This window comes from Orcinus orca, chromosome 1, assembly GCF_937001465.1.
Source record: "Orcinus orca chromosome 1, mOrcOrc1.1, whole genome shotgun sequence".
Taxonomy (NCBI): Eukaryota; Metazoa; Chordata; class Mammalia; order Artiodactyla; family Delphinidae; genus Orcinus; species Orcinus orca.
The window spans coordinates 102,505,291-102,777,179 of record NC_064559.1 but is presented as its reverse complement, the minus strand read 5'-3'; the positions used below and the strand labels follow the sequence as shown (position 1 = coordinate 102,777,179).

General features: G+C 46.6%; 1 protein-coding gene and 3 long non-coding RNA genes across 13 annotated transcripts; 2 read left to right on the top strand and 2 right to left on the bottom strand.

Moving 5' to 3' along the window:
- Positions 1-15,884: 15,884 nt before the first annotated feature.
- TCHH (trichohyalin) lies at positions 15,885-73,254 on the top strand. The gene is made up of 10 exons (XM_049711012.1): positions 15,885-16,132; positions 16,451-17,385; positions 26,993-27,112; positions 28,304-28,490; positions 28,539-28,631; positions 48,910-48,962; positions 60,461-60,649; positions 70,335-70,640; positions 72,387-72,883; positions 73,224-73,254. Exons 2-10 carry the CDS (start codon positions 16,474-16,476, stop codon positions 73,252-73,254), a joined length of 2,388 nt encoding a protein of 795 aa, XP_049566969.1. The 5' UTR covers positions 15,885-16,132; positions 16,451-16,473.
- A 36,644-nt stretch (positions 73,255-109,898) lies between these two features.
- LOC125964257 (uncharacterized) lies at positions 109,899-271,498 on the bottom strand. Of its 9 annotated transcripts, none has more exons than XR_007477104.1 (5): positions 271,356-271,498; positions 262,515-262,638; positions 253,260-253,458; positions 194,342-194,425; positions 109,899-110,017 (listed from the first exon to the last, which is right to left on the bottom strand). It is a non-coding gene; the product is annotated as an uncharacterized LOC125964257 (long non-coding RNA). The 9 variants fall into 9 exon arrangements; XR_007477106.1 differs by lacking the exon at positions 194,342-194,425 and adding an exon at positions 152,118-152,201; XR_007477107.1 differs by lacking the exon at positions 194,342-194,425 and adding an exon at positions 185,341-185,451 and having other exon boundaries at positions 253,287-253,458.
- LOC125964259 (uncharacterized) lies at positions 116,518-133,985 on the bottom strand. The gene is made up of 3 exons (XR_007477111.1): positions 133,962-133,985; positions 124,565-124,950; positions 116,518-116,640 (listed from the first exon to the last, which is right to left on the bottom strand). It is a non-coding gene; the product is annotated as an uncharacterized LOC125964259 (long non-coding RNA).
- LOC117198522 (uncharacterized) lies at positions 135,045-203,028 on the top strand. Of its 2 annotated transcripts, none has more exons than XR_007477110.1 (2): positions 135,045-135,431; positions 202,996-203,028. It is a non-coding gene; the product is annotated as an uncharacterized LOC117198522 (long non-coding RNA). The 2 variants fall into 2 exon arrangements; XR_007477109.1 differs by lacking the exon at positions 202,996-203,028 and adding an exon at positions 176,865-176,897.
- Positions 271,499-271,889: the final 391 nt, after the last annotated feature.

The window sequence follows — 271,889 nt, the reverse complement described above, 5'->3', positions numbered from 1 at the left end:
ATTCATGAGATGAAGTTTTTGAAGTGCCTGCCACTGGACTCAGACTCAGCTGCCAAGGGTCACACTCTTCCTCATTAGCTAAGAGACCTTAGGCAAAATTCTTACATATTCCAGTCTTTCCTTTTCTATCTGGAAAACGGCTCCCTAGTGAGGAACCAGCACACTGACCCATATGAAGGCACAGAACTGTGGGGCTGGGTTCCCTCTGAGCATCCAGCCTTGCTTTCCCAGCGCTGGTCTGTGGCATCACTCTGAAGATGGATGTATCTGGGGGTCAAAGAGGGGAGTGAATGCAGGCAGCCAGCTTTCCCTCTGAAAATGTTCTTTTTGTTCTAGGACCTCCAAAACTTGAGAAGAGGTGTGACCAACCAAAATGCAACCCAAGCTGCCCACCAAAATGAAGCCCATGCTGCCCGCCGAAGCCCCCGTGTTACATTCAGCCCACGTGCTGCTGTTTGGAGCCCAAGCCTGAGTGCACGTGCCTTAATAAGGAGACTGATCACACTGCACCAAAAATGCAGAACAATAACTCCCTAAGCCAACAGCAGTCCCAAAGTCCAAAACTGGTGCCCAAATCAGGTCCCCAGGGGCAGAAGCAGCCAAACAAGTAGACTGTCACAAACAAGTGGATGGTGCCATGCCCACCACCTGGTAGAGTCAGGCTAGACCTACTTTTAGAAAAGCTGATTCTCATTGACCACCAATTCCTCCCAACCAGAAGCCCCTATTTCCCTTCATAGCCTCCCAACCTAGGGAGGCCCCAGCTGGAAATGGAAGGTTGAAGAGGCTAGAAACATCTTGCCTAGCGATCCTGATATTAGATAGCACAAAAATAAAAGAGCAATACAAAATTGCCTCTGTTTCCTCCTTTACCTATGAAACCATCTCCCTTGTCCGGCCTAAGTCCAAGAAAATATTCTAGGCATGTCATCAAGGGCCCAGGACCCAGAAAACCAGAGTCCAGAAGTACAAGGCCTCTGCTGAGCCAGAATTAGTGTGACTGACTCATCTTTGTTTTAAAATGAAAGTCCCACGTTCCAGGAATCCCTCCAGTCCCAGGAAAAGGGGGCGGTCAGTCACCTAAGAGCAGGAATTCCAGTGCCTCTGGGCCCCTGCGCACCACCTTTGAGGTCAAACCAGCAAGAGCACATGCCGAGGATTGATTCCCCTCCCTTATCGCAGAGATTTTTGTAGAGATAGAGCTCCCAGGACTCAGCACAGCACTGCAGCTGGCCCAGGCAGCAGAGTCTTACAGCATCAATACCAGCTCTACGATGGTGGAGCAAGTTGTTGGACCCACTCAGGCTCCATTCCCTCATCTGTAAAATGAGGGTAATGGTACTTACTTCAAAGGGTTTTTATGAGAATTAAATGGGATCATTCATTTAAAGTGCTTGACATAGGATCTGACACATCATGGATACGCAATGCATGGTTCTCCTCAAACTTCCCTCTCTGTCAACAGGTCTCTATTTCTCTCCAAAGAAGCCACCATGCTCCAGCAATTTGTTCCCAAAACACACCTCCGTTAATCTAGGTGGACAGGTAGAAATAGAGAAATCAGTCTCATTCACTATACTTGTAAACTTCATTTTTTCCTGCTTTCTTGGTATACAGCTGACATATTCATCACCTTCAGAATTTTTCTAATGACCTTTTGTGTTTCTTCCCTCATGATTCTCCCTGCCCACCAATCTCCAGAAAACAACTGATCCACTTTTGGTCCCTATAAGTTAGTTTGAACTTTCAAGAATTTTACACAAGTGGTATCATCCAGTATGTATTCTCTTATGCCTGGCTTCTTCCACTTAGCAAAACTACTCTGAGATTCAAACAAGTTGTTGCATGTATCAATTGTTCATTCTTTTTTATTGCTGGGTAGTAAATGCCCTCATTGTATGGATAACACCACATTATGTCTATCCATTCATCTATTGATGGACATTTGGATTGTTTTCAGGTTTTGACTATTACAAATAAAGCTGCCCTGAACGTTCATGACAAGTTTTTGGATGGGTATATGATTTCATTTCTCTTGGATAGAGACCTAAGAGTAGAATAACTGGTAGAATAACTGGTATGGTAGGTATATGTTTTACTTTTTAAGAAATTGCCCAACTGTTTTCCAAACTGCTTGTGCCGTTCTACATTCCCACTGAAAGTACGTGAGAATTCTGGTTGCTGTACATCTTTGCCAACATTTTGTGTGCTCAGTTTTTTATTTTTAGACATTCTAATTGACATGTGTTAATTGAGTTTAATTTGCATTTCCTTAATGGCTACTGGTATGAGCATCTTTCCATGTGCTCATTTGTCTCCAGGTATCTTCCTTGGTGAATTATCTGTTCAAATATTTCCTCCATTACTTTGCTGAGATGTTTGGTTTCTTATTACTGAATTCTGAAAGTTTTTAAAAGATATATATATACATTTTGATATAAGTCCCTTATCAGATAAGCTATCTGCACATATTTACCCCAGTCTGTGGCTCATCTTTTCATGCTCTTAAAGAGTTTCTTTCAAAGAGGAGGAGTTCTTTATTTTGACAAAATCCAATTAATTTTTTTTCTTTTATGGATCTTGCTTTGGGTGTCATATCTAAGAAATCTTTGCCTAATCCTAGGACACAAAGGTTTTCTCCTATGTGTTCTTCTATAAGTTATTTTTTGTATATGGTGAAAGTTTTGGACAAAGGATTTATTTTGGGGGGGGCAGTGTGGAGGGGCATATATGGATATTCAATTGATCCTTTCTCTACTGAATTGCCTTTGCATCTTTGTCAAAAATCAACTGACCATATTTGTTTGTATTTACCTCCAAATTCTTATTTTGTTACATTGATCTATTTGTCCTTCCTGACACTCTCATCTTATTTACTATAGCTTTAATGTGTCTTGAAGTCAGATAATGTAAGTCCTCTAATTTTGTTCCTTTTCGAAGTTGCTTTAGCTATTCTAGGTCCTTTGCACTGCCATATGAATTTTGCAATAAACTTGTCCATTTCTACAAAAAAAAAAAAAAGAAAGCCTGCTGAGATTTTGACTGGGATTGAATTAAATCTGTAGATTAAATTGGAGAGGAATGGACATCTTAACAATATTGAGTCTTTCAATTCATAAACATGGAATATCTAACCATTTATATAGGTCATTTTAATTTCTTTTTAAGTTTTGTAGTTTTCAGTGAAAAGGTTTTGCACATATTTTGTCACATTTTCCCTAGGTATTTCATCTATTTTGATCATAATTTAAATGGGGTTTTTAATTTCAGTTTCTGATTATTCATTGTTAGTATATGAAAATGCAATTTTTGTATAATCTTGTATACTGCTTATTAGTTTCAATAGCTTCATGTAAATTCCATAATATTTTCAATATATGTGATCAGGTCATCTGAGCATAAAGAGAGTTTTACTTTTTCCTTTCCAATCTGGATGCTTTTTATCTCTTTTTTTTGCTGCCATTTGAGGATGGTCCTTCTCTTTCTACTTTGCTGGGAGTTTTTAACAAAAAATGGATGTTGAATTTTGAAAAATATTTTCTTCTGCATCTATCGAAATGATCATACAGTTTTTCTCTTTTGGTCTATTAATATGGTGAATTACATTGATTGATTTTTTTTAACATCTTTATTGGAGTATAATTGCTTTACAATGGTGTGTTAGTTTCTGCTTTATAATGATTGATTTTTGAATATTAAAACAGCCTTGCATTCCTGAGTCAAACCCTATTTGATTGTGCTGTTAGTCCTTTTTACATGTGTTTAAGTTTGATTTGCTAAATTCTTGTTACCTTTTTGCCTCTATGTTAAGGAGAGATATTGGTCTATAGTTTACTTTTCTTGTAATGCCTTTTTCTGGTTTTGGTGTCAAAATAATGTCCTTATGAAGTGAGAAGTAGTCCCTTCTCTTCAGTTTTCTGGAGTAGCTTGTGGAGAATTTGGTATATTTCTTCCTTAGGCGTTTGGTAGAATTCACCAGTGTTTCTTTGTGGGAAAGTTTTTAATTTAAAATATAATTTCTCTAACTGATTTAGAGTTTTTCAGATTATCTATTTCCTCTTGAATGAACTTTGCTAATTTTTTTCTTTTAAGAAATTTATCCATATTATTTGTTTTTGAATTTGTTGGCATAAAGTGTTTTATAATATGTCCTTAACATTTTTTAATACCTATAGAATTTGTAGCAAGGTGACCTCTTTCATTGCTTTTTTAAAAAAATTATTTATTTTTATTTATTTATCTTTGGCTGTGTTGGGTCTTTGTTGCTGCACGTGGGCTTTCTCTAGTTGTGGTGAGCGGGGGCTACTCTTCGTTGTGGTGCACAGGCTTCTCATTGCGGTGGCTCCTCTTGTTGCGGAGCACAGGCTCTAGGTGCATGGGCTTCAGTAGCTGTGGCATGTGGGCTCAGTAGTTGTGGCTTGCGGCTCTAGAGCGCAGGCTCAGTAGCTGTGGCACACGGGCTTAGTTGCTCCGCGGCATGTGGGATTTCCTGGACCAGGGCTCGAACCCGTGTCTCCTGCATTGGCAGACGGATTCTTAACCACTGCACCACCAGGGAAGTCCTTTCATTTCTGATATTGGTGATTTATGTCTTCTCCCTTTTTTTCCTGCTTAGTCTGGCTAGTGTTTTCAACAATTTTATCAATCTTAAAGAATCAGCTTTTTGTTTCATTGGTTTTCTATGTTGTTTTCACTTTTCTGTTTCACTGATGTCTGAGCTGATTTTTATTATTTCCTTTCTTCTGCTTACCCTGGGCTTACTTTGTTCTTCTCTTTTCTAGTTTCTTAACATGAAAGCCAAGGCCATTAACTTGAAGTCTTTCCTCTTCTAGTATGCACATTTAATGTTATTAATTTTCCTCTCAGTACTGTTTTAGCTAGTTTCAAAATTTTTTTATATGTTGTGTCTTAACTTTCTAGATCAAAAGACTTCCTAACTTTTTGAGTTGTCCTTTGATCTATGTGTTAGCTATGTTTTTTTTTTTTTTTGCCAAATGTTGGGAGATTTTTAAAAGATCTTTATGTTATTTCTAATTTTATTCCTCTGTAGTCAAATAACACACTTTGTATTACTTGAATCCTTTTAAACTTATTGAGACTTGTTTTATGGGCCAGAATATGCTCTATCTTGGTGAATGCTCCAGGTACACTCAAAAAGAAAGTGGAATCTGTTTTGCACGGAATGTTCTATAGTGTCAATTATGTTAATTTTTGTGACAGTGTGATTTCAGTCTTCTATATTTCTAATGATGCTATGGCCACTTATCAATTATTAAATGAGTAGTGTTGATATCTCTGAAGATAACCATAAACTCTTCTATTATTTCTTGTAACTCTAACAGTTTTGATTCATATATTTTGAAAATTTTTTATTAGATGCATAAACATTTAGGGTTTATTATATCCTCTCCATAAATTGCCTCATAATCATCACAGAATGACTTTCTTTGTCACTGGTGATATTCTTTGCTCTAAAATCTACTTTCAAGTCAATTTAGTCACTTCAGTATTCTTTTGATTGGTATAAGCAAGACATTACTTTTTCCATCACTTTATTTTCACCCTATTAGCATCTTTATATTTAAAATGGGTTCCTTCTAGATAATATATATTTGGGTTTTTTTAATTCAATCTGATAATCTCTGCTTTTTAATCAGAGTTTTGAGATCAATACTTTTAATGTGATTATTGATATGGTTGAGTTTAAATCTACCATCTTACTATTTGTTTTCTATGTCTCACCTATGTTCTGTTTTCTTTTGCCTTTGTTTTTCCTTTCCACTGAGTCTTTTATATAATCCCATCTCACTTCCTTTGTTGACTTACTCTCTATAACTCTTTGTGTGATTTTGGTGGTTAAATTGTGTTGTACAGATCCATCCTTCACTTAGGATAGTTTACCTTCATATTACACCACTTCACTTGCAGCCTAAGAACCTATAAACTATATTCTTCCGTTTCTTTCCTTCTGACCTTTGTGCTTTGGTGTGATACACTTTTCTTTTACATGTGTTAAAAACCTCATAATACATTGCTATCAATTTTGCTTTAAATAATTATTTATTCTCCAAGTAGGTTTAAATAGTAAGCAAAAGTCTTTTGTTTTTATCCAGTAGAGTGCTCTTTCTTCCTTTGTGTGGATCTATAATTCCATTTTATATCACTCCTATTCACCCTGAAGGATTACCTTTTTTTTTTTTTTTTTGCGGTACGCGGGCCTCTCACTGTTGTGGCCTCTCCCGTTGCGGAGCACAGGCTCCGGATGCGCAGGCTCAGCGGCCATGGCTCTCGGGCCCAGCCGCTCCGTGGCACGTGGGATCCTCCTGGACCGGGGCACGAACCCGCGTCCCCTGCATCGGCAGGCGGACTCAACCACTGCGCCACCAGGGAAGCCCATGAAGGATTACCTTTAGCATTTCTTAGAGTACAGAGTCTTCTGGTGTTAAATTATTTCAGCTTTGAAATGTTTGACAAAGTCTTCATTTTATAAAGATATTTTACTGAATATAGAATTCCAATGTATATATAGTGTCTCTTCCAGTACACTTGCTCTGCTATTTTCTGGCTTGCATTGTGAAGAGTGAGCAATTTGTTCTTACTCTTTTTCCCTCTGTAATATGACCTTCCTTGTGCAATGTGTCTTTTTATGTGCTGGTTTTTGTGATTATTTTCTTTATCACTTGCTAGAAGCAATTTTATTTTGATGTGATAATATAATTTGTTTCACATTTCTTGTGCTTGAGCTCACTAATATTTTTGTATCCGTGTAGAGCCCCCCACCCCGGTTTGTAAACATTTCAGTAATTGCCCTCCTACTCCATCTTTCAGGGACTTCAGCTATGCTTGTACTAGGCTGCTTGATATTTTCCCACAGCTCACTGAAGCATTGTTCCTTTTCTTTTAAAATTGTCTTTCTGTATTTCATTTTGAATCATTTCTAAGTGAGATAAGTCAGACAGAAAGACAAATACTATATTTTCTCACTTATGTGTGGAATCTTAAAAAAAAAAAGCCTCATTGAGACAGAGTGAAGTGGTGGTTGGCAGGGACTGGGTGGGGGCAGGTGGGGGAGGGAATAGGGGTAGAAACCACCATTTATAAGGTAAATAAGCTCTGGGAATTTAATGTACAAAATGGTGACTGTAAGCAACAATATTGTCTTATTTATTTGAAAGCTGCTAAGAGAGTAGATCTTAAATTTTCTTACCATACACACAAACAAATGGTAATTATGTGATAAATATGTTAACTAACCTTATCGTGGTAATTACTTTGTAATATATACGTGTATCAAAGCATCACATTGTATACCTTAAACTTACATGATTTTTATCAATTATATCTCAATAAAGCTGGAAAAAAGAGGAACCATTTCAATGGCAGAAAACTCAGGTTAGGAAGGTGCAAACTGGGGAGACTTAAATGTTTCCTCTCCCCTCCACTCAACACTAGATCAATTGCTGTTTGCTTGATTAAGCATTGGATGAAGTGGTTGGGTTACATTTAGGAGTCATGGACAAAAATTACAAACTGAATTTTTAAACTCTGATATCCTGCTGCACACATCAGAGATGCTTGTACTATGTGAGACCCAGGAAGCTGCAATGGCAAGTTAAGCATGGAAGATGGGGCTCCTTGAACCTCAGCCAGACTGAATGCTCCTCCTTCCCCAGTTAAAATAATACTATACGTACCCTGGCTCCAGCCCCCGTCATCTTTCTTGCCTCCTGGAGGTGGGCATAGCACAGACCCTCCAGAAGGGCTGGGGCTGGCTTGGCTCTATTAGCCCTCAGTGCCTGCAGGGATGCCAGGACTGTCTCTCCTAGGCTCATCCCTGAATGCAGATTTCACACTTCTGTTTGGCCTCATGGCCAGTTAGATCCACCTGCTGCTTGGAACGACTTAGAGACAGGGGCAGAGGATGGCTGGAATTCCTGTATTGCTAGGGCTGGAGGCAGGGAGAGGAGAAATGAAACTCTAAGCACAGAAATACCACCAAAAAGTGCCAGGGCAGACACAGGAGGAAAAATGGGGTCCTGGTTTTGCTCTCTAAAGGTTGAGACTATGAATGTGGAGGAAGGAATGTTTACAAAGTCACATGATCACTACTGCTACAAAGAAGGAGAGACTGTGTAGGGGGGTGAAATTTTGGAATATTTTAATCCCATCCTTTCTCTCACACAAGACTCCCTGAGGAGCCGTCTTCCATCTTGCGAGCAGCACAGACCCCAGAGGAGGGTCTACGGCTGGATCTTCAAAACAAAAATTAAGTTTCTAAGCAGGCTTTTGGGATTCATGGCACAGATCTAAAATCTTCTACTTTCCAGAAAGCAGTCTTAAAATAATCTGAGGGGTAAGAGGAGAAGGAATGGAAGAGGGGATCTTACCTTGCCTGAGGTTAAGCCAGAGTTGACTGAGTTTATCCGGACTTGAATGCATTAAGTTTTCTCTCATCAAGAACAGTGACTAGATATTAGACGTTAAATTTATTTATGGGAAAACACAGTTACATCTTTTTAACATGAGTAGACATTCCTTCCAGAAGTATTTACGTAGGTGACAGACATATTGGACATGTTGAGGAGACCATGTGCCAAGTACGGTCCCAAGTATTGGGAAAGTCGAGAAATTAATACAGTAAAGAGCTCTCCTCTCATGAACTTACATTCTAGCGAAGCAAGAACACAAGTAAAAACCGTAAGTTCAAATGATGATGAGCACTCTAATGAGATAAATAGCATGTTGGAGTGAGCGGTCTATTTTAGATAGGGTGGCTGGAGGAGCCATCTCAGGGAAGTGACATTTCGAGTAGAGGTCTGAATGAGGTGCAGAAGTAAGTCATGGAGATATTTGCAGAAGACGTCTCCAGGAACAGAGAAGAAGTGGGAAAGTCCCAGCCTGGATCCAAACCTCCACAGGCAGGAGAAGAGGAGTGGGAAGATGGGGTTGAAATGAGCATGGGCTGTAGAGCTGTCAGGGTCTCGTGGACTTTGGTCTGTCAGTGGCGACTTCCCAGCAGAGGAAGGGTAGAGTCATGAGCAGAGTTTAGAAGATGCTGGAGGAAGGGAATCAGCACTGGCTATTCTCCCATTTATCTGCTTCTCTTCCCTATAAGACTTTTTGAAAATGCTGTCTATTCTCACTGTCCCAAGCCCTCTCTTCTCATTCGCTCTTGAAGTCACTGCAATCTGGCTTTCATCCTCACCTCTGCCCTTGACTGCCTTTGTCAAGGTCTCCAATGGACTCCATGTTGCCCAGCCCAATGGGTGTTCTTGGTCCTCATCTTTACAGCATTTCCTCCAATTGTTCATCCCTTCTCCTCAACGTCTCCACTTGTCTTCCAGGATACCCCATTCTCTGGATGGGTTTCTTACCTGCTCCTTCTCAGTTTGTCCCAGTTTTCTTGACTTGTTCCTTCTCATCTGACCCCTTGACACTGGAGTAATTCAGGGGATGGTCCTTGAACCTCTTCTCTTTACTATCTGTATTCATTCCCTTGATGACCTCATCCTGGCTCATGACTTCACATGCTATTTATACACTGATGATTTCCAAATTTATGTCTACAGCATGAACCTTCTTCCGAACTCCACTAGTATATCTAACTGCCTACTTGACAATTCTACTTGGGTGTGTCTAATGGGTATCTCAAACTTAACACGTCACAAAGCTCACTGTTGATTTTTCCCACAAAGCCAGCCCCACCTGTGGTCTTCTCTATATCTGTTAAATGGCAGCTCCATCCTTAGTCATTCATTCAGGCCAAGAATTTTTGAGTCATTGTTTGCTCTCACCTATACCTCACATCTAATCTGTTAGTGAGTATTACTGATTCTATTGTCAAAGCATATCTATAATCTGACCACTTCTCCCTGCCTCTGCTACTGTTACCCGAGTTCTAAGCAGCTACTGTGTGGCTGTGGTTGCCTCTTACGGTTCTACCTGCTTCCACCCTTGCCAGAGAGATCCTTTTAAAGTAAGTCAGATGATGCCAATCCTCTGTGCAGTACTCTGCAGTGGCTTCTCATCTCATTCACTGTAAAAGCCCAAGTTGCTGCATGATTTCTCCCACTGCCCGGCATCACCCACTCCTCAACCCTCACCTCTGACAGCTCTTTCCCTCATTCACACATACCCAGCTATACTGGCCTCCTTGCTGGTTTCAGAACATGCCTTAGGGACATGGCCCCTGCTGTTCCCTCTCCCCCCACTTATCCTCACCTTGACCTCATTCCTTCAGGTTCTTGCTGTAGGCCTTTCTTGACTACTCCATTTAAAATACACAACATCCCCTCCCTGAGCGCTCCATAAACCTCTTCTTTGCCCTATTTTTCTACACAGTATTTCTAACACGCTTTATATTCCAGGCATGTGTTTATTTCACTTGCCACCTGCCTCCCACACTGGAATGAAAATTTTAGGAGGGTGGGGACTTTCACCTGTTTTGTTCAAGGCTGTACCCCTAAGTGTCTGGAACACAGGCACACGGGAAGCTCTCAATCTGCTCTCAATGGACAAAAGATCAATAAGGCAGAAGGTGATAAAGGGACTTCCAGCACAGAAGCACAGAGGTGAGTAAAGGTGAACTCAGGAGATGAGGGGATCTGGACCTGGCCGGGACCTGCCACTGACCCGCTGTGTGATTCCTGCCCTTCCTTCCCGTCTCTAGACTGTGTCATCCTTCGTGAAGCCAGGGTTGAACTTGATGACTGTAAAGGCTCCTCCAGCACCAGCTTTCTCACATGTGGATCTTAAGCTGGTAAAGGAGCTGGTTTGGTGGTGCCTGGGGTCTGAGGCTCCCAGAAGTACTGGAGGCTGGACCACAGGGGAGAGAAAAGGCGAGGCTATAGCCGAGCACGCAAGGACTTGCCTGTAAGAGGAAGACCTGGGCTTGCCTTTCTCCCCTAAAGGCTTCTGACTTCTCTCTCTCCTTCCTGCCCTCCCCCCTACACCCCACTCCAAGCAGGCTTTCTAGTAAAACCTGAGTGGCAGGAAAATAACTTTTCGGCCACTCCTGCAGTTTCCAGCTCAGGCGTCTTCTGGTTTGCAGCTCTTCAATTTTCCTCTGTGGCAACCCTGGACGCTGCTTCTCCGGTATCTCCGGTATCTATTGCACTTGGTGGACATCCCTGCCTTCCCTGGTGGAGAGGCTGGCCTGGGAGCAGACACACCCACGCTTGCTCCACTTGCTGGCTGGGGGACCCCTGCTCTGGGGGGACCCCTGCTTCTCGTCTGTGAAGTGCAGAGGGTTAAATGAGATAGTGGATGAGGCTTGTTTAGCACCATGTCTGGTAAACAGTAGGCTTTGAAGGTTTGCCTCCTTTGCCTCCTCCCCAGGGAGACTCACAGCCCTGGCCTGTTCACCCCTGCATCCATGCCTAGGCCAGTTAGTTGTGTGCTCATGTGGCATGGCATTGAATCGTACCCATCGCTCTGTTCCAGTACCTGTCTTCCCATCAGATGGGAGCTTCCTGGGAACGGGAGCCGTGTCCCCCTAAATCTGGGGCTTTCTGAGGTCAGGGGTTGTAACTCCCTGGGAGGTTGGGGTGGTAGCCAAGGCCCTCCCCAGTACACTGACCCAACTGGGGCCCCAGAGACCAAGACTCGCCTTGACTCTGCATTGTGGCCTGGTTTGATGCAGAGAGTAAGCAGGAGGCGTGTTTTAGGGAAGAAGGAAGAGGCACTATTTGATACTCTACACCAGACAGACCCATCTGGATGCCTGGAGCAGTTAGACAGCTTAATGACAGTCAAACAGTGCACAAATACAAAGAACAGATGAGGTTAGAAAAGGGCCACACTGGGGCTGAGCAGGACCCCAGCAAGGCAATTAACTCCTCTTGGTGAAAGCCTCTTCTCCGGGATCAGATGATGCCAATCCTCTGTATAGTGCTTTTATGTAGCCCAGAGTGTGATTTCCCAGGGAGCCCCAGGGGAGGGCGTCCTGCCAGCTGGAGGAGAGGACACTGAACAGCTCCTTTTCTCTGCTACTGATAAACGTTCCTGGCTTTGCCCCACTTTTTGCACCAGGGGCAGAACTGTGACTGTCCCTCCACAGGGATCAGATTCACAAACAAGAGCCAGCGATGGGGACTGAAATTGGGAACCAGCAACCCCATAGACCAAGGAGGGGAAGCCAGAGGAAGACATAAGGAAGGCAACCAGGGCACATCACACAGGCCAACCCAGGAGGCCAGAGAGGAAGAATCAGCCTCTTGGCCCTTTCTTGGTCTTCTCTCCCTTCTTGGAGCAGCAGACGGGCATAAAAGACAAATGAGGCACGGAGGTCAGGTTCAGGAGGCCATGGAGGAGGAGAGTGAGGATTCTGGGCCTGTGGGAAGGTGACCAGTGCGGGCCGCAGATTGTTAGATGATGTAGGCAACAGTGCGCTGAGCAGAGGAGGAGGCCTCAGGGGATGGAGAGGAAGTTAGTGGCCTCAGAGGATGGAGGTATTGCCTCTTCGGGAAACAGCTTAGTCATGGTGACCCAAGGTGGGAACATGAGACCTCCTGGTCCAAGTCTGCCTCTCAGGACCATCTGCCATCACCCCGTCCCTTACAAAGAGTTGTCCTCATCCATTCACATCCCCCAGGAAGTGAAATTCGTGACCCATTCCTCCTGCCCCCACAGCTAAGCCACAGTTCAAGAAGGTCGTTTCTTTTGGAGAGTTTCTAGCTCTGCAAGAGAAAGAGCTGGGGCCTCTTTGAGCTGGGGATGAGCTGGCGTCAGGGCCTCTGCATGTGTCATGGGATATGAGCTCATCCTCATTACACTGGGCGGGGGATGGACAGTTACCCGGCCTCTTCATGTGGGCCTGTGGGGTCACTCGCACAGACACCGAGAGGATCTCCCCTGTACACATGCCTGTCTGTGCCCCAGATGGGGCAACCTGAGGGCAGAGCATGGGGCCTCTGAGCCCCTAAAAGGCTGGGGCTCCTCCAACCCCTCCCCTGCACACACACACGTCAGCTCCATGCTTCACCCTCCTCACCACACCCTAGCTTTGCCCAGTGACCAAAGACTCACACACACTGTCTTCCCTGCAAAGCTCTCATTATGCTATGAATCAGAGGGCGGGAGGTAGATCTGGCAGGTACTAGCCCCTGGAAACCCATAATACCAGTGTGGCTACCTGGGACTGACTGTAATGAGCTGGGGAGGGGCAGATTCCTCCTGTGTGATGTCAGCAGCAGAGCACAGGGCATGGGTGCCCATGTGTGAGGATACAGGGTTGGTTTTGCATGGGGGAGGGGGATGGCAGGGGCAGGGTGGAGAGAGCTTTCCCAGCCCCAGAAGATGGCCATCCCTGTGCTAAGGCGGAGAACATGTGAGGTCCCAGGTGGGCTCAGGGACCAGAGAGGGCATGAGCAGAGGGTAGTATTCTGGAGGCAGGAGTCCCTCCATCTGTCTTTCCAGACTAAGCCCCAGGAGCATGGCAAAATTAGCACCATAAATAGATCTATTTGGGGCTGGGAGGGAGGTGCCTGTGAGGAAAACTATGGGGAAATCAGAATGAATCTCAAAGTTAGCCCCAGAAATGAGTATTTTCCTTGATATTGTTCTAATATTTCTTTTTTGATTAGGTTGTGAAGAAGAGAGTTCAAATGATGTTCATAAAATAAGCTATTAACCAATCATTAAAAAGAAAGGCAAGTCACAGTTCAGTTTTGTTTACACACACACACACACACACACACACACACACACACACCACTAAAATGCTCATTGGTAATTGTCTCCAGGTGGTGAGATGCACTGTTCTTTCATTCCTTCGACAAATGTTTATAGAGCACTGATTATATTCGACGGTTATGACAGGTTTTGGGGACATAGTGGAAAACACACCAGGCAAAACTCCTGCCTTTTAGGGCTTATTTTCCAGTGGGAGACATGGGAAATAAACAAGTGAAAAAAAGCATATAAAAGGGCCCTCAATTGTTCTTAGTGAAATGAAGTGAACCAGGGAATAACTCTCTAGATGGGGTCTCAGGGAGGCTCTCTGGCAGGTCCCCACATTTACAGTGAAGGTGAAAGACACAGAGAGCCCCCAGAGGTGGAGAGCACTGGGCTTGTCCTAGTAACTGAGGACCCTCAGCGAGGGTCTTTGAACCTGAGGCAGTGGTTTGGATTGTTTTCCAGGAGTGTTAGGTCATCATCAGCACCGGGGAGGGACAAACAAGCTCTAATCCCCACTCTGAAAGCTGGCTTAAGCTATTTTTAGAGAGTAGTTTAGAGAAAGTAATGGATGATCTAGTTTTGATTTTATACCTTCATGCATTTCCCCAAACATTGTATGAAATGTTTGTTTTATCACCATAAGAAGCAATCCTTATTATTTTTTATGTATTATATATTTATTTTAAATATATATATATATATATATATATATATATATATATTTATATATTAAAGACTTAGAATGGTCCATGCTTTGGAGTTTTGGTGAGCATGGCGTTCTTGGAAACTTCTGTAACTACAGCATTCAGCATAGGTCCTGGATAGCTTCTAGCACATGGTAGCACCTGCAAAGCCTTCTGCTTGACTTTTTGGGCCTAAAGTTGTCAGACTCAACCCTACCCCATCCCAGGAAAGAGTTTATTTCCACACAGAATGGAGTGATAGATGTGTCTCGAGAGCAGATGGGTTATGGACTAGTGGCCAAGAGACTCCCCCAACAGCCCCAACCCTTCATGAGAAGTGATTCCTCCGACCTTTACACAATATCTCCAGACTGGACATCCCAGAAAGAAATATAACTTTCTATTCTGTGCCCTTGGAAATGAATCCCACAGCCTAACAATGAGGAAAAACCCATTTTATAGGCGGAGAAAGTGATATTCAGAAGAAAAGCTTGGCTGAGGTCACAAAACAGGAGGAAAAGGGGATCAGGTTCCTGAGATGCCTCCCCTCACCTCCCTGTGCCCAGGTCGCGAGGATCACAGGAGTGAATGAGCCCCCAGAGCCCTCTGGCCAGGCAGGAGCTGTGTGTCCCTGTGAAAAGGGGCCCTGAGGGGTTTTTTGCTTAACGTTCCTATGATGAGTCAAGAAGGGGCTAGAGGAAATAGACCAACAGGAGCGGTGAAACCAGTCCATCTCCTTCACCTTGGGAGAGAGGTGAGGCTGAGGAACAGTATAAAGGGCACCCCGGCCCCTGCTCGGCTCAGTGTTCCACTAGAAGCTTCTGCAGCCATCCTCACTGTGAGTCAGGTAAGTGTTAGCTGGCAGAACCAAGGTTGGGACCAGGGGTCTCCCACGGGCCAGAACATGGCTGGGGGTGGCCAGCCAGGTGGGTGTAGGTATAATTTGTGTGCTGGATTCAACAGGACTACTGTCCTTCTTGGAGGGCTCAGGTCACTGTGCTGAGGGCTAGGTGCCATGGTATGGAAACACAGAACAGACAGCAATCTCCTCCTACCCCATACTTTCTTGGGACCGTATCTGAGAGAGAGAGAGAGAGAGAGAGAGAGAGAGAGAAAGAAAGGCAGAGAGACAGAGAGGCAGAGAGACAGAGAAATAGAAAGAGACAGAGAGAGGAGTAAGATGGGGATAAAGGGGAAATATGGCCAGTTTCTCTCCTAAAACTGATTGATTTGGGCTGACTGTGATTTTGCCTTCTTTATGGAGGCAGGGTGTCCGGGGACATGCTTGTAACTCTTGGCTGTGCTACCAAAGGGAGAAATGCAGCATGGGGAACACTTTCTATTTGGAGAACCCAGGCTGAGCAGGGACAGGGAAACCCAGCTTAGAAGTAGGAGACTTGAAAGAACCAACTCCAACTCTCAGCAACCTTCCAGCCCCCTCCCACCACCACCAGCTAAAGCTCAGATGGTCAGGAGAGAAAGCAGCTCTGGAGCTGAATAGGCCAATCTGTTCATTTTACAGAGGAGAAACCTGAGGTCCAGAGGGGCTAAATGACTTTCGCAGAACCACACAGCATTTCACTGGGAGATTTAAGCTGAGATCATGTCATGTGACTCCAGTCCAGGGCGTGCACCCTCACCTCTCAGATCCTCTCGGGATGGGCTACTGATTTTCCAGGACTCGGGAGTTCTCCAGGAGACCTTTCTTTTCGTGGCACCTTCCCTCTTCCTGTCATAATCCCAGAGCTCATCTCTCTTCTTTGTACATGAAGGTCAGAAACAAGGGAGAGACAAGGATAGGCAAGAGCAGGAGGTGAAGTGGTACCCAGCCCACCTTTGCAGAACACCTCTGGAGAGTCCTCTTTGTTGTCTCTTGGGAACAAGAGGCTCCCAGGAGGGCCTTTCCCTGCCCCTCTCCATTCCTACCCTTCACTCTGCTGCTTCTGGGGAATGATAGCCCAGCGTGGGTGGGAGAGTACCCCCACTCAAGGGAAGAGAGGATGCTGAAAAACCAGGCGCTGCTGCATATTTCCAGGGGTTCATCTACTTCCTCGCCTTCAATTAACCCTCTAACCCATCCTGATTTTCAGGTTGACCTAAAGCAGCTTCCAAGATGTCTCAGCAATGTACTCTGCCAGTGACCTTGCCCCCTGCCCCCAGTAAGGAGCCCCTCAAGCCTGTTTCTCCTCCCACCAACATCCAGCAGGAGCAAGTGAAGCAGCCAACTCCACTGCCTGCCCCATTCCAGAAGGTACCCTCGGAGATCCCAGGGAAGGATCCCATGGAGCTCGGGAAGAAACACACAACTCCTGTGAAGGAGGTGCCCAAGAAAGAGTGTGAGCCACGGCAACAGGAGCCACAGCAGCAGGAACAGCAGCAGCAGCAACAGCAGCAGCAGCAACAGCAAAAGTCAGAGGAGCAAGGAAAGCCTGTGGAACAGCAGCAGCAGCAGAAAGAGTCAAAGGAGCAAGGAAAGCCTGTAGAACAGCAGCAGCAGCAGAAAGTGTCACAGGAGCAAGGAAAGCCTGTAGAACAGCAACAGCAGCAGCAGCAGCAAGAGTCCCAGGAGCAAGGAAAGCCTGTGGAACAGCAGCAGCAGCAGAAAGAGTCAAAGGAGCAAGGAAAGCCTGTGGAACAGCAGCAGCAGCAGCAGAAAGAGTCACAGGAGAAAGGAAAGCCTGTGGAACAGCAGCAGCAGCAGCAGCAGAAAGAGTCACAGGAGAAAGGAAAGCCTGTGGAACAGCAGCAGCAGCAGCAGCAGAAAGAGTCCCAGGAGCAAGGAAAGCCTGTGGAACAGCAGCAGCAGCAGAAAGAGTCCCAGGAGCAAGGAAAGCCTGTGGAACAGCAGCAGCAGCAGAAAGAGTCCCAGGAGCAAGGAAAGCCTGTGGAACAGCAGCAGCAGCAGAAAGTGTCACAGGAGAAAGGAAAGCCTGTGGAACAGCAGCAGAAGCAGAAAGAGTCACAGGAGCAAGGAAAGCCTGTGGAACAGCAGCAGCAGAAAGAGTCACAGGAGCAAGGAAAGCCTGTGGAACAGCAGCAGCAGCAGAAAGAGTCAAAGGAGCAAGGAAAGCCTGTGGAACAGCAGCAGCAGCAGCAGAAAGAGTCACAGGAACAAGTAAAGCCTGTGATACAGCAGCAGCAGCAGAAAGAGTCAAAGGAGCAAGGAAAGCCTGTGGAACAGCAGCAGCAGCAGCAGAAAGAGTCACAGGAGAAAGGAAAGCCTGTGGAACAGCAACAGCAGAAAGAGTCACAGGAGCAAGGAAAGCCTGTGGAACAGCAGCAGCAGCAGAAGAAAGAGTCACAGGAGCAAGGAAAGCCTGTGGAACAGCAGCAGCAGCAGCAGAAAGAGTCACAGGAGCAAGGAAACCATTTGGAACAGCTGAAACAGGAGAAGAAGGTCTTGGGCCAGCGGCTGGATCAAGAGCTAGCAAAGAAAGATGAGCAACTGGAAAAGAAAGGGGAGCAGCAGCTGAAGCAGTAGGAGGGGTTGCTGAAGTAGCCTCTTCTTGTCCCAACTCCTGGCCAGGTCCAAGAGACCAACCCAGTCCAGCCACTGAAGGGAGAAGTCTTGACCCCTAAAGAAGCAGGAGGTGTAGTGTCCTCCAAATATAAGTAACCACCCCTAGGGGCCCAGAGGCCCCTGGAAATCCCACATAAGTGAAGAGAGAGCCAGTGGCCTGGCTTACCTCCAGTCCCCAGCCTGGGTGGCCCACCTTATCTGTGAACCTGCCTGACCCTGTCCTTCTGCATGTCCCTTGGATAGGGCTTGGCGGGGAGGGGAGCTATTGCCCAGCACCCACCCCTGATGAGCCCAATCCCAACCTCAGGTGTCCAGAGCCTCTGCTTGAAGAGACAGTGACTACAGCAACTCTGACTGCATCCCCACCACTATTGTTGAATCTGTGATTGTGTACAATAATACAGAATAAATGCTGGAAGACCTGGGATCCTGTATTCTCTTTGGCTTTTTACCCTGTGTTGCTCACCGTATAAAAACCTGTGTGGGGGTTAATGGTTGCAAATGACTCTTGGCCAATTTCCAAAGGAGGACAGACATTTTGACCCCTCTTTAATTCTGCTCCCCAAACCATTCAATACATTCAACAGCTTCTAAAAATGAGATCACAACAACACCAAAAGAAAACAAAACAACTTCATTCATGCACCTGAAAGGAGCACTTAGCAGTCATGAAACAACTTCATTCATGCACCTGAAAGTAGCACTTGGCAGTCATGAAGAGGAGATAGGTTATTCTGGTTGGGGGAAGAGGATCTATTCATCTCAGTTCAACACTGCTTTACATTATAGCCCCGGAGCCCAATCCTAGCCCATGGCCAAAGGCACGGGGAGGGAGTGGAGGCTCCACCTGGGTTCTGGTCCCTGCCCAGGTTTTCTCTCCATAGAATGTCCTCATGGTTTCCAAGAGTCTTACTAACTGCCTGCATGGTTAAGGAAGACTTTAGGAAAGCAAAGAAGCAGAACTGGGCAAGATGGGGAGAGGAGAGACTCCTGGGACTGGTCTCTGAAGGAGAAAGTGACAGTGTCACTAAAGGAAGTAAAGGTTGGGCCAGCTGGAATCATGGAAGCCAAAGTGCTGAATAGCCTGGAGAAATACAGATCCAAGGTCATTGCAGTGGTTACCCTCCCTGACATTTCTGTAGCCTTTCCTGCCATCAATCACATCAGGACGTGGGGGCTCTCTCCTTCCTGGGAATCACCTGGCTCTAACTATTTAACCACATCATCTCAGGCAGGTTGTCTCAAGTTACCCAAAGCTATTTCATCACAGCCATGAGCATATGTCAGGGACATCCCTTTTGAGACTGCCATAGGCACCCAAACTCAATAGGTTGAAGGGCACTTAGTATCTCTTACTGCCCACCCAACTCCAGGGACACCCACTGTCATTCCTCCTTAGGTATTCTCTCTCTCGGGTAATGATACCTTCTCTGCATTCACCGAAGCCAGAGACAACACATCATTCTCCACTCCTTTCCTTTGCTTCCCTACTCTCCAGCAGAGACCAAGTCCTTGCTATCCTTACCCACACCTCCCAAGCTTTGACTGAGGTCATTTCTCACCTGAACTATTGCAATGGCCCTCAAGCTGTTCTCCTTTGCTCCCTGTCTCCACACACCCTGCAATCCACCCATCACACAGAGGACAGGGTGTTCTACTTAAAATTCTGATCTAACTACCTCACTCCTTGAGTTAATGCTTGTCAGCGGCTCTCATTATTCAGAGGATGAGAATGAAGGCTCAAGTCCTCCTAACAGGACAAGAGTTAGAAGGAAGTCTGAGTAGAACTGGTTGGGAAGATTGGGGGCACAGTGAGAAGTAATCAGAAACACCCAGAATATGTGCAAATGTTTTTGAAGTCTTAGGTTTTGATTTTTTCATAGACCTTATTTCTCTGTTATTTTCTTTTTTTAATTTGTTTATTTAACTATAGTTGATTTACAATATTGTGTTAGTTTCAGCTGTACAACTTCAGATTCTTTTCCATTATAGGTTATTACAAGATATTGAATATAGTTCCACATGCTATGCAGCAAATCCTTGTTGTATATCTATTTTACATATAGTAGTAGGTGTAATAGACCTTTCTTTAGAACAGTTTCCAATTTATGAAAAAGTCAAGAAGACAGTAAAAAGAGTTACCATACACATCACACCCAGTTTCCCTTATTATTAACATCTTACATTAGTATAACACATTTATTATTATAATTAACAAAACTGTATTGGTACATTATTATTAACTGAAGTTCAAGGTTTATTCCTATTATTTTAGTTTTTACCTACTGTCTTTTCCTGTTTCAGGATCCCATCTAGAATATCACATTACATTTAGTTGTCTTGTCTCCTTAGGCTCCTCTTGACTGTGACAGTTTCTCACTTTCCTTGAGTTTTGATGATCTTGACAGTTTTGAGGGGTCCTGGTCAGGTATTTTATAGAATATCCCTCAAATTGGGTTTGTCTGATGTTTTCTTCATGATTAGACTGGAGTTATGGGTTTTTAAGAGGAAGACCACAGAGGTAAAGTGCCTTTTTCATCACATTATTTAAAGGGGACATACTATTCACATGATTTACCACTTTGATCACCTGGCTGAGGTAACATCTATCAGGCTTTGCCACTCTCCTCATCCTCTCTCCAACATCCCATATTACTGTACTGTATTCTTTGGAAGGAAGTCACTGTGCAAAGCCCACAACTAAGAAGTGGGGAGTTGGGGCTTCCCTGGTGTTACAGTGGTTGAGAATCTGCCTGCTAATGCAGGGGACACGGGTTCGAGCCCTGGCCTGGGAGGATCCCACATGCCGTGGAGCAACTAGGCCCGTGAGCCACAACTACTGAGCCTGCGCGTCTGGAGCTTGTGATCCGCAACAAGAGAGGCCGCGATCGTGAGAGGCCTGCGCAAGGCGACGAAGAGTGGCCCCCGCTCGCCACAACTAGAGAAAGCCCTCGTACAGAAACGAAGACCCAACACAGCAAAAATAAATAAATAAATTAATAAACTCCTACCCCCAACATCTAAAAAAAAAAAAATGTGGGATGTTAAGCTCCCCATCACTGAGGGTGGAGTGTCATCATAAATTATTTTGAATGTCCTGTATAGGAAATGTATCTCTTCCCTCTCCTTATGTATGTATATATGTATGGACATATGCACTTAATCATTTATTTATGTCAGCATGTACTCATGAATATTTATTTTATACTTTGGGCTATAACCCAGTAGTACTTTATTTTCTCCTTCATTGTGGTGAAATAAATATTACATAAAATTTACTATATTAATCATTGTACAGTTCAGAGGTATTAAGTACATTCATGTTGTCGTGCAACCCTCACCACCATCCATCTTGCAAAATTGTAACTCTGTACCTATTAAACAACAATTCCCCATGACCTTCTCCCCACAAGCCCTGGCAACCACCGTTCTACTTTTTTTCTTTTTTTCTAATCTCCCTTTTTCCCCTACACCACTGTTTCTTGTAACCACTATTCTCCCCTCTGCTACTATAAGTTCAGCTTTTTTGGTCACAAATATCAGGGTTTCCTCCCTTTCTAAGACAAAATAATATATCATGTATTATATCTATATTACATCAAATATAATATAATGTTATATACCACATTTTCTTTATCCATTCATCCACTGACATTTAAGTTATTTCCATATCTTGGCTATCATGAATAATGCTACAATGAACATGGGGTATCTCTTCAAGATACTGATTTCTAAATGAAAAAGAAATGAAGGAAACAATAGCAAAGATCAATAAAACTAAAAGCTGGTTGTTTGAGAAGATAAACAAAATAGATAAACCACTAGCCAGACTCATCAAGAAAAAAAGAGAGAAGACTCAAATCAATAGAATTAGAAATGAAAAAGGAGAGGTAACAACTGACCCTGCAGAAATAAAAAAGATCATGAGAGCTTACTACAAGCAACTCTATGCCAATAAAATGGACAACCTGGAAGAAATGAACAAATTCTTAGAAATGCACAAGCTGCCAAGACTGAATCAGGAAGAAATAGAAAATATGAACAGAACAATCACAAGCACTGAAATTGAAACTGTGATTAAAAATCTTCCAACAAACAAAAGCCCAGGACCAGATGGTTTCACAGGCGAATTCTATCAAACATTTAGAGAAGAGCTAACACCTATCCTTCTCAAACTCTTCCAAAATATAGCAGAGGGAGGAACACTCCCAAACTCCTTCTACGAGGCCACCATCACCTTGATACCAAAACCAGACAAGGATGTCACACAGAAAGAAAACTACAGGCCAATATCACTGATGAACATAGATGCAAAAATCCTCAACAAAATACTAGCAAACAGAATCCAACAGCACATTAAAAGGATCATACACCATGATCAAGTGGGGTTTATTCCAGGAATGCAAGGATTCTTCAATATATGCAAATCTATCAATGTGATAAATCATATTAACAAATTGAAGGAGAAAAACCATATGATCATCTCAATAGATGCAGAGAAAGCTTTTGACAAAATTCAACACCCATTTATGATAAAAACCCTGCAGAAAGTAGGCATAGAGGGAACTTTCCTCAACATAATAAAGGCCATATATGACAAGCCCACAGCAAACATCATCCTCAATGGTGAAAAACTGAAAGCATTTCCACTAAGATCAGGAACAAGACAAGGTTGCCCACTCTCACCACTCTTATTCAACATAGTTTTGGAAGTTTTAGCCACAGCAATCAGAGAAGAAAAGGAAATAAAAGGAATCCAAATCGGAAAAGAAGAAGTAAAGCTGTCACTGTTTGCAGATGACATGATCCTATACATAGAGGATCCTAAAGATGCTACCAGAAAACTACTAGAGCTAATCAATGAATTTGGTAAAGTGGCAGGATACAAAATTAATGCACAGAAATCTCTGGCATTCCTATATACTAATGATGAAAAATCTGAAAGTGAAATCAAGAAAACACTCCCATTTACCATTGCAACAAAAAGAATAAAATATCTAGGAATAAACCTACCTAAGGAGACAAAAGACCTGTATGCAGAAAATTATAAGACACTGATGAAAGAAATTAAAGATGATACAAATAGATGGAGAGATATACCATGTTCTTGGATTGGAAGAATCAACATTGTGAAAATGACTCTACTACCCAAAGCAATCTATAGATTCAATGCAATCCCTATCAAACTACCACGGGCATTTTTCACAGAACTAGAACAAAAAATTTTGCAATTTGTATGGAAACACAAAAGACCCCGAATAGCCAAAGCAATCTTGAGAACGAAAAAAGGAACTGGAGGAATCAGGCTCCCTGACTTCAGACTATACTACAAAGCTACAGTTATCAAGACGGTATGGTACTGGCACAAAAACAGAAAGATAGATCAATGGAACAGGATAGAAAGCCCAGAGATAAACCCACGCACATACGGACACCTTATCTTTGATAAAGGTGGCAGGAATGTACAGTGGAGAAAGGACAGCCTCTTCAATAAGTGGTGCTGGGAAAACTGGACAGGTACTTTTAAAAGTATGAGATTAGATCACTCCCTAACACCATACACAAAAATAAGCTCAAAATGGATTAAAGACCTAAATGTAAGGCCAGAAACTATCAAACTCTTAGACGAAAACATAGGCAGAACACTCTATGACATAAATCACAGCAAGATCCTTTCTGACCCACCTCCTAGAGTAATGGAAATAACAACAAAAATAAACAAATGGGACCTAATGAAACTTCAAAGCTTTTGCACAGCAAAGGAAACCATAAACAAGACCAAAAGACAACCCTCAGAATGGGAGAAAATATTTGCAAATGAAGCAACCGACAAAGGATTAATCTCCAAAATTTACAAGCAGCTCATGCAGCTCAATAAGAAAAAAACAAACAACCCAATCCAAAAATGGGCAGAAGACCTAAATAGACATTTCTCCAAAGAAGATATACAGACTGCCAACAAACACATGAAAGAATGCTCAACATCATTAATCATTAGAGAAATGCAAATCAAAACTACAATGAGATATCATCTCACACCAGTCAGAATGGCCATCATCAAAACATCTAGAAACAATAAATGCTGGAGAGGGTGTGGAGGAACGGGAACACTCTTGCACTGCTGGTGGGAATGTGAATTGGTTCAGCCACTATGGAGAACAGTATGGAGGTTCCTTAAAAAACTACAAATAGAACTACCATATGACCCAGCAATCCCACTACTGGGCATATACCCTGAGAAAACCGAAATTCAAAAAGAGTCATGTACCAAAATGTTCATTGCAGCTCTATTTACAATAGCCCGGAGATGGAAACAACCTAAGTGCCCATCATCGGATGAATGGATAAAGAAGATGTGGCACATATATACAATGGAATATTACTCAGCCATAAAAAGAAACGAAACTGAGCTATTTGTAATGAGGTGGATAGACCTAGAGTCTGTCATACAGAGTGAAGTAAGTCAGAAAGAGAGAGACAAATACCGTATGCTAACCCATATATATGAAATTTAAGGAAAAAAAATGTCATGAAGAACCTAGGGGTAAGGCAGGAATAAAGACGCAGACCTCCTAGAGAACGGACTTGAGGTTATGGGGAGGGGGGAGGGTGAGCTGTGACAGGGCGAGAGAGAGTCATGGACATATACACACTAACAAACGTAGTAAGGTAGATAGCTAGTGGGAAGCAGCCGCATGGCACAGGGATATTGGCTCGGTGCTTTGTGACAGCCTGGAGGGGTGGGATAGGGAAGGTGGGAGGGAGGGAGATGCAAGAGGGAAGACATATGGGAACATATGTTTATGTATGACTGATTCACTTTGTTATAAAGCAGAAACTAACACACCATTGTAAAGCAATTATACCCCAATAAAGATGTTAAAAAAAAAAAAAAAGATACTGATTTCATTTTCTTTAGATATATACCCAGAAGTGGTATTGCTGAATCATATGGTAGTTCTATTTTTAATTTTTTGAGGAACCTTCATATTGTTTTATATAATAACTGTAGCAATTTACAGTCCTACCAACAGTGTACAAGGGTTCTCTTTTCTCTACATCCTTGCCAACACTTGTTAGCTTTTGACTTTTTTATAGTAGCCATTCTAACCGGTGTGAGAGGATATCTCATTGTGGTTTGATTCATATTTCCCTGCTGATAAGTGATGCTGGGAATCTTTTCATATTCCTGTTGGAAACAGTATGGTGGAGAAACTGAGATTCAGAAGAAAAGCTTGGCTGAGGTCACAAAACAAGAGGAAAAGGGGACCAGGTTCCTGAGATGCCTCCCTCACCTCCCTGTGCCCAGGTCGCGAGGATCACAGGAGTGAATGAGCCCCCAGAGCCCTCTGGCCAGGCAGGAGCTGTGTGTCCCTGTGAAAAGGGGCCCTGACGGGTTTTTTGCTTAAGGTTCCTATGATGAGTCAGGAAGGGGCTAGAGGAAGTAGACCAACAGGAGTGGTGAAACCAGTCCATCTCCTTCACCTTGGGAAAGAGGCGAGGCTGAGGAACAGTATAAAGGGCACCCCGGCCCCTGCTCGGCTCAGTGTTCCACTAGAAGCTTCTGCAGCCATCCTCACTGTGAGTCAGGTAAGTGTTAGCTGGCAGAACCAAGGTTGGGACCAGGGGTCTCCCACGGGCCAGAACATGGCTGGGGGTGGCCAGCCAGGTGAGTGTAGGTATAATTTGTGTGCTGGATTCAACAGGACTACTGTCCTTCTTGGAGGGCTCAGGTCACTGTGCTGAGGGCTAGGTGCCATGGTATGTAAACACAGAACAGACAGCAATCTCCTCCTACCCCATACTTTCTTGGGACCGTATCTGAGAGAGAGAGAGAGAGAGAGAGAGAGAGAGAGAGAGAAAGAAAGGCAGAGAGACAGAGAGGCAGAGAGACAGAGAAATAGAAAGAGACAGAGAGAGGAGTAAGATGGGGATAAAGGGGAAATATGGCCAGTTTCTCTCCTAAAACTGATTGATTTGGGCTGACTGTGATTTTGCCTTCTTTATGGAGGCAGGGTGTCCGGGGACATGCTTGTAACTCTTGGCTGTGCTACCAAAGGGAGAAATGCAGCATGGGGAACACTTTCTATTTGGAGAACCCAGGCTGAGCAGGGACAGGGAAACCCAGCTTAGAAGTAGGAGACTTGAAAGAACCAACTCCAACTCTCAGCAACCTTCCAGCCCCCTCCCACCACCACCAGCTAAAGCTCAGATGGTCAGGAGAGAAAGCAGCTCTGGAGCTGAATAGGCCAATCTGTTCATTTTACAGAGGAGAAACCTGAGGTCCAGAGGGGCTAAATGACTTTCGCAGAACCACACAGCATTTCACTGGGAGATTTAAGCTGAGATCATGTCATGTGACTCCAGTCCAGGGCGTGCACCCTCACCTCTCAGATCCTCTCGGGATGGGCTACTGATTTTCCAGGACTCGGGAGTTCTCCAGGAGACCTTTCTTTTCGTGGCACCTTCCCTCTTCCTGTCATAATCCCAGAGCTCATCTCTCTTCTTTGTACATGAAGGTCAGAAACAAGGGAGAGACAAGGATAGGCAAGAGCAGGAGGTGAAGTGGTACCCAGCCCACCTTTGCAGAACACCTCTGGAGAGTCCTCTTTGTTGTCTCTTGGGAACAAGAGGCTCCCAGGAGGGCCTTTCCCTGCCCCTCTCCATTCCTACCCTTCACTCTGCTGCTTCTGGGGAATGATAGCCCAGCGTGGGTGGGAGAGTACCCCCACCCAAGGGAAGAGAGGATGCTGAGAAACCAGGCGCTGCTGCATATTTCCAGGGGTTCATCTACTTCCTCGCCTTCAATTAACCCTCTGACCCATCCTGATTTTCAGGTTGACCTAAAGCAGCTTCCAAGATGTCTCAGCAATGTACTCTGCCAGTGACCTTGCCCCCTGCCCCCAGTAAGGAGCCCCTCAAGCCTGTTTCTCCTCCCACCAACATCCAGCAGGAGCAAGTGAAGCAGCCAACTCCACTGCCTGCCCCATTCCAGAAGGTACCCTCGGAGATCCCAGGGAAGGATCCCATGGAGCTCGGGAAGAAACACACAACTCCTGTGAAGGAGGTGCCCAAGAAAGAGTGTGAGCCACGGCAACAGGAGCCACAGCAGCAGGAACAGCAGCAGCAGCAGCAGCAGCAGCAGCAGCAGCAAAAGTCAGAGGAGCAAGGAAAGCATGTGGAACAGCAGCAGCAACAGCAAGAATCACAGGAGCAAGGAAAGCCTGTGGAAGTGCAGCAGCAGCAGAAACAGTCCCAGGTGCAAGGAAAGCCTGGGGAACAGCAGCAGCAGCAGCAGAAAGAGTCACAGGAGCAAAGAAAGCCTGTGGAACAGCAGCAGCAGCAGCAGAAAGAGTCACAGGAGAAAGGAAAGCCTGTGATACAGCAACAGCAGGAGCAGAAAGAGTCCCAGGAGCAAGGAAAGCCTGTGGAACATCAGCAGCAGCAGAAAGAGTCACAGGAGAAAGGAAAGCCTGTGGAACAGCAGCAGCAGCAGAAAGAGTCACAGGAGAAAGGAAAGCTTGTGATACAGCAGCAGCAGCAGCAGAAAGAGTCACAGGAGAAAGGAAAGCCTGTGATACAGCAGCAGCAGCAGCAGAAAGAGTCCCAGGAGCAAGGAAAGCCTGTGGAACATCAGCAGCAGCAGAAAGAGTCACAGGAGAAAGGAAAGCCTGTGGAACAGCAGCAGCAGCAGAAAGAGTCACAGGAGAAAGGAAAGCCTGTGATACAGCAGCAGCAGCAGCAGAAACAGTCCCAGGAGCAAGGAAAGCCTGGGGAACAGCAGCAGCAGCAGCAGAAAGAGTCACAGGAGCAAAGAAAGCCTGTGGAACAGCAGCAGCAGCAGCAGAAAGAGTCACAGGAGAAAGGAAAGCCTGTGATACAGCAACAGCAGGAGCAGAAAGAGTCCCAGGAGCAAGGAAAGCCTGTGGAACATCAGCAGCAGCAGAAAGAGTCACAGGAGAAAGGAAAGCCTGTGGAACAGCAGCAGCAGCAGAAAGAGTCACAGGAGAAAGGAAAGCCTGTGGAACAGCAGCAGCAGAAGAAAGAGTCCCAGGAGCAAGGAAAGCCTGTGGAACAGCAGCAGCAGCAGAAAGAGTCACAGGAGAAAGGAAAGCCTGTGATACAGCAGCAGCAGCAGCAGAAAGAGTCACAGGAGAAAGGAAAGCCTGTGATACAGCAGCAGCAGCAGCAGAAAGAGTCACAGGAGAAAGGAAAGCCTGTGGAACAGCAACAGCAGCAGAAAGAGTCACAGGAGCAAGGAAAGCCTGTGATACAGCAGCAGCAGCAGAAAGAGTCCCAGCAGCAAGGAAAGCCTGTGGAACAGCAGCAGCAGCAGAAAGAGTCACAGGAGAAAGGAAAGCCTGTGATACAGCAGCAGCAGCAGCAGAAAGAGTCACAGGAGAAAGGAAAGCCTGTGGAACAGCAGCAGCAGCAGCAGCAGAAAGAGTCCCAGGAGCAAGGAAAGCCTGTGGAACAGCAGCAGCAGCAGAAAGAGTCCCAGGAGCAAGGAAAGCCTGTGGAACAGCAGCAGCAGCAGAAAGAGTCCCAGGAGCAAGGAAAGCCTGTGGAACAGCAGCAGCAGCAGAAAGTGTCACAGGAGAAAGGAAAGCCTGTGGAACAGCAGCAGAAGCAGAAAGAGTCACAGGAGCAAGGAAAGCCTGTGGAACAGCAGCAGCAGAAAGAGTCACAGGAGCAAGGAAAGCCTGTGGAACAGCAGCAGCAGCAGAAAGAGTCAAAGGAGCAAGGAAAGCCTGTGGAACAGCAGCAGCAGCAGCAGAAAGAGTCACAGGAACAAGTAAAGCCTGTGATACAGCAGCAGCAGCAGAAAGAGTCAAAGGAGCAAGAAAAGCCTGTGGAACAGCAGCAGCAGCAGCAGAAAGAGTCACAGGAGAAAGGAAAGCCTGTGGAACAGCAACAGCAGAAAGAGTCACAGGAGCAAGGAAAGCCTGTGGAACAGCAGCAGCAGCAGAAGAAAGAGTCACAGGAGAAAGGAAAGCCTGTGGAAAAGCAGCAGCAGCAGCAGAAAGAGTCACAGGAGCAAGGAAACCATGTGGAACAGCTGAAACAGGAGAAGAAGGTCTTGGGCCAGCGGCTGGATCAAGAGCTAGCAAAGAAAGATGAGCAACTGGAAAAGAAAGGGGAGCAGCAGCTGAAGCAGTAGGAGGGGTTGCTGAAGTAGCCTCTTCTTGTCCCAACTCCTGGCCAGGTCCAAGAGACCAACCCAGTCCAGCCACTGAAGGGAGAAGTCTTGACCCCTAAAGAAGCAGGAGGTGTAGTGTCCCCCAAATACAAGTAACCACCCCTAGGGGCCCAGAGGCCCCTGGAAATCCCACACAAGTGAAGAGAGAGCCAGTGGCCTGGCTTACCTCCAGTCCCCAGCCTGGGTGGCCCACCTTATCTGTGAACCTGCCTGACCCTGTCCTTCTGCATGTCCCTTGGATAGGGCTTGGCGGGGAGGGGAGCTATTGCCCAGCACCCACCCCTGATGAGCCCAATCCCAACCTCAGGTGTCCAGAGCCTCTGCTTGAAGAGACAGTGACTACAGCAACTCTGACTGCATCCCCACTACTATTGTTGAATCTGTGAGTGTGTACAATAATACAGAATAAATGCTGGAAGACCTGGGATCCTGTATTCTCTTTGGCTTTTTACCCTCTGTCGCTCACCATATAGAAACCTGTGTGGGGGTTAATGGTTGCAAATGACTCTTGGCCAATTTCCAAAGGAGGACAGACATTTTGACCCCTCTTTAATTCTGCTCCCCAAACCATTCAATACATTCAACAGCTTCTAAAAATGAGATCACAACAACACCAAAAGAAAACAAAACAACTTCATTCATGCACCTGAAAGGAGCACTTAGCAGTCATGAAACAACTTCATTCATGCACCTGAAAGTAGCACTTGGCAGTCATGAAGAGGAGACAGGTTATTCTGGTTGGGGGAAGAGGATCTATTCATCTCAGTTCAACACTGCTTTACATTATAGCCCCGGAGCCCAATCCTAGCCCATGGCCAAAGGCACGGGGAGGGAGTGGAGGCTCCACCTGGGTTCTGGTCCCTGCCCAGGTTTTCTCTCCATAGAATGTCCTCATGGTTTCCAAGAGTCTTACTAAATGCTTCCATGGTTAAGGGAGACTTTAGGAAAGCAAAGAAGCAGAACTGGGCAAGATGGGGAGAGGAGAGACTCCTGGGACTGGTCTCTGAAGGAGAAAGTGACAGTGTCACTAAAGGAAGTAAAGGTTGGGCCAGCTGGAATCATGGAAGCCAAAGTGCTGAATAGCCTGGAGAAATACAGATCCAAGGTCATTGCAGTGGTTACCCTCCCTGACATTTCTGTAGCCTTTCCTGCCATCAATCACATCAGGACGTGGGGGCTCTCTCCTTCCTGGGAATCACCTGGCTCTAACTATTTAACCACATCATCTCAGGCAGGTTGTCTCAAGTTACCCAAAGCTATTTCATCACAGCCATGAGCATATGTCAGGGACATCCCTTTTGAGACTGCCATAGGCACCCAAACTCAATAGGTTGAAGGGCACTTAGTATCTCTTACTGCCCACCCAACTCCAGGGACACCCACTGTCATTCCTCCTTAGGTATTCTCTCTCTCGGGTAATGATACCTTCTCTGCATTCACCGAAGCCAGAGACAACACATCATTCTCCACTCCTTTCCTTTGCTTCCCTACTCTCCAGCAGAGACCAAGTCCTTGCTATCCTTACCCACACCTCCCAAGCTTTGACTGAGGTCATTTCTCACCTGAACTATTGCAATGGCCCCCAAGCTGTTCTCCTTTGCTCCCTGTCTCCACACACCCTGCAATCCACCCATCACACAGAGGACAGGGTGTTCTACTTAAAATTCTGATCTAACTACCTCACTCCTTGAGTTAATGCTTGTCAGCGGCTCTCATTATTCAGAGGATGAGAATGAAGGCTCAAGTCCTCCTAACAGGACAAGAGTTAGAAGGAAGTCTGAGTAGAACTGGTTGGGAAGATTGGGGGCACAGTGAGAAGTAATCAGAAACACCCAGAATATGTGCAAATGTTTTTGAAGTCTTAGGTTTTGATTTTTTCGTAGACCTTATTTCTCTGTTATTTTCTTTTTTTAATTTGTTTATTTAACTATAGTTGATTTACAATATTGTGTTAGTTTCAGCTGTACAACTTCAGATTCTTTTCCATTATAGGTTATTACAAGATATTGAATATAGTTCCACATGCTATGCAGCAAATCCTTGTTGTATATCTATTTTACATATAGTAGTAGGTGTAATAGACCTTTCTTTAGAACAGTTTCCAATTTATGAAAAAGTCAAGAAGACAGTAAAAAGAGTTACCATACACATCACACCCAGTTTCCCTTATTATTAACATCTTACATTAGTATAGCACATTTATTATTATAATTAACAAAACTGTATTGGTACATTATTATTAACTGAAGTTCAAGGTTTATTCCTATTATTTTAGTTTTTACCTACTGTCTTTTCCTGTTTCAGGATCCCATCTAGAATATCACATTACATTTAGTTGTCTTGTCTCCTTAGGCTCCTCTTGACTGTGACAGTTTCTCACTTTCCTTGAGTTTTGATGATCTTGACAGTTTTGAGGGGTCCTGGTCAGGTATTTTATAGAATATCCCTCAAATTGGGTTTGTCTGATGTTTTCTTCATGATTAGACTGGAGTTATGGGTTTTTAAGAGGAAGACCACAGAGGTAAAGTGCCTTTTTCATCACATTATTTAAAGGGGACATACTATTCACATGATTTACCACTTTGATCACCTGGCTGAGGTAACATCTATCAGGCTTTGCCACTCTCCTCATCCTCTCTCCAACATCCCATATTACTGTACTGTATTCTTTGGAAGGAAGTCACTGTGCAAAGCCCACAACTAAGAAGTGGGGAGTTGGGGCTTCCCTGGTGTTACAGTGGTTGAGAATCTGCCTGCTAATGCAGGGGACACGGGTTCGAGCCCTGGCCTGGGAGGATCCCACATGCCGTGGAGCAACTAGGCCCGTGAGCCACAACTACTGAGCCTGCGCGTCTGGAGCTTGTGATCCGCAACAAGAGAGGCCGCGATCGTGAGAGGCCTGCGCAAGGCGACGAAGAGTGGCCCCCGCTCGCCACAACTAGAGAAAGCCCTCGTACAGAAACGAAGACCCAACACAGCAAAAATAAATAAATAAATTAATAAACTCCTACCCCCAACATCTAAAAAAAAAAAAATGTGGGATGTTAAGCTCCCCATCACTGAGGGTGGAGTGTCATCATAAATTATTTTGAATGTCCTGTATAGGAAATGTATCTCTTCCCTCTCCTTATGTATGTATATATGTATGGACATATGCACTTAATCATTTATTTATGTCAGCATGTACTCATGAATATTTATTTTATACTTTGGGCTATAACCCAGTAGTACTTTATTTTCTCCTTCATTGTGGTGAAATAAATATTACATAAAATTTACTATATTAATCATTGTACAGTTCAGAGGTATTAAGTACATTCATGTTGTCGTGCAACCCTCACCACCATCCATCTTGCAAAATTGTAACTCTGTACCTATTAAACAACAATTCCCCATGACCTTCTCCCCACAAGCCCTGGCAACCACCGTTCTACTTTTTTTCTTTTTTTCTAATCTCCCTTTTTCCCCTACACCACTGTTTCTTGTAACCACTATTCTCCCCTCTGCTACTATAAGTTCAGCTTTTTTGGTCACAAATATCAGGGTTTCCTCCCTTTCTAAGACAAAATAATATATCATGTATTATATCTATATTACATCAAATATAATATAATGTTATATACCACATTTTCTTTATCCATTCATCCACTGACATTTAAGTTATTTCCATATCTTGGCTATCATGAATAATGCTACAATGAACATGGGGTATCTCTTCAAGATACTGATTTCTAAATGAAAAAGAAATGAAGGAAACAATAGCAAAGATCAATAAAACTAAAAGCTGGTTGTTTGAGAAGATAAACAAAATAGATAAACCACTAGCCAGACTCATCAAGAAAAAAAGAGAGAAGACTCAAATCAATAGAATTAGAAATGAAAAAGGAGAGGTAACAACTGACCCTGCAGAAATAAAAAAGATCATGAGAGCTTACTACAAGCAACTCTATGCCAATAAAATGGACAACCTGGAAGAAATGAACAAATTCTTAGAAATGCACAAGCTGCCAAGACTGAATCAGGAAGAAATAGAAAATATGAACAGAACAATCACAAGCACTGAAATTGAAACTGTGATTAAAAATCTTCCAACAAACAAAAGCCCAGGACCAGATGGTTTCACAGGCGAATTCTATCAAACATTTAGAGAAGAGCTAACACCTATCCTTCTCAAACTCTTCCAAAATATAGCAGAGGGAGGAACACTCCCAAACTCCTTCTACGAGGCCACCATCACCTTGATACCAAAACCAGACAAGGATGTCACACAGAAAGAAAACTACAGGCCAATATCACTGATGAACATAGATGCAAAAATCCTCAACAAAATACTAGCAAACAGAATCCAACAGCACATTAAAAGGATCATACACCATGATCAAGTGGGGTTTATTCCAGGAATGCAAGGATTCTTCAATATATGCAAATCTATCAATGTGATAAATCATATTAACAAATTGAAGGAGAAAAACCATATGATCATCTCAATAGATGCAGAGAAAGCTTTTGACAAAATTCAACACCCATTTATGATAAAAACCCTGCAGAAAGTAGGCATAGAGGGAACTTTCCTCAACATAATAAAGGCCATATATGACAAGCCCACAGCAAACATCATCCTCAATGGTGAAAAACTGAAAGCATTTCCACTAAGATCAGGAACAAGACAAGGTTGCCCACTCTCACCACTCTTATTCAACATAGTTTTGGAAGTTTTAGCCACAGCAATCAGAGAAGAAAAGGAAATAAAAGGAATCCAAATCGGAAAAGAAGAAGTAAAGCTGTCACTGTTTGCAGATGACATGATCCTATACATAGAGGATCCTAAAGATGCTACCAGAAAACTACTAGAGCTAATCAATGAATTTGGTAAAGTGGCAGGATACAAAATTAATGCACAGAAATCTCTGGCATTCCTATATACTAATGATGAAAAATCTGAAAGTGAAATCAAGAAAACACTCCCATTTACCATTGCAACAAAAAGAATAAAATATCTAGGAATAAACCTACCTAAGGAGACAAAAGACCTGTATGCAGAAAATTATAAGACACTGATGAAAGAAATTAAAGATGATACAAATAGATGGAGAGATATACCATGTTCTTGGATTGGAAGAATCAACATTGTGAAAATGACTCTACTACCCAAAGCAATCTATAGATTCAATGCAATCCCTATCAAACTACCACGGGCATTTTTCACAGAACTAGAACAAAAAATTTTGCAATTTGTATGGAAACACAAAAGACCCCGAATAGCCAAAGCAATCTTGAGAACGAAAAAAGGAACTGGAGGAATCAGGCTCCCTGACTTCAGACTATACTACAAAGCTACAGTTATCAAGACGGTATGGTACTGGCACAAAAACAGAAAGATAGATCAATGGAACAGGATAGAAAGCCCAGAGATAAACCCACGCACATACGGACACCTTATCTTTGATAAAGGTGGCAGGAATGTACAGTGGAGAAAGGACAGCCTCTTCAATAAGTGGTGCTGGGAAAACTGGACAGGTACTTTTAAAAGTATGAGATTAGATCACTCCCTAACACCATACACAAAAATAAGCTCAAAATGGATTAAAGACCTAAATGTAAGGCCAGAAACTACCAAACTCTTAGACGAAAACCTAGGCAGAACACTCTATGACATAAATCACAGCAAGATCCTTTCTGACCCACCTCCTAGAGTAATGGAAATAACAACAAAAATAAACAAATGGGACCTAATGAAACTTCAAAGCTTTTGCACAGCAAAGGAAACCATAAACAAGACCAAAAGACAACCCTCAGAATGGGAGAAAATATTTGCAAATGAAGCAACCGACAAAGGATTAATCTCCAAAATTTACAAGCAGCTCATGCAGCTCAATAACAAACAACCCAATCCAAAAATGGGCAGAAGACCTAAATAGACATTTCTCCAAAGAAGATATACAGACTGCCAACAAACACATGAAAGAATGCTCAACATCATTAATCATTAGAGAAATGCAAATCAAAACTACAATGAGATATCATCTCACACCAGTCAGAATGGCCATCATCAAAACATCTAGAAACAATAAATGCTGGAGAGGGTGTGGAGGAACGGGAACACTCTTGCACTGCTGGTGGGAATGTGAATTGGTTCAGCCACTATGGAGAACAGTATGGAGGTTCCTTAAAAAACTACAAATAGAACTACCATATGACCCAGCAATCCCACTACTGGGCATATACCCTGAGAAAACCGAAATTCAAAAAGAGTCATGTACCAAAATGTTCATTGCAGCTCTATTTACAATAGCCCGGAGATGGAAACAACCTAAGTGCCCATCATCGGATGAATGGATAAAGAAGATGTGGCACATATATACAATGGAATATTACTCAGCCATAAAAAGAAACGAAACTGAGCTATTTGTAATGAGGTGGATAGACCTAGAGTCTGTCATACAGAGTGAAGTAAGTCAGAAAGAGAGAGACAAATACCGTATGCTAACCCATATATATGAAATTTAAGGAAAAAAAATGTCATGAAGAACCTAGGGGTAAGGCAGGAATAAAGACGCAGACCTCCTAGAGAACGGACTTGAGGTTATGGGGAGGGGGGAGGGTGAGCTGTGACAGGGCGAGAGAGAGTCATGGACATATACACACTAACAAACGTAGTAAGGTAGATAGCTAGTGGGAAGCAGCCGCATGGCACAGGGATATTGGCTCGGTGCTTTGTGACAGCCTGGAGGGGTGGGATAGGGAAGGTGGGAGGGAGGGAGATGCAAGAGGGAAGACATATGGGAACATATGTTTATGTATGACTGATTCACTTTGTTATAAAGCAGAAACTAACACACCATTGTAAAGCAATTATACCCCAATAAAGATGTTAAAAAAAAAAAAAAAAGATACTGATTTCATTTTCTTTAGATATATACCCAGAAGTGGTATTGCTGAATCATATGGTAGTTCTATTTTTAATTTTTTGAGGAACCTTCATATTGTTTTATATAATAACTGTAGCAATTTACAGTCCTACCAACAGTGTACAAGGGTTCTCTTTTCTCTACATCCTTGCCAACACTTGTTAGCTTTTGACTTTTTTATAGTAGCCATTCTAACCGGTGTGAGAGGATATCTCATTGTGGTTTGATTCATATTTCCCTGCTGATAAGTGATGCTGGGAATCTTTTCATATTCCTGTTGGAAACAGTATGGTGGAGAAACTGAGATTCAGAAGAAAAGCTTGGCTGAGGTCACAAAACAAGAGGAAAAGGGGACCAGGTTCCTGAGATGCCTCCCTCACCTCCCTGTGCCCAGGTCGCGAGGATCACAGGAGTGAATGAGCCCCCAGAGCCCTCTGGCCAGGCAGGAGCTGTGTGTCCCTGTGAAAAGGGGCCCTGACGGGTTTTTTGCTTAAGGTTCCTATGATGAGTCAGGAAGGGGCTAGAGGAAGTAGACCAACAGGAGTGGTGAAACCAGTCCATCTCCTTCACCTTGGGAAAGAGGCGAGGCTGAGGAACAGTATAAAGGGCACCCCGGCCCCTGCTCGGCTCAGTGTTCCACTAGAAGCTTCTGCAGCCATCCTCACTGTGAGTCAGGTAAGTGTTAGCTGGCAGAACCAAGGTTGGGACCAGGGGTCTCCCACGGGCCAGAACATGGCTGGGGGTGGCCAGCCAGGTGAGTGTAGGTATAATTTGTGTGCTGGATTCAACAGGACTACTGTCCTTCTTGGAGGGCTCAGGTCACTGTGCTGAGGGCTAGGTGCCATGGTATGGAAACACAGAACAGACAGCAATCTCCTCCTACCCCATACTTTCTTGGGACCGTATCTGAGAGAGAGAGAGAGAGAGAGAGAGAGAGAGAGAGAGAAAGAAAGGCAGAGAGACAGAGAGGCAGAGAGACAGAGAAATAGAAAGAGACAGAGAGAGGAGTAAGATGGGGATAAAGGGGAAATATGGCCAGTTTCTCTCCTAAAACTGATTGATTTGGGCTGACTGTGATTTTGCCTTCTTTATGGAGGCAGGGTGTCCGGGGACATGCTTGTAACTCTTGGCTGTGCTACCAAAGGGAGAAATGCAGCATGGGGAACACTTTCTATTTGGAGAACCCAGGCTGAGCAGGGACAGGGAAACCCAGCTTAGAAGTAGGAGACTTGAAAGAACCAACTCCAACTCTCAGCAACCTTCCAGCCCCCTCCCACCACCACCAGCTAAAGCTCAGATGGTCAGGAGAGAAAGCAGCTCTGGAGCTGAATAGGCCAATCTGTTCATTTTACAGAGGAGAAACCTGAGGTCCAGAGGGGCTAAATGACTTTCGCAGAACCACACAGCATTTCACTGGGAGATTTAAGCTGAGATCATGTCATGTGACTCCAGTCCAGGGCGTGCACCCTCACCTCTCAGATCCTCTCGGGATGGGCTACTGATTTTCCAGGACTCGGGAGTTCTCCAGGAGACCTTTCTTTTCGTGGCACCTTCCCTCTTCCTGTCATAATCCCAGAGCTCATCTCTCTTCTTTGTACATGAAGGTCAGAAACAAGGGAGAGACAAGGATAGGCAAGAGCAGGAGGTGAAGTGGTACCCAGCCCACCTTTGCAGAACACCTCTGGAGAGTCCTCTTTGTTGTCTCTTGGGAACAAGAGGCTCCCAGGAGGGCCTTTCCCTGCCCCTCTCCATTCCTACCCTTCACTCTGCTGCTTCTGGGGAATGATAGCCCAGCGTGGGTGGGAGAGTACCCCCACCCAAGGGAAGAGAGGATGCTGAGAAACCAGGCGCTGCTGCATATTTCCAGGGGTTCATCTACTTCCTCGCCTTCAATTAACCCTCTGACCCATCCTGATTTTCAGGTTGACCTAAAGCAGCTTCCAAGATGTCTCAGCAATGTACTCTGCCAGTGACCTTGCCCCCTGCCCCCAGTAAGGAGCCCCTCAAGCCTGTTTCTCCTCCCACCAACATCCAGCAGGAGCAAGTGAAGCAGCCAACTCCACTGCCTGCCCCATTCCAGAAGGTACCCTCGGAGATCCCAGGGAAGGATCCCATGGAGCTCGGGAAGAAACACACAACTCCTGTGAAGGAGGTGCCCAAGAAAGAGTGTGAGCCACGGCAACAGGAGCCACAGCAGCAGGAACAGCAGCAGCAGCAGCAAAAGTCAGAGGAGCAAGGAAAGCATGTGGAACAGCAGCAGCAACAGCAAGAACCACAGGAGCAAGGAAAGCCTGTGGAACAGCAGCAGCAGAAGAAAGTGTCACAGGAGCAAGGAAAGAATGTGGAACAGCAGCAGCAGCAGAAAGAGTCCCAGGAGGAAGGAAAGCCTGTGGAACAGCAGCAGCAGCAGCAAGAGTCCCAGGAGCAAGGAAAGCCTGTGGAACAGCAGCAGCAGCAGCAGAAAGAGTCCCAGGAGAAAGGAAAGCCTGTGATACAGCAGCAGCAGCAGCAGAAAGAGTCACAGGAGCAAAAAAAGCCTGTGGAACAGCAGCAGCAGCAGCAGAAAGAGTCACAGGAGAAAGGAAAGCCTGTGATACAGCAGCAGCAGCAGAAAGAGTCCCAGGAGCAAGGAAAACCTGTGGAACGGCAGCAGCAGCAGCAAGAGTCCCAGGAGGAAGGAAAGCCTGTGGAACAGCAGCAGCAGCAGCAAGAGTCCCAGGAGCAAGGAAAGCCTGTGGAACAGCAGCAGCAGCAGCAGAAAGAGTCCCAGGAGAAAGGAAAGCCTGTGATACAGCAGCAGCAGCAGCAGAAAGAGTCACAGGAGAAAGGAAAACCTGTGATACAGCAGCAGCAGCAGCAGAAAGAGTCACAGGAGAAAGGAAAGCCTGTGATACAGCAGCAGCAGCAGAAAGAGTCCCAGGAGCAAGGAAAGCCTGTGGAACAGCAGCAGCAGCAGAAAGAGTCACAGGAGAAAGGAAAGCCTGTGATACAGCAGCAGCAGCAGCAGAAAGAGTCCCAGGAGCAAGGAAAGCCTGTGGAACAGCAGCAGCAGCAGCAGCAGAAAGAGTCACAGGAGAAAGGAAAGCCTGTGATACAGCAGCAGTAGCAGAAAGAGTCACAGGAGAAAGGAAAGCCTGTGGAACAGAAGCAGCAGCAGAAAGAGTCACAGGAGAAAGGAAAGCCTGTGATACAGCAGCAGCAGCAGCAGAAAGAGTCACATGAGAAAGGAAAGCCTGTGAGACAGCAGCAGCAGCAGCAGAAAGAGTCACAGGAGAAAGGAAAGCCTGTGATACAGCAGCAGCAGCAGCAGAAAGAGTCACAGGAGCAAAGAAAGCCTGTGGAACAGCAGCAGCAGAAGAAAGAGTCACAGGAGAAAGGAAAGCCTGTGGAACAGCAGCAGCAGCAGAAAGTGTCACAGGAGCAAGGAAAGCATGTGGAACAGATGAAACAGGTGAAGAAGGTCTTGGGCCAGCGGCTGGATCAAGAGCTAGCAAAGAAAGATGAGCAACTGGAAAAGAAAGGGGAGCAGCAGCTGAAGCAGTAGGAGGGGTTGCTGAAGTAGCCTCTTCTTGTCCCAACTCCTGGCCAGGTCCAAGAGACCAACCCAGTCCAGCCACTGAAGGGAGAAGTCTTGCCCCCTAAAGAAGCAGGAGGTGTAGTGCCCCCCAAATATAAGTAACCACCCCTAGGGGCCCAGAGGCCCCTGGAAATCCCACACAAGTGAAGAGAGAGCCAGTGGCCTGGCTTACCTCCAGTCCCCAGCCTGGGTGGCCCACCTTATCTGTGAACCTGCCTGACCCTGTCCTTCTGCATGTCCCTTGGATAGGGCTTGGCGGGGAGGGGAGCTATTGGCCAGCACCCACCCCTGATGAGCCCAATCCCAACCTCAGGTGTCCAGAGCCTCTGCTTGAAGAGACAGTGACTACAGCAACTCTGACTGCATCCCCACTACTATTGTTGAATCTGTGAGTGTGTACAATAATACAGAATAAATGCTGGAAGACCTGGGATCCTGTATTCTCTTTGGCTTTTTACCCTCTGTCGCTCACCATATAGAAACCTGTGTGGGGGTTAATGGTTGCAAATGACTCTTGGCCAATTTCCAAAGGAGGACAGACATTTTGACCCCTCTTTAATTCTGCTCCCCAAACCATTCAATACATTCAACAGCTTCTAAAAATGAGATCACAACAACACCAAAAGAAAACAAAACAACTTCATTCATGCACCTGAAAGGAGCACTTAGCAGTCATGAAACAACTTCATTCATGCACCTGAAAGTAGCACTTGGCAGACATGAAGAGGAGACAGGTTATTCTGGTTGGGGGAAGAGGATCTATTCATCTCAGTTCAACACTGCTTTACATTATAGCCCCGGAGCCCAATCCTAGCCCATGGCCAAAGGCACGGGGAGGGAGTGGAGGCTCCACCTGGGTTCTGGTCCCTGCCCAGGTTTTCTCTCCATAGAATGTCCTCATGGTTTCCAAGAGTCTTACTAACTGCCTGCATGGTTAAGGAAGACTTTAGGAAAGCAAAGAAGCAGAACTGGGCAAGATGGGGAGAGGAGAGACTCCTGGGACTGGTCTCTGAAGGAGAAAGTGACAGTGTCACTAAAGGAAGTAAAGGTTGGGCCAGCTGGAATCATGGAAGCCAAAGTGCTGAATAGCCTGGAGAAATACAGATCCAAGGTCATTGCAGTGGTTACCCTCCCTGACATTTCTGTAGCCTTTCCTGCCATCAATCACATCAGGACGTGGGGGCTCTCTCCTTCCTGGGAATCACCTGGCTCTAACTATTTAACCACATCATCTCAGGCAGGTTGTCTCAAGTTACCCAAAGCTATTTCATCACAGCCATGAGCATATGTCAGGGACATCCCTTTTGAGACTGCCATAGGCACCCAAACTCAATAGGTTGAAGGGCACTTAGTATCTCTTACTGCCCACCCAACTCCAGGGACACCCACTGTCATTCCTCCTTAGGTATTCTCTCTCTCGGGTAATGATACCTTCTCTGCATTCACCGAAGCCAGAGACAACACATCATTCTCCACTCCTTTCCTTTGCTTCCCTACTCTCCAGCAGAGACCAAGTCCTTGCTATCCTTACCCACACCTCCCAAGCTTTGACTGAGGTCATTTCTCACCTGAACTATTGCAATGGCCCTCAAGCTGTTCTCCTTTGCTCCCTGTCTCCACACACCCTGCAATCCACCCATCACACAGAGGACAGGGTGTTCTACTTAAAATTCTGATCTAACTACCTCACTCCTTGAGTTGATGCTTGTCAGCGGCTCTCATTATTCAGAGGATGAGAATGAAGGCTCAAGTCCTCCTAACAGGACAAGAGTTAGAAGGAAGTCTGAGTAGAACTGGTTGGGAAGATTGGGGGCACAGTGAGAAGTAATCAGAAACACCCAGAATATGTGCAAATGTTTTTGAAGTCTTAGGTTTTGATTTTTTCGTAGACCTTATTTCTCTGTTATTTTCTTTTTTTAATTTGTTTATTTAACTATAGTTGATTTACAATATTGTGTTAGTTTCAGCTGTACAACTTCAGATTCTTTTCCATTATAGGTTATTACAAGATATTGAATATAGTTCCACATGCTATGCAGCAAATCCTTGTTGTATATCTATTTTACATATAGTAGTAGGTGTAATAGACCTTTCTTTAGAACAGTTTCCAATTTATGAAAAAGTCAAGAAGACAGTAAAAAGAGTTACCATACACATCACACCCAGTTTCCCTTATTATTAACATCTTACATTAGTATAGCACATTTATTATTATAATTAACAAAACTGTATTGGTACATTATTATTAACTGAAGATCAAGGTTTATCCCTATTATTTTAGTTTTTACCTACTGTCTTTTCCTGTTTCAGGATCCCATCTAGAATATCACATTACATTTAGTTGTCTTGTCTCCTTAGGCTCCTCTTGACTGTGACAGTTTCTCACTTTCCTTCAGTTTTGATGACCTTGACAGTTTTGAGGGGTCCTGGTCAGGTATTTTATAGAATATCCCTCAAATTGGGTTTGTCTGATGTTTTCTTCATGATTAGACTGGAGTTATGGGTTTTTAAGAGGAAGACCACAGAGGTAAAGTGCCTTTTTCATCACATTATTTAAAGGGGACATACTATTCACATGATTTATCACTTTGATCACCTGGCTGAGGTAACATCTATCAGGCTTTGCCACTCTCCTCATCCTCTCTCCAACATCCCATATTACTGTACTGTATTCTTTGGAAGGAAGTCACTGTGCAAAGCCCACAACTAAGAAGTGGGGAGTTGGGGCTTCCCTGGTGTTACAGTGGTTGAGAATCTGCCTGCTAATGCAGGGGACACGGGTTCGAGCCCTGGCCTGGGAGGATCCCACATGCCGTGGAGCAACTAGGCCCGTGAGCCACAACTACTGACCCTGCGCGTCTGGAGCTTGTGATCCGCAACAAGAGAGGCCGCGATCGTGAGAGGCCTGCGCAAGGCGACGAAGAGTGGCCCCCGCTCGCCACAACTAGAGAAAGCCCTCGTACAGAAACGAAGACCCAACACAGCAAAACTAAATAAATAAATTAATAAACTCCTACCCCCAACATCTAAAAAAAAAAAATGTGGGATGTTAAGCTCCCCATCACTGAGGGTGGAGTGTCATCATAAATTATTTTGAATGTCCTGTATAGGAAATGTATCTCTTCCCTCTCCTTATGTATGTATATATGTATGGACATATGCACTTAATCATTTATTTATGTCAGCATGTACTCATGAATATTTATTTTATACTTTGGGCTATAACCCAGTAGTACTTTATTTTCTCCTTCATTGTGGTGAAATAAATATTACATAAAATTTACTATATTAATCATTGTACAGTTCAGAGGTATTAAGTACATTCATGTTGTCGTGCAACCCTCACCACCATCCATCTTGCAAAATTGTAACTCTGTACCTATTAAACAACAATTCCCCATGACCTTCTCCCCACAAGCCCTGGCAACCACCGTTCTACTTTTTTTCTTTTTTTCTAATCTCCCTTTTTCCCCTACACCACTGTTTCTTGTAACCACTATTCTCCCCTCTGCTACTATAAGTTCAGCTTTTTTGGTCACAAATATCAGGGTTTCCTCCCTTTCTAAGACAAAATAATATATCATGTATTATATCTATATTACATCAAATATAATATAATGTTATATACCACATTTTCTTTATCCATTCATCCACTGACATTTAAGTTATTTCCATATCTTGGCTATCATGAATAATGCTACAATGAACATGGGGTATCTCTTCAAGATACTGATTTCTAAATGAAAAAGAAATGAAGGAAACAATAGCAAAGATCAATAAAACTAAAAGCTGGTTGTTTGAGAAGATAAACAAAATAGATAAACCACTAGCCAGACTCATCAAGAAAAAAAGAGAGAAGACTCAAATCAATAGAATTAGAAATGAAAAAGGAGAGGTAACAACTGACCCTGCAGAAATAAAAAAGATCATGAGAGCTTACTACAAGCAACTCTATGCCAATAAAATGGACAACCTGGAAGAAATGAACAAATTCTTAGAAATGCACAAGCTGCCAAGACTGAATCAGGAAGAAATAGAAAATATGAACAGACCAATCACAAGCACTGAAATTGAAACTGTGATTAAAAATCTTCCAACAAACAAAAGCCCAGGACCAGATGGTTTCACAGGCGAATTCTATCAAACATTTAGAGAAGAGCTAACACCTATCCTTCTCAAACTCTTCCAAAATATAGCAGAGGGAGGAACACTCCCAAACTCCTTCTACGAGGCCACCATCACCTTGATACCAAAACCAGACAAGGATGTCACACAGAAAGAAAACTACAGGCCAATATCACTGATGAACATAGATGCAAAAATCCTCAACAAAATACTAGCAAACAGAATCCAACAGCACATTAAAAGGATCATACACCATGATCAAGTGGGGTTTATTCCAGGAATGCAAGGATTCTTCAATATATGCAAATCTATCAATGTGATAAATCATATTAACAAATTGAAGGAGAAAAACCATATGATCATCTCAATAGATGCAGAGAAAGCTTTTGACAAAATTCAACACCCATTTATGATAAAAACCCTGCAGAAAGTAGGCATAGAGGGAACTTTCCTCAACATAATAAAGGCCATATATGACAAGCCCACAGCAAACATCATCCTCAATGGTGAAAAACTGAAAGCATTTCCACTAAGATCAGGAACAAGACAAGGTTGCCCACTCTCACCACTCTTATTCAACATAGTTTTGGAAGTTTTAGCCACAGCAATCAGAGAAGAAAAGGAAATAAAAGGAATCCAAATCGGAAAAGAAGAAGTAAAGCTGTCACTGTTTGCAGATGACATGATCCTATACATAGAGGATCCTAAAGATGCTACCAGAAAACTACTAGAGCTAATCAATGAATTTGGTAAAGTGGCAGGATACAAAATTAATGCACAGAAATCTCTGGCATTCCTATATACTAATGATGAAAAATCTGAAAGTGAAATCAAGAAAACACTCCCATTTACCATTGCAACAAAAAGAATAAAATATCTAGGAATAAACCTACCTAAGGAGACAAAAGACCTGTATGCAGAAAATTATAAGACACTGATGAAAGAAATTAAAGATGATACAAATAGATGGAGAGATATACCATGTTCTTGGATTGGAAGAATCAACATTGTGAAAATGACTCTACTACCCAAAGCAATCTATAGATTCAATGCAATCCCTATCAAACTACCACGGGCATTTTTCACAGAACTAGAACAAAAAATTTTGCAATTTGTATGGAAACACAAAAGACCCCGAATAGCCAAAGCAATCTTGAGAACGAAAAAAGGAACTGGAGGAATCAGGCTCCCTGACTTCAGACTATACTACAAAGCTACAGTTATCAAGACGGTATGGTACTGGCACAAAAACAGAAAGATAGATCAATGGAACAGGATAGAAAGCCCAGAGATAAACCCACGCACATACGGACACCTTATCTTTGATAAAGGTGGCAGGAATGTACAGTGGAGAAAGGACAGCCTCTTCAATAAGTGGTGCTGGGAAAACTGGACAGGTACTTTTAAAAGTATGAGATTAGATCACTCCCTAACACCATACACAAAAATAAGCTCAAAATGGATTAAAGACCTAAATGTAAGGCCAGAAACTATCAAACTCTTAGACGAAAACCTAGGCAGAACACTCTATGACATAAATCACAGCAAGATCCTTTCTGACCCACCTCCTAGAGTAATGGAAATAACAACAAAAATAAACAAATGGGACCTAATGAAACTTCAAAGCTTTTGCACAGCAAAGGAAACCATAAACAAGACCAAAAGACAACCCTCAGAATGGGAGAAAATATTTGCAAATGAAGCAACCGACAAAGGATTAATCTCCAAAATTTACAAGCAGCTCATGCAGCTCAATAACAAACAACCCAATCCAAAAATGGGCAGAAGACCTAAATAGACATTTCTCCAAAGAAGATATACAGACTGCCAACAAACACATGAAAGAATGCTCAACATCATTAATCATTAGAGAAATGCAAATCAAAACTACAATGAGATATCATCTCACACCAGTCAGAATGGCCATCATCAAAACATCTAGAAACAATAAATGCTGGAGAGGGTGTGGAGGAAAGGGAACACTCTTGCACTGCTGGTGGGAATGTGAATTGGTTCAGCCACTATGGAGAACAGTATGGAGGTTCCTTAAAAAACTACAAATAGAACTACCATATGACCCAGCAATCCCACTACTGGGCATATACCCTGAGAAAACCGAAATTCAAAAAGAGTCATGTACCAAAATGTTCATTGCAGCTCTATTTACAATAGCCCGGAGATGGAAACAACCTAAGTGCCCATCATCGGATGAATGGATAAAGAAGATGTGGCACATATATACAATGGAATATTACTCAGCCATAAAAAGAAACGAAACTGAGCTATTTGTAATGAGGTGGATAGACCTAGAGTCTGTCATACAGAGTGAAGTAAGTCAGAAAGAGAGAGACAAATACCGTATGCTAACCCATATATATGAAATTTAAGGAAAAAAAATGTCATGAAGAACCTAGGGGTAAGGCAGGAATAAAGACGCAGACCTCCTAGAGAACGGACTTGAGGTTATGGGGAGGGGGAAGGGTGAGCTGTGACAGGGCGAGAGAGAGTCATGGACATATACACACTAACAAACGTAGTAAGGTAGATAGCTAGTGGGAAGCAGCCGCATGGCACAGGGATATTGGCTCGGTGCTTTGTGACAGCCTGGAGGGGTGGGATAGGGAAGGTGGGAGGGAGGGAGATGCAAGAGGGAAGACATATGGGAACATATGTTTATGTATGACTGATTCACTTTGTTATAAAGCAGAAACTAACACACCATTGTAAAGCAATTATACCCCAATAAAGATGTTAAAAAAAAAAAAAAAAGATACTGATTTCATTTTCTTTAGATATATACCCAGAAGTGGTATTGCTGAATCATATGGTAGTTCTATTTTTAATTTTTTGAGGAACCTTCATATTGTTTTATATAATAACTGTAGCAATTTACAGTCCTACCAACAGTGTACAAGGGTTCTCTTTTCTCTACATCCTTGCCAACACTTGTTAGCTTTTGACTTTTTTATAGTAGCCATTCTAACCGGTGTGAGAGGATATCTCATTGTGGTTTGATTCATATTTCCCTGCTGATAAGTGATGCTGGGAATCTTTTCATATTCCTGTTGGAAACAGTATGGTGGAGAAACTGAGATTCAGAAGAAAAGCTTGGCTGAGGTCACAAAACAAGAGGAAAAGGGGACCAGGTTCCTGAGATGCCTCCCTCACCTCCCTGTGCCCAGGTCGCGAGGATCACAGGAGTGAATGAGCCCCCAGAGCCCTCTGGCCAGGTAGGAGCTGTGTGTCCCTGTGAAAAGGGGCCCTGACGGGTTTTTTGCTTAAGGTTCCTATGATGAGTCAGGAAGGGGCTAGAGGAAGTAGACCAACAGGAGTGGTGAAACCAGTCCATCTCCTTCACCTTGGGAAAGAGGCGAGGCTGAGGAACAGTATAAAGGGCACCCCGGCCCCTGCTCGGCTCAGTGTTCCACTAGAAGCTTCTGCAGCCATCCTCACTGTGAGTCAGGTAAGTGTTAGCTGGCAGAACCAAGGTTGGGACCAGGGGTCTCCCACGGGCCAGAACATGGCTGGGGGTGGCCAGCCAGGTGGGTGTAGGTATAATTTGTGTGCTGGATTCAACAGGACTACTGTCCTTCTTGGAGGGCTCAGGTCACTGTGCTGAGGGCTAGGTGCCATGGTATGGAAACACAGAACAGACAGCAATCTCCTCCTACCCCATACTTTCTTGGGACCGTATCTGAGAGAGAGAGAGAGAGAGAGAGAGAGAGAGAGAAAGAAAGGCAGAGAGACAGAGAGGCAGAGAGACAGAGAAATAGAAAGAGACAGAGAGAGGAGTAAGATGGGGATAAAGGGGAAATATGGCCAGTTTCTCTCCTAAAACTGATTGATTTGGGCTGACTGTGATTTTGCCTTCTTTATGGAGGCAGGGTGTCCGGGGACATGCTTGTAACTCTTGGCTGTGCTACCAAAGGGAGAAATGCAGCATGGGGAACACTTTCTATTTGGAGAACCCAGGCTGAGCAGGGACAGGGAAACCCAGCTTAGAAGTAGGAGACTTGAAAGAACCAACTCCAACTCTCAGCAACCTTCCAGCCCCCTCCCACCACCACCAGCTAAAGCTCAGATGGTCAGGAGAGAAAGCAGCTCTGGAGCTGAATAGGCCAATCTGTTCATTTTACAGAGGAGAAACCTGAGGTCCAGAGGGGCTAAATGACTTTCGCAGAACCACACAGCATTTCACTGGGAGATTTAAGCTGAGATCATGTCATGTGACTCCAGTCCAGGGCGTGCACCCTCACCTCTCAGATCCTCTCGGGATGGGCTACTGATTTTCCAGGACTCGGGAGTTCTCCAGGAGACCTTTCTTTTCGTGGCACCTTCCCTCTTCCTGTCATAATCCCAGAGCTCATCTCTCTTCTTTGTACATGAAGGTCAGAAACAAGGGAGAGACAAGGATAGGCAAGAGCAGGAGGTGAAGTGGTACCCAGCCCACCTTTGCAGAACACCTCTGGAGAGTCCTCTTTGTTGTCTCTTGGGAACAAGAGGCTCCCAGGAGGGCCTTTCCCTGCCCCTCTCCATTCCTACCCTTCACTCTGCTGCTTCTGGGGAATGATAGCCCAGCGTGGGTGGGAGAGTACCCCCACCCAAGGGAAGAGAGGATGCTGAGAAACCAGGCGCTGCTGCATATTTCCAGGGGTTCATCTACTTCCTCGCCTTCAATTAACCCTCTGACCCATCCTGATTTTCAGGTTGACCTAAAGCAGCTTCCAAGATGTCTCAGCAATGTACTCTGCCAGTGACCTTGCCCCCTGCCCCCAGTAAGGAGCCCCTCAAGCCTGTTTCTCCTCCCACCAACATCCAGCAGGAGCAAGTGAAGCAGCCAACTCCACTGCCTGCCCCATTCCAGAAGGTACCCTCGGAGATCCCAGGGAAGGATCCCATGGAGCTCGGGAAGAAACACACAACTCCTGTGAAGGAGGTGCCCAAGAAAGAGTGTGAGCCACGGCAACAGGAGCCACAGCAGCAGGAACAGCAGCAGCAGCAGCAAAAGTCAGAGGAGCAAGGAAAGCATGTGGAACAGCAGCAGCAACAGCAAGAACCACAGGAGCAAGGAAAGCCTGTGGAACAGCAGCAGCAGAAGAAAGTGTCACAGGAGCAAGGAAAGAATGTGGAACAGCAGCAGCAGCAGAAAGAGTCCCAGGAGGAAGGAAAGCCTGTGGAACAGCAGCAGCAGCAGCAAGAGTCCCAGGAGCAAGGAAAGCCTGTGGAACAGCAGCAGCAGCAGCAGAAAGAGTCCCAGGAGAAAGGAAAGCCTGTGATACAGCAGCAGCAGCAGCAGAAAGAGTCACAGGAGCAAAAAAAGCCTGTGGAACAGCAGCAGCAGCAGCAGAAAGAGTCACAGGAGAAAGGAAAGCCTGTGATACAGCAGCAGCAGCAGAAAGAGTCCCAGGAGCAAGGAAAGCCTGTGGAACGGCAGCAGCAGCAGCAAGAGTCCCAGGAGGAAGGAAAGCCTGTGGAACAGCAGCAGCAGCAGCAAGAGTCCCAGGAGCAAGGAAAGCCTGTGGAACAGCAGCAGCAGCAGCAGAAAGAGTCCCAGGAGAAAGGAAAGCCTGTGATACAGCAGCAGCAGCAGCAGAAAGAGTCACAGGAGAAAGGAAAACCTGTGATACAGCAGCAGCAGCAGCAGAAAGAGTCACAGGAGAAAGGAAAGCCTGTGATACAGCAGCAGCAGCAGAAAGAGTCCCAGGAGCAAGGAAAGCCTGTGGAACAGCAGCAGCAGCAGAAAGAGTCACAGGAGAAAGGAAAGCCTGTGATACAGCAGCAGCAGCAGCAGAAAGAGTCCCAGGAGCAAGGAAAGCCTGTGGAACAGCAGCAGCAGCAGCAGCAGAAAGAGTCACAGGAGAAAGGAAAGCCTGTGATACAGCAGCAGCAGCAGAAAGAGTCACAGGAGAAAGGAAAGCCTGTGGAACAGAAGCAGCAGCAGAAAGAGTCACAGGAGAAAGGAAAGCCTGTGATACAGCAGCAGCAGCAGCAGAAAGAGTCACATGAGAAAGGAAAGCCTGTGAGACAGCAGCAGCAGCAGCAGAAAGAGTCACAGGAGAAAGGAAAGCCTGTGATACAGCAGCAGCAGCAGCAGAAAGAGTCACAGGAGCAAAGAAAGCCTGTGGAACAGCAGCAGCAGAAGAAAGAGTCACAGGAGAAAGGAAAGCCTGTGGAACAGCAGCAGCAGCAGAAAGTGTCACAGGAGCAAGGAAAGCATGTGGAACAGATGAAACAGGTGAAGAAGGTCTTGGGCCAGCGGCTGGATCAAGAGCTAGCAAAGAAAGATGAGCAACTGGAAAAGAAAGGGGAGCAGCAGCTGAAGCAGTAGGAGGGGTTGCTGAAGTAGCCTCTTCTTGTCCCAACTCCTGGCCAGGTCCAAGAGACCAACCCAGTCCAGCCACTGAAGGGAGAAGTCTTGCCCCCTAAAGAAGCAGGAGGTGTAGTGCCCCCCAAATATAAGTAACCACCCCTAGGGGCCCAGAGGCCCCTGGAAATCCCACACAAGTGAAGAGAGAGCCAGTGGCCTGGCTTACCTCCAGTCCCCAGCCTGGGTGGCCCACCTTATCTGTGAACCTGCCTGACCCTGTCCTTCTGCATGTCCCTTGGATAGGGCTTGGCGGGGAGGGGAGCTATTGCCCAGCACCCACCCCTGATGAGCCCAATCCCAACCTCAGGTGTCCAGAGCCTCTGCTTGAAGAGACAGTGACTACAGCAACTCTGACTGCATCCCCACTACTATTGTTGAATCTGTGAGTGTGTACAATAATACAGAATAAATGCTGGAAGACCTGGGATCCTGTATTCTCTTTGGCTTTTTACCCTCTGTCGCTCACCATATAGAAACCTGTGTGGGGGTTAATGGTTGCAAATGACTCTTGGCCAATTTCCAAAGGAGGACAGACATTTTGACCCCTCTTTAATTCTGCTCCCCAAACCATTCAATACATTCAACAGCTTCTAAAAATGAGATCACAACAACACCAAAAGAAAACAAAACAACTTCATTCATGCACCTGAAAGGAGCACTTAGCAGTCATGAAACAACTTCATTCATGCACCTGAAAGTAGCACTTGGCAGACATGAAGAGGAGACAGGTTATTCTGGTTGGGGGAAGAGGATCTATTCATCTCAGTTCAACACTGCTTTACATTATAGCCCCGGAGCCCAATCCTAGCCCATGGCCAAAGGCACGGGGAGGGAGTGGAGGCTCCACCTGGGTTCTGGTCCCTGCCCAGGTTTTCTCTCCATAGAATGTCCTCATGGTTTCCAAGAGTCTTACTAACTGCCTGCATGGTTAAGGAAGACTTTAGGAAAGCAAAGAAGCAGAACTGGGCAAGATGGGGAGAGGAGAGACTCCTGGGACTGGTCTCTGAAGGAGAAAGTGACAGTGTCACTAAAGGAAGTAAAGGTTGGGCCAGCTGGAATCATGGAAGCCAAAGTGCTGAATAGCCTGGAGAAATACAGATCCAAGGTCATTGCAGTGGTTACCCTCCCTGACATTTCTGTAGCCTTTCCTGCCATCAATCACATCAGGACGTGGGGGCTCTCTCCTTCCTGGGAATCACCTGGCTCTAACTATTTAACCACATCATCTCAGGCAGGTTGTCTCAAGTTACCCAAAGCTATTTCATCACAGCCATGAGCATATGTCAGGGACATCCCTTTTGAGACTGCCATAGGCACCCAAACTCAATAGGTTGAAGGGCACTTAGTATCTCTTACTGCCCACCCAACTCCAGGGACACCCACTGTCATTCCTCCTTAGGTATTCTCTCTCTCGGGTAATGATACCTTCTCTGCATTCACCGAAGCCAGAGACAACACATCATTCTCCACTCCTTTCCTTTGCTTCCCTACTCTCCAGCAGAGACCAAGTCCTTGCTATCCTTACCCACACCTCCCAAGCTTTGACTGAGGTCATTTCTCACCTGAACTATTGCAATGGCCCTCAAGCTGTTCTCCTTTGCTCCCTGTCTCCACACACCCTGCAATCCACCCATCACACAGAGGACAGGGTGTTCTACTTAAAATTCTGATCTAACTACCTCACTCCTTGAGTTGATGCTTGTCAGCGGCTCTCATTATTCAGAGGATGAGAATGAAGGCTCAAGTCCTCCTAACAGGACAAGAGTTAGAAGGAAGTCTGAGTAGAACTGGTTGGGAAGATTGGGGGCACAGTGAGAAGTAATCAGAAACACCCAGAATATGTGCAAATGTTTTTGAAGTCTTAGGTTTTGATTTTTTCGTAGACCTTATTTCTCTGTTATTTTCTTTTTTTAATTTGTTTATTTAACTATAGTTGATTTACAATATTGTGTTAGTTTCAGCTGTACAACTTCAGATTCTTTTCCATTATAGGTTATTACAAGATATTGAATATAGTTCCACATGCTATGCAGCAAATCCTTGTTGTATATCTATTTTACATATAGTAGTAGGTGTAATAGACCTTTCTTTAGAACAGTTTCCAATTTATGAAAAAGTCAAGAAGACAGTAAAAAGAGTTACCATACACATCACACCCAGTTTCCCTTATTATTAACATCTTACATTAGTATAGCACATTTATTATTATAATTAACAAAACTGTATTGGTACATTATTATTAACTGAAGATCAAGGTTTATCCCTATTATTTTAGTTTTTACCTACTGTCTTTTCCTGTTTCAGGATCCCATCTAGAATATCACATTACATTTAGTTGTCTTGTCTCCTTAGGCTCCTCTTGACTGTGACAGTTTCTCACTTTCCTTCAGTTTTGATGACCTTGACAGTTTTGAGGGGTCCTGGTCAGGTATTTTATAGAATATCCCTCAAATTGGGTTTGTCTGATGTTTTCTTCATGATTAGACTGGAGTTATGGGTTTTTAAGAGGAAGACCACAGAGGTAAAGTGCCTTTTTCATCACATTATTTAAAGGGGACATACTATTCACATGATTTATCACTTTGATCACCTGGCTGAGGTAACATCTATCAGGCTTTGCCACTCTCCTCATCCTCTCTCCAACATCCCATATTACTGTACTGTATTCTTTGGAAGGAAGTCACTGTGCAAAGCCCACAACTAAGAAGTGGGGAGTTGGGGCTTCCCTGGTGTTACAGTGGTTGAGAATCTGCCTGCTAATGCAGGGGACACGGGTTCGAGCCCTGGCCTGGGAGGATCCCACATGCCGTGGAGCAACTAGGCCCGTGAGCCACAACTACTGACCCTGCGCGTCTGGAGCTTGTGATCCGCAACAAGAGAGGCCGCGATCGTGAGAGGCCTGCGCAAGGCGACGAAGAGTGGCCCCCGCTCGCCACAACTAGAGAAAGCCCTCGTACAGAAACGAAGACCCAACACAGCAAAACTAAATAAATAAATTAATAAACTCCTACCCCCAACATCTAAAAAAAAAAAATGTGGGATGTTAAGCTCCCCATCACTGAGGGTAGAGTGTCATCATAAATTATTTTGAATGTCCTGTATAGGAAATGTATCTCTTCCCTCTCCTTATGTATGTATATATGTATGGACATATGCACTTAATCATTTATTTATGTCAGCATGTACTCATGAATATTTATTTTATACTTTGGGCTATAACCCAGTAGTACTTTATTTTCTCCTTCATTGTGGTGAAATAAATATTACATAAAATTTACTATATTAATCATTGTACAGTTCAGAGGTATTAAGTACATTCATGTTGTCGTGCAACCCTCACCACCATCCATCTTGCAAAATTGTAACTCTGTACCTATTAAACAACAATTCCCCATGACCTTCTCCCCACAAGCCCTGGCAACCACCGTTCTACTTTTTTTCTTTTTTTCTAATCTCCCTTTTTCCCCTACACCACTGTTTCTTGTAACCACTATTCTCCCCTCTGCTACTATAAGTTCAGCTTTTTTGGTCACAAATATCAGGGTTTCCTCCCTTTCTAAGACAAAATAATATATCATGTATTATATCTATATTACATCAAATATAATATAATGTTATATACCACATTTTCTTTATCCATTCATCCACTGACATTTAAGTTATTTCCATATCTTGGCTATCATGAATAATGCTACAATGAACATGGGGTATCTCTTCAAGATACTGATTTCTAAATGAAAAAGAAATGAAGGAAACAATAGCAAAGATCAATAAAACTAAAAGCTGGTTGTTTGAGAAGATAAACAAAATAGATAAACCACTAGCCAGACTCATCAAGAAAAAAAGAGAGAAGACTCAAATCAATAGAATTAGAAATGAAAAAGGAGAGGTAACAACTGACCCTGCAGAAATAAAAAAGATCATGAGAGCTTACTACAAGCAACTCTATGCCAATAAAATGGACAACCTGGAAGAAATGAACAAATTCTTAGAAATGCACAAGCTGCCAAGACTGAATCAGGAAGAAATAGAAAATATGAACAGACCAATCACAAGCACTGAAATTGAAACTGTGATTAAAAATCTTCCAACAAACAAAAGCCCAGGACCAGATGGTTTCACAGGCGAATTCTATCAAACATTTAGAGAAGAGCTAACACCTATCCTTCTCAAACTCTTCCAAAATATAGCAGAGGGAGGAACACTCCCAAACTCCTTCTACGAGGCCACCATCACCTTGATACCAAAACCAGACAAGGATGTCACACAGAAAGAAAACTACAGGCCAATATCACTGATGAACATAGATGCAAAAATCCTCAACAAAATACTAGCAAACAGAATCCAACAGCACATTAAAAGGATCATACACCATGATCAAGTGGGGTTTATTCCAGGAATGCAAGGATTCTTCAATATATGCAAATCTATCAATGTGATAAATCATATTAACAAATTGAAGGAGAAAAACCATATGATCATCTCAATAGATGCAGAGAAAGCTTTTGACAAAATTCAACACCCATTTATGATAAAAACCCTGCAGAAAGTAGGCATAGAGGGAACTTTCCTCAACATAATAAAGGCCATATATGACAAGCCCACAGCAAACATCATCCTCAATGGTGAAAAACTGAAAGCATTTCCACTAAGATCAGGAACAAGACAAGGTTGCCCACTCTCACCACTCTTATTCAACATAGTTTTGGAAGTTTTAGCCACAGCAATCAGAGAAGAAAAGGAAATAAAAGGAATCCAAATCGGAAAAGAAGAAGTAAAGCTGTCACTGTTTGCAGATGACATGATCCTATACATAGAGGATCCTAAAGATGCTACCAGAAAACTACTAGAGCTAATCAATGAATTTGGTAAAGTGGCAGGATACAAAATTAATGCACAGAAATCTCTGGCATTCCTATATACTAATGATGAAAAATCTGAAAGTGAAATCAAGAAAACACTCCCATTTACCATTGCAACAAAAAGAATAAAATATCTAGGAATAAACCTACCTAAGGAGACAAAAGACCTGTATGCAGAAAATTATAAGACACTGATGAAAGAAATTAAAGATGATACAAATAGATGGAGAGATATACCATGTTCTTGGATTGGAAGAATCAACATTGTGAAAATGACTCTACTACCCAAAGCAATCTATAGATTCAATGCAATCCCTATCAAACTACCACGGGCATTTTTCACAGAACTAGAACAAAAAATTTTGCAATTTGTATGGAAACACAAAAGACCCCGAATAGCCAAAGCAATCTTGAGAACGAAAAAAGGAACTGGAGGAATCAGGCTCCCTGACTTCAGACTATACTACAAAGCTACAGTTATCAAGACGGTATGGTACTGGCACAAAAACAGAAAGATAGATCAATGGAACAGGATAGAAAGCCCAGAGATAAACCCACGCACATACGGACACCTTATCTTTGATAAAGGTGGCAGGAATGTACAGTGGAGAAAGGACAGCCTCTTCAATAAGTGGTGCTGGGAAAACTGGACAGGTACTTTTAAAAGTATGAGATTAGATCACTCCCTAACACCATACACAAAAATAAGCTCAAAATGGATTAAAGACCTAAATGTAAGGCCAGAAACTATCAAACTCTTAGACGAAAACCTAGGCAGAACACTCTATGACATAAATCACAGCAAGATCCTTTCTGACCCACCTCCTAGAGTAATGGAAATAACAACAAAAATAAACAAATGGGACCTAATGAAACTTCAAAGCTTTTGCACAGCAAAGGAAACCATAAACAAGACCAAAAGACAACCCTCAGAATGGGAGAAAATATTTGCAAATGAAGCAACCGACAAAGGATTAATCTCCAAAATTTACAAGCAGCTCATGCAGCTCAATAACAAACAACCCAATCCAAAAATGGGCAGAAGACCTAAATAGACATTTCTCCAAAGAAGATATACAGACTGCCAACAAACACATGAAAGAATGCTCAACATCATTAATCATTAGAGAAATGCAAATCAAAACTACAATGAGATATCATCTCACACCAGTCAGAATGGCCATCATCAAAACATCTAGAAACAATAAATGCTGGAGAGGGTGTGGAGGAAAGGGAACACTCTTGCACTGCTGGTGGGAATGTGAATTGGTTCAGCCACTATGGAGAACAGTATGGAGGTTCCTTAAAAAACTACAAATAGAACTACCATATGACCCAGCAATCCCACTACTGGGCATATACCCTGAGAAAACCGAAATTCAAAAAGAGTCATGTACCAAAATGTTCATTGCAGCTCTATTTACAATAGCCCGGAGATGGAAACAACCTAAGTGCCCATCATCGGATGAATGGATAAAGAAGATGTGGCACATATATACAATGGAATATTACTCAGCCATAAAAAGAAACGAAACTGAGCTATTTGTAATGAGGTGGATAGACCTAGAGTCTGTCATACAGAGTGAAGTAAGTCAGAAAGAGAGAGACAAATACCGTATGCTAACCCATATATATGAAATTTAAGGAAAAAAAATGTCATGAAGAACCTAGGGGTAAGGCAGGAATAAAGACGCAGACCTCCTAGAGAACGGACTTGAGGTTATGGGGAGGGGGGAGGGTGAGCTGTGACAGGGCGAGAGAGAGTCATGGACATATACACACTAACAAACGTAGTAAGGTAGATAGCTAGTGGGAAGCAGCCGCATGGCACAGGGATATTGGCTCGGTGCTTTGTGACAGCCTGGAGGGGTGGGATAGGGAAGGTGGGAGGGAGGGAGATGCAAGAGGGAAGACATATGGGAACATATGTTTATGTATGACTGATTCACTTTGTTATAAAGCAGAAACTAACACACCATTGTAAAGCAATTATACCCCAATAAAGATGTTAAAAAAAAAAAAAAAGATACTGATTTCATTTTCTTTAGATATATACCCAGAAGTGGTATTGCTGAATCATATGGTAGTTCTATTTTTAATTTTTTGAGGAACCTTCATATTGTTTTATATAATAACTGTAGCAATTTACAGTCCTACCAACAGTGTACAAGGGTTCTCTTTTCTCTACATCCTTGCCAACACTTGTTAGCTTTTGACTTTTTTATAGTAGCCATTCTAACCGGTGTGAGAGGATATCTCATTGTGGTTTGATTCATATTTCCCTGCTGATAAGTGATGCTGGGAATCTTTTCATATTCCTGTTGGAAACAGTATGGTGGAGAAACTGAGATTCAGAAGAAAAGCTTGGCTGAGGTCACAAAACAAGAGGAAAAGGGGACCAGGTTCCTGAGATGCCTCCCTCACCTCCCTGTGCCCAGGTCGCGAGGATCACAGGAGTGAATGAGCCCCCAGAGCCCTCTGGCCAGGCAGGAGCTGTGTGTCCCTGTGAAAAGGGGCCCTGACGGGTTTTTTGCTTAAGGTTCCTATGATGAGTCAGGAAGGGGCTAGAGGAAGTAGACCAACAGGAGTGGTGAAACCAGTCCATCTCCTTCACCTTGGGAAAGAGGCGAGGCTGAGGAACAGTATAAAGGGCACCCCGGCCCCTGCTCGGCTCAGTGTTCCACTAGAAGCTTCTGCAGCCATCCTCACTGTGAGTCAGGTAAGTGTTAGCTGGCAGAACCAAGGTTGGGACCAGGGGTCTCCCACGGGCCAGAACATGGCTGGGGGTGGCCAGCCAGGTGGGTGTAGGTATAATTTGTGTGCTGGATTCAACAGGACTACTGTCCTTCTTGGAGGGCTCAGGTCACTGTGCTGAGGGCTAGGTGCCATGGTATGGAAACACAGAACAGACAGCAATCTCCTCCTACCCCATACTTTCTTGGGACCGTATCTGAGAGAGAGAGAGAGAGAGAGAGAGAGAGAAAGAAAGGCAGAGAGACAGAGAGGCAGAGAGACAGAGAAATAGAAAGAGACAGAGAGAGGAGTAAGATGGGGATAAAGGGGAAATATGGCCAGTTTCTCTCCTAAAACTGATTGATTTGGGCTGACTGTGATTTTGCCTTCTTTATGGAGGCAGGGTGTCCGGGGACATGCTTGTAACTCTTGGCTGTGCTACCAAAGGGAGAAATGCAGCATGGGGAACACTTTCTATTTGGAGAACCCAGGCTGAGCAGGGACAGGGAAACCCAGCTTAGAAGTAGGAGACTTGAAAGAACCAACTCCAACTCTCAGCAACCTTCCAGCCCCCTCCCACCACCACCAGCTAAAGCTCAGATGGTCAGGAGAGAAAGCAGCTCTGGAGCTGAATAGGCCAATCTGTTCATTTTACAGAGGAGAAACCTGAGGTCCAGAGGGGCTAAATGACTTTCGCAGAACCACACAGCATTTCACTGGGAGATTTAAGCTGAGATCATGTCATGTGACTCCAGTCCAGGGCGTGCACCCTCACCTCTCAGATCCTCTCGGGATGGGCTACTGATTTTCCAGGACTCGGGAGTTCTCCAGGAGACCTTTCTTTTCGTGGCACCTTCCCTCTTCCTGTCATAATCCCAGAGCTCATCTCTCTTCTTTGTACATGAAGGTCAGAAACAAGGGAGAGACAAGGATAGGCAAGAGCAGGAGGTGAAGTGGTACCCAGCCCACCTTTGCAGAACACCTCTGGAGAGTCCTCTTTGTTGTCTCTTGGGAACAAGAGGCTCCCAGGAGGGCCTTTCCCTGCCCCTCTCCATTCCTACCCTTCACTCTGCTGCTTCTGGGGAATGATAGCCCAGCGTGGGTGGGAGAGTACCCCCACCCAAGGGAAGAGAGGATGCTGAGAAACCAGGCGCTGCTGCATATTTCCAGGGGTTCATCTACTTCCTCGCCTTCAATTAACCCTCTGACCCATCCTGATTTTCAGGTTGACCTAAAGCAGCTTCCAAGATGTCTCAGCAATGTACTCTGCCAGTGACCTTGCCCCCTGCCCCCAGTAAGGAGCCCCTCAAGCCTGTTTCTCCTCCCACCAACATCCAGCAGGAGCAAGTGAAGCAGCCAACTCCACTGCCTGCCCCATTCCAGAAGGTACCCTCGGAGATCCCAGGGAAGGATCCCATGGAGCTCGGGAAGAAACACACAACTCCTGTGAAGGAGGTGCCCAAGAAAGAGTGTGAGCCACGGCAACAGGAGCCACAGCAGCAGGAACAGCAGCAGCAGCAGCAGCAGCAGCAGCAGCAAAAGTCAGAGGAGCAAGGAAAGCATGTGGAACAGCAGCAGCAACAGCAAGAATCACAGGAGCAAGGAAAGCCTGTGGAAGTGCAGCAGCAGCAGAAACAGTCCCAGGTGCAAGGAAAGCCTGGGGAACAGCAGCAGCAGCAGCAGAAAGAGTCACAGGAGCAAAGAAAGCCTGTGGAACAGCAGCAGCAGCAGCAGAAAGAGTCACAGGAGAAAGGAAAGCCTGTGATACAGCAACAGCAGGAGCAGAAAGAGTCCCAGGAGCAAGGAAAGCCTGTGGAACATCAGCAGCAGCAGAAAGAGTCACAGGAGAAAGGAAAGCCTGTGGAACAGCAGCAGCAGCAGAAAGAGTCACAGGAGAAAGGAAAGCTTGTGATACAGCAGCAGCAGCAGCAGAAAGAGTCACAGGAGAAAGGAAAGCCTGTGATACAGCAGCAGCAGCAGCAGAAAGAGTCCCAGGAGCAAGGAAAGCCTGTGGAACATCAGCAGCAGCAGAAAGAGTCACAGGAGAAAGGAAAGCCTGTGGAACAGCAGCAGCAGCAGAAAGAGTCACAGGAGAAAGGAAAGCCTGTGATACAGCAGCAGCAGCAGCAGAAACAGTCCCAGGAGCAAGGAAAGCCTGGGGAACAGCAGCAGCAGCAGCAGAAAGAGTCACAGGAGCAAAGAAAGCCTGTGGAACAGCAGCAGCAGCAGCAGAAAGAGTCACAGGAGAAAGGAAAGCCTGTGATACAGCAACAGCAGGAGCAGAAAGAGTCCCAGGAGCAAGGAAAGCCTGTGGAACATCAGCAGCAGCAGAAAGAGTCACAGGAGAAAGGAAAGCCTGTGGAACAGCAGCAGCAGCAGAAAGAGTCACAGGAGAAAGGAAAGCCTGTGGAACAGCAGCAGCAGAAGAAAGAGTCCCAGGAGCAAGGAAAGCCTGTGGAACAGCAGCAGCAGCAGAAAGAGTCACAGGAGAAAGGAAAGCCTGTGATACAGCAGCAGCAGCAGCAGAAAGAGTCACAGGAGAAAGGAAAGCCTGTGATACAGCAGCAGCAGCAGCAGAAAGAGTCACAGGAGAAAGGAAAGCCTGTGGAACAGCAACAGCAGCAGAAAGAGTCACAGGAGCAAGGAAAGCCTGTGATACAGCAGCAGCAGCAGAAAGAGTCCCAGCAGCAAGGAAAGCCTGTGGAACAGCAGCAGCAGCAGAAAGAGTCACAGGAGAAAGGAAAGCCTGTGATACAGCAGCAGCAGCAGCAGAAAGAGTCACAGGAGAAAGGAAAGCCTGTGGAACAGCAGCAGCAGCAGCAGCAGAAAGAGTCCCAGGAGCAAGGAAAGCCTGTGGAACAGCAGCAGCAGCAGAAAGAGTCCCAGGAGCAAGGAAAGCCTGTGGAACAGCAGCAGCAGCAGAAAGAGTCCCAGGAGCAAGGAAAGCCTGTGGAACAGCAGCAGCAGCAGAAAGTGTCACAGGAGAAAGGAAAGCCTGTGGAACAGCAGCAGAAGCAGAAAGAGTCACAGGAGCAAGGAAAGCCTGTGGAACAGCAGCAGCAGAAAGAGTCACAGGAGCAAGGAAAGCCTGTGGAACAGCAGCAGCAGCAGAAAGAGTCAAAGGAGCAAGGAAAGCCTGTGGAACAGCAGCAGCAGCAGCAGAAAGAGTCACAGGAACAAGTAAAGCCTGTGATACAGCAGCAGCAGCAGAAAGAGTCAAAGGAGCAAGAAAAGCCTGTGGAACAGCAGCAGCAGCAGCAGAAAGAGTCACAGGAGAAAGGAAAGCCTGTGGAACAGCAACAGCAGAAAGAGTCACAGGAGCAAGGAAAGCCTGTGGAACAGCAGCAGCAGCAGAAGAAAGAGTCACAGGAGAAAGGAAAGCCTGTGGAAAAGCAGCAGCAGCAGCAGAAAGAGTCACAGGAGCAAGGAAACCATGTGGAACAGCTGAAACAGGAGAAGAAGGTCTTGGGCCAGCGGCTGGATCAAGAGCTAGCAAAGAAAGATGAGCAACTGGAAAAGAAAGGGGAGCAGCAGCTGAAGCAGTAGGAGGGGTTGCTGAAGTAGCCTCTTCTTGTCCCAACTCCTGGCCAGGTCCAAGAGACCAACCCAGTCCAGCCACTGAAGGGAGAAGTCTTGACCCCTAAAGAAGCAGGAGGTGTAGTGTCCCCCAAATACAAGTAACCACCCCTAGGGGCCCAGAGGCCCCTGGAAATCCCACACAAGTGAAGAGAGAGCCAGTGGCCTGGCTTACCTCCAGTCCCCAGCCTGGGTGGCCCACCTTATCTGTGAACCTGCCTGACCCTGTCCTTCTGCATGTCCCTTGGATAGGGCTTGGCGGGGAGGGGAGCTATTGCCCAGCACCCACCCCTGATGAGCCCAATCCCAACCTCAGGTGTCCAGAGCCTCTGCTTGAAGAGACAGTGACTACAGCAACTCTGACTGCATCCCCACTACTATTGTTGAATCTGTGAGTGTGTACAATAATACAGAATAAATGCTGGAAGACCTGGGATCCTGTATTCTCTTTGGCTTTTTACCCTCTGTCGCTCACCATATAGAAACCTGTGTGGGGGTTAATGGTTGCAAATGACTCTTGGCCAATTTCCAAAGGAGGACAGACATTTTGACCCCTCTTTAATTCTGCTCCCCAAACCATTCAATACATTCAACAGCTTCTAAAAATGAGATCACAACAACACCAAAAGAAAACAAAACAACTTCATTCATGCACCTGAAAGGAGCACTTAGCAGTCATGAAACAACTTCATTCATGCACCTGAAAGTAGCACTTGGCAGTCATGAAGAGGAGACAGGTTATTCTGGTTGGGGGAAGAGGATCTATTCATCTCAGTTCAACACTGCTTTACATTATAGCCCCGGAGCCCAATCCTAGCCCATGGCCAAAGGCACGGGGAGGGAGTGGAGGCTCCACCTGGGTTCTGGTCCCTGCCCAGGTTTTCTCTCCATAGAATGTCCTCATGGTTTCCAAGAGTCTTACTAAATGCTTCCATGGTTAAGGGAGACTTTAGGAAAGCAAAGAAGCAGAACTGGGCAAGATGGGGAGAGGAGAGACTCCTGGGACTGGTCTCTGAAGGAGAAAGTGACAGTGTCACTAAAGGAAGTAAAGGTTGGGCCAGCTGGAATCATGGAAGCCAAAGTGCTGAATAGCCTGGAGAAATACAGATCCAAGGTCATTGCAGTGGTTACCCTCCCTGACATTTCTGTAGCCTTTCCTGCCATCAATCACATCAGGACGTGGGGGCTCTCTCCTTCCTGGGAATCACCTGGCTCTAACTATTTAACCACATCATCTCAGGCAGGTTGTCTCAAGTTACCCAAAGCTATTTCATCACAGCCATGAGCATATGTCAGGGACATCCCTTTTGAGACTGCCATAGGCACCCAAACTCAATAGGTTGAAGGGCACTTAGTATCTCTTACTGCCCACCCAACTCCAGGGACACCCACTGTCATTCCTCCTTAGGTATTCTCTCTCTCGGGTAATGATACCTTCTCTGCATTCACCGAAGCCAGAGACAACACATCATTCTCCACTCCTTTCCTTTGCTTCCCTACTCTCCAGCAGAGACCAAGTCCTTGCTATCCTTACCCACACCTCCCAAGCTTTGACTGAGGTCATTTCTCACCTGAACTATTGCAATGGCCCCCAAGCTGTTCTCCTTTGCTCCCTGTCTCCACACACCCTGCAATCCACCCATCACACAGAGGACAGGGTGTTCTACTTAAAATTCTGATCTAACTACCTCACTCCTTGAGTTAATGCTTGTCAGCGGCTCTCATTATTCAGAGGATGAGAATGAAGGCTCAAGTCCTCCTAACAGGACAAGAGTTAGAAGGAAGTCTGAGTAGAACTGGTTGGGAAGATTGGGGGCACAGTGAGAAGTAATCAGAAACACCCAGAATATGTGCAAATGTTTTTGAAGTCTTAGGTTTTGATTTTTTCGTAGACCTTATTTCTCTGTTATTTTCTTTTTTTAATTTGTTTATTTAACTATAGTTGATTTACAATATTGTGTTAGTTTCAGCTGTACAACTTCAGATTCTTTTCCATTATAGGTTATTACAAGATATTGAATATAGTTCCACATGCTATGCAGCAAATCCTTGTTGTATATCTATTTTACATATAGTAGTAGGTGTAATAGACCTTTCTTTAGAACAGTTTCCAATTTATGAAAAAGTCAAGAAGACAGTAAAAAGAGTTACCATACACATCACACCCAGTTTCCCTTATTATTAACATCTTACATTAGTATAGCACATTTATTATTATAATTAACAAAACTGTATTGGTACATTATTATTAACTGAAGTTCAAGGTTTATCCCTATTATTTTAGTTTTTACCTACTGTCTTTTCCTGTTTCAGGATCCCATCTAGAATATCACATTACATTTAGTTGTCTTGTCTCCTTAGGCTCCTCTTGACTGTGACAGTTTCTCACTTTCCTTGAGTTTTGATGATCTTGACAGTTTTGAGGGGTCCTGGTCAGGTATTTTATAGAATATCCCTCAAATTGGGTTTGTCTGATGTTTTCTTCATGATTAGACTGGAGTTATGGGTTTTTAAGAGGAAGACCACAGAGGTAAAGTGCCTTTTTCATCACATTATTTAAAGGGGACATACTATTCACATGATTTACCACTTTGATCACCTGGCTGAGGTAACATCTATCAGGCTTTGCCACTCTCCTCATCCTCTCTCCAACATCCCATATTACTGTACTGTATTCTTTGGAAGGAAGTCACTGTGCAAAGCCCACAACTAAGAAGTGGGGAGTTGGGGCTTCCCTGGTGTTACAGTGGTTGAGAATCTGCCTGCTAATGCAGGGGACACGGGTTCGAGCCCTGGCCTGGGAGGATCCCACATGCCGTGGAGCAACTAGGCCCGTGAGCCACAACTACTGAGCCTGCGCGTCTGGAGCTTGTGATCCGCAACAAGAGAGGCCGCGATCGTGAGAGGCCTGCGCAAGGCGACGAAGAGTGGCCCCCGCTCGCCACAACTAGAGAAAGCCCTCGTACAGAAACGAAGACCCAACACAGCAAAAATAAATAAATAAATTAATAAACTCCTACCCCCAACATCTAAAAAAAAAAAAATGTGGGATGTTAAGCTCCCCATCACTGAGGGTGGAGTGTCATCATAAATTATTTTGAATGTCCTGTATAGGAAATGTATCTCTTCCCTCTCCTTATGTATGTATATATGTATGGACATATGCACTTAATCATTTATTTATGTCAGCATGTACTCATGAATATTTATTTTATACTTTGGGCTATAACCCAGTAGTACTTTATTTTCTCCTTCATTGTGGTGAAATAAATATTACATAAAATTTACTATATTAATCATTGTACAGTTCAGAGGTATTAAGTACATTCATGTTGTCGTGCAACCCTCACCACCATCCATCTTGCAAAATTGTAACTCTGTACCTATTAAACAACAATTCCCCATGACCTTCTCCCCACAAGCCCTGGCAACCACCGTTCTACTTTTTTTCTTTTTTTCTAATCTCCCTTTTTCCCCTACACCACTGTTTCTTGTAACCACTATTCTCCCCTCTGCTACTATAAGTTCAGCTTTTTTGGTCACAAATATCAGGGTTTCCTCCCTTTCTAAGACAAAATAATATATCATGTATTATATCTATATTACATCAAATATAATATAATGTTATATACCACATTTTCTTTATCCATTCATCCACTGACATTTAAGTTATTTCCATATCTTGGCTATCATGAATAATGCTACAATGAACATGGGGTATCTCTTCAAGATACTGATTTCTAAATGAAAAAGAAATGAAGGAAACAATAGCAAAGATCAATAAAACTAAAAGCTGGTTGTTTGAGAAGATAAACAAAATAGATAAACCACTAGCCAGACTCATCAAGAAAAAAAGAGAGAAGACTCAAATCAATAGAATTAGAAATGAAAAAGGAGAGGTAACAACTGACCCTGCAGAAATAAAAAAGATCATGAGAGCTTACTACAAGCAACTCTATGCCAATAAAATGGACAACCTGGAAGAAATGAACAAATTCTTAGAAATGCACAAGCTGCCAAGACTGAATCAGGAAGAAATAGAAAATATGAACAGACCAATCACAAGCACTGAAATTGAAACTGTGATTAAAAATCTTCCAACAAACAAAAGCCCAGGACCAGATGGTTTCACAGGCGAATTCTATCAAACATTTAGAGAAGAGCTAACACCTATCCTTCTCAAACTCTTCCAAAATATAGCAGAGGGAGGAACACTCCCAAACTCCTTCTACGAGGCCACCATCACCTTGATACCAAAACCAGACAAGGATGTCACACAGAAAGAAAACTACAGGCCAATATCACTGATGAACATAGATGCAAAAATCCTCAACAAAATACTAGCAAACAGAATCCAACAGCACATTAAAAGGATCATACACCATGATCAAGTGGGGTTTATTCCAGGAATGCAAGGATTCTTCAATATATGCAAATCTATCAATGTGATAAATCATATTAACAAATTGAAGGAGAAAAACCATATGATCATCTCAATAGATGCAGAGAAAGCTTTTGACAAAATTCAACACCCATTTATGATAAAAACCCTGCAGAAAGTAGGCATAGAGGGAACTTTCCTCAACATAATAAAGGCCATATATGACAAGCCCACAGCAAACATCATCCTCAATGGTGAAAAACTGAAAGCATTTCCACTAAGATCAGGAACAAGACAAGGTTGCCCACTCTCACCACTCTTATTCAACATAGTTTTGGAAGTTTTAGCCACAGCAATCAGAGAAGAAAAGGAAATAAAAGGAATCCAAATCGGAAAAGAAGAAGTAAAGCTGTCACTGTTTGCAGATGACATGATCCTATACATAGAGGATCCTAAAGATGCTACCAGAAAACTACTAGAGCTAATCAATGAATTTGGTAAAGTGGCAGGATACAAAATTAATGCACAGAAATCTCTGGCATTCCTATATACTAATGATGAAAAATCTGAAAGTGAAATCAAGAAAACACTCCCATTTACCATTGCAACAAAAAGAATAAAATATCTAGGAATAAACCTACCTAAGGAGACAAAAGACCTGTATGCAGAAAATTATAAGACACTGATGAAAGAAATTAAAGATGATACAAATAGATGGAGAGATATACCATGTTCTTGGATTGGAAGAATCAACATTGTGAAAATGACTCTACTACCCAAAGCAATCTATAGATTCAATGCAATCCCTATCAAACTACCACGGGCATTTTTCACAGAACTAGAACAAAAAATTTTGCAATTTGTATGGAAACACAAAAGACCCCGAATAGCCAAAGCAATCTTGAGAACGAAAAAAGGAACTGGAGGAATCAGGCTCCCTGACTTCAGACTATACTACAAAGCTACAGTTATCAAGACGGTATGGTACTGGCACAAAAACAGAAAGATAGATCAATGGAACAGGATAGAAAGCCCAGAGATAAACCCACGCACATACGGACACCTTATCTTTGATAAAGGTGGCAGGAATGTACAGTGGAGAAAGGACAGCCTCTTCAATAAGTGGTGCTGGGAAAACTGGACAGGTACTTTTAAAAGTATGAGATTAGATCACTCCCTAACACCATACACAAAAATAAGCTCAAAATGGATTAAAGACCTAAATGTAAGGCCAGAAACTATCAAACTCTTAGACGAAAACCTAGGCAGAACACTCTATGACATAAATCACAGCAAGATCCTTTCTGACCCACCTCCTAGAGTAATGGAAATAACAACAAAAATAAACAAATGGGACCTAATGAAACTTCAAAGCTTTTGCACAGCAAAGGAAACCATAAACAAGACCAAAAGACAACCCTCAGAATGGGAGAAAATATTTGCAAATGAAGCAACCGACAAAGGATTAATCTCCAAAATTTACAAGCAGCTCATGCAGCTCAATAACAAACAACCCAATCCAAAAATGGGCAGAAGACCTAAATAGACATTTCTCCAAAGAAGATATACAGACTGCCAACAAACACATGAAAGAATGCTCAACATCATTAATCATTAGAGAAATGCAAATCAAAACTACAATGAGATATCATCTCACACCAGTCAGAATGGCCATCATCAAAACATCTAGAAACAATAAATGCTGGAGAGGGTGTGGAGGAAAGGGAACACTCTTGCACTGCTGGTGGGAATGTGAATTGGTTCAGCCACTATGGAGAACAGTATGGAGGTTCCTTAAAAAACTACAAATAGAACTACCATATGACCCAGCAATCCCACTACTGGGCATATACCCTGAGAAAACCGAAATTCAAAAAGAGTCATGTACCAAAATGTTCATTGCAGCTCTATTTACAATAGCCCGGAGATGGAAACAACCTAAGTGCCCATCATCGGATGAATGGATAAAGAAGATGTGGCACATATATACAATGGAATATTACTCAGCCATAAAAAGAAACGAAACTGAGCTATTTGTAATGAGGTGGATAGACCTAGAGTCTGTCATACAGAGTGAAGTAAGTCAGAAAGAGAGAGACAAATACCGTATGCTAACCCATATATATGAAATTTAAGGAAAAAAAATGTCATGAAGAACCTAGGGGTAAGGCAGGAATAAAGACGCAGACCTCCTAGAGAACGGACTTGAGGTTATGGGGAGGGGGAAGGGTGAGCTGTGACAGGGCGAGAGAGAGTCATGGACATATACACACTAACAAACGTAGTAAGGTAGATAGCTAGTGGGAAGCAGCCGCATGGCACAGGGATATTGGCTCGGTGCTTTGTGACAGCCTGGAGGGGTGGGATAGGGAAGGTGGGAGGGAGGGAGATGCAAGAGGGAAGACATATGGGAACATATGTTTATGTATGACTGATTCACTTTGTTATAAAGCAGAAACTAACACACCATTGTAAAGCAATTATACCCCAATAAAGATGTTAAAAAAAAAAAAAAAAGATACTGATTTCATTTTCTTTAGATATATACCCAGAAATGGTATTGCTGAATCATATGGTAGTTCTATTTTTAATTTTTTGAGGAACCTTCATATTGTTTTATATAATAACTGTAGCAATTTACAGTCCTACCAACAGTGTACAAGGGTTCTCTTTTCTCTACATCCTTGCCAACACTTGTTAGCTTTTGACTTTTTTATAGTAGCCATTCTAACCGGTGTGAGAGGATATCTCATTGTGGTTTGATTCATATTTCCCTGCTGATAAGTGATGCTGGGAATCTTTTCATATTCCTGTTGGAAACAGTATGGTGGAGAAACTGAGATTCAGAAGAAAAGCTTGGCTGAGGTCACAAAACAAGAGGAAAAGGGGACCAGGTTCCTGAGATGCCTCCCTCACCTCCCTGTGCCCAGGTCGCGAGGATCACAGGAGTGAATGAGCCCCCAGAGCCCTCTGGCCAGGCAGGAGCTGTGTGTCCCTGTGAAAAGGGGCCCTGACGGGTTTTTTGCTTAAGGTTCCTATGATGAGTCAGGAAGGGGCTAGAGGAAGTAGACCAACAGGAGTGGTGAAACCAGTCCATCTCCTTCACCTTGGGAAAGAGGCGAGGCTGAGGAACAGTATAAAGGGCACCCCGGCCCCTGCTCGGCTCAGTGTTCCACTAGAAGCTTCTGCAGCCATCCTCACTGTGAGTCAGGTAAGTGTTAGCTGGCAGAACCAAGGTTGGGACCAGGGGTCTCCCACGGGCCAGAACATGGCTGGGGGTGGCCAGCCAGGTGGGTGTAGGTATAATTTGTGTGCTGGATTCAACAGGACTACTGTCCTTCTTGGAGGGCTCAGGTCACTGTGCTGAGGGCTAGGTGCCATGGTATGGAAACACAGAACAGACAGCAATCTCCTCCTACCCCATACTTTCTTGGGACCGTATCTGAGAGAGAGAGAGAGAGAGAGAGAGAGAGAAAGAAAGGCAGAGAGACAGAGAGGCAGAGAGACAGAGAAATAGAAAGAGACAGAGAGAGGAGTAAGATGGGGATAAAGGGGAAATATGGCCAGTTTCTCTCCTAAAACTGATTGATTTGGGCTGACTGTGATTTTGCCTTCTTTATGGAGGCAGGGTGTCCGGGGACATGCTTGTAACTCTTGGCTGTGCTACCAAAGGGAGAAATGCAGCATGGGGAACACTTTCTATTTGGAGAACCCAGGCTGAGCAGGGACAGGGAAACCCAGCTTAGAAGTAGGAGACTTGAAAGAACCAACTCCAACTCTCAGCAACCTTCCAGCCCCCTCCCACCACCACCAGCTAAAGCTCAGATGGTCAGGAGAGAAAGCAGCTCTGGAGCTGAATAGGCCAATCTGTTCATTTTACAGAGGAGAAACCTGAGGTCCAGAGGGGCTAAATGACTTTCGCAGAACCACACAGCATTTCACTGGGAGATTTAAGCTGAGATCATGTCATGTGACTCCAGTCCAGGGCGTGCACCCTCACCTCTCAGATCCTCTCGGGATGGGCTACTGATTTTCCAGGACTCGGGAGTTCTCCAGGAGACCTTTCTTTTCGTGGCACCTTCCCTCTTCCTGTCATAATCCCAGAGCTCATCTCTCTTCTTTGTACATGAAGGTCAGAAACAAGGGAGAGACAAGGATAGGCAAGAGCAGGAGGTGAAGTGGTACCCAGCCCACCTTTGCAGAACACCTCTGGAGAGTCCTCTTCGTTGTCTCTTGGGAACAAGAGGCTCCCAGGAGGGCCTTTCCCTGCCCCTCTCCATTCCTACCCTTCACTCTGCTGCTTCTGGGGAATGATAGCCCAGCGTGGGTGGGAGAGTACCCCCACCCAAGGGAAGAGAGGATGCTGAGAAACCAGGCGCTGCTGCATATTTCCAGGGGTTCATCTACTTCCTCGCCTTCAATTAACCCTCTGACCCATCCTGATTTTCAGGTTGACCTAAAGCAGCTTCCAAGATGTCTCAGCAATGTACTCTGCCAGTGACCTTGCCCCCTGCCCCCAGTAAGGAGCCCCTCAAGCCTGTTTCTCCTCCCACCAACATCCAGCAGGAGCAAGTGAAGCAGCCAACTCCACTGCCTGCCCCATTCCAGAAGGTACCCTCGGAGATCCCAGGGAAGGATCCCATGGAGCTCGGGAAGAAACACACAACTCCTGTGAAAGAGGTGCCCAAGAAAGAGTGTGAGCCACGGCAACAGGAGCCACAGCAGCAGGAACAGCAGCAGCAGCAGCAGCAGCAGCAAAAGTCAGAGGAGCAAGGAAAGCATGTGGAACAGCAGCAGCAACAGCAAGAATCACAGGAGCAAGGAAAGCCTGTGGAAGAGCAGCAGCAGCAGCAGAAAGAGTCACAGGAGAAAGGAAAGCATGTGGAACAGCAGCAGCAGCAGCAGAAAGAGTCACAGGAGCAAAAAAAGCCTGTGGAACAGCAGCAGCAGCAGCAGAAAGAGTCACAGGAGAAAGGAAAGCCTGTGATACAGCAGCAGCAGCAGAAAGAGTCCCAGGAGCAAGGAAAGCCTGTGGAACAGCAGCAGCAGCAGAAAGAGTCCCAGGAGAAAGGAAAGCCTGTGATACAGCAGCAGCAGCAGCAGAAAGAGTCACAGGAGCAAAAAAAGCCTGTGGAACAGCAGCAGCAGCAGCATAAAGAGTCACAGGAGAAAGGAAAGCCTGTGATACAGCAGCAGCAGCAGAAAGAGTCCCAGGAGCAAGGAAAGCCTGTGGAACAGCAGCAGCAGCAGAAAGAGTCACAGGAGAAAGGAAAGCCTGTGATACAGCAGCAGCAGCAGCAGAAAGAGTCACAGGAGAAAGGAAAGCCTGTGGAACAGCAGCAGCAGCAGAAAGTGTCACAGGAGCAAGGAAAGCCTGTGATACAGCAGCAGCAGCAGAAAGAGTCCCAGGAGCAAGGAAAGCCTGTGGAACAGCAGCAGCAGCAGCAGAAAGAGTCACAGGAGAAAGGAAAGCCTGTGATACAGCAGCAGCAGCAGAAAGAGTCACAGGAGAAAGGAAAGCCTGTGGAACAGCAGCAGCAGCAGAAAGAGTCACAGGAGAAGGGAAAGCCTGTGATACAGCAGCAGCAGCAGCAGAAAGAGTCACAGGAGAAAGGAAAGCCTGTGATACAGCAGCAGCAGCAGCAGAAAGAGTCACAGGAGAAAGGAAAGCCTGTGGAACAGCAGCAGCAGCAGAAAGAGTCCCAGGAGCAAGGAAAGCCTGTGGAACAGCAGCAGCAGCAGCAAGAGTCCCAGGAGCAAGGAAAACCTGTGGAACAGCAGCAGCAGCAGAAAGAGTCACAGGAGAAAGGAAAGCCTGTGATACAGCAGCAGCGGCAGCAGAAAGAGTCACAGGAGAAAGGAAAACCTGTGATACAGCAGCAGCAGCAGCAGAAAGAGTCACAGGAGCAAAGAAAGCCTGTGGAACAGCAGCAGCAGCAGCAGAAAGAGTCACAGGAGCAAGGAAAGCCTGTGATACAGCAGCAGCAGCAGAAAGAGTCCCAGGAGCAAGGAAAGCCTGTGGAACAGCAGCAGCAGCAGAAAGAGTCACAGGAGAAAGGAAAGCCTGTGATACAGCAGCAGCAGCAGCAGAAAGAGTCACAGGAGAAAGGAAAGCCTGTGGAACAGCAGCAGCAGCAGAAAGTGTCACAGGAGCAAGGAGAGCCTGTGATACAGCAGCAGCAGCAGAAAGAGTCCCAGGAGCAAGGAAAGCCCGTGGAACAGCAGCAGCAGCAGCAGAAAGAGTCACAGGAGAAAGGAAAGCCTGTGGAACAGCAGCAGCAGCAGAAAGAGTCACAGGAGAAAGGAAAGCCTGTGATACAGCAGCAGCAGCAGCAGAAAGAGTCACAGGAGAAAGGAAAGCCTGTGGAACAGCAGCAGCAGCAGAAAGAGTCCCAGGAGCAAGGAAAGCCTGTGGAACAGCAGCAGCAGCAGAAAGATTCACAGGAGAAAGGAAAGCCTGTGATACAGCAGCAGCAGCAGCAGAAAGAGTCACAGGAGAAAGGAAAGCCTGTGATACAGCAGCAGCAGCAGCAGAAAGAGTCACAGGAGCAAAGAAAGCCTGTGGAACAGCAGCAGCAGCAGCAGAAAGAGTCACAGGAGAAAGGAAAGCCTGTGGAACAGCAGCAGCAGCAGCAGCAGAAAGAGTCACAGGAGAAAGGAAAGCCTGTAGAACAGCAACAGCAGCAGCAGCAGCAAGAGTCCCAGGAGCAAGGAAAGCCTGTTGAACAGCAGCAGCAGCAGAAAGAGTCAAAGGAGAAAGGAAAGCCTGTGATACAGCAGCAGCAGCAGCAGCAGAAAGAGTCACAGGAGAAAGGAAAGCCTGTGGAACAGCAGCAGCAGCAGCAGCAGAAAGAGTCCCAGGAGCAAGGAAAGCCTGTGGAACAGCAGCAGCAGCAGAAAGAGTCCCAGGAGCAAGGAAAGCCTGTGGAACAGCAGCAGCAGCAGAAAGAGTCCCAGGAGCAAGGAAAGCCTGTGGAACAGCAGCAGCAGCAGAAAGTGTCACAGGAGAAAGGAAAGCCTGTGGAACAGCAGCAGCAGCAGAAAGAGTCACAGGAGCAAGGAAAGCCTGTGGAACAGCAGCAGCAGAAAGAGTCACAGGAGCAAGGAAAGCCTGTGGAACAGCAGCAGCAGCAGAAAGAGTCAAAGGAGCAAGGAAAGCCTGTGGAACAGCAGCAGCAGCAGCAGAAAGAGTCACAGGAACAAGTAAAGCCTGTGATACAGCAGCAGCAGCAGAAAGAGTCAAAGGAGCAAGAAAAGCCTGTGGAACAGCAGCAGCAGCAGCAGAAAGAGTCACAGGAGAAAGGAAAGCCTGTGGAACAGCAACAGCAGAAAGAGTCACAGGAGCAAGGAAAGCCTGTGGAACAGCAGCAGCAGCAGAAGAAAGAGTCACAGGAGAAAGGAAAGCCTGTGGAAAAGCAGCAGCAGCAGCAGAAAGAGTCACAGGAGCAAGGAAACCATGTGGAACAGCTGAAACAGGAGAAGAAGGTCTTGGGCCAGCGGCTGGATCAAGAGCTAGCAAAGAAAGATGAGCAACTGGAAAAGAAAGGGGAGCAGCAGCTGAAGCAGTAGGAGGGGTTGCTGAAGTAGCCTCTTCTTGTCCCAACTCCTGGCCAGGTCCAAGAGACCAACCCAGTCCAGCCACTGAAGGGAGAAGTCTTGACCCCTAAAGAAGCAGGAGGTGTAGTGTCCCCCAAATACAAGTAACCACCCCTAGGGGCCCAGAGGCCCCTGGAAATCCCACACAAGTGAAGAGAGAGCCAGTGGCCTGGCTTACCTCCAGTCCCCAGCCTGGGTGGCCCACCTTATCTGTGAACCTGCCTGACCCTGTCCTTCTGCATGTCCCTTGGATAGGGCTTGGCGGGGAGGGGAGCTATTGCCCAGCACCCACCCCTGATGAGCCCAATCCCAACCTCAGGTGTCCAGAGCCTCTGCTTGAAGAGACAGTGACTACAGCAACTCTGACTGCATCCCCACTACTATTGTTGAATCTGTGAGTGTGTACAATAATACAGAATAAATGCTGGAAGACCTGGGATCCTGTATTCTCTTTGGCTTTTTACCCTCTGTCGCTCACCATATAGAAACCTGTGTGGGGGTTAATGGTTGCAAATGACTCTTGGCCAATTTCCAAAGGAGGACAGACATTTTGACCCCTCTTTAATTCTGCTCCCCAAACCATTCAATACATTCAACAGCTTCTAAAAATGAGATCACAACAACACCAAAAGAAAACAAAACAACTTCATTCATGCACCTGAAAGGAGCACTTAGCAGTCATGAAACAACTTCATTCATGCACCTGAAAGTAGCACTTGGCAGACATGAAGAGGAGACAGGTTATTCTGGTTGGGGGAAGAGGATCTATTCATCTCAGTTCAACACTGCTTTACATTATAGCCCCGGAGCCCAATCCTAGCCCATGGCCAAAGGCACGGGGAGGGAGTGGAGGCTCCACCTGGGTTCTGGTCCCTGCCCAGGTTTTCTCTCCATAGAATGTCCTCATGGTTTCCAAGAGTCTTACTAACTGCCTGCATGGTTAAGGAAGACTTTAGGAAAGCAAAGAAGCAGAACTGGGCAAGATGGGGAGAGGAGAGACTCCTGGGACTGGTCTCTGAAGGAGAAAGTGACAGTGTCACTAAAGGAAGTAAAGGTTGGGCCAGCTGGAATCATGGAAGCCAAAGTGCTGAATAGCCTGGAGAAATACAGATCCAAGGTCATTGCAGTGGTTACCCTCCCTGACATTTCTGTAGCCTTTCCTGCCATCAATCACATCAGGACGTGGGGGCTCTCTCCTTCCTGGGAATCACCTGGCTCTAACTATTTAACCACATCATCTCAGGCAGGTTGTCTCAAGTTACCCAAAGCTATTTCATCACAGCCATGAGCATATGTCAGGGACATCCCTTTTGAGACTGCCATAGGCACCCAAACTCAATAGGTTGAAGGGCACTTAGTATCTCTTACTGCCCACCCAACTCCAGGGACACCCACTGTCATTCCTCCTTAGGTATTCTCTCTCTCGGGTAATGATACCTTCTCTGCATTCACCGAAGCCAGAGACAACACATCATTCTCCACTCCTTTCCTTTGCTTCCCTACTCTCCAGCAGAGACCAAGTCCTTGCTATCCTTACCCACACCTCCCAAGCTTTGACTGAGGTCATTTCTCACCTGAACTATTGCAATGGCCCTCAAGCTGTTCTCCTTTGCTCCCTGTCTCCACACACCCTGCAATCCACCCATCACACAGAGGACAGGGTGTTCTACTTAAAATTCTGATCTAACTACCTCACTCCTTGAGTTAATGCTTGTCAGCGGCTCTCATTATTCAGAGGATGAGAATGAAGGCTCAAGTCCTCCTAACAGGACAAGAGTTAGAAGGAAGTCTGAGTAGAACTGGTTGGGAAGATTGGGGGCACAGTGAGAAGTAATCAGAAACACCCAGAATATGTGCAAATGTTTTTGAAGTCTTAGGTTTTGATTTTTTCGTAGACCTTATTTCTCTGTTATTTTCTTTTTTTAATTTGTTTATTTAACTATAGTTGATTTACAATATTGTGTTAGTTTCAGCTGTACAACTTCAGATTCTTTTCCATTATAGGTTATTACAAGATATTGAATATAGTTCCACATGCTATGCAGCAAATCCTTGTTGTATATCTATTTTACATATAGTAGTAGGTGTAATAGACCTTTCTTTAGAACAGTTTCCAATTTATGAAAAAGTCAAGAAGACAGTAAAAAGAGTTACCATACACATCACACCCAGTTTCCCTTATTATTAACATCTTACATTAGTATAGCACATTTATTATTATAATTAACAAAACTGTATTGGTACATTATTATTAACTGAAGATCAAGGTTTATCCCTATTATTTTAGTTTTTACCTACTGTCTTTTCCTGTTTCAGGATCCCATCTAGAATATCACATTACATTTAGTTGTCTTGTCTCCTTAGGCTCCTCTTGACTGTGACAGTTTCTCACTTTCCTTGAGTTTTGATGATCTTGACAGTTTTGAGGGGTCCTGGTCAGGTATTTTATAGAATATCCCTCAAATTGGGTTTGTCTGATGTTTTCTTCATGATTAGACTGGAGTTATGGGTTTTTAAGAGGAAGACCACAGAGGTAAAGTGCCTTTTTCATCACATTATTTAAAGGGGACATACTATTCACATGATTTACCACTTTGATCACCTGGCTGAGGTAACATCTATCAGGCTTTGCCACTCTCCTCATCCTCTCTCCAACATCCCATATTACTGTACTGTATTCTTTGGAAGGAAGTCACTGTGCAAAGCCCACAACTAAGAAGTGGGGAGTTGGGGCTTCCCTGGTGTTACAGTGGTTGAGAATCTGCCTGCTAATGCAGGGGACACGGGTTCGAGTCCTGGCCTGGGAGGATCCCACATGCCGTGGAGCAACTAGGCCCGTGAGCCACAACTACTGAGCCTGGGCGTCTGGAGCTTGTGCTCCGCAACAAGAGAGGCCCCAATCGTGAGAGGCCTGCGCAAGGCGACGAAGAGTGGCCCCCGCTCGCCACAACTAGAGAAAGCCCTCGCACAGAAACGAAGACCCAACACAGCAAAAATAAATAAATAAACTCCTCCCCCCAACATCTAAAAAAAAAAAAATGTGGGATGTTAAGCTCCCCATCACTGAGGGTGGAGTGTCATCATAAATTATTTTGAATGTCCTGTATAGGAAATGTATCTCTTCCCTCTCCTTATGTATGTATATATGTATGGACATATGCACTTAATCATTTATTTATGTCAGCATGTACTCATGAATATTTATTTTATACTTTGGGCTATAACCCAGTAGTACTTTATTTTCTCCTTCATTGTGGTGAAATAAATATTACATAAAATTTACTATATTAATCATTGTACAGTTCAGAGGTATTAAGTACATTCATGTTGTCGTGCAACCCTCACCACCATCCATCTTGCAAAATTGTAACTCTGTACCTATTAAACAACAATTCCCCATGACCTTCTCCCCACAAGCCCTGGCAACCACCGTTCTACTTTTTTTCTTTTTTTCTAATCTCCCTTTTTCCCCTACACCACTGTTTCTTGTAACCACTATTCTCCCCTCTGCTACTATAAGTTCAGCTTTTTTGGTCACAAATATCAGGGTTTCCTCCCTTTCTAAGACAAAATAATATATCATGTATTATATCTATATTACATCAAATATAATATAATGTTATATACCACATTTTCTTTATCCATTCATCCACTGACATTTAAGTTATTTCCATATCTTGGCTATCATGAATAATGCTATAATGAACATGGGGTATCTCTTCAAGATACTGATTTCATTTTCTTTAGGTATATACCCAGAAGTGGTATTGCTGAATCATATGGTAGTTCTATTTTTAATTTTTTGAGGAACCTTCATATTGTTTTATATAATAACTGTAGCAATTTACAGTCCTACCAACAGTGTACAAGGGTTCTCTTTTCTCCACATCCTTGCCAACACTTGTTAGCTTTTGACTTTTTTATAGTAGCCATTCTAACCGGTGTGAGAGGATATCTCATTGTGGTTTGATTCATATTTCCCTGCTGATAAGTGATGCTGGGAATCTTTTCATATTCCTGTTGGAAACAGTATGGTGCTGACATAAATATAGACACTTAGATCAATGGAACAGAATATAGAACCTAGAAATAAATCCATGCTTATGTGGTCAACTAATTTTTGACAAAGGCGCCAAGAATAAATGATGGAGAAAGGATAGTCTCTTCAATAAATGGTGTTAGGAAAATGGATATCCACATGGAAAAGAATGAAATTAGACTCTCAGAATGATACACAAAAAACAACTCAAAATGGATTAAAGACTTAAGGGCAAGACCTGAAACCATCAAACTTCTAGAAGAATATATAGGGAAAAAGTTCCTTGGCATTGGTCTTGGCAATAATTGTCGGGAGCCACATAGGAAGTGCCTTTGAGTCTCAGCACGGACGAGACCCTTAGTGTCAGCAAAGCTGATGCTGTCAGACATAAATATGGAAAAGCAAAGCTCTCGTTTGCAAAGCTTCCTGAACACAGGGTTTTCTACATTCCCCCTACCCTGTTGTTCCATGAAGAGCAGCTCCCTTTTTTACCGTGGCTAGGGGGCATATTTTTATATCATGCCCCATACATGGAGTTGCTTTAAGCCAAGAGCCTGGTATCCCTAGGCAGAGAAAGCCCTCCCTGCCTGGGATTTCCTGCTGATGAAAGTTCTTCCTTCCTCTGTCCTGCAACGGCCCCTCTTGCCCTTTTGCCAAGAGGCGCTCTCTTCTCACAATCTCCTTGCCCAGGGCTGGTGCCTGGGCTTTCCTGCCCACACTGAGGTTGAGGCCTCCTGGTGGCTGGTGCCGTGCAATTGGTCTCTCTTGCCCAGTGCTGTGAGCTGGGCCCTCTCTGGAGGAGAAACCTGGGTTCCCGAAGACATGTGATCAGAGCCGGGGCCCCGCCAGTTGGCGAGGGAATCCCAAGGCAGGTGCTGGGCGTGGAGGCCACGGGGGCATAGGCTACCAAGGTGACAGAGAATTGATCTTCTCTGGGGGCGCTGCACCTCGCTCACTCGCACACCTCACATCTCCCTGCTTGGCCCCGGAGGATGGCTGGTTAGCCAGAGACGGGTAAGATTCCTCAGGGAAGGAACAACCTAAGACAGGCACAGTCGCAGAGGGGCCATCAGGAGAGAACTTGGAGGCCAACAGAGGTGGGGCATAGACCCTCACCCCCCAACTTTGCAGGAGCCTGAACCCTCACCCCTTTTAATGGAGGTCTCTTGTCCCCATGGCTGCTTCGCTTCCCACGCCCAGCTCAGATGGGAACCCAGGTAGCAGACAAGAGACCTAGCCAATGGCAACTGCTCTCCCGCCGCAGCAGGGCTTTGTTTCCCATTTTCTCCGTGGACCACAGCTTTCCTCTGTGTGGAGGCAAAGCTTTGCTCTGTGTGATTCCCCATGTTTTCCCCTGCCTTTACCTAAGGTGATTTTTGTTATTGGTGTTGGGAAATATGTATAGTTTTAATGCAAGGGTTTAAGAAAGACCCCAATTTAGGGAAGGAATTGGGAGAAGGATTGTAGCTACTCCGGCTTTTTTAATGATTATATTTGAAATTTTTATTCCCAGGCCAGGGCATTGGACTTGGGGAGATACAATGGTGGGAATATTTCTGCAGCAGCTTTTTACTCTGAAAGAAAAATTGAAAGAGTTATGGCCTCCCAGTGGAGTTATAAACATGTTGGGAAATACCTGGGTATGGTGGCATGCAACAATGAGTTTAATCAATGAGTTTATGGTACAATGCCCGCTCCCATGGTTTTTTAGAAGTATAAAAAAATAATGTGTATTGTTTTGATTATTATGGTGGGGTTAGGAAATTTGTAGATGAAATGTTGTATGATTATTTTTAATCACTAACAGAATAATATGTTTAAGTTTATGGCTTAATCAAGCAGAATGTGCAGGTACAAGAACACCTTAATCTTCTGAGAAGAATGAGGAAACCGCAGACAGAGTTCCTGACGTAGATGTGACCAAGATGTGCCTAACCACAGGGGACGAAGGAGACTGGAAACAATAAGAAGATTACTTAACTTGTTTAACCTGCTGATGTAAATTATTTTTGATTTTATGATGTATGTAAGGGATTTTTTAGCATGGGAATGAAGTTTTTAAGATTGAAAATGAGATTGCCTCACAGTATAAAAGCTTTGGATTTACAACAATAAATTTGTCAGATCCTTGCATCCTCTGAGGTGTCTTGTGTTCTGTCCACGCCGACTCCGTCTCCCCTTTCGGTGAAACCTGTTCAGCTGGGGCTGGTCCTCGGCAAATAATAGTATGGATCTGACACCAAAGCACAGAAAACAAGAGCGAAAATAAACAAGTGGAATGCATTAAACTAAGAAGCTTCTGAACAGCAAAGGAAACCATCAACAAAATGCAAAGCAAATTAAGAATGAGAGAAAATATTTACAAACCATATATCTGATAAGGGGCTCATATCCAAAGTATATAAGGAACTCTTACAACTCAATAGCAAAAAACAAAAATAAAACAAAACAAACAACAAATAATCTGATTTTAAAATGGGCAAAGGACCTGAATAGTATTTTCTTTGTTTTGTTGCTCAGATTGTTCCAGCTTTGGCCATCAGGAGCTCTTTCAGTTGGCTGCTATGTCCTTCATTAAACATCAATGTGGAGTTTTAAAATTTTTTTTATTTTCTGTTTTTTCCTTTGTTCCTTTGTTTTATCTTTTGAACATTTCCATCCTTTCTGGTGCTACAAGGTGCTCCAGGCACATCTTGTATATTCCTCCCCCAGTTCTAGAGTCAATAATTTCTTCAAGGAGCCCTTGTTGATTTTACTGGATAATGGTATTAGAAACTAAGATATAGGTATTTGGTGTGCTCATTGCTAGTAGTTTATTATTTCTTTTGGGCCCTCTCGGCTGACAAAGGAAATATATGTGTGTATACTAACCCATGTGTACGTACATGTGTGTGTGCATTTTTATAAGTAACCATCTATATTTATAGAATATTAAGCTAAACATAGTTCATATTAAGGCCTCCAGCTGTAATCCATTATCACACTAGCCTCTTCACCTTTCTCATCTGTAAATTCTGACTCCAGCAGTGAGAAACATCACACCCACCATCCATTTCTTAGTTGCTCATTTCCAGTTTACATTTATAGCAGAATCAGAATTGTTAACCTGAAACCCCATACTTCCAGTGTAAGTATCCTTATCAACTATATCGCAGTGCTTAAGAGCAGTTCCTTTGCCTTTAAAAGTCCTACAGATTTCTCTCATCTCCAGAGTTATTTAAGTTAGCATCTTTTTCTCTCACCCCCTCGATGAGGTAGTTTCATACATTTGTAACACAGATTCTATTGTCACAGTGTGTATTCCTTCCTAGGATCCCCCAATTTCCTAATTTTTTAAAATTTTGCATACATTGTTTCACTTTTTGTACTATAAAATTCTACTGGTTTTGACAAATACATAATGATATATATCCATTATTACATTATCATACAGAGTATTTTCACCACCCTAAAAAAGAATCTCCTATGCTTCACCTATTCAACCCTTTCCTTTCTATTGCTGAACCCCTGAGAACCACTGATCTCTATAGTTTTGCCTTCCTAGAATGTCATATAATTGAAATCATGCAGCATATAGCCTTTCAGACTGGCTTCTTTGACTTAGATATAGGCAATTAAGGTTCACCCATGTCTTTTTGTGGTTTGATGGCTTATTTCTCTTTGTCACTAATATTCTATTTTATGGAAGTACCACAGTTTGTTTATCCATTCACCTATCAAAAGACATCTTGGTTGCTTCCATTTTTGGGCAATTATGAAAAAAGCTTCTATAAATCTTTGTGCACAGGTTTTTTTTTGTGGACTTAGGTTTTTAAATCAGTTAGGTAAAACCCCTATGAGCACAGTTGCTGGAGTGTATGGTAAGACTATGTTTAGCTTTGCCAGAATCAGGTATTCTCTCTTCCAAAATGTCTGCAGTATTTTGTATTGCCACCAGCAATGAATGAGAGTTTCTGTTGCCTGGCATCCTCATCAGCATTTGATATTGACAACTTTATGGATTTTAACCATTCTAATAGGTTTGTAGAGGTATCTTATTGTTTTAAGTTGCAATTCCCTAATGAAGAATGACGTTGAGCATATTTTCATTATACTTATTTGTTATCTATCTTCTTTTGTGAGGTGTCCTGATCTTTTGCTCATTTTTAAATTAAGTTGCTCATTTTCTTATTGTTGAGTTTTTAAAATTCTTTGTATATACTGGGTTGATCAGACATGTGTTTTAAAATATTTTCTCCCAGTCTGTGGCTTAATAGTGTCTTTCACAGAGCACAAGATTTAAATTTTAATAAAGTCCAACTTATTAATGTTTTCTTTGGGCAATCATGGTTTGATGTTGTATCTGAAAACTCACCAACATGATATGGGATAAAATCAGAGAGGTAAGAAAAGATCATATGTGACTTTGCATGCCAAGGCAATACATTTGGATTTTATTTTGGAGGATCACAGAAGTCATTAGAGGATTTGAGCAGGGGGGCAACCTGATTTACATTTTTTAAGAGACCACAGCTCTGAAGAGAATTAATTACAGAGGCAGGCACCAGTGAAAATAGGGTCTAAAGTGGTGGTAGATGAGAGCTGCTTTGATTAATGAAATGTGGTAGTGGATACCTGTTGTGATTAGAAAATGTTAATTTCCTTAAAATGCATAAATTTTTTAATTAAAAAAATAAATATTAAAAAATAAAAACTGATCAACAATCCTAAGGTCACTTGGATTTTCTTCTAGGTTACCCTATAGAAATTTTATAATTTTACATTTAGGTCCATGATCAATTTTAAGTTAATTTCTATGAAAGGTGTAAGATCTGGGTCTCAATTCATTTTTTTTTGTTTATGAATGTCCAATTGTTCCAACATGACTTGTTGAAAAGATTATCCTTCTCCACTGAAATGCCTTTGCTCCTTTGTCAAAGATCAGTTGACTATGCTTGTGTAGGTCTAGTTTTGCTTCTCTATTCAGTCACATTAAACTGTAGGTCTACTCTTTCACCAATATCATGCTGTTTTGATTACTGTGCTTTATAATAAGCCTTAAAATTAGGTAATGTCAGTCCTCTAACTTTGTTCTTCTTCTTTAGTCTTGTGTTGGCTATTTTGAGTCTTTCACCTTTTCATATAAACTTTAGAATCAGTCCGTTGATATTCACAAAACAGCTTGCTAGGATTTTGTTTTGGATTACATTGAGTCTATAGATCAGTTTGGGAGGAATTCATATCTTGACAATATTGAGTCTTTGCATCCATGAACATGGAATATCCTTCCATTTGTTTAGATCTTTGATCTCTTTCTTCAGATTATTGTAGTTTTCACATATAAATCCTGTACATATTTTATTAGATTTTTACCTAAGTTTCTTTTCTTTTTTTTTTTTTTGGTAAGTGGCATTATGCTTTTAATATCAAATTCCATGTGCTCACTGCTGGGATATAGGAAATCAATTGACTTCTGTATATTAACCTTGTATCCTGTGATCTTGCTATAATTGCTGTTAGTTCCAGAAGGTTTACTGTTGTTGATTCTTTGGGATTTTCTTTATAGACAGTCATGACATCTGGTAAGTGCTCCCATGTGCTGGTACATATTTCCTGCAGATCGATCAGTGAATAATTATTCCCTCCCTTAGCAGGGCCAGCATTAACTCAGTTGGCTTTGCTAAGACTTGAACCAATGGCCAGGAGAGGAGGTGGGGGAGATCTTAAGTTAGATGATAATGCCTTACAAAGCATCTGCTTCAGGTGAATCCTCTTCATATCTTCAGCCAGTGGGGATGTGGAGACTGATATCTTCTATCCAAGGAGAGTGGCCTGCTTTTGCAAGCTGAGAAAATTCAGAGGACTCTGGAGTTCAGTGTTACCAAGCACAGATGTGAATATGTTCCCATCCCAAGTTTTGAGGTTCCATTCTTTCCCTGTTAGAGACCTGCCCTTTGTATAGGAAACATGTGGATGCTATAAATTCAGCTTTCTATAAAGGTTACTATTAGGTCCTAGGCCTGGCATCTGCCCTTTGCAGTTGATGAGGGTGTCTTTAAACACTACTATGGATGCCTTCTGACTTTCACATCACGTCTTAAGATAATGAGTGGATGACCTGAGTTTGTCATTTTTTTCTCTTTAAAGCACCAATAGCATCCAGCAACAACTGCCCAAGCCCACTATCCTTATGGTTACCACTTCTTCCATATACCTCAAATGTCAAAGATATTGTACAAGCCAGTACATCACCTTCCATTGGATCTTGCCTCAATGCACCATAAAAGATAGTGTGCAACATGCCAAGAGCCCCCAAAACCAGTGAAGGGAGTTTTGTTTCCTTCCAGCCAGCAAGCAAACCAACTCCAAAATTCCACCACCAGAATCAGCTTCCTGGAACCACAGCTGATATCATCTCCCACCCTGAGATGAGGATTTATTTGCAAGTAATTTATTAGGGTTGTGTTCCTAGCGGAAACGAGTCAGGGAGTAGGAGAAGCAGGACTGTGAAGAAGGAGTCATGTGGGTGTGGTTTCAGGCAAAGATGGATGGGGGAGGGGAGCATCCATCTGCCCCTACAGGAGAACTCTAGAATGTAGAACAAGTCTGAGAGCTGTGTTGGCAGGAGGCAAGAGAGCTGGGCTGCTGTGCTCTTGCACGTATAAATCACTGGTTGAGGGCCACTCCGGGGAGACATACGATGCCAGGTACCTCAGGCTGTCTGCCTGTGAGGACGGAGCAGATTAGGTTGCTCAAGGGCAGTCAACTGAAGAAGCACCGCCATGTGACCAAATGGAGACAGAACCATACCAAAACCCACGTGGTGCTGAATAACTCCATGAGGATGAGGTCAGCAAAATCCAGATGTGAAACACTCTGTATGACAGATAATAATATACTTTCTTCAGTTAAAAACTTCAAAGGAGGCAAAAAAAAATGGACAGGGAATCTATACATGAAAATAAGAGATAGATTAACCAATAACAATGTACCTACCTTGTTTTGATCTCAATTCAAATAAATTGTTAGAAAAATAATGACTTTTATGAGATCATTGGAAATGTGAACACTGAGTGGACATTGTATAATAAAAAATATTTTTCGTATTTTTAAGGTGTGATAATATTTACTATAACTTCGGAGGGGAAAAAAAGAGTCTTAATTTGGAGATATCTATAGATAAAGTGACATGAGTCTGGAATTTGCTTTAAAAAAATACTGAAGTGGGACAGTGAATGGGCATATAAATGAAATGAAATTGCCCATAATTTGATAATTATTAAAGCTGGGTGATATACATGACATTCTTTTTACTATTCTGTCCACTTTTGTATATGTTTAAAATTTCCCATAAAATAGTAAAAAATACATTTAAAAATGCTAACATATACAATATAGAAATTGTATCCTTTGTAACTAAACATAGAGTAAAAAAATTAGATTTTTAACTTGAAATGTAAAGAGCAGAGCAGAACTTTTGAAATATTTTATAGAGATGTCTTCGCTTGGTTTCCCCCAAAGAAACACAGTATGAGATAAGTAGTTTTTCTGATAAGTGACCCCAAGAAGCAGAAGTCAGGGGCACTAGAAAGAGTAAAACAAGACAGGAAAGAAAGTCAGTCCAAGGGTGTGTCATTGAGCTGGGTGTTACTGTAGGTACCCACTCGGGAGCTTCTAAGGACTGTGTAGAACGTGGGTCAGAATGGTCCATCTAAGATAGGAAAGGATGTTATCTCTCCTTGGACTCCTGTCTCCTAGTGAGCGGTTGCCGTAGGGGGTGCTAACTCCCTCAGGCTTCCACACTGTTCTTGCACCCACATGATGGGTCAGGCTCCTGTCACTATGCCCTGGGAGAGAAGGAAGAGATCCCTGGTGTGGCTGAAGTGAAGTGCTGTCATACTACCCCTGAGCATATGCAGTTGGCACAGTTACACGCCCCTAGGCAAAAAAGGGGGTCAGGAAAATGGGAAATGGCACATAGAAGGTGTCAGACAGTAAGAATCTAAAAAGTCTGATGGGAGACACTTGGAGACCTTATGGTCAGAGCAGTCTCCCTACTGCAGCTGCATCTTTCCCCAACCCCACTAAAATTATTGCTTCATATAAAGTCTCCCCTTACTAAAAAAAAATACATATAATAAAGTTTGACAGCAACTGAATTATTTTCCTAGTAATTTCCCTTTTTCATTTGAAGTTAAATTTGTTATAAATTTGTTTTTCTTTGCAGTTTCTGCTCTAACTATAGTCATGATCCCCTTTTTTTAATTCCCAGTATTATTTTTTGACTTTTTTACCCTGGTAAATATTGTCAGTCTTAACTAATTTTTTTCATCTGTTCAAATAAGCCATTTGCCTCTGTTGATTCCCCTCTGTTGTATCTTCTTTTTTAAATTTATATATATTTTTTATAAAGCAGGTTCTTCTTTTTTTGGAATTTTTCAATTTTATTTTATTTGTTCTTTTATACAGCAGGTTCTTATTAGTTATCCATTTTATACATATTAGTGTATATACATCAGTCACAATCTCCCAATTCATCCCACCACCACCACCCGCACGCCCCCTACACTTTCACCCTTTGGTGTCCATATGTTTTTTCTCTACATCTGTGCCTCTATTTCTCCCTTGCAAACCAGTTCATCTGTACCATTTTTCTAGATTCCACATATATGTGTTAATATATGATATTTGTTTTTCTCTTTCTGACTTACTTCACTGTGTATGACAGTCTCTAGATTCATCCACATCTCTACAAATGACACAATTTCGTTCTTTTATGGCTGAGTAATATTCCATTGTATATATGTACCACATCTTCTTTATCCATTTGTCTGTTGATGGGCAGTTAGGTTGCTTCCATGACCTGGATATTGTAAATAGTGCTGCAATGAACATTGGGGTGCATGTATCTTTTCGACTTATGATTTTCTCCAGATAGGAGTGGGACTGCAGAATCATATGGTAATTCTATTTTTAGTTTTTTAAGGAACCTCCATACTGTTCTCCATAACGGCTGTATTAATTTACGTTCCCACCAACAGTGCAAGAGTGTTCCCTTTTGCCCACACCCTCTCCAGCATTTGTTGTTTGTAGATTTTTTGATGATGCCCATTCTAACCAGTTTGAAGTGATACCTCATTATAGTTTTGATTTTCATTTCTCTAATAATTAGTGATGTTGAGCAGCTTTTCATGTGTCTCTTGGCCATCTGTATATCTTCTTTGGAGAAATGTCTATTTGGGTCTTCTGCCCATTTTTGGGTTGGGTTGTTTTTTTTTAATATTGAGCTGCATGAGCTGTTTATATATTTTGGAGATTAATCCTTTGTCCGTTGATTCATTTGCAAATATTTTCTCCCATTCTGAGGGTTGTTTTTTTGTCTTGTTTGTACTTTCCTTTGCGGTGCAAAAACTTTTAAGTTTCATTAGGTCCCATTTGTTTATTTTTGGTTTTATTTCCACTACTCTAGGAGGTGGATCACAAAAGATCTTTCTGTGATTTATGTCAAAGAGTGTTCTTCCTATCCTCTAAGAGTTTTATAGTATCCAGTCTTACACATTTAGGTCTATAATCTATTTGGAGTTTATATTTATGTATGGTGTTAGGGAGTGTACTAATTTCATTCTTTTACATGTAGCTGTCCAGGTTTCCCAGCACCACTTATTGAAGAGACTGTCTTTTCTCCATTGTATATCCTTGCCTCCTTTGTCACAGATTAGTTGACCATAGGTGTGTGGGTTTACCTCTGGGCTTTCTATCCTGTTCCATTGATCTATTTTTCTGTTTTTGTGCTGGTACCATATTGTCTTGATTACTGTAGCTTTATAGTATAGTCTGAAGTCAGGGAGTCTGATTCCTCCTGCTTGTTTTTTATCCCTCAAGATTGCTTTGGCTATTCGGGGTCTTTTATGCCTCCATACAAATTTTAAGATTTTTTTGTTCAAGTTCTGTAAAAAAGGCCATTGGTGATTTAATAGGGATTGCATTGAATCTATAGAGTGCTATGGGTAGTGTAGCCATTTTCACAATATTGATTCTTCCAATCCAAGAACATGATATATCTCTCCATCTGTTTGTGTCATCTTTGATTTCTTTCATCAGTGTCTTATAATTTTCTGAGTCCAGGTCTTTTACCTCCTTAGGTGGGTTTATTCCTAGGTATTTTATTCTTTTTGTTGCAGTGGTGAATGCGATTGTTTTCTTAATTTCACTTTCTGATCATTCATTGTTAGCGTATAGAAATGCAAGAGATTTCTGTGCATTAATTTTGAATCCTGCAACTTTATCAGATTCATTGGTTAGCTCTAGTAGTTTTCTGGTGACATCTGTAGGATTATCTATGTATAGTATCATATCATCTGCAAACAGTGACAGCTTTACTTCTTCTTTTCCAATTTGTATTCCTTTTATTTCTTTTTCTTCTCTGATTGCCATGGCTAAGACTTCAAAAACTATGTTGAATAATAGTGGTGAGAGTGGACAACCTTGTCTTCTTCCTGGTCTTAGAGGAAATGCTTTCAGTTTTTCACCATTGAGAACAATGTTTGCTGTGGGTTTGTCATATATGGCCTTTATTATGTTGAGGTAAGTTCCCTCCGTGCCACTTTCTGGAGAGTTTTTATCATAAATGGGTGTTGAATTTTGTCAAAAACTTTTTCTGCATCTATTGAGACGATCATATGGTTTTCATTCTTCAGTTTTTCAATATGGTGTATCACAGGGATTGATTTGCATACATTGAAGAATTCTTGCATCCCTGGGATAAACCCCACTTGATCATGGTGGATGATCATTTTAATGTGCTGTTGTATTCTGTTTGCTCGTATTTTGTGAGGATTTTTGTGTCTATGTTCATCAGTGATAATGGTCTGTAATTTTCTTTTTTGTTTGTAGTATCTCTGTCTGGTTTTGGTATCAGGGTGATTGTGGCCTTCTAGAATGAGTTTGGGAGTGTTCCTTCCTCTACAATTTTTTGGAAGAGTTTGAGAAGGATGAGAGTTAGCTCTTCTCTAAATGTTTGATAGAATTCACCTGTGAAGCCATCTGGTCCTGGACTTTTGTTTGTTGGAAGATTTTTAATCACAGTTTCAATTTCATTGCTTGTGACTTGTCTGTTCATATTTTCTATTTCTTCCTGGTTCAGTCTTGGAAGGTTATACCTTTCTAAGAATTTGTCCATTTCTTCCAGGTTGTCCATTTTATTGGCATAGAGTTGCTTGTAGTAGTCTCTTAGGATGCTCTGTGTTTCTGCGGTGTCCATTGTAACTTCTGCTTTTTCATTTCTAATTTTATTGATTTGAGTCCTCTCCCTCTTTTTCTTGATTAGTCTGGCTAAAAGTTTATCCACTTTGTTTATCTTCTCAAAGAACCAGCTTTTAGTTTTATTGACCTTTGCTATTGTTTCCTGTTTCTATTTCATTTATTTCTGCTCTGATCTTTATTATTTTTTTCCTTCAGCGAATTTTAGGTTTTGTTTGTTCTTCTTTCCCTCGTTCCTTTAGGTATAAAGTTAGATTGTTTATTTGAGATTTTTTTTTTATTTCTTGAATTAGGATAGTATTGCTATAAACTTCCCTCTTAGAACTGATTTTGCTGTGTTCCATAGGTTTTGGATCATGGTGTTTTCATTGTCATTTGTCTCTAGGTGTTTTTTGATTTCCACTTTGATTTATTCAGGGATCTCTTGGTTATTTAGTAATGTATTGTTTAGTCTCCATGTTTTTGTGTTTTTTATGTTTTTTTCCCTGTAATTTATTTTTAAACTCATAGTGTTGTGGTCAGAAAAGATGCTTGATATGATTTCAATTTTCTTAAATTTACTGAGGATTGATTTGTGAACCAAGATGAGATCTATCCTGGAGAATGTTCTGTGTGCACTTGTGAAGAAAGTGTAATTTGCTGTTTTTGGATGGAATGTCCTATAAATATCAATTAAATCTATCTGGTCTACTGTGTCATTTAAAGCTTGTGTTTCCTTATTAATTTTCTGTTTGAATGATCTGTCCATTGATGTGAGGTGTTAAAGTGCCCCACTATTATTGTGTCACTGTTGATTTCCTCTTTTATAGCTGTTTGCCGTTGCCTTATGTATTGAGACGCTCCTATGTTGGGTGCATATACATTTATAATTGTTATATCTTCTTCTTGGATTGATCCCTTGATCATTATGTAGTTTCCTTCCTTGTCTCTTGTAACATTCTTTATTTTAAAGTCTATTTTATCTGATATGAGTATAGCTACTCCAGATTTCTTTTGATTTCCATTTGCATGAAATATCTTTTTCCATCCCCTCACTTTCAGTCTTTATGTGTCCCTAGGTCTGAAGTGGGTCTCTTGTAGACAGCATATATATGGGTCTTGTTTTTGTTTTTGTTTTTTTCGGTATGCGGGCCTCTCACTGCTGTGGCCTCTCCCATTGCAGAGCACAGGTTCCAGACGCACAGGCTCAGCGGCCATGGCCCACGGGCCCAGATGCTCCGCGGCATGTGGGATCTTCCCGGATCAGGGCATGAACCCGTGTCCCCTGCATCGGCAGGCGGACTCCCAACCACTGCGCCACCAGGGAAGCCCTGAGTCTTGTTTTTGTACCCGTTCATTGAGCCTGTGTCTTTTGGTTGGAGCCTTTAATCCATTAATATTTAAGGTAATTATTGATATGTGTATTCCTATGACCATTTTCTTAATTGTTTTGGATTTGCTTTCGTAAGTCCTTTTATTCTCTTGTGTTTCCCAGTTAGAGAAGTTCCTTTAAGATTTGTTGTAGAGCTGGTTTGGTGGTGCTGAATTCTCTTAGCTTTTGCTTGTCTGTAAAGCTTTTGATTTCTCCATCGAATCTGAATGAGATCCTTGCCGGGTAGAGTGATCTTGGTTGTAGGTTCTTCCCTTTCATCACTTTAAATATATCCTGCCACTCCTTTCTGGCTTGCAGAGTTTCTGCTGAGAAATTAGCTGTTAACATTATGGGAGGTCCCTTGTATATTATTTGTTGTTTTTCCCTTGCTGCTTTCAATAATTTTTCTTCACTTTAATTTTCATCAGTTTGATTACTATGTGTCTCAGCGTGTTTCTCCTTGGCTTTATCCTGCATGGGACTCTCTCTGCACGTCCTGGACTTGAGAGACTATTTCCTTTCCCATGTTAGGGAAGTTTTTGACTATAATCTCTTCAAATATTTTCTCAGGTCCTTTTTCTCTCTCTTCTCCCTCTGGGATCCCATAATGCAATTGTTTGTGCATTTAATGATGTTTCAGAGATCTCTTAGGCTGTCTTCATTTCTTTTCATTCTTTTTTCTTTATACTATTCTGCAGCAGTGAATTCCACCATTCTATCTTCCAGGTCACTTATCCGTTCTTCTGCCTCAGTTATTTGGCCATTGATTCCTTCTAGTGTATTTTTCATTTCAGTTATTGTATTGTTCATCTCTGTTTCTTTGTTCTTTAATTCTTCTAGGTCTTTGTTAAACATTTCTTGCATCTTCTCGATATTTTCCTCCAGTCTTTTTCCGAGGTCCTGGATCATCTTCACTATCATTATTCTGAATTCTTTTTCTGGGAGGTTGCCTATCTCCACTTCATTTAGTTGTTTTTCTGGGGTTTTATCTTGTTCCTTCATCTGGTACATAGCCCTTTGCCCTTTCATCTTGTCTGTCTTTCTGTGAATGTGGTTTTTGTTTCACAGGCTGCAGGATTGTTGTTCTTCTTGCTTCTGCTGTCTGCCCTCTGGTGGATGAGGCTATCTAAGAGCCTTGTGCAAGTTTCCTGATGGGAGGGACTGGTGGTGGGTAGAGCTGGCTGTTGCTCTGGTGGGCAGAGCTCAGTAAAACTACTCCACTTGTCTGCTGATGGGTGGGGCTTGGTCCCCTCCCTGTTGGTTGTTTGGCCTGAGGCGACCCAACACTGCAGCCTACCCGGGCTCTTTGTCGGACTCTGGGAGGGCTCATGCCCAGGAGTACTTCCCAGAACTTCTGCTGCCAGTGTCCCTGTCCGCACTGTGAGACACAGCCACTTGCCACCTCTGCAGGAGGCCCTCCAACACAAGCAGTTACATCTGGTTCAGTCTCCTATGGGGTCACTGCTCCTTCCCCTGCCTTCCGATGCGCACACTACTTTGTGTGTGCCCTCCAAGAGTTGAGTCTCTGTTTCCCCTATTCCCGTCAAACACCTGCAATCAAAGCCCGCTAGCCTTCAAAGTCTGATTCTCTAGGAATTCCTCCTCCTGTTGCTGGACCCCCAGGTTGGAAGCCTGACGTGAGGCTCAGAACCTTCATTCCAGTGGGTGGACTTCTGTGGTATAAGTGTTCTCCAGTTTGTGAGTCACCTACCCAGCAGTTATGGGATTTGATTTTATTGTGATTGTGCCCCTCCTACCATCTCATTGTGGCTTCTGCTTTGTCTTTGGATGTGGGGTATCTTTTTTGGTGAGTTTCAGTGTGTTCTTGTCGATGATTGTTCAGCAGTTAGTTGTGATTCCAGTGCTCTCGCAAGAGGGGGTTAGAGCACGTCCTTCTACTCTGCCATCTTGAACCAATTTCCTCCCATGAGTTTTTGTATGCATTGTTTGTGTTACTGTTTAGTTTTAAGCATTTTCTAATTTCCTCCTGAATGTCATGTCCAGTAGTAGATGTTATTGTAATGCCACAATATCTCATACAGGAAAGCCGATCTTGGCTCTTACCCCTCAGAGATAAACATTTGGACCAATCTACTAGGTAATGATAATAATAACTATTATTATTAAGGTAACAAATAAACAGATGAAGCACCATTATGGAGGTTCAAAAGATACATGCTAGAGTCAGACCCCCCCCCGCCCCCCTCCTAATTCCATCACATTAGGGGCCAGGACCTGAGTTTGGGGCGGAAACAAACATTCAGTCTATGCCAATGGTTAAAATGCACTGACTTTTCAGCATTGGTTTAGTTATGAAAGAATATTTGGAAAGTACCTGGCACTAGCCATCTAGCACACAGCCAGAGCTCGGCAAATGAAACACTGTGCATTTGGGATTTCAGAAGCTTCTTCTGTTTTCCTTGTTGCCTTTTATTCACTTCCCTAACTGACCCATTAAAATAAGCTTGATTTCTTTCTTATGTGCCAGGCAATGTTCAAAGCATTTTGCATTCTTGAAGCCATTTAATCCTTAAAACATGAAACATAGTAAAGGAGACATAAGTATCAGGAATTCCTGGCTGATTTTGATTAACCAATCAGCCAAAGCAAACTTGGGGAGTGAGGAAGCCTTCCCAAAAGGATTACAATGATTGGCTCTTGGCTTACGTGATTTTAGAATATTCCTAGCACAAAGGAATGAGTGTACAATCCAAGCAAGAAGAAACTGCCATGGGTGGCCCATCATGGTACAGGCTAGCCAAGAGGAAGGGCATCCAAGTTGGACTGTCTTCCAAAGTGTCTGTGGTCTCTCACCACCCTCTAGTGTCATGATGCAGAAGTGCAAGACTGGAAGAGAAGGGCTCCACCCAAGGAAGCTCCAAAAAGCAAAGCTTGAGTATCCACGTAAGACACCTCCAAAGAAATGGTGATGAACAGGACAGTTTGTGCTCTGAAGGATTCAGAGTGAGCAGGCGCATAAGACAAATGCACTGATGACTCTACTAACAATAACCTCCACCATTTATTTAGCACTGGCTATATATCAGTCACAGCATGAAAAGTTTTACATGCATGATCTCATTTTCCTGGCACAACAACACCATGATGTAGGTGTGATTAGCCTCCTTACCTCAGAGTCAAGGAGACTGAGGTTCAGAGAGGAGAAGTCATGCACCCAAGGTCACTCAGCTAGTCACTGAAACTCAAACGTGTGTATGTCTGAACCCAGAGAGCAGGTAATGCTTTGGAGAATAAGTGATGGGAAATCTCATGAGGGTTAGTGGACTGTCTAAAGGAGATGGACTTCCTGAAGGAGATGACATACAATCTGGGCTTTGAAGAATGAACACCAAAGAAGGGATCCCAAAAGGGGATGGAACAGGGTCCAGAGGAAACAACCTGAATGAAGGCATAACCTGAGAAAACATTGTGGGTGTGAATGGAATGAGTGGTTCAGGTTGGCTGCAGTGTAGGAAGCAGAGGGAAAAAAATGGAAATGCCGGCTGCCTTTGTTACTATATTTTGTGTTCTTCCCACTGTGTTCTTAAATCCCTTGTGATAGGCACAAGGCAGCTGAAAATGAAATAAGAGGTGTTGTTTCCAACCCATGTGGAAAGACAGAACCCACCAGTCCTGTGTGACTCTTACTGATCAGCAGGGATGCCCCAGAGCAGCCAGGCACTCTGAGGGACAGAAGTGGGAGGACCAGGTGAAGGCCAAGTTAACAAGTCCAGTAGGGTTAGTGTGAGATGGAAGTTCCACCTGGGAGAAGGAGAGTAGGAGAGGATTCCTTTTGCAAGAGGCCGCTTGGTACAGTGACACTCTCCTTTGGACCTCAAATGACAGTGTGTGGTCTACCAAGGTCAAATGTAGTCGGGTGGACAAAGAACACACTTTTAAAACAGGACACTTTTCCAGAAAAGCCATGACATACAATACAATACAAAGAGACTACACTTGGCATTAGTAATTGTATCATCGTTACCTTACTAAAGGTTGGTTTCCTCCTGACAAAATTTAAAATAAAAATTTAGAATAGAAATATGCTCTCTGGGTTCTGATTAGGATCCAAGATAAGGGAGAAGACAGAAGCCTCGACTCATGCCTTGGCTCAGCCCACGTTCTAAGAGCAGTCAGGGTGAGGTTTCTCAAGCAAACCTTAGATCAAGTCACTACCAGCCCAGACCCTTCCATAGCCCCCAAACCCCATGGAAATCAGTCCCTGCTTGACTCCCTGAACTCACCCGCTCCTGGTCCCCCAGGCTCTAGTCATATGATGCTCACTGGACACATCAAGACCATCCCCATCTCAGGGCCTTTGCACTTGCTCTTGCTCAGTCTCTATCCACAGACCTTTGTATGACCATCTTGCCATCCTCCAGACCCAGCTCCAATGTCTCTGCCTCAGAGAAGCCTTTCCTACCCACCCTAGTTAAACATGACCATGTTGTAGTTCCTCCACAGCCCCCATGACTTACCTGACACTCTTTATTAGGTTGGCCAAAAAGTTTGTTCAGGTTTTTCATAAGATGTCATGGAAAAGCCCGAACGAACTTTTTGGCCAACCCCAATACTTGTTTCTTGGTTGTATATGTACTTATCACCTCTCGTTCCCTATGAGGATGTAAGCTCCTAGGGAGAAGAGCTTGTGTGGGCCTCGCTGTGCTCTGTTCTCTCTGCCTAGATGGTGGCCAGGGCATGGTAGGCACTCAATGATCATGTGTTGCTATGGACACAGTGGCTCTCTGTAGACCAAGATTTCCACATGTGGGGTGTTGTTATTGATTCCCACCCTTCTCCACTGGATCAGGCCTCACAAAGACCCTGAGGTGTAGTAAAAACAAGACCCTATCCCATAGCTCATGAACCTAGAAATTGGTCAGTGCCTTGAGCCAGCTCCTGGACTCACCCTCCAGATGCTCAATCCTCAGGCTCTTTTGGACTTTCCTTAGAATAATAGTGGTATGGTGGAATGGTTTGACAGAGAGTTGGGTAGGAGTAGAGGGGAATAGGTGAAGAAGGAAGATTTCTCTGAGCCAGAAGGATGGGTAAAGTTATCTCCCAAACCAGGAAAGCTCTAGGAGAAAAGGGAGGAAGTCCTTGATCTCAGATTGCCATGAGAGCATTGAGGAGACAACACAGAGCATGGTCTGCCTCCTAGGAAGCCTTCAGCTGTGCCTCCCAGCTGGTTTATGTCCTCCTCTACCTGCTACAACAACCTCCAAATAACTCCACCAAAGCACTCACCATATACTACTGAAGTAATTTATATAGCCTGCTACCTGCTCTAGGTTCTGGGGACTTATAGAACAGAAACTATGTCTTATTTACCTCTGAATCCTCAGTCCCTGGAACACAGTAGGTGCTCACTAACTGTGGGGTGAATATATTTTGGGGTGTGTCTGAGTGAGCTCTCTATTTCTATACCACTCTTGAGGTGGACTTTCCATGCAAGCAGCCACTCATTTTTGCCCATCCAAGACCACACCCCAGCATAGACCCATGGACTGTGAGGACAAATTCCCAAACAGCCTCACAACAAAAGGAGGAGCCTAGAGGCAAATCTGGGATTTGCATCACGAAGATACCATTCTACTGATACCCTTCCTTGAAAAGAAACAGACATATTTGTAAACATGAAAGATCTCCACACACCTAAGTCTGCAAGTATGCTTGTGGGGGGTTGGGGTACACGTGTGCAGGCACATGTGTGCTCAGGCATCTCTTTCGGGATAGAGGGTGAAGAAGCTGTCGTCTGCATGACTGTATCCCTCAGCTCAGCCACCCATAACCTTCTGTTTGGACCAGTCATTCAACAAATATTTATTGTTTAGCTCCACATTCATTTGAGCTTACTAGTAGGCAATCTTGGATAACTTTATTCCTTAAGACTGCTATTTAATATTCCCCAAATCAAAAACTACCTCTACCATGAGTCTCCTCCATGACACAACATGACTTCAATTCCTGGAATATTTACTGGGATCTTGTGCCTGGCTCTGTGCTGGTCTTTGGGGAGGACATCTCTGGCTTTGTCCTACAGGTTTGACACTGGGGTTAATACCCAAATACTCAATAACCAAGAAGAACATTCTACACTTCCTAGTAGATGTAGGAAAGGCTATGAAAGTGAGAGAGGGTTGTTTCTTTAGACAGAGAGGACATATTTCTTGGGGATGAAAAAGGCTTCATGAAGAAGACACCATTTCAATTTTATACTTCAAGTGTATTTTTTATACTCTGTGTGGGAAACTCAAAATATCAGAAGCTACTCACTTAACATGGAGATAGTTGACTTCTCACTATATCTTCTCCGCTCCCTCTGGGTTTGTCTAAGCTTCATTTCCAAGAGCACTAAATTGCTTCTCAAGTTAGCTTTGACCTCCATACCGGACAGTACTTCCATTCTCTCTTTGCTACTACAGCTCTGGGCTCCACTGTCTCTGAGAATCATCAATCACATCCCTGTTGTAACCTCTAAATTTCCACCACTTGCCTCCTTCCCCAGCCTTGGACCACAGTCTGAACTACCCTACCCGCAAGGTTTCCATCGCTAGTACAGCCTTCTTTTGGGCCCCCATGAGTTCCTCAGCCCTAGGTCAGCCTTACACTGTAATCCTGCTGCTTTTCCTTCTGGATCCACAGTGATGATGGGGAATGCACAGGTGCAGCCCTCTACCCGACTCCATTCTCCCCAACTTAGCACCGTTCTACTCTTCTCTCATCTCCTCAGAGAGTCTTATCCTTCTGTCCATAGCCTGATTTTCAGTGGAAACATAGGATTCTACATTTATATAAAAATTGAGCTTCCCTTTTGTTCAATTTTATTTTCTCAAGCTAGACTCTAAAATCTTGAAGATCTAAACATCTTGAAGACCTAAATTTTACACTGCTTCCATTCTTTTTGGTACCCAACCTTGTGCTTGGCTACAGGATAGATGCTCAGCAAACACATGGGGATGCATCTTATTTGCATGTACTTCCTTCAGTGCCTAGCAAAGTACATTGCACACAGAGAGAGTACCCTGCATAGTAATGGACCAGCTGAGGGTGTGTGTGTGTGTGTGTGTGTGTGTGTGTGTGTGTGTGTGTGTGTTTATGTTTGTGTGTGTGTGTGTGTAACACAGGTTATAGAGAGACCCAACCTCACAGAACCTTGGTACGACTCAGAATTTCAGACACAAAGTCTGATATCTCTAACTAGATGCAAACATGAGAACTGCTTGTCTAGATTCCACACACCCACTTGTCAGTATCATCTCAGCTGAAGGGTATGCATGGAAAAGGAGAAGGATGCAGGGAGGGGGCCTTTCATCGCCTTTGTCTGTGCAGACCCAGCCTCACTGCTGAAAGCAGAAGGAAGTAAGCCAGAGAACAGAAGCTGGGGTGTTGTGACCTGAGGCCCCTGGGACCCCATTCAGGATCTTCTCTTCCATGCTTTGTGGAACTCCCTTGTCTCAGGCCCATAAGTGTTGAGAGACCAGTCTCCAGACCTTTTGCCTGATTCTTTATTGCCTAAAATGGAGCTATATTTTAAACTGATTATTTAATGCATTTCTCTTTAGGTCTATTAAGAACCAAGGAGCCAGCCTACATTTTATTATTGTAAGAATACATTTTACATAGATAAATAGTAATGTGTTTATAGAGTTCCATGTATCCATAGCTAAAATATGTTAGGCCAACTTTAGAACACTCCACAATGCATTTGAAATGTAATTTTTGGAAACCTGCATATAATTGGACAGTTTTGTGGCCTGGTTTAAGAGAGCTATCACATCCAAAGAAGTACTCAAAACACAATTAAATGTTTTAATTAGGTCACTAGAAGAATGCCAAGGAAAGTTTCCATTAACACTCAGAGCAAAATTTCTTTCTTTCTTTTTTTTTTTTTTTTTGCATGTTAGCTTTAATTTTATTCTTTCCTTACATTTTGCTTACATAGAGAAAAATTTCTTAAAATTATATATCTTACTACCCTATCTAGATATAGACAGCTAGCTAAGTAGATGTAGATATCATCAACAGAGATCACCCTCTTCCAAAAAAATCTCTCTCCTTCCTTTCTAAAATTTCATAGAAACTGTACCAATGCCAGGCACTCAATGTTGTGTATTCACTCTCATTTCTCCTTCCCTCTCTTTTAAGGCTCAGTTCTTTAATATGGAGATCAACTTAGCCTTTCTGTTTCCTTCAGCTTAGTTTTCGTTTTCGTCAATTGCCCATTTCCCTGATTCTGAACAATATAAAAAGACAAGTAAGAGCCCTCCATTTGGAGGAACAAGCTGGTTTGAAGCCACTTATCATAGCTTCCCTTTAATCTTCATCAAATCTAAATCTAGCAAGAGGATAGTTGGTTCTACAAGTGCTACTGAGGGAACAGAGATCTCTGGCTCAATTCATCCCTCCCAGGTCAGAGAAGTTACAAGCAAATGCAGTATCCTATAGATCTGGACTTTTCAGGCTAGCTGATGTCTTTTCTCCCCAGTCATGGGAGCTTAGCATGGGAAGGGGATGTCTCATTAATGTCTTTCAAAATGAGATGTACTAACTGGTTGGCAGCCCTGAAGCTGGGGTGAAGGGTGGGATACTTCCAGGAAGAGGAAATGTGACCTTGTCTGCCTCTTACCCCTCTCCCCCACCCATGTACACACACAGGTGTGAGCACCCAAATGCCTCTGGCCGCCAACTTAAACTTACTTGATGTACTTTACAGGGGACTCCCTGGAGGTTTGGTTGTCTCTTTTAGGAGAATCAGGGATTGAGCAGGGCCAGACTAAATGACAACTGTCCTCTCCCTGATGGACAAAACATAAAACCAAAGATCCAGGAACCCCACTGGGAGACTGTGTTCTCACCAAAGACACTTCTCAAGTTCTCTTTACCTGCCTTGAACACACTTAGAACCATAGGGGGCTCCTCAGAAACCCTGTGTCTGTACTGCAGGGAGAGAGGAAACAACCATAACCATCTGGAGGGAAAAGGTTATGGGGAGACAGGAAGCTCACTTAGTTCCATCCACCATGATCTGAGTGTGAATAGTTCCTCTGACTTATCCACTTACTTAGTGCCAGGTGACTGTCAGGGATTCCCATCAGAAAGACTATGTGAGCAAAGAGTTTGCAATGAGAAATAACAGGTTGTCTGCCAGGAACTACAAGCAGATCCTTATTGATGGGGCAGAAGCCTGAACCGCGGAGGGGTGAGATAAAGCTGGAGAGGTAGACCTTAGGCTTTAGCCTGTAGGTAAGGGAATGAGGGTCACTTGAGTGATTCTTTGTAGGAGAATGACATTGGCTTACTTACATTTAAAATGTGTTTATTTTAAAATTGTTTATTTTAACATAGTTTCAGACTTATAGAAAAGTGTCAAGACAGTACATAGAATTCCTGGATAAGCTTATGTAGATTCACCCAGACTTCAAATGTTTCTTTCACTCTCTCTCTCTTTTTACTTACATATATAGATACAGATATATATTTTTGGCAGGAAAAAGAAAACAAGACATATATATATATATATATATATATATATATATATATATATACAGATATATATTTTTGGCAGGAAAAAGAAAACAAGACATATATATATATATATATATATATATACACACACACATACAGATAGATTCATAGATATATAGATATGTATATATGTATATCTATAAATAGATATAAAGCTGTGGCATATCTATATACATATAGATATATGCATGTATATACATATATATCTGTATATTTGTATCTGTTTATCTATGTTTTGTTTTCATTTTCCTGAACATTTTGAGAGTAAACTGCAGATGTGATGTCACTTTGCCCCTAAATACTACAGTGTATATTTCCTAAAAACAAGAAATTCTCATACGCTTACCTTTCAAAATTATTATTTTGGCTTCTGTGTAGGAAATGGTTTGCATCTAGAGAGATACAGATAGGGAAATGCGCTAAGAAATCTCTTTGGCAGTCAAGGTAAGAACTGATGAAGGCCAGACCAGGGTAGGGGTTTCTTAAAATCACATACATTGTGTGCAGTGATAGATCTAGATCATTACATATCCAGGTGTTAAATCAATGGGACTGGTCAATGGTGGGGTGTGGTTAGAGGTGGTGCCGTGTTTGTGGCCACGTCTGCTGGGTACATAGTAGGTGGTGTGTTGTGCACTGAAATGGGGAGTGAGCAGGGGAGGGATGACAAGTTCTGTTCTGGGCATGTTGGGACCAGTGGGCCTTTGAGACATCCAGATGGAGATACTGAGGAAGAAACTGGATGTGCCGTGGATCTGAAGCACAAGGTAGAGGACTGGGTTGGAAATACAGATTTGCAAGTCATTAGTAGAAAGGTGATGATTAGAAGTACAGGAGTGAGTGAGATCACCAAAGGAGATGAGGAATCTGGAGGCAGATCCTTGTGGAAACTCAACTTTTTAGGGACCTCATTCCATATCTTGGGGCCAGAGCAAAGTTAAGCCTTAGTTCCCTGGGGCAGCAAAGTATCCCAGGACATCCCTATCATTGACAGTGAAGCCACTGGTTCTGGGCATGGAGAAGCCAGGTGGCTGAGGACCCAGCTGTGGGGGGCTTGGAGGTGAATTACTCACTTCTCACAATTGGGGGCTTCCTAAGAGTCAGGGAGAGGAGAGGTGACTTGAATGGGTTAATCCCTTTGATGTGAAAGGCTGGTGAAAGGCAAGAGAGAAGAGGTTCCATTCTAATGAGATCACAGTGCAGGCCACAGCGTGTCTCCCAAGGAGAGGGGCAGGCCAAGAAGGGCAAGCCAAAACCTTGCACCATGACCAGGAGAGTCTGGGAGAAGTGTGGGGTGTGGGTGCTGCACAAGCCTGGTCCTGCCGTCACTGCAAGGGCCTGGCTTTAAGATGATGCAGGGTGGATGAGGCCTGGGAAGACAGGAGGAGAATTTCCTAAGATTCTGACATCAGCCAAAGTCCTGTTTTCTTTGTTTGGTTGGTTGTTTTTCATTCAGTTTGCCTGGGTTTTGGTCAGGTACCCAGGGTTCAAGGTCCTGTTTCTGTCATTTTATAAACTGTGATACCACAGAAGTCACTTCCCTTGTCTACCTCACTTTCTCCATATTTGTTCATGATAAGACTGGATGGTGTAACTATAAAACTGTACTATAAAATGCCTAGAGTAAAACATAAGTAGAACACTCTCTGACATAAACTGCAGGAATATCTTTTTTGATCCATCTCCTAGAGTAATGGAAATAAAAACAGAAATAAACAAATGCGACCTAATTAAACTCAAAAGCTTTTGCCTAGCAAAGGGAACCATAAACAAAAGGAAAAGACAACCTACAGAATTGGAGAAAATATTTGCAAAAGAAGCAACCAACAGGGGATTAATTTCCAAAATATATAAACAGCTCATACAGCTCAATATCAAAAAAACAAAAAACCCAATCAAAAAATGGGCAGAAGACTTAAATAGACATTTCGCCAAAGAAGACATACAGGTGGCCAACAAGCACATGAAAAGATGCTCATCACTAATTATTAGAGAAATGAAAATAAAAATTGCAATGAGGTATCACCTCACAAAGTCCAAATGGCCATCATCAAAAAATCTGTAAATAATAAATGCTGAAGAGAGTGTGGAGAAAAAGGAATCCTCTTGCACTGTTGGTAGGAATGTAAATTGGTACAGCCACTATGGAAAACAGTCTGGAGGTTCCTTAAAAAGCTAAAAATAGAGTTACCATATGATCCTGCAGTCCCAGTCCCGGGCATATATCTGGAGAAAATCATAAGTCAAAAAGATACATGCACCCCAATGTTCATTGCAGCACTATTTATAATAGCCAAGACATGAAGTAACCTAAATGTCCATCAACAGATGAATGGATAAAGAAGATGTGGTATATTTATACAATGGAATATTACTCCTCCATAAAAAAGAATGAAAAATGCCATTTACAGCAACATGGATGGACCTAGACATTAATGAAGTAAACCAGAAAAAGACAAATATCATATGATATTTGATATCATATATTGATATTTGATATCATATTCCTTATATGTGGAATCTTAAAAAAAAAGTTACAAAACAGAAATAGACCCACAGACATAGAAAACCAAACTTATGGTTACCAAAGGGGAAAGGCGGGAGGAGCGATTAATTAGGAGTTTGGGATTAACATATGCACACTACTATATATAAACTAGATAACCAACAAAGAACTACTGTATAGCACAGGGAACTATACTCAATATTTTGTAAGAACTTATAAGGGTAAAGAATCTGTAAAAGTATATATATATATATATATATATATATATATATATTTCTGAATCACTGTGCTGTATACCTGAAACTAACGTGACATTGTATATCAACTATACTTCAATAAAATAAAAAAGAAGAAAAAATAAAAGCAGGCCAACAACAAAAAAGACTGGATGGACCCACATTAATGATACCAAAGCTTTTGGATTTCACTTAAAACTAAATTATATTTTTTTAAAAATGCATTCAGTAAAGAGGGCCAACATTTTATTATCCAAGTAAGTCCAAAGACCTTTTATGATTGCCATCACTTCAATACATAAAGGTAATATTAAAACCGACAACTCTGGGAAGGGTATAGTCTCAAAAAGCAAACAAAAAACAGAACATATATAAGAAATAAAAGTCAACAACCGTATACTAACTTCTACAAAATATAGTAACATTTCTCATTTCTCAGTGGCTTGTTGAAAGTGTCATCAAGTGTTGACGCAGTCCTTGAACCACAAATTGGGAGCGTTTTGTCTGATTCCTGGGCTCCTTCCAGCCCTGGAACCTGTTAGTCTAGAATGCTTTCCTGTTCCCTGACCAAGCCCTGATACCAGGAAGGAGGATGGGACTTCTGGGACCTAGAACTTCCTTGTTTTGCCTTTCGTGTTTCTTTCTAAGTGCTCAGTACAAACCTGGCACTAAATAGGTGAAATCTCTCTCCTTCCATTCCCTCACCACTCCCTCCTCTACTGCTGCCCAGCAGTGTGTATTTTATGTTTATATACAGTACATATACAACAGTGTATACATGCTGTTTCTATACAGTGCACATACAATTCACATCAGTGTGTACTTGATGTTTAGATACAGTATACCATACACAGCAGTGTATACATACCATTTATACACAGTGTACATACAATATACAGCAATATATACGCACTGTTTATATACAGTGTATATACAACAGTGTATACACAGTTTATATACAGTGTATATACAATACACAGCAATGTATGCACACTATATACAATGTATATACAATATATAATAGTGTATACACACTGTTGATATACGCACGCATATGATATGCAGCAGTACGTATACAGTGTATGGTAATCGCAACTCCCTGGGGGTCCTGCTGTACCAGACACAGCGTGTATGAACAGGCATCTTGTCTTCCTTTTCCCTCCTCCCAGCGCTAATCTCTGCACTCCCCACTTTTGTCACATAGAATCAGAAGGGTTCCCCTGACTCCTCCCTTCTTCTCCCTCCATCCTCTTAGTCCTCCAGTCCTGTGTGTTCTTAATTCAAAAACATTCTTAAACCTGTCTCCCCCTTTCCACTCCTATCACTGACACATTTGGTCGGGTCCCCCACCTCCATCTCTCCCACTCCACCCCTACTTCCTCCTCTCTGTGTGCACTACGGCCACACTGGCCTCCAAAAACACATTTTTAGTCATGTCTCTCCTTTAGCTCCCACTCGCTATGGGAAAATCACACTGTGCTTACACCTGGAAAGGGCCTTAGGAATTATCATGTTCTACAGAGTAGAAAATTTGAGCCCCAGAGAGGGAAAGCCAGTTGTCCAAAAGCACACAGTTAATTATTGTGAGAGCCAGAAATATACTCAGGCCTTCTGACTATAAGCCAATGCCTATCTGCCTCTCTAAGCTAACCAATAGCATTTTTTTTAAACATACAGTGTGTGATAAACGGGCACCTCTGCAGTATTTAGAATCAAAACCTAGGCCTCCCAATTGTGCCTTCTGCCCTGTAATTTCAGCTCTCCTGGCTTCAGCTCTTTAGCTCTCCTGGCTTCTCTGCTTTCCTTGGGGTCTGGTCCCACCTCCACTGCACACTAGAACTGACCATCCATTCCAGCCAGGTTGGTCTGTTTTTGTTTTCCCCCAACACACATAGCATCTTCCCACCTTCACATGTTTTCTCAGTCTATATTCCCTTGCCTGGAATGTCCTCATTTGTTTCACAGAAATGTATTTAGCTCTGAATCTGAGCCAGAACCTTTGCTAGGTACCAGGATACAGAGATGAAGTCAGTGTTTCTGCCCTGAAGGAGCCCCCTGTCAAGGAGCTTTTCCTGTCTGCCCTGATGCTTCGCTGTCAACACTGACCCAGCCCAGAGGGATGACCACTCCTCTGAGTCCTGTGCCTCCCTTGTTCCATATCATCTCTTAGGTCCTGATTCATGGTGTTTGCCTCCCAGATCCAATGCCTCCGTCACATTGGGCTGGCTTTATCTCCCCAGGAAGATCATCTGCTCCTTAAAGGCTGGGCCTGTGTGTCACTCAGTTCCCCAGACTCCAGAATACTAGGCATGGTGTCTGCTTCCTGTGCATTTGATGACTGACTAGATCCCTACAAAGCTCAGCCCCTTCACCTTCTACCCAGCTAGGTCCTGGTCTTTCTCAGGTAGAATGTGCTACCAAGTGCCTAGAACTAGAAATCAAGCTAGCAGTTGTCTATCTGCAAGACAGAGACATCCGGGGGATTAAGGTCCAGCACCCACCTCCTTCCTCTCATCCCCAATACCTCACCAAAATGTTCATGTTCATGCAAGTAAAATGAAGATGGTATGAGCACCAAGGGAAACCTGAAGGGGAAAAATGTTCTCAAGAACCATATGGAGTCTTAGGGTATGGGAGCCATGCCGAGGAAGCAGGGTCACATGCCTGCTAGACATGGATCAATGGTAGGTAGGGAGTATGCACATGTGTTTTGGAAATTGGTAGAAAATGCCACCTCCCATCCAACCACCTTTACCGAGAATTGACATTATGCCCCCACAAACACTTACTGCTATAGTATGGGAGAGACTCATGTGTGTGTATGTGAGTGTGTGTGTGTGTGTGTGTGTGTGTGTGTGTGTGTATGTGTACATGAGACACAGAGGCTTGGAGAAAAAGAAAGAGTGATGCTAACAAAAGTCAGGGAACAATACCATTCCCAATGCCCAGGATAAGCATTTAGTTGTGCCTGTGGCTTCTAGAGTATGTGTTTCTTCTGCCCTCTGGTGGTAGAAGCAATACTACGTAATGCATGCTTGAGATAACAGATTCCACCCCCCAAAAATCTGTTCTGGGTAGTGAGGGCTTAGGCCAGAAAAGATTGACAGGATGTAACACCCAAAACTCACGGATCTGCTGATGTTCATATTTTCTCTACTTACGCAGGTATTGCTAATGCAACAGCTGGGTTTGAGTTCTTCTGCTAATCCAAGCCAAACCATTGAAAATTATCTACAGCTTTGGAAGGAGTAGGTGGTGAAGAGGATGTGAAGCAGTTTAGGGAACAGCGAAGGTCTGGCCCTTCTTGCTGACCACCGTCCCCAGTGTCCGGCGCATTGTGTGAGCTCACTACTTCTTGATGAATTAATGTCCCAGGATAGCTACCCCACGTGGCCTTTCTTCTCTGCTACTAGGGACCTGATCTGAAATCCGTCTCCAAGGCTATCAGGGTTGTTTCTGTCAGGGTGACACCAGGTGGAAGTGATTCTTCTCCCAGGAAGGCCTGGGTTCCTCTGGGTCTCCTTCAGTGTTGAGTCCATGCACAGCCTGCCCTTCTGGTGAGTCCTAGGGGAGAGACCATTGATTTCCAAGCCTGTATTCTCATGCTGCAGTGTGAATTCACAAGATCTACAGATATTGTAAGGTTTTCAGCAGAGCTATGGCTAAATTCCAGGTCTGAGAGGAAAAATGTCATCCTGTCCATCCTCAGGACTACCTTGCCTATTTCCATTTCTGTCAGTCAAGGCCTTAGGACACTGATAGCAAATGCCACTACTTGTATTCAAATGTAGAAATGACCTACTCCCTACTTCTGAGAGTGTGTTGCCCTAGTCTTCAGAGCCTGACTCCATGGAGCACCCAAAATTTGTTGAGCACTAATTTTGCACCAAACACTAGGCACATACTTTATGTATGTTGCCCATTACAATCTTTACTACAGATGTGCAGACTCCCTGACTTCAGACTATACTACAAAGCTACAGTCATAAAAACAGTATCGTACTGGCACAAAAACAGAAATATAGCTCAATGGAACAGGATAGAAACCCCAGAAGTAAAGCCACACACCTATGCCAAGATAAACAGTCTCTTCAATAAATAGTAATGGGCAAACTGGACAGCTACCTGTAAAAAAATGGAATTAGAACATTCTTTAACACCATACACAAAAATAAAATGCATTAAATAAAATGTAATCAAACTGGATTAAAGACCTAAATGTAAGACTGGATACTATAAAATTCTTAGAGGAAAATATAGGCAGAACACACTCTGATATAAATTGCAGAAAGATCTTTTTTGATCCACCTCCTAGAGTAATGGAAATAAAACAAAAATAAACAAACTAGACCTAATTAAACTCAAAAGGTTTGCACAGCAAAGGAAACAATAAACAAATGAAAGGACAACCTACAGAATGGGAGAAAATATTTGCAAATGAGGCAAACAACAAGGGGTTAGTCTCCAAAATATATTGTGCAAACAACTCATGCAGCTCATTATCAGAAAAAGGAAACCAACAACTCAATCAAAAAATGGGCAGAAAACCCAAAGAGACATTTCTCCAAAGAAGGCATACAAATGGCCAAGGGGCACACGAAAAGAGGCTTAAAATCACTAACTATTAGAGAAATGCAAATCAAGACTGCAATGAGGTATCACCTCACACCAGCTAGAATGGCCATCATCAAAAATCTGCAAACCATAAATCCTGGAGAGGATGTGGAGAAAAGGGAACCCTCTTACACTGCTAGGGGCAATGTAAATAAGCACAGCCACTACTGAGAAGTGTATGGAAGTTCCTAAAAAAGTAAAAATACCATATGATCCAGCAATCCAATACTTGGGCATATATGCAGAGAAAACCATGGTTCGAAAGGAAACATGCACCCCAATGTTCACTGCAGCACTATTTACAATAGCCAAGACAGGGAAGCAACCTAAAAGTCCAAGAACAGATGAACTGATAAAGAAGATGTGGTACATATATACAATGGAATATTACTCAGCCATAAAAAAGAAAGAAATAATGCAATTTGCAGTAACAGGGATGGGCCTGGATAATATCATGTTAAGTGAAGTAAGTCAGACAGAGAAAGACAAATGTCATATGATATTGCTTACATGTGGAATCTAAAAACTAAGATACAAATGAACTTAGTTACAAAACATAAACAGACTCACAAACTTAGAGAGTGAACTTATGGTTACCAGATGGGAAGGGTACAGGGGAGGGATAAATTGAGAGTTTGGGATTGACATGTATACACTGCTATATTTAAATTAAAAGGAATTCCCATAAAAAAAAGAATGGTGTTATCCTCTTTAGCAGATGAGGAAAGTGGGACTCAAAGATGATAGTGCCCAAAGTCACCCAACTGGTAAAGGTCAGAGCCCCAGTCTGAACATTACTTGGGGATAATTTAAAGGTATGCTTCATCCTTTGTCAGATGCTGTTTCATCATTTTCATCCAACTACGTAGCCTGTGTCATCCCCCTTTTTTCTGGAATCTTGAACCGGAAGAGGAAGGAAAATGAGGCCTCAAGCCCTGGGATCTCAGAATCCAGGAGCCAGTCCAGGTGACTCGTCCAGCAGCTCAGGCCAAGTCAATATTTCTTAGCTCCCCAGTCTCTCCACCTAATCATAATCACTTCGTTGGGAACTCTGGAGTCTGGGTGACTTATAAACATGTAGAGAGATACATACTGTCTACTGTAAACACCCAGTTTCTCTGAATGAAGCCTAATGGTTTGCTCACTAAGAGGCAGGAGAGAGAGCTGCAGCAACCATTTTTTGCTTGCACTACAACAGGTGAAACATCATAGTGGATTGACATGTTTTCTTTCCAGTTCAGACTGAATATGGCTCAGAGAAAATGTTAAGTCAAGGTCAACACTTTATTGAGATTAATAGGTCTCCCAGAGAACCACTCATCCCTCAGTAGTTGTTTTCCTTACAACAAGGCCCTCTGGGTAACCGAGGCAGCCCACCACTTCCCCCACCAACCGGAATATCCTGGAACACTACCCTCACTGCTCCCACACCCAGCAGTGTCCTGCATGCTTGCTTAGCACCATCTCAGATGTCAAGGTTCTAGGGGAAAACGTCACGAGTGGGTTTGGAAACATGAGGAAGCCACGGCTCGTAAAGTGATGGGGAAATGGGGCCAGGGCTCGCGTGAAGGCACTGTCATCTTCAAGCACCATCAAACCGAGAGTGAGTTTGCCAGCCCAGGAGATGAGTAAAACCTCAAGTTTGAGGAAGGACAGATGCATCCTATTGTGACTGGGGCCTAGCACGCCCCAATCGTAGGCCACCTCATGGCTTGCAAGAGGGATTTGAGACGTATAAAAGGTGTGCAGTCTTAGAGCATCTCAAAAGCCTCAGCATCTCCACGTTCCAGCCACTGGTGAAATCAGGTATGTCGGGCAAAGGAACGCAGCTCTTGGGAGCTTGGTTCTACCTGGTCCAAACCTCTGAGGGCAGCTGGGGCTTGTGCACTGGCTGGCTGGTCAGAAAGAAAGGCCTTGTGTGGGCACCTCTCTCGTCTGTATCATTTGGGACCCACCTCTCTTGGGCTACAAGTCAACATCTGAAGTGTGTGGGGAGGGGGCTGAGATGGGGGTCCAGGGTGTGACCAGAGTCCTGTCTTGAGGGTCCTGCTGGCGTGTGTGGTGGCGCTGTTGTCGTGGCCAGGAGCTGAGCGGAGCTGATTAGGAGAGGGTAGCACCAACTCTAGGGCAGGGCTGCCCTGAAGGGAAAGGCCAGTGCAGTGAGGGAGGAGAGCTCCTCAGGGAGCAGGGGGCAGAGGCCCAGGGAGCTCAGAGCAGCAAGGACAAGAGGAGGTGGTAAAGCGGCCATGTCCTGCTCTGGGAGTTGGGGACCATTGTTCTGCCCCCGTGTGCTCAGTGCCTGGGGATCCAGGACTTCCCTCTCTAAGATGTGCATTCTCCCCTAGAATTTAGTATCGATCTAAACGGTCGTTTTGTCTCTAGATGCCTCTTTTCTATGAATTCTCTTAGAGTGTGGTTAAGATGCTCCGTTACAATTGTTCAATATTTATTTAAAAAGTCAAAATCTTTACAAGAGTACTCAACGTGTTTTGGATCTCGTGTGTGTGTGTGTGTGTGTGTGTGTGTTTGTGACCACGCGAGCACACACACACACACACACACATATCTTTACACTCATATTTACCTGTGTATTTACATGTGTTTGTGTGGAGTTTCATATGCTCATTAATCCTTACAACAACTTTAAGAAGAGTACAGAGAAGTTAAGTACCTTGCTCAAAGTCACACAGCTGGTTAATTTTGGAGACAGGACTCACATCCAAGAAAATCATGTTCTAAATTCCACAGTATCTGCTGTGGAAGGATAATACATTTGTCCTCATTGCCCCTGACCTTTCTTCTTATTCTTTCCTTCTCTCTCCTGTCTCTGTCTGTCTGTCTCTCTCTCATTTTTTATATTTTTGTTTTTTCTACCCCTCTCCATTACTCTTCTCCTTTCACCCATTTTTCCTCTCTTTCTTCTTTCCTTCCTTCCTTCTATATTTCTTTATTTGTCTCAATTAAAACCTTGCTATGGCTTACAAACTGTAGCTACAATTTATACTCACTCACATCATTGCAGACACACACACACACATTTAATCCGTGAAGCCACCAGGCAAAGGTTGAAACGGCACAGGTTTGAACGAGGCAAGTGGTTCTCCTGGGTTGAGTGTCTCTAAGGTTCTAGAGTTCCTCACTTCAGTGTCTTTTCCGTTGCAGTGCACATCCAGACCAGAATGTATCATCCAAAGCAGAAGCTGTGCTGCCCGCTACCAAAGGATTGCTGCCCTCCATCCCAGCCATGCTGCACCCCACCAAAATATTGCTGCCCCTCACCAAAGTATTGCTGTCCCCCACCTCAGCAGTACTGTCCCCCTCCGCAACAATGCTGCCCCCCAGTAAAGTACTGTTTCCCGCCACCAAAACACTGCTAAACTCCACCTCAGCACAGCAAGCAGCCTTGCCAACCTCCACCCAAGGGCAAGGAGCCCTCTATCCCAAAGTGCCCAGACCCTCAGCAGTGCCAGAAGTCCAAGCAGAAGTAAACCGCAGGCATGGGCCAGAGGCCAAGCTCCCTGCAGAACAGAGAACATGAAGCCAACTCCCCTCTCTCAGCCAGCTAGCTGTCAGCACCGCTCACCCCCGGCTTCTGGAAGCAGCCACACTTGTGGCAAAGGCAGCACCAAATGGCAGCTTCCTGGATCAACATTTCTTATGAATTAGAAGCTGCAATTTCCATTTAGAAAAGGATCCGGTTCTAAACTGTCTAATCTTCGTTGCTGACTTGTATACTTCGCCCTTTTGGCTGCTTGGAAATGTAAGCAACATGCCCGGCCACCCTTTCCTAGCACACTTCGTCTCTGCTCCAGTTTTTCAAACAATTAAACACAATTCCGCTGCCATGAATGTGTCGGTTTGATTATTTCGTCATCTTACAGTTGTTAACTCCTGCAGATTTTGTATCCTGCTGCCTAAATAAGAGCACTAGGAGGGCTGGGCATGTGGGTGCAGGAAGAGCAGAAGGCATGGGGAGATGCACTTCTGAGCTGAAGAACATTATCCATGGTCCTGCCAGGGTGAGGGGGAGAGTTGGGCACTTCAGCCGCATGGAGACACATCCCCCCATACTTGCAAAATGAGAACAGCCTTTGGACACTGGGGAGATGATGCCCGTCTTGAAAACGGAGGCACAGAAAGTGTAAGGGAAACCCATCCAGGAGCTAAAGCGTAGAGTAGAGGCAAAAAAATGGAAATTCCGACAATATTCCCAGGTCCTGTGGGTCAAAATGAATTGAGGACCGGGCCTCAAAATCTCTCCCACTCGTAAAAGAAAAGACAAGATTTTGTTCAAGCTACCAAAATGTGTAAGTAGGAGACAGTCTAGGTAAAAATCATACATCCATCACACACACATATCCACTGTCAATATTTTTTAAAGTCAGCACCCATTGATTCTCTAGCTTGGGGTTTCTCCTGGGCTATTTTTCTCTCACTGCCCTCTCACTATCCATTCCCTAAATCCTTGCGGTATCAGGGTAACCTGAGTAACCGGTGGTAACCTCAGGCCGACAGGTAATCCAAACTTCTTCTTTCTATTATGTCCACTACACCCATACCTTTCCCCCGAATCCTCCTCTCACTAAAAGTCCCCAGATTAGGTCTTTGCATCTCTTTTCCTATACCTGCCTCCCATTTAACGTTTCTGGGCTACAAGGGAATCACTGAAAATCCACAGAAGTGCCCAAAGGAATCAGAAAGGAACAAAACATAAAGTAAATGTGTGAATTATCCCCAACATAGATCGCAGAGCATGTAGATTTCAGAATACGCTAAAGACAAAAGTTTTCGTTTTAGTTTAGCATTGCTTCCATGGTTGGCTGGTCTCTTCGTCCTCCACCACCACTGTTCATGCCCTTCAGCGAGGCTCCATCCATCTACCTATTTACCCATCACCAATCCATCCATCCCAAGCAGCAATGCATCATCGCATCCTTTGTAAGTACCTGCCCCTCCCTTTGTTTAGAATGTGAGGGATGCTGTGGAAGCACAAACTCACACACAAGGCTCCAGTAGTCTTGGTTTAATCCCCGTAAGGAAAGCAAGCTCAGACCGTCAAGACAACAAAAAGCAGTTTGACCGGAAGGCGTCTAATTCATGGACGACTTGGAAGCCACAGATACGTCATTCCTGCCGTCAGAATTCAGAGGAGACAGAGAGAGAACACTGAGGGCTGTTGAGGGGAGGAAGGAGAACTTGGCCATCTGTGTCATAATGACATCCACCACAGGCCTCCCAGAAAATATCTTTCCAGGAAGAACACCGGGAGAAGGGAGGTTCAGAGCGGAAGGACATCGGGATGTGTGTAAGTAAGCAGCAGTGCGTTCCAGGACTGCGTAGAGCAGCAGCCAATGCTGCGAGTGCTAGTTGTTCCCAGGAGGCCAGTCTTCAACGTCTCAGCTCCTGTCCGTGGTGGAGAGAGCACATAGCCTCTGCAGCCACCTGCACCATTTGACACCACGGAAAGCTGGGGGGTGCGTCCAGTTTCCAGACCTATGTGTCGTAAATATTTCCAACAGTGCGTTGCATTCAACAGAACTCAACGATGACACACAAAATGAATTGAAAAGCTGTTGACACCTTAAGTGGACTACCTGAAAATGATGAGCTCTTTGAGCCAATTCCCCATCCTCAGATACCTCATTCAGCACAGGCTCCAAAGACCTCCTCTCCTGCCTCACATACATGACCTTGCCCCAGAACTCTCATTTGGGTTCTTATTCTCTATTTCCTCACCCTCCCTCCCTCAGCTGATTAAGACAAGGTTGAATTTTGCCTCTCTGGGCTTCACTTAATTTTCTCCTCCACTAATTATCATACTAGGATTGTGTGCACACGGGGTTATGTGCGGACCATCTTGCGGAATTTTCCTTTATCCCGTCATAGTGGGTTTGGATGCCAGATGCATGCCTATGATGGACTGAATCCAATACTTCCCTAGGCCTCACTTTACTCATGTGTATAGTGGGCAGAATAATACCTGCAACCTGGGGTTGACGGGGAGGGGTCTTCAATGAGACAATGTAAATAAATAGTAAGTAGGATGTAACACATAGTAAATGTTGGATGAATGTTAGCTCTTGCTTTTATTATTATTCTCCACTTCTTGACAGAGCAGCAAGACCCTTCACTTATTACCTCCAACCTGACGACATGGTTTCCACAACTTTAGTAAGAACAAGGTGTGAGGGGCAGGGGCCAGGACATCTTGGGGCCAGGACAAGGAACAGTTGTGTACACCAAAGCATCCGAGGGGTGTTCAAAGGCGGAAATGGTGTTTTGTCCAGGGCTTATTCACCACATTGTGTGGTTGCCCTTTTCTTCCACAAGCTTCGCCTTTGTAACAGCTGCCCATGATGATTCCTGCTGTTGAGGCAGTCCTGGGCAGCTCTGGCCCACGGTGATATTTGCCTATCAAGGTACACTGCCAGCCATGTCTCTTGGAGGCAGACCCTACTCCCAGGAGGAGGCTGATAAGCTGAGGAAGCATGGAAAGGGCATGGTGTGTGCCAAGCACTCACACACACAGATACCACAATATGGAAGCAGGTCTTGCTCTTCCTATGAGAGGTAGTGGCAAGGTGAAGTGAAGCTCCTTACGTGTTCAGTGTAACAACACCTTGCACATGGTGGAGGTGAGATTCAAACCCTGGTCCTTATCTTTGCAACATGGCAAGTTCTCTGACCGTGCTAGTGGCTAGAAGAAGCATAAAGCGTGGATCCCGTCTTTCCAGAACTTAAAACTCACTGATCCGTTGGGAAGGCAAAGGCAGTACCTTCAAACAGTCACACATTCACACGTGTTCATACGGGGGTACACATTCATATCAAAGACACACACGGGGTTGTCATTCAGAGTAAATACTCCTCGTGTGAAGACTTCCACTGACCATGGAGAACAGAAGATGGAGCAGCGTCCCAGAGGCCCCCGCTGGGCAGGCGTCGTCCTCCCAGCTTCTCCAAACAAAGAAATTCCCTAGAAGGTAGTATAGTGCAAGAAAAAGAACACACACACATATCCGGGAGCCTGGCAGGGCTGGGTTAAATCCTCTCTTCCCTGCTTTTTCCTTAAGTAACCTTAGCGAACGGAAACTTTCGAAGCTGTAAAATGAAAATAGCTCCGACTTCAAAGCCTGAATTACACACTCGAGCAGAGATTCTGACAGTCAGGGGAGGACTGGCCCTCCCTCATCCTACTGGGACAAGACCCCTTGAACAGGGAGGGCGTTCTCAGCCGCTCAGATGTTGGCACACACCCTGCCGTGCCCCAGGGGATGCCAGCTGGCGATGGATTTCAGCAGAGAGGCTCTAGCTCCAGCCACCAGGAGTCCTTTGTCCGGAACCCTGTCTGTTGATGCGGCCGGCCCCAGAGGTTCAGCTCAGCCTTCCCCTGCATATGTGTGCATGGGCCCCGGTCTGGTGTTCATACACAGATGCCTGACACAGAAGATACAGTGAGCTTAGCCTAGGCCCAAGTTCTGCTGAAACCTCCTTGGACCCATTTGTCCCTTCTGCATTTGTTTGTGTGTGTGTGTGTGTGTGTGTGTGTGTGTGTGTGTGTGTGTTTCTGTGTCTGTGTGTGTCTGTGTGTTTGTATATGAGAGGCAGAGGTTTGGTGGAAGAGAAAGAGTGATGCCAATGAATGTCAGGGAACAATACCATTCCAAGGATAAGCGTTTAGTTGTACCTGTGGCTCCTAGAGGACATGTTCCTATGTCCTCTGTTGGTAGATGCAATACTACATAATGCATGCTTGAAATAGCAGACTCCACACCCAACAAAATCTGTTCTGGGTAGTGAGGTCTTAGTCCAGAAAAGATGGACTGGATGTAACACCCAAACTCATGGATCTTCAGACGTTCACATATTCTCTAGTTACGTAGGCATTGCTACGGCCACAAGTGGGTTTGAGTTCTTCAGCTAATCCAAGCCAAACCATTGAAAAGTATCTACAGAGTTGGAAGCAGTAGGCGGAGAAGAGGATGTGAAACGGTTTAGGGACCAGGGAGGCTCTGGCCCTCCTTGCTGGCCACCGTCCCCAGGGCCTGGTGTGAGTGTGAGCTCACTACGTCTTGATGAATTATTAGTTATCCCAGAACACATGCCCCACGTGGCCTTTCTTCTCTGCTACTAGGGACCTGAGGTGAAATCTCTCTCCAAGCCTATCAGGGTTGCTTCTGTCAGAGTGACAACAGGCGGAAGAGGTTCTTCTCCCGGGAAGGCCTGGGATCCTGTTGGTTTCCTTCGGGGCCGATCCCATTCATAGCCTGCCCTTACGGTGAGTCCCAGAGGAGGCACCACTGATATCCAAGGCTGTCTTCTCATGCTGCAGTGTGAATTCCCAAGATCTAGGGTTACTGTCGGGCCTTCAGCTGAGCTGTGGCTAAATTCCAGGTCTGAGAGTGAAAGGTGCCATCCTCTGGACTGGCTTGCCCATTTCCATTTGTGTCAGTCAAGGTCTTAGGACACTGGCGGCAAGTACCGCTACTTGCCTTCAAATGTGGCAACGACCTCCTCCCTACTTCTAAGAGTGGGCTTTGCCCCAGCTCTCAGAGCCCGACTCCACGGAGCACCCAACCATCACTGAGCCCTTATTCTGTGCCCAACAGTGTGCACATGCTTACACATGTTGTCCAAAATAAGCCTTTCAGCTGACATGCAGTGTGCGGTTATCCTGTGTAGCAGATGAGGAAACTGGTGCGCAAAGATGTAAAGTGCCCAATGTCACCCAGCTGGTGAAGATCAGAGCCCCAGTCTGAACACTAATTGGGGAATTATTTAAGGTATGTTTCATCCTTTGACGGATGTTGTTTCAACCTTTTCATCCTTGTCCCTCCCTGTGGCATCCTTCTTTGTTCTGGAAGCTCTAAGTGGAACGGGAAGGACGCATCAGCCCTTAAGCCCTGGGAGATCAGATTCTAGGAGTCAGACTGGGAGAATCGTCCAGCAGCCCATGCCAGGCCAAAGTTTCTTAGCTCCCCAGCCTCTGCAACTTATGATAATCATTTCCCTGAGAAGCCTGCAGTCTGCGTGACTTATACACCTGTAAGTGAGATACGTACTCTCAACAGTAACCACCCTGTTTCTGTGAATGAAGACTAATGTTTTGCTGACCAAGAGACAGCAGAGAGAGCTGCAACCCTCATTTTTCGTTTATTTTATAGCAGGTACAAAATCAAAGCGGCTTGCCAAGTATTCTTTCCAGTTCAGGCTGAATGTGGCTCTGTGTCTAGGTTAAGTCAAGGTCCCAACTTTGCTGAGTTTACTGTGTCTTCCCAAGAGCCACTCACCCCTCTGTAGTTGTTTATCTTACAACAAGGCTCGCTGCGTATGCTGATCGGCCCGCAACTTCCCCCACCAACCGGAATATCCTGGAACACTACCCTCACCGCTCCCACACCCAGCAGTGTCCTGCATGCTTTCTTAGCACCATCCCAGAAGTCAAGCTTCTAGGGGAAAACGTCATGAGTGGGTTTGGAAACACGAGGAAGCCACGGCTCGTAAAGTGATGGGGAAATGGGGCCAGGGCTCACGTGAAGGCACTGTCATCCTCAAGCACCATCAAACCGAGAGTGAGTTTGCCAGCCCAGGAGATGAGTAAAACCTCAAGTTTGAGGAAGGGCAGATGCATCCTATTGTGACTAGGGTCTAGCACGCCCCAATCGTAGGCCACCTCATGGCTTCCAAGAGGGATTTGAGACGTATAAAAGGTGTGCAGTCTTAGAGCATCTCAAAAGCCTCAGCATCTCCACGTTCCAGCCACTGGTGAAATCAGGTATGTCGGGCAAAGAACGCAGCTCTTGGGAGCTTGGTTCTACCTGGTCCAAAACTCTGTGGGCAGCTGGGGCTTGCTCATTGGCTGGCTGGTCAGAAAGAAAGGCCTCGTGTGGGCACCTCTCTCGTCCGTACCATTTGGGACCCACCTCTCTTGGGCTACAAGCCAACATCTGAAGTGTGTGGGGAGGGGGCTGAGATGGGGGTCCAGGGTGTGACCAGAGTCCTGTCTTGAGGGTCCTGCTGGCGTGTGTGGTGGCGCTGTTGTCGTGGCCAGGAGCTGAGTGGAGCTGATTAGGAGAGGGTAGCACCAACTCTAGGGCAGGGCTGCCCTGAAGGGAAAGGCCAGTGCAGCGAGGGAGGAGAGCTCCTCAGGGAGCAGGGGGCAGAGGCCCAGGGAGCTCAGAGCAGCAAGGACATGAGGAGGTGGTAAAGCGGCCATGTCCTGCTCTGGGAGTCGGGGACCATTGTTCCGCCCCCGTGTGCTCAGTGCCTGGGGATCCATGACTTCCCTCTCTAAAATGTGCATTCTCCTCCACAATTTAGTATCGATCTAAACGGTCGTTTTGTCTCTAGATGAGTCTTTTCTGTGAATTCTCTTACAGAGTGGTTAACATGCTCCATTACAATTGTTTGATATTTATATAAAAGGTCAAAATCTTTACAAGAGTACTCAACGTGTTTTGGTTCTCGTGTGTGTGTATGTGTGTGTGTGTGACCACGCGAGCACACACACACACATATATCTTTACACTCATATTTACCTGTGTATTTACATGTGTTTGTGTGGAGTTTCATATGCTCATTAATCCTTACAACAACTTTAAGAAGAGTACAGAGAAGTTAAGTACCTTGCTCAAAGTCACACAGCTGGTTAATTTTTGAGACAGGACTCACATCCAAGAAAATCATGTTCTAAATTACACAGTATCTGCTGTGGAAGGATAATACATTTGTCCTCATTGCCCCTGACCTTTCTTCTTATTCTTTCCTTCTCTCTCCTGTTTCTGTCTGTCTGTCTCTCTCTCATTTTTTATATTTTTGTTTTTTCTACCCATCTCCATTACACTTCTCCTTTCACCCATTTTTCCTCTCTTTCTTCTTTCCTTCCTTCCTTCTATATTTCTTTATTTGTCTCAATTAAAACCTTGCTATGGCTTACAAACTGTAGCTACAATTTATACTGACTCACATCATTGCAGACACACACACACACGTTTAATCGGTGAAGCCACCGGGCAAAGGTTGAAACGGCACAGGTTTGAACGAGGCAAGTGGTTCTCCTGGGTTGAGTGTCTCTAAGGTTCTAGAGTTCCTCACTTCAGTGTCTTTTCCGTTGCAGTGCACATCCAGACCAGAATGTATCATCCAAAGCAGAAGCTGTGCTGCCCGCTACCAAAGGATTGCTGCCCTCCATCCCAGCCATGCTGCACCCCACCAAACTATTGCTGCCCTGCACCAAAGTATTGCTGTCCCCCACCTCAGCAGTACTGTCCCCCTCCGCAACAATGCTGCCCCCCAGTAAAGTACTGTTTCCCGCCACCAAAACAGTGCTAAACTCCACCTCAGCACAGCAAGCAGCCTTGCCAACCTCCACCCAAAGCCAAGGAGCCCTCTGTCCCAACGTGCCCAGCCCCTCAGCAGTGCCAGAAGTCCAAGCAGAAGTAAACCCCAGGCATGGTCCAGAGGCCAAGCTCCCTGCAGAACAGAGAACATGAAGCCCACTCCCCTCTCTCAGCTAGCTAGCTGTCAGCCCATCTCACCCCCAGCTTCGGGAAACAGCCACACTTGTGGAAAAGGCAACACCAAGATGGCAGCTTCCTGGATCAACATTTCTTATGAATTAGCAGCTGCAATTTCCATTTAGCAAAGGATCTGGTTCTAAACCTGCTAATCTTCATTGCTGACTTGTATACTTCGCCTTTTTGGCTGCTTGGAAATATAAGCAGCATGCCCGACCACCCTTTCCTAGCACACTTCGTCTCTGCTCCAGTTTTTCAAACAATTAAACACAATTCCGCTGCCATGAATGTGTCGGTTTGATTATTTCGTCATCTTACAGTTGTTAACTCCTGCAGATTTTGTATCCTGCTGCCTAAATAAGAGCCCTAGGAGGGCTGGGCATGTGGGTGCAGGTTGAGCAGAAGGCATGGGGAGATGCCCTTCTGAGCTGAAGGACATTTTCCATGGTCCTGTCAGGGTGAGGAGGAGAGATGGGCACTTCAGCCACATGGAGACACATCCCCCCATACTTGGAATATGAGAACAGCCTTTGGACCCAAGGGAGATGATGCCCGTCTCGAAAACGGAGGCACAAAAAGAGTAAGGGAAACCCAGCCAGGAGCTAAATAGTAGAGCAGAGGCAAATAAATGGAAATTCAGAGAATATCCTAAGGGCATGTGGGTCAAGATGAATTGATGACCGGGCCTCAAAACTCTCCCAGTGGTAAAAAGGAAAGACGAGATTTTGTTCAAGCTACCAAAATGTGTAAGTAGGAGACAGTCTATGTAATAATCATACATCTATCACACACACATATCCTCTGTCAATATTTTTTAAAGGCATAGCACCCATTGATTCTCTAGCTTGGGGTTTCTCCTGTGCTATTTTTCTCTCACTGCCCTCTTACTTTCCATTCCCTAAATCCTTGCAGTATCAGGGTAACCTGAGTAACCAGTGGTAAACTCAGTCCCACAGGTAAACCAAACTTCTTCTTTCTATTACGTCCACTACACCCATACCTTTCCAACAAATCCTTCTCTCACTAAGAGTCCCCAAATTGAGGTCTCTGCATCTCTTTTCCTGTACCTGTCTCCCATTTAACATTTCTGGGCTACACGGGAATCACTGAAAATCCACAGAAGTACCCAAAGGAATCAGAAAGGAACAAAACATAAACTCAATGTGTGAATTACCCCCAACATAGATCACAGAGCATGTAGAATTCAGAATACGGTAAAGACAAACGTTTTAGTTTAGCATTGCTTCCATGGTTGGCTGGTGTCTTCGTCCTCCACCACCTCTGTTCATGCCCTTCAGCGACGCTCCATCCATCTACCTATTTACCCATCACCAATCCATCCATCCCAAGCAGCAATGCATCATCGCATCCTTCGTAAGTACCTGCCCCTCCCTTTGTTTAGAATGTGATGGATGCTGTGGAAGCACAAACGCACACACAAGCCTCCAGTCCTTTTGGTTTAATCCCCGAAAGGAAAGCAAGCTCAGACCGTCAAGACAACAAAAAACAGTTTGACCGGAAGACGTCTAATTCATGGACGACTTGGAAGCCACAGATATGTCATTCCTGCCCTCAGAATTCAGAGGAGACAGAGAGAGAACACTGAGGGCTGTTGAGGGGAGGAAGCAGAACTTGGCCATCTGTGTCATAATGACATCCACCACATTGCTCCCAGAAAATGTCTTTCCAGGAAGAACACCGGGAGAAGGGAGGTTCAGAGCGGAAGGACATCGGGATGTGTGTAAGTAAGCAGCAGTGCGTTCCAGGACTGCGTAGAGCAGCAGCCAATGCTGCGAGTGCTAGCTGTTCCCAGGAGGCCAGTCTTCAACGTCTCAGCTCCTGTCCTTGGTGGAGAGAGCACATAGCCTCTGCAGCCACCTGCACCATTTGACACCACAGAAAGCTGGGGGGCGCGTCCAGTTTCCAGACCAATGTGTCCTAAATATTACCAACAGAGCGTTGCATTCAACAGAATTCAACGGTGACATACAAAATGAATTGAAAAGCTGTAGACACCTTAAGTGGACTCCCTGAAAATGATGAGCTCTTTGAGCCAATTCCCCATCCTCAGATACCTCAGTCCGCACAGGCTCAAAGTAGCTCCCCTCCTGCCTCACATACATGACTTTGCCCCAGAACTCTCATTTGGTTTCTTATTCTCTATTTCCTCACCCTCCCTCCCTCAGCTGATTAAGACAAGGTTGAATTTTGCCTCTCTGGGCTTCACTTAATTTTCTCCTCCACTAATTATCACACTAGGATTGTGTGCACACGGGGTTATGTGTGGACCATCTTGCGGAATTTTCCTTTATCCCGTCATAGTGGGTTTGGATGCCAGATGCATGTCTATGATGGACTGAATCCAATACTTCCCTAGGCCTCACTTTACTCATGTGTATAGTGGGCAGAATAATACCTGCAACCTGGGGTTGACGGGGAGGGGTCTTCAATGAGACAATGTAAATAAATAGTAAGTAGGATGTAACACATAGTAAATGTTGGATGAATGTTAGCTCTTGCTTTTATTATTATTCTCCACTTCCTGACAGAGCAGCAAGACCCTCCACTTATTACCACCAACCTGACGACATGGGTTCCACACCTTTAGTAAGAACAAGGTGTGAGGGGCAGGGCACATCTTGGGGCCAGGACAAGGAAGAGTTGTGTAGACCAAAGCATCCGAGGGGTGTTCACAGGCGGAAATGGTATTTTGTCCAGGGCCTATTCGCCACATTGTGTGGTTGCCCTTTTCTTCCACAAACTTCCCTTTGTAACACCTGCCCATGATGATTCCTGCTGTTGAGGCAGTCCTGGGCAGCTCTGGCCCACAGTGACATTTGCCTATCAAGGTACACCGCCAGCCATGTCTTTTGGAGGCAGACCCTACTCCCAGGAGGAGGCTGATAAGCTGAGGAAGCATGGAAAGGGCATGGTGTGTGCCAAGCACTCACACACACAGATACCACAATATGGAAGCAGGTCTTGCTCTTCCTATGAGAGGTAGTGGCAAGGTGAAGTGAAGCTCCTTACGTGTTCAGTGTAACAACACCTTGCACATGGTGGAGGTGAGATTCAAACCCTGGTCCTTATCTTTGCAACATGGCAAGTGCTCTGACCGTGCTAGTGGCTAGAAGAAGCATAAAGCGTGGATCCTGTCTTTCCAGAACTTAAAACTCACTGACCCGTTGGGAAGGCAAAGACAGTATCTTAAACAGTCACACATTCACACGTGCTTATACAGGGGTACACGTTCATATCAAAGACACACACGGGGTTATTATTCAGAGTAAATACTCCTCGTGTGAAGACTTCCACTGACCATGGAGAACAGAAGATGGAGCAGCGTCCCAGAGGCCCCCGCTGGGCAGGCGTCGTCCTCCCAGCTTCTCCAAACAAAGAAATTCCCTAGAAGGTAGTATAGTGCAAGAAGAAGAACACACACACATATCCTGGAGCCTGGCAGGGCTGGGTTTAATCCTCTCTTCCCTGCTTTTTCCTTAAGTAACCTTAGCGAACGGAAACTTTCGAAGCTGTAAAATGAAAATAGCTCCAACTTCAAAGCCTGAATTACGCACTCGAGCAGAGATTCTGACAGTCAGGGGAGGACTGCCCCTCCCTCATCCTCCCGGGACAACACCCCTTGAACAGGGAGGGTGTCTCTCAGCCGCCCAGATGATGGCACACACCCTGCCGTGCCCCAGGTGATGTACAGCTGGTGATGGATTTCAGCAGAGAGGCTCTAGCTCCAGCCACCAGGAGTCCTTTGTCCGGAACCCTTTCTGTTGATGCGGACGGCCCCAGAGGGTCAGCTCGGCCTTCCCCTGCATATGTGTGCACGGGCCCCGGTCTGGTGTTCGCTCACAGATGGCTGGCACAGAAGATACAGTGGGCTTAGCCTAGGCCCAAGTTCTGCTGAAACCTCCTTGGACCCATTTGTCCCTTCTGCATTTGTTTGTGTGTGTGTGTGTTTCTGTGTCTGTGTGTGTCTGTGTGTTTGTATATGAGAGGCAGAGGTTTGGAGGAAGAGAAAGAGTGATGCCAATGAATGTCAGGGAACAACACCATTCCAAGGTTAAGCGTTTAGTTGTACCTGTGGCTCCTAGAGGACATGTTCCTATGTCCTCTGTTGGTAGATGCAATACTACATAATGCATGCTTGAAATAGCAGATTCCACACCCAACAAAATCTGTTCTGGGTAGTGAGGGCTTAGGCCAGAAAAGATGGACTGGATGTAACACCCAAACTCATGCATCTTCAGACGTTCACATTTTCTCTAGTTACGTAGGCATTGCTACGGCCACAAGTGGGTTTGAGTTCTTCAGCTAATCCAAGGCAAACCATTGAAAAGTATCTACAGAGTTGGAAGCAGTAGGCGGAGAAGAGGATGTGAAACGGTTTAGGGACCAGGGAGGCTCTGGCCCTCCTTGCTGGCCACCGTCCCCAGGGCCTGGTGCGTTGTGTGAGCTCACTACGTCTTGATGAATTATTAGTTATCCCAGAACACATGCCCCACATGGCGTTTCCTCTCTGCTACTAGGGACCTGAGGTGAAATCTCTCTCCAAGTCTATCACGGTTGCTTCTGTCAGAGTGACAACAGGCGGAAGGGGTTCTTCTCCCGGGAAGGCCTGGGATCCTCTGGGTTTCCCTCGGGGCCGAGCCCATGCATAGCCTGCCCTTACGGTGAGTCCCAGAGGAGACACCATTGATTCCCAAGGCTGTCTTCTCGTGCTGCCGTGTGAATTCCCAAGATCTAGGGTTACTGTAGTGCTTGCAGCTGAGCTGTGGCTAAATTCCAGGTCTGAGAATGAAACGTGCCTTCCTCAGGACTGGCTTGCCCATTTCCATTTGTGTCAGTCAAGGTCTTAGGACACTGGTAGCAAGTGCCGCTACTTGCCTTCAAATGTGGCAACGACCTCCTCCTCCCTACTTCTAAGAGTGGGCTTTGCCCCAGCTTTCAGAGCCCGACTCCACGGAGCAGCCAACCATCGTTGAACCCTTATTCTGTGCCCAACAGTGTGCACATGCTTACGCATGTTGTCCAAAATAAACCTTTCAGCTGACATGCAGTATGGGGTTATCCTGTTTAGCACATGAGGAAACTGGTGCTCATAGATGAAGAGTGCCCAAAGTCACCCAGCTGGTGAAGATCAGAGCCCCAGTCGGAACACTAATTGGGGAATTATTTAAGGTATGTTTCATCCTTTGATGGATGTTGTTTCAACCTTTTCATCTTTGTCCCTGCCCTATGGCATCCTTCTTTGTTCTGGAAGCTCTAAGTGGAACAGGTAGGAAGCATCAGTCCGTAAGCCCTGGGAGATCAGATTCTAGGAGTCAGACTGGGTGAATCGTCCAGCAGCCCATGCCAGGCCAAAGTTTCTTAGCTCCCCAGCCTCTGCAACTTATGATAATCATTTCCCTGAGAAGCCTGCAGTCTCCGTAACTTATACACCTGTAAGTGAGATACGTACTCTCAACAGTAACCACCCAGTTTCTGTGAATGAAGTGTAATGTTTTGATGATTAAGAGGCAGCAGAGAGAGCAGCAACCCCCATTTTTTGTTTATACTACAACAGGTGCAAAGTCAAAGCAGCTTGCCAAGGTTTGTTTCCGGTTCAGGCTGAATGTGGCTCTGAGTTTAGGTTTAGTCATGGTCCCAACTTTGCTGAGTTTACTGTGTCTCCCCAAGAGCCACTCACCCCTCAGTAGTTGTTTCTCTTACAACAAGCCTCGCTGTGCACGCTGATCTGCCCACACCTTCCCGCACCAACCGGAATATCCTGGAACACTACCCTCACCGCTCCGACACCCAGCAGTGGCCTGCATGCTTGCTTAGCACCATCCCAGAAGTCAAGCTTCTAGGGGAAACGTCACGAGTGGGTTTGGAAACACGAGGAAGTCACGGATCGTAAAGTGATGGCGAAATGGGGCCAGGGCTCGCGTGAAGGCACTGTCATCCTCAAGCACCATCAAACCGAGAGTGAGTTTGCCAGCCCAGGAGATGAGTAAAACCTGAAGCTTGAGGAAGGGCAGATGCATCCTATTGTGACTAGGGCTTAGCACGCCCCAATCGTAGGCCACCTCATGGCTTCCAAGAGGGATTTGAGACGTATAAAAGGTGTGCAGTCTTAGAGCATCTCAAAAGCCTCAGCATCTCCACGTTCCAGCCACTGGTGAAATCAGGTATGTCGGGCAAAGGAACGCAGCTCTTGGGAGCTTGGTTCTACCTGGTCCAAAACTCTGTGGGCAGCTGGGGCTTGCGCACTGGCTGGCTGGTCAGAAAGTAAGGCCTCGTGTGGGCACCTCTCTCGTCCATATCATTTGGGACCCACCTCTCTTGGGCTACAAGTCAACATCTGAAGTGTGTGGGGTGGGGGCTGAGATGGGGGTCCAGGGTGTGACCAGAGTCCTGTCTTGAGGGTCCTGCTGGCGTGTGTGGTGGCGCTGTTGTCGTGGCCAGGAGCTGAGCGGAGCTGATTAGGAGAGGGTAGCAGCAAATCTAGGGCAGGGCTGCCCTAAAGGGAAAGGCCAGTGCAGCGAGGGAGGAGAGCTCCTCAGGGAGCAGGGGGCAGAGGCCCAGGGAGCTCAGAGCAGCAAGGACATGAGGAGGTGGTAAAGCGGCCATGTCCTGCTCTGGGAGTCGGGGACCATTGTTCCGCCCCCGTGTGCTCAGTGCCTGGGGATCCATGACTTCCCTCTCTAAAATGTGCATTCTCCTCTACAATTTAGTATCGATCTAAACGGTCGTTTTGTCTCTAGATGAGTCTTTTCTGTGAATTCTCTTACAGAGTGGTTAGCATGCTCCATTACAATTGTTTGATATTTATATAAAAGGTCAAAATCTTTACAAGAGTACTCAACGTGTTTTGGTTCTCGTGTGTGTGAATATGTGTGTATGTGTGACCACGCGAGCACACACACACACATATATCTTTACACTCATATTTACCTGTGTATATACATGTGTTTGTGTGGATTTTTATATGCTCATTAATCCTTACAACAACTTTAAGAAGAGTACAGAGAAGTTAAGTACCTTGCTCAAAGTCACACAGCTGGTTAATTTTTGAGACAGGACTCACATCCAAGAAAATCATGTTCTAAATTACACAGTATCTGCTGTGGAAGGATAATACATTTGTCCTCATTGCCCCTGACCTTCCTTCTTATTCTTTCCTTCTCTCTCCTGTCTCTGTCTGTCTGTGTCTCTCTCATTTTTTTATCTTTGTTTTTCGTACCCCTCTCCATTACTCTTCTCCTTTCAACCTTTTCCCCTCTCTTCCATCTTTCTTTCTTTCCTTCTATATTTCTTTATTTGTCTCAATTAAAACCTTGCTATGGCTTACAAACTGTAGCTACAATTTATACTGACTCACCTCATTGCACAACACACACACACATTTAATGGGTGAAGCCACCAGGCAAAGGTTGAAACGGCACAGGTTTGAATGAGGCAAGTGGTTCTCCTGGGTTGAGTGTCTCTAAGGTTCTAGAGTTCCTCACTTCAGTGTCTTTTCCATTGCAGTGCACATCCAGACCAGAATGTATCATCCAAAGCAGAAGCTGTGCTGCCCGCTACCAAAGGATTGCTGGCCTCCATCCCAGCCATGCTGCACCCCACCAAAATATTGCTGCCCCTCACCAAAGTATTGCTGTCTCCCACCTCAGCAGTACTGTCCCCCTCCGCGGCAATGCTGCCCCCCAGTAAAGTACTGTTTCCCCCCACCAAAACACTGCTAAACTCCACCTCAGCACAGCAAGCAGCCTTGCCAACCTCCATCCAAGGGCAAGGAGCCCTCTATCCCAAAGTGCCCAGACCCTCAGCAGTGCCAGAAGTCCACGCAGAAGTAAACCCCAGGCATGGGCCATAGGCCAAGCTCCCTGCAGAACAGAGAACATGAAGCCATCTCCCCTCTCTCAGCCAGCTAGCTGTCAGCACCGCTCACCCCCGGCTTCTGGAAGCAGCCACACTTGTGGAAAAGGCAGCACCAAGATGGCAGCTTCCTGGATCAACATTTCTTATGAATTAGCAGCTGCAATTTCCATTTAGAAAAGGATCCGGTTCTAAACCTTCTAATCTTCGTTGCTGACTTGTATACTTTGCCCTTTTGGCTTGTTGGAAACTTAAGCAACATGCCCGACCATCCTTTCCTAGCACACTTCGGCTCTGCTCCAGTTTTTCAAACAATTAAACACAATTTCGCTGCCATGAATGTGTCGGTTTGATTATTTCGTCATCTTACAGTTGTTAACTCCTGCAGATTTTGTATTCTGCTGCCTAAATAAGAGCCCTAGGAGGGCTGGGCATGTGGTTGCAGGTTGAGTAGAAGGCATGGGGAGATGCCCTTCTGAGCTGAAGGACATTTTCCAAGGTCCTGCCAGGGTGAGGAGGAGAGATGGGCACTTCAGCCACATGCAGACACATCCCCCCATACTTGCAAAATTAGAACAGCCTTTGGACACTGGGGAGATGATGCCCGTCTCGAAAACGGAGGCACAGAAAGAGTACGGGAAACCCAGCCAGGAGTTAAAGAGTAGAGTAGAGGCAAATAAATGGAAATTCAGAGAATAATCCAAGGGCATGTGGGTGAAATGAATTGAGGACCCGGCCTCAAAAACTCTCCCACTGGTAAAGGAAAAGATGCGATTTTGTTCAAGCTAACAAAATGTGTAAGAGAGAGTCTATGTAAAAATCATATATCATGGGAGAAAATATTTGCAAATGAAGCAACTGACAAAGCATAATTTCCAAAATTTAAAAGCAGCTCATGCAGCTCAGTAACAAAAAAACAAACAACCCAGTCCCAAAATGGGCAGAAGACCTAAATAGACATTTCTCCAAAGAAGATATACAGACTGCCAACAAACACACGAAAGAATGCTCAACATCATTAATCATTAGAGAACTGCAAATCAAAACTACAATGGGATATCATCTCACAGCAGTCAGAATGGCCATCCTCAAAAAATCTAGAAACAATAAATGCTGGAGAGGGTGTGGAGGAAAGGGAACACTCTTGCACTGCTGGTGGGAATGTGAATTGGTTCAGCCACTATGGAGAACAGTATGGAGGTTCCTTAAATAGAACTACCATATGACCCAGCAATCCCACTACTGGGCATATACTCTGAGAAAACCAAAATTGAAAAAGAGTCATGTACCAAAATGTTCATTGCAGCTCTATTTACAATAGCCCGGAGATGGAAACAATCTAAGTGCCCATCATCGGATGAATGGATAAAGGAGATGTGGCGCATATATACAATGGAATACCACTCAGCCATAAAAAGAAATGAAATTGAGCTATCTGTAATGAGGTGGATAGACCTAGAGTCTGTCATACAGAGTGAAGTAAGTCAGAAAGAGAAAGACAAATACCGTATGCTAACACATATATATGGAATTTAAGGGGAAAAAAATGTCATGAAGAACCTAGGGGTAAGCCAGGAGTAAGACACAGACCTACTGGAGAACGGACTTGAGGATATGGGGAGGGGGAAGGGTGAGCTGTGACAGGGCGAGAGAGAGGCATGGACATATATACAGTAACAAACGTAAGGTAGATAGCTAGTGGGAAGCAGCCACATGGCACAGGAATATCGGCTCGGTGTTTTGTGACCGCCAGGCGGGGTGGGATAGGGAGGGTGGTAGGGAGGGATACGCAAGAGGGAAGAGATATGGGAACATATGTATATGTATAACTGATTCATTTTGTTATAAAGCAGAAACTAACACACCATTGTAAAGCAATTATACCACAATAAAGATGTTAAAAAAATCATACATCCACCACACACACATATGCACTGTGAATAATTTTTAAAGTCATAGCACCCATTGATTCTGTAGCTTGGGGTTCCTCCTGGGCTATTTTTCTCTCACTGCCCTCTTACTTTCCATTCCCTAAATCCTTGCGGTATCAGGGTAACCTGAGTAACCGGTGGTAATCTCAAGCCCACAGGTAAACCAATCTTCTTCTTTTTATTACGTCCACTACACCCATACCTTTCCACCAAATCCTTCTCTCACTAAGAGTCCCCAAATTGAGGTCTTTGCATCTCTTTTCCTGTACCTGTCTCCCATTTCACGTTTCTGGGCAACAAGGGAATCACTGAAAATCCACAGAAGTGCCCAAAGGAATCAGAAAGGAACAAAACATAAACTAAATGTGTGAATTATCCCCAACATAGATCGCAGATCTTGTAGAATTCAGAATACGCTAGAGACAAAAGTTTTAGTTTTAGTTTAGCATTGCTTCCATGCTTGGCTGGTCTCTTCGTCCTCCACCACCACTGTTCATGCCCTCCATTTAGGCTCCATCCATCTACCTATTTATCCATCACCAATCCATCCATCCCAACAGCAATGCATCATCGCATCCTTCGTAAGTACCTGCCCCTCCCTTCGTTTAGAATGTGAGGGATGCTGTGGAAGCACAAAGTCGCACACAAGGCTCCAGTATTCTTGGTTTACTCCCCGTGAGGAAAGCAAGCTCAGACCGTCAAGACAACAAAAAGCAGTTTGACCGGAAGACGTCTAATTCATTGGCGACTTGGAAGCCACAGATACGTCATTCCTGCCCTCAGAACTCAGAGGAGACAGAGAGAGAACACTGAGGGCTGTTGAGGGGAGGAAGGAGGACTTGGCCATCTGTGTCATAATGACATCCACCACAGGGCTCCCAGAAAATGTCTTTCCAGGAAGAACACTGGGAGAAGGGCGGTTCAGAGCAGAAGGACAGCGGGATATGTGTAAGTAAGCAGGAGTGCGTTCCAGGACTGCGTAGAGCAGCTGCCAATGCTGCGAGTGCTAGTTGTTCCCAGGAGGCCAGTCTTCAACGTCTCAGCTCCTGTCCGTGGTGGAGAGAGCACATAGCGTCTGCAGCCACCTGCACCATTTGACACCACGGAAAGCTGGGGGGCACGTCCAGTTTCCAGACCTATGTGTCGTAAATATTTCCAACAGAGCGTTGCATTCAACAGAACTCAACGATGACACACAAAATGAATTGAAAATCTGTAGACACCTTAAGTGGACTACCTGAAAATGATGAGCTCTTTGAGCCAATTCCTCACCTTCAGATACCTCAATCCGCACAGGCTCCAAATAGCTCCTCTCCTGCCTCACATACATGACCTTGCCCCGGAACTCTCATTTGGGTTCTTATTCTCTATTTCCTCACCCTCCCTCCCTCAGCTGATTAAGACAAGGTTAAATTCTGCCTCTCTGGGCTTCACTTAATTTTCTCCCCCACTAATTATCATACTAGGATTGCGTGCACACGGGGTTATGTGTGGCCCATCTTGCAGAATTTTCCTTTATCCCGTCATAGTGGGTTTGGATGCCAGATGCATGCCTATGATGGACTGAATCCAATACTTCCCTAGGCCTCACTTTACTCATGTGTATAGTGGGCAGAATAATACCTGCAACCTGGGGTTGACGGGGAGGGGTCTTCAATGAGACAATGTAAATAAATAGTAAGTAGGATGTAACACATAGTAAATGTTGGATGAATGTTAGCTCTTGTTTTTATTATTATTCTCCACTTCCTGACAGAGCAGCAAGACCCTCCACTTATTACCACCAACCTGACGACATGGGTTCCACACCTTTAGTAAGAACAAGGTGTGAGGGGCAGGGCACATCTTGGGGCCAGGACAAGGAAGAGTTGTGTAGACCAAAGCATCCGAGGGGTGTTCAAAGACGGAAATGGCATTTCGTCCAGGGCCTATTCACCACATTGGGTGGTTGCCCTTTTCTTCCACAAACTTCCCTTTGTAACACCTGCTCATGATGATTCCTGCTGTTGAGGCAGTCCTGGGCAGCTCTGGCCCACAGTGACATTTGCCTATCAAGGTACACTGCCAGCCATGTCTCTTGGAGGCAGACCCTACTCCCAGGAGGAGGCTGATAAGCTGAGGAAGCATGGAAAGGGCATGGTGTGTGCCAAGCGCTCACACACACAGATACCACAATATGGAAGCAGGTCTTGCTCTTCCTATGAGAGGTAGTGGCAAGGTGAAGAGAAGCCCCTTATGAGTTCAGTGTAACAACACCTTGCACATGGTGGAGGTGAGATTCAAATCCTGGTCCTTATCTTTGCAACATGGCAAATGCTCTGACCGTGCTAGTCGCTAGAAGAAGCATAAAGCGTGGATCCCGTCTTTCCAGAACTTAAAACTCACTGATCCGTTGGGTAGGCAAAGGCAGTACCTTCAAACAGTCACACCTTCACACGTGTTTATAAAGGGGTACACGTTCATATCAAAGACACACAAGGGGTTATTATTCAGAGTAAATACTCCTCGTGTGAAGACTTCCACTGTCCATGGAGAACAGAAGATGGAGCAGTGTCCCAGAGGCCCCCGCTGGGCAGGCGTTGTCCTCCCAGCTTCTCCAAACACAGAAATTCCCTAGAAGGTAGTATAGTGCAAGAAGAAGAACACACACACATATCCTGGAGCCTGGCAGGGCTGGGTTAAATCCTCTCTTCCCTGCTTTTTTCTTAAGTAATCTTAGCGAACAGAATCTTTCGAACCTGTAAAATGAGAATAGCTCCGACCTCATGGACTGAATTAGAAACTCGAGCAGAGATTCTGACAGTCAGGGGAGGACTGCCCTTCCCTCATCCTCCCGGGAGAAGACCCCTTGAACAGGGAAGGCTTCTCTCAGCCACCCAGATGATGGCACACACCCTGCCGTGCCCCAGGGGATGCCCAGCTGGCGATGGATTTCAGCAGAGAGGCTCTAGCTCCAGCCACCAGGAGTCCTTTGTCCGGAACCCTGTCTGTTGATGCGGCCGGCCCCAGAGGGTCAGCTCGGCCTTCCCCTGCATATGTGTGCACGGGCCCCGGTCTGGTGTTCATTCACAGATGCCTGGCATAGTAGATACAGTGGGCTTAGCCTAGGCCCAAGTTCTGCTGAAACCTCCTTGGACCCATTTGTCCCTTCTGCATTTGTGTGTGTGTGTGTGTGTGTGTGTGTGTGTGTGTGTGTCTGTGTGTGTCTGTGTGTTTGTATATGAGAGGCAGAGGTTTGGAGGAAGACAAAGAGTGATGCCAATGAATGTCAGGGAGCAATACCATCCCAAGGAAAAGCGTTTAGTTGTACCTGTGGCTCCTAGAGGACATGTTCCTATGTTCTCTGTTGGTAGATGCAATACTACATAATGCATGCTTGAGATACCAGATTCCACACCCAACAAAATCTGTTCTGGGTAGTGAGGGCTTAGGCCAGAAAAGATGGACTGGATGTCACACCCAAACTCATGGACCTTTAGACGTTCACATTTTCTCTAGTAACGCAGGCATTGCTACGGCCACAAGTGGGTTTGAGTTCTTCAGCTAATCCAAGCCAAACCATTGAAAAGTATCTACAGAGTTGGAAGCAGTAGGCGGAGAAGAGGATGTGAAACAGCAGGACCAGGGAGGCTCTGGCCCTCCTTGCTGGCCACCGTCCCCAGGGCCTGGTGTGAGTGTGAGCTCACTACGTCTTGATGAATTATTAGTTATCCCAGAACACCTTCTCCACGTGGCCTTTCATCTCTGCTACTAGGGATCTGAGGTGAAATCTCTGTCCAAGCCTATCAGGGTTGCTTCTGTCAGAGTGACAACAGGCGGAAGGGGTTCTTCTCCCGGGAAGTCCTGGTATCCTCTGGGTTTCCCTTGGGGCCCAGCCCATGCATAGCCTGGCCTTACGGTGAGTCCCAGAGGAGGCACCATTGATATCCAAGTTTGTCTTCTCATGCTGCAGTGAGAATTCCCAAGATGTAGGGTTACTGTAGGGCTTGTAGCTGAGCTGTGGCTAAATTCCAGGTCTGAGAATGAAGTGTGCCGCCCTCAGGCCTGGCTTGCCCATTTCCATTTGTGTCAGTCAAGATCTTAGGACAGTGGTAGCAAGTGCCGCTACTTGCCTTCAAATGCGGCAACGACCTCCTCCCTACTTCTAAGAGTGGGCTTTGCCCCAGCTTTCAGAGCCCGACTTCACGGAGCACCCAACCATCACTGAGCCTTTATTCTGTGCCCAAGAGTGTGCACATGCTTACACATGTTGTCCAAAATAAGCCTTTCAGCTGACATGCAGTATGGGGTTATCCTGAGCAGATGAGGAAACTGGTGCGCAAAGATGTAAAGTGCCCAGTCACCCAGGTGGTGAAGATCAGAGCCCCAGTCAGAACACTAATTGGGGAATTATTTAATGTATGTTTCATCCTTTGATGGATGTTGTTTCAACATTTTCATCCTGGTCCCTGCCCTGTAGCATCCTTCTTTGTTCTGGAAGCTCTAAGTGGAATGGGAAGGACGCATCAGCCCTTAAGCCCTGGGATTTCAGATTCCAGGAGCCAGAACGGGAGAGTCATCCAGCAGCTCATGCCAGGTCAACGTTTCTTAGCTCCCCAGCCTCTGCAACTTATGAAAATCATTTCCCCGAGAAGCCTGCAGTCTGCGTGACTTATACACCTGTAAGTGAGATACGTATTCTCAACAGTAACCGCCCAGTTTCTGTGAATGAAGACTAATGTTTTGCTGACCAAGAGGCAGCAGAGAGAGCTGCAGGCCCCATTTGTTGTTTATATTACAGCAGGTGCAAAATCAAAGCGACTTGCGCAGGTTTGTTTCCAGATCAGGCTGAATGTGGCTCTGAATCTAGGTTAAGTCATGGTCCCAACTTTGCTGAATTTACTGTGTCTCCCCAAGAGCCACTCACCCCTCTGTAGTTGTTTCTCTTACAACAAGGCTCGCTGTGCACGCTGATCGGCCCGCAACTTCCCGCACCACCCGGAATATCCTGGAACACTACCCTCACCGCTCCCACACCCAGCAGTGTCCTGAATGCTTGCTTAGCACCATCCCAGAACTCAAGGTTCAAGGTAAAACATCACGAGTGGGTTAGGAAACACGAGGAAGCCACGGCTCGTAAAGTGATGGAGAAATGGGGCCAGGGCTCACGTGAAGGCACTGTCATCCTCAAGCACGATCAAACCGAGAGTGAGTTTGCCAGCCAAGGAGATGAGTAAAACCTCAAGTTTGAGGAAGGGCAGATGCATCCTATTGTGACTAGGGTCTAGCACGCCCCAATCGTAGGCCACCTCATGGCTTCCAAGAGGGATTTGAGACGTATAAAAGGTGTGCAGTGTTAGAGCATCTCAAAAGCCTCAGCATCTCCACGTTCCAGCCACTGGTGAAATCAGGTATGTCGGGCAAAGGAACGCAGCTCTTGGGAGCTTGGTTCTACCTGGTCCAAAACTCTGCGGGGAGCTGGGGCTTGCGCACTGGCTGGCTGGTCAGAAAGAAAGGCCTTGTGTGGGCACCTCTCTCGTCCGTATCATTTGGGACCCACCTCTCTTGGGCTACAAGTCAACATCTGAAGTGTGTGGGGTGGGGGCTGAGATGGGGGTCCAGGGTGTGACCAGAGTCCTGTCTTGAGGGTCCTGCTGGCGTGTGTGGTGGCACTGTTGTCATGGCCAGGAGCTGAGGGGAGCTGATTAGGAGAGGGTAGCACCAAAACTAGGGCAGGGCTGCCCTGAAGGGAAAGGCCAGTGCAGCGAGGGAGGAGAGCTCCTCAGGGAGCAGGGGGCAGAGGCCCAGGGAGCTCAGAGCAGCAAGGACATGAGGAGGTGGTAAAGCGGCCATGTCCTGCTCTGGGAGTCGAGGACCATTGTTCCGCCCCCGTGTGCTCAGTGCCTGGGGATCCATGACTTCCCTCTCTAAGATATGCATTCTCACCTAGAATTTAGTATCGATCTAAACGGTCATTTTGTCTCTAGATGCCTCTTTTTTATGAATTCTCTTACAGAGTGGTTAACATGCTCCATTACAATTGTTTGATATTTATATAAAAGGTCAAAATCTTTACAAGAGTACTCAACGTGTTTTGGTTCTCGTGTGTATGTGTGTGTGTGTGTGACCACGCGAGCACACACACACATATATCTTTACACTCATATTTACCTGTGTATTTACATGTGTTTGTGTGGAGTTTCATATGCTCATTAATCCTTACAACAACTTTGAGCAAGGTACTTAACTTCTCCGTACTCTTTAAGAAGTGTACGGAGAAGTTAAGTACCTTGCTCAAAGTCACACAGCTGGTTAAGTTTGGAGACAGGACTCACATCCAAGAAAATCATGTTCTAAATTCCACAGTATCTGCTGTGGAAGGATAATACATTTGTCCTCATTGCCCCTGACCTTCTTTCTTATTCTTTCCTTCTCTCTCCTGTCTCTCTCTCATTTTTTATATTTTTGTTTTTTCTACCCCTCTCCATTACTCTTCTCCTTTCACCCATTTTCCCTCTCTTTCTTCTTTCCTTCCTTCCTTCTATATTTCTTTATTTGTCTCAATTAAAACCTTGCTATGGCTTACAAACTGTAGCTACAATTTATACTGACTCACATCATTGCAGACACACACACACACATTTAATCAGTGAAGCCACTAGGCAAAGGTTGAAACGGCACAGGTTTGAACAAGGCGAGTGGTTCTCCTCAGTTGAGTGTCTCTAAGGTTCTAGAGTTCCTCACTTCAGTGTCTTTTCCATTGCAGTGCACATCCAGACCAGAATGTATCATCCAAAGCAGAAGCTGTGCTGCCCGCTACCAAAGGATTGCTGCCCTCCATCCCAGCAATGCTGCACCCCACCAAAGTATTGCTGCCCCTCACCAAAGTATTGCTGTCCCCCACCTCAGCAGTACTGTCCCCCTCCAGGGCAATGCTGCCCCCCAGTAAAGTACTGTTTCCCGCCACCAAAACACTGCTAAACTCCACCTCAGCACAGCAAGCAGCCTTGCCAACCTCCACTCAATGGCAAGGAGCCCTCTATCCCAAAGTGCCCAGACCCTCAGCAGTGCCAGAAGTCCAAGCAGAAGTGAACCCCAGGCATGGGCCAGAGGCCAAGCTCCCTGCAGAACAGAGAACATGAAGCCAACTCCCCTCTCTCAGCCAGCTAGCTGTCAGCACCGCTCACCGCCAGCTTCTGGAAGCAGCCACAGTTGTGGAAAAGGCAGCACCAAGATGGCAGCTTCCTGGATCAACATTTTTTATGAATTAGCAGCTGCAGTTCCCATTTAGCAAAGGATCCGGTTCTAAACCTTCTAATCTTCGTTGCTGACTTGTATACTTTGCCCTTTTGGCTGCTTGGAAGCTTAAGCAGCATGCCCGACCACCCTTTCCTAGCACACTTCGTCTCTGCTCCAGTTTTTCAAACAATTAAACACAATTCCTCTGCCATGAATGTGTCAGTTTGATCATTTCATCATCTTACAGTTGTTAACTCCTGCAGATTTTGTATCCTGCTGCCTAAATAAGAGCCCTAGGAAGGCTGGCCATGAGGGTCCAGGTAGAGCAGAAGGCATGGGGAGATGCCCTTCTGAGCTGAAGGACATTTTCCTTGGTCCTGCCAGGGTGAGGAGGAGAGATGGGCACTTCAGCCGCATGGAGACACATCCCCCCATACTTTCAAAATGAGAATAGCCTTTGGACACTGGGGAGATGATGCCCGTCTCGAAAACGGAGGCACAGAAAGAGTAAGGGAAACCCAGCCAGGAGCTCAAGAGTAGAGTAGAGGCAAATAAATGGAAATTCAGAGAGTACTCCAAGGGCATGTGGGTGAAAATGAATTGAGGACCGGGCCTCAAAAACTCTCCCACTGGCAAAGGAAAAGACGAGATTTTGTTCAAGCTACCAAAATGTGTTGAGACAGTCTATGTAAAAATCATATATCATGGGAGAAAATATTTGCAAATGAAGCAACTGACAAAGGATTAATTTCCAAAATTTACAAGCAGCTCATGCAGCTCAGTAACAAAAAAACAAACAACCCAGTCCCAAAATGGGCAGAAGACCTAAATAGACATTTCTCCAAAGAAGATATACAGACTGCCAACAAACACATGAAAGAATGCTCAACATCATTAATAATTAGAGAAATGCAAATCAAAACTTCATTGAGATATCATCTCACAGCAGTCAGAAGGGCCAAACTCAAAAAATCTAGAAACAATAAATGCTGGAGAGGGTGTGGTGGAAAGGGAACACTCTTGCACTGCTGGTGGGAATGTGAATTGGTTCAGCCACTATGGAGAACAGTATGGAGGTTCCTTAAAAAACTATAAATAGAACTACCATATGACCCAGCAATCCCACTACTGGGCATATACCCTGAGAAAACCAAAATTGAAAAAGAGTCATGTACCAAAATGTTCAGTGTAGCTCTATTTACAATAGCCCGGAGATGGAAACAACCTAAGTGCCCATCATCGGATGAATGGATAAAGGAGATGTGGCGCATATATACAATGGAATATTACTCAGCCATAAAAAGAAATGAAATTGAGCTATCTGTAATGATGTGGATAGACCTAGAGTCTGTCATACAGAGTGAAGTAAGTCAGAAAGAGAAAGACAAATACCGTATGCTAACACATATATATGGAATTTAAGGGAAAAAAAATGTCATGAAGAACCTAGGGGTAAGCCAGGAGTAAGACACAGACCTACTGGAGAACGGACTTGAGGATATGGGGAGGGAGAATGGTGAGCTGTGACAGGGCGAAAGAGAGGCATGGACATATATACAGTAACAAACGTAAGATAGATAGCTAGTGGGAAGCAGCCACATGGCACAGGAATATCGGCTCGGTGTTTTGTGACTGCCAGGATGGGTGGGATAGGGAGGGTGGGAGGGAGGGAGACGCAAGAGGGAAGAGATATGGGAACATACGTATATGTACAACTGATTCACTTTGTTATAAAGCAGAAACTAACACACCATTGTAAAGCAATTATACCCCAAAAAAGATGTTAAAAAAAATCATACATCCATCACACACACATATCCACTGTGAATAATTTTTAAAGTCATAGCACACATTGATTCTCTAGCTTGGTGTTTCTCCTGGGCTATTTTCTCTCACTGCCCTCTTACATTCCATTCCCTAAATCCTTGCTGTATCAGGGTAACCTGAGTAACCAGTGGTAACCTCAGGTCCACAGGTAATCCAAACTTCTTCTTTCTATTACGTCCACTACACCCATACCTTTCCACCGAATCCTTCTCTCACTAAGAGTCCCCACATTGAGGTCTTTGCATCTCTTTTCCTGTACCTGTCTCCCATTTCACGTTTCTGGGCTACAAGGGAATCACTGAAAATCCACAGAAGTACCCAAAGGAATGAGAAAGGAACAAAACATAAACTAAATGTGTGAATTATCCCCAACATAGATCGCAGATCTTGTAGAATTCAGAATACGCTAGAGACAAAAGTTTTAGTTTTAGTTTAGCATTGCTTCCATGCTTGGCTGGTCTCTTCGTCCTCCACCACCACTGTTCATGCCCTCCATTTAGGCTCCATCCATCTACCTATTTATCCATCACCAATCCATCCATCCCAAGGAGCAATGCATCATCGCATGCTTCGTAAGTACCTGCCCCTCCCTTCGTTTAGAATGTGAGGGATGCTGTGGAAGCACAAAGTCGCACACAAGGCTCCAGTATTCTTGGTTTACTCCCCGTGATGAAAGCAAGCTCAGACCGTCAAGACAACAAAAAGCAGTTTGACCGGAAGGCGTCTAATTCATGGACGACTTGGAAGCCACAGATACGTCATTCCTGCCGTCAGAACTCAGAGGAGACAGAGAGAGAACACTGAGGGCTGTTGAGGGGAAGAAGGAGAACTTGGCCATCTGTGTCATAATGACATCCACCACAGGGCTCCCAGAAAATGTCTTTCCAGGGAGAACACAGGGAGAAGGGAGGTTCAGAGCAGAAGGACAGCGGGATGTGTGTAAGTAAGCAGGAGTGCGTTCCAGGACTGCGTAGAGCAGTAGCCAATGCTGCGAGTGCTACTTGTTTCCAGGAGGCCAGTCTTCAAGGTCTCAGCTCCTGTCCGTGGTGGAGAGAGCACATAGCCTGTGCAGCCACCTGCACCATTTGACTCCACGGAATACTGGGGGGCGCGTCCAGTTTCCAGACCTATGTGTTGTAAATATTTCCAACAGAGCGTTGCATTCAACAGAACTCAACGATGACACACAAAATGAATTGAAAAGCTGTAGACACCTTAAGTGGACTCCCTGAAAATGATGAGCTCTTTGAGCCAATTCCCCACCCTCAGATACCTCATTCAGCACAGGCGCCAAAGACCTCCTCTCTTGCCTCATATACATGAACTTGCCCCAGAACTCTCATTTGGGTTCTTATTCTCTATTTCCTCATCCTCCCCCTTCAGCTGATTAAGACAAGGTTGAATTTTGCCTCTCTGGGCTTCACTTAATTTTCTCCTCCACTAATTATCATACTAGGATTGTGTGCACACGGGGTTATGTGGGGACCATCTTGTGGAATTTTCCTTTATCCCGTCATAGTGGGTTTGGATGCCAGATGCATGTCTATGATGGACTGAATCCAATACTTCCCTAGGCCTCACTTTACTCATGTGTATAGTGGGCAGAATAATACCTGCAACCTGGGGTTGACGGGGAGGGGTCTTCAATGAGACAATGTAAATAAATAGTAAATAGGATGTAACACATAGTAAATGTTGGATGAATGTTAGCTCTTGCTTTTATTATTATTCTCCACTTCCTGACAGAGTAGTAAGACCCTCCACTTATTACCACCAACCTGACGACATGCGCTCCACACCTTTAGTTAGAACAAGGTGTGAGGGGCAGGGCACATCTTGGGGCCAGGACAAGGAAGAGTTGTGTAGACCAAAGCATCCGAGGGGTGTTCACAGGCGGAAATGGCATTTCGTCCAGGGCCTATTCACCACATTGAGTGGTTGCCCTTTTCTTCCACAAACTTCCATTTTAACACCTGTCCATGATGATTCCTCCTGTTGAGGCAGTCCTGGGCAGCTCTGGCCCAAAGTGACGTTTGCCTATCAAGGAACACTGACAGGCATGTCTCTTGGAGGCAGACCCTACTCCCAGGAGGAGGCTGATAAGCTGAGGAAGCATGGAAAGGGTATGGTGTGTGCCAAGCACTCACACACACAGATACCACAATATGGAAGCATGTCTTGCTCTTCCTATGAGAGGTGTGGCAAGGTGAAGAGAAGCTCCTTACGTGTTCAGTGTAACAACACCTTGCACATGGTGGAGGTGAGATTCAAACCCTGGTCCTTATCTTTGCAACATGGCAAGTGCTCTAACCGTGCTAGTGGCTAGAAGAAGCATAAAGCGTGGATCTCGTCTTTCCAGAACTTAAAACTCACTGATCCGTTGGGAAGGCAAAGGCAGTACCTTCAAACAGTCACACATTCACACGTGTTTATACAAGGGTACACGTTCATATCAAAGACACACACGGGGTTATTATTCAGAGTAAATATTCCTCGTGTAAAGACTTCTACTCGTGTGAAGACTTCCACTGACCATGGAGAACAGAAGATGGAGCAGCGTCCCAGAGGCCCCCGCTGGGCAGGCGTCGTCCTCCCAGCTTCTCCAAACAAAGAAATTCCCTAGAAGGTGGTATAGTGCAAGAAAAAGAACACACACACATATCCTGGAGCCTGGCAGGGCTGGGTTAAATCCTCTCTTCCCTGCTTTTTCCTTAAGTAACCTTAGCGAACGGAAACTTTCGAAGCTGTAAAACGAAAGTAGGTCCGACTTCAAAGCCTGAATTACGCACTCGAGCAGAGATTCTGACAGTCAGGGGAGGACTGCCCCTCCCTCATCCTCCCAGGACAAGACCCTATGAACAGGGAGGGCGTTTCTCAGCCACCCAGATGATGGCACACACCCTGCCGTGCCTTAGGGGATGCCTAGCTGGCGATGGATTTCAGCAGAGAGGCTCTAGCTCCAGCCACCAGGAGTCCTTTGTCCGGAACCCTGTCTGTTGATGCGGCCGGTCCCAGAGGGTCAGCTCGGCCTTCCCCTGCATATATGTGCATGGGCCCCGGTCTGGTGTTCATTCACAGATGCCTGGCACAGAAGATACAGTGAGCTTAGCCTAGGCCCAAGTTCTGCTGAAACCTCCTCGGACCCATTTGTCCCTTCTGCATTTGTGTGTGTGTGTGTGTTTCTGTGTTTGTGTGTGTGTGTGTTTGTATATGAGAGGCAGAGGTTTGGCGGAAGAGAAAGAGTGATGCTAATGAATGTCAGAGAACAATACCATCCCAAGGAAAAGCGTTTATTTGTACCTCTGGCTCCTAGAGGACATGTTCCTATGTCCTCTGTTGGTAGATGCAATACTACATAATGCATGCTTGAGATAGCAGATTCCACACCCAGCAAAATCTGTTCTGGGTAGTGAGGGCTTAGTCCAGAAACGATGGACTGGATGTAACACCCAAACTCATGGACCTTTAGACGTTCACATTTTCTCTAGTAACGCAGGCATTGCTACGGCCACAAGTGGGTTTGAGTTCTTCAGCTAATCCAAGGCAAACCATTGAAAAGTATCTACAGAGTTGGAAGCAGTAGGCGGAGAAGAGGATGTGAAACGGTTTAGGGACCAGGGAGGCTCTGGCCCTCCTTGCTGGCCACCGTCCCCAGGGCCTGGTGCGTTGTGTGAGCTCACTACGTCTTGATGAATTATTAGTTATCCCAGAACACATGCCCCACATGGCCTTTCCTCTCTGCTACTAGGGACCTGAGGTGAAATCTCTCTCCAAGCCTATCAGGGTTGCTTCTGTCAGAGTGACAATAGACGGAAGGGGTTCTTCTCCCGGGAAGGCCTGGGATCCTGTTGGTTTCCTTCGGGGCCGAGCCCATGCATAGCCTGCCCTTACGGTGAGTGCCAGCGGAGGCACCATTGATTCCCAAGGCTGTCTTCTCATGCTGCAGTGTGAATTCCCAAGATCTAGGGTTACTGTAGTGCTTGCAGCTGAGCTGTGGCTAAATTCCAGGTCTGAGAATGAAATGTGCCGTCCTCAGGACTGGATTGCCCATTTCCATTTCTGTCAGTCAATGTCTTAGGACACCGGTGGCAAGTGCCGCTACTTGCCTTCAAATGTGGCAACGACCGCCTCCCTACTTCTAAGAGTGGGCTTTGCCCCAGCTTTCAGAGTCCAACTACACGGAGCACCCAACCATCACTGAGCCCTTATTTTGTGCCCAACAGTGTGCACATGCTTACACATGTTGTCCAAAATAAGCCTTTCAACTGACATGCAGTATGCGGTTATCCTGTGTAGCAGATGAGGAAACTGGTGCGCAAAGAAGTAAAGTGCCCAAAGTCACCCAGCTGGTGAAGATCAGAGCCCCAGTCGGAACACTAATTGGGGAATTATTTAATGTATGTTTCATCCGTTGATGGATGTTGTTTCAACATTTTCATCCTGGTCCCTGCCCTGTGGCATCCCTCTTTGTTCTGGAATCTCTAAGTGGAACGGGAAGGACGCATCAGCCCTTAAGCCCTGGTATTTCAGATTCCAGGAGCCAGAACGGGTGACTCGTCCAGCAGCCCCTGCCAGGTCAAAGTTTCTTAGCTCCCCAGCCTTTCCACCTTATGATAATCATTTCCTGAGAAGCCTGCAGTCTGCGTGACTTATACACCTGTAAGTGAGATACGTACTCTCAACAGTAACCGCCCAGTTTCTGTGAATGAAGACTAATGTTTTGCTGACCAAGAGGCAGCACAGAGAGCTGCAGCCCCATTTGTTGTTTATATTACAGCAGGTGAAAAATCAAAGTGGGTTGCCCAGGTTTGTTTCCAGATCAGGCTGAATGTGGCTCTGAGTCTAGGTTAAGTCAAGGTCCCAACTTTGCTGAGTTTACTGTGTCTCCCAAACAGCCACTCACCCCTCTGTAGTTGTTTCTCTTACAACAAGGATCGCTGTGCACGCTGATCCTCCCACACCTTCCCCCACCACCCGGAATACCCTGGAACACTACCCTCACTTCTCCCACACCCAGCAGTGTCCTGCATGCTTGCTTAGCACCATCCCAGAAGTCAAGCTTCAAGGGGAAAACATCACGAGTGGGTTTGGAAACACGAGGAAGCCACGGCTCGTAACGTGATGGCGAAATGGGGCCAGGGCTCGCGTGAAGGCACTGTCATCCTCAAGCACCGTCAAACCGAGAGTGAGTTTACCAGCCCAGGAGATGAGTAAAACCTCAAGTTTGAGGAAGGGCAGATACATCCTATTGTGACTGGGGCCTAGCACACCCCAATCGTAGGCTACCTCATGGCTTGCAAGAGGGATTTGAGACGTATAAAAGGTGTGCAGTCTTAGAGCATCTCAAAAGCCTCAGCATCTCCACGTTCCAGCCACTGGTGAAATCAGGTATGTCGGGCAAAGGAACGCAGCTCTTGGGAGCTTGGTTCTACCTGGTCCAAAACTCTGCGGGCAGCTGGGGCTTGCGCACTGGCTGGCTGGTCAGAAAGAAAGGACTTGTGTGGGCACCTCTCTCGTCCGTATCATTGGGGACCCACCTCTCTTGGGCTACAAGTCAACATCTGAAGTGTGTGGGGTGGGGGCTGAGATGGGGGTCCAGGGTGTGACCAGAGTCCTGTCTTGAGGGTCCTGCTGGCGTGTGTGGTGGCGCTGTTGTCGTGGCCAGGAGATGAGCGGAGCTGATTAGGAGAGGGTAGCACCAACTCTAGGGCAGGGCTGCCCTGAAGGGAAAGGCCAGTGCAGCGAGGGAGGAGAGCTCCTCAGGGAGCAGGGGGCAGAGGCCCAGGGAGCTCAGAGCAGCAAGGACATGAGGAGGTGGTAAAGCGGCCATGTCCTGCTCTGGGAGTCGGGGACCATTGTTCCACCCCCGTGTGCTCAGTGCCTGGGGATCCAGGACTTCCCTCTCTAAGATGTGCATTCTCCTCTACAATTTAGTATCGATCTAAACGGTCGTTTTGTCTCTAGATGAGTCTTTTCTATGAATTCTCTTACAGAGTGGTTAGCATGCTCCATTACAATTGTTTGATATTTATATAAAAGGTCAAAATCTTTACAAGAGTACTCAACGTGTTTTGGTTCTCGTGTGTGTGTATGTGTGTGTGTGTGACCACGCGAGCACACACACACATATATCTTTACACTCATATTTACCTGTGTATTTACATGTGTTTGTGTGGAGTTTCATATGCTCATTAATCCTTACAACAACTTTAAGAAGAGTACAGAGAAGTTAAGTACCTTGCTCAAAGTCACACAGCTGGTTAATTTTGGAGACAGGACTCACATCCAAGAAAATCATGTTCTAAATTCCACAGTATCTGCTGTGGAAGGATAATACATTTGTCCTCATTGCCCCTGACCTTTCTTCTTATTCTTTCCTTCTCTCTCCTGTCTCTGTCTGTCTGTCTCTCTCTCATTTTTTATATTTTTGTTTTTTCTACCCCTCTCCATTACTCTTCTCCTTTCACCCTTTTTTCCTCTCTTTCTTCTTTCCTTCCTTCCTTCTATATTTCTTTATTTGTCTCAGTTAAAACCTTGCTATGGCTTACAAACTGTAGCTACAATTTATAGTGACTCACATCACTGCAGACACACACACACACACATTTAATGGGTGAAGCCACCAGGCAAAGGTTGAAACGGCACAGGTTTGAATGAGGCAAGTGGTTCTCCTGGGTTGAGTGTCTCTAAGGTTCAAGAGTTCCTCAGTTCAGTGTCTTTTCCGTTGCAGTGCACATCCAGACCAGAATGTATCATCCAAAGCAGAAGCTGTGCTGCCCGCTACCAAAGTATTGCTGCCCTCCATCCCAGCCATGCTGCACCCCACCAAATTATTGCTGCCCCTCACCAAAGTATTCCTGTCCCCCAACTCAGCAGTACTGTCCCCCTCCGCGGCAATGCTGCCCCCCAGTAAAGTACTGTTTCCCCCCACCAAAACACTGCTAACTCCACCTCAGCACAGCAAGCAGCCTTGCCAACCTCCACCCAAGGGCAAGGAGCCCTCTATCCCAAAGTGCCCAGACCCTCAGCAGTGCCACAAGTCCAAGCAGAAGTAAACCCCAGGCATGGGCCAGAGGCCAAGCTCCCTGCAGAACAGAGAACATGAAGCCATCTCCCCTCTCTCAGCCAGCTAGCTGTCAGCACCGCTCACCCCCGGCTTCTGGAAGCAGCCACAATTGTGGAAAAGGCAGCACCAAGATGGCAGCTTCCTGGATCAACATTTCTTATGAATTAGCAGCTGCAATTTCCATTTAGCAAAGGATCCGGTTCTAAACCTTCTAATCTTCTTTGCAGACTTGTATACTTCGCCGTTTTGGCTTGTTGGAAACTTAAGCAACATGCCCGACCATCTTTTCCTAGCACACTTGGTCTCTGCTCCAGTTTTTCAAACAATTAAACACAATTTCGCTGCCATGAATGTGTCGGTTTGATTATTTCATCATCTTACAGTTGTTAACTCCTGCAGATTTTGTATCCTGCTGCCTAAATATGAGCCCTTGAGGGCTGGGCATGTGGGTGCAGGCTGAGCAAAAGGCATGGGGAGGTGCACTTCTGAGCTGAAGGACATTTTCCTTGGTCCTGCCAGGGTGAGGAGGAGAGATGGGCACTTCAGCCGCATGGAGACACATCCCCCCATAATTGCAAAATGAGAACAGCCTTTGGACAGTGGGGAGATGATTCCCGTCTCGAAAATGGAGGCCCAAAAAGAGTAAGGGAAACTCAGCCAGGAGCTAAAGAGTAGAGCATAGGCAAATAAAGGGAAATTCAGAGAATACTCTAGGGGCATGTGGGTGAAAATGAATTGAGGACCGGGCCTGAAAATCTCTACTACTGGTAAAAGAAAATGTGATTTTGTTCAAGCTACCAAAATGTGATAGTAGGAGACAGTGTATGTAAAAATCGTACAACCATCACACACACATATCCGCTGTCAATATTTTTTTTGTTTTTTTTTTTCTGTACGCGGGCCTGTCACTGATGTGGCCTTTCCCGTTGCGGAGCACAGGCTCTGGACGCGCAGGCTCAGTGGCCATGGCTCACGGGCCCAGCCGTTCCGCGGCATGTGCGATCTTCCCGGACCGGGGCACGAACCCGCGTCCCCTGCATCGGCAGGCGGACTCTCAACCACTGCGCCACCAGGGAAGCCCCACTGTCAAGAGATTTTAAAGTCATAGCACCCATTGATTCTCTAGCTTGGGGTTTCTCCTGTGCTATTTTTCTCTCACTGCCCTCTTACTTTCCATTCCCTAAATCCTTGCGGTATCAGGGTAACCTGAGTAACCGGTGGTAACCTCAGGCCCACAGGTAAGCCAAAGTTCTTCTTTCTATTACGTCCACTACACCCATACCTTTCCACCGAATCCTTCTCTCACTAAAACTCCCCAAATTGAGGTCTTTGCATCTCTGTTCCTATACCCGCCTCCCATTTCATGTTTCTGGGCTACAAGGGAATCACTGAAAATCCACAGAAGTACCCAAAGGAATGAGAAAGGAACAAAACATAAACTAAATGTGTGAATTATCCCCAACATAGATCACAGAGCATGTAGGATTCAGAATACGCTAAAGACAAAAGGTTTAGTTTTAGTTTAGCATTGCTTCCATGGTTGGCTGGTCTCTTCATCCTCCACCACCTCTGTTCATGCCCTTCAGCGAGGCTCCATCCATCTACCTATTTACCCATCACCAATCCATCCATCCCAAGCAGCAATGCATCATCGCATCCTTCGTAAGTACCTGCCCCTCCCTTCGTTTAGAATGTGTGGGATGTTGTGGAAGCAAAAACTCACATACAAGGCTCCAGTATTCTTGGTTTAATCCCCGTAAGGAAAGCAAGCTCAGATCATCAAGACAACAAAAATCAGTTTGACCGGAAGACGTCTAATTCATGGACGACTTGGAAGCCACAGATATGTCATTCCTGCCCTCAGAATTCAGAGGAGACAGAGAGAGAACACTGAGGGCTGTTGAGGGGAGGAAGGAGAACTTGGCCATCTGTGTCATAATGACATCCACCACAGGGCTCCCAGAAAATGTCTTTCCAGGTAGAACACCGGGAGAAGTGAGGTTCAGAGTGGAAGGACAGCAGGATATGTGTAAGTAAGCAGGAGTGCGTTCCAGGACTGCGTAGAGCAGCAGCCAATGCTGCGAGAGCTAGTTGTTCCCAGGAGGCCAGTCTTCAACGTCTCAGCCCCTGTCCGTGGTGGAGAGAGCACATAGCCTCTGCAGCCACCTGCACCATTTTACACCACGGAATGCTGGGGGGCGCGTCCAGTTTCCAGACCTATGTGTCCTAAATATTTCCAACAGAGCGTTGCATTCAACAGAACTCAACGATGACACACAAAATGAATTGAAAAGCTGTAGACACCTTAAGTGGACTCCCTGAAAATGATGAGCTCTTTGAGCCAATTCCCCACCCTCAGATACCTCATTCAGCACAGGCTCCAAAACCTCCTCTCTTGCCTCATATACATGAAGTTGCCCCAGAATTCTATTTGGGTTCTTATTCTCTATTTCCTCATCCTCCCCCTTCAGCTGATTAAGACAAGGTTGAATTTTGCCTCTCTGGGCTTCACTTAATTTTCTCCTCCACTAATTATCATACTAGGATTGTGTGCACACGGGGTTATGTGTGGACCATCTTGTGGAATTTTCCTTTATCCTGTCATAGTGGGTTTGGATGCCAGATGCATGCCTATGATGGACTGAATCCAATACTTCCCTAGGCCTCACTTTACTCATGTGTATAGTGGGCAGAATAATACCTGCAACCTGGGGTTGACGGGGAGGGGTCTTCAATGAGACAATGTAAATAAATAGTAAGTAGGATGTAACACATAGTAAATGTTGGATGAATGTTAGCTCTTGCTTTTATTATTATTCTCCACTTCCTGACAGAGCAGCAAGACCCTCCACTTATTACCTCCAACCTGACGACATGGGTTCCACACCGTTAGTCAGAACAAGGTGTGAGGGGCAGGGCACATCTTGGGGCCAGGACAAGGAAGAGTTGTGTAGACCAAAGCATCCGAGGGGTGTTCACAGGGGGAAATGGTACTTTGTCCAGGGCCTATTCGCCACATTGTGTGGTTGCCCTTTTCTTCCACAAACTTCCCTTTGTAACACCTGCCCATGATGATTCCTGCTGTTGAGGCAGTCCTGGGCAGCTCTGGCCCACAGTGACATTTGCCTATCAAGGTACACCGCCGGCCATGTCTTTTGGAGGCAGACCCTACTCCCAGGAGGAGGCTGATAAGCTGAGGAAGCATGGAAAGGGCATGGTGTGTGCCAAGCACTCACACACACAGATACCACAATATGGAAGCAGGTCTTGCTCTTCCTATGAGAGGTAGTGGCAAGGTGAAGTGAAGCTCCTTACGTGTTCAGTGTAACAACACCTTGCACATGGTGGAGGTGAGATTCAAACCCTGGTCCTTATCTTTGCAACATGGCAAGTGCTCTGACCGTGCTAGTGGCTAGAAGAAGCATAAAGCGTGGATCCTGTCTTTCCAGAACTTAAAACTCACTGACCCGTTGGGAAGGCAAAGACAGTACCTTCAAACAGTCACACATTCACACGTGCTTATACAGGGGTACACGTTCATATCAAAGACACACACGGGGTTATTATTCAGAGTAAATACTCCTCGTGTGAAGACTTCCACTGACCATGGAGAACAGAAGATGGAGCAGCGTCCCAGAGGCCCCCGCTGGGCAGGCGTCGTCCTCCCAGCTTCTCCAAACAAAGAAATTCCCTAGAAGGTAGTATAGTGCAAGAAGAAGAACACACACACATATCCGGGAGCCTGGCAGGGCTGGGTTTAATCCTCTCTTCCCTACTTTTTACTTAAGTAACCTTAGCGAATAGAAACTTTCGAAGCTGTAAAATGAAAATAGCTCCGACTTCAAGGCCTGAATTAGAAACTCGAGCAGAGATTGTGACAGTCAGGGGAGGACTGCCCCTCCCTCATCCTCCCGGGACAAGACCCCTTGAACAGGGAGGGCGTCTCTCAGCTGCCCAGATGATGGCACACACCCTGCCGTGCCCCAGGGGATGCCCAGCTGGCGATGGATTTCAGCAGAGAGGCTCTAGCTCCAGCCACCAGGAGTCCTTTGTCCGGAACCCTGTCTGTTGATGCGACCGGCCCCAGAGGTTCAGCTCGGCCTTCCCCTGCATATGTGTGCACGGGCCCCAGCCTGGTGTTCATTCACAGATGCCTGGCACAGTAGATACAGTGGGCTGAGCCTGTGGCCAGGTTCTGCTGTGACCTCCTTGGTCCCAATTGTCCCTTCTGCCTTCTGTATGTGTGTGTTTGTGTGTGTGTGTGTGTGTGTTTCTGTGTCTGTGTGTGTCTGTGTGTTTGTATATGAGAGTCAGAGGTTTGGAGGAAGACAAAGAGTGATGCCAATGAATGTCAGGGAACAATACCATTCCAAGGATAAGCGTTTAGTTGTACCTGTGGCTCCTAGAGGACATGTTCCTATGTTCTCTGTTGGTAGATGCAATACTACATAACGCATGCTTGAGATAGCAGACTCCACACCCAACAAAATCTGTTCTGGGTAGTGAGGGCTTAGGCCAGAAAAGATGGACTGGATGTAACACCCAAACTCATGGATCTTCAGACGTTCACATTTTCTCTAGTAACGCAGGCATTGCTACGGCGACAAGTGGGTTTGAGTTCTTCAGCTCATCCAAGGCAAACCATTGAAAAGTATCTACAGAGTTGGAAGCAGTAGGCGGAGAAGAGGATGTGAAACGGTTTAGGGAACAGGGAGGCTCTGGCCCTCCTGGCTGGCCACCGTCCCCAGGGCCTGGTGTGTTGTGTGAGCTCACTACGTCTTGATGAAGTATTACTTATCCCAGAACACATGCCCCACGTGGCCTTTCCTCTCTGCTACTAGGGACCTGAGCTGAAATCTCTCTCCAAGCCTATCAGGGTTGCTTCTGTCAGAGTGACAACAGGCGGAAGGGGTTCTTCTCCCGGGAAGGCCTGGGATCCTCTGGGTGTCCTTCGGGGCCGAGCCCATGCATAGCCTGCCCTTACGGTGAGTCCCAGAGGAGGCACCATCGATATCCAAGGCTGTCTTCTCATGCTGCAGTGTGAATTCCCAAGATGTAGGGTTACTGTAGTGCTTGCAGCTGAGCTGTGGCTAAGTTCCAGGTCTGAGAATGAAACGTGCCATCCTCAGGACTGGCTTGCCCATTTCCATTTGTGTCAGTCAAGGTCTTAGGACAGTGGCGGAAAGTACCGCTACTTGCCTTCAAATGTGGCAACGACCTCCTCCCTACTTCTAAGAGTGGGCTTTGCCCCAGCTTTCAGAGCCCGACTCCACGGAGCACCCAACCATCGTTGAGCCCTTATTTTGTGCCCAACAGTGTGCACATGCTTACATATGTTGTCCAAAATAAGCCTTTCAACTGACATGCAGTATGCGGTTATCCTGTGTAGCAGATGAGGAAACTGGTGCGCAAAGAAGTAAAGTGCCCAAAGTCACCCAGCTGGTGAAGATCAGAGCCCCAGTCGGAACACTAATTGGGGAATTATTTAATGTATGTTACATCCTTTGATGGATGTTGTTTCAACATTTTCATCCTGGTCCCTGCCCTGTGGCATCCTTCTTTGTTCTGGAATCTCTAAGTGGAACGGGAAGGATGCATCAGCCCTTAAGCACAGGGATTTCAGATTCCAGGAGCCAGAATGGGTGACTCGTCCAGCAGCCCATGCCAGGTCAAAGTTTCTTAGCTCCCCAGCCTCTCCACCTTATGATAATCATTTCCCTGAGAAGCCTGCAGTCTGCGTGACTTTTACACCTGTAAGTGAGATACGTACTCTCAACAGTAACCGCCCAGTTTCTGTGAATGAAGACTAATGTTTTGCTGACCAAGAGGCAGCACAGAGAGCTGCAGCCCCATTTGTTGTTTATATTACAGCAGGTGAAAAATCAAAGTGGGTTGCCCAGGTTTGTTTCCAGATCAGGCTGAATGTGGCTCTGAGTCTAGGTTAAGTCAAGGTCCCAACTTTGCTGAGTTTACTGTGTCTCCCCAAGAGCCACTCACCCCTCAGTAGTTGTTTCTCTTACAACAAGGCTCGCTGTGCACGCTGATCGGCCCACACCTTCCCGCACCAACCGGAATATCCTGGAACACTACCCTCACCGCTCCGACACCCAGCAGTGTCCTGCATGCTTGCTTAGCACCATCCCAGAAGTCAAGCTTCTAGGGGAAAACATCACGAGTGGGTTTGGAAACACAAGGAAGCCACGACTCGTAACGTGATGGCGAAATGGGGCCAGGGCTCGCGTGAAGGCACTGTCATCCTCAAGCACCGTCAAACCGAGAGTGAGTTTACCAGCCCAGGAGATGAGTAAAACCTCAAGTTTGAGGAAGGGCAGATACATCCTATTGTGACTGGGGCCTAGCACACCCCAATCGTAGGCCACCTCATGGCTTGCAAGAGGGATTTGAGACGTATAAAAGGTGTGCAGTCTTAGAGCATCTCAAAAGCCTCAGCTTCTCCACGTTCCAGCCACTGGTGAAATCAGGTATGTCGGGCAAAGGAACGCAGCTCTTGGGAGCTTGGTTCTACCTGGTCCAAAACTCTGTGGGCAGCTGGGGCTTGCGCACTGGCTGGCTGGTCAGAAAGAAAGGCCTTGTGTGGGCACCTCTCTCGTCCGTATCATTGGGGACCCACCTCTCTTGGGCTACAAGTCAACATCTGAAGTGTGTGGGGTGGGGGCTGAGATGGGGGTCCAGGGTGTGACCAGAGTCCTGTCTTGAGGGTCCTGCTGGCGTGTGTGGTGGCACTGTTGTCGTGGCCAGGAGATGAGCGGAGCTGATTAGGAGAGGGTAGCACCAACTCTAGGGCAGGGCTGCCCTGAAGGGAAAGGCCAGTGCAGCGAGGGAGGAGAGCTCCTCAGGGAGCAGGGGGCAGAGGCCCAGGGAGCTCAGAGCAGCAAGGACATGAGGAGGTGGTAAAGCGGCCATGTCCTGCTCTGGGAGTCGGGGACCATTGTTCCACCCCCGTGTGCTCAGTGCCTGGGGATCCAGGACTTCCCTCTCTAAGATGTGCATTCTCCCCTAGAATTTAGTATCGATCTAAACGGTCGTTTTGTCTCTAGATGAGTCTTTTCTATGAATTCTCTTACAGAGTGGTTAACAAGCTCCATTACAATTGTTTGATATTTATATAAAAGGTCAAAATCTTTACAAGAGTACTCAACGTGTTTTGGTTCTCGTGTGTGTGTATGTGTTTTGGTTCTCGTGTGTGTGACCACGCGAGCACACACACACATATATCTTTACACTCATATTTACCTGTGTATTTACATGTGTTTGTGTGGAGTTTCATATGCTCATTAATCCTTACAACAACTTTAAGAAGAGTACAGAGAAGTTAAGTACCTTGCTCAAAGTCACACAGCTGGTTAATTTTGGAGACAGGACTCACATCCAAGAAAATCATGTTCTAAATTCCACAGTATCTGCTGTGGAAGGATAATACATTTGTCCTCATTGCCCCTGACCTTTCTTCTTATTCTTTCCTTCTCTCTCCTGTCTCTGTCTGTCTGTCTCTCTCTCATTTTTTATATTTTTGTTTTTTCTACCCCTCTCCATTACTCTTCTCCTTTCACCCTTTTTTCCTCTCTTTCTTCTTTCCTTCCTTCCTTCTATATTTCTTTATTTGTCTCAATTAAAACCTTGCTATGGCTTACAAACTGTAGCTGCAATTTATACTGACTCACATCATTGCAGACACACACACACACGTTTAATCGGTGAAGCCACCAGGCAAAGGTTGAAACGGCACAGGTTTGAACGAGGCAAGTGGTTCTCCTGGGTTGAGTGTCTCTAAGGTTCTAGAGTTCCTCACTTCAGTGTCTTTTCCATTGCAGTGCACATCCAGACCAGAATGTATCATCCAAAGCAGAAGCTGTGCTGCCCGCTACCAAAGGATTGCTGCCCTCCATCCCAGCCATGCTGCACCCCACCAAAGTATTGCTGCCCTGCACCAAAGTATTGCTGTCCCCCACCTCAGCAGTACTGTCCCCCTCCGCGGCAATGCTGCCCCCCAGTAAAGTACTGTTTCCCCCCACCAAAACACTGCTAAACTCCACCTAAGCACAGCAAGCAGCCTTGCCAACCTCCGCCCAAGGCCAAGGAGCCCTCTGTCCCAACGTGCCCAGCCCCTCAGCAGTGCCAGAAGTCCAAGCAGAAGTAAACCCCAGGCATGGGCCAGAGGCCAAGCTCCCTGCAGAACAGAGAACATGAAGCCCACTCCCCTCTCTCAGCCAGCTAGCTGTCAGCCCATCTCACCCCCAGCTTCTGGAAAGAGCCACACTTGTGGAAAAGGCAACACTAAGATGGCAGCTTCCTGGATCAACATTTCTTATGAATTAGAAGCTGCAATTTCCATTTAGCAAAGGATCCGGTTCTAAACCTTCTAATCTTCGTTGCTGACTTGTATACTTCGCCCTTTTGGCTGCTTGGAAATATAAGCAGCATGCCCGACCACCCTTTCCTAGCACACTTCGTCTCTGCTCCAGTTTTTCAAACAATTAAACACAATTCCGCTGCCATGAATGTGTCGGTTTGATTATTTCGTCATCTTACAGTTGTTAACTCCTGCAGATTTTGTATCCTGCTGCCTAAATAAGAGCCCTAGGAGGGCTGGGCATGTGGGTGCAGGTTGAGCAGAAGGCATGGGGAGATGCCCTTCTGAGCTGAAGAACATTTTCCATGGTCCTGTCAGGGTGAGGAGGAGAGATGGGCACTTCAGCCACATGGAGACACATCCCCCCATACTTGCAAAATGAGAACAGCCTTTGGACCCAAGGGAGATGATGCCCGTCTCGAAAACGGAGGCACAAAAAGAGTAAGGGAAACCCAGCCATGAGCTAAATAGTAGAGCAGAGGCAAATAAATGGAAATTCAGAGAATATCCTAAGGGCATGTGGGTCAAGATGAATTGATGACCGGGCCTCAAAAACTCTCCCACTGGTAAAAAGAAAAGACGAGATTTTGTTCAAGCTACCAAAATGTGTAAGTAGGAGACAGTCTATGTAATAATCATACATCTATCACACACACATATCCTCTGTCAATATTTTTTAAAGGCATAGCACCCATTGATTCTCTAGCTTGGGGTTTCTCCTGGGCTATTTTTCTCTCACTGCCCTCTTACTTTCCATTCCCTAAATCCTTGCAGTATCAGGGTAACCTGAGTAACCAGTGGTAACCTCAGTCCCACAGGTAAACCAAACTTCTTCTTTCTATTACGTCCACTACACCCATACCTTTCCACCGAATCCTTCTCTCACTAAGAGTCCCCAAATTAAGGTCTCTGCATCTCTTTTCCTGTACCTGTCTCCCATTTCACATTTCTGGACTACACGGGAATCACTGAAAATCCACAGAAGTACCCAAAGGAATCAGAAAGGAACAAAACATAAACTAAATGTGTGAATTACCCCCAACATAGATCACAGAGCATGTAGAATTCAGAATACACTAAAGACAAAAGTTTTAGTTTAGCATTGCTTCCATGGTTGGCTGGTGTCTTCGTCCTCCACCACCTCTGTTCATGCCCTTCAGCGACGCTCCATCCATCTACCTATTTACCCATCACCAATCGATCCATCCCAAGCAGCAATGCATCATCGCATCCTTCGTAAGTACCTGCCCCTCCCTTTGTTTAGAATGTGATGGATGCCGTGGAAGCACAAACGCACACACAAGCCTCCAGTCCTTTTGGTTTAATCCCCGTAAGGAAAGCAAGCTCAGACCGTCAAGACAACAAAACACAGTTTGACCGGAAGACGTGTAATTCATGGACGACTTGGAAGCCACTGATATGTCATTCCTGCCCTCAGAATTCAGAGGAGACAGAGAGAGAACACTGAGGGCTGTTGAGGGGAGGAAGGAGAACTTGGCCATCTGTGTCATAATGACATCCACCACATTGCTCCCAGAAAATGTCTTTCCAGGAAGAACACCGGGAGAAGGGAGGTTCAGAGTGGAAAGACATCGGGATGTGTGTAAGTAAGCAGCAGTGCGTTCCAGGACTGCGTAGAGCAGCAGCCAATGCTGCGAGTGCTAGTTGTTCCCAGGAGGCCAGTCTTCAACGTCTCAGCCCCTGTCCGTGGTGGAGAGAGCACATAGCCTGTGCAGCCACCTTCACCATTTGACACCACAGAAAGCTGGGGGGCGCGTCCAGTTTCCAGACCTATGTGTCCTAAATATTTCCAACAGAGCGTTGCATTCAACAGAACTCAACGATGACATACAAAATGAATTGAAAAGCTGTAGACACCTTAAGTGGACTCCCTGAAAATGATGAGCTCTTTGAGCCAATTCCCCATCCTCAGATACCTCAGTCCGCACAGGCTCAAAGTAGCTCCTCTCCTGCCTCACATACATGACCTTGCCCCAGAACTCTCATTTGGTTTCTTATTCTCTATTTCCTCACCCTCCCTCCCTCAGCTGATTAAGACAAGGTTGAATTTTGCCTCTCTGGGCTTCACTTAATTTTCTCCTCCACTAATTATCACACTAGGATTGTGTGCACACGGGGTTATGTGTGGACCATCTTGCGGAATTTTCCTTTATCCCGTCATAGTGGGTTTGGATGTCAGATGCATGTCTATGATGGACTGAATCCAATACTTCCCTAGGCCTCACTTTACTCATGTGTATAGTGGGCAGAATAATACCTGCAACCTGGGGTTGACGGGGAGGGGTCTTCATTGAGACAATGTAAATAAATAGTAAGTAGGATGTAACACATAGTAAATGTTGGATGAATGTTAGCTCTTGCTTTTATTATTATTCTCCACTTCCTGACAGAGCAGCAAGACCCTTCACTTATTACCTCCAACCTGACGACATGGGTTCCACACCTTTAGTAAGAACAAGGTGTGAGGGGCAGGGCACATCTTGGGGCCAGGACAAGGAACAGTTGTGTAGACCAAAGCATCCGAGGGGTGTTCACAGGCGGAAATGGTATTTTGTCCAGGGCCTTTTCGCCACATTGTGTGGTTGCCCTTTTCTTCCACAAACTTCCCTTTGTAACGCCTGCCCATGATGATTCCTGCTGTTGAGGCAGTCCTGGGCAGCTCTGGCCCACAGTGACATTTGCCTATCAAGGTACACCGCCGGCCATGTTTTTGGAGGCAGACCCTACTCCCAGGAGGAGGCTGATAAGCTGAGGAAGCATGGAAAGGGCATGGTGTGTGCCAAGCACTCACACACACAGATACCACAATATGGAAGCAGGTCTTGCTCTTCCTATGAGAGGTAGTGGCAAGGTGAAGTGAAGCTCCTTACGTGTTCAGTGTAACAACACCTTGCACATGGTGGAGGTGAGATTCAAACCCTGGTCCTTATCTTTGCAACATGGCAAGTGCTCTGACCGTGCTAGTGGCTAGAAGAAGCATAAAGCGTGGATCCTGTCTTTCCAGAACTTAAAACTCACTGACCCGTTGGGAAGGCAAAGACAGTACCTTCAAACAGTCACACATTCACACGTGCTTATACAGGGGTACACGTTCATATCAAAGACACACACGGGGTTATTATTCAGAGTAAATACTCCTCGTGTGAAGACTTCCACTGACCATGGAGAACAGAAGATGGAGCAGCGTCCCAGAGGCCCCCGCTGGGCAGGCGTCGTCCTCCCAGCTTCTCCAAACAAAGAAATTCCCTAGAAGGTAGTAGAGTGCAAGAAGAAGAACACACACACATATCCGGGAGCCTGGCAGGGCTGGGTTTAATCCTCTCTTCCCTACTTTTTACTTAAGTAACCTTAGCGAATAGAAACTTTCGAAGCTGTAAAATGAAAATAGCTCCGACTTCAAGGCCTGAATTAGAAACTCGAGCAGAGATTGTGACAGTCAGGGGAGGACTGCCCCTCCCTCATCCTCCCGGGACAAGACCCCTTGAACAGGGAGGGCGTCTCTCAGCTGCCCAGATGATGGCACACACCCTGCCGTGCCCCAGGGGATGCCCAGCTGGCGATGGATTTCAGCAGAGAGGCTCTAGCTCCAGCCACCAGGAGTCCTTTGTCCGAACCCTGTCTGTTGATGCGGCCGGCCCCAGAGGTTCAGCTCGGCCTTCCCCTGCATATGTGTGCACGGGCCCCAGCCTGGTGTTCATTCACAGATGCCTGGCACAGTAGATACAGTGGGCTGAGCCTGTGGCCAGGTTCTGCTGTGACCTCCTTGGTCCCAATTGTCCCTTCTGCCTTCTATATGTGTGTGTGTGTGTGTGTGTGTTTCTGTGTCTGTGTGTTTGTATATGAGAGTCAGAGGTTTGGAGGAAGACAAAGAGTGATGCCAATGAATGTCAGGGAGCAATACCATTCCAAGGATAAGCATTTAGTTGTACCTGTGGCTCCTAGAGGACATGTTCCTATGTCCTCTGTTGGTAGATGCAATACTACGTAATGCATGCTTGATACAGCAGATTACATACCCAACAAAATCTGTTCTGGGTAGTGAGGGCTTAGGCCAGAAAAGATGGACTGGATGTAACACCCAAACTCATGGATCTTCAGACGTTCACATTTTCTCTAGTAACGCAGGCATTGCTACGGCTACAAGTGGGTTTGAGTTCTTCAGCTCATCCAAGGCAAACCATTGAAAAGTATCTACAGAGTTGGAAGCAGTAGGCGGAGAAGAGGATGTGAAACGGTTTAGGGACCAGGGAGGCTCTGGCCCTCCTTGCTGGCCACCGTCCCCAGGGCCTGGTGTGTTGTGTGAGCTCACTATGTCTTGATGAATTATTAGTTATCCCAGAACACATGCCCCACGTGGCCTTTCCTCTCTGCTACTAGGGACCTGAGCTGAAATCTCTCTCCAAGCCTATCAGGGTTGCTTCTGTCAGAGTGACAACAGGCGGAAGGGGTTCTTCTCCCGGGAAGGCCTGGGATCCTCTGGGTTTCCTTCGGGGCCGAGCCCATGCATAGCCTGCCCTTACGGTGAGTCCCAGAGGAGGCACCATCGATATCCAAGGCTGTCTTCTCATGCTGCAGTGTGAATTCCCAAGATGTAGGGTTACTGTAGTGCTTGCAGCTGAGCTGTGGCTAAGTTCCAGGTCTGAGAATGAAACGTGCCGTCCTCAGGCCTGGCTTGCCCATTTCCATTTTTGTCAGTCAAGGTCTTAGGACACTGGCGGCAAGTACCGCTACTTGCCTTCAAATGTGGCAACGACCTCCTCCCTACTTCTAAGAGTGGGCTTTGCCCCAGCTTTCAGAGCCCGACTCCACGGAGCACCCAACCATCGTTGAGCCCTTATTCTGTGCCCAACAGTGTACACACGCTTACGCATGTTGTCCAAAATAAGCCTTTCAACTGACATGCAGTATGCGGTTATCCTGTGTAGCAGATGAGGAAACTGGTGCTCACAGATGTATAGTGCCCAAAGTCACCCAGCTGGTGAAGATCAGAGCCCCAGTCGGAACACTAATTGGGGAATTATTTAATGTATGTTTCATCCTTTGATGGATGTTGTTTCAACATTTTCATCCTGGTCCCTGCCCTGTGGCATCCTTCTTTGTTCTGGAATCTCTAAGTGGAACGGGAAGGATGCATCAGCCCTTAAGCACAGGGATTTCAGATTCCAGGAGCCAGAACGGGTGACTCGTCCAGGAGCCCATGCCAGGTCAAAGTTTCTTAGCTCCCCAGCCTCTGCAACTTATGATAATCATTTCCCTGAGAAGCCTGCAGTCTGCGTGACTTATACACCTGTAAGTGAGATACGTACTCTCAACAGTAACCGCCCAGTTTCTGTGAATGAAGACTAATGTTTTGCTGACCAAGAGGCAGCACAGAGAGCTGCAGCCCCATTTGTTGTTTATATTACAGCAGGTGAAAAATCAAAGTGGGTTGCCCAGGTTTGTTTCCAGATGAGGCTGAATGTGGCTCTGAGTCTAGGTTAAGTCAAGGTCCCAACTTTGCTGAGTTTACTGTGTCTCCCCAAGAGCCACTCACCCCTCAGTAGTTGTTTCTCTTACAACAAGGATCGCTGTGCACGCTGATCGGCCCACACCTTCCCGCACCAACCGGAATATCCTGGAACACTACCCTCACCGCTCCGACACCCAGCAGTGTCCTGCATGCTTGCTTAGCACCATCCCAGAAGTCAAGCTTCTAGGGGAAAACATCACGAGTGGGTTTGGAAACACGAGGAAGCCACGGCTCGTAACGTGATGGCGAAATGGGGCCAGGGCTCGCGTGAAGGCACTGTCATCCTCAAGCACCGTCAAACCGAGAGTGAGTTTACCAGCCCAGGAGATGAGTAAAACCTCAAGTTTGAGGAAGGGCAGATACATCCTATTGTGACTGGGGCCTAGCACACCCCAATCGTAGGCCACCTCATGGCTTGCAAGAGGGATTTGAGACGTATAAAAGGTGTGCAGTGTTAGAGCATCTCAAAAGCCTCAGCATCTCCACGTTCCAGCCACTGGTGAAATCAGGTATGTCGGGCAAAGGAACGCAGCTCTTGGGAGCTTGGTTCTACCTGGTCCAAAACTCTGCGGGCAGCTGGGGCTTGCGCACTGGCTGGCTGGTCAGAAAGAAAGGCCTTGTGTGGGCACCTCTCTCGTCCGTATCATTGGGGACCCACCTCTCTTGGGCTACAAGTCAACATCTGAAGTGTGTGGGGTGGGGGCTGAGATGGGGGTCCAGGGTGTGACCAGAGTCCTGTCTTGAGGGTCCTGCTGGCGTGTGTGGTGGCGCTGTTGTCGTGGCCAGGAGATGAGCGGAGCTGATTAGGAGAGGGTAGCACCAACTCTAGGGCAGGGCTGCCCTGAAGGGAAAGGCCAGTGCAGCGAGGGAGGAGAGCTCCTCAGGGAGCAGGGGGCAGAGGCCCAGGGAGCTCAGAGCAGCAAGGACATGAGGAGGTGGTAAAGCGGCCATGTCCTGCTCTGGGAGTCGGGGACCATTGTTCCACCCCCGTGTGCTCAGTGCCTGGGGATCCAGGACTTCCCTCTCTAAGATGTGCATTCTCCCCTAGAATTTAGTATCGATCTAAACGGTCGTTTTGTCTCTAGATGAGTCTTTTCTATGAATTCTCTTACAGAGTGGTTAGCATGCTCCATTACAATTGTTTGATATTTATATAAAAGGTCAAAATCTTTACAAGAGTACTCAACGTGTTTTGGTTCTCGTGTGTGTGTGTGTATGTGTGTGACCACGCGAGCACACACACACACACATATATCTTTACACTCATATTTACCTGTGTATTTACATGTGTTTGTGTGGAGTTTTATATGCTCATTAATCCTTACAACAACTTTAAGAAGAGTACAGAGAAGTTAAGTACCTTGCTCAAAGTCACACAGCTGGTTAATTTTGGAGACAGGACTCACATCCAAGAAAATCATGTTCTAAATTCCACAGTATCTGCTGTGGAAGGATAATACATTTGTCCTCATTGCCCCTGACCTTTCTTCTTATTCTTTCCTTCTCTCTCCTGTCTCTGTCTTTCTGTCTCTCTCTCATTTTTTATATTTTTGTTTTTTCTACCCCTCTCCATTACTCTTCTCCTTTCACCCTTTTTTACTCTCTTTCTTCTTTCCTTCCTTCCTTCTATATTTCTTTATTTGTCTCAATTAAAACCTTGCTATGGCTTACAAACTGTAGCTACAATTTATACTGACTCACATCATTGCAGACACACACACACACGTTTAATCGGTGAAGACACCAGGCAAAGGTTGAAACGGCACAGGTTTGAACGAGGCAAGTGGTTCTCCTGGGTTGAGTGTCTCTAAGGTTCTAGAGTTCCTCACTTCAGTGTCTTTTCCATTGCAGTGCACATCCAGACCAGAATGTATCATCCAAAGCAGAAGCTGTGCTGCCCGCTACCAAAGGATTGCTGCCCTCCATCCCAGCCATGCTGCACCCCACCAAAGTATTGCTGCCCTGCACCAAAGTATTGCTGTCCCCCACCTCAGCAGTACTGTCCCCCTCCGCGGCAATGCTGCCCCCCAGTAAAGTACTGTTTCCCCCCACCAAAACACTGCTAAACTCCACCTCAGCACAGCAAGCAGCCTTGCCAACCTCCACCCAAGGGCAAGGAGCCCTCTGTCCCAACGTGCCCAGACCCTCAGCAGTGCCACAAGTCCAAGCAGAAGTAAAGTGCAGGCATGGGCCAGAGGCCAAGCTCCCTGCAGAACAGAGAACAGGAAGCCAACTCCCCTCTCTCAGCCAGCTAGCTGTCAGCACCGCTCACCCCCGGCTTCTGGAAGCAGCCACAATTGTGGAAAAGCCGGCACCAAGATGGCAGCTTCCTGGATCAACATTTCTTATGAATTAGCAGCTGCAATTTCCATTTAGCAAAGGATCCGGTTCTAAACCATCTAATCTTCTTTGCAGACTTGTATACTTCGCCCTTTTGGCTTCTTGGAAACTTAAGCAACATGCCCGACCATCCTTTCCTAGCACACTTGGTCTCTGCTCCAGTTTTTCAAACAATTAAACACAATTCCGCTGCCATGAATGTGTCGGTTTGATTATTTCGTCATCTTACAGTTGTTAACTCCTGCAGATTTTGTATCCTGCTGCCTAAATATGAGCCCTAGGAGGGCTGGGCATGTGGGTGCAGGTTGAGCAAAAGGCATGGGGAGATGCACTTCTGAGCTGAAGGACATTTTCCTTGGTCCTGCCAGGGTGAGGAGGAGAGATGGGCACTTCAGCCGCATGGAGACACATCCCCCCATAATTGCAAAATGAGAACAGCCTTTGGACAGTGGGGAGATGATTCCCGTCTCGAAAATGGAGGCCCAAAAAGAGTAAGGGAAACTCAGCCAGGAGCTAAAGAGTAGAGCATAGGCAAATAAAGGGAAATTCAGAGAATACTCTAGGGGCATGTGGGTGAAAATGAATTGAGGACCGGGCCTCAAAATCTCTACTACTGTTAAAAGTAAATGTGATTTTGTTCAACCTACCAAAATGTGTAAGTAGGAGACAGTCTATGTAAAAATCATACATCCATCACACACACATATCCGCTGTCAATATTTTTTTTGTTTTTTTTTTTCTGTACGCGGGCCTGTCACTGATGTGGCCTTTCCCGTTGCGGAGCACAGGCTCTGGACGCGCAGGCTCAGTGGCCATGGCTCACGGGCCCAGCCGTTCCGCGGCATGTGCGATCTTCCCGGACCAGGGCACGAACCCGCGTCCCCTGCATCGGCAGGCGGACTCTCAACCACTGCGCCACCAGGGAAGCCCCACTGTCAAGAGATTTTAAAGTCATAGCACCCATTGATTCTCTAACTTGGGGTTTCTCCTGTGCTATTTTTCTCTCACTGCCCTCTTACTTTCCATTCCCTAAATCCTTGCGGTATCAGGGTAACCTGAGTAACCGGTGGTAACCTCAGGCCCACAGGTAAGCCAAAGTTCTTCTTTCTATTACGTCCACTACACCCATACCTTTCCACCGAATCCTTCTCTCACTAAAACTCCCCAAATTGAGGTCTTTGCATCTCTGTTCCTATACCCGCCTCCCATTTCATGTTTCTGGGCTACAAGGGAATCACTGAAAATCCACAGAAGTACCCAAAGGAATCAGAAAGGAACAAAACATAAACTAAATATGTGAATTATCCCCAACATAGATCACAGAGCATGTAGGATTCAGAATACGCTAAAGACAAAAGGTTTAGTTTTAGTTTAGCATTGCTTCCATGGTTGGCTGGTCTCTTCATCCTCCACCACCTCTGTTCATGCCCTTCAGCGAGGCTTCATCCATCTACCTATTTACCCATCAGCAATCCATCCATCCAAAGCAGCAATGCATCATCGCATCCTTCATAAGTACCTGCCCCTCCCTTCGTTTAGAATGTGTGGGATGTTGTGGAAGCAAAAACTCACATACAAGGCTCCAGTATTCTTGGTTTAATCCCCGTAAGGAAAGCAAGCTCAGATCATCAAGACAACAAAAATCAGTTTGACCGGAAGACGTCTAATTCATGGACGACTTGGAAGCCACAGATATGTCATTCCTGCCCTCAGAATTCAGAGGAGACAGAGAGAGAACACTGAGGGCTGTTGAGGGGAGGAAGGAGAACTTGGCCATCTGTGTCATAATGACATCCACCACAGGGCTCCCAGAAAATGTCTTTCCAGGTAGAACACCGGGAGAAGTGAGGTTCAGAGTGGAAGGACAGCAGGATGTGTGTAAGTAAGCAGGAGTGCGTTCCAGGACTGCGTAGAGCAGTAGCCAATGCTGCGAGTGCTAGCTGTTCCCAGGAGGCCAGTCTTCAACGTCTCAGCCCCTGTCTGTGGTGGAGAGAGCACATAGCCTCTGCAGCCACCTGCACCATTTGACACCACGGAATGCTGGGGGGTGCATCCAGTTTCCAGACCTATGTGTCCTAAATATTTCCAACAGAGCGTTCCATTCAACAGAACTCAATGATGACACACAAAATGAATTGAAAAGCTGTAGACACCTTAAGTGGACTCCCTGAAAATGATGAGCTCTTTGAGCCAATTCCCCATCCTCAGATACCTCAGTCCGCACAGGCTCAAAGTTGCTCCTCTCCTGCCTCACATACATGAAGTTGCCCCAGAACTCTCATTTGGTTTCTTATTCTCTATTTCCTCACCCTCCCTCCCTCAGCTGATTAAGACAAGGTTGAATTTTGCCTCTCTGGGCTTCACTTAATTTTCTCCTCCACTAATTATCACACTAGGATTGTGTGCACACGGGGTTATGTGTGGACCATCTTGCGGAATTTTCCTTTATCCCGTCATAGTGGGTTTGGATGCCAGATGCATGTCTATGCTGGACTGAATCCAATACTTCCCTAGGCCTCACTTTACTCATGTGTATAGTGGGCAGAATAATACCTGCAACCTGGGGTTGACGGGGAGGGGTCTTCAATGAGACAATGTAAATAAATAGTAAGTAGGATGTAACACATAGTAAATGTTGGATGAATGTTAGCTCTCGCTTTTATTATTATTCTCCACTTCCTGACAGAGAAGCAAGACCCTCCACTTATTACCACCAACCTGACGACATGGGTTCCACACCTTTAGTAAGAACAAGGTGTGAGGGGCAGGGCACATCTTGGGGCCAGGACAAGGAACAGTTGTGTAGACCAAAGCATCTGAGGGGTGTTCACAGGCGGAAATGGTATTTTGTCCAAGGCCTATTCGCCACTTTGTGTGGTTGCCCTTTTCTTCCACAAACTTCCCTTTGTAACAGCTGCCCATGATGATTCCTGCTGTTGAGGCAGTCCTGGGCATCTCTGACCCACCTATCAATGTACACAGCCAGGCATGTCTCTTGGAGGGAGACCCTACCCCCAGGAGGAGGCAGATAAGATGAGGAAGCATGGAAAGGGCACGGCATGTGCCAAGCGCTCACAGTCACAGATACCACCATATTGAAGCAGGTCTTGCTCCTCCTATGAGAGGTAGTGGCAAGGTGAAGAGAATCTCCTTACGTGTTCAATGTAACAACACCTTGCACATGGTGGAGGTGAGATTCAAACCCTGGTCCTTATCTTTGCAAAACGGCAAGTGCTCTGACCCTGCTAGTGGCTAGAAGAAGCATAAAGCGTGGATCCCGTCTTTCCAGAACTTAAAACTCACTGATCCGTTGGGAAGGCAAAAGCAGTACTTTCACATAGTCACACTTTCACACGTGTTTATACAAGGGTACACGTTCATATCAAAGACAAACACGGGGTTTTTATTCAGCATAAATTCTCTACGTGTGAAGACTTCCACTGCCCTTGTAGAACAGAAGATGGAGCAGCATCCCAGAGGCCCCCGCTGGGACAGGCGTCGGCCTCCCATCTGCTCCACGCTGTAGGACTGAGCTGGCTGCCTGGCAGGGTGGGCGCAGGCACACAGGCCGGCAGGGCACCTGGTGCAGAGCCTAGGAGCCACGTGTTACATAAGTTCTTTTCACATTTTATCTATGGAGTCAGCAACACCTGTGCATACCTCTTGACTCTCAGCCCTGTGCACACTCACCCTCGCACACTCAAGTTCATATTCCCACATAGATCCATTCATGACCCCTCAAGTGAGGCCACACACAACACACACAGACAAACCTTCATAAGATGTCAATCACCTGAAGCATGTCTTCACTCACCCACACACACTGACAGACACTCCAATGCACCAGCACACATGCTCACATTGTCTTTCTTGTGCATGTGCATCGCCCCAGAGCATAGAGTTCAGAGCCTCCCCAGGCTTCTGCAACATTCCATCAGATTATTGACCCTTGACCTTGAGTGAATTTCCAAGCAGAAAGATCTCCGGATAAAGAGGATGATGTTGAGGCCTTTGAAAGAAGGCTGCCTTCCTCAGGGAAGAATATAGTTACATCTTCCAAACAAAGAAATTCCCTAGAAGGTAGTATAGTGCAGGAGAAGGAACACAAGAACGTATCCTGGAGGCTGGCAGGGCTGGGTTAAATCCTCTCTTGCCTACTATTTCCTTAATTAATCTTAGTGAGCAGAACCTTTCGAAGCTGTAAAATGAGAATATCTCCGACCTCAAGGCCAGAATTAGAAACTCGAGCAGAGATTGTGACAGTCAGGGGAGGACTGCCCCTCCCTCATCCTCCCGGGACAAGACCCCTTGAACAGGGAGGGCGTCTCTCAGCCGCCCAGATGATGGCACACACCCTGTCGTGCCCCAGGTGTTGCCCAGCTGGCGATGGATTTCATCGCTAGCTAGCTAGAGCTAGAGAGGCTCTAGCTCCAGCCACCAGGAGTCCTTTGTCCGGAACCCTGTCTGTTGATGCGGCCGGCCCCAGAGGGTCAGCTCGGCCTTCCCCTGCATATGTGTGCATGGGCCCCGGTCTGGTGTTCACTCACAGATGCCTGGCACAGTAGACACAGTGGGCTTAGCCTGTGGCAAGGTTCTGCTGAGACCTCCTTGGTCCCAATTGTCCCTTCTGCCGCGTGTGTGTGTGTGTGTTTGTGTGTGTGTGTGTGTGTATGTGTGTGTTTGTGTTTGTATATGAGAGTCAGAGGTTAGGAGGAAGACAAAGAGTGATGCTAATGAATGTCAGGGAACAATACCATTCCAAGGACAAAAGTTTAGTTGTACCTGTGGCTCCTAGAGGACATGTTCCTATGTTCTCTGTTGGTAGATGCAATACTACATAATGCATGCTTGAGATAGCAGATTCCACACCCAACAAAATCTGTTCTGGGTAGTGAGGGCTTAGGCCAGAAACGATGGACTGGATGTAACACCCAAACTCATGGATCTTCAGACGTTCACATTTTCTCTAGTTCCGTAGGCATTGCTATGGCCACAAGTCGGTTTGAGTTCTTCAGCTAATCCAAGCCAAACCATTGAAAAGTATCTACAGAGTTGGAAGCAGTAGGCGGAGAAGAGGATGTGAAACGGTTTAGGGACCAGGGAGGCTCTGGCCCTCCTTGCTGGCCACCGTCCCCAGGGCCTGGTGTGTTGTGTGAGCTCACTACGTCTTGATGAATTATTCGTTATCCCAGAACACATGCCCCACGTGGCCTTTCCTCTCTGCTACTAGGGACCTGAGCTGAAATCTCTCTCCAAGCCTATCAGGGTTGCTTCTGTCAGAGTGACAACAGGCGGAAGGGGTTCTTCTCCCGGGAAGGCCTGGGTTCCTCTGGGTTTCCTTCGGGGCCGAGCCCATGCATAGCCTGGCCTTACAGTGAGTCCCAGAGGAGACACCATTGATTCCCAAGGCTGTCTTCTCATGCTGCCGTGTGAATTCCCAAGATCTAGGGTTATTGTAGGGCTTGTAGCTGAGCTGTGGCTAAATTCCAGGTCTGAGAATGAAACGTGCCGTCCTCAGGACTGGCTTGCCCATTTCCATTTGTGTCAGTCAAGGTCTTAGGACACTGGTAGCAAGTGCCGCTACTTGCCTTGAAATGTGGCAACGACCTCCTCCTCCCTACTTCTAAGAGTGGGCTTTGCCCCAGCTTTCAGAGCCCGACTCCACAGAGCACCCAACCATCGTTGAGCCCTTATTCTGTGCCCAAGAGTGCGCACATGCTTACGCATGTTGTCCAAAATAAGCCTTTCAGCTGACATGCAGTATGGGGTTATCCTGTTTAGCAGATGAGGAAACTGGTGCTCACAGATGTATAGTGCCCAAAGTCACCCAGCTGGTGAAGATCAGAGCCCCATCGGAACACTAATTGGAGAATTATTTAAGGTATGTTTCATCCTTTGATGGATGTTGTTTCAACATTTTCATCCTGGTCCCTGCCCTGTGGCATCCCTCTTTGTTCTGGAAGCTCTAAGTGAACAGGAAGGACGCATCAGTCCTTAAGCCCTGGGAGATCAGATTCTAGGAGTCAGACTGGGTGAATCGTCCAGCAGCACAAGCCAGGTCAAAGTTTCTTAGCTCCCCAGCCTCTGCAACTTATGATAATCATTTCCCTGAGAAGCCTGCAGTCTGCGTGACTTATACCCTTGTAAGTGAGATACGTACTCTCAACAGTAACCGCCCAGTTTCTGTGAATGAAGACTAATGTTTTGCTGACCAAGAGGCAGCAGAGAGAGCTACAACCCCCATTTTTTCTTTATATTACAGCAGGTACAAAATCAAAGCGGCTTGCCAAGGCTTGTTTCCAGTTCAGTCTGAATGTGGTTCTGAATCTAGGTTACGTCATGGTTCCAACTTTGCTGAGTTTACTGTGTCTCCCCAAGAGCCACTCACCCCTCTGTAGTTCTTTCTCTTACAACAAGGGTCGCTGCGTATACTGATCTGCCCACACCTTCCCGCACCAACTGGAATATCCTGGAACACTACCCTCACCGCTCCCACACCCTGCAGTGTCCTGAAGGCTTGCTTAGCACCATCCCAGAAGTCAAGGTTCTAAGGGAAACGTCACGAGTGGGTTTGGAAACACGAGGAAGCCACGGCTCGTAAAGTGATGGCGAAATGGGGCCAGGGCTCGCGTCAAGGCACTGTCATCCTCAAGCACCATGAAACTGAGAGTGAGTTTGCCAGCCCAGGAGATGAGTAAAACCTCAAGTTTGAGGAAGGACAGATGCATCCTATTGTGACTGGTGCCTAGCACGCCCCAATCGTAGGCCACCTCATGGCTTCCAACAGGGATTTGAGACGTATAAAAGGTGTGCAGTGTTAGAGCATCTCAAAAGCCTCAGCATCTCCACGTTGCAGCCACTGGTGAAATCAGGTATGTCGGGCAAAGGAACGCAGCTCTTGGGAGCTTGGTTCTACCTGGTCCAAAACTCTGTGGGCAGCTGGGGCTTGCGCACTGGCTGGCTGGTCAGAAAGAAAGGCCTTGTGTGGGCACCTCTCTCGTCCGTATCATTTGGGTCCCACCTCTCTTGGGCTACAAGTCAACATCTGAAGTGTGTGGGGTGGGGGCTGAGATGGGGGTCCAGGATGTGACCAGAGTCCTGTCTTGAGGGTCCTGCTGGCGTGTGTGGTGGCGCTGTTGTCATGGCCAGGAGCTGAGCGGAGCTGATTAGGAGAGGGTAGCACCAACTCTAGGGTAGGGCTGCCCTGAAGGGAAAGGCCAGTGCAGCGAGGGAGGAGAGCTCCTCAGGGAGCAGGGGGCAGAGGCCCAGGGAGCTCAGAGCAGCAAGGACAAGAGGAGGTGGTAAAGCGGCCATGTCCTGCTCTGGGAGTCGGGGACCATTGTTCCACCCCCGTGTGCTCAGTGCCTGGGGATCCATGACTTCCCTCTCTAAGATATGCATTCTCCCCTAGAATTTAGTATCAATCTAAATGGTCCTTTTGTCTCTAGATGAGTCTTTTCTATGAATGTGTCGGTTTGATTATTTCGTCATCTTACAGTCGTTAACTCCTGCAGATTTTGTGTCCTGCTGCCTCAATATGAGCCCTAGGAGGGCTGGGCATGTGGGTGCAGGTTGAGCAGAAGGCATGGGGAGATGCACTTCTGAGCTGAAGGACATTTTCCATGGTCCTGCCAGGGTGAGGAGGAGAGATGGGCACTTCAGCCGCATGGAGACACATCCCCCCATACTTGCAAAATGAGAACAGCCTTTGGACCCAAGGGAGATGATACCCGTCTCGAAAACGGAGGCACAGAAAGAGTAAGGGAAACCCAGCCAGGAGCTAAAGAGTAGAGTAGAGGCAAATAAATGGAAATTCAGAGAGTACTCCAAGGACATGTGGGTGAAAATGAATTGAGGACCGGGCCTCAAAAACTCTCCCACTGGCAAAGGAAAAGACAAGATTTTGTTCACGCTAACAAAATGTGTAAGAGACAGTCTATGTAAAAATCATATATCATGGGAGAAAATATTTGCAAATGAAGCAACTGACAAAGGATTAATCTCCAAAATTTACAAGCAGCTCATGCAGCTCAGTAACAAAAAAACAAACAACCCAGTCCCAAAATGGGCAGAAGACCTAAATAGACATTTCTCCAAAGAAGATATACAGACTGCCAACAAACACATGAAAGAATGCTCAACATCATTAATAATTAGAGAAATGCAAATCAAAACTTCATTGAGATATCATCTCACAGCAGTCAGAATGGCCATCCTCAAAAAATCTAGAAACAATAAATGCTGGAGAGGGTGTGGAGGAAAGGGAACACTCTTGCACTGCTGGTGGGAATGTGAATTGGTTCAGCCACTATGGAGAACAGTATGGAGGTTCCTTAAAAAACTACAAATAGAACTACCATATGACCCAGCAATCCCACTGCTGGGCATATACCCTGAGAAAACCAAAATTCAAAAAGAGTCATGTACCAAAATGTTCATTGCAGCTCTATTTACAATAGCCCGGAGATGGAAACAACCTAAGTGCCCATCATCGGATGAATGGATAAAGGAGATGTGGCGCATATATACAATGGAATATTACTCAGCCATAAAAAGAAATGAAATTGAGCTATCTGTAATGAGGTGGATAGACCTAGAGTCTGTCATACAGAGTGAAGTAAGTCAGAAAGAGAAAGACAAATACCGTATGCTAACACATATATATGGAATTTAAGGGGAAAAAATGTCATGAAGAACCTAGGGGTAAGCCAGGAGTAAGACAAAGACCTACTGGAGAACGGACTTGAGGATGTAGGGAGGGGGAAGGGTGAGCTGTGACAGGGCGAGAGAGAGGCATGGACATATATACAGTAACAAACGTAAGGTAGATAGCTAGTGGGAAGCAGCCACATGGCACAGGAATATCGGCTCGGTGTTTTGTGACCGCCAGGAGGGTTGGGATAGGGAGGGTGGGAGGGAGGGAGACGCAAGAGGGAAGAGATATGGGAACATATGTATATGTATAACTGATTCACTTTGTTATAAAGCAGAAATTAACACACCATTGTAAAGCAATTATACCCCAATAAAGATGTATAAAAAAATCATACATCCATCACACACACATATCCACTGTGAATAATTTTTAAAGTCATAGCACCCATTGATTCTCTAGCTTGGGGTTTCTCCTGGGCTATTTTTCTCTCACTGCCCTCCTACATTCCATTCCCTAAATCCTTGTGGTATCAGGGTAACCTGAGTAACCGGTGGTAACCTCAGGCCCACAGGTAATCCAAACTTCTTCTTTCTATTACGTCCACTACACCCATACCTTTCCACCGAATCCTTCTCTCACTAAGAGTCCCCAAATTGAGGTCTTTGCATCTCTTTTTCTGTACCTGTCTCCCATTTCACGTTTCTGGGCTACAAGGGAATCACTGAAAATCCACAGAAGTGCCCAAAGGAATCAGAAAGGAACAAAACATAAACTAAATTTGTGAATTATCCCCAATGTAGATCGCAGAGCATGTAGATTTCAGAATACGCTAAAGACAAAAGTTTTAGTTTTAGTTTAGCATTGCTTCCATGCTTGGCTGGTCTCTTCGTCCTCCACCACCACTGTTCATGCCCTCCAGTTAGGCTCCATCCATCTACCTATTTATCCATCACCGATCCATCCATCCCAAGCAGCAATGCATCATCGCATCCTTCGTAAGTACTTGCCCCTCCCTTCGTTTAGAATGTCAGGGATGCTGTGGAAGCACAAACTCGCACACAAGGCTCCAGTATTCTTGGTTTACTCCCCGTGATGAAAGCAAGCTCAGACCGTCAAGACAACAAAAATCAGTTTGAGCGGAAGACGTCTAATTCATGGGCCACGTGGAAGCTACAGATACGTCATTCCTGCCCTCAGAACTCAGAGGAGACAGAGAGAGAACACTGAGGGTTGTTGAGGGGAGGAAGGAGAACTTGGCCATCTGTGTCATAATGACATCCACCACAGGGCTCCCAGAAAATGTCTTTCCACGACGAACACCGGGAGAAGGGAGGTTCAGAGCAGAAGGACAGCGGGATGTGTGTAAGTAAGCACCAGTGCGTTCCAGGACTGCACAGAGCAGTAGCCAATGCTGCGAGTGCTAGTTGTTCCCAGGAGTCCAGTCTTCAAGGTCTCAGCTCCTGTCCGTGGTGGAGAGAGCACATAGCCTCTGCAGCCGCTTGCAGCATTTGACACCACGGAAAGCTGGGGGGCGCGTCCAGATTCCAGACCTATGTGTCGTAAATATTTCCAACAGAGCGTTGCATTCAACAGAACTCAACGGTGACACACAAAATGAATTGAAAAGCTGTAGACACCTTAAGTGGACTCCCTGAAAATGATGAGCTCTTTGAGCCAATTCCCCATCCTCAGATACCTCAGTCCCCACAGGCTCCAAATAGCTCCTCTCCTGCCTCATATACATGATCTTGCCCCAGAACTCTAATTTGGGTTCTTATTCTCTATTTCCTCACCCTCCCTCCCTCAGCTGATTAAGACAAGGTTGAATTTTGCCTCTCTGGGCTTCACTTAATTTTCTCCTCCACTAATTATCATACTAGGATTGTGTGCACACAGGGTTATGTGTACCATCTTGTGGAATTTTCCTTTATCCCATCATAGTGGGTTTGGATGCCAGATGCATGTCTATGATGGACTGAATCCAATACTTCCCTAGGCCTCACTTTACTCATGTGTATAGTGGGCAGAATAATACCTGCAACCTGGGGATGATGGGGAGGGGTCTTCAATGAGACAATGTAAATAAATACTAAGTAGGATGTAACACATAGTAAATGTTGGATGAATGTTAGCTCTTGCTTTTATTATTATTCTCCACTTCCTGACAGAGAAGCAAGACCCTCCACTTATTACCACCAACCTGATGACATGCGCTCCACACCTTCAGTAAGAACAAGGTGTGAGGGACAGGGCACATCTTGGGGCCAGGACAAGGAAGAGTTGTGTAGACCAAAGAATCCGAGGGGTGTTCACAGGCGGAAATGGCATTTCGTCCAGGGCCTGTTCACCACATTGTGTGGTTGCCCTTTTCTTCCACAAACTTCCATTTGTAACACCTGCCCATGATGATTCCTCCTGTTGAGGCAGTCCTGGGCAGCTCTGGCCCACAGTGACATTTGCCTATCAAGGTACACAGCCAGACATGTCTCTTGGAGGCAGACCCTACTCCCAGGAGGAGGCTGATAAGCTGAGGAAGCATGGAAAGGGCATGGTGTGTGCCAAGCGCTCACACACACATATACCACAATATGGTAGCAGGTCTTGCTCCTCCTATGAGAGGTAGTGGCAAGGTGAAGAGAAGCTCCTTACGTGTTCAGTGTAACAACATCTTGCACATGGTGGAGGTGAGATTCAAACCCTCGTCCTTATCTTTGCAACATGGCAAGTGCTCTGACCGTGCCAGTGGCTAGAAGAAGCATAAAGCGTGGATCTCGTCTTTCCAGAACTTAAAACTCACTGATCCGTTGGGAAGGCAAAGGCAGTACCTTCAAACAGTCACACATTCACACGTGTTTATACAAGGGTACACGTTCATATCAAAGACACACACGGGGTTATTATTCAGAGTAAATACTCCTCGTGTGAAGACTTCCACTGACCATGGAGAACAGAAGATGGAGCAGCGTCCCAGAGGCCCCCGCTGGGCAGGCGTCGTCCTCCCAGCTTCTCCAAACAAAGAAATTCCCTAGAAGGTAGTATAGTGCAAGAAGAAGAACACACACACATATCCTGGAGCCTGGCAGGGCTGGGTTAAATCCTCTCTTCCCTGCTTTTTCCTTAAGTAACCTTAGGGAACGGAAACTTTTGAAGCTGTAAAATGAAAATAGCTCCGACTTCAAAGCCTGAATTACACACTCGAGCAGTGATTGTGACAGTCAGGGGAGGACTGCCCCTCCCTCATTCTCCCGGGACAAGACCCCTTGAACAGGGAGGGCGTCTCTCAGCTGCCCAGATGATGGCACACACCCTGCCGTGCCCCAGGGGATGCCCAGCTGGCGATGGATTTCAGCAGAGAGGCTCTACAACCAGCCACCAGGAGTCCTTTGTCCGGAACCCTGTCTGTTGATGCGGCCGGCCCCAGAGTGTCAGCTCGGCCTTCCCCTGCATATGTGTGCACGGGCCCCTGTCTGGTGTTCATTCACAGATGCCTGGCACAGAAGATACAGTGAGCTTAGCCTAGGCCCAAGTTCTGCTGAAACCTCCTTGGACCCAGTTGTCCCTTCTGCATTTGTTTGTGTGTGTGTGTGTGTGTGTGTGTGTGTGTGTGTGTGTGTGTGTTTCTGTGTCTGTGTGTGTCTGTGTGTTTGTATATGAGAGGCAGAGGTTTGGAGGAAGAGAAAGAGTGATGCCAATGAACGTCAGGGAACAATACCATCCCAAGGATAAGCGTTTATTTGTACCTCTGGCTACTAGAGGACATGTTCCTATGTTCTCTGATGGTAGATGCAATACTACATAATGCATGCTTGAGATAGCAGATTCCACACCCAACAAAATCTGTTCTGGGTAGTGAGGGCTTAGGCCAGAATAGATGGACTGGATGTAACACCCAAACTCATGGATCTTCAGACGTTCACATTTTCTCTAGTAACGCAGGCATTGCTACGGCCACAAGTGGGTTTGAGTTCTTCAGCTAATCCCAGCCAAACCAGTGAAAAGTATCTACAGATTTGGAAGCAGTAGGCGGAGAAGAGGATGTGAAACGGTTTAGGGACCAGGGAGGCTCTGGCCCTCTTTGCTGGCCACCGTTCCCAGGGCCTGGTGTGTTGTGTGAGCTCACTATGTCTTGATGAATTATTAGTTATCCAAGAACACATGCTCCACGTGGCCTTTCTTCTCCGCTACTAGGGTCCTGAGCTGAAATCTCTCTCCAAGTCTATCAGGGTTGCTTCTGTCAGAGTGACAACAGGAGGAAGGGGTTCTTCTCCCGGGAAGGCCTGGGATCCTCTGGGTTTCCTTCGGGGCCGAGCCCATGCATAGCCTGCCCTTACGGTGCGTCCCAGAGGAGGCACCATCGATATCCAAGGCTGTCTTCTCATGCTGCAGTGTGAATTCCCAAGATCTAGGGTTACTGTAGTGCTTGCAGCTGAGCTGTGGCTAAATTCCAGGTCTGAGAATGAAATGTGCCGTCCTCAGGACTGGATTGCCCATTTCCATTTCTGTCAGTCAATGTCTTAGGACACCGGTGGCAAGTGCCGCTACTTGCCTTCAAATGTGGCAACGACCTCCTCCCTACTTCTAAGAGTGGGCTTTGCCCCAGCTTTCAGAGTCCAACTACACGGAGCACCCAACCATCACTGAGCCCTTATTTTGTGCCCAACAGTGTGCACATGCTTACACATGTTGTCCAACATAAGCCTTTCAACTGACATGCAGTATGCGGCTATCCTGTGTAGCAGATGAGGAAACTGGTGCGCAAAGAAGTAAAGTGCCCAAAGTCACCCAGCTGGTGAAGATCAGAGCCTCAGTCGGAACACTAATTGGGGAATTATTTAATGTATGTTTCATCCGTTGATGGATGTTGTTTCAACATTTTCATCCTGGTCCCTGCCCTGTGGCATCCTTCTTTGTTCTGGAATCTCTAAGTGGAACGGCAAGGACGCATCAGCCCTTAAGCACTGGGATTTCAGATTCCAGGAGCCAGAACGGGTGACTCGTCCAGCAGCCCATGCCAGGTCAAAGTTTCTTAGCTCCCCAGCCTCTGCAACTTATGATAATCATTTCCTGAGAAGCCTGCAGTCTGCGTGACTTATACACCTGTAAGTGAGATACGTACTCTCAACAGTAACCGCCCAGTTTCTGTGAATGAAGACTAATGTTTTGCTGACCAAGAGGCAGCACAGAGAGCTGCAGCCCCATTTGTTGTTTATATTACAGCAGGTGAAAAATCAAAGTGGGTTGCCCAGGTTTGTTTCCAGATCAGGCTGAATGTGGCTCTGAGTCTAGGTTAAGTCAAGGTCCCAACTTTGCTGAGTTTACTGTGTCTCCCCAAGAGCCACTCACCCCTCAGTAGTTGTTTCTCTTACAACAAGGCTCGCTGTGCACGCTGATCGGCCCACACCTTCCCGCACCAACCGGAATATCCTGGAACACTACCCTCACCGCTCCCACACCCTGCAGTGTCCTGAAGGCTTGCTTAGCACCATCCCAGAAGTCAAGGTTCTACGGGAAACGTCACGAGTGGGTTTGGAAACACGAGGAAGCCACGGCTCGTAAAGTGATGGCAAAATGGGGCCAGGGCTCACGTAAAGGCACTGTCATCCTCAAGCACCATGAAAGCGAGAGTGAGTTTGCCAGCCCAGGAGATGAGTAAAACCTCAAGTTTGAGGAAGGACAGATGCATCCTATTGTGACTGGTGCCTAGCACGCCCCAATCGTAGGCCACCTCATGGCTTCCAAGAGGGATTTGAGACGTATAAAAGGTGTGCAGTCTTAGAGCATCTCAAAAGCCTCAGCATCTCCGCGTTCCAGCCACTGGTGAAATCAGGTATGTCGGGCAAAGGAACGCAGCTCTTGGGAGCTTGGTTCTACCTGGTCCAAAACTCTGCGGGCAGCTGGGGCTTGCGCACTGGCTGGCTGGTCAGAAAGAAAGGCCTTGTGTGGGCACCTCTCTCGTCCGTATCATTTGGGTCCCACCTCTCTTGGGCTACAAGTCAACATCTGAAGTGTGTGGGGTGGGGACTGAGATGGGGGTCCAGGATGTGACCAGAGTCCTGTCTTGAGGGTCCTGCTGGCGTGTGTGGTGGCGCTGTTGCCGTGGCCAGGAGATGAGCGGAGCTGATTAGGAGAGGGTAGCACCAACTCTAGGGCAGGGCTGCCCTGAAGGGAAAGGCCAGTGCAGCGAGGGAGGAGAGCTCCTCAGGGAGCAGGGGGCAGAGGCCCAGGGAGCTCAGAGCAGCAAGGACATGAGGAGGTGGTAAAGCGGCCATGTCCTGCTCTGGGAGTCGGGGACCATTGTTCCACCCCCGTGTGCTCAGTGCCTGGGGATCCAGGACTTCCCTCTCTAAGATGTGCATTCTCCCCTAGAATTTAGTATCGATCTAAACGGTCGTTTTGTCTCTAGATGAGTCTTTTCTATGAATTTTCTTACAGAGTGGTTAACATGCTCCATTACAATTGTTTGATATTTATATAAAAGGTCAAAATCTTTACAAGAGTACTCAACGTGTTTTGGTTCTCGTGTGTGTGTATGTGTGTGTGTGTGACCACGCGAGCACACACACACACATATATCTTTACACTCATATTTACCTGTGTATTTACATGTGTTTGTGTGGAGTTTCATATGCTCATTAATCCTTACAACAACTTTAAGAAGAGTACAGAGAAGTTAAGTACCTTGCTCAAAGTCACACAGCTGGTTAATTTTGGAGACAGGACTCACATCCAAGAAAATCATGTTCTAAATTCCACAGTATCTGCTGTGGAAGGATAATACATTTGTCCTCATTGCCCCTGACCTTCCTTCTTATTCTTTCCTTCTCTCTCCTGTCTCTGTCTGTCTGTCTCTCTCTCATTTTTTTATCTTTGTTTTTCCTAGCCCTCTCCATTACTCTTCTCCTTTCCCCCCTTTTTCCCTGTCTTCCATCTTTCTTTCTTTCCTTCTATATTTGTTTATTTGTCTCAATTAAAACCTTGCTATGGTTTACAAACTATAGCTACAATTTATACTGACTCACCTCATTGCACACACACAGATGCACATTTAATCGGTGAAGGCACTAGGCAAAGGTTGAAACGGCACAGGTTTGAACGAGGCAAGTGGTTCTCCTGGGTTGAGTGTCTCTAAGGTTCTAGAGTTCCTCACTTCAGTGTCTTTCCCATTGCAGTGAACATCCAGACCAGAATGTATCATCCAAAGCAGAAGCTGTGCTGCCCATTACAAAAGGATTGCTGCCCTCCATCCCAGCAATGCTGCACCCCACCAAAATATTGCTGCCCCTCACCAAAATATTGCTGTCTCCCACCTCAGCAGTACTCTCCCCCTCCACGGCAATGCTGCCCCCCAGTAAAGTACTGTTTTCCCCCACCAAAACACTGCTAAACTCCACCTCAGCACAGCAAGCAGCCTTGCCAACCTCCACCCAAGGGCAAGGAGCCCTCTATCCCAAAGTGCTCAGACCCTCAGCAGTGCCAGAAGTCCAAGCATAAGTAAACCGCAGGCATGGGCCAGAGGCCAAGCTCCCTGCAGAACAGAGAACATGAAGCCAACTCCCCTCTCTCAGCCAGCTAGCTGTCAGCACCGCTCACCCCCGGCTTCTGGAAGCAGCCACACTTGTGGAAAAGGCAGCATCAAAATGGCAGCTTCCTGGATCAACATTTCTTATGAATTAGAAGCTGCAATTTCCATTTAGAAAAGGATCCGGTTCTAAACCTTCTAATCTTCGTTGCTGACTTGTATACTTCACCCTTTTGGCTGCTTGGAAGCTTAAGCACCATGCCCGACCACCCTTTCCTAGCACACTTCGTCTCTGCTCCAGTTTTTCAAACAATTAAACACAACTCCGCTGCCATGAATGTGTCGGTTTGATTATTTCGTCATCTTACAGTTGTTAACTCCTGCAGATTTTGTATCCTGCTGCCTAAATATGAGCCCTAGGAAGGCTGGGCATGTGGGTGCAGGTAGAGCAGAAGGCATGGGGAGATGCACTTCTGAGCTGAAGGACATTTTCCTTGGTCTTGCCAGGGTGAGGAGGAGAGATGGGCACTTCAGCCGCATGGAGACACATCCCCCCATACTTTCAAAATGAGAATAGCCTTTGGATACTGGGGAGATGATGCCCGTCTCGAAAACGGAGGCACAGAAAGAGTAAGGGAAACCCAGCCAGGAGCTAAAGAGTAGAGTAGAGGCAAATAAATGGAAATTCAGAGAGTACTCCAAGGGCATGTGGGTGAAAATGAATTGAGGACCGGGCCTCAAAAACTCTCCCACTGGCAAAGGAAAAGACGAGATTTTGTTCAATCTAACAAAATGTGTAAGAGACAGTCTATGTAAAAATCATATATCATGGGAGAAAATATTTGCAAATGAAGCAACTGAGAAAGGATTAATTTCCAAAATTTACAAGCAGATCATGCAGCTCAGTAACAAAAAAACAAACAACCCAGTCCCAAAATGGGCAGAAGATCTAAATAGACATTTCTCCAAAGAAGATATACAGACTGCCAACAAACACATGAAAGAATGCTCAACATCATTAATAATTAGAGAAATGCAAATCAAAACTTCATTGAGATATCGCCTCACAGCAGTCAGAATGGCCATCCTCAAAAAATCTAGAAACAATAAATGCTGGAGAGGGTGTGGAGGAAAGGGAACACTCTTGCACTGCTGGTGGGAATGTGAATTGGTTCAGCCACTATGGAGAACAGTATGGATTCCTTAAAAAACTACAAATAGAACTACCATATGACCCAGCAATCCCACTGCTGGGCATATACCCTGAGAAAACCAAAATTCAAAAAGAGTCATGTACCAAAATGTTCATTGCAGCTCTATTTACAATAGCCCGGAGATGGAAACAACCTAAGTGCCCATCATCGGATGAATGGATAAAGGAGATGTGGCACATATATACAATGGAATATTACTCAGCCATAAAAAGAAATGAAATTGAGCTATCTGTAATGAGGTGGATAGACCTAGAGTCTGTCATACAGAGTGAAGTAAGTCAGAAAGAGAAAGACAAATACCGTATGCTAACACATATATATGGAATTTAAGGGAAAAAAATGTCATGAAGAACCTAGGGGTAAGCCAGGAGTAAGACAAAGACCTACTGGAGAACGGACTTGAGGATGTAGGGAGGGGGAAGGGTGAGCTGTGACAGGGCGAGAGAGAGGCATGGACATATATACAGTAACAAACGTAAGGTAGATAGCTAGTGGGAAGCAGCCACATGGCACAGGAATATCGGCTCGGTGTTTTGTGACCGCCAGGAGGGTTGGGATAGGGAGGGTGGGAGGGAGGGAGACGCAAGAGGGAAGAGATATGGGAACATATGTATATGTATAACTGATTCACTTTGTTATAAAGCAGAAATTAACACACCATTGTAAAGCAATTATACCCCAATAAAGATGTTAAAAAAAATCATACATCCATCACACACACATATCCACTGTGAATAATTTTTAAAGTCATAGCACCCATTGATTCTCTAGCTTGGGGTTTCTCCTGGGCTATTTTTCTCTCACTGCCCTCCTACATTCCATTCCCTAAATCCTAGTGGTATCAGGGTAACCTGAGTAACCGGTGGTAACCTCAGGCCCACAGGTAATCCAAACTTCTTTCTATTACGTCCACTACACCCATACCTTTCCACCGAATCCTTCTCTCACTAAGAGTCCCCAAATTGAGGTCTTTGCATCTCTTTTTCTGTACCTGTCTCCCATTTCACGTTCTGGGCTACAAGGGAATCACTGAAAATCCACAGAAGTGCCCAAAGGAATCAGAAAGGAACAAAACATAAACTAAATGTGTGAATTATCCCCAACGTAGATCACAGAGCGTGTAGGATTCAGAATACGCTAAAGACAAAAGTTTTAGTTTTAGTTTAGCATTGCTTCCATGCTTGGCTGGTCTCTTCGTCCTCCACCACCATTGTTCATGCCCTCCAGTTAGGCTCCATCCATCTACCTATTTATCCATGACCGATCCATCCATCCCAAGCAGCAATGCATCATCGCATCCTTCGTAAGTACCTGCCCCTCCCTTCGTTTAGAATGTGAGGGATGCTGTGGAAGCACAAACTCGCACACAAGGCTCCAGTATTCTTGGTTTAATCCCCGTGATGAAAGCAAGCTCAGACCGTCAAGACAACAAAAAGCAGTTTGACCGGAAGACGTCTAATTCATGGGCAACTTGGAAGCCACAGATACGTCATTCCTGCCCTCAGAACTCAGAGGAGACAGAGAGAGAACACTGAGGGCTGTTGAGGGGAGGAAGGAGAACTTGGTCATCTGTGTCATAATGACATTCACCACAGGGCTCCCAGAAAATGTCTTTCCACGAAGAACACCGGGAGAAGGGAGGTTCAGAGCAGAAGGACAGCAGGATGTGTGTAAGTAAGCAGCAGTGCGTTCCAGGACTGCGTAGAGCAGCAGCCAATGCTGCGAGTGCTAGTTGTTCCCAGGAGGCCAGTCTTCAACGTCTCAGCTCCTGTCTGTGGTGGAGAGAGCACATAGCCTCTGCAGCCACCTGCACCATTAGACACCACGGAATGCTGGGGGGCGCGTCCAGTTTCCAGACCTATGTGTCCTAAATATTTCCAACAGAGCGTTGCATTCAACACAACTCAACGATGACACACAAAATGAACTCCCTGAAAATGATGAGCTCTTTGAGCCAATTCCCCACCCTCAGATACCTCAGTCTGCACAGGCTCCAAATAGCTCCTCTCCTGCCTCACATACATGACCTTGCCCCAGAACTCTCATTTGGGTTCTTATTCTCTATTTCCTCATCCTCCCCACTCAGCTGATTAAGACAAGGTTGAATTTTGCCTCTCTGGGCTTCACTTAATTTTCTCCTCCACTAATTATCATACTAGGAATGTGTGCACACGGGGTTATGTGTGGACCATCTTGCTGAATTTTCCTTTATCCCGTCATAGTGGGTTTGGATGCCAGATGCATGTCTATGCTGGACTGAATCCAATACTTCCCTAGGCCTCACTTTACTCATGTGTATATTGGGAAAATAATACCTGCAACCTGGGGTTGACGGGGAGGGGTCTTCAATGAGACAATGTAAATTAATAGTAAATAGGATGTAACACATAGTAAATGTTGGATGAATGTTAGCTCCTGCTTTTATTATTATTCTCCACTTCCTGACAGAGCAGCAAGACCCTCCACTTATTACCTCCAACCTGACGACATGGGTTCCACACCGTTAGTCAGAACAAGGTGTGAGGGGCAGGGCGCATCTTGGGGCCAGGACAAGGAAGAGTTGTGTAGACCAAAGCATCCGAGGGGTGTTCACAGGCGGAAATGGTATTTTGTCCAGGGTCTATTCACCACATTGGGTGGTTGCCCTTTTCTTCCACAAACTTCCCTTTGTAACACCTGCCCATGATGATTCCTGCTGTTGAGGCAGTCCTGGGCAGCTCTGGCCCACAGTGACATTTGCCTGTGAAGGTACACTGCCAGCCATGTCTCTTGGAGGCAGACCCTACTCCCAGGAGGAGGCTGATAAGCTGAGGAAGCATGGGAAGGGCATGGTGTGTGCCAAGCACTCACACGCACAGATACCACCATATGGAAGCAGGTCTTGCTCTTCCTATGAGCGGTAGTGGCAAGGTGAAGAGAAGCTCCTTACGTGTTCAGTGTAACAACACCTTGCACATGGTGGAGGTGAGATTCAAACCCTGGTCCTTACCTTTGCAACATGGCAAGTGCTCTGACCGTGCTAGTGGCTAGAAGAAGCATAAAGCGTGGATCCCGTCTTTCCAGAACTTAAAACTCACTGATCCGTTGGGAAGGCAAAGGCAGTACCTTCAAACAGTCACACATTCACACGTGTTTATACAGGGGTACACGTTCATATCAAAGACACACACGGGGTTATTATTCAGAGTAAATACTCCTCGTGTGAAGACTTCCACTGACCATGGAGAATAGAAGATGGAGCAGCGTCCCAGAGGCCCCCGCTGGGCAGGCGTCGTCCTCCCAGCTTCTCCAAACAAAGAAATTCCCTTAGAAGGTAGTATAGTGCAAGAAAAAGAACACACACACATATCCTGGAGCCTGGCAGGGCTGGGTTAAATCCTCTCTTCCCTGCTTTTTCCTTAAGTAACCTTAGCGAACGGAAACTTTTGAAGCTGTAAAATGAAAATAGCTCCGACTTCAAAGCCTGAATTACACACTCGAGCAGAGATTCTGACAGTCAGGGGAGGACTGCCCCTCCCTCATCCTCCCGGGACAAGACCCTTTGAACAGGGAGGGCGTCTCTCAGCCACCCAGATGATGGCAGACACCCTGCCGTGCCCCAGGGGATGCCCAGCTGGCGATGGATTTCAGCAGAGAGGCTCTAGCTCCAGCCACCAGGAGTCCTTTGTCCGGAACCCTGTCTGTTGATGCGGCCGGCCCCAGAGGGTCAGCTCGGCCTTCTCCTGCATATGTGTGCACGGTCCCTGGTCTGGTGTTTATTCACAGATGCCTGGCACAGAAGATACAGTGAGCTTAGCCTAGGCCCAAGTTCTGCTGAAACCTCCTTGGACCCAGTTGTCCCTTCTGCATTTGTTTGTGTGTGTGTGTGTGTATGTTTCTGTGTCTGTGTGTGTCTGTGTGTTTGTATATGAGAGGCAGAGGTTTGGAGGAAGAGAAAGAGTGATGCCAATGAACGTCAGGGAACAATACCATCCCAAGGATAAGCGTTTATTTGTACCTCTGGCTCCTAGAGGAAATGTTCCTATGTCCTCTGTTGGTAGATGCAATACTACATAATGCATGCTTGAGATAGCAGATTCCACACCCAACAAAATCTGTTCTGGGTAGTGAGGGCTTAGTCCAGAAAAGATGGACTGGATGTAACACCCAAACTCATGGATCTTCAGACGTTCACATTTTCTCTAGTAACGCAGGCATTGCTACGGCGACAAGTGGGTTTGAGTTCTTCAGCTCATCCAAGGCAAACCATTGAAAAGTATCTACAGAGTTGGAAGCAGTAGGCGGAGAAGAGGATGTGAAACGGTTTAGGGACCAGGGAGGCTCTGGCCCTCCTTGCTGGCCACCGTCCCCAGGGCCTGGTGTGTTGTGTGAGCTCACTACGTCTTGATGAATTATTAGTTATCCCAGAACACATGCCCCACGTGGCCTTTCCTCTCTGCTACTAGGGACCTGAGGTGAAATCTCTCTCCAAGCCTATCAGGGTTGCCTCTGTCAGAGTGACAACAGGCAGAAGGGGTTCTTCTCCCGGGAAGGGCTGGGTTCCTCTGGGTTTCCTACGGGGCCGAGCCCATGCATAGCCTGCCCTTATGGTGAGTCCCAGAGGAGGCACCATTGATATCGAAGGTTGTCTTCTCATGCTGCAGTGTGAATTCCCAAGATCTAGGGTTACTGTAGTGCTTGCAGCTGAGCTGTGGCTAAATTCCAGGTCTGAGAATGAAACGTGCCGTCCTCAGGACTGGCTTGCCCATTTCCATTTGTGTCAGTCAAGGTCTTAGGACACTGGCGGCAAGTACCGCTACTTGCCTTCAAATGTGGCAACGACCTCCTCCCTAATTCTAAGACTGGGCTTTGCCCCAGCTTTCAGAGCCCAACTACATGGAGCACCCAACCATCACTGAGCCCTTATTCTGTGCCCAACAGTGTGCACATGCTTACACATGTTGTCCAAAATAAGCCTTTCTGCTGACATGCAGTGTGTGGTTATCCTGTGTAGCAGATGAGGAAACTGGTGCGCAAAGATGTAAAGTGCCGAAAGTCACCCAGCTGGTGAAGATCAGAGCCCCAGTCGGAACACTAATTGGGGAACTATTTAAGGTATGTTTCATCCTTTGATGGATGTTGTTTCAACATTTTCATCCTGGTCCCTGCCCGGTGGCATCCCTCTTTGTTCTGGAATCTCTAAGTGGAACGGGAAGGACGCATCAGCCCTTAAGCCCTGGTATTTCAGATTCCAGGAGCCAGAACGGGTGACTCGTCCAGCAGCCCATGCCAGGTCAAAGTTTCTTAGCTCCCCAGCCTCTCCACCTTATGATAATCATTTCCCTGAGAAGCCTGCAGTCTGCGTGACTTATACACCTGTAAGTGAGATACGTACTCTCAACAGTAACCGCCCAGTTTCTGTGAATGAAGACTAATGTTTTGCTGACCAAGAGGCAGCACAGAGAGCTGCAGCCCCATTTGTTGTTTATATTACAGCAGGTGAAAAATCAAAGTGGGTTGCCCAGGTTTGTTTCCAGATCAGGCTGAATGTGGCTCTGAGTCTAGGTTAAGTCAAGGTCCCAACTTTGCTGAGTTTACTGTGTCTCCCCAAGAGCCACTCACCCCTCAGTAGTTGTTTCTCTTACAACAAGGATCGCTGTGCACGCTGATCGGCCCACACCTTCCCGCACCAACCGGAATATCCTGGAACACTACCCTCACCGCTCCGACACCCAGCAGTGTCCTGCATGCTTGCTTAGCACCATCCCAGAAGTCAAGCTTCTAGGGGAAAACATCACGAGTGGGTTTGGAAACACGAGGAAGCCACGGCTCGTAACGTGATGGCGAAATGGGGCCAGGGCTCGCGTGAAGGCACTGTCATCCTCAAGCACCGTCAAACCGAGAGTGAGTTTACCAGCCCAGGAGATGAGTAAAACCTCAAGTTTGAGGAAGGGCAGATACATCCTATTGTGACTGGGGCCTAGCACACCCAATCGTAGGCCACCTCATGGCTTGCAAGAGGGATTTGAGACGTATAAAAGGTGTGCAGTGTTAGAGCATCTCAAAAGCCTCAGCATCTCCACGTTCCAGCCACTGGTGAAATCAGGTATGTCGGGCAAAGGAACGCAGCTCTTGGGAGCTTGGTTCTACCTGGTCCAAAACTCTGCGGGCAGCTGGGGCTTGCGCACTGGCTGGCTGGTCAGAAAGAAAGGCCTCCTGTGGGCACCTCTCTCGTCCGTATCATTTGGGACCCACCTCTCTTGGGCTACAAGTCAACATCTGAAGTGTGTGGGGTGGGGGCTGAGATGGGGGTCCAGGGTGTGACCAGAGTCCTGTCTTGAGGGTCCTGCTGGCGTGTGTGGTGGTGCTGTTGTCGTGGCCAGGAGCTGAGCGGAGCTGATTAGGAGAGGGTAGCACCAACTCTAGGGCAGGGCTGCCCTGAAGGGAAAGGCCAGTGCAGCGAGGGAGGAGAGCTCCTCAGGGAGCAGGGGGCAGAGGCCCAGGGAGCTCAGAGCAGCAAGGACATGAGGAGGTGGTAAAGCGGCCATGTCCTGCTCTGGGAGTCGGGGACCATTGTTCCACCCCCGTGTGCTCAGTGCCTGGGGATCCAGGACTTCCCTCTCTAAGATGTGCATTCTCCTCTACAATTTAGTATCGATCTAAACGGTCGTTTTGTCTCTAGATGAGTCTTTTCTATGAATTCTCTTACAGATTGGTTAGCATGCTCCATTACAATTGTTTGATATTTATATAAAAGGTCAAAATCTTTACAAGAGTACTCAACGTGTTTTGGTTCTCGTGTGTGTGTATGTGTGTGTGTGTGACCACACGAGCACACACACACATATATCTTTACACTCATATTTACCTGTGTATTTACATGTGTTTGTGTGGAGTTTCATATGCTCATTAATCCTTACAACAACTTTAAGAAGAGTACAGAGAAGTTAAGTACCTTGCTCAAAGTCACACAGCTGGTTAATTTTGGAGACAGGACTCACATCCAAGAAAATCATGTTCTAAATTCCACAGTATCTGCTGTGGAAGGATAATACATTTGTCCTCATTGCCCCTGACCTTTCTTCTTATTCTTTCCTTCTCTCTCCTGTCTCTGTCTGTCTGTCTCTCTCTCATTTTTTATATTTTTGTTTTTTCTACCCCTCTCCATTACTCTTCTCCTTTCACCCTTTTTTCCTCTCTTTCTTCTTTCCTTCCTTCCTTCTATATTTCTTTATTTGTCTCAATTAAAACCTTGCTATGGCTTACAAACTGTAGCTACAATTTATACTGACTCACATCATTGCAGACACACACACACACGTTTAATCGTTGAAGACACCAGGCAAAGGTTGAAACGGCACAGGTTTGAACGAGGCAAGTGGTTCTCCTGGGTTGAGTGTCTCTAAGGTTCTAGAGTTCCTCACTTCAGTGTCTTTTCCATTGCAGTGCACATCCAGACCAGAATGTATCATCCAAAGCAGAAGCTGTGCTGCCCGCTACCAAAGGATTGCTGCCCTCCATCCCAGCCATGCTGCACCCCACCAAAGTATTGCTGCCCCGCACCAAAGTATTGCTGTCCCCCACCTCAGCAGTACTGTCCCCCTCCGCGGCAATGCTGCCCCCCAGTAAAGTACTGTTTCCCCCCACCAAAACACTGCTAAACTCCACCTCAGCACAGCAAGCAGCCTTGCCAACCTCCACCCAAGGGCAAGGAGCCCTCTATCCCAAAGTGCCCAGCCCCTCAGCAGTGCCACAAGTCCAAGCAGAAGTAAACCGCAGGCATGGACCAGAGGCCAAGCTCCCTGCAGAACAGAGAACATGAAGCCAACTCCCCTCTCTCATCCAGCTAGCTGTCAGCACCGCTCACCCCCGGCTTCTGGAAGCAGCCACATTTGTGGAAAAGCCAGCACCAAGATGGCAGCTTCCTGGATCAACATTTCTTATGAATTAGCAGCTGCAATTTCCATTTAGCAAAGGATCCGGTTCTAAACCGTCTAATCTTCTTTGCAGACTTGTATACTTCGCCCTTTTGGCTTCTTGGAAACTTAAGCAACATGCCCGACCATCCTTTCCTAGCACACTTGGTCTCTGCTCCAGTTTTTCAAACAATTAAACACAATTTCGCTGCCATGAATGTGTCGGTTTGATTATTTCGTCATCTTACAGTCGTTAACTCCTGCAGATTTTGTATCCTGCTGCCTAAATATGAGCCCTAGGAGGGCTGGGGATGTGGGTGCAGGTTGAGCAGAAGGCATGGGGAGATGCACTTCTGAGCTGAAGGACATTTTCCATGGTCCTGCCAGGGTGAGGAGGAGAGATGGGCACTTCAGCCGCATGGAGACACATCCCCCCATACTTGCAAAATGAGAACAGCCTTTGGACCCAAGGGAGATGATACCCGTCTCGAAAACGGAGGCACAGAAAGAGTAAGGGAAACCCAGCCAGGAGCTCAAGAGTAGAGTAGAGGCAAATAAATGGAAATTCAGAGAATACTCCAAGGGCATGTGGGTGAAAATGAATTGAGAACCCGGCCTCAAAAACTCTCCCACTGGTAAAGGAAAAGACGAGATTTTGTTCAAGCTAACAAAATGTGTAAGAGACAGTCTATGTAAAAATCATATATCATGGGAGAAAATATTTGCAAATGAAGCAACTGACAAAGGATTAATTTCCAAAATTTACAAGCAGCTCATGCAGCTCAGTAACAAAAAACCAAACAACCCAGTCCAAAAATGGGCAGAAGACCTAAATAGACATTTCTCCAAAGAAGATATACAGACTGCCAACAAACACATGAAAGAATGCTCAACATCATTAAAAATTAAAGAAATGCAAATCAAAACTTCAATGAGATATCATCTCACAGCAGTCAGAATGGCCATCCTCAAAAAATCTAGAAACAATAAATGCTGGAGAGGGTGTGGAGGAAAGGGAACACTCTTGCACTGCTGGTGGGAATGTGAATTGGTTCAGCCACTATGGAGAACAGTATGGAGGTTCCTTAAAAAACTACAAATAGAACTACCATATGACCCAGCAATCCCACTACTGGGCATATACCCTGAGAAAACCAAAATTCAAAAAGAGTCATGTACCAAAATGTTCATTGCAGCTCTATTTACAATAGCCCGGAGATGGAAACAACCTAAGTGCCCATCATCGGATGAATGGATAAAGGAGATGTGGCACATATATACAATGGAATATTACTCAGCCATAAAAAGAAATGAAATTGAGCTATCTGTAATGAGGTGGATAGACCTAGAGTCTGTCATACAGAGTGAAGTAAGTCAGAAAGAGAAAGACAAATACCGTATGCTAACACATATATATGGAATTTAAGGGGAAAAAATGTCATGAAGAACCTAGGGGTAAGCCAGGAGTAAGACACAGACCTACCGGAGAACGGACTTGAGGATATGGGGAGGGGGAAGGGTGAGCTGTGACAGGGCGAGAGAGAGGCATGGACATATATACAGTAACAAATGTAAGGTAGATAGCTAGTGGGAAGCAGCCACATGGCACAGGAATATCGGCTCGGTGTTTTGTGACCGCCAGGAGGGGTGGGATAGGGAGGGTGGGAGGGAGGGAGATGCAAGAGGGAAGAGATATGGGAACATATGTATATGTATAGCTGATTCACTTTGTTATAAAGCAGAAACTAACACACCATTGTAAAGCAATTATACCACAATAAAGATGTTAAAAAAAAATCATACATCCATCACACACACGTATCCACTGTGAATAATTTTTAAAGTCATAGCACCCATTGATTCTCTAGCTTGGGGTTTCTCCTGGGCTATTTTTCTCTCACTGCCCTCTTACTTTCCATTCCCTAACTCCTTGCGGTATCAGGGTAACCTGAGTAAACGGTGGTAACCTCAGGCCCACAGGTAATCCAAACTTCTTTCTATTACGTCCACTACACCCATACCTTTCCACCGAATCCTTCTCTCACTAAGAGTCCCCACATTGAGGTCTTTGCCTCTCTTTTCCTGTACCCGTCTCCCATTTCACGTTTCTGGGCTACAAGGGAATCACTGAAAATCCACAGAAGTGCCCAAAGGAATCAGAAAGGAACAAAACATAAACTAAATTTGTGAATTATCCCCAACATAGATAGCAGATTTGTAGAATTCAGAATACGCTAAAGACAAAAGGTTTAGTTTTAATTTAGCATTGCTTCCATGCTTGGCTGGTCTCTTCGTCCTCCACCACCACTGTTCATGCTCTCCAGTTAGGCTCCATACATCCACCTATTTATCCATCACCGATCCATCCATCCCAAGCAGCAATGCATCATCGCATCCTTCGTAAGTACCTGCCCCTCCCTTCGTTTAGAATGTCAGGGATGCTGTGGAAGCACAAACTCGCACACAAGGCTCCAGTATTCTTGGTTTACTCCCCGTGATGAAAGCAAGCTCAGACCGTCAAGACAACAAAAAGCAGTTTGACCGGAAGACGTCTAATTCATGGGCAACTTGGAAGCCACAGATACGTCATTCCTGCCCTCAGAACTCAGAGGAGACAGAGAGAGAACACTGAGGGCTGTTGAGGGGAGGAAGGAGAACTTGGTCATCTGTGTCATAATGACATTCACCACAGGGCTCCCAGAAAATGGCTTTCCACGAAGAACACCGGGAGAAGGGAGGTTCAGAGCAGAAGGACAGCGGGATGTGTGTAAGTAAGCAGCAGTGTGTTCCAGGACTGCGTAGAGCAGTAGCCAATGCTGCGAGTGCTAGTTGTTCCCAGGAGGCCAGTCTTCAACATCTCAGCTCCTGTCCGTGGTGGAGAGAGCACATAGCCTCTGCAGCACCTGCACCATTTGACACCACGGAATGCTGGGGGGCGCGTCCAGTTTCCAGACCTATGTGTCGTAAATATTTCCAACAGAGCGTTGCATTCAACAGAACTCAACGATGACACACAAAATGAACTCCCTGAAAATGATGAGCTCTTTGAGCCAATTCCCCATCCTCAGATACCTCAGTCCGCACAGGCTCAAAGTAGCTCCTCTCCTGCCTCACATACATGACCTTGCCCCAGAACTCTCATTTGGTTTCTTATTCTCTATTTCCTCACCCTCCCTCCCTCAGCTGATTAAGACAAGGTTGAATTTTGCCTCTCTGGGCTTCACTTAATTTTCTCCTCCACTAATTATCACACTAGGATTGTGTGCACACGGGGTTATGTGTGGACCATCTTGCGGAATTTTCCTTTATCCCGTCATAGTGGGTTTGGATGCCAGATGCATGTCTATGATGGACTGAATCCAATACTTCCCTAGGCCTCACTTTACTCATGTGTATAGTGGGCAGAATAATACCTGCAACCTGGGGTTGACGGGGAGGGGTCTTCAATGAGACAATGTAAATAAATAGTAAGTAGGATGTAACACATAGTAAATGTTGGATGAATGTTAGCTCTTGCTTTTATTATTATTCTCCACTTCCTGACAGAGAAGCAAGACCCTCCACTTATTACCACCAACCTGACGACATGGGTTCCACACCTTTAGTAAGAACAAGGTGTGAGGGGCAGGGCACATCTTGGGGCCAGGACAAGGAAGAGTTGTGTAGACCAAAGCATCCGAGGGGTGTTCACAGGCGGAAATGGTATTTTGTCTAGGGCCTATTCGCCACATTGTGTGGTTGCCCTTTTCTTCCACAAACTTCCCTTTGTAACACCTGCCCATGATGATTCCTCCTGTTGAGGCAGTCCTGGGCAGCTCTGGCCCACAGTGACATTTGCCTATCAAGGTACACCGCCGGCCATGTCTTTTGGAGGCAGACCCTACTCCCAGGAGGAGGCTGATAAGCTGAGGAAGCATGGAAAGGGCATGGTGTGTGCCAAGCACTCACACACACAGATACCACAATATGGAAGCAGGTCTTGCTCTTCCTATGAGAGGTAGTGGCAAGGTGAAGTGAAGCTCCTTACGTGTTCAGTGTAACAACACCTTGCACATGGTGGAGGTGAGATTCAAACCCTGGTCCTTATCTTTGCAACATGGCAAGTGCTCTGACTGTGCTAGTGGCTAGAAGAAGCATAAAGCGTGGATCCTGTCTTTCCAGAACTTAAAACTCACTGACCCGTTGGGAAGGCAAAGACAGTACCTTCAAACAGTCACACATTCACACGTGCTTATACAGGGGTACACGTTCATATCAAAGACACACACGGGGTTATTATTCAGAGTAAATACTCCTCGTGTGAAGACTTCCACTGACCATGGAGAACAGAAGATGGAGCAGCGTCCCAGAGGCCCCCGCTGGGCAGGCGTCGTCCTCCCAGCTTCTCCAAACAAAGAAATTCCCTAGAAGGTAGTATAGTGCAAGAAGAAGAACACACACACATATCCGGGAGCCTGGCAGGGCTGGGTTTAATCCTCTCTTCCCTACTTTTTACTTAAGTAACCTTAGCGAATAGAAACTTTCGAAGCTGTAAAATGAAAATAGCTCCGACTTCAAGGCCTGAATTAGAAACTCGAGCAGAGATTGTGACAGTCAGGGGAGGACTGCCCCTCCCTCATCCTCCCGGGACAAGACCCCTTGAACAGGGAGGGCGTCTCTCAGCTGCCCAGATGATGGCACACACCCTGCCGTGCCCCAGGGGATGCCCAGCTGGCGATGGATTTCAGCAGAGAGGCTCTAGCTCCAGCCACCAGGAGTCCTTTGTCCGGAACCCTGTCTGTTGATGCGGCCGGCCCCAGAGGTTCAGCTCGGCCTTCCCCTGCATATGTGTGCACGGGCCCCGGCCTGGTGTTCATTCACAGATGCCTGGCACAGTAGATACAGTGGGCTGAGCCTGTGGCCAGGTTCTGCTGTGACCTCCTTGGTCCCAATTGTCCCTTCTGCCTTCTGTATGTGTGTGTGTGTGTGTGTGTGTGTGTGTTTCTGTGTCTGTGTGTGTCTGTGTGTTTGTATATGAGAGTCAGAGGTTTGGAGGAAGACAAAGAGTGATGCCAATGAATGTCAGGGAACAATACCATTCCAAGGATAAGCGTTTAGTTGTACCTGTGGCTCCTAGAGGACATGTTCCTATGTTCTCTGTTGGTAGATGCAATACTACATAACGCATGCTTGAGATAGCAGACTCCACACCCAACAAAATCTGTTCTGGGTAGTGAGGGCTTAGGCCAGAAAAGATGGACTGGATGTAACACCCAAACTCATGGATCTTCAGACGTTCACATTTTCTCTAGTAACGCAGGCATTGCTACGGCTACAAGTGGGTTTGAGTTCTTCAGCTCATCCAAGGCAAACCATTGAAAAGTATCTACAGAGTTGGAAGCAGTAGGCGGAGAAGAGGATGTGAAACGGTTTAGGGACCAGGGAGGCTCTGGCCCTCCTTGCTGGCCACCGTCCCCAGGGCCTGGTGTGTTGTGTGAGCTCACTATGTCTTGATGAATTATTAGTTATCCCAGAACACATGCCCCACGTGGCCTTTCCTCTCTGCTACTAGGGACCTGAGCTGAAATCTCTCTCCAAGCCTATCAGGGTTGCTTCTGTCAGAGTGACAACAGGCGGAAGGGGTTCTTCTCCCGGGAAGGCCTGGGATCCTCTGGGTTTCCTTCGGGGCCGAGCCCATGCATAGCCTGCCCTTACGGTGAGTCCCAGAGGAGGCACCATCGATATCCAAGGCTGTCTTCTCATGCTGCAGTGTGAATTCCCAAGATGTAGGGTTACTGTAGTGCTTGCAGCTGAGCTGTGGCTAAGTTCCAGGTCTGAGAATGAAACGTGCCGTCCTCAGGCCTGGCTTGCCCATTTCCATTTGTGTCAGTCAAGGTCTTAGGACACTGGCGGCAAGTACCGCTACTTGCCTTCAAATGTGGCAACGACCTCCTCCCTACTTCTAAGAGTGGGCTTTGCCCCAGCTTTCAGAGCCCGACTCCACGGAGCACCCAACCATCGTTGAGCCCTTATTCTGTGCCCAACAGTGTACACACGCTTACGCATGTTGTCCAAAATAAGCCTTTCAACTGACATGCAGTATGCGGTTATCCTGTGTAGCAGATGAGGAAACTGGTGCTCACAGATGTATAGTGCCCAAAGTCACCCAGCTGGTGAAGATCAGAGCCCCAGTCGGAACACTAATTGGGGAATTATTTAATGTATGTTTCATCCTTTGATGGATGTTGTTTCAACATTTTCATCCTGGTCCCTGCCCTGTGGCATCCTTCTTTGTTCTGGAATCTCTAAGTGGAACGGGAAGGATGCATCAGCCCTTAAGCCCTGGGATTTCAGATTCCACGAGCCAGAACGGGTGACTCGTCCAGCAGCCCATGCCAGGTCAAAGTTTCTTAGCTCCCCAGCCTCTGCAACTTATGATAATCATTTCCCTGAGAAGCCTGCAGTCTGCGTGACTTATACACCTGTAAGTGAGATACGTACTCTCAACAGTAACCGCCCAGTTTCTGTGAATGAAGACTAATGTTTTGCTGAGCAAGAGGCAGCACAGAGAGCTGCAGCCCCATTTGTTGTTTATATTACAGCAGGTGAAAAATCAAAGTGGGTTGCCCAGGTTTGTTTCCAGATGAGGCTGAATGTGGCTCTGAGTCTAGGTTAAGTCAAGGTCCCAACTTTGCTGAGTTTACTGTGTCTCCCCAAGAGCCACTCACCCCTCAGTAGTTGTTTCTCTTACAACAAGGATCGCTGTGCACGCTGATCGGCCCACACCTTCCCGCACCAACCGGAATATCCTGGAACACTACCCTCACCGCTCCGACACCCAGCAGTGTCCTGCATGCTTGCTTAGCACCATCCCAGAAGTCAAGCTTCTAGGGGAAAACATCACGAGTGGGTTTGGAAACACGAGGAAGCCACGGCTCGTAACGTGATGGCGAAATGGGGCCAGGGCTCGCGTGAAGGCACTGTCATCCTCAAGCACCGTCAAACCGAGAGTGAGTTTACCGCCCAGGAGATGAGTAAAACCTCAAGTTTGAGGAAGGGCAGATACATCCTATTGTGACTGGGGCCTAGCACGCCCCAATCGTAGGCCACCTCATGGCTTGCAAGAGGGATTTGAGACGTATAAAAGGTGTGCAGTCTTAGAGCATCTCAAAAGCCTCAGCTTCTCCACGTTCCAGCCACTGGTGAAATCAGGTATGTCGGGCAAAGGAACGCAGCTCTTGGGAGCTTGGTTCTACCTGGTCCAAAACTCTGCGGGCAGCTGGGGCTTGCGCACTGGCTGGCTGGTCAGAAAGAAAGGCCTTGTGTGGGCACCTCTCTCGTCCGTATCATTGGGGACCCACCTCTCTTGGGCTACAAGTCAACATCTGAAGTGTGTGGGGTGGGGGCTGAGATGGGGGTCCAGGGTGTGACCAGAGTCCTGTCTTGAGGGTCCTGCTGGCGTGTGTGGTGGCGCTGTTGTCGTGGCCAGGAGATGAGCGGAGCTGATTAGGAGAGGGTAGCACCAACTCTAGGGCAGGGCTGCCCTGAAGGGAAAGGCCAGTGCAGCGAGGGAGGAGAGCTCCTCAGGGAGCAGGGGGCAGAGGCCCAGGGAGCTCAGAGCAGCAAGGACATGAGGAGGTGGTAAAGCGGCCATGTCCTGCTCTGGGAGTCGGGGACCATTGTTCCACCCCCGTGTGCTCAGTGCCTGGGGATCCAGGACTTCCCTCTCTAAGATGTGCATTCTCCCCTAGAATTTAGTATCGATCTAAACGGTCGTTTTGTCTCTAGATGAGTCTTTTCTATGAATTCTCTTACAGAGTGGTTAGCATGCTCCATTACAATTGTCTGATATTTATATAAAAGGTCAAAATCTTTACAAGAGTACTCAACGTGTTTTGGTTCTCGTGTGTGTGTATGTGTGTGTGTGTGACCACGCGAGCACACACACACATATATCTTTACACTCATATTTACCTGTGTATTTACATGTGTTTGTGTGGAGTTTCATATGCTCATTAATCCTTACAACAACTTTAAGAAGAGTACAGAGAAGTTAAGTACCTTGCTCAAAGTCACACAGCTGGTTAATTTTGGAGACAGGACTCACATCCAAGAAAATCATGTTCTAAATTCCACAGTATCTGCTGTGGAAGGATAATACATTTGTCCTCATTGCCCCTGACCTTTCTTCTTATTCTTTCCTTCTCTCTCCTGTCTCTGTCTTTCTGTCTCTCTCTCATTTTTTATATTTTTGTTTTTTCTACCCCTCTCCATTACTCTTCTCCTTTCACCCTTTTTTCCTCTCTTTCTTCTTTCCTTCCTTCCTTCTATATTTCTTTATTTGTCTCAATTAAAACCTTGCTATGGCTTACAAACTGTAGCTACAATTTATACTGACTCACATCATTGCAGACACACACACACACGTTTAATCGGTGAAGACACCAGGCAAAGGTTGAAACGGCACAGGTTTGAACGAGGCAAGTGGTTCTCCTGGGTTGAGTGTCTCTAAGGTTCTAGAGTTCCTCACTTCAGTGTCTTTTCCATTGCAGTGCACATCCAGACCAGAATGTATCATCCAAAGCAGAAGCTGTGCTGCCCGCTACCAAAGGATTGCTGCCCTCCATCCCAGCCATGCTGCACCCCACCAAAGTATTGCTGCCCCGCACCAAAGTATTGCTGTCCCCCACCTCAGCAGTACTGTCCCCCTCCGCGGCAATGCTGCCCCCCAGTAAAGTACTGTTTCCCCCCACCAAAACACTGCTAAACTCCACCTAAGCACAGCAAGCAGCCTTGCCAACCTCCACCCAAGGGCAAGGAGCCCTCTATCCCAAAGTGCCCAGCCCCTCAGCAGTGCCACAAGTCCAAGCAGAAGTAAACCCCAGGCATGGGCCAGAGGCCAAGCTCCCTGCAGAACAGAGAACATGAAGCCAACTCCCCTCTCTCAGCCAGCTAGCTGTCAGCACCGCTCAGCCCCGGCTTCTGGAAGCAGCCACAATTGTGGAAAAGGCAGCACCAAGATGGCAGCTTCCTGGATCAACATTTCTTATGAATTAGCAGCTGCAATTTCCATTTAGCAAAGGATCCGGTTCTAAACCGTCTAATCTTCTTTGCAGACTTGTATACTTCGCCCTTTTGGCTGCTTGGAAACTTAAGCAACATGCCCGACCATCCTTTCCTAGCACACTTGGTCTCTGCTCCAGTTTTTCAAACAATTAAACACAATTTCGCTGCCATGAATGTGTCGGTTTGATTATTTCGTCATCTTACAGTTGTTAACTCCTGCAGATTTTGTATCCTGCTGCCTAAATATGAGCCCTAGGAGGGCTGGGCATGTGGGTGCAGGTTGAGCAAAAGGCATGGGGAGATGCACTTCTGAGCTGAAGGACATTTTCCTTGGTCCTGCCAGGGTGAGGAGGAGAGATGGGCACTTCAGCCGCATGGAGACACATCCCCCCATAATTGCAAAATGAGAACAGCCTTTGGACAGTGGGGAGATGATTCCCGTCTCGAAAATGGAGGCCCAAAAAGAGTAAGGGAAACTCAGCCAGGAGCTAAAGAGTAGAGCATAGGCAAATAAAGGGAAATTCAGAGAATACTCTAGGGGCATGTGGGTGAAAATGAATTGAGGACCGGGCCTCAAAATCTCTACTACTGGTAAAAGTAAATGTGATTTTGTTCAAGCTACCAAAATGTGTAAGTAGGAGACAGTCTATGTAAAAATCATACATCCATCACACACACATATCCGCTGTCAATATTTTTTTTGTTTTTTTTTTTCTGTACGCGGGCCTGTCACTGATGTGGCCTTTCCCGTTGCGGAGCACAGGCTCTGGACGCGCAGGCTCAGTGGCCATGGCTCACGGGCCCAGCCGTTCCGCGGCATGTGCGATCTTCCCGGACCGGGGCACGAACCCGCGTCCCCTGCATCGGCAGGCGGACTCTCAACCACTGCGCCACCAGGGAAGCCCCATTGTCAAGAGATTTTAAAGTCATAGCACCCATTGATTCTCTAACTTGGGGTTTCTCCTGGGCTATTTTTCTCTCACTGCCCTCTTACTTTCCATTCCCTAAATCCTTGCAGTATCAGGGTAACCTGAGTAACCAGTGGTAACCTCAGTCCCACAGGTAAACCAAACTTCTTCTTTCTATTACGTCCACTACACCCATACCTTTCCACCGAATCCTTCTCTCACTAAGAGTCCCCAAATTGAGGTCTCTGCATCTCTTTTCCTGTACCTGTCTCCCATTTCACATTTCTGGACTACACGGGAATCACTGAAAATCCACAGAAGTACCCAAAGGAATCAGAAAGGAACAAAACATAAACTAAATGTGTGAATTACCCCCAACATAGATCACAGAGCATGTAGAATTCAGAATACGGTAAAGACAAAAGTTTTAGTTTAGCATTGCTTCCATGGTTGGCTGGTGTCTTCGTCCTCCACCACCTCTGTTCATGCCCTTCAGCGACGCTCCATCCATCTACCTGTTTACCCATCACCAATCCATCCATCCCAAGCAGCAATGCATCATCGCATCCTTCGTAAGTACCTGCCCCTCCCTTTGTTTAGAATGTGATGGATGCTGTGGAAGCACAAACGCACACACAAGCCTCCAGTCCTTTTGGTTTAATCCCCGTAAGGAAAGCAAGCTCAGACCGTCAAGACAACAAAACACAGTTTGACCGGAAGACGTCTAATTCATGGACCACTTGGAAGCCCCAGATATGTCATTCCTGCCCTCAGAATTCAGAGGAGACAGAGAGAGAACACTGAGGGCTGTTGAGGGGAGGAAGGAGAACTTGGCCATCTGTGTCATAATGACATCCACCACATTGCTCCCAGAAAATGTCTTTCCAGGAAGAACACCGGGAGAAGGGAGGTTCAGAGTGGAAAGACATCGGGATGTGTGTAAGTAAGCAGCAGTGCGTTCCAGGACTGCGTAGAGCAGCAGCCAATGCTGCGAGTGCTAGTTGTTCCCAGGAGGCCAGTCTTCAACGTCTCAGCCCCTGTCCGTGGTGGAGAGAGCACATAGCCTGTGCAGCCACCTTCACCATTTGACACCACAGAAAGCTGGGGGGCGCGTCCAGTTTCCAGACCTATGTGTCCTAAATATTTGCAACAGAGCGTTGCATTCAACAGAACTCAACGATGACATACAAAATGAATTGAAAAGCTGTAGACACCTTAAGTGGACTCCCTGAAAATGATGAGCTCTTTGAGCCAATTCCCCATCCTCAGATACCTCAGTCCGCACAGGCTCAAAGTAGCTCCTCTCCTGCCTCACATACATGACCTTGCCCCAGAACTCTCATTTGGTTTCTTATTCTCTATTTCCTCACCCTCCCTCCCTCAGCTGATTAAGACAAGGTTGAATTTTGCCTCTCTGGGCTTCACTTAATTTTCTCCTCCACTAATTATCACACTAGGATTGTGTGCACACGGGGTTATGTGTGGACCATCTTGCGGAATTTTCCTTTATCCCGTCATAGTGGGTTTGGATGCCAGATGCATGTCTATGCTGGACTGAATCCAATACTTCCCTAGGCCTCACTTTACTCATGTGTATAGTGGGCAGAATAATACCTGCAACCTGGGGTTGACGGGGAGGGGTCTTCAATGAGACAATGTAAATAAATAGTAAGTAGGATGTAACACATAGTAAATGTTGGATGAATGTTAGCTCTTGCTTTTATTATTATTCTCCACTTCCTGACAGAGCAGCAAGACCCTCCACTTATTACCACCAACCTGACGACATGGGTTCCACACCTTTAGTAAGAACAAGGTGTGAGGGGCAGGGCACATCTTGGGGCCAGGACAAGGAAGAGTTGTGTAGACCAAAGCATCCGAGGGGTGTCCACAGGCGGAAATGGTATTTTGTCCAGGGCCTATTCGCCACATTGTGTGGTTGCCCTTTTCTTCCACAAACTTCCCTTTGTAACACCTGCCCATGATGATTCCTGCTGTTGAGGCAGTCCTGGGCAGCTCTGGCCCACAGTGACATTTGCCTATCAAGGTACACCGCCGGCCATGTCTTTTGGAGGCAGACCCTACTCCCAGGAGGAGGCTGATAAGCTGAGGAAGCATGGAAAGGGCATGGTGTGTGCCAAGCACTCACACACACAGATACCACAATATGGAAGCAGGTCTTGCTCTTCCTATGAGAGGTAGTGGCAAGGTGAAGTGAAGCTCCTTACGTGTTCAGTGTAACAACACCTTGCACATGGTGGAGGTGAGATTCAAACCCTGGTCCTTATCTTTGCAACATGGCAAGTGCTCTGACCGTGCTAGTGGCTAGAAGAAGCATAAAGCGTGGATCCTGTCTTTCCAGAACTTAAAACTCACTGACCCGTTGGGAAGGCAAAGACAGTACCTTCAAACAGTCACACATTCACACGTGCTTATACAGGGGTACACGTTCATATCAAAGACACACACGGGGTTGTTATTCAGAGTAAATACTCCTCGTGTGAAGACTTCCACTGACCATGGAGAACAGAAGATGGAGCAGCGTCCCAGAGGCCCCCGCTGGGCAGGCGTCGTCCTCCCAGCTTCTCCAAACAAAGAAATTCCCTAGAAGGTAGTATAGTGCAAGAAGAAGAACACACACACATATCCGGGAGCCTGGCAGGGCTGGGTTTAATCCTCTCTTCCCTACTTTTTACTTGAGTAACCTTAGCGAATAGAAACTTTCGAAGCTGTAAAATGAAAATAGCTCCGACTTCAAGGCCTGAATTAGAAACTCGAGCAGAGATTGTGACAGTCAGGGGAGGACTGCCCCTCCCTCATCCTCCCGGGACAAGACCCCTTGAACAGGGAGGGCGTCTCTCAGCTGCCCAGATGATGGCACACACCCTGCCGTGCCCCAGGGGATGCCCAGCTGGCGATGGATTTCAGCAGAGAGGCTCTAGCTCCAGCCACCAGGAGTCCTTTGTCCGGAACCCTGTCTGTTGATGCGGCCGGCCCCAGAGGTTCAGCTCGGCCTTCCCCTGCATATGTGTGCACGGGCCCCAGCCTGGTGTTCATTCACAGATGCCTGGCACAGTAGATACAGTGGGCTGAGCCTGTGGCCAGGTTCTGCTGTGACCTCCTTGGTCCCAATTGTCCCTTCTGCCTTCTGTTTGTGTGTGTGTGTGTGTTTCTGTGTCTGTGTGTGTCTGTGTGTTTGTATATGAGAGTCAGAGGTTTGGAGGAAGACACAGAGTGATGCTAATGAATGTCAGGGAACAATACCATTCCAAGGATAAGCGTTTAGTTGTACCTGTGGCTCCTAGAGGACATGTTCCTATGTCCTCTGTTGGTAGATGCAATACTACGTAATGCATGCTTGAGATAGCAGATTACACACCCAACAAAATCTGTTCTGGGTAGTGAGGGCTTAGGCCAGAAAAGATGGACTGGATGTAACACCCAAACTCATGGATCTTCAGACGTTCACATTTTCTCTAGTAACGCAGGCATTGCTACGGCGACAAGTGGGTTTGAGTTCTTCAGCTCATCCAAGGCAAACCATTGAAAAGTATCTACAGAGTTGGAAGCAGTAGGCGGAGAAGAGGATGTGAAACGGTTTAGGGACCAGGGAGGCTCTGGCCCTCCTTGCTGGCCACCGTCCCCAGGGCCTGGTGTGTTGTGTGAGCTCACTACGTCTTGATGAATTATTAGTTATCCCAGAACACATGCCCCACGTGGCCTTTCCTCTCTGCTACTAGGGACCTGAGCTGAAATCTCTCTCCAAGCCTATCAGGGTTGCTTCTGTCAGAGTGACAACAGGAGGAAGGGGTTCTTCTCCCGGGAAGGCCTGGGATCCTCTGGGTTTCCTTCGGGGCCGAGCCCATGCATAGCCTGCCCTTACGGTGAGTCCCAGAGGAGGCACCATCGATATCCAAGGCTGTCTTCTCATGCTGCAGTGTGAATTCCCAAGATGTAGGGTTACTGTAGTGCTTGCAGCTGAGCTGTGGCTAAGTTCCAGGTCTGAGAATGAAACGTGCCGTCCTCATGCCTGGCTTGCCCATTTCCATTTCTGTCAGTCAAGGTCTTAGGACACTGACGGCAAGTACCGCTACTTGCCTTCAAATGTGGCAACGACCTCCTCCCTAATCCTAACACTGGGCTTTGCCCCAGCTTTCAGAGCCGACTCCACGGAGCACCCAACCATCGTTGAACCCTTATTCTGTGCCCAACAGTGTGCACATGCTTACACATGTTGTCCAAAATAAGCCTTTCAGCTGACTTGCAGTGTGTGGTTATCCTGTGTAGCAGATGAGGAAACTGGTGCGCAAAGATGTAAAGTGCCCAAAGTCACCCAGCTGGTGAAGATCAGAGCCCCAGTCGGAACACTAATTGGGGAACTATTTAAGGTATGTTTCATCCTTTGATGGATGTTGTTTCAACATTTTCATCCTGGTCCGTGCCCTGTAGCATCCTTCTTTGTTCTGGAATCTCTAAGTGGAACGGGAAGGACGCATCAGCCCTTAAGCACTGGGATTTCAGATTCCAGGAGCCAGAACGGGTGACTCGTCCAGCAGCCCATGCCAGGTCAAAGTTTCTTAGCTCCCCAGCCTCTCCACGTTATGATAATCATTTCCTGAGAAGCCTGCAGTCTGCGTGACTTATACACCTGTAAGTGAGATACGTACTCTCAACAGTAACCGCCCAGTTTCTGTGAATGAAGACTAATGTTTTGCTGACCAAGAGGCAGCACAGAGAGCTGCAGCCCCATTTGTTGTTTATATTACAGCAGGTGAAAAATCAAAGTGGGTTGCCCAGGTTTGTTTCCAGATGAGGCTGAATGTGGCTCTGAGTCTAGGTTAAGTCAAGGTCCCAACTTTGCTGAGTTTACTGTGTCTCCCCAAGAGCCACTCACCCCTCAGTAGTTGTTTCTCTTACAACAAGGATCGCTGTGCACGCTGATCGGCCCACACCTTCCCGCACCAACCGGAATATCCTGGAACACTACCCTCACCGCTCCGACACCCAGCAGTGTCCTGCATGCTTGCTTAGCACCATCCCAGAAGTCAAGCTTCTAGGGGAAAACATCACGAGTGGGTTTGGAAACACGAGGAAGCCACGGCTCGTAACGTGATGGCGAAATGGGGCCAGGGCTCGCGTGAAGGCACTGTCATCCTCAAGCACCGTCAAACCGAGAGTGAGTTTACCAGCCCAGGAGATGAGTAAAACCTCAAGTTTGAGGAAGGGCAGATACATCCTATTGTGACTGGGGCCTAGCACACCCCAATCGTAGGCCACCTCATGGCTTGCAAGAGGGATTTGAGACGTATAAAAGGTGTGCAGTCTTAGAGCATCTCAAAAGCCTCAGCTTCTCCACGTTCCAGCCACTGGTGAAATCAGGTATGTCGGGCAAAGGAACGCAGCTCTTGGGAGCTTGGTTCTACCTGGTCCAAAACTCTGCGGGCAGCTGGGGCTTGCGCACTGGCTGGCTGGTCAGAAAGAAAGGACTTGTGTGGGCACCTCTCTCGTCCGTATCATTTGGGACCCACCTCTCTTGGGCTACAAGTCAACATCTGAAGTGTGTGGGGTGGGGGCTGAGATGGGGGTCCAGGGTGTGACCAGAGTCCTGTCTTGAGGGTCCTGCTGGCGTGTGTGGTGGCACTGTTGTCGTGGCCAGGAGATGAGCGGAGCTGATTAGGAGAGGGTAGCACCAACTCTAGGGCAGGGCTGCCCTGAAGGGAAAGGCCAGTGCAGCGAGGGAGGAGAGCTCCTCAGGGAGCAGGGGGCAGAGGCCCAGGGAGCTCAGAGCAGCAAGGACATGAGGAGGTGGTAAAGCGGCCATGTCCTGCTCTGGGAGTCGGGGACCATTGTTCCACCCCCGTGTGCTCAGTGCCTGGGGATCCATGACTTCCCTCTCTAAGATGTGCATTCTCCTCTACAATTTAGTATCGATCTAAACGGTCGTTTTGTCTCTAGATGAGTCTTTTCTATGAATTCTCTTACAGAGTGGTTAACAAGCTCCATTACAATTGTTTGATATTTATATAAAAGGTCAAAATCTTTACAAGAGTACTCAACGTGTTTTGGTTCTCGTGTGTGTGTATGTGTGTGTGTGTGACCACGCGAGCACACACACACATATATCTTTACACTCATATTTACCTGTGTATTTACATGTGTTTGTGTGGAGTTTCATATGCTCATTAATCCTTACAACAACTTTAAGAAGAGTACAGAGAAGTTAAGTACCTTGCTCAAAGTCACACAGCTGGTTAATTTTGGAGACAGGACTCACATCCAAGAAAATCATGTTCTAAATTCCACAGTATCTGCTGTGGAAGGATAATACATTTGTCCTCATTGCCCCTGACCTTCCTTCTTATTCTTTCCTTCTCTCTCCTGTCTCTGTCTGTCTGTCTCTCTCTCATTTTTTTATCTTTGTTTTTCCTAGCCCTCTCCATTACTCTTCTCCTTTCCCCCCTTTTTCCCTGTCTTCCATCTTTCTTTCTTTCCTTCTATATTTGTTTATTTGTCTCAATTAAAACCTTGCTATGGTTTACAAACTATAGCTACAATTTATACTGACTCACCTCATTGCACACACACAGATGCACATTTAATCGGTGAAGGCACTAGGCAAAGGTTGAAACGGCACAGGTTTGAACGAGGCAAGTGGTTCTCCTGGGTTGAGTGTCTCTAAGGTTCTAGAGTTCCTCACTTCAGTGTCTTTCCCATTGCAGTGAACATCCAGACCAGAATGTATCATCCAAAGCAGAAGCTGTGCTGCCCACTACAAAAGGATTGCTGCCCTCCATCCCAGCAATGCTGCACCCCACCAAAATATTGCTGCCCCTCACCAAAATATTGCTGTCTCCCACCTCAGCAGTACTCTCCCCCTCCACGGCAATGCTGCCCCCCAGTAAAGTACTGTTTTCCCCCACCAAAACACTGCTAAACTCCACCTCAGCACAGCAAGCAGCCTTGCCAACCTCCACCCAAGGGCAAGGAGCCCTCTATCCCAAAGTGCTCAGACCCACAGCAGTGCCAGAAGTCCAAGCATAAGTAAACCGCAGGCATGGGCCAGAGGCCAAGCTCCCTGCAGAACAGAGAACATGAAGCCAACTCCCCTCTCTCAGCCAGCTAGCTGTCAGCACCGCTCACCCCCGGCTTCTGGAAGCAGCCACACTTGTGGAAAAGGCAGCATCAAAATGGCAGCTTCCTGGATCAACATTTCTTATGAATTAGAAGCTGCAATTTCCATTTAGAAAAGGATCCGGTTCTAAACCTTCTAATCTTCGTTGCTGACTTGTATACTTCACCCTTTTGGCTGCTTGGAAGCTTAAGCACCATGCCCGACCACCCTTTCCTAGCACACTTCGTCTCTGCTCCAGTTTTTCAAACAATTAAACACAACTCCGCTGCCATGAATGTGTCGGTTTGATTATTTCGTCATCTTACAGTTGTTAACTCCTGCAGATTTTGTATCCTGCTGCCTAAATATGAGCCCTAGGAAGGCTTGGCATGTGGGTGCAGGTAGAGCAGAAGGCATGGGGAGATGCACTTCTGAGCTGAAGGACATTTTCCTTGGTCTTGCCAGGGTGAGGAGGAGAGATGGGCACCTCAGCCACATGGAGACACATCCCCCCATACTTTCAAAATGAGAATAGCCTTTGGGTACTGGGGAGATGATGCCCGTCTCGAAAACGGAGGCACAGAAAGAGTAAGGGAAACCCAGCCAGGAGCTAAAGAGTAGAGTAGAGGCAAATAAATGGAAATTCAGAGAGTACTCCAAGGGCATGTGGGTGAAAATGAATTGAGGACCGGGCCTCAAAAACTCTCCCACTGGCAAAGGAAAAGACGAGATTTTGTTCAATCTAACAAAATGTGTAAGAGACAGTCTATGTAAAAATCATATATCATGGGAGAAAATATTTGCAAATGAAGCAACTGAGAAAGGATTAATTTCCAAAATTTACAAGCAGATCATGCAGCTCAGTAACAAAAAAACAAACAACCCAGTCCCAAAATGGGCAGAAGATCTAAATAGACATTTCTCCAAAGAAGATATACAGACTGCCAACAAACACATGAAAGAATGCTCAACATCATTAATAATTAGAGAAATGCAAATCAAAACTTCATTGAGATATCGCCTCACAGCAGTCAGAATGGCCATCCTCAAAAAATCTAGAAACAATAAATGCTGGAGAGGGTGTGGAGGAAAGGGAACACTCTTGCACTGCTGGTGGGAATGTGAATTGGTTCAGCCACTATGGAGAACAGTATGGAGGTTCCTTAAAAAACTACAAATAGAACTACCATATGACCCAGCAATCCCACTGCTGGGCATATACCCTGAGAAAACCAAAATTCAAAAAGAGTCATGTACCAAAATGTTCATTGCAGCTCTATTTACAATAGCCCGGAGATGGAAACAACCTAAGTGCCCATCATCGGATGAATGGATAAAGGAGATGTGGCACATATATACAATGGAATATTACTCAGCCATAAAAAGAAATGAAATTGAGCTATCTGTAATGAGGTGGATAGACCTAGAGTCTGTCATACAGAGTGAAGTAAGTCAGAAAGAGAAAGACAAATACCGTATGCTAACACATATATATGGAATTTAAGGGAAAAAAATGTCATGAAGAACCTAGGGGTAAGCCAGGAGTAAGACAAAGACCTACTGGAGAACGGACTTGAGGATGTAGGGAGGGGGAAGGGTGAGCTGTGACAGGGCGAGAGAGAGGCATGGACATATATACAGTAACAAACGTAAGGTAGATAGCTAGTGGGAAGCAGCCACATGGCACAGGAATATCGGCTCGGTGTTTTGTGACCGCCAGGAGGGTTGGGATAGGGAGGGTGGGAGGGAGGGAAACGCAAGAGGGAAGATATATGGGAACATATGTATATGTATAACTGATTCACTTTGTTATAAAGCAGAAATTAACACACCATTGTAAAGCAATTATACCCCAATAAAAATGTTAAAAAAAATCATACATCCATCACACACACATATCCACTGTGAATAATTTTTAAAGTCATAGCACCCATTGATTCTCTAGCTTGGGGTTTCTCCTGGGCTATTTTTCTCTCACTGCCCTCCTACATTCCATTCCCTAAATCCTTGTGGTATCAGGGTAACCTGAGTAACCGGTGGTAACCTCAGGCCCACAGGTAATCCAAACTTCTTTCTATTACGTCCACTACACCCATACCTTTCCACCGAATCCTTCTCTCACTAAGAGTCCCCAAATTGAGGTCTTTGCATCTCTTTTTCTGTACCTGTCTCCCATTTCACGTTCTGGGCTACAAGGGAATCACTGAAAATCCACAGAAGTGCCCAAAGGAATCAGAAAGGAACAAAACATAAACTAAATGTGTGAATTATCCCCAACGTAGATCACAGAGCGTGTAGGATTCAGAATACGCTAAAGACAAAAGTTTTAGTTTTAGTTTAGCATTGCTTCCATGCTTGGCTGGTCTCTTCGTCCTCCACCACCATTGTTCATGCCCTCCAGTTAGGCTCCATCCATCTACCTATTTATCCATCACCGATCCATCCATCCCAAGCAGCAATGCATCATCGCATCCTTCGTAAGTACTTGCCCCTCCCTTCGTTTAGAATGTGAGGGATGCTGTGGAAGCACAAACTCGCACACAAGGCTCCAGTATTCTTGGTTTAATCCCCGTGATGAAAGCAAGCTCAGACCGTCAAGACAACAAAAAGCAGTTTGACCGGAAGACGTCTAATTCATGGGCAACTTGGAAGCCACAGATACGTCATTCCTGCCCTCAGAACTCAGAGGAGACAGAGAGAGAACACTGAGGGCTGTTGAGGGGAGGAAGGAGAACTTGGTCATCTGTGTCATAATGACATTCACCACAGGGCTCCCAGAAAATGTCTTTCCACGAAGAACACCGGGAGAAGGGAGGTTCAGAGCAGAAGGACAGCAGGATGTGTGTAAGTAAGCAGCAGTGCGTTCCAGGACTGCGTAGAGCAGCAGCCAATGCTGCGAGTGCTAGTTGTTCCCAGGAGGCCAGTCTTCAACGTCTCAGCTCCTGTCTGTGGTGGAGAGAGCACATAGCCTCTGCAGCCACCTGCACCATTAGACACCACGGAATGCTGGGGGGCGCGTCCAGTTTCCAGACCTATGTGTCCTAAATATTTCCAACAGAGCGTTGCATTCAACACAACTCAACGATGACACACAAAATGAACTCCCTGAAAATGATGAGCTCTTTGAGCCAATTCCCCACCCTCAGATACCTCAGTCTGCACAGGCTCCAAATAGCTCCTCTCCTGCCTCACATACATGACCTTGCCCCAGAACTCTCATTTGGGTTCTTATTCTCTATTTCCTCATCCTCCCCACTCAGCTGATTAAGACAAGGTTGAATTTTGCCTCTCTGGGCTTCACTTAATTTTCTCCTCCACTAATTATCATACTAGGAATGTGTGCACACGGGGTTATGTGTGGACCATCTTGCTGAATTTTCCTTTATCCCGTCATAGTGGGTTTGGATGCCAGATGCATGTCTATGCTGGACTGAATCCAATACTTCCCTAGGCCTCACTTTACTCATGTGTATATTGGGAAAATAATACCTGCAACCTGGGGTTGACGGGGAGGGGTCTTCAATGAGACAATGTAAATTAATAGTAAATAGGTTGTAACACATAGTAAATGTTGGATGAATGTTAGCTCCTGCTTTTATTATTATTCTCCACTTCCTGACAGAGCAGCAAGACCCTCCACTTATTACCTCCAACCTGACGACATGGGTTCCACACCGTTAGTCAGAACAAGGTGTGAGGGGCAGGGCGCATCTTGGGGCCAGGACAAGGAAGAGTTGTGTAGACCAAAGCATCCGAGGGGTGTTCACAGGCGGAAATGGTATTTTGTCCAGGGTCTATTCACCACATTGGGTGGTTGCCCTTTTCTTCCACAAACTTCCCTTTGTAACACCTGCCCATGATGATTCCTGCTGTTGAGGCAGTCCTGGGCTGCTCTGTCCCACAGTGACATTTGCCTGTGAAGGTACACTGCCAGCCATGTCTCTTGGAGGCAGACCCTACTCCCAGGAGGAGGCTGATAAGCTGAGGAAGCATGGGAAGGGCATGGTGTGTGCCAAGCACTCACACGCACAGATACCACCATATGGAAGCAGGTCTTGCTCTTCCTATGAGAGGTAGTGGCAAGGTGAAGAGAAGCTCCTTACGTGTTCAGTGTAACAACACCTTGCACATGGTGGAGGTGAGATTCAAACCCTGGTCCTTACCTTTGCAACATGGCAAGTGCTCTGACCGTGCTAGTGGCTAGAAGAAGCATAAAGCGTGGATCCCGTCTTTCCAGAACTTAAAACTCACTGATCCGTTGGGAAGGCAAAGGCAGTACCTTCAAACAGTCACACATTCACACGTGTTTATACAGGGGTACACGTTCATATCAAAGACACACACGGGGTTATTATTCAGAGTAAATACTCCTCGTGTGAAGACTTCCACTGACCATGGAGAATAGAAGATGGAGCAGCGTCCCAGAGGCCCCCGCTGGGCAGGCGTCGTCCTCCCAGCTTCTCCAAACAAAGAAATTCCCTTAGAAGGTAGTATAGTGCAAAAAAAAGAACACACACACATATCCGGGAGCCTGGCAGGGCTGGGTTAAATCCTCTCTTCCCTGCTTTTTCCTTAAGTAACCTTAGCGAACAGAAACTTTTGAAGCTGTAAAATGAAAATAGCTCCGACTTCAAAGCCTGAATTACACACTCGAGCAGAGATTCTGACAGTCAGGGGAGGACTGCCCCTCCCTCATCCTCCCGGGACAAGACCCTTTGAACAGGGAGGGCGTCTCTCAGCCACCCAGATGATGGCACACACCCTGCCGTGCCCCAGGGGATGCCCAGCTGGCGATGGATTTCAGCAGAGAGGCTCTAGCTCCAGCCACCAGGAGTCCTTTGTCCGGAACCCTGTCTGTTGATGCGGCCGGCCCCAGAGGGTCAGCTCGGCCTTCCCCTGCATATGTGTGCACGGGCCCCGGTCTGGTGTTTATTCACAGATGCCTGGCACAGAAGATACAGTGAGCTTAGCCTAGGCCCAAGTTCTGCTGAAACCTCCTTGGACCCAGTTGTCCCTTCTGCATTTGTTTGTGTGTGTGTGTGTGTATGTTTCTGTGTCTGTGTGTGTCTGTGTGTTTGTATATGAGAGGCAGAGGTTTGGAGGAAGAGAAAGAGTGATGCCAATGAACGTCAGGGAACAATACCATCCCAAGGATAAGCGTTTATTTGTACCTCTGGCTCCTAGAGGAAATGTTCCTATGTCCTCTGTTGGTAGATGCAATACTACATAATGCATGCTTGAGATAGCAGATTCCACACCCAACAAAATCTGTTCTGGGTAGTGAGGGCTTAGTCCAGAAAAGATGGACTGGATGTAACACCCAAACTCATGGATCTTCAGACGTTCACATTTTCTCTAGTAACGCAGGCATTGCTATGGCGACAAGTGGGTTTGAGTTCTTCAGCTCATCCAAGGCAAACCATTGAAAAGTATCTACAGAGTTGGAAGCAGTAGGCGGAGAAGAGGATGTGAAACGGTTTAGGGACCAGGGAGGCTCTGGCCCTCCTTGCTGGCCACCGTCCCCAGGGCCTGGTGTGTTGTGTGAGCTCACTACGTCTTGATGAATTATTAGTTATCCCAGAACACATGCCCCACGTGGCCTTTCCTCTCTGCTACTAGGGACCTGAGGTGAAATCTCTCTCCAAGCCTATCAGGGTTGCCTCTGTCAGAGTGACAACAGGCAGAAGGGGTTCTTCTCCCGGGAAGGGCTGGGTTCCTCTGGGTTTCCTACGGGGCCGAGCCCATGCATAGCCTGCCCTTATGGTGAGTCCCAGAGGAGGCACCATTGATATCGAAGGTTGTCTTCTCATGCTGCAGTGTGAATTCCCAAGATCTAGGGTTACTGTAGTGCTTGCAGCTGAGCTGTGGCTAAATTCCAGGTCTGAGAATGAAACGTGCCGTCCTCAGGACTGGCTTGCCCATTTCCATTTGTGTCAGTCAAGGTCTTAGGACACTGGCGGCAAGTACCGCTACTTGCCTTCAAATGTGGCAACGACCTCCTCCCTAATTCTAAGACTGGGCTTTGCCCCAGCTTTCAGAGCCCAACTACATGGAGCACCCAACCATCACTGAGCCCTTATTCTGTGCCCAACAGTGTGCACATGCTTACACATGTTGTCCAAAATAAGCCTTTCAGCTGACATGCAGTGTGTGGTTATCCTGTGTAGCAGATGAGGAAACTGGTGCGCAAAGATGTAAAGTGCCCAAAGTCACCCAGCTGGTGAAGATCAGAGCCCCAGTCGGAACACTAATTGGGGAACTATTTAAGGTATGTTTCATCCTTTGATGGATGTTGTTTCAACATTTTCATCCTGGTCCCTGCCCTGTGGCATCCTTCTTTGTTCTGGAATCTCTAAGTGGAACGGGAAGGACGCATCAGCCCTTAAGCCCTGGTATTTCAGATTCCAGGAGCCAGAACGGGTGACTCGTCCAGCAGCCCATGCCAGGTCAAAGTTTCTTAGCTCCCCAGCCTCTCCACCTTATGATAATCATTTCCTGAGAAGCCTGCAGTCTGCGTGACTTATACACCTGTAAGTGAGATACGTACTCTCAACAGTAACCGCCCAGTTTCTGTGAATGAAGACTAATGTTTTGCTGACCAAGAGGCAGCACAGAGAGCTGCAGCCCCATTTGTTGTTTATATTACAGCAGGTGAAAAATCAAAGTGGGTTGCCCAGGTTTGTTTCCAGATCAGGCTGAATGTGGCTCTGAGTCTAGGTTAAGTCAAGGTCCCAACTTTGCTGAGTTTACTGTGTCTCCCCAAGAGCCACTCACCCCTCAGTAGTTGTTTCTCTTACAACAAGGATCGCTGTGCACGCTGATCGGCCCACACCTTCCCGCACCAACCGGAATATCCTGGAACACTACCCTCACCGCTCCGACACCCAGCAGTGTCCTGCATGCTTGCTTAGCACCATCCCAGAAGTCAAGCTTCTAGGGGAAAACATCACGAGTGGGTTTGGAAACACGAGGAAGCCACGGCTCGTAACGTGATGGCGAAATGGGGCCAGGGCTCGCGTGAAGGCACTGTCATCCTCAAGCACCGTCAAACCGAGAGTGAGTTTACCAGCCCAGGAGATGAGTAAAACCTCAAGTTTGAGGAAGGGCAGATACATCCTATTGTGACTGGGGCCTAGCACACCCCAATCGTAGGCCACCTCATGGCTTGCAAGAGGGATTTGAGACGTATAAAAGGTGTGCAGTCTTAGAGCATCTCAAAAGCCTCAGCTTCTCCACGTTCCAGCCACTGGTGAAATCAGGTATGTCGGGCAAAGGAACGCAGCTCTTGGGAGCTTGGTTCTACCTGGTCCAAAACTCTGCGGGCAGCTGGGGCTTGCGCACTGGCTGGCTGGTCAGAAAGAAAGGACTTGTGTGGGCACCTCTCTCGTCCGTATCATTGGGGACCCACCTCTCTTGGGCTACAAGTCAACATCTGAAGTGTGTGGGGTGGGGGCTGAGATGGGGGTCCAGGGTGTGACCAGAGTCCTGTCTTGAGGGTCCTGCTGGCGTGTGTGGTGGCGCTGTTGTCGTGGCCAGGAGATGAGCGGAGCTGATTAGGAGAGGGTAGCACCAACTCTAGGGCAGGGCTGCCCTGAAGGGAAAGGCCAGTGCAGCGAGGGAGGAGAGCTCCTCAGGGAGCAGGGGGCAGAGGCCCAGGGAGCTCAGAGCAGCAAGGACATGAGGAGGTGGTAAAGCGGCCATGTCCTGCTCTGGGAGTCGGGGACCATTGTTCCACCCCCGTGTGCTCAGTGCCTGGGGATCCAGGACTTCCCTCTCTAAGATGTGCATTCTCCTCTACAATTTAGTATCGATCTAAACGGTCATTTTGTCTCTAGATGAGTCTTTTCTATGAATTCTCTTACAGAGTGGTTAGCATGCTCCATTACAATTGTTTGATATTTATATAAAAGGTCAAAATCTTTACAAGAGTACTCAACGTGTTTTGGTTCTCGTGTGTGTGTATGTGTGTGTGTGTGACCACGCGAGCACACACACACATATATCTTTACACTCATATTTACCTGTGTATTTACATGTGTTTGTGTGGAGTTTCATATGCTCATTAATCCTTACAACAACTTTAAGAAGAGTACAGAGAAGTTAAGTACCTTGCTCAAAGTCACACAGCTGGTTAATTTTGGAGACAGGACTCACATCCAAGAAAATCATGTTCTAAATTCCACAGTATCTGCTGTGGAAGGATAATACATTTGTCCTCATTGCCCCTGACCTTTCTTCTTATTCTTTCCTTCTCTCTCCTGTCTCTGTCTGTCTGTCTCTCTCTCATTTTTTATATTTTTGTTTTTTCTACCCCTCTCCATTACTCTTCTCCTTTCACCCTTTTTTCCTCTCTTTCTTCTTTCCTTCCTTCCTTCTATATTTCTTTATTTGTCTCAGTTAAAACCTTGCTATGGCTTACAAACTGTAGCTACAATTTATAGTGACTCACATCACTGCAGACACACACACACACACATTTAATGGGTGAAGCCACCAGGCAAAGGTTGAAACGGCACAGGTTTGAATGAGGCAAGTGGTTCTCCTGGGTTGAGTGTCTCTAAGGTTCAAGAGTTCCTCAGTTCAGTGTCTTTTCCGTTGCAGTGCACATCCAGACCAGAATGTATCATCCAAAGCAGAAGCTGTGCTGCCCGCTACCAAAGTATTGCTGCCCTCCATCCCAGCCATGCTGCACCCCACCAAATTATTGCTGCCCCTCACCAAAGTATTGCTGTCCCCCACCTCAGCAGTACTGTCCCCCTCCGCGGCAATGCTGCCCCCCAGTAAAGTACTGTTTCCCCCCACCAAAACACTGCTAACTCCACCTCAGCACAGCAAGCAGCCTTGCCAACCTCCACCCAAGGGCAAGGAGCCCTCTATCCCAAAGTGCCCAGCCCCTCAGCAGTGCCACAAGTCCAAGCAGAAGTAAACCCCAGGCATGGGCCAGAGGCCAAGCTCCCTGCAGAACAGAGAACATGAAGCCATCTCCCCTCTCTCAGCCAGCTAGCTGTCAGCACCGCTCACCCCCGGCTTCTGGAAGCAGCCACAATTGTGGAAAAGGCAGCACCAAGATGGCAGCTTCCTGGATCAACATTTCTTATGAATTAGCAGCTGCAATTTCCATTTAGCAAAGGATCCGGTTCTAAACCTTCTAATCTTCTTTGCAGACTTGTATACTTCGCCGTTTTGGCTTGTTGGAAACTTAAGCAACATGCCCGACCATCCTTTCCTAGCACACTTGGTCTCTGCTCCAGTTTTTCAAACAATTAAACACAATTTCGCTGCCATGAATGTGTCGGTTTGATTATTTCATCATCTTACAGTTGTTAACTCCTGCAGATTTTGTATCCTGCTGCCTAAATATGAGCCCTTGAGGGCTGGGCATGTGGGTGCAGGCTGAGCAAAAGGCATGGGGAGGTGCACTTCTGAGCTGAAGGACATTTTCCTTGGTCCTGCCAGGGTGAGGAGGAGAGATGGGCACTTCAGCCGCATGGAGACACATCCCCCCATAATTGCAAAATGAGAACAGCCTTTGGACAGTGGGGAGATGATTCCCGTCTCGAAAATGGAGGCCCAAAAAGAGTAAGGGAAACTCAGCCAGGAGCTAAAGAGTAGAGCATAGGCAAATAAAGGGAAATTCAGAGAATACTCTAGGGGCATGTGGGTGAAAATGAATTGAGGACCGGGCCTCAAAATCTCTACTACTGGTAAAAGAAAATGTGATTTTGTTCAAGCTACCAAAATGTGATAGTAGGAGACAGTGTATGTAAAAATCATACAACCATCACACACACATATCCGCTGTCAATATTTTTTTTGTTTTTTTTTTTCTGTACGCGGGCCTGTCACTGATGTGGCCTTTCCCGTTGCGGAGCACAGGCTCTGGACGCGCAGGCTCAGTGGCCATGGCTCACGGGCCCAGCCGTTCCGCGGCATGTGCGATCTTCCCGGACCGGGGCACGAACCCGCGTCCCCTGCATCGGCAGGCGGACTCTCAACCACTGCGCCACCAGGGAAGCCCCACTGTCAAGAGATTTTAAAGTCATAGCACCCATTGATTCTCTAGCTTGGGGTTTCTCCTGTGCTATTTTTCTCTCACTGCCCTCTTACTTTCCATTCCCTAAATCCTTGCGGTATCAGGGTAACCTGAGTAACCGGTGGTAACCTCAGGCCCACAGGTAAGCCAAAGTTCTTCTTTCTATTACGTCCACTACACCCATACCTTTCCACCGAATCCTTCTCTCACTAAAACTCCCCAAATTGAGGTCTTTGCATCTCTGTTCCTATACCCGCCTCCCATTTCATGTTTCTGGGCTACAAGGGAATCACTGAAAATCCACAGAAGTACCCAAAGGAATGAGAAAGGAACAAAACATAAACTAAATGTGTGAATTATCCCCAACATATATCACAGAGCATGTAGGATTCAGAATACGCTAAAGACAAAAGGTTTAGTTTTAGTTTAGCATTGCTTCCATGGTTGGCTGGTCTCTTCATCCTCCACCACCTCTGTTCATGCCCTTCAGCGAGGCTTCATCCATCTACCTATTTACCCATCACCAATCCATCCATCCCAAGCAGCAATGCATCATCGCATCCTTTGTAAGTACCTGCCCCTCCCTTCGTTTAGAATGTGTGGGATGTTGTGGAAGCAAAAACTCACATACAAGGCTCCAGTATTCTTGGTTTAATCCCCGTAAGGAAAGCAAGCTCAGATCATCAAGACAACAAAAATCAGTTTGACCGGAAGACGTCTAATTCATGGACGACTTGGAAGCCACAGATATGTCATTCCTGCCCTCAGAATTCAGAGGAGACAGAGAGAGAACACTGAGGGCTGTTGAGGGGAGGAAGGAGAACTTGGCCATCTGTGTCATAATGACATCCACCACAGGGCTCCCAGAAAATGTCTTTCCAGGTAGAACACCGGGAGAAGTGAGGTTCAGAGTCGAAGGACAGCAGGATATGTGTAAGTAAGCAGGAGTGCGTTCCAGGACTGCGTAGAGCAGCAGCCAATGCTGCGAGAGCTAGTTGTTCCCAGGAGGCCAGTCTTCAACGTCTCAGCCCCTGTCCGTGGTGGAGAGAGCACATAGCCTCTGCAGCCACCTGCACCATTTTACACCACGGAATGCTGGGGGGCGCGTCCAGTTTCCAGACCTATGTGTCCTAAATATTTCCAACAGAGCGTTGCATTCAACAGAACTCAACGATGACACACAAAATGAATTGAAAAGCTGTAGACACCTTAAGTGGACTCCCTGAAAATGATGAGCTCTTTGAGCCAATTCCCCACCCTCAGATACCTCATTCAGCACAGGCTCCAAAACCTCCTCTCTTGCCTCATATACATGAAGTTGCCCCAGAATTCTATTTGGGTTCTTATTCTCTATTTCCTCATCCTCCCCCTTCAGCTGATTAAGACAAGGTTGAATTTTGCCTCTCTGGGCTTCACTTAATTTTCTCCTCCACTAATTATCATACTAGGATTGTGTGCACACGGGGTTATGTGTGGACCATCTTGTGGAATTTTCCTTTATCCTGTCAGAGTGGGTTTGGATGCCAGATGCATGCCTATGATGGACTGAATCCAATACTTCCCTAGGCCTCACTTTACTCATGTGTATAGTGGGCAGAATAATACCTGCAACCTGGGGTTGACGGGGAGGGGTCTTCAATGAGACAATGTAAATAAATAGTAAGTAGGATGTAACACATAGTAAATGTTGGATGAATGTTAGCTCTTGCTTTTATTATTATTCTCCACTTCCTGACAGAGCAGCAAGACCCTCCACTTATTACCTCCAACCTGACGACATGGGTTCCACACCGTTAGTCAGAACAAGGTGTGAGGGGCAGGGCACATCTTGGGGCCAGGACAAGTAAGAGTTGTGTAGACCAAAGCATCCGAGGGGTGTTCACAGGGGGAAATGGTACTTTGTCCAGGGCCTATTCGCCACATTGTGTGGTTGCCCTTTTCTTCCACAAACTTCCCTTTGTAACACCTGCCCATGATGATTCCTGCTGTTGAGGCAGTCCTGGGCAGCTCTGGCCCACAGTGACATTTGCCTATCAAGGTACACCGCCAGCCATGTCTTTTGGAGGCAGACCCTACTCCCAGGAGGAGGCTGATAAGCTGAGGAAGCATGGAAAGGGCATGGTGTGTGCCAAGCACTCACACACACAGATACCACAATATGGAAGCAGGTCTTGCTCTTCCTATGAGAGGTAGTGGCAAGGTGAAGTGAAGCTCCTTACGTGTTCAGTGTAACAACACCTTGCACATGGTGGAGGTGAGATTCAAACCCTGGTCCTTATCTTTGCAACATGGCAAGTGCTCTGACCGTGCTAGTGGCTAGAAGAAGCATAAAGCGTGGATCCTGTCTTTCCAGAACTTAAAACTCACTGACCCGTTGGGAAGGCAAAGACAGTACCTTCAAACAGTCACACATTCACACGTGCTTATACAGGGGTACACGTTCATATCAAAGACACACACGGGGTTATTATTCAGAGTAAATACTCCTCGTGTGAAGACTTCCACTGACCATGGAGAACAGAAGATGGAGCAGCGTCCCAGAGGCCCCCGCTGGGCAGGCGTCGTCCTCCCAGCTTCTCCAAACAAAGAAATTCCCTAGAAGGTAGTATAGTGCAAGAAGAAGAACACACACACATATCCGGGAGCCTGGCAGGGCTGGGTTTAATCCTCTCTTCCCTACTTTTTACTTAAGTAACCTTAGCGAATAGAAACTTTCGAAGCTGTAAAATGAAAATAGCTCCGACTTCAAGGCCTGAATTAGAAACTCGAGCAGAGATTGTGACAGTCAGGGGAGGACTGCCCCTCCCTCATCCTCCCGGGACAAGACCCCTTGAACAGGGAGGGCGTCTCTCAGCTGCCCAGATGATGGCACACACCCTGCCGTGCCCCAGGGGATGCCCAGCTGGCGATGGATTTCAGCAGAGAGGCTCTAGCTCCAGCCACCAGGAGTCCTTTGTCCGGAACCCTGTCTGTTGATGCGGCCGGCCCCAGAGGTTCAGCTCGGCCTTCCCCTGCATATGTGTGCACGGGCCCCAGCCTGGTGTTCATTCACAGATGCCTGGCACAGTAGATACAGTGGGCTGAGCCTGTGGCCAGGTTCTGCTGTGACCTCCTTGGTCCCAATTGTCCCTTCTGCCTTCTGTATGTGTGTGTTTGTGTGTGTGTGTGTGTGTGTTTCTGTGTCTGTGTGTGTCTGTGTGTTTGTATATGAGAGTCAGAGGTTTGGAGGAAGACAAAGAGTGATGCCAATGAATGTCAGGGAACAATACCATTCCAAGGATAAGCGTTTAGTTGTACCTGTGGCTCCTAGAGGACATGTTCCTATCTTCTCTGTTGGTAGATGCAATACTACATAACGCATGCTTGAGATAGCAGACTCCACACCCAACAAAATCTGTTCTGGGTAGTGAGGGCTTAGGCCAGAAAAGATGGACTGGATGTAACACCCAAACTCATGGATCTTCAGACGTTCACATTTTCTCTAGTAACGCAGGCATTGCTACGGCGACAAGTGGGTTTGAGTTCTTCAGCTCATCCAAGGCAAACCATTGAAAAGTATCTACAGAGTTGGAAGCAGTAGGCGGAGAAGAGGATGTGAAACGGTTTAGGGACCAGGGAGGCTCTGGCCCTCCTGGCTGGCCACCGTCCCCAGGGCCTGGTGTGTTGTGTGAGCTCACTACGTCTTGATGAAGTATTACTTATCCCAGAACACATGCCCCACGTGGCCTTTCCTCTCTGCTACTAGGGACCTGAGCTGAAATCTCTCTCCAAGCCTATCAGGGTTGCTTCTGTCAGAGTGACAACAGGCGGAAGGGGTTCTTCTCCCGGGAAGGCCTGGGATCCTCTGGGTGTCCTTCGGGGCCGAGCCCATGCATAGCCTGCCCTTACGGTGAGTCCCAGAGGAGGCACCATCGATATCCAAGGCTGTCTTCTCATGCTGCAGTGTGAATTACCAAGATGTAGGGTTACTGTAGTGCTTGCAGCTGAGCTGTGGCTAAGTTCCAGGTCTGAGAATGAAACGTGCCATCCTCAGGACTGGCTTGCCCATTTCCATTTGTGTCAGTCAAGGTCTTAGGAGAGTGGCGGAAAGTACCGCTACTTGCCTTCAAATGTGGCAACGACCTCCTCCCTACTTCTAAGAGTGGGCTTTGCCCCAGCTTTCAGAGCCCGACTCCACGGAGCACCCAACCATCGTTGAGCCCTTATTTTGTGCCCAACAGTGTGCACATGCTTACATATGTTGTCCAAAATAAGCCTTTCAACTGACATGCAGTATGCGGTTATCCTGTGTAGCAGATGAGGAAACTGGTGCGCAAAGAAGTAAAGTGCCCAAAGTCACCCAGCTGGTGAAGATCAGAGCCCCAGTCGGAACACTAATTGGGGAATTATTTAATGTATGTTACATCCTTTGATGGATGTTGTTTCAACATTTTCATCCTGGTCCCTGCCCTGTGGCATCCTTCTTTGTTCTGGAATCTCTAAGTGGAACGGGAAGGACGCATCAGCCCTTAAGCACTGGGATTTCAGATTCCAGGAGCCAGAACGGGTGACTCGTCCAGCAGCCCATGCCAGGTCAAAGTTTCTTAGCTCCCCAGCCTCTGCAACTTATGATAATCATTTCCCTGAGAAGCCTGCAGTCTGCGTGACTTATACACCTGTAAGTGAGATACGTACTGTCCACTGTATCCGCCCAGTTTCTGTGAATGAAGACTAATGTTTTGCTGACCAAGAGGCAGCACAGAGAGCTGCAGCCCCATTTGTTGTTTATATTACAGCAGGTGAAAAATCAAAGTGGGTTGCCCAGGTTTGTTTCCAGATGAGGCTGAATGTGGCTCTGAGTCTAGGTTAAGTCAAGGTCCCAACTTTGCTGAGTTTACTGTGTCTCCCCAAGAGCCACTCACCCCTCAGTAGTTGTTTCTCTTACAACAAGGATCGCTGTGCACGCTGATCGGCCCACACCTTCCCGCACCAACCGGAATATCCTGGAACACTACCCTCACCGCTCCGACACCCAGCAGTGTCCTGCATGCTTGCTTAGCACCATCCCAGAAGTCAAGCTTCTAGGGGAAAACATCACGAGTGGGTTTGGAAACACGAGGAAGCCACGGCTCGTAACGTGATGGCGAAATGGGGCCAGGGCTCGCGTGAAGGCACTGTCATCCTCAAGCACCGTCAAACCGAGAGTGAGTTTACCAGCCCAGGAGATGAGTAAAACCTCAAGTTTGAGGAAGGGCAGATACATCCTATTGTGACTGGGGCCTAGCACACCCCAATCGTAGGCCACCTCATGGCTTGCAAGAGGGATTTGAGACGTATAAAAGGTGTGCAGTCTTAGAGCATCTCAAAAGCCTCAGCTTCTCCACGTTCCAGCCACTGGTGAAATCAGGTATGTCGGGCAAAGGAACGCAGCTCTTGGGAGCTTGGTTCTACCTGGTCCAAAACTCTGCGGGCAGCTGGGGCTTGCGCACTGGCTGGCTGGTCAGAAAGAAAGGCCTTGTGTGGGCACCTCTCTCGTCCGTATCATTGGGGACCCACCTCTCTTGGGCTACAAGTCAACATCTGAAGTGTGTGGGGTGGGGGCTGAGATGGGGGTCCAGGGTGTGACCAGAGTCCTGTCTTGAGGGTCCTGCTGGCGTGTGTGGTGGCACTGTTGTCGTGGCCAGGAGATGAGCGGAGCTGATTAGGAGAGGGTAGCACCAACTCTAGGGCAGGGCTGCCCTGAAGGGAAAGGCCAGTGCAGCGAGGGAGGAGAGCTCCTCAGGGAGCAGGGGGCAGAGGCCCAGGGAGCTCAGAGCAGCAAGGACATGAGGAGGTGGTAAAGCGGCCATGTCCTGCTCTGGGAGTCGGGGACCATTGTTCCACCCCCGTGTGCTCAGTGCCTGGGGATCCAGGACTTCCCTCTCTAAGATGTGCATTCTCCCCTAGAATTTAGTATCGATCTAAACGGTCGTTTTGTCTCTAGATGAGTCTTTTCTATGAATTCTCTTACAGAGTGGTTAACAAGCTCCATTACAATTGTTTGATATTTATATAAAAGGTCAAAATCTTTACAAGAGTACTCAACGTGTTTTGGTTCTCGTGTGTGTGTATGTGTGTGTGTGTGACCACGCGAGCACACACACACATATATCTTTACACTCATATTTACCTGTGTATTTACATGTGTTTGTGTGGAGTTTCATATGCTCATTAATCCTTACAACAACTTTAAGAAGAGTACAGAGAAGTTAAGTACCTTGCTCAAAGTCACACAGCTGGTTAATTTTGGAGACAGGACTCACATCCAAGAAAATCATGTTCTAAATTCCACAGTATCTGCTGTGGAAGGATAATACATTTGTCCTCATTGCCCCTGACCTTTCTTCTTATTCTTTCCTTCTCTCTCCTGTCTCTGTCTGTCTGTCTCTCTCTCATTTTTTATATTTTTGTTTTTTCTACCCCTCTCCATTACTCTTCTCCTTTCACCCTTTTTTCCTCTCTTTCTTCTTTCCTTCCTTCCTTCTATATTTCTTTATTTGTCTCAATTAAAACCTTGCTATGGCTTACAAACTGTAGCTGCAATTTATACTGACTCACATCATTGCAGACACACACACACACGTTTAATCGGTGAAGCCACCAGGCAAAGGTTGAAACGGCACAGGTTTGAACGAGGCAAGTGGTTCTCCTGGGTTGAGTGTCTCTAAGGTTCTAGAGTTCCTCACTTCAGTGTCTTTTCCATTGCAGTGCACATCCAGACCAGAATGTATCATCCAAAGCAGAAGCTGTGCTGCCCGCTACCAAAGGATTGCTGCCCTCCATCCCAGCCATGCTGCACCCCACCAAAGTATTGCTGCCCCGCACCAAAGTATTGCTGTCCCCCACCTCAGCAGTACTGTCCCCCTCCGCGGCAATGCTGCCCCCCAGTAAAGTACTGTTTCCCCCCACCAAAACACTGCTAAACTCCACCTAAGCCCAGCAAGCAGCCTTGCCAACCTCCGCCCAAGGCCAAGGAGCCCTCTGTCCCAACGTGCCCAGCCCCTCAGCAGTGCCAGAAGTCCAAGCAGAAGTAAACCCCAGGCATGGGCCAGAGGCCAAGCTCCCTGCAGAACAGAGAACATGAAGCCCACTCCCCTCTCTCAGCCAGCTAGCTGTCAGCCCATCTCACCCCCAGCTTCTGGAAAGAGCCACACTTGTGGAAAAGGCAACACTAAGATGGCAGCTTCCTGGATCAACATTTCTTATGAATTAGAAGCTGCAATTTCCATTTAGCAAAGGATCCGGTTCTAAACCTTCTAATCTTCGTTGCTGACTTGTATACTTCGCCCTTTTGGCTGCTTGGAAATATAAGCAGCATGCCCGACCACCCTTTCCTAGCACACTTCGTCTCTGCTCCAGTTTTTCAAACAATTAAACACAATTCCGCTGCCATGAATGTGTCGGTTTGATTATTTCGTCATCTTACAGTTGTTAACTCCTGCAGATTTTGTATCCTGCTGCCTAAATAAGAGCCCTAGGAGGGCTGGGCATGTGGGTGCAGGTTGAGCAGAAGGCATGGGGAGATGCCCTTCTGAGCTGAAGAACATTTTCCATGGTCCTGTCAGGGTGAGGAGGAGAGATGGGCACTTCAGCCACATGGAGACACATCCCCCCATACTTGCAAAATGAGAACAGCCTTTGGACCCAAGGGAGATGATGCCCGTCTCGAAAACGGAGGCACAAAAAGAGTAAGGGAAACCCAGCCAGGAGCTAAATAGTAGAGCAGAGGCAAATAAATGGAAATTCAGAGAATATCCTAAGGGCATGTGGGTCAAGATGAATTGATGACCGGGCCTCAAAAACTCTCCCACTGGTAAAAAGAAAAGACGAGATTTTGTTCAAGCTACCAAAATGTGTAAGTAGGAGACAGTCTATGTAATAATCATACATCTATCACACACACATATCCTCTGTCAATATTTTTTAAAGGCATAGCACCCATTGATTCTCTAGCTTGGGGTTTCTCCTGGGCTATTTTTCTCTCACTGCCCTCTTACTTTCCATTCCCTAAATCCTTGCAGTATCAGGGTAACCTGAGTAACCAGTGGTAACCTCAGTCCCACAGGTAAACCAAACTTCTTCTTTCTATTACGTCCACTACACCCATACCTTTCCACCGAATCCTTCTCTCACTAAGAATCCCCAAATTGAGGTCTCTGCATCTCTTTTCCTGTACCTGTCTCCCATTTCACATTTCTGGACTACACGGGAATCACTGAAAATCCACAGAAGTACCCAAAGGAATCAGAAAGGAACAAAACATAAACTAAATGTGTGAATTACCCCCAACATAGATCACAGAGCGTGTAGAATTCAGAATACACTAAAGACAAAAGTTTTAGTTTAGCATTGCTTCCATGGTTGGCTGGTGTCTTCGTCCTCCACCACCTCTGTTCATGCCCTTCAGCGACGCTCCATCCATCTACCTATTTACCCATCACCAATCGATCCATCCCAAGCAGCAATGCATCATCGCATCCTTCGTAAGTACCTGCCCCTCCCTTTGTTTAGAATGTGATGGATGCTGTGGAAGCACAAACGCACACACAAGCCTCCAGTCCTTTTGGTTTAATCCCCGTAAGGAAAGCAAGCTCAGACCGTCAAGACAACAAAACACAGTTTGACCGGAAGACGTCTAATTCATGGACGACTTGGAAGCCACAGATATGTCATTCCTGCCCTCAGAATTCAGAGGAGACAGAGAGAGAACACTGAGGGCTGTTGAGGGGAGGAAGGAGAACTTGGCCATCTGTGTCATAATGACATCCACCACATTGCTCCCAGAAAATGTCTTTCCAGGAAGAACACCGGGAGAAGGGAGGTTCAGAGTGGAAAGACATCGGGATGTGTGTAAGTAAGCAGCAGTGCGTTCCAGGACTGCGTAGAGCAGCAGCCAATGCTGCGAGTGCTAGTTGTTCCCAGGAGGCCAGTCTTCAACGTCTCAGCCCCTGTCCGTGGTGGAGAGAGCACATAGCCTGTGCAGCCACCTTCACCATTTGACACCACAGAAAGCTGGGGGGCGCGTCCAGTTTCCAGACCTATGTGTCGTAAATATTTCCAACAGAGCGTTGCATTCAACAGAACTCAACGATGACATACAAAATGAATTGAAAAGCTGTAGACACCTTAAGTGGACTCCCTGAAAATGATGAGCTCTTTGAGCCAATTCCCCATCCTCAGATACCTCAGTCCGCACAGGCTCAAAGTAGCTCCTCTCCTGCCTCACATACATGACCTTGCCCCAGAACTCTCATTTGGTTTCTTATTCTCTATTTCCTCACCCTCCCTCCCTCAGCTGATTAAGACAAGGTTGAATTTTGCCTCTCTGGGCTTCACTTAATTTTCTCCTCCACTAATTATCACACTAGGATTGTGTGCACACGGGGTTATGTGTGGACCATCTTGCGGAATTTTCCTTTATCCCGTCATAGTGGGTTTGGATGCCAGATGCATGTCTATGCTGGACTGAATCCAATACTTCCCTAGGCCTCACTTTACTCATGTGTATAGTGGGCAGAATAATACCTGCAACCTGGGGTTGACGGGGAGGGGTCTTCAATGAGACAATGTAAATAAATAGTAAGTAGGATGTAACACATAGTAAATGTTGGATGAATGTTAGCTCTTGCTTTTATTATTATTCTCCACTTCCTGACAGAGCAGCAAGACCCTCCACTTATTACCACCAACCTGACGACATGGGTTCCACACCTTTAGTAAGAACAAGGTGTGAGGGGCAGGGCACATCTTGGGGCCAGGACAAGGAAGAGTTGTGTAGACCAAAGCATCCGAGGGGTGTCCACAGGCGGAAATGGTATTTTGTCCAGGGCCTATTCGCCACATTGTGTGGTTGCCCTTTTCTTCCACAAACTTCCCTTTGTAACACCTGCCCATGATGATTCCTGCTGTTGAGGCAGTCCTGGGCAGCTCTGGCCCACAGTGACATTTGCCTATCAAGGTACACCGCCGGCCATGTCTTTTGGAGGCAGACCCTACTCCCAGGAGGAGGCTGATAAGCTGAGGAAGCATGGAAAGGGCATGGTGTGTGCCAAGCACTCACACACACAGATACCACAATATGGAAGCAGGTCTTGCTCTTCCTATGAGAGGTAGTGGCAAGGTGAAGTGAAGCTCCTTACGTGTTCAGTGTAACAACACCTTGCACATGGTGGAGGTGAGATTCAAACCCTGGTCCTTATCTTTGCAACATGGCAAGTGCTCTGACCGTGCTAGTGGCTAGAAGAAGCATAAAGCGTGGATCCTGTCTTTCCAGAACTTAAAACTCACTGACCCGTTGGGAAGGCAAAGACAGTACCTTCAAACAGTCACACATTCACACGTGCTTATACAGGGGTACACGTTCATATCAAAGACACACACGGGGTTGTTATTCAGAGTAAATACTCCTCGTGTGAAGACTTCCACTGACCATGGAGAACAGAAGATGGAGCAGCGTCCCAGAGGCCCCCGCTGGGCAGGCGTCGTCCTCCCAGCTTCTCCAAACAAAGAAATTCCCTAGAAGGTAGTATAGTGCAAGAAGAAGAACACACACACATATCCGGGAGCCTGGCAGGGCTGGGTTTAATCCTCTCTTCCCTACTTTTTACTTGAGTAACCTTAGCGAATAGAAACTTTCGAAGCTGTAAAATGAAAATAGCTCTGACTTCAAGGCCTGAATTAGAAACTCGAGCAGAGATTGTGACAGTCAGGGGAGGACTGCCCCTCCCTCATCCTCCCGGGACAAGACCCCTTGAACAGGGAGGGCGTCTCTCAGCTGCCCAGATGATGGCACACACCCTGCCGTGCCCCAGGGGATGCCCAGCTGGCGATGGATTTCAGCAGAGAGGCTCTAGCTCCAGCCACCAGGAGTCCTTTGTCCGGAACCCTGTCTGTTGATGCGGCCGGCCCCAGAGGTTCAGCTCGGCCTTCCCCTGCATATGTGTGCACGGGCCCCAGCCTGGTGTTCATTCACAGATGCCTGGCACAGTAGATACAGTGGGCTGAGCCTGTGGCCAGGTTCTGCTGTGACCTCCTTGGTCCCAATTGTCCCTTCTGCCTTCTGTTTGTGTGTGTGTGTGTGTTTCTGTGTCTGTGTGTGTCTGTGTGTTTGTATATGAGAGTCAGAGGTTTGGAGGAAGACACAGAGTGATGCTAATGAATGTCAGGGAACAATACCATTCCAAGGATAAGCGTTTAGTTGTACCTGTGGCTCCTAGAGGACATGTTCCTATGTCCTCTGTTGGTAGATGCAATACTACGTAATGCATGCTTGAGATAGCAGATTCCACACCCAACAAAATCTGTTCTGGGTAGTGAGGGCTTAGGCCAGAAAAGATGGACTGGATGTAACACCCAAACTCATGGATCTTCAGACGTTCACATTTTCTCTAGTAACGCAGGCATTGCTACGGCGACAAGTGGGTTTGAGTTCTTCAGCTCATCCAAGGCAAACCATTGAAAAGTATCTACAGAGTTGGAAGCAGTAGGCGGAGAAGAGGATGTGAAACGGTTTAGGGACCAGGGAGGCTCTGGCCCTCCTTGCTGGCCACCGTCCCCAGGGCCTGGTGTGTTGTGTGAGCTCACTACGTCTTGATGAATTATTAGTTATCCCAGAACACATGCCCCACGTGGCCTTTCCTCTCTGCTACTAGGGACCTGAGCTGAAATCTCTCTCCAAGCCTATCAGGGTTGCTTCTGTCAGAGTGACAACAGGAGGAAGGGGTTCTTCTCCCGGGAAGGCCTGGGATCCTCTGGGTTTCCTTCGGGGCCGAGCCCATGCATAGCCTGCCCTTACGGTGAGTCCCAGAGGAGGCACCATCGATATCCAAGGCTGTCTTCTCATGCTGCAGTGTGAATTCCCAAGATGTAGGGTTACTGTAGTGCTTGCAGCTGAGCTGTGGCTAAGTTCCAGGTCTGAGAATGAAACGTGCCATCCTCAGGACTGGCTTGCCCATTTCCATTTGTGTCAGTCAAGGTCTTAGGACACTGACGGCAAGTACCGCTACTTGCCTTCAAATGTGGCAACGACCTCCTCCCTACTTCTAAGAGTGGGCTTTGCCCCAGCTTTCAGAGCCCGACTCCACGGAGCACCCAACCATCGTTGAGCCCTTATTCTGTGCCCAACAGTGTACACACGCTTACGCATGTTGTCCAAAATAAGCCTTTCAACTGACATGCAGTATGCGGTTATCCTGTGTAGCAGATGTATAGTGCCCAAAGTCACCCAGCTGGTGAAGATCAGAGCCCCAGTCGGAACACTAATTGCGGAATTATTTAATGTATGTTTCATCCTTTGATGGATGTTGTTTCAACATTTTCATCCTGGTCCCTGCCCTGTGGCATCCTTCTTTGTTCTGGAATCTCTAAGTGGAACGGGAAGGACGCATCAGCCCTTAAGCCCTGGGATTTCAGATTCCAGGAGCCAGAACGGGTGACTCGTCCAGCAGCCCATGCCAGGTCAAAGTTTCTTAGCTCCCCAGCCTCTGCAACTTATGATAATCATTTCCCTGAGAAGCCTGCAGTCTGCGTGACTTATACACCTGTAAGTGAGATACGTACTCTCAACAGTAACCGCCCAGTTTCTGTGAATGAAGACTAATGTTTTGCTGACCAAGAGGCAGCACAGAGAGCTGCAGCCCCATTTGTTGTTTATATTACAGCAGGTGAAAAATCAAAGTGGGTTGCCCAGGTTTGTTTCCAGATCAGGCTGAATGTGGCTCTGAGTCTAGGTTAAGTCAAGGTCCCAACTTTGCTGAGTTTACTGTGTCTCCCCAAGAGCCACTCACCCCTCAGTAGTTGTTTCTCTTACAACAAGGATCGCTGTGCACGCTGATCGGCCCACACCTTCCCGCACCAACCGGAATATCCTGGAACACTACCCTCACCGCTCCGACACCCAGCAGTGTCCTGAAGGCTTGCTTACCACCATCCCAGAAGTCAAGGTTCTACGGGAAACGTCACGAGTGGGTTTGGAAACACGAGGAAGCCACGGCTTGTAAAGTGATGGCAAAATGGGGCCAGGGCTCACGTAAAGGCACTGTCATCCTCAAGCACCATGAAAGCGAGAGTGAGTTTGCCAGCCCAGGAGATGAGTAAAACCTCAAGTTTGAGGAAGGACAGATGTATCCTATTGTGACTGGTGCCTAGCACGCCCCAATCGTAGGCCACCTCATGGCTTCCAAGAGGGATTTGAGACGTATAAAAGGTGTGCAGTGTTAGAGCATCTCAAAAGCCTCAGCATCTCCACGTTCCAGCCACTGGTGAAATCAGGTATGTCGGGCAAAGGAACGCAGCTCTTGGGAGCTTGGTTCTACCTGGTCCAAAACTCTGCAGGCAGCTGGGGCTTGCGCACTGGCTGGCTGGTCAGAAAGAAAGGCCTTGTGTGGGCACCTCTCTCGTCCGTATCATTTGGGTCCCACCTCTCTTGGGCTACAAGTCAACATCTGAATTTTGTGGGGTGGGGACTGAGATGGGGGTCCAGGATGTGACCAGAGTCCTGTCTTGAGGGTCCTGCTGGCGTGTGTGGTGGCGCTGTTGCCGTGGCCAGGAGCTGAGCGGAGCTGATTAGGAGAGGGTAGCACCAACTCTAGGGCAGGGCTGCCCTGAAGGGAAAGGCCAGTGCAGCGAGGGAGGAGAGCTCCTCAGGGAGCAGGGGGCAGAGGCCCAGGGAGCTCACAGCAGCAAGGACATGAGGAGGTGGTAAAGCGGCCATGTCCTGCTCTGGGAGTCGGGGACCATTGTTCCACCCCCGTGTGCTCAGTGCCTGGGGATCCAGGACTTCCCTCTCTAAGATGTGCATTCTCCCCTAGAATTTAGTATCGATCTAAACGGTCGTTTTGTCTCTAGATGAGTCTTTTCTATGAATTCTCTTACAGAGTGGTTAACATGCTCCATTACAATTGTTTGATATTTATATAAAAGGTCAAAATCTTTACAAGAGTACTCAACGTGTTTTGGTTCTCGTGTGTGTGTATGTGTGTGTGTGTGACCACGCGAGCACACACACACACATATATCTTTACACTCATATTTACCTGTGTATTTACATGTGTTTGTGTGGAGTTTCATATGCTCATTAATCCTTACAACAACTTTAAGAAGAGTACAGAGAAGTTAAGTACCTTGCTCAAAGTCACACAGCTGGTTAATTTTGGAGACAGGACTCACATCCAAGAAAATCATGTTCTAAATTCCACAGTATCTGCTGTGGAAGGATAATACATTTGTCCTCATTGCCCCTGACCTTCCTTCTTATTCTTTCCTTCTCTCTCCTGTCTCTGTCTGTCTGTCTCTCTCTCATTTTTTTATCTTTGTTTTTCCTAGCCCTCTCCATTACTCTTCTCCTTTCCCCCCTTTTTCCCTGTCTTCCATCTTTCTTTCTTTCCTTCTATATTTGTTTATTTGTCTCAATTAAAACCTTGCTATGGTTTACAAACTATAGCTACAATTTATACTGACTCACCTCATTGCACACACACAGATGCACATTTAATCGGTGAAGGCACTAGGCAAAGGTTGAAACGGCACAGGTTTGAACGAGGCAAGTGGTTCTCCTGGGTTGAGTGTCTCTAAGGTTCTAGAGTTCCTCACTTCAGTGTCTTTCCCATTGCAGTGCACATCCAGACCAGAATGTATCATCCAAAGCAGAAGCTGTGCTGCCCACTACAAAAGGATTGCTGCCCTCCATCCCAGCAATGCTGCACCCCACCAAAATATTGCTGCCCCTCACCAAAATATTGCTGTCTCCCACCTCAGCAGTACTCTCCCCCTCCACGGCAATGCTGCCCCCCAGTAAAGTACTGTTTTCCCCCACCAAAACACTGCTAAACTCCACCTCAGCACAGCAAGCAGCCTTGCCAACCTCCACCCAAGGGCAAGGAGCCCTCTATCCCAAAGTGCTCAGACCCTCAGCAGTGCCAGAAGTCCAAGCATAAGTAAACCGCAGGCATGGGCCAGAGGCCAAGCTCCCTGCAGAACAGAGAACATGAAGCCAACTCCCCTCTCTCAGCCAGCTAGCTGTCAGCACCGCTCACCCCCGGCTTCTGGAAGCAGCCACACTTGTGGAAAAGGCAGCATCAAAATGGCAGCTTCCTGGATCAACATTTCTTATGAATTAGAAGCTGCAATTTCCATTTAGAAAAGGATCCGGTTCTAAACCTTCTAATCTTCGTTGCTGACTTGTATACTTCACCCTTTTGGCTGCTTGGAAGCTTAAGCACCATGCCCGACCACCCTTTCCTAGCACACTTCGTCTCTGCTCCAGTTTTTCAAACAATTAAACAGAACTCCGCTGCCATGAATGTGTCGGTTTGATTATTTCGTCATCTTACAGTTGTTAACTCCTGCAGATTTTGTATCCTGCTGCCTAAATATGAGCCCTAGGAAGGCTTGGCATGTGGGTGCAGGTAGAGCAGAAGGCATGGGGAGATGCACTTCTGAGCTGAAGGACATTTTCCTTGGTCTTGCCAGGGTGAGGAGGAGAGATGGGCACCTCAGCCACATGGAGACACATCCCCCCATACTTTCAAAATGAGAATAGCCTTTGGATACTGGGGAGATGATGCCCGTCTCGAAAACGGAGGCACAGAAAGAGTAAGGGAAACCCAGCCAGGAGCTAAAGAGTAGAGTAGAGGCAAATAAATGGAAATTCAGAGAGTACTCCAAGGGCATGTGGGTGAAAATGAATTGAGGACCGGGCCTCAAAAACTCTCCCACTGGCAAAGGAAAAGACGAGATTTTGTTCAAGCTAACAAAATGTGTAAGAGACAGTCTATGTAAAAATCATATATCATGGGAGAAAATATTTGCAAATGAAGCAACTGAGAAAGGATTAATTTCCAAAATTTACAAGCAGATCATGCAGCTCAGTAACAAAAAAACAAACAACCCAGTCCCAAAATGGGCAGAAGATCTAAATAGACATTTCTCCAAAGAAGATATACAGACTGCCAACAAACACATGAAAGAATGCTCAACATCATTAATAATTAGAGAAATGCAAATCAAAACTTCATTGAGATATCGCCTCACAGCAGTCAGAATGGCCATCCTCAAAAAATCTAGAAACAATAAATGCTGGAGAGGGTGTGGAGGAAAGGGAACACTCTTGCACTGCTGGTGGGAATGTGAATTGGTTCAGCCACTATGGAGAACAGTATGGAGGTTCCTTAAAAAACTACAAATAGAACTACCATATGACCCAGCAATCCCACTGCTGGGCATATACCCTGAGAAAACCAAAATTCAAAAAGAGTCATGTACCAAAATGTTCATTGCAGCTCTATTTACAATAGCCCGGAGATGGAAACAACCTAAGTGCCCATCATCGGATGAATGGATAAAGGAGATGTGGCACATATATACAATGGAATATTACTCAGCCATAAAAAGAAATGAAATTGAGCTATCTGTAATGAGGTGGATAGACCTAGAGTCTGTCATACAGAGTGAAGTAAGTCAGAAAGAGAAAGACAAATACCGTATGCTAACACATATATATGGAATTTAAGGGAAAAAAATGTCATGAAGAACCTAGGGGTAAGCCAGGAGTAAGACAAAGACCTACTGGAGAACGGACTTGAGGATGTAGGGAGGGGGAAGGGTGAGCTGTGACAGGGCGAGAGAGAGGCATGGACATATATACAGTAACAAACGTAAGGTAGATAGCTAGTGGGAAGCAGCCACATGGCACAGGAATATCGGCTCGGTGTTTTGTGACCGCCAGGAGGGTTGGGATAGGGAGGGTGGGAGGGAGGGAAACGCAAGAGGGAAGAGATATGGGAACATATGTATATGTATAACTGATTCACTTTGTTATAAAGCAGAAATTAACACACCATTGTAAAGCAATTATACCCCAATAAAAATGTTAAAAAAAATCATACATCCATCACACACACATATCCACTGTGAATAATTTTTAAAGTCATAGCACCCATTGATTCTCTAGCTTGGGGTTTCTCCTGGGCTATTTTTCTCTCACTGCCCTCCTACATTCCATTCCCTAAATCCTTGTGGTATCAGGGTAACCTGAGTAACCGGTGGTAACCTCAGGCCCACAGGTAATCCAAACTTCTTTCTATTACGTCCACTACACCCATACCTTTCCACCGAATCCTTCTCTCACTAAGAGTCCCCAAATTGAGGTCTTTGCATCTCTTTTTCTGTACCTGTCTCCCATTTCACGTTCTGGGCTACAAGGGAATCACTGAAAATCCACAGAAGTGCCCAAAGGAATCAGAAAGGAACAAAACATAAACTAAATGTGTGAATTATCCCCAACGTAGATCACAGAGCGTGTAGGATTCAGAATACGCTAAAGACAAAAGTTTTAGTTTTAGTTTAGCATTGCTTCCATGCTTGGCTGGTCTCTTCGTCCTCCACCACCATTGTTCATGCCCTCCAGTTAGGCTCCATCCATCTACCTATTTATCCATCACCGATCCATCCATCCCAAGCAGCAATGCATCATCGCATCCTTCGTAAGTACTTGCCCCTCCCTTCGTTTAGAATGTGAGGGATGCTGTGGAAGCACAAACTCGCACACAAGGCTCCAGTATTCTTGGTTTAATCCCCGTGATGAAAGCAAGCTCAGACCGTCAAGACAACAAAAAGCAGTTTGACCGGAAGACGTCTAATTCATGGGCAACTTGGAAGCCACAGATACGTCATTCCTGCCCTCAGAACTCAGAGGAGACAGAGAGAGAACACTGAGGGCTGTTGAGGGGAGGAAGGAGAACTTGGTCATCTGTGTCATAATGACATTCACCACAGGGCTCCCAGAAAATGTCTTTCCACGAAGAACACCGGGAGAAGGGAGGTTCAGAGCAGAAGGACAGCAGGATGTGTGTAAGTAAGCAGCAGTGCGTTCCAGGACTGCGTAGAGCAGCAGCCAATGCTGCGAGTGCTAGTTGTTCCCAGGAGGCCAGTCTTCAACGTCTCAGCTCCTGTCTGTGGTGGAGAGAGCACATAGCCTCTGCAGCCACCTGCACCATTAGACACCACGGAATGCTGGGGGGCGCGTCCAGTTTCCAGACCTATGTGTCCTAAATATTTCCAACAGAGCGTTGCATTCAACACAACTCAACGATGACACACAAAATGAACTCCCTGAAAATGATGAGCTCTTTGAGCCAATTCCCCACCCTCAGATACCTCAGTCTGCACAGGCTCCAAATAGCTCCTCTCCTGCCTCACATACATGACCTTGCCCCAGAACTCTCATTTGGGTTCTTATTCTCTATTTCCTCATCCTCCCCACTCAGCTGATTAAGACAAGGTTGAATTTTGCCTCTCTGGGCTTCACTTAATTTTCTCCTCCACTAATTATCATACTAGGAATGTGTGCACACGGGGTTATGTGTGGACCATCTTGCTGAATTTTCCTTTATCCCGTCATAGTGGGTTTGGATGCCAGATGCATGTCTATGCTGGACTGAATCCAATACTTCCCTAGGCCTCACTTTACTCATGTGTATATTGGGAAAATAATACCTGCAACCTGGGGTTGACGGGGAGGGGTCTTCAATGAGACAATGTAAATTAATAGTAAATAGGTTGTAACACATAGTAAATGTTGGATGAATGTTAGCTCCTGCTTTTATTATTATTCTCCACTTCCTGACAGAGCAGCAAGACCCTCCACTTATTACCTCCAACCTGACGACATGGGTTCCACACCGTTAGTCAGAACAAGGTGTGAGGGGCAGGGCGCATCTTGGGGCCAGGACAAGGAAGAGTTGTGTAGACCAAAGCATCCGAGGGGTGTTCACAGGCGGAAATGGTATTTTGTCCAGGGTCTATTCACCACATTGGGTGGTTGCCCTTTTCTTCCACAAACTTCCCTTTGTAACACCTGCCCATGATGATTCCTGCTGTTGAGGCAGTCCTGGGCTGCTCTGTCCCACAGTGACATTTGCCTGTGAAGGTACACTGCCAGCCATGTCTCTTGGAGGCAGACCCTACTCCCAGGAGGAGGCTGATAAGCTGAGGAAGCATGGGAAGGGCATGGTGTGTGCCAAGCACTCACACGCACAGATACCACCATATGGAAGCAGGTCTTGCTCTTCCTATGAGAGGTAGTGGCAAGGTGAAGAGAAGCTCCTTACGTGTTCAGTGTAACAACACCTTGCACATGGTGGAGGTGAGATTCAAACCCTGGTCCTTACCTTTGCAACATGGCAAGTGCTCTGACCGTGCTAGTGGCTAGAAGAAGCATAAAGCGTGGATCCCGTCTTTCCAGAACTTAAAACTCACTGATCCGTTGGGAAGGCAAAGGCAGTACCTTCAAACAGTCACACATTCACACGTGTTTATACAGGGGTACACGTTCATATCAAAGACACACACGGGGTTATTATTCAGAGTAAATACTCCTCGTGTGAAGACTTCCACTGACCATGGAGAATAGAAGATGGAGCAGCGTCCCAGAGGCCCCCGCTGGGCAGGCGTCGTCCTCCCAGCTTCTCCAAACAAAGAAATTCCCTTAGAAGGTAGTATAGTGCAAGAAAAAGAACACACACACATATCCGGGAGCCTGGCAGGGCTGGGTTAAATCCTCTCTTCCCTGCTTTTTCCTTAAGTAACCTTAGCGAACGGAAACTTTTGAAGCTGTAAAATGAAAATAGCTCCGACTTCAAAGCCTGAATTACACACTCGAGCAGAGATTCTGACAGTCAGGGGAGGACTGCCCCTCCCTCATCCTCCCGGGACAAGACCCTTTGAACAGGGAGGGCGTCTCTCAGCCACCCAGATGATGGCACACACCCTGCCGTGCCCCAGGGGATGCCCAGCTGGCGATGGATTTCAGCAGAGAGGCTCTAGCTCCAGCCACCAGGAGTCCTTTGTCCGGAACCCTGTCTGTTGATGCGGCCGGCCCCAGAGGGTCAGCTCGGCCTTCCCCTGCATATGTGTGCACGGGCCCCGGTCTGGTGTTTATTCACAGATGCCTGGCACAGAAGATACAGTGAGCTTAGCCTAGGCCCAAGTTCTGCTGAAACCTCCTTGGACCCAGTTGTCCCTTCTGCATTTGTTTGTGTGTGTGTGTGTGTATGTTTCTGTGTCTGTGTGTGTCTGTGTGTTTGTATATGAGAGGCAGAGGTTTGGAGGAAGAGAAAGAGTGATGCCAATGAACGTCAGGGAACAATACCATCCCAAGGATAAGCGTTTATTTGTACCTCTGGCTCCTAGAGGAAATGTTCCTATGTCCTCTGTTGGTAGATGCAATACTACATAATGCATGCTTGAGATAGCAGATTCCACACCCAACAAAATCTGTTCTGGGTAGTGAGGGCTTAGTCCAGAAAAGATGGACTGGATGTAACACCCAAACTCATGGATCTTCAGACGTTCACATTTTCTCTAGTAACGCAGGCATTGCTATGGCGACAAGTGGGTTTGAGTTCTTCAGCTCATCCAAGGCAAACCATTGAAAAGTATCTACAGAGTTGGAAGCAGTAGGCGGAGAAGAGGATGTGAAACGGTTTAGGGACCAGGGAGGCTCTGGCCCTCCTTGCTGGCCACCGTCCCCAGGGCCTGGTGTGTTGTGTGAGCTCACTACGTCTTGATGAATTATTAGTTATCCCAGAACACATGCCCCACGTGGCCTTTCCTCTCTGCTACTAGGGACCTGAGGTGAAATCTCTCTCCAAGCCTATCAGGGTTGCCTCTGTCAGAGTGACAACAGGCAGAAGGGGTTCTTCTCCCGGGAAGGGCTGGGTTCCTCTGGGTTTCCTACGGGGCCGAGCCCATGCATAGCCTGCCCTTATGGTGAGTCCCAGAGGAGGCACCATTGATATCGAAGGTTGTCTTCTCATGCTGCAGTGTGAATTCCCAAGATCTAGGGTTACTGTAGTGCTTGCAGCTGAGCTGTGGCTAAATTCCAGGTCTGAGAATGAAACGTGCCGTCCTCAGGACTGGCTTGCCCATTTCCATTTGTGTCAGTCAAGGTCTTAGGACACTGGCGGCAAGTACCGCTACTTGCCTTCAAATGTGGCAACGACCTCCTCCCTAATTCTAAGACTGGGCTTTGCCCCAGCTTTCAGAGCCCAACTACATGGAGCACCCAACCATCACTGAGCCCTTATTCTGTGCCCAACAGTGTGCACATGCTTACACATGTTGTCCAAAATAAGCCTTTCAGCTGACATGCAGTGTGTGGTTATCCTGTGTAGCAGATGAGGAAACTGGTGCGCAAAGATGTAAAGTGCCCAAAGTCACCCAGCTGGTGAAGATCAGAGCCCCAGTCGGAACACTAATTGGGGAACTATTTAAGGTATGTTTCATCCTTTGATGGATGTTGTTTCAACATTTTCATCCTGGTCCCTGCCCTGTGGCATCCTTCTTTGTTCTGGAATCTCTAAGTGGAACGGGAAGGACGCATCAGCCCTTAAGCCCTGGTATTTCAGATTCCAGGAGCCAGAACGGGTGACTCGTCCAGCAGCCCATGCCAGGTCAAAGTTTCTTAGCTCCCCAGCCTCTGCAACTTATGATAATCATTTCCCTGAGAAGCCTGCAGTCTGCGTGACTTATACACCTGTAAGTGAGATACGTACTCTCAACAGTAACCGCCCAGTTTCTGTGAATGAAGACTAATGTTTTGCTGACCAAGAGGCAGCACAGAGAGCTGCAGCCCCATTTGTTGTTTATATTACAGCAGGTGAAAAATCAAAGTGGGTTGCCCAGGTTTGTTTCCAGATCAGGCTGAATGTGGCTCTGAGTCTAGGTTAAGTCAAGGTCCCAACTTTGCTGAGTTTACTGTGTCTCCCCAAGAGCCACTCACCCCTCAGTAGTTGTTTCTCTTACAACAAGGATCGCTGTGCACGCTGATCGGCCCACACCTTCCCGCACCAACCGGAATATCCTGGAACACTACCCTCACCGCTCCGACACCCAGCAGTGTCCTGCATGCTTGCTTAGCACCATCCCAGAAGTCAAGCTTCTAGGGGAAAACATCACGAGTGGGTTTGGAAACACGAGGAAGCCACGGCTCGTAACGTGATGGCGAAATGGGGCCAGGGCTCGCGTGAAGGCACTGTCATCCTCAAGCACCGTCAAACCGAGAGTGAGTTTACCAGCCCAGGAGATGAGTAAAACCTCAAGTTTGAGGAAGGGCAGATACATCCTATTGTGACTGGGGCCTAGCACACCCCAATCGTAGGCCACCTCATGGCTTGCAAGAGGGATTTGAGACGTATAAAAGGTGTGCAGTGTTAGAGCATCTCAAAAGCCTCAGCATCTCCACGTTCCAGCCACTGGTGAAATCAGGTATGTCGGGCAAAGGAACGCAGCTCTTGGGAGCTTGGTTCTACCTGGTCCAAAACTCTGCGGGCAGCTGGGGCTTGCGCACTGGCTGGCTGGTCAGAAAGAAAGGCCTTGTGTGGGCACCTCTCTTGTCCGTATCATTGGGGACCCACCTCTCTTGGGCTACAAGTCAACATCTGAAGTGTGTGGGGTGGGGGCTGAGATGGGGGTCCAGGGTGTGACCAGAGTCCTGTCTTGAGGGTCCTGCTGGCGTGTGTGGTGGCGCTGTTGTCGTGGCCAGGAGATGAGCGGAGCTGATTAGGAGAGGGTAGCACCAACTCTAGGGCAGGGCTGCCCTGAAGGGAAAGGCCAGTGCAGCGAGGGAGGAGAGCTCCTCAGGGAGCAGGGGGCAGAGGCCCAGGGAGCTCAGAGCAGCAAGGACATGAGGAGGTGGTAAAGCGGCCATGTCCTGCTCTGGGAGTCGGGGACCATTGTTCCACCCCCGTGTGCTCAGTGCCTGGGGATCCAGGACTTCCCTCTCTAAGATGTGCATTCTCCCCTAGAATTTAGTATCGATCTAAACGGTCGTTTTGTCTCTAGATGAGTCTTTTCTATGAATTCTCTTACAGAGTGGTTAGCATGCTCCATTACAATTGTTTGATATTTATATAAAAGGTCAAAATCTTTACAAGAGTACTCAACGTGTTTTGGTTCTCGTGTGTGTGTATGTGTGTGACCACGCGAGCACACACACACACACATATATCTTTACACTCATATTTACCTGTGTATTTACATGTGTTTGTGTGGAGTTTTATATGCTCATTAATCCTTACAACAACTTTAAGAAGAGTACAGAGAAGTTAAGTACCTTGCTCAAAGTCACACAGCTGGTTAATTTTGGAGACAGGACTCACATCCAAGAAAATCATGTTCTAAATTCCACAGTATCTGCTGTGGAAGGATAATACATTTGTCCTCATTGCCCCTGACCTTTCTTCTTATTCTTTCCTTCTCTCTCCTGTCTCTGTCTTTCTGTCTCTCTCTCATTTTTTATATTTTTGTTTTTTCTACCCCTCTCCATTACTCTTCTCCTTTCACCCTTTTTTCCTCTCTTTCTTCTTTCCTTCCTTCCTTCTATATTTCTTTATTTGTCTCAATTAAAACCTTGCTATGGCTTACAAACTGTAGCTACAATTTATACTGACTCACATCATTGCAGACACACACACACACGTTTAATCGGTGAAGCCACCAGGCAAAGGTTGAAACGGCACAGGTTTGAACGAGGCAAGTGGTTCTCCTGGGTTGAGTGTCTCTAAGGTTCTAGAGTTCCTCACTTCAGTGTCTTTTCCATTGCAGTGCACATCCAGACCAGAATGTATCATCCAAAGCAGAAGCTGTGCTGCCCGCTACCAAAGGATTGCTGCCCTCCATCCCAGCCATGCTGCACCCCACCAAAGTATTGCTGCCCTGCACCAAAGTATTGCTGTCCCCCACCTCAGCAGTACTGTCCCCCTCCGCGGCAATGCTGCCCCCCAGTAAAGTACTGTTTCCCCCCACCAAAACACTGCTAAACTCCACCTAAGCACAGCAAGCAGCCTTGCCAACCTCCGCCCAAGGCCAAGGAGCCCTCTGTCCCAACGTGCCCAGCCCCTCAGCAGTGCCAGAAGTCCAAGCAGAAGTAAACCCCAGGCATGGGCCAGAGGCCAAGCTCCCTGCAGAACAGAGAACATGAAGCCCACTCCCCTCTCTCAGCCAGCTAGCTGTCAGCCCATCTCACCCCCAGCTTCTGGAAAGAGCCACACTTGTGGAAAAGGCAACACTAAGATGGCAGCTTCCTGGATCAACATTTCTTATGAATTAGAAGCTGCAATTTCCATTTAGCAAAGGATCCGGTTCTAAACCTTCTAATCTTCGTTGCTGACTTGTATACTTCGCCCTTTTGGCTGCTTGGAAATATAAGCAGCATGCCCGACCACCCTTTCCTAGCACACTTCGTCTCTGCTCCAGTTTTTCAAACAATTAAACACAATTCCGCTGCCATGAATGTGTCGGTTTGATTATTTCGTCATCTTACAGTTGTTAACTCCTGCAGATTTTGTATCCTGCTGCCTAAATAAGAGCCCTAGGAGGGCTGGGCATGTGGGTGCAGGTTGAGCAGAAGGCATGGGGAGATGCCCTTCTGAGCTGAAGAACATTTTCCATGGTCCTGTCAGGGTGAGGAGGAGAGATGGGCACTTCAGCCACATGGAGACACATCCCCCCATACTTGCAAAATGAGAACAGCCTTTGGACCCAAGGGAGATGATGCCCGTCTCGAAAACGGAGGCACAAAAAGAGTAAGGGAAACCCAGCCATGAGCTAAATAGTAGAGCAGAGGCAAATAAATGGAAATTCAGAGAATATCCTAAGGGCATGTGGGTCAAGATGAATTGATGACCGGGCCTCAAAAACTCTCCCACTGGTAAAAAGAAAAGACGAGATTTTGTTCAAGCTACCAAAATGTGTAAGTAGGAGACAGTCTATGTAATAATCATACATCTATCACACACACATATCCTCTGTCAATATTTTTTAAAGGCATAGCACCCATTGATTCTCTAGCTTGGGGTTTCTCCTGGGCTATTTTTCTCTCACTGCCCTCTTACTTTCCATTCCCTAAATCCTTGCAGTATCAGGGTAACCTGAGTAACCAGTGGTAACCTCAGTCCCACAGGTAAACCAAACTTCTTCTTTCTATTACGTCCACTACACCCATACCTTTCCACCGAATCCTTCTCTCACTAAGAGTCCCCAAATTGAGGTCTCTGCATCTCTTTTCCTGTACCTGTCTCCCATTTCACATTTCTGGACTACACGGGAATCACTGAAAATCCACAGAAGTACCCAAAGGAATCAGAAAGGAACAAAACATAAACTAAATGTGTGAATTACCCCCAACATAGATCACAGAGCATGTAGAATTCAGAATACGGTAAAGACAAAAGTTTTAGTTTAGCATTGCTTCCATGGTTGGCTGGTCTCTTCGTCCTCCACCACCTCTGTTCATGCCCTTCAGCGACGCTCCATCCATCTACCTGTTTACCCATCACCAATCGATCCATCCCAAGCAGCAATGCATCATCGCATCCTTCGTAAGTACCTGCCCCTCCCTTTGTTTAGAATGTGATGGATGCTGTGGAAGCACAAAGGCACACACAAGCCTCCAGTCCTTTTGGTTTAATCCCCGTAAGGAAAGCAAGCACAGACCGTCAAGACAACAAAAAACAGTTTGACCGGAAGACGTCTAATTCATGGACGACTTGGAAGCCACAGATATGTCATTCCTGCCCTCAGAATTCAGAGGAGACAGAGAGAGAACACTGAGGGCTGTTGAGGGGAGGAAGGAGAACTTGGCCATCTGTGTCATAATGACATCCACCACATTGCTCCCAGAAAATGTCTTTCCAGGAAGAACACCGGGAGAAGGGAGGTTCAGAGTGGAAAGACATCGGGATGTGTGTAAGTAAGCAGCAGTGCGTTCCAGGACTGCGTAGAGCAGCAGCCAATGCTGCGAGTGCTAGTTGTTCCCAGGAGGCCAGTCTTCAACGTCTCAGCCCCTGTCCGTGGTGGAGAGAGCACATAGCCTGTGCAGCCACCTTCACCATTTGACACCACAGAAAGCTGGGGGGCGCGTCCAGTTTCCAGACCTATGTGTCCTAAATATTTCCAACAGAGCGTTGCATTCAACAGAACTCAACGATGACATACAAAATGAATTGAAAAGCTGTAGACACCTTAAGTGGACTCCCTGAAAATGATGAGCTCTTTGAGCCAATTCCCCATCCTCAGATACCTCAGTCCACACAGGCTCAAAGTAGCTCCTCTCCTGCCTCACATACATGACCTTGCCCCAGAACTCTCATTTGGTTTCTTATTCTCTATTTCCTCACCCTCCCTCCCTCAGCTGATTAAGACAAGGTTGAATTTTGCCTCTCTGGGTTTCACTTAATTTTCTCCTCCACTAATTATCACACTAGGATTGTGTGCACACGGGGTTATGTGTGGACCATCTTGCGGAATTTTCCTTTATCCCGTCATAGTGGGTTTGGATGCCAGATGCATGTCTATGATGGACTGAATCCAATACTTCCCTAGGCCTCACTTTACTCATGTGTATAGTGGGCAGAATAACACCTGCAACCTGGGGTTGACGGGGAGGGGTCTTCAATGAGACAATGTAAATAAATAGTAAGTAGGATGTAACACATAGTAAATGTTGGATGAATGTTAGCTCTTGCTTTTATTATTATTCTCCACTTCCTGACAGAGAAGCAAGACCCTCCACTTATTACCACCAACCTGACGACATGGTTTCCACACCTTTAGTAAGAACAAGGTGTGAGGGGCAGGGCACATCTTGGGGCCAGGACAAGGAACAGTTGTGTAGACCAAAGCATCCAAGGGGTGTTCACAGGCGGAAATGGTATTTTGTCAAGGGCCTATTCGCCACATTGTGTGGTTGCCCTTTTCTTCCACAAACTTCCCTTTGTAACACCTGCCCATGATGATTCCTGCTGTTGAGGCAGTCCTGGGCAGCTCTGGCCCACAGTGACATTTGCCTATCAAGGTACACCGCCGGCCATGTTTTTGGAGGCAGACCCTACTCCCAGGAGGAGGCTGATAAGCTGAGGAAGCATGGAAAGGGCATGGTGTGTGCCAAGCACTCACACACACAGATACCACAATATGGAAGCAGGTCTTGCTCTTCCTATGAGAGGTAGTGGCAAGGTGAAGTGAAGCTCCTTACGTGTTCAGTGTAACAACACCTTGCACATGGTGGAGGTGAGATTCAAACCCTGGTCCTTATCTTTGCAACATGGCAAGTGCTCTGACCGTGCTAGTGGCTAGAAGAAGCATAAAGCGTGGATCCTGTCTTTCCAGAACTTAAAACTCACTGACCCGTTGGGAAGGCAAAGACAGTACCTTCAAACAGTCACACATTCACACGTGCTTATACAGGGGTACACGTTCATATCAAAGACACACACGGGGTTATTATTCAGAGTAAATACTCCTCGTGTGAAGACTTCCACTGACCATGGAGAACAGAAGATGGAGCAGCGTCCCAGAGGCCCCCGCTGGGCAGGCGTCGTCCTCCCAGCTTCTCCAAACAAAGAAATTCCCTAGAAGGTAGTATAGTGAAAGAAGAAGAACACACACACATATCCGGGAGCCTGGCAGGGCTGGGTTTAATCCTCTCTTCCCTACTTTTTACTTAAGTAACCTTAGCGAATAGAAACTTTCGAAGCTGTAAAATGAAAATAGCTCCGACTTCAAGGCCTGAATTAGAAACTCGAGCAGAGATTGTGACAGTCAGGGGAGGACTGCCCCTCCCTCATCCTCCCGGGACAATACCCCTTGAACAGGAAGGGCGTCTCTCAGCTGCCCAGATGATGGCACACACCCTGCCGTGCCCCAGGGGATGCCCAGCTGGCGATGGATTTCAGCAGAGAGGCTCTAGCTCCAGCCACCAGGAGTCCTTTGTCCGAACCCTGTCTGTTGATGCGGCCGGCCCCAGAGGGTCAGCTCGGCCTTCCCCTGCATATGTGTGCACGGGCCCCGGCCTGGTGTTCATTCACAGATGCCTGGCACAGTAGATACAGTGGGCTGAGCCTGTGGCCAGGTTCTGCTGTGACCTCCTTGGTCCCAATTGTCCCTTCTGCCTTCTATATGTGTGTGTGTGTGTGTGTGTGTTTCTGTGTCTGTGTGTGTCTGTGTGTTTGTATATGAGAGTCAGTGGTTTGGAGGAAGACAAAGAGTGATGCCAATGAATGTCAGGGAGCAATACCATTCCAAGGATAAGCATTTAGTTGTACCTGTGGCTCCTAGAGGACATGTTCCTATGTCCTCTGTTGGTAGATGCAATACTACGTAATGCATGCTTGATATAGCAGATTACATACCCAACAAAATCTGTTCTGGGTAGTGAGGGCTTAGGCCAGAAAAGATGGACTGGATGTAACACCCAAACTCATGGATCTTCAGACGTTCACATTTTCTCTAGTTACGTAGGCATTGCTACGGCCACAAGTGGGTTTGAGTTCTTCAGCTCATCCAAGGCAAACCATTGAAAAGTATCTACAGAGTTGGAAGCAGTAGGCGGAGAAGAGGATGTGAAACGGTTTAGGGACCAGGGAGGCTCTGGCCCTCCTTGCTGGCCACCGTCCCCAGGGCCTGGTGTATTGTGTGAGCTCACTACGTCTTGATGAATTATTAGTTATCCCAGAACACATGCCCCACGTGGCCTTTCCTCTCTGCTACTAGGGACCTGAGCTGAAATCTCTCTCCAAGCCTATCAGGGTTGCTTCTGTCAGAGTGACAACAGGAGGAAGGGGTTCTTCTCCCGGGAAGGCCTGGGATCCTCTGGGTTTCCTTCGGGGCCGAGCCCATGCATAGCCTGCCCTTACGGTGAGTCCCAGAGGAGGCACCATCGATATCCAAGGCTGTCTTCTCATGCTGCAGTGTGAATTCCCAAGATGTAGGGTTACTGTAGTGCTTGCAGCTGAGCTGTGGCTAAGTTCCAGGTCTGAGAATGAAACGTGCCGTCCTCAGGACTGGCTTGCCCATTTCCATTTGTGTCAGTCAAGGTCTTAGGACACTGACGGCAAGTACCGCTACTTGCCTTCAAATGTGGCAACGACCTCCTCCCTACTTCTAAGAGTGGGCTTTGCCCCAGCTTTCAGAGCCCGACTCCACGGAGCACCCAACCATCGTTGAGCCCTTATTCTGTGCCCAACAGTGTACACACGCTTACGCATGTTGTCCAAAATAAGCCTTTCAACTGACATGCAGTATGCGGTTATCCTGTGTAGCAGATGAGGAAACTGGTGCTCACAGATGTATAGTGCCCAAAGTCACCCAGCTGGTGAAGATCAGAGCCCCAGTCGGAACACTAATTGGGGAATTATTTAATGTATGTTTCATCCTTTGATGGATGTTGTTTCAACATTTTCATCCTGGTCCCTGCCCTGTGGCATCCTTCTTTGTTCTGGAATCTCTAAGTGGAACGGGAAGGACGCATCAGCCCTTAAGCCCTGGGATTTCAGATTCCAGGAGCCAGAACGGGTGACTCGTCCAGCAGCCCATGCCAGGTCAAAGTTTCTTAGCTCCCCAGCCTCTCCACCTTATGATAATCATTTCCCTGAGAAGCCTGCAGTCTGCGTGACTTATACACCTGTAAGTGAGATACGTACTCTCAACAGTAACCGCCCAGTTTCTGTGAATGAAGACTAATGTTTTGCTGACCAAGAGGCAGCACAGAGAGCTGCAGCCCCATTTGTTGTTTATATTACAGCAGGTGAAAAATCAAAGTGGGTTGCCCAGGTTTGTTTCCAGATCAGGCTGAATGTGGCTCTGAGTCTAGGTTAAGTCAAGGTCCCAACTTTGCTGAGTTTACTGTGTCTCCCCAAGAGCCACTCACCCCTCAGTAGTTGTTTCTCTTACAACAAGGATCGCTGTGCACGCTGATCGGCCCACACCTTCCCGCACCAACCGGAATATCCTGGAACACTACCCTCACCGCTCCGACACCCAGCAGTGTCCTGCATGCTTGCTTAGCACCATCCCAGAAGTCAAGCTTCTAGGGGAAAACATCACGAGTGGGTTTGGAAACACGAGGAAGCCATGGCTCGTAACGTGATGGCGAAATGGGGCCAGGGCTCGCGTGAAGGCACTGTCATCCTCAAGCACCGTCAAACCGAGAGTGAGTTTACCAGCCCAGGAGATGAGTAAAACCTCAAGTTTGAGGAAGGGCAGATACATCCTATTGTGACTGGGGCCTAGCACACCCCAATCGTAGGCCACCTCATGGCTTGCAAGAGGGATTTGAGACGTATAAAAGGTGTGCAGTGTTAGAGCATCTCAAAAGCCTCAGCATCTCCACGTTCCAGCCACTGGTGAAATCAGGTATGTCGGGCAAAGGAACGCAGCTCTTGGGAGCTTGGTTCTACCTGGTCCAAAACTCTGCGGGCAGCTGGGGCTTGCGCACTGGCTGGCTGGTCAGAAAGAAAGGCCTTGTGTGGGCAACTCTCTCGTCCGTATCATTGGGGACCCACCTCTCTTGGGCTACAAGTCAACATCTGAAGTGTGTGGGGTGGGGGCTGAGATGGGGGTCCAGGGTGTGACCAGAGTCCTGTCTTGAGGGTCCTGCTGGCGTGTGTGGTGGCGCTGTTGCCGTGGCCAGGAGCTGAGCGGAGCTGATTAGGAGAGGGTAGCACCAACTCTAGGGCAGGCCTGCCCTGAAGGGAAAGGCCAGTGCAGCGAGGGAGGAGAGCTCCTCAGGGAGCAGGGGGCAGAGGCCCAGGGAGCTCAGAGCAGCAAGAACATGAGGAGGTGGTAAAGCGGCCATGTCCTGCTCTGGGAGTCGGGGACCATTGTTCCACCCCCGTGTGCTCAGTGCCTGGGGATCCAGGACTTCCCTCTCTAAGATGTGTATTCTCCCCTAGAATTTAGTATCGATCTAAACGGTCGTTTTGTCTCTAGATGAGTCTTTTCTATGAATTCTCTTACAGAGTGGTTAGCATGCTCCATTACAATTGTTTGATATTTATATAAAAGGTCAAAATCTTTACAAGAGTACTCAACGTGTTTTGGTTCTCGTGTGTGTGTATGTGTGTGTGTGTGACCACGCGAGCACACACACACACACATATATCTTTACACACATATTTACCTGTGTATTTACATGTGTTTGTGTGGAGTTTCATATGCTCATTAATCCTTACAACAACTTTAAGAAGAGTACAGAGAAGTTAAGTACCTTGCTCAAAGTCACACAGCTGGTTAATTTTGGAGACAGGACTCACATCCAAGAAAATCATGTTCTAAATTCCACAGTATCTGCTGTGGAAGGATAATACATTTGTCCTCATTGCCCCTGACCTTTCTTCTTATTCTTTCCTTCTCTCTCCTGTCTCTGTCTGTCTGTCTCGCTCTCATTTTTTATATTTTTGTTTTTTCTACCCCTCTCCATTTCTCTTCTCCTTTCTCCCATTTTTCCTCTCTTTCTTCTTTCCTTCCTTCCTTCTACATTTCTTTATTTGTCTCAATTAAAACCTTGCTATGGCTTACAAACTGTAGCTACAATTTATACTGACTCACATCATTGCAGACACACACACACACGTTTAATCGGTGAAGCCACCAGTCAAAGGATGAAACGGCACAGGTTTGAACGAGGCAAGTGGTTCTCCTGGGTTGAGTGTCTCTAAGGTTCTAGAGTTCCTCACTTCAGTGTCTTTTCCATTGCAGTGCACATCCAGACCAGAATGTATCATCCAAAGCAGAAGCTGTGCTGCCCGCTACCAAAGGATTGCTGCCCTCCATCCCAGCAATGCTGCACCCCACCAAAGTATTGCTGCTCCTCACCAAAGGATTGCTGTCCCCCACCTCAGCAGTACTGTCTCCCTCCACGGCAATGCTGCCCCCCAGTAAAGTACTGTTTCCCCCCACCAAAACACTGCTAAACTCCCCTCAGCACAGCAAGCAGCCTTGCCAACCTCCACCCAAGGGTAAGGAGCCCTCTGTCCCAAAGTGCCCAGACCCTCAGCAGTGCCAGAAGTCCAAGCAGAAGTAAAGCGCAGGCATGGGCCAGAGGCCAAGCTCCCTGCAGAACAGAGAACATGAAGCCAACTCCCCCCTCTCAGCCAGCTAGCTGTCAGCACCGCTCACCCCCGGCTTCTGGAAGCAGCCACATTTGTGGAAAAGCCAGCACCAAGATGGCAGCTTCCTGGATCAACATTTCTTATGAATTAGCAGCTGCAATTTCCGTTTAGAAAAGGATCCGGTTCTAAACCTTCTAATCTTCTTTGCAGATTTGTATACTTCGCCCTTTTGTCTTCTTGGAAACTTAAGCAACATGCCCGACCATCCTTTCCTAGCACACTTCGTCTCTGCTCCAGTTTTCAAACAATTAAACACAATTTCGCTGCCATGAATGTGTCGGTTTGATTATTTCGTCATCTTACAGTCGTTAACTCCTGCAGATTTTGTATCCTGCTGCCTAAATATGAGCCCTAGGAGGGCTGGGCATGTGGGTGCAGCTGGAGCAGAAGGCATGGGGAGATGCCCTTCTGAGCTGAAGGACATTTTCCTTGGTCCTGGAGGGTGAGGAGGAGAGATGGGCACTTCAGCCGCATGGAGACACATCCCCCCATACTTTCAAAATGAGAATTGCCTTTCGACAGTGGGGAGATGATGCCCGTTTCGAAAACGGAGGCACAGAAAGAGTAAGGGAAACCCAGCCATGAGCTAAATAGTAGAGCAGAGGCAAATAAAGGGAAATTCAGAGAATACTCCAGGGGCATGTGGGTGAAAATGAATTGAGGACCTGGCCTCAAAATCTCTACCACTGGTAAAAGAAAAGATGATATTTTGTTCAAGCTACCAAAATGTGTAAGTAGGAGACAGTCTATGTAAAAATCATACATCCATCACACACACATATCCGCTGTCAATATTTTTCTTGTTTTTTTTTTTTCTGTACGCGGGTCTGTCACTGTTGTGGCCTTTCCCGTTGCGGAGCACAGGCTCTGGACGCGCAGGCTCAGTGGCCATGGCTCACGGGCCCAGCTGTTCCGCGGCATGTGGGATCTTCCCGGACCGGGGCACGAACCCGCGTCCCCTGCATCGGCAGGTGGACTCTCAACCACTGCGCCAATAGGGAAGCCCCACTGTCAAGAGTTTTTAAAGTCATAGCACCCATTGATTCTCTAGCTTGGGGTTTCTCCTGTGCTATTTTTCTCTCACTGCCCTCTTACTTTCCATTCCCTAAATCCTTGCGGTATCAGGGTAACCTGAGTAACTGGTGGTAACCTCAGGCCCACAGGTAAGCCAAAGTTCTTCTTTCTATTACGTCCACTACACCCATACCTTTCCACCGAATCCTTCTCTCACTAAAAGTCCCCAAATTGAGGTCTTTGCATCTCTGTTCCTATACCCGCCTCCCATTTCATGTTTCTGGGGTACAAGGGAATCACTGAAAATCCACAGAAGTACCCAAAGGAATGAGAAAGGAACAAAACATAAACTAAATGTGTGAATTATCCCCAACATAGATCACAGAGCATTTAGAATTCAGAATACGCTAAAGACAAAAGTTTTAGTTTTAGTTTAGCATTGCTTCCATGGTTGGCTGGTCTCTTCATCCTCCACCACCACTGTTCATGCCCTTCAGCGAGGCTCCATCCATCTACCTATTTACCCATCACCAATCCATCCATCCCAAGCAGCAATGCATCATCGCATCCTTCGTAAGTACCTGCCCCTCCCTTCGTTTAGAATGTGTGGGATGTTGTGGAAGCACAAACTCACATACAAGGCTCCAGTATTCTTGGTTTAATCCCCATAAGGAAAGCAAGCTCAGATCAACAAGACAACAAAAATCAGTTTGACCAGAAGACGTCTAATTCATGGACGACTTGGAAGCCACAGATATGTCATTCCTGCCCAAAGAATTCAGAGGAGACAGAGAGAGAACACTGAGGGCTGTTGAGGGGAGGAAGGAGAACTTGGCCATCTGTGTCATAATGACATCCACCACAGGAATCCCAGAAAATGTCTTTCCAGGAAGAACACCGGGAGAAGGGAGGTTCAGAGCGGAAGGACAGCGGGATGTGTGTAAGTAAGCAGCAGTGCGTTCCAGGACTGCGTAGAGCAGCAGCCAATGCTGCGAGTGCTAGTTGTTCCCAGGAGGCCAGTCTTCAACGTCTCAGCCCCTGTCCGTGGTGGAGAGAGCACATAGCCTCTGCAGCCACCTGCACCATTTGACACCACGGAATGCTGGGGGGCACGTCCATTTTCCAGACCTATGTGTCGTAAATATTTCCAACTGAGCGTTGCATTCAACAGAACTCAACGATGACAGACAAAATGAATTGAAAAGCTGTAGACACCTTAAGTGGACTCCCTGAAAATGATGAGCTCTTTGAGCCAATTCCCCACCCTCAGATACCTCAGTCCGCACAGGCTCCAAATAGCTCCTCTCCTGCCTCACATACATGACCTTGCCCCAGAACTCTCATTTGGGTTCTTATTCTCTATATCCTCACCCTCCCTCCCTCAGCTGATTAAGACAAGGTTGAATTTTGCCTCTCTGGGCTTCACTTAATTTTCTCCTCCACTAATTATCATACTAGGATTGCGTGCACACGGAGTTTTGTGTGGACCATCTTGTGGAATTTTCCTTTATCCCGTCATAGTGGGTTTGGATGCCAGATGCATATCTATGATGGAGTGAATCCAGTACTTCCCTAGGCCTCACTTTACTCATGTGTATAGTGGGCAGAATAATACCTGCAACCTGGGGTTGACGGGGAGGGGTCTTCAATGAGACAATGTAAATAAATAGTAAGTAGGATGTAACACATAGTAAATGTTGGATGAATGTTAGCTCTTGCTTTTATTATTATTCTCCACTTCCTGACAGAGCAGTAAGACCCTCCACTTATTACCTCCAACCTGACGACATGGGTTCCACACCTTTAGGTGTGAGGGGCAGGGCACATCTTGGGGCCAGGACAAGGAACAGTTGTGTATACCAAAGCATCTGAGGGGTGTTCACAGGCGGAAATGGTATTTTGTCCAAGGCCTATTCGCCACATTGTGTGGTTGCCCTTTTCTTCCACAACCTTCCCTTTGTAACAGCTGCCCATGATGATTCCTGCTGTTGAGGCAGTCCTGGGCATCTCTGACCCACAGTGACATTTGCCTATCAATGTACACAGCCAGGCATGTCTCTTGGAGGGAGACCCTACCCCCAGGAGGAGGCAGATAAGATGAGGAAGCATGGAAAGGGCACGGCATGTGCCAAGCGCTCACAGTCACAGATACCACCATATTGAAGCAGGTCTTGCTCCTCCTATGAGAGGTAGTGGCAAGGTGAAGAGAATCTCCTTACGTGTTCAATGTAACAACACCTTGCACATGGTGGAGGTGAGATTCAAACCCTGGTCCTTATCTTTGCAAAACGGCAAGTGTTCTGACCGTGCTAGTGGCTAGAAGAAGCATAAAGCGTGGATCCCGTCTTTCCAGAACTTAAAACTCACTGATCCGTTGGGAAGGCAAAAGCAGTACTTTCACATAGTCGCACTTTCACACGTGTTTATACAGGGGTACACGTTCATATCAAAGACAAACACGGGGTTTTTATTCAGCATAAATTCTCTACGTGTGAAGACTTCCACTGCCCTTGTAGAACAGAAGATGGAGCAGCATCCCAGAGGCCCCCGCTGGGACAGGCGTCGGCCTCCCATCTGCTCCACGCTGTAGGACTGAGCTGGCTGCCTGGCAGGGTGGGCGCAGGCACACAGGCCGGCAGGGCACCTTGTGCAGAGCCTAGGAGCCACGTGTTACATAAGTTCTTTTCACATTTTATCTATGGAGTCAGCAACACATGTGCATACCTCTTGACTCTCAGCCCTGTGCACACTCACCCAAGCACACTCAAGTTCATATTTCCACATAGATCCATTCATGACCCCTCAAGTGAGGCCACACACAACACACACAGACAAACCTTCATAAGATGTCAATCACCTGAAGCATGTCTTCACTCACCCACACACACTGACAGACACTCCAATGCACCAGCACACATGTTCACATTGTCTTTCTTGTGCATGTGCATCGCCCCAGAGCATAGAGTTCAGAGCCTCCCCAGGCTTCTGCAACATTCCAGCAGATTATTGACCCTTGACCTTGAGTGAATTTCCAAGCAGAAAGATCTCCGGATAAAGAGGATGATGTTGAGGCCTTTGAAAGAAGGCTGCCTTCCTCAGGGAAGAATATAGTTACATCTTCCAAACAAAGAAATTCCCTAGAAGGTAGTATAGTGCAGGAGAAGGAACACAAGAACGTATCCTGGAGGCTGGCAGGGCTGGGTTAAATCCTCTCTTGCCTACTATTTCCTTAATTAATCTTAGTGAGCAGAACCTTTCGAAGCTGTAAAATGAGAATATCTCCGACCTCAAGGCCAGAATTAGAAACTCGAGCAGAGATTGTGACAGTCAGGGGAGGACTGCCCCTCCCTCATCCTCCCGGGACAAGACCCCTTGAACAGGGAGGGCGTCTCTCAGCCGCCCAGATGATGGCACACACCCTGTCGTGCCCCAGGTGTTGCCCAGCTGGCGATGGATTTCATCGCTAGCTAGCTAGAGCTAGAGAGGCTCTAGCTCCAGCCACCAGGAGTCCTTTGTCCGGAACCCTGTCTGTTGATGCGGCCGGCCCCAGAGGGTCAGCTCGGCCTTCCCCTGCATATGTGTGCATGGGCCCCGGTCTGGTGTTCACTCACAGATGCCTGGCACAGTAGACACAGTGGGCTTAGCCTGTGGCCAGGTTCTGCTGAGACCTCCTTGGTCCCAATTGTCCCTTCTGCCGCGTGTGAGTGTGTGTGTTTGTGTGTGTGTGTGTGTGTATGTGTGTGTTTGTGTTTGTATATGAGAGTCAGAGGTTAGGAGGAAGACAAAGAGTGATGCTAATGAATGTCAGGGAACAATACCATTCCAAGGACAAAAGTTTTGTTGTACCTGTGGCTCCTAGACGAAATGTTCCTATGTTCTCTGTTGGTAGATGCAATACTACATAATGCATGCTTGAGATAGCAGATTCCACACCCAACAAAATCTGTTCTGGGTAGTGAGGGCTTAGGCCAGAAACGATGGACTGGATGTAACACCCAAACTCATGGATCTTCAGACGTTCACATTTTCTCTAGTTCCGTAGGCATTGCTATGGCCACAAGTCGGTTTGAGTTCTTCAGCTAATCCAAGCCAAACCATTGAAAAGTATCTACAGAGTTGGAAGCAGTAGGCGGAGAAGAGGATGTGAAACGGTTTAGGGACCAGGGAGGCTCTGGCCCTCCTTGCTGGCCACCGTCCCCAAGGCCTGGTGTGTTGTGTGAGCTCACTACGTCTTGATGAATTATTCGTTATCCCAGAACACATGCCCCACGTGGCCTTTCCTCTCTGCTACTAGGGACCTGAGCTGAAATCTCTCTCCAAGCCTATCAGGGTTGCTTCTGTCAGAGTGACAACAGGCGGAAGGGGTTCTTCTCCCGGGAAGGCCTGGGTTCCTCTGGGTTTCCTTCGGGGCCGAGCCCATGCATAGCCTGGCCTTACAGTGAGTCCCAGAGGAGACACCATTGATTCCCAAGGCTGTCTTCTCATGCTGCAGTGTGAATTCCCAAGATCTAGGGTTACTGTAGGGCTTGTAGCTGAGCTGTGGCTAAATTCCAGGTCTGAGAATGAAACGTGCCGTCCTCAGGACTGGCTTGCCCATTTCCATTTGTGTCAGTCAAGGTCTTAGGACACTGGTAGCAAGTGCCGCTACTTGCCTTCAAATGTGGTAACGACCTCCTCCTCCCTACTTCTAAGAGTGGGCTTTGCCCCAGCTTTCAGAGCCCGACTCCACAGAGCACCCAACCATCGTTGAGCCCTTATTCTGTGCCCAAGAGTGCGCACATGCTTACGCATGTTGTCCAAAATAAGCCTTTCAGCTGACATGCAGTATGGGGTTATCCGGTTTAGCAGATGAGGAAACTGGTGCTCACAGATGTATAGTGCCCAAAGTCACCCAGCTGGTGAAGATCAGAGCCCCATCGGAACACTAATTGGAGAATTATTTAAGGTATGTTTCATCCTTTGATGGATGTTGTTTCCACTTTTTCATCCTTGTCCCTGCCCTGTGGCATCCCTCTTTGTTCTGGAAGCTCTAAGTGGAACAGGAAGGACGCATCAGTCCTTAAGCCCTGGGAGATCAGATTCTAGGGGTCAGACTGGGTGACTCGTCCAGCAGCCCATGCCAGGTCAAAGTTTCTTAGCTCCCCAGCCTCTGCAACTTATGATAATCATTTCCCTGTGAAGCCTACAGTCTGCGTGACTTATACACTTGTAAGTGAGATACGTATCCTCAACAGTAACCGCCCAGTTTCTGTGAATGAAGACTAATGTTTTGCTGACCAAGAGGCAGTAGAGAGAGCTACAACCCCCATTTTTTCTTTATATTACAGCAGGTACAAAATCAAAGCGGCTTGCCAAGGCTTGTTTCCAGTTCAGTCTGAATGTGGTTCTGAATCTAGGTTACGTCATGGTTCCAACTTTGCTGAGTTTACTGTGTCTCCCCAAGAGCCACTCACCCCTCTGTAGTTCTTTCTCTTACAACAAGGCTCGCTGCGTATACTGATCTGCCCACACCTTCCCGCACCAACCGGAATATCCTGGAACACTACCCTCACTGCTCCCACACCCTGCAGTGTCCTGAAGGCTTGCTTAGCACCATCCCAGAAGTCAAGGTTCTACGGGAAACGTCACGAGTGGGTTTGGAAACACGAGGAAGCCACGGCTCGTAAAGTGATGGCGAAATGGGGCCAGGGCTCGCGTCAAGGCACTGTCATCACTGTCATCCTCAAGCACCATGAAACTGAGAGTGAGTTTGCCAGCCCAGGAGATGAGTAAAACCTCAAGTTTGAGGAAGGACAGATGCATCCTATTGTGACTGGTGCCTAGCACGCCCCAATCGTAGGCCACCTCATGGCTTCCAAGAGGGATTTGAGACGTATAAAAGGTGTGCAGTGTTAGAGCATCTCAAAAGCCTCAGCATCTCCACGTTGCAGCCACTGGTGAAATCAGGTATGTCGGGCAAAGGAACGCAGCTCTTGGGAGCTTGGTTCTACCTGGTCCAAAACTCTGTGGGCAGCTGGGGCTTGCGCACTGGCTGGCTGGTCAGAAAGAAAGGCCTTGTGTGGGCACCTCTCTCGTCCGTATCATTTGGGTCCCACCTCTCTTGGGCTACAAGTCAACATCTGAAGTGTGTGGGGTGGGGACTGAGATGGGGGTCCAGGATGTGACCAGAGTCCTGTCTTGAGGGTCCTGCTGGCATGTGTGGTGGCGCTGTTGTCATGGCCAGGAGCTGAGCGGAGCTGATTAGGAGAGGCTAGCACCAACCCTAGGGTAGGACTGCCCTGAAGGGAAAGGCCAGTGCAGCGAGGGAGGAGAGCTCCTCAGGGAGCAGGGGGCAGAGGCCCAGGGAGCTCAGAGCAGCAAGGACCTGAGGAGGTGATAAAGCGGCCATGTCCTGCTCTGGGAGTCGGGGACCATTGTTCCACCCCCGTGTGCTCAGTGCCTGGGGATCCAGGACTTCCCTCTCTAAGATATGCATTCTCCCCTAGAATTTAGTATCAATCTAAATGGTCCTTTTGTCTCTAGATGAGTCTTTCCTATGAATTCTCTTACAGAGTGGTTAACATGCTCCATTACAATTGTTTGATATTTATATAAAAGGTCAAAATCTTTACAAGAGTACTCAACGTGTTTTGTTTCTCGTGTGTGTGTATGTGTGAGTGTGTGTGACCACGCGAGCACACACACACACATATATCTTTACACTCATATTTACCTGTGTATTTACATGTGTTTGTGTGGAGTTTTATATGCTCATTAATCCTTACAGCAACTTTAAGAAGAGTACAGAGAAGTTAAGTACCTTGGTCAAAGTCACACAGCTGGTTAATTTTGGAGACAGGACTCACATCCAAGAAAATCATGTTCTAAATTCCACAGTATCTGCTGTGGAAGGATAATACATTTGTCCTCATTGCCCCTGACCTTCCTTCTTATTCTTTCCTTCTCTCTCCTGTCTCTGTCTGTCTGTCTCTCTCTCATTTTTTTATCTTTGTTTTTCCTAGCCCTCTCCATTACTCTTCTCCTTTCCCCCCTTTTTCCCTCTCTTCCATCTTTCTTTCCTTCCTTCTATATTTCTTTATTTGTCTCAATTAAAACCTTGCTATGGTTTACAAACTATAGCTACAATTTATACTGACTCACCTCATTGCACACACACAGATGCACATTTAATCGGTGAAGGCACTAGGCAACGGTTGAAACGGCACAGATTTGAAGGAGGCAAGTGGTTCTCCTGGGTTAAGTGTCTCTAAGGTTCTAGAGTTCCTCACTTCAGTGTCTTTCCCATTGCAGTGCACATCCAGACCAGAATGTATCATCCAAAGCAGAAGCTGTGCTGCCCGCTACCAAAGTATTGCTGCCCTCCATCCCAGCAATGCTGCACCCCACCAAAATATTGCTGCCCCTCACTAAAGTATTGCTGTCTCCCACCTCAGCAGTACTCTCCCCCTCCACGGCAATCCTGCCCCCCAGTAAAGTACTGTTTTCCCCCACTGAAACACTGCTAAACTCCACCTCAGCACAGCAAGCAGCCTTGCCAACCTCCACCCAAGGGCAAGGAGCCCTCTATCCCAAAGTGCCCAGACCCTCAGCAGTGCCAGAAGTCCAAGCAGAAGTAAAGCACAGGCATGGGCCAGAGGCCAAGCTCCCTGCAGAACAGAGAACATGAAGCCAACTCCCCTCTCTCAGCCAGCTAGCTGTCAGCACCACTCACCTCCGGCTTCTGGAAGCAACCACACTTGTGGAAAAGGCAGCATCAAAATGGCAGCTTCCTGGATCAACATTTTTTATGAATTAGCAGCTGCAATTTCCATTTAGAAAAGGATCCGGTTCTAAACCTTCTAATCTTCGTTGCTGACTTGTATACTTCGCCCTTTTGGCTGCTTGGAAGCTTAAGCAGCATGCCCGACCACCCTTTCCTAGCACACTTCGTCTCTGCTCCAGTTTTTCAAACAATTAAACACAATTCCGCTGCCATGAATGTGTCGGTTTGATTATTTCGTCATCTTACAGTTGTTAACTCCTGCAGATTTTGTATCCTGCTGCCTAAATATGAGCCCTAGGAAGGCTGGGCATGTGGGTGCAGGTAGAGCAGAAGGCATGGGGAGATGCACTTCTGAGCTGAAGGACATTTTCCTTGGTCTTGCCAGGGTGAGGAGGAGAGATGGGCACTTCAGCCGCATGGAGACACATCCCCCCATACTTTCAAAATGAGAATAGCCTTTGGATACTGGGGAGATGATGCCCGTCTCGAAAACGGAGGCACAGAAAGAGTAAGGGAAACCCAGCCAGGAGCTAAAGAGTAGAGTAGAGGCAAATAAATGGAAATTCAGAGAGTACTCCAAGGGCATGTGGGTGAAAATGAATTGAGGACCGGGCCTCAAATACTCTCCCACTGGCAAAGGAAAAGACGAGATTTTGTTCAAGCTAACAAAATGTGTAAGAGACAGTCTATGTAAAAATCATATATCATGGGAGAAAATATTTGCAAATGAAGCAACTGACAAAGGATTAATTTCCAAAATTTACAAGCAGCTCATGCAGCTCAGTAACAAAAAAACAAACAACCCAGTCCCAAAATGGGCAGAAGATCTAAATAGACATTTCTCCAAAGAAGATATACAGACTGCCAACAAACACATGAAAGAATGCTCAACATCATTAATAATTAGAGAAATGCAAATCAAAACTTCATTGAGATATCGCCTCACAGCAGTCAGAATGGCCATCCTCAAAAAATCTAGAAACAATAAATGCTGGAGAGGGTGTGGAGGAAAGGGAACACTCTTGCACTGCTGGTGGGAATGTGAATTGGTTCAGCCACTATGGAGAACAGTATGGAGGTTCCTTAAAAAACTACAAATAGAACTACCATATGACCCAGCAATCCCACTACTGGGCATATACCCTGAGAAAACCAAAATTCAAAAAGAGTCATGTACCAAAATGTTCATTGCAGCTCTATTTACAATAGCCCGGAGATGGAAACAACCTAAGTGCCCATCATCGGATGAATGGATAAAGGAGATGTGGCACATATATACAATGGAATATTACTCAGCCATAAAAAGAAATGAAATTGAGCTATCTGTAATGAGGTGGATAGACCTAGAGTCTGTCATACAGAGTGAAGTAAGTCAGAAAGAGAAAGACAAATACCGTATGCTAACACATATATATGGAATTTAAGGGAAAAAAATGTCATGAAGAACCTAGGGGTAAGCCAGGAATAAGACAAAGACCTACTGGAGAACGGACTTGAGGATGTAGGGAGGGGGAAGGGTGAGCTGTGACAGGGCGAGAGAGAGGCATGGACATATATACAGTAACAAACGTAAGGTAGATAGCTAGTGGGAAGCAGCCACATGGCACAGGAATATCGGCTCGGTGTTTTGTGACCGCCAGGAGGGTTGGGATAGGGAGGGTGGGAGGGAGGGAGACGCAAGAGGGAAGAGATATGGGAACATATTTATATGTATAACTGATTCACTTTGTTATAAAGCAGAAATTAACACACCATTGTAAAGCAATTATACCCCAATAAAGATGTATAAAAAAATCATACATCCATCACACACACATATCCACTGTGAATAATTTTTAAAGTCATAGCACCCATTGATTCTCTAGCTTGGGGTTTCTCCTGGGCTATTTTTCTCTCACTGCCCTCCTACATTCCATTCCCTAAATCCTTGTGGTATCAGGGTAACCTGAGTAACCGGTGGTAACCTCAGGCCCACAGGTAATCCAAACTTCTTCTTTCTATTACGTCCACTACACCCATACCTTTCCACTGAATCCTTCTCTCACTAAGAGTCCCCAAATTCAGGTCTTTGCATCTCTTTTTCTGTACCTGTCTCCCATTTCACATTTCTGGGCTACAAGGGAATCACTGAAAATCCACAGAAGTGCCGAAAGGAATCAGAAAGGAACAAAACATAAACTAAATTTGTGAATTATCCCCAACGTAGATCGCAGAGCATGTAGATTTCAGAATACGCTAAAGACAAAAGTTTTAGTTTTAGTTTAGCATTGCTTCCATGCTTGGCTGGTCTCTTCGTCCTCCACCACCACTGTTCATGCCCTCCAGTTAGGCTCCATCCATCTACCTATTTATCCATCACCGATCCATCCATCCCAAGCAGCAATGCATCATCGCATCCTTCGTAAGTACCTGCCCCTCCCTTCGTTTAGAATGTCAGGGATGCTGTGGAAGCACAAACTCGCACACAAGGCTCCAGTATTCTTGGTTTACTCCCCGTGATGAAAGCAAGCTCAGACCGTCAAGACAACAAAAATCAGTTTGACCGGAAGGCGTCTAATTCATGGGCCACGTGGAAGCTACAGATACGTCATTCCTGCCCTCAGAACTCAGAGGAGACAGAGAGAGAACACTGAGGGCTGTTGAGGGGAGGAAGGAGAACTTGGCCATCTGTGTCATAATGACATCCACCACAGGGCTCCCAGAAAATGTCTTTCCACGAAGAACAACGGGAGAAGGGAGGTTCAGAGCAGAAGGACAGCAGGATGTGTGTAAGTAAGCAGCAGTGCGTTCCAGGACTGCACAGAGCAGTAGCCAATGCTGCGAGTGCTAGTTTTTCCCAGGAGGCCAGTCTTCAAGGTCTCAGCTCCTGTCCGTGGTGGAGAGAGCACATAGCCTCTGCAGCCGCCTGCAGAATTTGACACCACGGAAAGCTGGGGGGCGCGTCCAGTTTCCAGACCTATGTGTCGTAAATATATCCAACAGAGCGTTGCATTCAACAGAACTCAACGGTGACACACAAAATGAATTGAAAAGCTGTAGACACCTTAAGTGGACTCCCTGAAAATGATGAGCTCTTTGAGCCAATTCCCCATCCTCAGATACCTCAGTCCCCACAGGCTCCAAATAGCTCCTCTCCTGCCTCATATACATGACCTTGCCCCAGAACTCTCATTTGGGTTCTTATTCTCTATTTCCTCACCCTCCCTCCCTCAGCTGATTAAGACAAGGTTGAATTTTGCCTCTCTGGGCTTCACTTAATTTTCTCCTCCACTAATTATCATACTAGGATTGTGTGCACACAGGGATATGTGTGGACCATCTTGTGGAATTTTCCTTTATCCCATCATAGTGGGTTTGGATGCCAGATGCATGTCTATGATGGACTGAATCCAATACTTCCCTAGGCCTCACTTTACTCATGTGTATAGTGGGCAGAATAATACCTGCAACCTGGGGATGACGGGGAGGGGTCTTCAATGAGACAATGTAAATAAATACTAAGTAGGATGTAACGCATAGTAAATGTTGGATGAATGTTAGCTCTTGCTTTTATTATTATTCTCCACTTCCTGACAGAGAAACAAGACCCTCCACTTATTACCACCAACCTGATGACATGCACTCCACACCTTCAGTAAGAACAAGGTGTGAGGGACAGGGCACATCTTGGGGCCAGGACAAGGAAGAATTGTGTAGACCAAAGAATCCTAGGGGTGTTCACAGGCGGAAATGGCATTTCGTCCAGGGCCTATTCACCACATTGGGTGGTTGCCCTTTTCTTCCACAAACTTCCATTTGTAACACCTGCCCATGATGATTCCTCCTGTTGAGGCAGTCCTGGGCAGCTCTGGCCCACAGTGACATTTGCCTATCAAGGTACACAGCCAGACATATCTCTTGGAGGCAGACCCTACTCCCAGGAGGAGGCTGATAAGCTGAGTAAGCATGGAAAGGGCACGGTGTGTGCCAAGCGCTCACACACACAGATACCACAATATGGTAGCAGGTCTTGCTCCTCCTATGAGAGGTAGTGGCAAGGTGAAGAGAAGCTCCCTACGTGTTCAGTGTAACAACACCTTGCACATGGTTGAGGTGAGATTCAAACCCTCGTCCTTATCTTTGCAACATGGCAAGTGCTCTGACCGTGCTAGTGGCTAGAAGAAGCATAAAGCGTAGATCTCGTCTTTCCAGAACTTAAAACTCACTGATCCGTTGGGAAGGCAAAGGCAGTACCTTCAAACAGTCACATATTCACACGTGTTTATACAAGGGTACACGTTCATATCAAAGACACACACGGGGTTATTATTCAGAGTAAATACTCCTCGTTTGAAGACTTCCACTCGTGTGAAGACTTCCACCTCCACCATGGAGAACAGAAGATGGAGCAGCGTCCCAGAGGCCCCCGCTGGGCAGGCGTCATCCTCCCAGCTTCTCCAAACAAAGAAATTCCCTAGAAGGTAGTATAGTGCAAGAAAAAGAACACACACACATATCCGGGAGCCTGGCAGGGCTGGGTTTAATCCTCTCTTCCCTGCTTTTTCCTTAAGTAACCTTAGCGAACGGAAACTTTCGAAGCTGTAAAATGAAAATAGCTCCGACTTCAAAGCCTGAATTACACACTCGAGCAGAGATTCTGACAGTCAGGGGAGGACTGCCCCTCCCTCATCCTCCTGGGACAAGACCCTTTGAACAGGGAGGGCGTCTCTCAGCCACCCAGATGATGGCAGACACCCTGCCGTGCCCCAGGGGATGCCCAGCTGGCGATGGATTTCAGCAGAGAGGCTCTAGCTCCAGCCACCAGGAGTCCTTTGTCCGGAATCCTGTCTGTTGATGCGGCCGGCCCCAGAGGGTCAGCTCGGCCTTCCCCTGCATATGTGTGCACGGGCCCCGGTCTGGTGTTCATTCACAGATGCCTGGCACAGAAGATACAGTGAGCTTAGCCTAGGCCCAAGTTCTGCTGAAACCTCCTTGGACCCAGTTGTCCCTTCTGCATTTGTTTGTGTGTGTGTGTGTGTGTGTGTGTGTGTTTCTGTGTCTGTGTGTGTCTGTGTGTTTGTATATGAGAGTCAGAGGTTTGGAGGAAGACAAAGAGTGATGCCAATGAATGTCAGGGAACAATACCATTCCAAGGATAAGCGTTTAGTTGTACCTGTGGCTCCTAGAGGACATGTTCCTATGTTCTCTGTTGGTAGATGCAATACTACATAACGCATGCTTGAGATAGCAGACTCCACACCCAACAAAATCTGTTCTGGGTAGTGAGGGCTTAGGCCAGAAAAGATGGACTGGATGTAACACCCAAACTCATGGATCTTCAGATGTTCACATTTTCTCTAGTAACGCAGGCATTGCTACGGCGACAAGTGGGTTTGAGTTCTTCAGCTCATCCAAGGCAAACCATTGAAAAGTATCTACAGAGTTGGAAGCAGTAGGCGGAGAAGAGGATGTGAAACGGTTTAGGGACCAGGGAGGCTCTGGCCCTCCTTGCTGGCCACCGTCCCCAGGGCCTGGTGTATTGTGTGAGCTCACTACGTCTTGATGAATTATTAGTTATCCCAGAACACATGCCCCACGTGGCCTTTCCTCTCTGCTACTAGGGACCTGAGCTGAAATCTCTCTCCAAGCCTATCAGGGTTGCTTCTGTCAGAGTGACAACAGGAGGAAGGGGTTCTTCTCCCGGGAAGGCCTGGGATCCTCTGGGTTTCCTTCGGGGCCGAGCCCATGCATAGCCTGCCCTTACAGTGAGTCCCAGAGGAGGCACCATTGATATCCAAGGCTGTCTTCTCATGCTGCAGTGTGAATTCCCAAGATGTAGGGTTACTGTAGTGCTTGCAGCTGAGCTGTGGCTAAGTTCCAGGTCTGAGAATGAAACGTGCCGTCCTCAGGACTGGCTTGCCCATTTCCATTTGTGTCAGTCAAGGTCTTAGGACACTGACGGCAAGTACCGCTACTTGCCTTCAAATGTGGCAACGACCTCCTCCCTACTTCTAAGAGTGGGCTTTGCCCCAGCTTTCAGAGCCCGACTCCACGGAGCACCCAACCATCGTTGAGCCCTTATTCTGTGCCCAACAGTGTACACACGCTTACGCATGTTGTCCAAAATAAGCCTTTCAACTGACATGCAGTATGCGGTTATCCTGTGTAGCAGATGAGGAAACTGGTGCTCACAGATGTATAGTGCCCAAAGTCACCCAGCTGGTGAAGATCAGAGCCCCAGTCAGAACACTAATTGGGGAATTATTTAATGTATGTTTCATCCTTTGATGGATGTTGTTTCAACATTTTCATCCTGGTCCCTGCCCTGTGGCATCCTTCTTTGTTCTGGAATCTCTAAGTGGAACGGGAAGGACGCATCAGCCCTTAAGCACTGGGATTTCAGATTCCAGGAGCCAGAACGGGTGACTCGTCCAGCAGCCCATGCCAGGTCAAAGTTTCTTAGCTCCCCAGCCTCTGCAACTTATGATAATCATTTCCCTGAGAAGCCTGCAGTCTGCGTGACTTATACACCTGTAAGTGAGATACGTACTCTCAACAGTAACCGCCCAGTTTCTGTGAATGAAGACTAATGTTTTGCTGACCAAGAGGCAGCACAGAGAGCTGCAGCCCCATTTGTTGTTTATATTACAGCAGGTGAAAAATCAAAGTGGGTTGCCCAGGTTTGTTTCCAGATCAGGCTGAATGTGGCTCTGAGTCTAGGTTAAGTCAAGGTCCCAACTTTGCTGAGTTTACTGTGTCTCCCCAAGAGCCACTCACCCCTCAGTAGTTGTTTCTCTTACAACAAGGATCGCTGTGCACGCTGATCGGCCCACACCTTCCCGCACCAACCGGAATATCCTGGAACACTACCCTCACCGCTCCGACACCCAGCAGTGTCCTGCATGCTTGCTTAGCACCATCCCAGAAGTCAAGCTTCTAGGGGAAAACATCACGAGTGGGTTTGGAAACACGAGGAAGCCACGGCTCGTAACGTGATGGCGAAATGGGGCCAGGGCTCACGTGAAGGCACTGTCATCCTCAAGCACCGTCAAACCGAGAGTGAGTTTACCAGCCCAGGAGATGAGTAAAACCTCAAGTTTGAGGAAGGGCAGATACATCCTATTGTGACTGGGGCCTAGCACACCCCAATCGTAGGCCACCTCATGGCTTGCAAGAGGGATTTGAGACGTATAAAAGGTGTGCAGTGTTAGAGCATCTCAAAAGCCTCAGCATCTCCACGTTCCAGCCACTGGTGAAATCAGGTATGTCGGGCAAAGGAACGCAGCTCTTGGGAGCTTGGTTCTACCTGGTCCAAAACTCTGCGGGCAGCTGGGGCTTGCGCACTGGCTGTCTGGTCAGAATGAAAGGCCTTGTGTGGGCACCTCTCTCGTCTGTATCATTGGGGACCCACCTCTCTTGGGCTACAAGTCAACATCTGAAGTGTGTGGGGTGGGGGCTGAGATGGGGGTCCAGGGTGTGACCAGAGTCCTGTCTTGAGGGTCCTGCTGGCGTGTGTGGTGGCGCTGTTGCCGTGGCCAGGAGCTGAGCGGAGCTGATTAGGAGAGGGTAGCACCAACTCTAGGGCAGGGCTGACCTGAAGGGAAAGGCCAGTGCAGCGAGGGAGGAGAGCTCCTCAGGGAGCAGGGGGCAGAGGCCCAGGGAGCTCAGAGCAGCAAGGACATGAGGAGGTGGTAAAGCGGCCATGTCCTGCTCTGGGAGTCGGGGACCATTGTTCCACCCCCGTGTGCTCAGTGCCTGGGGATCCAGGACTTCCCTCTCTAAGATGTGCATTCTCCCCTAGAATTTAGTATCGATCTAAACGGTTGTTTTGTCTCTAGATGAGTCTTTTCTATGAATTCTCTTACAGAGTGGTTAGCATGCTCCATTACAATTGTTTGATATTTATATAAAAGGTCAAAATCTTTACAAGAGTACTCAACGTGTTTTGGTTCTCATGTGTGTGTATGTGTGTGTGTGTGACCACGCGAGCACACACACACACACATATATCTTTACACACATATTTACCTGTGTATTTACATGTGTTTGTGTGGAGTTTTATATGCTCATTAATCCTTACAACAACTTTAAGAAGAGTACAGAGAAGTTAAGTACCTTGCTCAAAATCACACAGCTGGTTAATTTTTGAGACAGGACTCACATCCAAGAAAATCATGTTCTAAATTCCACAGTATCTGCTGTGGAAGGATAATACATTTGTCCTCATTGCCCCTGACCTTCCTTCTTATTCTTTCCTTCTCTCTCCTGTCTCTGTCTGTCTGTCTCTCTCTCATTTTTTATATTTTTGTTTTTTCTACCCCTCTCCATTTCTCTTCTCCTTTCACCCATTTTTCCTCTCTTTCTTCTTTCCTTCCTTCCTTCTATATTTCTTTATTTGTCTCAATTAAAACCTTGCTATGGCTTACAAACTGTAGCTACAATTTATACTGACTCACATCATTGCAGACACACACACACACATTTAATCGGTGAAGGCACTAGGCAAAGGTTGAAACGGCACAGGTTTGAACGAGGCAAGTGGTTCTCCTGGGTTGAGTGTCTCTAAGGTTCTAGAGTTCCTCACTTCAGTGTCTTTTCTATTGCAGTGCACATCCAGACCAGAATGTATCATCCAAAGCAGAAGCTGTGCTGCCCGCTACCAAAGTATTGCTGCCCTCCATCCCAGCAATGCTGCACCCCACCAAAGTATTGCTGCTCCTCACCAAAGGATTGCTGTCCCCCACCTCAGCAGTACTGTCTCCCTCCACGGCAATGCTGCCCCCCAGTAAAGTACTGTTTCCCCCCACCAAAACACTGCTAAACTCCCCTCAGCACAGCAAGCAGCCTTGTCAACCTCCACCCAAGGGTAAGGAGCCCTCTGTCCCAAAGTGCCCAGACCCTCAGCAGTGCCAGAAGTCCAAGCAGAAGTAAAGCGCAGGCATGGGCCAGAGGCCAAGCTCCCTGCAGAACAGAGAACATGAAGCCAACTCCCCCCTCTCAGCCAGCTAGCTGTCAGCACCGCTCACCCCCGGCTTCTGGAAGCAGCCACATTTGTGGAAAAGCCAGCACCAAGATGGCAGCTTCCTGGATCAACATTTCTTATGAAATAGCAGCTGCAATTTCCATTTAGCAAAGGATCCGGTTCTAAACCTTCTAATCTTCTTTGCAGATTTGTATACTTCGCCCTTTTGGCTTCTTGGAAACTTAAGCAACATGCCCGACCATCCTTTCCTAGCACACTTCGTCTCTGCTCCAGTTTTTCAAACAATTAAACACAATTTCGCTGCCATGAATGTGTCGGTTTGATTATTTCGTCATCTTACAGTCGTTAACTCCTGCAGATTTTGTATCCTGCTGCTTAAATATGAGCCCTAGGAGGGCTGGGCATGTGGGTGCAGGTAGAGCAGAAGGCATGGGGAGATGCACTTCTGAGCTGAAGGACATTTTCCTTGGTCCTGGAGGGTGAGGAGGAGAGATGGGCACTTCAGCCGCATGGAGACACATCCCCCCATACTTTCAAAATGAGAACTGCCTTTCGACAGTGGGGAGATGATGCCCGTCTCGAAAACGGAGGCACAGAAAGAGTAAGGGAAACCCAGCCATGAGCTAAATAGTAGAGCAGAGGCAAATAAAGGGAAATTCAGAGAATACTCCAGGGGCATGTGGGTGAAAATGAATTGAGGACCTGGCCTCAAAATCTCTACCACTGGTAAAAGAAAAGATGATATTTTGTTCAAGCTACCAAAATGTGTAAGTAGGAGACAGTCTATGTAAAAATCATACATCCATCACACACACATATCCGCTGTCAATATTTTTCTTGTTTTTTTTTTTTTCTGTACGCGGGCCTGTCACTGTTGTGGCCTTTCCCGTTGCGGAGCACAGGCTCTGGACGCGCAGGCTCAGTGGCCATGGCTCACGGGCCCAGCTGTTCCGCGGCATGTGGGATCTTCCCGGACCGGGGCACGAACCCGCTTCCCCTGCATCGGCAGGCGGACTCTCAACCACTGCGCCAATAGGGAAGCCCCACTGTCAAGAGTTTTTAAAGTCATAGCACCCATTGATTCTCTAGCTTGGGGTTTCTCCTGTGCTATTTTTCTCTCACTGCCCTCTTACTTTCCATTCCCTAAATCCTTGCGGTATCAGGGTAACCTGAGTAACTGGTGGTAACCTCAGGCCCACAGGTAAGCCAAAGTTCTTCTTTCTATTACGTCCACTACACCCATACCTTTCCACCGAATCCTTCTCTCACTAAAAGTCCCCAAATTGAGGTCTTTGCATCTCTGTTCCTATACCCGCCTCCCATTTCATGTTTCTGGGGTACAAGGGAATCACTGAAAATCCACAGAAGTACCCAAAGGAATGAGAAAGGAACAAAACATAAACTAAATGTGTGAATTATCCCCAACATAGATCACAGAGCATTTAGAATTCAGAATACGCTAAAGACAAAAGTTTTAGTTTTAGTTTAGCATTGTTTCCATGGTTGGCTGGTCTCTTCATCCTCCACCACCTCTGTTCATGCCCTTCAGCGAGGCTCCATCCATCTACCTATTTACCCATCACCAATCCATCCATCCCAAGCAGCAATGCATCATCGCATCCTTCGTAAGTACCTGCTCCTCCCTTCGTTTAGAATGTGTGGGATGTTGTGGAAGCACAAACTCACATACAAGGCTCCAGTATTCTTGGTTTAATCCCCGTAAGGAAAGCAAGCTCAGATTATCAAGACAACAAAAATCAGTTTGACCAGAAGACGTCTAATTCATGGACGACTTGGAAGCCACAGATATGTCATTCCTGCCCTCAGAATTCAGAGGAGACAGAGAGAGAACACTGAGGGCTGTTGAGGGGAGGAAGGAGAACTTGGCCATCTGTGTCATAATGACATCCACCACAGGAATCCCAGAAAATGTCTTTCCAGGAAGAACACCGGGAGAAGGGAGGTTCAGAGCGGAAGGACAGCGGGATGTGTGTAAGTAAGCAGCAGTGCGTTCCAGGACTGCGTAGAGCAGCAGCCAATGCTGCGAGTGCTAGTTGTTCCCAGGAGGCCAGTCTTCAACGTCTCAGCCCCTGTCCGTGGTGGAGAGAGCACATAGCCTCTGCAGCCACCTGCACCATTTGACACCACGGAATGCTGGGGGGCGCGTCCATTTTCCAGACCTATGTGTCGTAAATATTTCCAACTGAGCGTTGCATTCAACAGAACTCAACGATGACACACAAAATGAATTGAAAAGCTGTAGACACCTTAAGTGGACTCCCTGAAAATGATGAGCTCTTTGAGCCAATTCCCCACCCTCAGATACCTCAGTCCGCACAGGCTCCAAATAGCTCCTCTCCTGCCTCACATACATGACCTTGCCCCAGAACTCTCATTTGGGTTCTTATTCTCTATTTCCTCACCCTCCCTCCCTCAGCTGATTAAGACAAGGTTGAATTTTGCCTCTCTGGGCTTCACTTAATTTTCTCCTCCACTAATTATCATACTAGGATTGCGTGCACACGGAGTTTTGTGTGGACCATCTTGCGGAATTTTCCTTTATCCCATCATAGTGAGTTTGGATGCCAGATGCATATCTATGATGGAGTGAATCCAGTACTTCCCTAGGCCTCACTTTACTCATGTGTATAGTGGGCAGAATAATACCTGCAACCTGGGGTTGACGGGGAGGGGTCTTCAATGAGACAATGTAAATAAATAGTAAGTAGGATGTAACACATAGTAAATGTTGGATGAATGTTAGCTCTTGCTTTTATTATTATTCTCCACTTCCTGACAGAGCAGCAAGACCCTCCACTTATTACCTCCAACCTGACGACATGGGTTCCACACCTTTAGGTGTGAGGGGCAGGGCACATCTTGGGGCCAGGACAAGGAACAGTTGTGTAGACCAAAGCATCTGAGGGGTGTTCACAGGCGGAAATGGTATTTTGTCCAGGGCCTATTCGCCACATTGGGTGGTTGCCCTTTTCTTCCACAAACTTCCCTTTGTAACACCTGCCCATGATGATTCCTGCTGTTGAGGCAGTCCTGGGCAGCTCTGACCCACAGTGACATTTGCCTATCAATGTACACAGCCAGGCATGTCTCTTGGAGGGAGACCCTACCCCCAGGAGGAGGCAGATAAGATGAGGAAGCATGGAAAGGGCACGGCATGTGCCTAGCGCTCACAGTCACAGATACCACCATATTGAAGCAGGTCTTGCTCCTCCTATGAGAGGTAGTGGCAAGGTGAAGAGAATCTCCTTACGTGTTCAATGTAACAACACCTTGCACATGGTGGAGGTGAGATTCAAACCCTGGTCCTTATCTTTGCAAAACGGCAAGTGCTCTGACCGTGCTAGTGGCTAGAAGAAGCATAAAGCGAGGATCCCGTCTTTCCAGAACTTAAAACTCACTGATCCGTTGGGAAGGCAAAAGCAGTACTTTCACATAGTCACACTTTCACACGTGTTTATACAAGGGTACACGTTCATATCAAAGACAAACACGGGGTTTTTATTCAGCATAAATTCTCTACGTGTGAAGACTTCCACTGCCCTTGTAGAACAGAAGATGGAGCAGCATCCCAGAGGCCCCCGCTGGGACAGGCGTCGGCCTCCCATCTGCTCCACGCTGTAGGACTGATCTGGCTGCCTGGCAGGGTGGGCGCAGGCACACAGGCCGGCAGGGCACCTGGTGCAGAGCCTAGGAGCCACGTGTTACATAAGTTCTTTTCACATTTTATCTATGGAGTCAGCAACACCTGTGCATACCTCTTGACTCTCAGCCCTGTGCACACTCACCCTCGCACACTCAAGTTCATATTCCCACATAGATCCATTCATGACCCCTCAAGTGAGGCCACACACAACACACACAGACAAACCTTCATAAGATGTCAATCACCTGAAGCATGTCTTCACTCACCCACACACACTGACAGACACTCCAATGCACGAGCACACATGCTCACATTGTCTTTCTTGTGCATGTGCATCGCCCCAGAGCATAGAGTTCAGAGCCTCCCCAGGCTTCTGCAACATTCCATCAGATTATTGACCCTTGACCTTGAGTGAATTTCCAAGCAGAAAGATCTCCGGATAAAGAGGATGATGTTGAGGCCTTTGAAAGAAGGCTGCCTTCCTCAGGGAAGAATATAGTTACATCTTCCAAACAAAGAAATTCCCTAGAAGGTAGTATAGTGCAGGAGAAGGAACACAAGAACGTATCCTGGAGGCTGGCAGGGCTGGGTTAAATCCTCTCTTGCCTACTATTTCCTTAATTAATCTTAGTGAGCAGAACCTTTCGAAGCTGTAAAATGAGAATATCTCCGACCTCAAGGCCAGAATTAGAAACTCGAGCAGAGATTGTGACAGTCAGGGGAGGACTGCCCCTCCCTCATCCTCCCGGGACAAGACCCCTTGAACAGGGAGGGCGTCTCTCAGCCGCCCAGATGATGGCACACACCCTGTCGTGCCCCAGGTGTTGCCCAGCTGGCGATGGATTTCATCGCTAGCTAGCTAGAGCTAGAGAGGCTCTAGCTCCAGCCACCAGGAGTCCTTTGTCCGGAACCCTGTCTGTTGATGCGGCCGGCCCCAGAGGGTCAGCTCGGCCTTCCCCTGCATATGTGTGCATGGGCCCCGGTCTGGTGTTCACTCACAGATGCCTGGCACAGTAGACACAGTGGGCTTAGCCTGTGGCCAGGTTCTGCTGAGACCTCCTTGGTCCCAATTGTCCCTTGTGCCACGTGTGTGTGTGTGTGTTTGTGTGTGTGTGTGTGTGTGTATGTGTGTGTTTGTGTTTGTATATGAGAGTCAGAGGTTAGGAGGAAGACAAAGAGTGATGCTAATGAATGTCAGGGAACAATACCATTCCAAGGACAAAAGTTTAGTTGTACCTGTGGCTCCTAGAGGACATGTTCCTATGTTCTCTGTTGGTAGATGCAATACTACATAATGCATGCTTGAGATACCAGATTCCACACCCAACAAAATCTGTTCTGGGTAGTGAGGGTTTAGGCCAGAAATGATGGACTGGATGTAACACCCAAACTCATGCATCTTCAGACGTTCACATTTTCTCTAGTAACGCAGGCATTGCTATGGCCACAAGTGGGTTTGAGATCTTCAGCTCATCCAAGCCAAACCATTGAAAAGTATCTACAGAGTTGGAAGCAGTAGGAGGAGAAGAGGATGTGAAACGGTTTAGGAACCAGGGAGGCTCTGGCCCTCCTTGCTGGCCACCGTCCCCAGGGCCTGGTGCGTTGTGTGAGCTCACTACGTCTTGATGAATTATTAGTTATCCCAGAACACATGCCCCACGTGGCCTTTCCTCTCTGCTACTAGGGACCTGAGCTGAAATCTCTCTCCAAGCCTATCAGGGTTGCCTCTGTCAGACTGACAAGAGGCAGAAGCGGTTCTTCTCCCGGGAAGGCCTGGGTTCCTCTGGGTTTCCTTCGGGGCCAAGCCCATGCATAGCCTGGCCTTACAGTGAGTCCCAGAGGAGACACCATTGATTCCCAAGGCTGTCTTCTCATGCTGCAGTGTGAATTCCCAAGATCTAGGGTTACTGTAGGGCTTGTAGCTGAGCTGTGGCTAAATTCCAGGTCTGAGAATGAAACGTGCCGTCCTCAGGACTGGCTTGCCCATTTCCATTTGTGTCAGTCAAGGTCTTAGGACACTGGTAGCAAGTGCCGCTACTTGCCTTGAAATGTGGCAACGACCTCCTCCTCCCTACTTCTAAGAGTGGGCTTTGCCCCAGCTTTCAGAGCCCGACTCCACAGAGCACCCAACCATCGTTGAACCCTTATTCTGTGCCCAAGAGTGCGCACATGCTTACGCATGTTGTCCAAAATAAGCCTTTCAGCTGACATGCAGTATGGGGTTATCCTGTTTAGCAGATGAGGAAACTGGTGCTCACAGATGTATAGTGCCCAAAGTCACCCAGCTGGTGAAGATCAGAGCCCCATCGGAACACTAATTGGAGAATTATTTAAGGTATGTTTCATCCTTTGATGGATGTTGTTTCAACTTTTTCATCCTTGTCCCTGCCCTGTGGCATCCCTCTTTGTTCTGGAAGCTCTAAGTGGAACAGGAAGGACGCATCAGTCCTTAAGCTCTGGGAGATCAGATTCTAGGGGTCAGACTGGGTGACTCGTCCAGAAGCCCATGCCAGGTCAAAGTTTCTTAGCTCCCCAGCCTCTGCAACTTATGATAATCATTTCCCTGTGAAGCCTGCAGTCTGCGTGACTTATACACTTGTAAGTGAGATACGTACTCTCAACAGTAACCGCCCAGTTTCTGTGAATGAAGACTAATGTTTTGCTGACCAAGAGGCAGCAGAGAGAGCTACAACCCCCATTTTTTCTTTATATTACAGCAGGTACAAAATCAAAGCGGCTTGCCAAGGCTTGTTTCAAGTTCAGTCTGAATGTGGTTCTGAATCTAGGTTACATCATGGTTCCAACTTTGCTGAGTTTACTGTGTCTCCCCAAGAGCCACTCACCCCTCTGTAGTTCTTTCTCTTACAACAAGGCTCGCTGCGTATACTGATCTGCCCACACCTTCCCGCACCAACCGGAATATCCTGGAACACTACCCTCACCGCTCCCACACCCTGCAGTGTCCTGAAGGCTTGCTTAGCACCATCCCAGAAGTCAAGGTTCTACGGGAAACGTCACGAGTGGGTTTGGAAACACGAGGAAGCCACGGCTCGTAAAGTGATGGCGAAATGGGGCCAGGGCTCGCGTCAAGGCACTGTCATCACTGTCATCCTCAAGCACCATGAAACTGAGAGTGAGTTTGCCAGCCCAGGAGATGAGTAAAACCTCAAGTTTGAGGAAGGACAGATGCATCCTATTGTGACTGGTGCCTAGCACGCCCCAATCGTAGGCCACCTCATGGCTTCCAAGAGGGATTTGAGACGTATAAAAGGTGTGCAGTGTTAGAGCATCTCCAAAGCCTCAGCATCTCCACGTTGCAGCCACTGGTGAAATCAGGTATGTCGGGCAAAGGAACGCAGCTCTTGGGAGCTTGGTTCTACCTGGTCCAAAACTCTGTGGGCAGCTGGGGCTTGCGCACTGGCTGGCTGGTCAGAAAGAAAGGCCTTGTGTGGGCACCTCTCTCGTCCGTATCATTTGGGTCCCACCTCTCTTGGGCTACAAGTCAACATCTGAAGTGTGTGGGGTGGGGACTGAGATGGGGGTCCAGGATGTGACCAGAGTCCTGTCTTGAGGGTCCTGCTGGCATGTGTGGTGGCGCTGTTGTCATGGCCAGGAGCTGAGCGGAGCTGATTAGGAGAGGGTATCACCAACTCTAGGGTAGGACTGCCCTGAAGGGAAAGGCCAGTGCAGCGAGGGAGGAGAGCTCCTCAGGGAGCAGGGGGCAGAGGCCCAGGGAGCTCAGAGCAGCAAGGACAAGAGGAGGTGATAAAGCGGCCATGTCCTGCTCTGGGAGTCGGGGACCATTGTTCCACCCCCGTGTGCTCAGTGCCTGGGGATCCAGGACTTCCCTCTCTAAGATATGCATTCTCCCCTAGAATTTAGTATCAATCTAAATGGTCCTTTTGTCTCTAGATGAGTCTTTCCTATGAATTCTCTTACAGAGTGGTTAACATGCTCCATTACAATTGTTTGATATTTATATAAAAGGTCAAAATCTTTACAAGAGTACTCAACGTGTTTTGGTTCTCGTGTGTGTGTGTATGTGTGTGACCACGCGAGCACACACACACACACATATATCTTTACACTCATATTTACCTGTGTATTTACATGTGTTTGTGTGGAGTTTCATATGCTCATTAATCCTTACAACAACTTTAAGAAGAGTACAGAGAAGTTAAGTACCTTGGTCAAAGTCACACAGCTGGTTAATTTTGGAGACAGGACTCACATCCAAGAAAATCATGTTCTAAATTCCACAGTATCTGCTGTGGAAGGATAATACATTTGTCCTCATTGCCCCTGACCTTCCTTCTTATTCTTTCCTTCTCTCTCCTGTCTCTGTCTGTCTGTCTCTCTCTCATTTTTTATCTTTGTTTTTCCTAGCCCTCTCCATTACTCTTCTCCTTTCCCCCCTTTTTCCCTCTCTTCCATCTTTCTTTCCTTCCTTCTATATTTCTTTATTTGTCTCAATTAAAACCTTGCTATGGTTTACAAACTATAGCTACAATTTATACTGACTCACCTCATTGCACACACACAGATGCACATTTAATCGGTGAAGGCACTAGGCAAAGGTTGAAATGGCACAGGTTTGAAGGAGGCAAGTGGTTCTCCTGGGTTAAGTGTCTCTAAGGTTCTAGAGTTCCTCACTTCAGTGTCTTTCCCATTGCAATGCACATCCAGACCAGAATGTATCATCCAAAGCAGAAGCTGTGCTGCCCGCTACCAAAGGATTGCTGCCCTCCATCCCAGCAATGCTGCACCCCACCAAAATATTGCTGCCCCTCACCAAAGTATTGCTGTCTCCCACCTCAGCAGTACTCTCCCCCTCCACGGCAGTCCTGCCCCCCAGTAAAGTACTGTTTTCCCCCACCGAAACACTGCTAAACTCCACCTCAGCACAGCAAGCAGCCTTGCCAACCTCCACCCAAGGGCAAGGAGCCCTCTATCCCAAAGTGCCCAGACCCTCAGCAGTTCCAGAAGTCCAAGCAGAAGTAAACCACAGGCATGGGCCAGAGGCCAAGCTCCCTGCAGAACAGAGAACATGAAGCCAACTCCCCTCTCTCAGCCAGCTAGCTCTCAGCACCACTCACCCCCGGCTTCTGGAAGCAGCCACACTTGTGGAAAAGGCAGCATCAAAATGGCAGCTTCCTGGATCAACATTTTTTATGAATTAGCAGCTGCAATTTCCATTTAGAAAAGGATCCGGTTCTAAACCTTCTAATCTTCGTTGCTGACTTGTATACTTCGCCCTTTTGGCTGCTTGGAAGCTTAAGCAGCATGCCCGACCACCCTTTCTTAGCACACTTCGTCTCTGCTCCAGTTTTTCAAACAATTAAACACAATTCCGCTGCCATGAATGTGTCGGTTTGATTATTTCGTCATCTTACAGTTGTTAACTCCTGCAGATTTTGTATCCTGCTGCCTAAATATGAGCCCTAGGAAGGCTGGGCATGTGGGTGCAGGTAGAGCAGAAGGCATGGGGAGATGCACTTCTGAGCTGAAGGACATTTTCCTTGGTCTTGCCAGGGTGAGGAGGAGAGATGGGCACTTCAGCCGCATGGAGACACATCCCCCCATACTTTCAAAATGAGAATAGCCTTTGGATACTGGGGAGATGATGCCCGTCTCGAAAACGGAGGCACAGAAAGAGTAAGGGAAACCCAGCCAGGAGCTAAAGAGTAGAGTAGAGGCAAATAAATGGAAATTCAGAGAGTACTCCAAGGGCATGTGGGTGAAAATGAATTGAGG

Coding starts and splice junctions, on each gene's coding strand:
- TCHH (XM_049711012.1), top strand. CDS start 16,474: ATGTCTCAGCAATGTACTCTGCCAGTGACCTTGCCCCCTGCCCCCAGT. Junction 28,632..48,909: donor GTCAAAGGAGCAAGGAAAGC/CTGTGGAACAGC, acceptor AGCAAGGAAAGC/CTGTGGAACAGCAGCAGCAG. Junction 72,884..73,223: donor AAGCCTGTGGAACAGCAGCA/GCAGCAGCAGAA, acceptor ACTCCTGGCCAG/GTCCAAGAGACCAACCCAGT.